This window comes from Equus przewalskii, unplaced genomic scaffold, assembly GCF_037783145.1.
Source record: "Equus przewalskii isolate Varuska unplaced genomic scaffold, EquPr2 ChrUn-13, whole genome shotgun sequence".
Classification (NCBI taxonomy): Eukaryota; Metazoa; Chordata; class Mammalia; order Perissodactyla; family Equidae; genus Equus; species Equus przewalskii.
Genome location: NW_027228750.1, coordinates 2,801,153 through 3,023,140, shown reverse-complemented (window position 1 = coordinate 3,023,140; position 221,988 = coordinate 2,801,153). Strand labels below are relative to the sequence as shown.

General features: G+C 42.6%; 4 protein-coding genes and 2 long non-coding RNA genes across 12 annotated transcripts; 3 read left to right on the top strand and 3 right to left on the bottom strand.

Moving 5' to 3' along the window:
- Positions 1–8,459: 8,459 nt before the first annotated feature.
- On the top strand, positions 8,460–39,520 carry CD101 (CD101 molecule). Of its 3 annotated transcripts, none has more exons than XM_008529650.2 (10): positions 8,550–8,644; positions 13,429–13,686; positions 14,082–14,462; positions 15,801–16,217; positions 20,323–20,709; positions 23,679–24,062; positions 24,769–25,173; positions 27,803–28,213; positions 30,797–31,192; positions 38,721–39,520. In XM_008529650.2, exons 2-10 carry the CDS (start codon positions 13,635–13,637, stop codon positions 38,954–38,956), a joined length of 3,069 nt encoding a protein of 1,022 aa, XP_008527872.1. In that variant the 5' UTR covers positions 8,550–8,644; positions 13,429–13,634; the 3' UTR covers positions 38,957–39,520. The 3 variants fall into 3 exon arrangements, with proteins under 3 accessions (XP_008527874.1, XP_008527872.1, XP_008527870.1); XM_008529648.2 differs by lacking the exon at positions 8,550–8,644 and adding an exon at positions 11,082–11,253; XM_008529652.2 differs by lacking the exon at positions 13,429–13,686 and having other exon boundaries at positions 8,460–8,644.
- Positions 39,521–68,140: 28,620 nt separating this feature from the next.
- Positions 68,141–108,373, top strand: TTF2 (transcription termination factor 2). Its single transcript, XM_008507637.2, has 23 exons — positions 68,141–68,242; positions 68,320–68,422; positions 70,615–70,701; positions 81,719–81,785; positions 82,891–83,895; positions 84,189–84,303; positions 84,650–84,832; positions 86,648–86,775; positions 88,045–88,126; positions 89,977–90,096; positions 91,290–91,440; positions 93,162–93,267; positions 94,980–95,161; positions 95,879–96,032; positions 96,357–96,448; positions 97,341–97,423; positions 97,788–97,921; positions 98,705–98,875; positions 101,311–101,369; positions 102,216–102,366; positions 103,089–103,171; positions 104,877–104,951; positions 107,390–108,373. Exons 1-23 carry the CDS (start codon positions 68,215–68,217, stop codon positions 107,532–107,534), a joined length of 3,504 nt encoding a protein of 1,167 aa, XP_008505859.2. The 5' UTR covers positions 68,141–68,214; the 3' UTR covers positions 107,535–108,373.
- A 710-nt stretch (positions 108,374–109,083) lies between these two features.
- LOC139081586 (uncharacterized) lies at positions 109,084–112,732 on the bottom strand. Its single transcript, XR_011536713.1, has 2 exons — positions 112,543–112,732; positions 109,084–109,564 (listed from the first exon to the last, which is right to left on the bottom strand). It is a non-coding gene; the product is annotated as an uncharacterized lncRNA (long non-coding RNA).
- Positions 112,733–117,559: 4,827 nt separating this feature from the next.
- Positions 117,560–126,965, bottom strand: TRIM45 (tripartite motif containing 45). Its single transcript, XM_008507639.2, has 6 exons — positions 125,062–126,965; positions 122,687–123,420; positions 121,267–121,396; positions 120,526–120,640; positions 118,711–118,837; positions 117,560–117,835 (listed from the first exon to the last, which is right to left on the bottom strand). Exons 1-6 carry the CDS (start codon positions 125,547–125,549, stop codon positions 117,687–117,689), a joined length of 1,743 nt encoding a protein of 580 aa, XP_008505861.1. The 5' UTR covers positions 125,550–126,965; the 3' UTR covers positions 117,560–117,686.
- LOC139081585 (uncharacterized) lies at positions 126,382–158,043 on the top strand. The gene is made up of 4 exons (XR_011536712.1): positions 126,382–126,518; positions 133,238–133,370; positions 144,938–145,136; positions 149,233–158,043. It is a non-coding gene; the product is annotated as an uncharacterized lncRNA (long non-coding RNA).
- Positions 152,596–208,768, bottom strand: VTCN1 (V-set domain containing T cell activation inhibitor 1). 5 transcript variants are annotated; one of them, XM_008508069.2, is made up of 6 exons: positions 208,307–208,768; positions 174,514–174,578; positions 163,568–163,915; positions 160,691–160,969; positions 155,643–155,812; positions 152,596–153,496 (listed from the first exon to the last, which is right to left on the bottom strand). In XM_008508069.2, exons 1-5 carry the CDS (start codon positions 208,336–208,338, stop codon positions 155,688–155,690), a joined length of 849 nt encoding a protein of 282 aa, XP_008506291.1. In that variant the 5' UTR covers positions 208,339–208,768; the 3' UTR covers positions 152,596–153,496; positions 155,643–155,687. The 5 variants fall into 5 exon arrangements, with proteins under 5 accessions (XP_008506291.1, XP_070463772.1, XP_070463775.1 ...); XM_070607671.1 differs by having other exon boundaries at positions 152,596–154,202; positions 208,307–208,650; XM_070607674.1 differs by having other exon boundaries at positions 208,280–208,393.
- Between the last annotated feature and the right edge of the window lie 13,220 nt (positions 208,769–221,988).

Here is a 221,988-nt window from a genome sequence, read left to right as displayed (position 1 = left end):
CTGTTGCAGGCATGCAGAAGGTACTGGCAGTTTATAAATGCACAGTTAACGCTCTACTGTGGGAAATGGCCCATCACTGCACGCTTCTCTGTGAACCAGGAGGATTGTGCTTATATCAAAACGCTGATGCAGTCAGAGCTGGTCTTCAGCAGTCCCCTACCTATTAGTGAACCTGTCCCTGCCTCAGTTTAAATTAAGAACAAAACAAAAGCCTGCTTGCACACCTACTGTGTGCCTAGGCACTGTGCTAAGCACTGTGAACCTGACACTTACTTACTTGCCCTCAGGCCTGGACACATACTTTCTTGCCTGGAAACCTCTCCCCTGCTGTCTAACTCGTACTTCTTCAGGTCCCAGGGAGCCTTTTCTGCCTCACTAGGCTGGTGAGGACCCCTGACAGATGCTCTGGTAGTCTGAAAGTGGTGTGAGGGCAGGGTCCGTTCACCTCTGTGGCTCTAGTGCCTAACTGTGATAACAGCTGAGACTGGGGTTCTTAGGATGTGCCATGCACCAGGACAAGTGCCTCAAGCCCCCTGGAGATGGCTACAGCAGAAGCTGTCTTACCTGCTCTCCATGCAACTGGATCTTCCAAATAAAAGCCGCTCCGTATCCTGTAACCCACAGACCACTGTGCATGGCACCCCATTTTAAAATAGAGGTTTTGTTGTTATTTAGGTATGGCAGAGCAAACAGATCAGGAGGTGACTGCCCTTGGAAAGACTGTTATACTCACAGATCCCAAAAGGAGGGGGCATATCACACCACGTCATGGGACGGGGGGGTGGGGTGACACAGGAAAGTGCCAGGGCCTGTCAGGAGGCGGAGGGAGTGAAGGAGAAACATAGGCAACAGCCTTTATTGTGGTTTTCACAGGAAGGAACAGGTAAGTCAGGGTATACAGGCTTAGGATTGACTGCTTTGGATAATGTCAGTGGGCTCTGGAGCACAGGCATAGGGGTTGTCCCTAGTAATCTGGTACCTGGCCCTGGGGTGATAAGAGCTGGGAACAGTGGTGCAGAGTGTGAGAGCCCAGTGGAGGAGATGGTTGGGGTATGGGCTCTGCATTGGCTGGTTTGCACATGGAAGGCAGCTCCCAGATGAATCCAGTCATTTCCTTTCTCTAGGAACTGGCTAGCCCTGGGAGGGGCCATCTCTCCAGGGTCAGCAAAGCCACAGATGTCAAAGTAGCAAAAAATAGAAAAGAAAATGACGAGATTAACTCCCTTATCATTTGGGGCTTGTAGACTGCTCAGTACACCTGGGAGGTGATGCTCCTGAGTCCCCCCTGTTCTATTTATTCTGAAATGTGTTTGCACTACCAGTACTCGTTACTATGATTACATAAAATCATTGAATAGTATGTAAGCCAATGAAATCTCAGCACAAAAGAGGTGTTGATAAAAGTAAGATGAACTATCTGGAAAGACTCAATAGAGGCAAATTGCTTTTCTAAAAAGCTATCACTTTAGGTCCAGGCAAAAGAACCGAAGGGGCCAGCCCCATGACTGAGTGGTTAAGTTCACATGCTCTGCTTCAGTGGCCCAGGGTTCACCGGTTCAAAGCCTGGGCACAGACCTACACACTGCTCATCAAGCCATGCTGTGGCAATGTCCCACATACAAAATAGAGGAAGATTGGCACAGATGTTAGCTCAAGGCCACCCTTCCTCACAAAAAAATAAATAAAAATTAAAAAACGGTAAAGTAAACGAGGGCCTGGCCTGGTGGCATAGTGGTTAAGGTCACGCACTCTGTTTTGGTGGCCTGGGGTTCACCGGTTCGGATCCTGGGCACGGACCTACACACTGCTCATCAAGCCATGCTGTGGTGACATCCCACATAGAAGAACCAGAAGGACTTACAACTAGTATATACAACTATGTACTGGGGCTTTGGGGAGAAAAAGAAGAAAAAGGAAAAAAGAAGGAAAGAGGAAGAATAGCAACAGATGTTAGCTCAGGGCCAATCTTCCTTACCAAAAAAGAAAAAAACATACCTTAAAAAAATGTAAAATGTTGAGAGGAGACAAATCACAAAAACAAATCACAAAAAAATGGCCCAGTGGCGCAGTGGTTAAATTCACACGTTCGGTGGCCTGGGGTTTGCCAGTTCAGATCCTGGGTGTGGATATGGCACTGCTTGGCAAGCCATGCTGTGGTAGGCGTCTCACATATAAAGATGGGCACGGATGTTAGCTCAGGGCCAATCTTCCTCAGCAAAAAGAGGAGGATTGGCAGCAGATGTTAGGGCTAATCTTCCTCAAAAAAAAAAAAGAAAAAAGGATTCTTTGCTCCATTGGCTTCACAAAAGTTTTTTTTTTTCTTTTAACTTTAAAGGAATCAAAGCCTGAAAGATGTAGACAAGACATTACAGGTTTGGTTTATGCAAAAACGTGATAGGAGACTCTAGACAACAGACCCATACTCAGAGGAAAGACCTGGGCTTGTGTCAAGAGATTGGTGAATGAATATACATATATATATGGTTGAGGTGAAAATAAAAATTTTAAGACATATAGGAGTCTTTTTATGATTCTCAACCCGACCTGACATTTTCTGTTAATCGATCAACTAACAACCCTAAGTGTGTCAGATAATGAAGTTTCTATTGTTATTGTCCTCATTCTTATAGATGAGAAAATTGAGATTTTAAGAAATTAAGTAATGTGCTCAAGATTGGAGCCCAGATCTGACATCTAACTCTGAGTCTGTGCATGTTCTCTGAATCACTGCACCAGCCACAGCGCCTGATAGTTTAGGCGTTCAGTAAGTACTTGTTGAATAAGAGAAAGATGAGTAAGAACTGGACCCTGCCTTCGTGAAATTCATGGTCTTGGATGAGAGGGAGGCATGTAAGTAATTCATTTCATTACTGTATAATAAGTAAAATTATAGAAGTTCACTGCCATAGCCCAGAATAGGGAGTGGTGAACTCTAAGTTATCAAGAAAGATTTCACATAGGAAATGCAAACTTAGATTTTAAAATTTTTAAATGAATAGACATTTCCCAGGTAGGGATGGGGCAAGGTTTTAAGCAGAGGGGATGCATCTGCAAAACTCTGATCAGGAGAGTGCATGGCTATGCTTCCATTTTAGATTCGTCTGGCAGCAGGGGACGTGGGGGCACAGGCAAGGCTGGAAGCTGAACTGTGTTAGTCCAGGGGAAAAATCATGCTCAATTGTGACAGCGACAGGTAGAATGAATTCATGACAGATTTTAGGAACAACTGATAGGACTTTGTAACTGGATGTGAAGTGTGGAGGCCAGCCATGGGTCTGGGTGGATACTGGTACATTCAACACGACGGACAATACCAGTGAAAGAGAAAACAATGATAGCCGTTTTAGACTCAAGTTTGAGTTTCCTGCGGGACCCTCAAGTGATGATGTTCAACACCAGCTAGATAATTGGTCTGGAGCTTAAGGGAGAAGTTGGGGCTGGAGATACATTTGTGATTGTCAGTATACAGATGAGGGATGAGGGGCCAGCAGCATAAGGAGTGAAAAGGGCTGACGATAGAACCTTGGAGAAGACAATAGTGTCAGGGGGGCCTGGAGAAGAGGATACAGTGAGAAGGAACTTCCAAAAGGGGTGAGGGAAAATCCTGGGGAGAGGGTGGAATCAGAAGAGGAAGGAGAGATGTCCAAGCAGGTTTGACCAATGGCCAGCCATCCCTGGGGCCACAGAAAGACCCAGTCAGTGGAGAGCTGAGCAGGGTTCGCTGTTGTGACCCTGGACATTTGGGTGGAACCACACCAGATTGCAGTGGGCTGAAGCGCCAGGAAGTTAGGAAATCAGACAGACTACAGAACACTGGGAAATTCTGGCAGGAATTTGAAAAAGGGAGGGAAGAGGAGGTGGTTTGGAGTTAGGGTAAAAGGGTGGATGTCTAGTAGGGTAGGAGACCCCTGAGGTTCTTTATGGACTGGTAAGCCGTGAGTGGGCACCTGTGTCTAAGGAGATAGGAGGGATCTAGAGCCCAGGTAAAGAGAGCTTCCTTTCCTTCTCCTCTTTTCTGCCTCTCTTTGGTGCCTATTCTGAGCCTCCTCCCCTCCCCTTCCCCCTTTTTTTTAATCAGAGCTGGTTGTCAATCCCTGCTAGGAAATTTAAGGAATAGCCCTTTCCATGAGAGTATCTGGAAACAGCAGATGGCTTAGGAATCCATCTGTTGCTCTTTCTCTTCTGCTACCATCCCCTATTCTCCATCTCCTACCCCCTACCCCATCCCATGGCCTGGCCTTTGTCTCTGCCCCGAGGAATCTAGTTCAGGCTTTTACCCACAGATAGGAGGAGTTGTCACCCACCTTGAAAAGCTCTTCAGGCTTGGTTAACTAATTGTCAGGTCCTGGTGAAGCCGGGCCAGTGGGAAGTAAGAGACCTGGGCATCATTCTCCATCACAGGGCTCATGTGGCAGCTGGGCCCACTTCGGACCTCGGTTTCTTCCTCTATTCTATGAGGGAGTGGACTGAAATCACTGTGGTCCCTTCCTGTGGTGTCACTGCTTGGGGTTCCATACATGTAGGCATGAGGCTCAGCCCCAGTGCCTCCTACACTTTGGCAAGTCCACCACTTGTGGAGCAGCCATCAATCTGACCTGCATTCTAAGAGCTCAAGGCAGGAAAGGGGCGTAGTCACAATCAGCTTCCTGCTGACCCCTTGGGGGTTTTCCTCCAGTCACTCAATACCCCACACACATTCTGCCTTCTGAACATCACGAATGCTAAGCCAGAAGGTATAGTGGAAAGAGCACTGAACCAAAAGTAAGAAGGCAGCCTTAGAATGCAGCTGTTGCCTAGTCAGACAATCTTGGCTGGGCTAGTTGATTCCTGTGAGCCTCAGTTTACTCATCTATAAAATGGGATTGGGATTACCTAGCACACATGCTGATGTGAGTTATTCTATGAAACTGCATATGTGAAAATGCCTTGCACGGAGCCTGACATGCAAAAGGACCCTGTTTTAAATATTTCTTGGGCCTGAATGCTTAGGATACAAGGCCACCATACCTACCATTTCTATGATTCTGTGGAATTAATATTTGAGCATGTCAAAGCTGAAAAAAAAAATACATCTCTTTTCATTAATCTTCCAGGAACTGGAACAGGATTTTTTCTTTAGTACAGTTCCGTGTTGCTTTGTCCAGTACTGTCCCATTCCCTCCATCTGAATCAGGAGCTGCATTTTTACATTCCTTTCAGCTGACACAAGTGCAATGCAGTGATTCCCAAGGTAATAGAATAACTGTCTCTCACTGGCTCTATTTTTTCTTTCTTCTTTTTTTTTTCTTTGACAACAGAAAGCTTCCTTTTCCCTTCAGAAAAGAAGGGACATCACCCTGTCAATGTTAAATTCTGGCAGAAATGGAGCCACTAAAATGGAAAAAGAGAGAAAAAAAATTGGCAACGGCAGGAATGAGAAGTTGCATAGGATTTACTTGGTTGTATGCATTTCAGGAATACAGTGTACTCTGTGTTATTGGCAATGATTGCCTCTGTGATCGATGCTTATGTCTAAAATAATTCTCTTTTCAGTGCACGTAGCAGACTGATTGCGTTGATGGCCCCAGTTCTTTACCTCTCCTTTTGCCCTGTCACTTTCCAGTCCCCCTCACTAAAGAGATGGAGTCTATTAACCCTCTCTTGCATTTGGACTTGGCCATGTGCCTTCTTTGCTCTATGGGATGTTAGTAGTCATAATGCAAACAGAAGCTTTAAAAAGTGTTCGAGTTCTTTCGGACCCCTGACATCATCTTGTAAACATGCCCAGGCTAGCCTATTAGAGGGATGTGAGGCATCAAGCCAAGGCTGTCCTAGAACACCCAGCTCCCACTAGCTGTGAACAAAAGTCAACGTTTACTGTTGTAAGCCACCAAAGTTTTGTGGTTGTTTGTTACACAACAATAGCTGGCTGATACCGTACATTTGCTTAAAATTTTGGTGCCTGGAGATGACTCTTGAGTTCTCCAACTGAAATGGTGAACAAATTCTTATACTTAGAGCCCCACTGATATAGTAGTTAACAGCCCAGAGAGGTAGTTTGAAATCTCCATTCTAGGTAAACTGCCCTTTAATTGTTTCCTAAATACAAGCTACACATCCCTGCTTCTGTATCTCCGTGCGTTTCATTTCTCCTACTGGAATGTCCTTTCCCCTCTGCCTGTTTGAACCATTCCAGATCCCCAAGGGCCTACTTAAAACCAGCCTTGTCTGAATGACCTGTGGCTGTCCCCTGCCTGCTGTGGCCTCCTCAGCCTATTAACTCTTAGGGTACCTCTTACCTGAGCTATAAAGTGGATGCTCAAGACATGCTGCCTTATATGGCTACTGTTTTTTATCTACAGTTTTTTATTAAACTAGATTCTAAGTTCCTGGGGGGCAGGGCCCATGTTCCACTCCTTTTATGCCCCAAGCCTTGCATAATACCTTGAAAAGGGAAGTACACGGCCTTTTACTAAAGACATTAATATTTGTCGGTTGACTGACATTGGGGGGCTGTCTGTTAGGTCTGATTGCTAATGAGTAAAACCAGAGGGAGATCATTATGTTGTACGCCTAAAACTAATACAATTTTTTATGTCAATTGTATCTCAATTTTGGAAAATAACTTAAAAAAATGGAGTAGAAAATTCTTAAAAAGGACAGAAGTGAGAGGCTTCCAGACCTGACTTTGTAGAATGTTATCCTTCTCTACTCTAATTCCCACCAGAAAAAGAAAATCTAACTTAAAATGTCACCTTTTCCCTGAAGATTTTCCTGATTTTCTTCTCAAATTAGACATGCACTTTCCCTCCTTCAAATATCCGTATCTCTTTACTTGTATTTCTCCTAGGGGACTGTCACCTAACTTGCCTTGGGTGATGGCCAGTCATGTTATTTCTTTCTTGCTCACCTCCACCATCACGAGCAGAGGCTCCTAGGATCAGCAGCTACACTTTAATTCCGTATGCGTCTCTAGCACCGGGTAGGGTGCTTATCTTATGGCAGGTGCTCTAAGTATCTGATTACCTCTTCATCTCTCTCTCCTCTCTCTTTATGTTAAATGCCCTAATGTAGGCCCTCATCATTGCTCACACAGAAAAATGGCAAAAATCTTGTGACGGGGCTTCCTGCTTCTAGCCTTGTCTCCCTGCCTCATCTTTCATCCAGGTAGCAATGCACAACATGGAACTCAACTTAAAAGAAAAATCCAACTGGGCCATTCTCCTGCTAAAAGAAACCCCTCTCAAAAGATTCTCTTTTTTTTAACAGGGTAAAAACCAGCTCTTAGGCCTGCCAGGCATAGCCCACCAAGATCTGCCCTAGCCTACCTCTATGAACCCTTGTCCCTTCACACCAGCCTCAGACTTTACATACTCCAACAGGAGGGTACAGCTGATGTGTCATTATCTGTGCTAGACTGTTTCTCCCTAATGCTACCTCAGCCCCCTTCCTCTCTAGTGGTCTCATCTGGCCCAGCCCAGCCAAATTCTGACCTTCCCTCCCACCCACCGACTTCCCCCACTTCCTTCACGTGCCACATTGATTATTGTGCTTGCAACATTGCATTGTAATTATCTGATTAAGTGGACGTTTCCTGAGAACAAAGATGGGTTGTTAGCATCTTTATATGTGCAGAACCTACCACAGGATCCAGAACATAGAAGTACTAAAAACTGTTGGATGGATAGATGGATGGAGCAGGGATCTGTCTGTCACTGTGACCTAAAGCAGGCCAGTTTGTTACTGACCTATCTAGATGTAGGCTTGACCTATGGAACTAATGTCTTCAGTGAGCTCATCCCTTGTATGGTCTTGCCTTCTAGGACTAGAGTAGGATTAAGTTGACCTGAGTTCAGAACCAACTGTTACATTTAGGCACTCGCCTGCCATCCTTGGTGCCCAGGCCCACACTGGGCAAATGAAGATTCCCTTAAGTGTCGCCTGACAATAGCTGATATTCGTTGAGCACATTGCTATGTACCAGATATAGTTCTAAGAACTTTAAGTGAATTAGTTCATTCAATTTTCACAGCAGTCTTATGGGATATATACTGTTAGTATCTCCATTTTATAGATGATGGTTAGAAAAGATTAATTAACTTTTCTAAGACCACACAGCTATTAAAAAATAGAATCTGCATGCAAACCCAGGCAGCCTGACTCTAAAATGTATCACCACCACCACCTCACCTCAGCTTCATATTGTCCAGGGCCTTTTCTCTCATTTCCTAGTCCTTTCCTTTCCCAAGATGGAAGGAGAAGTAAGGGCTAAGAAGACAACATTTCTGCTTGATTTTTTAAATTTATTCAGTTTACTTAAATTCCCTGGTGATTACCTAAAGATATGTATTTACCCAGGGTGAGGCCCATCTTTTCCTTTTTTTATCTGTACGTGTTTACTTACTCATGAAGATACCTAACTTTTTCACATGTGAATTTGAGTGATTAGCAAAGAATGTATAATGCAACCAGTTTTGCTTTTTGCTAGCCATTTCTGTTTCTCTGTGGGCTGAAAACCACACTATTGCTTCCTCTTTACCTTAATAGTTAGAACACAGCATTTGTCACTCAGTGTCTGAGCAACTTCAGTGACACCACCAGGAAAGATCTGTGCTGGTGCAAATGGCACACATCCTACGTGTGGCATCTTTCTTTCTCTTTCTGAGTAAGTGTCATAATTCTTCATGTTTCTATTATCGTAGGAGCTAGTCAACTGGAGGCTGCTGGGTGATGGAGCAGGACAATTTGGTTTTTACAGGAGAAACTGCCACAGATCTCTGCTGTCGGCAATAATTTTGGACTTATGGATAACATTTTCATGGCTTACCTAGACATCCTTGAGCTCCAGGGAGGTGCAGTGGTTTGCTGAGTCCCATGATCCTGATCCCACTGTTTTTCACATTTATATGAGTTGCCAGATCTGCCAGTTTTGCTGACCCTGCCTTTACCTTATCTTCCTGGGCTAACCCATCCCTGGAGAGAGTAAGAAGAGGCTTAGATTCTCAACTGAGAGGTAACCCTAAGGTTTGCCTGATGTCAGAGCTTCACTAGATGTGTGCCTTGGGGATGTGGCTGGATGGAAGGAAAGGTTATGAGAGCACTTAGTAGTTTTAAGCGAAGCTAAAAGAAGGTTCTGGACTTCACCTGTGAACCAAAGCAGGAATTAACTACTGAGAGACTGAGAAGGGGACAGGAGGATTCCCTTGGCTCTGCTGAAGGGCATGTGAAAGGGCTTTAGCTAGTTCAAGGACATTTAAACATGTCGGAATAGGGTGGAGGAGGGGGGACTTTGGAGGTGGAGAGAGAACAGCTGAACGGGGCAGGGAATGAAATAGTTCCAGAGAAGGTAAGCAGGTACATTTTTGTGCTATAGGTTCCTTTAGCATCTGGTGAAGCCTATTGATCCCATCTTAGAATAATTTTTTAAATGACTAAAATAAAATGCATGGGATTATATGGGAAATCAATCATATTGAAATGCAACTATTGAAACGTTTTAAAATAAATTGTGATGTAGTAATTTGTTTGCTTCCTTACACATTATATCATAAGATCCAGAGGTGGTCTATTTACCACCAAACTTCAAAGTAGTGATGAATATGAACACTATTTCAAGATATCTGCAACAACTGTAATGTGATATGAAAATACATTGTCTACATTTATGACTGAGGGAGACACTAAATTTCCACTAAGATTAGCGAAAATAAAGATATAGGGGTTTTTTCCACCCAAATTTATGGACCCTTCGGTGCCATATATGGACCCAAGTTAAGAACTGCTGCTTTAGAGAGACTGGATTGAGCTAGTGCAGGGACTTGAATGGACGGGTTGATAGGGATACTAAAAGAATTTATCAGCGTGACCAGGGCTGTGGCTGAAGCATGAAAAGGGACCAGTATTCAGCACAAAGGACTGCTTAAGAAACATTGGGTTGAGTGGAACTGGGCTCATGTCTCAAGGGATGTTGGAGAGTATGAGGTGTGGATCAGATCTGGGGCCTGAGGGGGTGAGAGGTGGCCTGCAGGGTAGTTACTAGGACCAGTTGCTGGGGGATCACTGCCCACCAGGCTGGCTTGGCAGGCGTTGATGGCTAGGTGGACTGGCGGGATCCTGTGGAGACTGTTGGCTGGTGTGTTCCTGTTAGTCTTGTTCAGTTGTCTGAGTGTGATTCTCAAGTGTATGTGCTTTGTGTATTTGGACTGTGTATTTGGCTTGTGGCTTACATTGTACAAGTCAGACAATTACAAATTCTGTCTCTCTCTCTCTCTCTTTTTTTTCTTTGTCTCTCTCTCTCTTTTTTTTCTTTGTCTCTCTCTCTCTTTTTTTTCTTTGTCTCTCTCTCTCTCTTTTTTTTCTTTTGATGAGCAGGGCGGAAGGCCTGGGGGGAGGAAGTTAGTAACCGAGGGTCAAAAAGGGGAAACTGGAAGCTTCTTAACCCATTTAAACAATTACCTCAACTAGGTTATATAGTTATTTCTTCTAGATTTTGACTCATCCTAAGCACTAATTTTGTATAGAGCAAGTTTTTATGTGAAGAACACATAAATCAGAAAGTAACTTGAGAAATCTTGGGAAGCTTTCTATTTGTCATTACACATATTGAGGGGGAAATGAAGGAAATTAATTAAATGATGATCAATTGATCAATTGCATTGTGTAGCAAATGTAACTTTGTGTTAATTTTTAAAAAATAAAGACTGATGAATCTTTTTAGAATATGGCACTAGATGAGGTTAATGTCAAGGGCAAAGGAGCTCTTGGACTTAGTACTTAGCTTTGCCTGCCTGATCTCTCACCCCTCACCCTGACTCGCTGTTCTACAAATAAAAGCCATTGACATGAGAAGGTCCTGGGAGGGGCTATTGCTTGTCTTACTGAGACGGTATTCACGAACAAACAAAATGCCGCTAAATTATGGACGGACGCGCTCTCAGCCTCCAAGTGTATAGAGTTTTCCTATGTGTAATGAAAGAGAAGTTGCTTGTTGTGTTTGACATTCTCCAGATAGGTTTTGTGGAAGGTGGAATCATTTAAAGTTGCTGTTTTTGGATATCAAAAATGGTCAAATGTGGGCCATTTTATATGGTTCAATCTAATAGCTTCCGTTCAAATAATACTGAGGTGGCAAGTTTGGCAATCCCGATGACTTCTTTGAAAAAAGCCAATACCATCAGAGAATTCTTCATGTTTCAAAAATGTGACTTCAATGCAGTATGCCAGTACCAAGCTGTGTGCCCATCAGTCAACAGGAATTTGAGCTGCTGTGCAAAGGTATAATGCTCTGTCCATTAAAAGAGAAAGCCATGGACAATCTTTTGAAGATTTTACTCTTTAAGAGCAGGAGAGCTATGTACAACATATCCCACAGAGAACATGTTTGTTTATAATAAGATGCTTCAGTGTATGATTTCAATGCATAGCCACTTAAATTGACTTCTGTCAGTCATTCCTTTCCACCTCAAAAGTACCTATGAAACCTCTACACCATTTCCTTTGCTTTTCTGAGAAAGCAGTACCCTCCCGATCATGTTCTTGACCTCATGCCCCTACTAGGACCTTACTCCATTCACCACCCTATCTCTGGCTTCATCCATCTCTGCCCTCTACTGTTCCTCTGCCCTCAAACATGCAGTGGTGCCTGTGTCCATCCCGGCCCTGAGGGCTTCTCCCTACCCAGCTCCTCTTAACAGCTGCCATTCTGCTCTTCTCTTTCCCTTCTCCGTGAAACTTCTTGAAGTAGTTTACACTGCCTGCCGTTGTTTCTTACCCTTGAAATCTGCTGCTTCTGCTCTACTGAAATCCCTTCTACAAAGATCTCCACTGACATCCTCATCATCAGACTCCAAGGGCTTTCCTCTGCCTTTAGAATCCTCAACCCCTCAGCAGTGTTGGGCAGTGCTGACAAGCCCTTTCTTACTGGAGCATTTTGCCTCCTTTGGTTCCCAAGCCACTGTGTCCTGGCTGCCCTCCCACCTCCCTAACTTTTGCTTCTGTAGGTTTACCTAGTAATCTCTCTTTAGCCCTCTTCTTTATATTCCCTAACACTTCCCAATACTTATATGTAACTGACTTAATCTACACCTATAGGCCAGAACTGTCCCTACTTACAAACAGGCATTTGTAGGAAGCCAGGAGAAACAATGGAGGCAGCCAGAGCTTTGACATTCGCAAATCTAGGTTCAAGTCTGGCTCAACCATTTGTAAGTTTTGACATTGCTAAGTATGGGAATATCACAGAGTTCTTGAAAGGATTAGATTACAAACATTTTCAAAGAGTTGAGTAGACTTTAAACTACAAATATGTATATTTAATATTATTTCCAAATGTGGGATGGATATCCTTATTTATTCCGTGATACTCAAATTTAATATTTCCAAAATTAAATGCATTATCTTCTCCCTCACCCTTGAACACACCACAGTAACTCTTCCTGATATCTGTATTTCCGTTAACAATACTGTTATTCTCCCCGTCACCCTCACAAAGGCTAGGTATCATCTTTGATTTCTTCCTGCCTTCCATCCCTCCATCTACCCCTACTACCTCCAAGCATCCAAGACATTGAAAACGACAGATATTATCTCCACAATAGCTCTTAAATTATAGTCCCCTTTTTCTATTCTTTTTGCCTTCCTCACTTCTCTCCTGGGCTACCATAATTACCTGATGTCTGTGTCTAGCTTCCATCACTCTATGCACCACTGTCAGGTTAATTTTCCTAAGACCTTTCAAACACTTTCCGAGGACTCTCCATTGCCCAATCAATCAAGTCCAAACTTTGAGACATGATAGTCAAGTTCTTCATGCTCCGGACCCAAAATTCCTATCCAGTCTTACCTCTTATTAATCTTCATGTAACTCTCCCCCTAATCCAAGTGATCACTCCCTATTCCCTCAAACAGTCTTTTTTCTCCTACTCATAGAGTCTGGTCACGAAGTCTCCTTCATCTAAAAGGCCCTGTCTCCCCACTTAGATTGTCATACTCTTTTCAACTCCCCAAAGTCCATTTCGAACATTACCTCTTTCGTAAACCTTACCTATTTCCCTCCCCACAAAATGTAATCTCTCCTGCCTTCAAATTCCTCAAGGCACTGTATCATCTCTCTCTCATAGCGGGATGACTATCACCCTACTTGACTAGATTATAAAATCTAGATATCAGAGACTATCCCAAACCCCTCTTCATATCTTGCTCCCTAAAGCATCAGAAATACTCTAAGCGATTGAATAAATATTTATTGAATTGTCAAGTAAAGCCATACATTTTAATTTCTGAAAAATGCTTGATTTTGAAAATGTGTATGTCAGAGGAAATCTTACCATTTAATAACGTTTTCTCCTTTAAATGTAATACATGAGATTTGTCCAACAGGAAACTTTATCCCTAGTAGTCCCAACTGACAACTTTGAGTAAGAGAAGAACTAAAATAGATTCTGATTCCAGATCCTGCTGGATTCAAGAGCCATCCTAATGAAGATTTTCCATAAAGCTGTAGTGGCTTTTTAAAAAATGACAAAACAAAAAACCCTCCACAGTACAGAAAAGAAGTGCTGCTGCCTCTTCAGATGTTAATTTTAGCTGGTCATGCATCTGACCTGGCTAGGAGCTACAAATAGTTCCAACCAACCAGCAAGAAAAACCGTGGCACCATGGGCAGTGTCGTGGACTTGGCCTCTCCAGCAATCACTTCTGTGAGAACAGGTACCCAGGAATTGGAGGCTTGGCGAAGTATATGCTGGATTGTCCCATAAAATACTGTAAAGGTGCATTATCATACATCGTATTTACTTTAAAATAAATGCACTTAGGAAAGCAGATATGTTTTATGGGAGTGGCCACGTTACATTGATGAAGCTAAACTTTTTTTAAGAGACTAGAGATGACTAAGGCAGTTAAATTTTTAAAGAACAATTAACTCAACGAGTCATTCCACTGCTCCTCAGCCTGAAGAAGGTGTTGAACATTTGAGTTGATTATAGCTAATAACCTGCAATCTCATTTACTAGAATTGTAATACAAGCAGCTACATAATGCGGCACATTGGGAACTGGATCACTAACCTATTTTTATTCCCCTTTCTCTCTCCTACTTGCAAGCTAAGCTCAGCATTGGCCAGAGAGAAGTAACAGTTCAGAAAGGACCACTGTTTAGAGCTGAAGGTTATCCTGTCAGCATTGGCTGCAATGTAACTGGCCACCAGGGACCTTCTGAGCAGAATTTCCAGTGGTCTGTTTACCTGCCGACAGCCCCGGCCCGAGAAGTCCAGATCATTAGCACCTTGGATTCCACCTTCGCTTATGCGGTGTATGCACAGCGGGTGCAGAGCGGGGAAGTCTATGTGGAGAGGGTCCAGGGCAACTCAGTCTTGTTGCACATCTCACAGCTGCAGATGAAGGATTCCGGCGAGTATGAGTGTCACACACCGAACACTGATGGCAAATACTATGGAAGTTACAGTGCGAAGACTAATCTAACTGGTAAGCTGTTTGCCCTCCTCTGCGTGTCAGCCCCTGGGAAGCCAGAGTCCTCATCGTCACAATGCCTTGCCAATGTGACATGGCTTTATATTGTGCTATTTGTTTTGGCTAAAGAGCCCACATGTCCCTCTGGATATTTTGGAGATTTGTCACATTTAGGTAACTTATATTCTCTAAAAGTCTCAATTCATTTTTCCAATCAACTTTGCCATGAAGGTTTTGACAGTGTGTGGTCTTCCCCAGGCCTTGTCCACAGCTATCCATAGGTTGATAATAGCAACAGCATTAGACAAAGCTTTGAGAGTCCTCCCCAAGTTATGTCTCTTCTTAGAGGCAGAACATTAACTTGATAAGAGAGCTGGTATTAATGTAATAGGTGGTAAAGTCATTAACTTGGAAATGATTACTCTGAAACTACCATCCGCTAACATATTTACCTGTGGGGAGAAGGTCCTTGCAATTACCATTTTGTCCCTTTGCCTAGAATATGTTATCACCCCTTGTTAAGTCTAAAAAACTCCTACATATACTTCAGGACCCAATTTAGATATTACCTCTGCTGTGAAACCTGTCCTGACTGTCTCAGGCAGTATTCCCATCTTTGTTTCCTCTTGATGCTCGATTCATACCACGATTGTTAGCACTCACTCAGTTTGTGTGATAGTTGGCTGCTTGTATGACTCTCTCCTACCTCACCCTGAGCTCCATGAGAAGAGAACATTTGTCTCAGCCCCAACACAGTGGTCACCACTGAGTAGATGCTCAATAAATATCCGTTGATTGAATCTAAGCATTACTGTCACATAAGCTTAGACTGTGTGATTTCCTTTGAGGAAGAAGAGAATGGTAGGGTGGTAGGATGGTTATCAAAACTTTGGCAAGTGTTGCATTTTGGTTCTGAATGATAGATTATAACAGATTATTTTAGAACTTTATTTTATAAAGGAGCAGGTTAAGGCCCAAGGAAGTGGAGTGACTTGTTCTAGTTCACGTAGTTAGATAGGGACAGATTTAGGATCAGAATCTAGGTCTTCCAGCTCCTAGTGCTTTTCCCCGTTAAATACTCTGTGTCTGAGTAGCTAAATTGGTTACAGCCTATGCTAAAAAAAGTAAAGTCAGGGTCCATCCAGCAGTGAGCCATTAGCTTTGCTGATTGCCATAGACTGTATGTACATGGACGCCAATGTTCCCGTTGGCAATAGGGAAAGCGTATGGCTAATGGAAAAGCAACTCAAAGGATGTGCTTTCTAGGTGGTGGGTCAGGGCACATTCTTCATCTAAGGAGGCTAGTCCGATAGGTACTGGGCGAGTCAATTATCATTGTCCCTTTGCCTTCAGTTATTTCAGATACGCTCTCTGCCACCATGAGTTCCCAGACTCTCAGTAAGGACGAAGGGGAGCCATTAGAACTTACCTGTGAGGCATCCAAAGCCACAGCTCAACATACCCACCTCTCTGTCACCTGGTACCTGATGCAGGATGGGGAAAGGAGCAAAGCCACCAAGATTATTTCCCTCTCCAGAGATTTCATGCTGATCCCTGGGCCCTCGTATACAGAGAGGTTTGCAGCCAGCGATGTGCGGCTTGACAAGCTCGGGGCCACTACCTTCAGGCTGTCCATTGGGAGGCTCCGGCCCTCAGACCAAGGGCAGCTGTTCTGTGAGGCAACTGAATGGATTCAGGATCCGGATGAAACCTGGACTCCCATCGCAAAAAAACAGACAGATCAAACAACTCTGAGGATCCAGCCGGCAGGTAATTATCTTAGGAAATTCGTTCACATGCTGGTAGTGGGTATTTGTGGGATATCTTTTTGTTTTTTTCTAATCTTTCTTTGGATCTGAAAAAAATGGTTTAGAAAGTTTGAGTCAATGTTGTGTTGTTTTTGTCATCTGGGAAGGATAAATAAGGAGAAGGATATCCAGTTGGGCTCTGTCCACAGGAAGTTTTACATGGATAAGATCTCTTGAGTGGTTAGGGTCCACAAGCCATGCAGGCGGATAGTTTTCTTACCGTTCATGCCAGGCTCCGCGTAAGCACTTTATCTCCATTATCTAATTTAGGCCTAACCACCACCCTACGAGGCAGGTAGTCAACTCCCCGTTTTAAAAACAGGGGATCTGAGCCTCAGACACCCTAAATGCTCTGCCTAAGCCCACCAGTTGGTGAGAGAAGACAGGTGTGTGTCCGCAGAGCCCACCCAGCACAGACACCTGGGCCTCAGAGCAGCTCCAGTTTCCACCTGGAAGTCTTGACTGCAATTTCCTTCCGCTTGCCCCGTTTTCCAACTTAGAATGGTGTCACCCTTCACGATCCATTGGCATTTTCATCAAAGCAAGCAGAGAGCCTCGGCTGTGATTTCTGCTTTTCTCTACAGAGGCTTTGGTCCAACAGGAGGAGGTCGCTGAAACCATATGCATCCGTGGCTAAAAGCAGTGGTCCAATGGCGGATCACTGAAGCTTGCTTTCTTTTTTTATGAAGAGTTTTATTCTGTTCAATTAAAAATTGTCCTGTTGGCCTTAAGTGTCCAAGTCACACTCAGTGAGTCCTATGGGGGCACATCATATGTGCTTTCCTTTCTCTCTATTTGAAAACAATTTTTTTTAAATGTAGAACAGTCTTTATTTATTCTTATTTATTTATTCAGACATAAAAATTGTATACATTTAAGGTGTACAAAATTATATAAATATGTATCTAATTTTACATACATATGTATATTGATATGCCTATGTATGCATTGTGAAATGATTATCACAATCAAGCTAATTAACATATCCATCACCTCACATAGTTACCTTGTGTGTGTGTGTGCGTGTGTGTGGTGAGAACACTTAAGATCTACTCTCTTAGCAAATTTCAAGTATATAACACAGTATTATTAACTGTAGTCACCATGCTGTACATTAGATCTCCAGAACTTATTCATTCTGAATAACTGAAACTTTGTACCCTCTGGCCAACAACTCCCCATTTTCCCCCCGACCCCCAGCCCCTGGCAACCACCATTCTACTCTCTACTTCTATGAGTTCAATATTTTTAGATTCCACATGTAAGTGAGATCCGGCAGTATTTGTCTTTCTGTGTCTGGCTTATTTTACGTAGCATGATGTCCTCCAGATTCGCCCATATTATCAAAAATAGCAGGATTTCCTTTTTATGGCTGAATAATATTCCATTGTGCATATATACCACAATTTCTTCATCCATTCATTCATTGACAGACACTTTGTTTCTGTATCTTGGCTATTATGAATAATGAACATGAGAGTGCAGATATCTCTTCAGGATAATGATTTCATTTCCTTTGGATATATACCCAGAAGTGGGATTTCTGGATTACATGGTAGTTTTATTTTTAATTTTTCAGGAACCTCCATACTGTTTTCTGTAATGGCCATACCAATTTATATTCTCACTAACTGTGTAGAAGGGTTCCCTTTTCTCCACATCCTCGCCAACACTTGTTATCTTTTGTCTTTTTGATAATAGCCATTCTAACAGATGTAAGGTGATATCTCATCATGATTTTGATTTGCATTTCCCTGATGATTAGTTCATGTACTTGCTAGCTATTTGTATGTCTTCTTTTAAGAAATGACTGTTTAGAGCCTTTGTCCATTTTTTAATCAAGTTATTTGGTCTTTTGCTATTGAGTTGTGTGAGTTTCTTATATATTTTGGATATTAACTTTTTTTTTTTTTTTTTGCTGGGAAAGATTCACCCTGAGCTAATATCTGGTTGCCAATCTTCCTCTCTCTCTTTTTTTTTCCCCTCCCCAAAGCCCCAGTACATAGTTGTATATTCTAGTTGTAAGTCCTTCTAATTCTTCTATGTGAGCCACTGCCACAGCATGGCTTTACTGACAGACAAGTGGTATGGTTCTGTGTTCAGGAACCGAACCCAGGCCACTGAAGCAGAGTACGCTGAACTTTCACCACTAGGCCATCAGGGCTGGCTCTGAATGTTAACTCTTTATCAGATATATGGTTTGCAAATATTTTCTCCCATTTCATAGATTATCTCTTCACTCTGTTGATTGTTTCTTTTGCTGTGCAGAAGCTTTTTTAATTTGCTGCAATCTACTTGTCTCTTTTTGCTTTTGTTGTCTGTGCTTTTGGGGTCATATCCAGAAAATCATTGCCCAAACCAATGTCAAGAAGGTTTTCCCTCTATTTTCTTCTAGTAGTTTTACAGTTTAAGGTCTTATGTTTAAATCTTTAATCCATTTTGAGTTGATGTTTTTATATGGTGTGAGATAAGGGTCCAACTTCATTCTTCTGCATGTGATTATCCAGTTTTCCCAACAACAATTATTGAAGAGACTGTCTTTTCCCTGTTGTGTTCTTGGCAACCTTATTGAAGACCAGTTGATGCAGATGCATGAATTTATTTCTGGGCTCTCTATTCTGTTCCATTCATCTGTGTGTCTGTTTTTATGCCTGTACCATATTGTTTTGATTACTGTAGCTTTGTAATACATTTTGAAATTGGGAAATGTGATACCTCCAGCTCTGTTCTTGCTCAAAATTGCTTTGGCTATTCAGGATCTTCTGTGGTTCCATGTGAATTTTAGGATGGATTTTTTTCTATTTCTGTAAAAAATGCCATTAGAGGAGCTGGCTTGGTGGTGCAGTAGTTAAGTTCACATGCTGTGCTTCGGTGGCCCAGGATTCGCTGGTTCAGATCCTGGGAGCAGACCTACACACCACTTATCAAGCCTTTCTGTGGCAAGCATCCCACATACAAAGTAGAGGAAGATGAGCACAGATGTTAGCTCAGAGACAAGCTTCCACAGCAAAAAGAAGAGGATTGGTGGTGGATTTTAGCTCAGGGCTAGTCTTCCTCAAAAAAAAAAAAAAGCCATTAGAATTTTGATAGGGATTGCCTTGAATCTGTAGATTGCTTTGGGTAGTATGGACATTTTAACAATATTAATTTTTCCAACCTATGAACACAAACATCTTTCCATTTATTTTTGTCATTTTCAATTTCTTTCATCAGTGCCTAATAGTTTTCAGTGTACAGATCATTCACGTCTTTGGTCAAATTTATTCCCAAGTGTTTTCTTCTTTTTGGTGCTATTGTAAATGGGATTGTTTTCTTAACGTTTTTTTTCTGATAGTTCATTGTTTGTGTGTAGAAATGCAACTAATCTTTTTTTGTACATTGATTTTGTATTCTGCAACTTTACTGAAATCATTTATTAGTTCTAATAATATTTTGTAGAGTCTTTTTGGGTTTCCTTATTATCAGATCATGTTATCTGCAAACAGAGACCATTTTACTTCTTTTTCTCCTGATTTGGATGCCTTTTCTTTCTTTTTCTGGCTAAAACTTCTAGTACTATGTTGAACAGAAGTGGTGAGAGTGAACATCCTTGCCTTGTTCCTGATCTTAGAAGAAGAGCTTATGGCTTTTCACTGTTAAGTATGATGTTAGCTATGGGCTTGTCATATATCACATGTACTTTTTCACTCAGGAAAATTCCTCTGGATATTTTCAGCTCAAAGAGAGAGCAAGAAATCACAATTTACAGCAATTCCACGTAGTATGAAATATTTTATATTTTTATTTAAAAAAATACATCACTGTATAGTGTATACGTCTATGCAGGCATCTTGCTTGATAGAATTGGATTCAGAAGACCCCGTATGCTATTCTTTCTGGGTGATTTAAGGAATGATCAAAGCATTTTCAATTCTAGGCATTTCTCTGGCTTACCTACTCCTCAGAACTGAGCTTCCATATGAAATTCAATCCCTTTGCTATCCTTACAGGGGGTGTCATCGCTCTCTGGTACTGAAAGGACAGGTGCAGTAGCCTCTCTAAATACCTGCCTTGCTTTTGTTTCCCAGTACGAGATTTTCAAGTCAACATTACGACTGAGAGCACATTTACTGAAGGGAATCCCTTAGAACTGGTCTGCCTGGTGGTGGGCAGTGGCCAGGACCCACAGCTTCAGGGCATTTGGTTCTTCAATGGTATTGAAATGGCCCGCATTGATGCCAGTGGAGTTCTGGGCCTGAAGAAAGACTACAAAGAGAGAACAAGTCAAGGACAGCTCCAGGTTTCAAAGTTAAGCCCCAAGGCTTTCTCTCTCAAGATCTTCACTGCGGGCCCAGAGGATGAAGGCACTTACAGATGTGCAGTGGCAGAGGTGACAAGAGCTCTGAGGGGCTCCTGGCAAGTGCTTCAGACAAAGCAGTCACCAGACAGCCAAGTGTACCTGAGGAAGCCAGCAGGTATGTGAAGTCGGGACCAGACACCATGGGGCTGCTTTCAGATCCCCTCCTGTGTTAGGTCAGGATGGCTTTATGGACACGGTGGAGGGCTCTAAGAGTCGGGGGCCCGTCACATCACTTTGAGGTGAACTGGAGTAAAGAAAAGCTCCCAAACCAACTGAATACCTAAATCCTATGCCTGAGCCATCAAATGGGCCCTGACCACGGACACACAACTTTTCTTCTCTAAATCTCAGCTTCCTAAACTGTAAAATAATGGCATACAACTAGACTGTTTATAAGTCCCTTCTTGCTGTCTTAGATTCTTTAATTCCATTTGCTGTGAGTCCTCCTTTTTGTACATTGGGTTTTTCTTCAAGCAGAGAACACCTGTTTTAAAGGAGCCCTCTGTCTTCTTTTGTTCTGTTTGTGATGTGAACAGGTTAAGAGGAAAGGGCTACACTTTGCCTCCTTCCTGGGGAATAAACACCCACATTACAGCCCCCACACCCCCAACATCTTTCAGGCGTCTTTTGTCAATCCTATATTATCTTAAGCTGATATGGGGAATGATACTAAGACTTAATTCTGCATCAAAGCCTGACTCAGAGTAAGAAATGAAGAGGCAAATGATAGTGGGCAGACTCTCCTCCCTGACTTTTGCTGTGATGTGATGAGACACTTCTCCAAATGAGTCTGAGCACCTACAGCGTGAAACTGAAAGGCACTCAGCTCTCGTTTAGTTTATTAAGGTTGAGTGACCGTAAACACGTTTGAATAATCAGTGCTTTTTATGTGGAGAGAAAATAGACAAATCCACCACTAATATTAGGATTCTCTGGGCTGGGTTTTAAATTCAAAGTCTAGAAAGATTAATTGCCCAAAAGCAAAAACAAAAATCAAAAAGAAAGACAAAAACAAACTAAAAATAAAGATATCCTTGTTGCCCTTGCTCATAGCATTGGAGGCATCTCCAAAGGCAGATAAATTTCCCTTTCATGGTGTTCTTCAACACCCCATTTGCTAGGAATGAAGATGTGCAAGCTTTGGCCTAGAGTGGCAAGCTAGGAAGTATGTTGGTGTTAGTTTTCACACTAAACATTTGGTCTAACTTTCTAGGATTTAGGAAAAACTATGTGGGCAGGTTTACATATTTACACAGAGCTGACTCTCTGCTTTGTGCATCTCATTTTCCCCTGGAACATATCTGTGGCCTTTCTTAAGCTTAGTATGTGGGAATGTGTGCCAAAAGAATCTAAGGATGTGCTTCATGGTGCAAAGATCATAGGCCTCTTGATAGAGTGGTCTTCCAAGCTAAAAACAGTTCTTTGCATAGGCTGGAGTCCAAACTGGGCCTAATATGTAGAAACAGAAAAAGTTATCAGCAAATTTATTAAGAATCCTATTGAGCATTCAGTTTTGAAAGTCAAATCATTCCTTGAAGTATGAGCAGAGTTTTATCATTCTATGAATATTTTAAACAGAAGGGGGTACTCCCTACCACTGTGAATGTGTAACTTACACACTCTTACTAAGTTTATTACTTCTTACCAAGAGGCAGTAATGACCACAATGAACTAAGGAAACCTCATTTTTTAAAAAAAATTAATGTTAGTTGAAACTAATCATAATGGTTATGTTATAGTACTGAGCTTATGAGTGATAATTTCCCTCTAATTTCTAAACTTCCGTTATGAGTCTATTTTTAACTTTAAAAAACTTTAGGTATAATCGTGTCTCTAATACCCAAAATTTGGAAGCAGGTTTGCATATACATATATACATATTTGTAACCTATTTGTGGACCTTAACCTTCATTCTGCCTTTGTAACTTATATAAATATACACATAAAGCAGTGGAAGACTGGACTGCTTCCTCAGCAGGGAACCACGATTTGCAAATTCGCTTAGATCCTATTTAGATTTCTAATGCCTGATCTATTTGTTTTTCTCTTTTGGCTTTGAACTACCTCTGCTTTCGCTAAATGCCTGTCGTTACATACTAATGCTAATAGCTAACCTTTACTGGGTACTTTCCCTTGTCAGCCAGGCTAAGCCCTTTGCATGTGCCATTCATTTAGTTCTTTCAACAACGCAAGAAGGTGAGTGCTGTTTATTAACCCCATATTTACAGGAAAGAAAATTGAGGCTCAGAGAGGTCAGGATAGTTCTGACTCCAGGGACCTTGGCCTTAAGCATGAGGATGGGCTGCCTAGGATGTATGAGCTCCTGAGGTGTCTTTGCATTGCCCACAAAGCACCAAGGACAAGGCCTTGCACAGGAAGTGTCTGTTGAATGAATGTCTGCATTTCTACACATCTTGGATTTCCCATCTGGGAGCCAGATTTACATTTATAGATTTACATTGTGGTTCAGATATAAGATGGGTCTCCCTTCAACCAACAACATATATATATGAATGAATATATGATTTGAAAAAGAGAAAAAGAAATATGTACATGTATTTTCCTCCAAGTAATTGTTTTTAATGGTAGTATTTTAAACAGAAATCTAATTAATAATACTCCTTCCCTGTTCAGAATACACACTAATTAGGGAAAGATAGGGAGAGGAAGGTCGTTTTGAACTGTGGAAGTCTGAATTCCAAAAAAACTAAACATTTAAATAAACACAGCTTCACTACTTTCAGGCTCATACATCCACCCTAATTAATCTAACAAAATATTACCAGATGTTTTTCCAACTAGATGTTCTTAAGGAAGGGCTGATTTAACAAATCACTAAAAATAAGGGCAAATTATAAATTAAGTGTAAATAGATTCTCCTGTTAGTCCTGGTAGTCTTTCTCTGTTTTGCCTCCACTATTTAAGTGTTTAGCAAATCTTTGTTCTGGGGATAGTTTAGGAGTAAAAAGCCTGATCTCATTTGTCACAAACTAGTCATGTCCTAATTAATGAGATTTCATTGTGTTTTAGAAAAAATTTCACTTACTCGAAATACTTTTTTCTTCTAAAATCTGTAATCCACAGCACGAAGTGTGGTCGTGTCTACCAAGAACAAGCAGCCAGTAGTGTGGGAAGGAGAGGCGTTAACCCTCTTCTGCAAGGCAGATGGAGCAGAAAGTCTCCTGTCTGTGAAGTGGTGGCACATCCCACAAGACCAGACCCAGCCAGAGTTTGTGGCTGGCATGGAGCAGGATGGCACCGTGCAGCTGAGTGCCTCCAATGGGGAACTCAATAACCACAGCAACACAAGGCTAGAGAAAATGAACTGGGCCACCTTCCAACTGGAGATCACCTCCACCACTGTCACAGACAGCGGCACCTATGAGTGCAGGGTGTCTGAGAGGACCCGGAACCAGGCCAGAGATCTGAGCTGGACTCAGAAGATGTCAGTCACTGTCAAATCTCTGGGTAAGTGTCAAAGAAATCCTTTTCTGAGCTTACATATCATCCGCACCTTCCTTTTGCTCTGGAATGCAGTGGAGTTTGATTGCGTGTGATCCTGAATCCTCTAGTTATGGTATGGGTACCCTAGGACATGGAGCATAGTCTCTGGCTACCATGTCTGTCAACTAATCTCTAAAGTTTATTCATCTTTATAAAGATCATATTTAGGGTACAATTTGTAAGTTGTTATTCAGGGCTAAAAACAAAATCCTGTGAATTGGAGTAGACTTATAGGAGAGAGATGCTGAATGGAGCTGAGCCTCACACATTCAGGCTTTTGACAGCCGGAGCCCTGGGATTGCAGAGTCTCTTCTTGCATGTGCAAAACAGTGATACTGAACCCGTGAGTGGGGGAAAAGGAAGGAGGCCGGCCACTGGGGCTGGGCAGCGCTCCACCCACCCAGCAGCAGCTGTCTACGCAGCAGACTGGAGAAACAATGCCTGTTTGTTGTTGCTGCTGAAAATACTCTTAGAAGAGGGCCAACTTTGGGAAATGGAGGTCAGAATTCAGGACAGACTGTACTGTGAATCAACTTCCACCCCAAAATATTTGATACTCCCAATGTACGAATGCATGGTTCAGTATGAAGTAGTGACTAAGAAAACTTGGAGTACTGTACTTTGATTTGATAAACATCCTAGAAATTATGTTTTACATTTCTGCCCACAGAGTCAAGTCTACAGGTTAATCTGATGAGCCGTCGACCACAAGTGAAATTAAGCAATACCTTTGACCTGTCCTGCATAGTGCAGGCTGACTACTATGACCTCAAGGTACCGCTCACTGTGATATGGCAGTTCCAGCCAGCTAGATCCCAAGTCTTTCATCAGCTTATTCAAATCACCCATAATGGCACTATTGAATGGGGGGATTTCCTATCCCAGTTCCAAAAGAAGACAAAGGTTTCACAGTCTTCATTTCGTTCTCAACTCCTAATCTATGATGCCACTGAGGAAGAAGCAGGAGTTTATCAGTGTAAAGTAGAAGTTTATGACAGAAATTCCCTACACACAAACAGCCCCGCAAGGGCTTCTGCCATCTCTTCCCCACTGAGGATAGCTGTCACTTTACCAGGTAAACACTACTTGAAATTAATCCCTGCTGTTCTTTTTTTAAAACACTTTTCCCATTTTGGATAAATTATAGAATTAAAGCATAAAATACCTTCCCCTCATGTTTGTACTATATAAGTAAGCACCATATATATCCATAAGTGATATCCAGGCTAGTGTTAAGTTAGTATGCATGGGATGGCCATACTGGTTGTTAAAACATTGAAATACTTCCATACTGGTTAATAATAACTGTTGCTCCACAATCCTTCCCCATATTCCCATAAGTCTCCACTACGCAGCAGCTAAAGGGTACCACATGGCACAGCAGAGGGCCTCTAGGACCAGCGCCAGTGGTGAGGCATTCTTTCGGATTGGTCACTGCCCATGCCTTACGAGTCGTTAAATGTTTGGAATGTCTATCCATACCCTAGTGGCATGGATAATGTAAATGCCATTAGCATACATTTATCCACTTATTTTAATATGTCTATGTATAAAAGTTAGAGAATTTATGATTATAGTCAAATATAATTTACCTTGTCAATTGGTAATAGAGCATGGAGGTTAAAAGTAAGACAACCTGTGCAAAGTTCTGCTGCATCCTCTATCTTCTTTCCTGACATCCATTCTCTTAGGGCAGAGTGTTCAAGAGCCTTTGAAGTCATTTATATCTGACAAGCCCTAGATAGCAGCATAGCTTTAGACAAGTCACTTAATTTGTCCAAGCTTAGTTACCTCATCTATAAATTGCTGATGTGCAATTTAAAGGTGGTGACATAGATAATGTACCTAGTAGAATACTTGACACACCAAGGAGGTGCTCAAAGATGGTCACTGTCATTATTCTCTCTGCTCTGGAACAATATTTTTGACAATAGTAATGATCTTCTTGTTGATTAACTTATGCCTTAATGTATTTGCCCTTTATGTGGCATTTGAGATTGTTGGCCCAGTCCTTTCTTCTTGAAACTTCTTGTTTCCTTGGCCTCGTGACACAAGATTTTCTTGGTTTCCTTCTTAACACTGTGACTGCCCCTTTTCATTCTCTTTTGCAGAATTCTTCTCCTCTGCTGGTTCATTCCTGTGCATTTCATCTTCGGTCTGCTCTCTTCTCATTCTATACAGTCTCCTGAAGTAGGTTTATTCCTACCCACAGATTCAACCTATGCTGACAACTCCCAAATCCATTATCCTGAAACACTTTTCTGATCTCCAGACTCATCTATGCAACTGTCTCCAAGACATGTCTACACTCAATATGTCAAAACATAAACGCACCATTATTATCCCTCCAAAGCTACTCCTCCTATATTGTTCTCTATGTTCCTACCATCCACAGTGACCCAAGTGGGAAAATTGGTGCATCTACAGCTCCTCCACGTCCACCTCATGTCCATACTCCAGTGGCATGGCATGCAAGGTCCTTTATAATCTGGTACATTTATGTCTTTCCAGCATCATCTCCTTTCACACACCATCTTGAATTTGAGCTCCAGTCACACTGATCTACTTACAGTTCCTCAAATACTCTATGTTCTCTCTCACTTTCAAAGTCTCTGTCCAAGTTGCTTCTTTTGTGTGGAATTCCTTAACCCCTTCTCCGTCAGACTAATTCCTGTTAACCCTTACGGCTTCACTTAGGCATATCTCCTCCAGGGAGCCTCCTCTCACTCCTGTACTTGAGCAAGTACCCCTGCTATGTGCTCTGATAGCCACTTTGCATACTTCTGTCTCACTTGGGTGACACAATCCTGTAATCTCTAAGCCTGTGTCCTTGTACTAGTCTCTCCATCTAGACTGTGAACTTATTGAAAGGAAGTATCCAAGAGCCTGGAATAGTCTGTCACATAACATACTATGTGCTTAATAAATGTTTGTTGAGGGAAGAGTAGAGGGACCTACTGGTAACATCAATAAGCAGTTCCAAAAGTAGAATTGGTGATATCAGTAAGAAGTTAGAATAAGATTTGGAAGCCAGGTTTTATCATTCATCTTTGTGACAAAGCAGAAAAGCTGCTGGGGTTAAAGTTTAGTTGACTCCTTATCCATACAATATTCCCGCAGTTGAGTGGCTGCAAAGAGACATACAATTTTAATAGCCCACGTATGACTTCCCCTTGTTTACCCACGTTTGAAGGTGGATACAGACTTTGGCAAATTGTGAATCCAGGAGTACTCAGGAGAGTGAACACACAGACAAACATTAATAGGGTTACTTTCTCTCAATTTGATTTATGAAATGCTACAGAAGTGAAGGTGTCTATGCTTAAATACTGGAGCACTATCGTGTGGAAGAGATTAGGCTTTTCTGTATAATACTTCCTCCAGGCACCACCCCTCTGCCCCGCCCATCCCACTTCCCTGGGCAAGGGTAGAACAAGGCAGTTGGTAGAAATTATGGAGAGGTAAAATTCAACTCGATATCAGAAAGAACGCTCAGTGGCAGAGCTATCCAAAGATGGAATGGCCACTTTGTCAGACAGTGAGTTGTTCAGAGGCTGAATGAGCAGTTAGTGGGGCTGCTGGAGAGAGAGTTCACATATCTGATGGATGTAGGAGGTATTGCCCTAGTTGATCTAATGTCCCTTCTTCCTGAAAATTCTGTTTTTCTGGAAAGTAACAAAAGTGTTTCCATTCTTTTAATTTAGAGAGCAAGCTAAAAGTGAATTCAAGCAGTCAAGTCCGGGAGATCTCCATCAGCTCCAACACTGACATAGAATGTAGCATCTTGTCCCAGTCCACAGGAAACCTTCAGTTAGCTGTTATTTGGTACTTCTCTCCCATTTCCACTAATGCATCCTGGCTAAGGATCTTGGAAATGGACCGAACCAGTGTTGTAAAATATGGGGATGAATTTCAAACCCCACGGAAAAAACGAAAATTCCATGCCGAGAAAGTTTCCAAAGACTTGTTTCAGCTACACATTCTGAGTATGGAAGACAGTGATCAGGGCAAATATCACTGTGCTGTGGAGGAATGGCTCTTGTCTACAAATGGTGCTTGGAACCAGATTGGAGAAAAGAAGTCAGGTCTAACAGAGTTGAAACTCAGACTCACAGGTAAGTCTTGTGAATGTGTTCTCACATGTATTTCCACAGGGTTGCCATCTTCTCTTGGGCAGCTGTTCTATGAAGTGACTATGTGAAGGTAAAAATGTGACCTAGAGTCACAAGAATAGTGTCCACCCTCACAATGACTGCAGGACTTGGTAGCCGACCAGAGGTGGCAGGGGTCACTTGAGGTGGATCAGTCTGAGGTTTCGAGGAGCTTGGAGGGGAAGAAGATCCCTTTGATTGGTTTGCTCATCAGCCGGCAGCCTAGTGTGCGCAGTACCCAGGGCGCCGTATCTCCAGATCTCTATAATAACAAGCTGTGTCATTCCAGTGGGGCTCTACTGGAATTTGGCAGAGAAAGAGTAATATGAAGCATATTTCTCCCACTGTGAACAGAAACTGTACCACTCTACAGGGATGTGTGGAGAAATTGCTTTTCAATATTTGGCTGCCTAAACATAAGGCAAATAAGAGTAGTTAACTGTTGGAATGGCTTACTGAGGGAATCTCCTCTTTCTCAGGAGATCTGTGGAAATGGAATGGAAGCTCCATTCATCTGCACTGGTCTAACAGAGCTGCGGTCTAAATGTGGGCAGGGTTGATTAGATCTCTCAGTGTTAGTTAGGTCACCTCCAATGTTGATTAAAATTAAATGAATGTCACAGTTAAGGTTCAGGAACTGGCCAAGATCCAACAGCACATTGCGAATAAATTAATCTAGTTTGGTGCTTAAAATTCTATTTTCAATGTAACATCAAAAAACAAGATTATAATGAGCATCGCTATGTGTTAGGCAGTTAGGAATACAAAGGTAAATAGAACACAGCTCTTGCCTTAAGGAGCTCACAGTGTGTTGGGGCAGCAGGGGCAAAATAGTGGCTGAGCACCAGGATCTCTTCCTGCCGCTCTGGCTCCCCTTCTCCATGTTCTTCAGGCCTTTCTTCCTCTCCTTGCTAAATGTGGGTGTTCCTCAGGGAGAGATCCTGGGCCTGTTTTTCTTCTTCTCTGCAGAACTTCCTAAACACTGCCTTGGTTTCAACGACCCCCTTCAATGAAACAGCTCCAAGTTTATGCTTAGCCCCCATCTCCTGAACTCTAGGCCTTTCTACTCAACTGCTTGTTGTACATTTCCACTTGGGTGCCCCAGAGACCCTCACACTCAGCTTGTCTCAAATCGCATTTATTATCTCTGTTATCCCACAAGACTCATGTATACTTGTGCCTTCTCCATCTATGTGGCTGGCATCCCTTTCTCCCACTTGTCCAAGCCAAATCTTGAAGTGTGTGCACACCCCTTTAAGGAGGCAGCCACTTCCTAGCTCAAGCCAGTGCTTCCCATTTAGAAATGTGGGCTCAGCATTGTCTGACCTTTTAGTATATCAAGAAATGCTTATAATCTTTTTTGGTGACATCACTCAATTTGAGAACATTTACAACTAATTCAAGTTCTTTTAAAATACTGAGAGTATCAAACAAAACATATCTGGGTGTGGCTGGCTGAGGGTGGCCAGCTGAGCAACCCGGTGTAGGGAGTGAGTTAAGGAAGAGGCCCCAGGGAAAGATACGGAGAAGGATTGGTCAGAACTGTAGGACGGACATTTTCTCTGAAGTCAAAAGAGGAGAGAATTTCAAGAAGAAAATGGACTTCAGTGACAAAAACCACAGAGAGAACAAAAAAGACTAGATGGTCTCTTGAGCTGGGAAATCGGGCCCTTACTGTGGACCTTGGCCAGAGTAAAGTCATGAGATTGGAAGGCTGATTGCAATAAAGTAGGGAGTAGTTTGAGGTGAGGAAGCAGAGATGTATTGTATAAACTAATATTGCACATGTTTCATCATGAAGGGAAGGAGACAGCAAAGATGGTGACTAAAAAAGAACCCAGGATCAGACAAAGCTATTCTTTTAAAGATAGATTAATAAATGTGTTTGCAGTAGAGTTGAAAATTTGGTGCATACTATAATTTATTTTATTTGTGACTATTCTGGCTTTCGTTCCAAGTCCCCACCTGCCGATTAGCAGGGGAGAATTTTTAAAAAGTAAATGTCACAATCTGTTTCAAATGTAGTCTAATGCAATAATTTAAATAGTCTCCTTGAGTGGTATTCTAAAACTTGTATAAAAATGCTGATTCTCTTAGATAGCCACCTCTTTCCTTGCATCTCATCTGGGATGACATCAGGTGTATGGGAGGAGGGTAATTTGCTAAGAATGATGGGTATTGGTGGAATATATGGCTTGAGGGGAGGACTTCAAGTTTTAAATGGTCCGTAGGGGAGTAGAAGGGAGAGTTGACCATGGAGAAGTCAAAGCAGCAGGGCAGAGCACCCCCAAACTGGGTGGACTTCAGTGGCAGGGTCAGCAGGCAAGAGGTAGTTCTAAAGACGAGAAGTGTCTGGTCTGATTCATAGCAGAGAATGTTCTGGCAAATATGGAAGAAGGACGGGTCAAGGAAAATGATAAAGATGAAGGATCTGAAGTCTGAAGATTGTAAGATGGCGTCTCTTCAATGAGAACTAGGTTTTTCAGAGGAGGTGTCCAATCTAAAAGTCTGAGTTCTTCCCTAATTTACTACCATTTTATTTCCTAGGAAGTAAGGTTCATGTCTCCAAAGTGTACTCTTCAGAAAATGCTACTGAGCACAGAGAGGTGGCCATCCACTGCAGCCTGGAGAGTTCTGGCAGCCCGGCCTCCCTATTCTCTGTAATGTGGTACTGGAGCAGAGAAAATTCTGGAAGTAAGATGCTGGTGCACCTTCAGCATGACGGCTTGCTGGAGTATGGTGAAGAGAGGCTCAGGAGGCACCTGCACTGTTACCGTTCATCCCCTACAGACTTTGTCCTGAAGCTTCATCGGGTGGAGATGGAGGATGCTGGAATGTACTGGTGCAGGGTAGCAGAGTGGCAGCTACATGGCAACCCCAGCAACTGGGTTAGCCAAGCGTCAGATGAGTCGCAGCGTATGGTGCTCACGGTGCTGCCTTCAGGTAACTGGGGATTAACCTTCCATGGCTCCTGGTCAGGAGGATCTTTCTCTCCCCTCTTACGCTTTTCCTCCCAGCTCAGCTTTGCTCCTTCTTCAGGCTGAAAACAATGTACAGACTCCGTAAAGAAAATGACTTTGCCGTTTGTCTCAGTAGTAACTCATTTGGACAGACAAGGTCTACGTGAGGTTTTGGCATAGACATTTAAATGTCAGGAGCATCTGACGTGCTCCCCACTTCTCCTCCCAAACAAGAAAAGCCATCAATATTGTATCCCTTTAAATTACCAAATAATGCTTGAAGCAGGTCCTTACCTCTTGGCCGACTCTCCAATCTCAGAACACTGACCGGCAGTGGGAGTGGGAATGAGGGACAGGGATGTGGTGACTTGAAGTTTGACCTGGGTAAACCCAAATCAGCTACCTCTAAATGCTCCCTGAGTCAAAAACAGAACAAACAAAAAAATCCTTTCTCAGTGAATAAGTGCCAAGCTTCTTATATCTCTATGTGCTCAACAAACTACTGGGACTTTGACAATGATAGTCATTTCGTGCGCCTCTCCTAATTGCATCTCGAAAGGCATCAAAGGAGGAAGTGCGCCCTATAGAACTTGTTTACAGACTCCAGCAAGGAGGGCAGCTACTTGAATACCATTGGCCAAAGGCTGAGCCTTCTCTCTATGGGAAGGTTGTTCTCTTCAGCTGAGTGCATAACTTCAGGAGGGACGTGGAACAAGAGGTTGTGAAGGAGAAGAGGGACTCCTTCCAGCCAGTACCGTGCCAAGCATGTAAAGGGCATCCCTGAAGCATTCGTTAATGAAAGCAAAAGTTTCTCCGCCAGCTGAGTAAATCTTCCCTGGTGATCAATGAGCCGGCAGGTGTTACAGCCAGCTCATTCTCTGAGCCACTTGTTTCTGGTGGGGTTTAAGGAGAAGGTGAGTGGTAAGCTATAGTTAAACTTATAGTGGGAAAGTGTTATTAGAGAGGCAGAGGTGTGGTCTTGGTGGCCTACACCAGGAAGGATAAAAAGGATCATTAAAGATCACATTCCTCAACCACTGGCCAGCTTTGGTGACACTCCTCAGGAGGAAAGGAGCGCTACCATGAATGTGTGGCTCAGAAGGAGGGATGACTTCATCCCAGCCCAACAAGCCTGCTAGAGCGGAAGTCAAGAGTTATCTGACTTGCTCCCCGGGGGCCCATCATCCTCTTCCTGTGTCCGTTCTTCAGCAGAATTTTTCTCCCAAGTGTCTAGGCAGAATTTTTCTTCCTATCAGTTTTTCTTCCAACAATTATAGGAAGTCCACACCCCTGAGCACATTCCATACACGTTTCCCCACTGGAATTCCTGGGCTCTGTGGACTCAGCAGTTCCTGCAGTAGAATCAACAGATAGTAACTGTAAAAAATATATATTCTGTGATGAAAAAGCTCATCTCCTCTGAGACAGATGGGATCCTTACATCATATACATACTGCTAATCCTTGTGGAATCCTTGTAAAACAAGTGTAAGATTTTAAAAAGATGAACTCTGGAAAGAAAACATTAAAAATTGAGTAGTCTTCGTATTCTTCACAATTGAGAAAGCTCAAAGGCTGTGTCATGACAAGTGGGGGTTCTCATTATAAGTAGAGTTCAGGGTTCCCAAATAAATCCTTGTCATGTAGCATCTGGCTTCCTCTACCTGGCTGTTCCTTTCTGGTGGTCGGGGAGGTAGTATGGAGTGATGAAAAATCCCAGGGTTTGCAATCAGACAAACCTAGGCTCAAACTGCAGGTCTGCCACTTCCCTGCTGGCTGTGAGATTGTACCCTGGTTGTTAACCTGTGAGCCTCAGCTTTCTCATAAGATAAGTATTATAATACAAATGTGTATAAAGTATCTAGCACAGTCCCTGGTATATTGTAAGTGCTCAACAAATGTTAACTCCTTTTTCCTTATGCCTCCAAACATGCTACACATGCACACACGTAAATACATACATATGAAGATATCCACTTATGTGACAAAATATTTTAATTTGTTCAATAAATAACTATATGAGGTTCTGAGGACACAAAAACATGTATAGTCAGGCGCTGCATAATGACATTTCAGTCAACGGCGGACCACACATTGGATGGTGGTTCCATAAAATTAGTACCGCAGAGCTTAAGCGTGCAGTAGGCTGCACCATCTGGGTTTGTGTAGGTACACTATATGATGGCACAACGGCAAAATCGCTTAACGACACATTTCTCGGCGTGTATCCCTGCCATCGAGCGACACATGACTGTATTACAGAGTCTGTTCCCACAGAGCTCAGAGTCTGGTGGGAGAAGTGAAGCCAACATGATAGGTGTCATCAAAGAAGTAGTCTCTGGCTACTACAGGAGGAGCAGAGGCAGGGCTGGGGTGAGGGCTGGGTGGGGAGGAGACCTAGGAAGGTCCCCAGAGTATGGGGCCTCCTAAGAAGGAAGACCCATACTTCAGGAAAAGGAAAGGATATGTAAGATGATCATAGAAACTGTGATACAATGGCAAGAGATGAGGCTAGTGAGGTGGGAAGGGTACGGATCTCAAATGTGTCTTGTGTACAAAGCTAAGGAAAGTGAACGTTATCATGAAAGTTATGGAGTGTTATTGAACAAGTTTAAGCAGAGGAGTGACATTATCAGATCGGCATTTTAGAAAGCTCCGCCTGGGAGCAGTGTTAAAGATGGATTGGAAGAGAGGCAGACACAGAGCCGGGAGAACTACTTGAAATTGATTGTAAGAACTCAGGTGAGACAATTACTGAATTAAGGCAGTGCCCACGAGGGCTGAGAGAAGGAGAGGCATTCAGTATTAGGAGATGTAATCTTCAGGATTTAGACACTGATTAGATGTATGTGGAGGGTGAATGAGCAGAAAGGGAGAATCAAGGATGAATATCAGGTTTCTTGCATAGCTGGATAGTGGGGCCATTCACTAAACGAGGTAATATAGGAGGTCTGAAGGGGAGATTAGTTCAATTTTGAGTAAGCTGGGCTGGAATTGAGTTTGGAGTCCTTGTGAGTTATCCAGGGAGATCTATCCAATAGACATTGAGACTTCCAGATAAGATCTTTGCCAGAGTTGTAGATAAGAAGTCATCAACTTATAGCTAATAATGATGCCCAAGGATGGACCCCATAACAAATGATAAGAGGTGTCAATGAGGGGCCGGCCCCGTGGTGCAGCGGCTAAGTTCGCACGTTCCGCTTCTCGGCGGCCCGGGGTTCACTGGTTCGGATCCCGGGTGCGGACATGGCACCGCTTGGCAAAAGCCATGCTGTGGTAGGCGTCTCACGTATAAAATGGAGGAAGATGGGCACAGATGTTAGCTCAGGGTCTTCCTCAGCCTTCCTCAGACTTCCTCAGCAAAAAGAGGAGGATTGGCAGCAGTTAGCTCAGGACTAATCTTCCTCAAAAAGAAAAAAAAAGGTGTCAGAGAAGGTTTGCTGTGTTCCATTTTGGTTTGAAGATGGTAGGGATTGAAGATGGTAGGGACTTGAGCATGTTTACATTCAGAGGGGAAAGAGCCAGTGGAGAGGAAGAGGATGAAGATTAGAAGCGAATAGACATGACTGACAGTCCAACATCTTGCATGAACATATGCCACCTTCTGACTGAAATGCTCCTCCGTGCCATCTTTTCCCGGTCAACATCTACTAACCCTTCGCTTACCAGCTTAACTGCCACTTTCCCTGTGACTTCCCTTAGTCTCTTAGTCATCACACCTGTTTAACATCAGCACTGCTAGACTGTACATGCTGAGAAGGCAAAGCCTCTGAGTATATTGTTCCCAGCACTAGCACAGTGCCTAAGGGCACAGAGAAGATGCTCAAATACTTACCGAATCACAGTGTAATGGCGCTCCTGGTAAGGACCAGCTCTCTATGTTAATAAAATCCAGGTCAAATATAATATGCTACCTATTTGCGCGTCTCAAATAGCTTTCCACCACCTCTATTTGGCAATTCCAGGCTGAGTTAGTTAGGAGTACATGATAAAACTGTGGAGGATATGGCTCAAGTGAAGGCAGAAAAGTTAAGCAGGCTTTTCCCTGAGGGAATGGACTTGCACTTTCTTCTCCATCTTACTTCCTTAGCTATGACTAAGCCAAGGCAGGGGCTACAGTTACCTGAGTCTTTTTACCTTCCCCGCAGACCCCAGACATAAATATCTTGTTCTAGGGAATTCCCTGTGATTAATTAATAGGCAAGTCTATAAAGCTTTCAGGGGATTTGGATTATTTGTGGTAGTATGGTATTTGTTACCATTTCCCAGCTTTTATTTGGGTAAGGATATATTTAGAAAGTGGATCCTTGAAGAAGATATGCATCCCCACCACACTGAAGTTTCTGGAGAGACTGTGCCTTTTATCTCCACTACCCCAGTGCCTCCAGCATGGCCTGGCACATAGCGCTCAACAAATGCTTGATGAAAGAATGAGCAAGCAAGTCTTCAATTGGGTTGAAATAGGATGCAGTCAGGGGTTCACTTATTCTGGGGTGCACTTACATCAGGCTACCTTATTTCTTGGCAGGAGCCAGTGCTCCCACATGACCACACATGGCATAGTCAGTTGACCAAGTTTTGGTTGGGGTGGGGGAGGAGTTACTAGGCCCCTCATTATCCCATACCATTCTTCTTCCAAAGTCAGTATTTCTGATGTAATATCGAAAAGGAATGTTCCTCCTGATGTGTTTGGCTGTGGGCAGAACCAAGTTATAAACTAAACCTCCTGATGAAGTGTTCTCATTACATTTTTGGCTCTGCCTTGCAGGCCTTGTACTTTGAGCATTGGGCACTTACTCGGATTGATTCAAAATGCCAAACCTTATTGGTTTTCAATGTCACTGATTCTAATCCAGATATGGGTGAGAAGCAGATGGTGGGAAACGGGGATTGTGGGATCCAGAGCAAACACTGCCCTCCCAGGAGAGGTAATTTAGCAGCACTAGAGCTGACGCTCGCTAGCTGTAGGCCAGTTCAGCACTGTGAGGAGCGCACTTTTCTGTCCTTTGATGGCAGATTGCTCTGAATGGAGCAGCCTCCTCCCCATTAAGATAGTCAAGCCCTCTGGAAGTCCCTTCACGCTGAAGATTAGATTCTCAGTGGTGGAAAAGCCAAGTACCAGATTTCTTCCCACCTTCTATGTGCCAGCTCCTTCTCCCTATCATCACCCCACCATCCTAGTAATGGTGAAACTTGGGTGCCATGGACTCTCACTTCCCAATTCTCTGCTTCCCGTGACTGAGAAAGGAAGCCGGAGTCTCTTGAGTAATCACTTGACTCTTAAATGAATGTCACCCAGTCCTGTTCTCTGCCTGGTCTCTCGGGAGAAGGTTGTGTCATTTTCTTAACTTTCTCGGTAGCTAATATTCTAGCTAATATTCCTTGCTGACTCAATAAGTGTGCTAGGTACCTTGTGAAATGCTTTATTATGCATTATCTCATCACCACTCTAGAAATTATTGTCTCCATCTGATTGACAAGGAAACTAATGATTAGAGAGGATACGTAACTTGTCCAAGGTCAATAATGGTAAGTTGAAGAGCCAGTGTTTGAACCCAGCTCTCTTTGCGATGTAGTGGGCGCCCAATCACTACTCTTCACATTACATGAGTAATGTGAAGTATCAAGGCCAATACTCTCACCCACTCGTCTCTACAGCTCTACTCTCTTTCAGCATTGCAGTCTATACCTCCTTCTTAACCACATGACTTCAAGTGTATTCAGATAAGACCTGGGAGAATTATTGCAGTCAAGTAGGGCCTTGGAGAGAGGGGTCAGGTCAGATGTGGAGGGGAAGTGATAAAGAACTCAAAATCCAGCTTTGTCATGGCCCACCCTTTCAAAAACAAAAACCAAATTTAAGATGGAGAATATAAATGAGACCAGAGAAAATCCAGGCAACAAATCCCTGCTGCTCCTTGCCAGCCCCATTCAGAGCTGCCAGGCTAATGTTCAGTGATGATCTTTACTCTATGTGACATGATGGCAGCCACCTCTGGGTTCCTGTGTGTGGAATTCAGTCATGCAATTGATTCATTCATCAGTCTCCATTGATGACCTATGGACAAGGTGCTGCACAAAATAAAAAGATGCTTAAGACACAGGCCCTGTCCTCCAGGAGTTCACAGCGCAGGAGGTGAACAAATGTTTACATTCTTTCTTGACTTCCAACAAAGAGACGTTCTTCAAGGTGCAGAATGCATCAGCAGTGCAGAGTCTATAATTCCATGAATCCTAGAACTTAACTCTTGAAGAAGAAATTGTTTTTGTCATTACAATTCTCCAATAAAAGCACAGCTTCTATTTGCATCAGTTATTTCAGAACAGCCCTGATTTCAAATATCTTGTCATAAATAAATGTAGCGGGAGAGCTACATTTAGTAGTTAATGTCTCTTTAAGCATGTGTCTTTCTGCATCGATGACTGTAAACCTGGTCCTTCGACCAGTAACTCAAGGCACTGTTTCCTGGAACCCGTGGTGTTTGCAGTCCTCTCGCCTTTGCTTCCCTGGCTGTGTGGCCAGGAACCACTTTGGGGCTGCTTGTGCGTGCTCTGCGTGTCTGTGTGCTGATAGCGCTTCCCCGCGGGCTGCAGCTGCTGCATGGTCATATGCTTCAGCATGCCTTTAGATAGTAGCTTTTGCCTATGTGGTTGCAGTCAGTCCAATTTAATTCAGATCAGCAAAAGTTATCAAGCACACATACTAGGCACTATAGGGGATATAGAAACAAATGGCAGTATCGGATATACTCAAGTATGAAACAAAGGAGATGGTTAAAAGGGAATGAGAGAGGTCTAAACAAAGGGATGTGTGAGAGAAGGCTACAAAAGAAGAAGTGTGCCTGATTTGAGATAGGAAGACCTGGGAGAGGAAGTGTGAGCTGAACTAGGCCAAAGGGACCCAGAGGATTAGGATGCAGAGAGCATGCCGAGTGGAGAGGACAGTAACAGCAACACAGGAAAGCAGCTGAAGGGAGGGTGCCTGGGGAGTGGAGACCAATCTGGAGAGTCAGGAAGGGATGGTGCTTCTCACTGTAGGTGCTATTGTTTTATAAGGAGTGTGTACAGTGTGTGTGTGTGAGTGTGTGTGTGTGTGTGTGTATAAGAAGCAGCAGTGGGAATAACTCAGTTAAAAATTCAGGACCAGCATCAGAGTGGAGAACAAGGGTTGAATTATAGATATCTTTTCTGAGGAAAGAAGATTAAAGGAGAGGTTTTCTTTTTTGTTTTGTTTTTCTTTCTGGCTGTTAGTTTTAAGTAGGTCACCGGAACCTCCAGTGGTTGGCAATTCCTGGGCGAGGGGGAGTTGGGTTGGAAGAGCACTGTTCTGGAGTTCTCTTCTCCCAGCACTCTTTCCTTTGCTCCTCACGTATGACTAAAGGGGCTGACTGCTGTTTGCCCCTGTTATTTTTACATATATTTTCCTGTAACACTAAATCCCCTAGGTGTTTATAATTGATTAGTACAAATAAGTTGGTATTTATTCTCTTCGTTTTTCTCTTTTTTTGGCAGAGCCCACATTTCCTTCCAGGATCTGCTCATCAGCATCTCTGCTCTATTTCCTACTCATCTGCCCCCTCGTTCTGTTCATTCTTCTGCTCGTTTCCCTCCTCTGCTTATACTGGAAGGCCAAGAAGTTGTCAAGACTGAGTCTAAATGCACGGAAAGAAAATGCTTTCTGGATGGACTTGAAAGGGGCTGGAGACAGGCCCACAAGCAGGAGGGAAGAGGAAGACGAAGACAATTGAATCCCAAGAGGCGCCTGCAGCCCTGTGGAAAGAGTGTGGACTCTGGAATCGGACTGACTGGGATGTGAATGAATCCTGGTTCTGTCCTTACTTTGTGTCTGTGGCCTTGGGCAAGTTACCTAGGAATCACAGGGGACATTTTTTGAGCACATATGTGGTGCCAGGCACTGTTAAGTGTTTCTTTGTGTATTACCTCATCCGCCCCTTGCATCCCCCAGGAGCTAGATAGCATCATTATCCCCCTTCATATTTGCCACGCTTCACGGAGGTTCAGGGTCCCCATCTGTGACGAGGGACGTGCTTCCCTCACACAGCCTCTTGGGGATTAAATGAGATCAATGGCGAAGCACACGGTGAGGCTTCCCTCAGCTCTCCTCCTCTCTACATCACTGATGCCCTCGGAAACACCCATCAAATCTGCCTCCCTACAAGAATGTGACTTCCTTCAAGGCAGAAAGTCCATTTTCTTCCTCCATCCCATCTATAAATGCCACTCAAGAGCAAGCTCTGAATAGTAGGTGCTTAATCAATATTGATTCTTTGATAAAATGATAACACGTTTCATGGCCTGAGTTTCCTTTTTTTAGTTTTCTCTGTAAGTCTTACTAAGTCATTGCTAAGGAAAAACTTTTTCTTTTTAAATTTCACAACAGTGCTCCACTCGGCCTCCCAAGGGCTCAAGTCTCCTCTCCTCCCCACACCAAAAGGTCCAGCTGGCTCCTGGTTCTTAGCCAATGCCTTATTTTCTTTGACCTGCCAGCACTGGGTACTAGGAAAGAGTGTTGTGGTAGTTCTTTGGGGAGCCCTTTGCCACCAGCCCCTCCTGCTCCACTGGGGCTAGGAGTTCCAGGGGAGCAGCAGGTCGAGTCTGGGTCCTCAGGATCCCTATTCCCAGCCAGGAAAGGTCAGGGGCGTTGTGAGAAGGAATGCCATGGCTTAGGGCTTTCAACAGCTGTTCCCCAGGAAACAAGTGTCCCACTGGGCCTGAGGTCCCCTCACCTTTGTTTCAAAAGCTGCTCAGGCCCTGTTGTAGCCAGAATTGGAAATCAATCAGTGCCACCTAAGGGACTTGAGAAAACACAGCTACTTATTTTCTACATGCCCAGCAGTTGCTTTAACACTCAATAATTTGCATTTCCAAGGAGAACAATTCATTTTTAATTATTTTATCAGGCACACATATCCTCTCCAAACATAATTAGTTCCTTTGCAAGGGGATTGTCGGTGGCTATGCGAACTCCCACTGTAGACCTACCGGTTCCTTGAAATCATGTCCCTTTATAGCCTCATTTGAAATACTCCAAATGTTGCCTTAAATACATCAACACATTTGTTTCTTCTCTCTCAGGTAAGTGAGCATATTTTTCAGAAAACAAAGCTAAAGTTAAGGCTTCTTAGAAAGTGTGATACCCTCCCCCCACATTTTTTTTAGAAAGCTGTATTTTAATTGGGGTATTGAAGGGGAAGAGAATGGAACTGAGCCCCATCAGAGAATCAGAGTAGATTCTGGTGCTGCCCACTTCCTGGGTTCTCTTTTCCCCAACCCCCCACCTCCCTCTTCACCTGGATACCACCTTTCAACTCTTAGCTCAAAACCCACGTCTTCACGCTCCAATCCAGCACGGAGATTGCACAGAGCAGACACTTAACTCTCCAACTGCTCCACCCAGAGCAGAACGTGGGAACGGTTATTTCCCAGGGAGCACCTGCTGCATGCCTGGCACTGGGAGAGGGATGAGGGGCCTAGTGGTGACTCAAGCAGACACAGCCCTGCTCCCCTGGGATGAGCACTTGTTTGTTCTGGATGCTTTGCTTTCATTGATGGGGTCTAGAGCACAGTAGGTTTTCTAAGAAGCCACATTGCACTATTTGGCCCACAGTTAGTTTTTAGGCAACTAAAATACCAAACTTTTTGAACTTCTAGAATAAAATTTGTTTTTATCCAATTCACTAGATATATTACAAGAAAGTTCTCCAGTTTTTTCTCCAATTATGTACTTGTTCATTTTAGTTTTTAAAACTTAATGGAGAACTTTACTTTTACTCATTGATTTAGACTTTTCCATTCTATGTTACCACTTGGTTTAACTTTCAGCTTCTTGGGTTATAAATCCTCCTTGGCAATGGGACAAACCTGTATGTCAGGAGTTGGCAAACTATGGCCACAGGCCAAATGCAGCCCACCACCTGTTTTCTTTTTTTTTTTTTTTAATTTTTTTTTTTTTTTAAAGATTTTTATTTTTTCCTTTTTCTCCCCAAAGCCCCCCGGTACATAGTTGTGTATTCTTCGTTGTGGGTTCCTCTAGTTGTGGCCTGTGGGACGCTGCCTCAGTGTGGTCTGACGAGCAGTGCCATGTCCGCGCCCAGGATTCGAACCGACGAAACACTGGGCTGCCTGCAGCGGAGCGCGCGAACTTAACCACTCGGCCACGGGGCCAGCCCCCCACCACCTGTTTTCTTAAATACCGTTTGTTGGAATACAGCCATCCCCATTCACCTCCATATTATCTACGGCTGCTGTCACGATAACGTGGCGGAGTTGAGTGGTTGCCACAGAGATTTTATGATCCTCAAAGTCTAAAATGTTTACGATCTGGCCCTTTACAGAAAAAGTTTGCCAACCTCTGCTGTCTTTCAGTGGCTGATGTTCTATCTGTCTTAGCCATTTGTTATGTTCCTGGGAAACTTGATTTGACCTTTCAAATCTGTATCTGTTATATATCTGATTAATTTAATAAATAATCCTAGTCTCTCAGGATTAGTATCTAGTCCAAGCAGTTCTGAAGTTTGAATCCTCTCTACTACACTCCTGCTAGAGATGGGAAATTTGTCACCCCTGAGGTATTTCACACCATCCTATTGAGTATCTGCTCTGTGCGGATCGAGATGACACAGAGAAGACTAAGGCATGAATAAGTCTCCTTTCATTATTTTTAGTCTATTGAGACATGTATAGGAACAACTGATTTATGGCAGAAGGTGAATGCAATGGTAGAAAGTCATGTCCATAATAACTTCTTACAGCAGTACAGGTGTTGTTCAGCATCAGAGTTTCACGGCAACCTCATACAAAAGGGGTTGTTGTTCCTGTCCCGAAGGTAAGAAATTGAAGCTCAGAGAGACTGGGATTTTTCCAGGATCACCCAGCCATTTGCGGAAGAGTAAGAGTTCAAATTTAGGTCGCTGACAAGTCCTGGACTCCTTCCACAACAAACACTACACTCAAATCCATTGCTTTGAGGAAAATCTGGTGATAATAATATCCACCTCATGTAGTTGTTATGAGGATTAAATCGGTACTTATATGGAGATAAGTTTTAACCCATTTCAAGTCATAAATGAATGTCAGCATAACCCAAGTTTTTCCAGGCTTCACCTGTCTGTGCACATAAATGAAATTAAATCAACACTAATAATCCAAATTCTATAGACTTTTTTGTCCCAGGCTGCTTACACAGAGTCTTGGCCATCTGTAAAGTGTTCAGTATTTCTGGGGATTCCCTAGGATTTGGGAAATTCATATGAGCTCTCTAAGAAGTCCACTCCCACCTGGGGGCTCCCTGCTGCTGGGTTCAGATCTGCGAGCTCTCGCTGCAGTTAGGATGCTGGAGCACATGAGATGCTAACGCTAGACGGTGTTCAGTGGTAAGCAAGGAAAAGTGCCTACCTCTCCTTCTGTCTCTGCGTTACTCTGTTTGGATTACAAATGAACCCAAGATTGCTTGTGCTCCCGTGTCTCTAAAGATTCTCTTGTGAAAATAGCTCCTTTAGCTTTTGCCCCATATCTTCTTTCTCCATAGGGTCGAGACTGTAGCCAGTTTGGGAACCAGTCCAGGGCAGACTTCACGCTATGCTCTCCATTTCCCATTCTCAGCTTCCGGGAACCTCCTCACCAAACTCTTTATCACAGGCCCCCTTTCTCTCCTGCAGATGGGTCATTCAAATTGTGTTTGTGGGGAGGGTCCCCGCTCATCCAACAGATCCAGAGAAGTTTGCATTCTCTGTAGGCTCAGCTGGGACTTCTGTTATGCTGGCTATTAATCTTTACCCCTAATGCAGTAAAGTGCTGTGGGCATTGAGAAATCAGAGACTGCTTCACAAAGGAGATGTCATTTGAACTGGGCTTTAAAAGTAAGGAAATATATTTTTTTTTATTGAGTTATTGATAGGTTACAATCTTGTGAAATTTCAATTGTACATTAATGTTTGTCAGTCATGTTGTAGGTGCACCACTTCACCCTTTGTGCCCACCCCCCACCCCACCTTTCCCCTGGTATCCACTAAACTCTTCTTAGTCCATAATTTTAAATTCCTCATATGAGTGGAGTCATACACAGATTATCTTTCTCTCGCTGGCTTATTTCACTTAACATAATTCTCTCAAGGTCCATCCATGTTATTGCAAATGGAATGATTTTGTTCTGTTTTGCAGCTGAGTAGTATTCCATTGTATATATGTACCACATCTTCTCTATCCATTCGTCTGTTGCTGGACACTTAGGTTGCTTCCACGTCTTGGCTATTGTAAACAGTGCTGCAATAAACATTGGGGTGCACAGGACTTTTGGGATTGCTGACTTCAAGCTCTTTGGATAAATACCCAGTAGTGGGATGGCTGGATCGTATGGTAGTTCTACTTTTAGTTTTTTGAGGAATCTCCATACTGTTTTCCATAGTGGCTGCACCAGTTTGCATTCCCACCAGCAGTGTATGAGGGTTCCTTTTTCTCCACAACCTCTCCAACATTTGTTGCTATTAGTTTTAGATATTTTTGTCATTCTAATGGGTGTAAGGTGATATCTTAGTGTAGTTTTGATTTGCATTTCCCTGATGATCAGCGATGATGAGCATCTTTTCATGTGCCTATTGGCCATCAGTATATCTTCTTTGGAGAAATGTCTGTTCATGTCTCCAGCCCATTTTTTGATTGGGTTGTTTGATGTTTTGTGGTTGAGTTGCGAGAGTTCTTTATATATTCTGGATATTAAGCCTTTGTCAGATATATGACTTGCAAATATTTTTTCCCAGTTAGTGGGGTTTTTTTTGTTTGTTTCAATCCTGTTTTCATTTGCCTTGAAGAAGCTCTTTAATCTGATGAAGTCCCATTTGTTTATTCTTTCTATTGTTTCCCTTCTCTGAGAAGGCATGGTGTCCGAAAAGATCCTTTTAATATTGATGTCAAAGAGTGTACTGCCTACGTTTTCCTCCAGAAGCCTTATGGTTTCGGGTCTCACCTTTAGGTCTTTAATCCATTTTGAGTTTATTTTGGTGAATGGTGAAAAAGAATGGTCAATTTTCATTCTTTTACATGTGGCTTTCCAGTTTTCCCAGCACCATTTGTTGAAAAGACTTTCTTTTCTCCATTGTATGCCCTCAGCTCCTTTGTCAAAGATAAGCTGTCCATAGATGTGTGGTTTTATTTCTGGGCTTTCAATTCTGTTCCATTGATCTGTGCACCTGTTTTTGTACCAGTACCATGCTGTTTTGATTACTGTAGCTTTGTAGTATGTTTTGAAGTCAGGGATTGTGATGCCTCCCGTTTTGTTCTTTTTTCTCAGGATTGCTTTAGAAATTCGGGGTCTTTTGTTGCCCCATATGAATTTTAGGATTCTTTGTTCTAATTCTGTAAAGAATGTCATTGGGATTCTGACTGGGATGGCGTTGAATCTGTAGATTGCTTTAGGTAGAACGGACATTTTAACTATGCTTATTCTTCCAATCCATGTACGTGGAATGTCTTTCCATCTCCTTATGTTGTCATCCAATTCTCTCAGAAAGGCCTTGTAATTTTCATTATATAGGTCCTTCACTTCCTTAGTTAAGTTTACCCCAAGGTATTTTATTCTTTTTGTTGCGATTGTGAATGGTATTGTATTCTTGAGTTCTTTTTCTGTTAGTTCATTACTGGAGTATAGAAATGCTACTGATTTATGCAAATTGATTTTATACCCTGCAACTTTGCTGTAGTTGTTGATTACTTCTAACAGTTTTCCAATAGATTCTTTGGGGTTTTCTATATATAAGATCATGTCGTCTGCAAACAGCGAGAGTTTCACTTCTTCCCTCCCTATTTGGATTCCTTTTATTCCTTTTTCTTGCCTGATTGCTCTGGCCAGGACCTCCAGTGCTATGTTAAATAAGAGTGGTGATAGAGGGCATCCTTGTCTCATTCCTGTTTTCAGGGGGATGGGGTTCAGTTTTTGCCCATTGAGTATGATGTTGGCTATGGGTTTGTCGTATATGGCCTTTATTATGTTGAGGTAGTTTCCTTAAAAGTAAGGAAATATTTTGATAGGAGGAGTGGGGGTAAATAGTCTGGGCAGCAGAAGTAGCTCCATGAGAAGCATAGGACGTAGAATAGCTTTGGTTTGATGTAAGTGTCGGCTTTATAGAGGGGAACAATGGGAGATAAATATGGAAAGGTAGTTAGAGAAAAATTCTGGGAGTGGGGAGGGAAAGGAGACTAGCTCTTGAATACACATAAGAACTTGGACTTTATTTGGCAGACAATAGTGAGCCACTGGATGTTATTTAGTGGGCAAGGAGCAGCTGTCCTTGAGAAGAAGTGAAAAAACAGAAACCTAGATGATGGATGGGGGTTGGGGTGAGGGCTGTGGTAATACCTAGGCAAAGCAGGGCAGCTAACCTTAGCAAACTGTCTCTATTTTCCTAATCTGTATAATGGAGATAATGGAATTTTGTGAGAACTAAACAAAATTATCAGAAAGTTTTGAGTTTTACATCAAACTCATAGAGGTAGCTAAAAAAATTTGTTAAATACAAAGACGCATGTTATGAGATTCTTCTTCTGTTTAGTATTTGTTAACCTAATTTTCTACTGATGCGTAGAGATATGAGAGAGTTACATCCTCTTCACTATCTTAACTGGCTTTCTGTTTACCTTTCTGATACTTGCTTTTACATTTAATTTACTTGTTAGAAACTTGGAGTTTCTACCGTGTCACCTCTGAATCTTGGGCTCCTTCTGGACCATCTCTGACTGCCAAATAGAGATGTTTTGACTAGAAGCATAATTACATTCAGCCATTTGCTGAGGTGGAAGACCACACTGGATAAGGAGTTGTTAACAAGTTCCTATGTTTAAATAACCAATAAATGAAAACTCAAATTCATTGCGCCTTTAAGGTCACAATGGGAGCAGGTGGAGAGGGTATATGCTTCAGTTTTAAATTACCTGTTCAATAATATGATTCTTGGGTGAACTGATCACACCCTAGTCCCTTTCTGGTACCCTGTCCTCCCGCCACACCACTTGGTGGCTCTCAATTGTCTTCCTGATTTTGTGCCTCCCATTTTGGAATTTTTTTTCCTTTTTGTGATCCTGCCCATCCCCACTGAATTGACTTCAGTATTTGTTTACTGCTGAGGGTGTCCACCTAAGATACTTAGTAGGGTGAAACAATGCTGTTTCTTCTTTTATTTGCATATTTTGGATTGGATCGTGTTCATGTGGAAAGAGTTGTGATGCAAGCCAAAATCTCAGAAAGCCCCCTACCCCATCCATGCCGTTTGGTAACAATAAGATGATGGACTCCCACAATATCTTGGGTCCTATCCTCCACAAGCGTACTTTGTGGAGAAGTGTTTCTCTGTGGCCTGATGTGTGTGCATGCAATATACATGGAGAGACATGGTAATATGGAATCTGCCGTATATCACTTATGAAAGTTTAAAGCCTACTACCTTACCTTTTATTATGTACAAAAAAAGTAGTTCTTTAGTGTGAGGGGTTTTCAGTTATTCATAGTTATAATAGCAATCATTGAGAGTCTCAATTTAATAGAACAGAGATGCACTATAACAATAGCAATGAACGTTCTTTGATGACATGCATATGTATATATGTTGTGAGCCCTTAAATAAAACACATCAGGAATAGTTCTTTGGGTACCTTAATACTATAGACCAGGGATTATAAACTTAGATGTTTTGGGGCACAGGCAGGTAAATTAAGAGAAAATCAGTTAGTCTGGGGAAAGTCCAGAGGAAGTGATGAAGAGTAGAGCAATTGGAGCATATGTGCCTATTTAAAGGTGCTCAAATTTAATATAAAAGATATTGTGCAAGGTAATTAAAACATGTTGGGGTGGAATTCTATCCTTTGTAGTCCCTGTATCACATCCTAAAGCCACCAACTGATACTAAAACTTTACCATCAAAATAACATCTCACAGTTATGCCTGCATCTCAAGGTCATAAAGCAATTTGCCTTTTTCTTCTAGAAGCTTCATTATTTTATGATTGAAAAGTGGATCTAAAATACATCTCAAATTAATTTTTGTATAAAATGTGAAGTAAGGGTAAAGGTTCATTTTTCTCCATGTGATTATCCAATTGCTCCAGCACATTTATTAAAAAGAACATCCTTTCCCCACTATAGTGGCATCTATAACATAAAGTAGGTGAATGTATATGTCTTTATGTACTGTTTGAGAAATCTGTGTATATCCTGAATAGAGTTCAGTGATATATTAAATCACAACCATGCATGACTAATCACAATTTATTATGGAGAATGATTTATTATAGGAATGCAGGGTTGGTTTAACATTTGAAACTCAATCTGTGTAATTCACTATACTAAAAGAATAAAGAAAGAAAGCACTTGATCATCACAGTCGATGCAATAAAAGCAATTCATAGTATTTGACATTTATTCATCACAATATTTCTCAGTAAACTAGTAATAAATGGGAACTTTCTAAATATTGAATGCTTCCCCTTTGAAGTTAGAAATAAGATGAGAATGTCAACTATCATTATATGTATTGAACATTTTACTGGAGGTCCTAGTCAATGCAATAAACCAAAAAAAAAAAAAAAAAAGAAATAAAGGTAAAAAGATCATAACAGAGGTTAAACTGTATTTGCAGATGACATTGTTACATTTGTAGAACATCCAACTTACAAACAAGATTTCTGGAACAAGATCAACATACAAAAATGAACTATATTTTTATATATTAAAAATAAACAATTGAAAAATTAACTTGAAAATTACCAATTATAATAGAATTAAAAATATCAAATGCCTTGAAATAAATTTAACCAAAGATATGCAGGAATTCTACACCGGAAACTATAAGACACTGCTGAGATAAATTAAAGAAGAGCCAACTAAATGGAGAGCAATTTTATTTTCATGGATTGAAAGTCTCAATATTATTAAGATGTCCATTTTCTCCAAATTGGTCTATAGATTTGATGCAATGGTTATCAATGGAGGAGGGAGGGAGTGGCAGTTTTGCTCTCCAGGGGACATTTGGCAGTTTGTGGAGACATTTTTTTTGTGTTACAACCTGGAGTAGGGGCATGCTACTGGCACCTAGCGGGTAGGGGCCAGGAATGCTGCTAAACATCCTATGATGCACAGGACAGCCCCCTTTCCCCACAAAAAAGAATTGTCTGTCCCAAAATTTCAATAGCGTAGAGGTTGGGAAACCCTGATTTAATGGAATCCTAATCCAAATCCCAGGTAATTTTAGAAAGTGACTAACTTACTCTAATAAGTGAAAATACGAATTATCTTGATTAGATAAGACAATATTTGAGAAGAAAAAGTTGGAGGAATTACACTCTCAGGTTCTAGGATATTCTTTAAACCTACAATAATGAAAAGAATGTGGAATAGGTGCAACTATAAACAAGGAAACCAAAGGAGCAGAATAGAGTCCAAACATACATTTGCCTAAATTTAACTAATTTCCATACTAGGTGCTACTGCAACGGGGAGATCATGCTTTTTCTGATAAATGGTGCTGAAGCAATTGGACAATCATATGAAAAAAAAAACGAACCTTGACATCTACCTCACACTTTTTACTATAAAAGAAAAAAATGAATTGGACATCACTAAAATAAAAAATTTCTGTTCATCAAAGACATCGTTAAGAAAGTGATTACACCAGTCATAGATGGGGGAAGGTATTCAGAAAGCATATCTGACAAAGACTTATATCCAGAATATATACAGAACTCCTATAGATCAATGTTTTTAAAAAGGAGGAGCAGATAACTCAATTTGAAAATGGTAAAAGACTTGAACAGGGATTTCACAAAAGAGGATATCAGAATAGTCGATGAGCATATACAAGTTCCGGTGCTTCATGAAGCATACGCCAAGATGGGGTTAGACAGGCAAGGAATCTACTGAGGGAAATGCCTGTGAAGGAAGAAGGAAGATAGAGCAGGAGAAGGTGGAGAAAGCCCTTGACTGTGGTGCAGGTCTAACATCTATGAAAGGAAGCAGGGAAGGAAGAGATTTATGACTTTATTATGTAGGAAGAGTTTCAGACACTGTTGAAATAATCTGGGCCAAACTGATGGGAGACTGTGAACAAAGATTGCCTATTGGAGGAGTACTCCATTGGGCGGAAATGGCCTAGCTCCATGATCTCTGCCATGCCTGGTCTTCAGCTGGGAGCAGCCCTGCAGAAATGTGACCTCAGCACGCACGTGGGGACAGATCCAAAGATCTAGCTGCTGGAGGCTGTCAATCAGCTATGCTCCTTGTACCAGCTTCCCAGGGAGATTTGAATGATTCAGCTCCGTGGACTCATCATGTGAAAAAATGTTCAACATCATTACTCCACAGAAAAACGCAAATTAAAACAACAATGAGATATCTACATACAGACACCAGGATGGCTAAAATTTAAAAGACTGACAATATCAAATGCTGGTAAGAATTTGGAGCAGCAGAAACTCAATACATTGCTGGCGGGAATGTCAATGTGTTCAACTACTTTGTGAAATAGTTTGGTAGTTTCTAATAAAGTTAAATGCAAACCTACCCTATGACCTAGCAATTCCACTACTTGCATTTACTCAAGAAAAATAAATGCCTATTTCCACCAAAAGACCAATACAAGAATATTCATAGCTTTTTTTCATCATTGTTAAAAACTGGAAACAACCCCATTGTCCATGAAGAAGTGAATGGATAAATTATAGTTTATACATAATGTGTAGTTTATAAGTAATAAAAATGAAAAAACTACTGACATATATGACAATATGGATGAATCTCACAGTATTTGTTGAGTGAAAGAAGCCAGACACAAAGGGTGTGCACTGTATGATTCCATTTATTTGAAGTCCAAGAACTGTGAAATGAATCTATAGTGACAGAATCAGAATATAATGATTTCCTGTGGCAGAGGGAAGAGTATTGACTGGGAAGTAGCATGAAAGAAACTCTGGGGCAACTGAAACGTTCTGTATCTTGATCTAAGTGGTGGTTTCATAGTTGTGTGTATATATATATACTCTGAGTTGTCTTCTTAAGATTTGAGTACTTTATTATACGTAAATAACTTAACTTAGTAAATGTATAATATATAATAATAGATAAATAACTATGTAAGTGACTTAAAACTGAGGGTTTATTTTATGTTATGAGGTCATAATAGTTTATAGAATTGCGAAATTTCAGTTGTACATTACTATTTGTCAGTCACCATAATATGTGCCCCTTTACCCTTTTCATCCACCATCCCAACCTCTTACCCCTCTGGTAACCACTAATCTGTTAAAAACAAACCTGTATTTGTTTATCTTCCACACATGAGTGAAATAGTATGGTGTTTGTCTTTCTCTGTCTGGCTTATTTTGCTTAACATACTACCCTCAAGGTCCATCCATGTTGCTGCAAATGGGATAATTTTGGTTTTTTTTTATGGCTGAGTAGTGTTCCATTGTATATATATATACCACATCTTCTTTATCCATTCATCAGTCAATGGGCACTTGGGTTGCTTCCACGTCTTGGCTATTGTGAACAATACTGCAATGAACATAAGGGTGCATAATCTCTTTGAATTGTTGAATTAAAGTTCTTTGGATAAATACCCAGTAGTAGGATAAGTGGATCTTATGGTATTTCTATTTTTAATTTTTTGAGAAATCTCCACACTGTTTCCGTGGTGGCTGCATCAGTTTGCATTCCCACCGGCAGTGTATGAGGGCTCCCTTTTCTCCACATCCTCTCCAACATTTACTGTTTTTTGTTTTGGTAATTACAGCCTTTCTAATGGGTGTAAAGTGATATCTCATTGTAGTTTTGATTTGCATTTCCCCGATGATTAGTGATGTTGAACATCTTTTCATGTGCCTGTTGGCCATAAGTATATCTTCCTTGGAAAAATGTCTGTTCATATCCTCTGCCCAGTTTTTGATCAGGCTGTTTGGATTTTTTTGTTGTTATTGACTTGTGTGAGTTCTTTATATATTTTGGAGATTGACCCCTTGTCAGATATATGATTTGCAAATATTCTCTCCCAGTTTGTGGGTTGTCTTTTTGTTTTGTTCGTTGTTTCCTATGCCTTGAAGAAACTCTTTAGTCTGATAAAAAGTCTCATTTATTCATTTTTTCTTTTGTTTCCCTTGCCCAAGTAGACACGGTATTCAAAAAGATCCTCCTAAGACCACTGTCAAAGAGTGTACTGTCTATATTTTCTTCAAGGAGTTTTATGGTTTCATGTCTTACCTTCAAGTCTTTAATCCATTTTGAGTAAATTTTTGTGTATGGTGAGAGATAATGGTCTACTTTCATTCTTTGCATGTGGCCATCCAGTTTTCCCTGCACCATCTATTGAAGAGACTTTCCTTGCACCATTATATGTTCTTAGCTCCTTTGTCAAAGATTAGATGTCCATAGATACTTGGTTTTATTTCTAGGCTTTCAATTCTATTCCACTGATCTGTGTATCTGTTTTTGTACCAGTACCAGGCTGTATTGATTGTGATAGCTTTGTAGTATAATTTGAAGTCAGGGATTGTGATGCCTCCAGCTTTGTTCTTTTTCCTCAGGGCTTCTTTAGCTATTCAGGGTCTTTTGTTGCCCCATATGAATTTTAGGATTCTTTGTTCTATTTCCGTGAAGAATGTCTTTGAGATTCTGATTGGGATTGCATTGAATCTGTAGATTGCTTTAGGTAGTATGGACATTTTAACTATGTTTATTCTTCCAATGCATGTGCACGGAATATCTTTCCATTTCTTTGTGTCATCATCAAATTCTTTCAATAATGTCTTATTGTTTCCATTGTATAGGTCTTTCACCTCCTTAGTTAAATTTATTCCTAGATATTTTATTCTTTTTGTTGTGATTGAAAATGGGATTGTATTCTTGAGTTCTCTTTCTTCTAGTTCGTTATTAGAGTATAGAAATGCAATTTATTTTGTAAGTTGATTTTGTAGTCTGCAACTTTGCTGCAGTTGTTGATTATTTCTAATAGTTTTCTGATGGATTCTTTAGGGTTTTCTTTGTATAAAATCATGTCGTCTGCAAACAGTGAGAGTTTCCCTTTTTCCTTGCCAATTTGGATACATTTTATTTCTTTTTATTGCCTAATTGCTTTCGCCAAAATCTCCAATACTATGTTGAATAAAAGTGATGAGAGTGGGCACCTTTGTCTTGTTCCTGTTCTCAGAGGAATGGCTTTCAGTTTTTCCCCATTGAGTGTGATGCTGGCTGTAGGTTTGTCATATATGGGCTTTATTATGTTGAAGTGCTCACCTTCTTTATCCATTTTATTGAGAGTTTTTAACATAAATGGATGTTGGATCTTGTCAAATGCTTTCTCTGTGTCTCTTGAGATGATCATGTGGTTTTTATTCCTCATTTTGTTAATGTGGTGCATCACATTGATAGATTTGCGGATGTTGAACCATCCCTGTGTCCCTAGTATAAATCCCACTTGATCATGTTGTGTGATCCTTTTAATGTACTGCTGTATCTAGTTTGCAAATATTTTGTTGAGGATTTTTGCATCTGTATTCACCGCAATATTGGCCTGTAATTTTCCTTCTTTGTGTTGTCCTTGTCTGGCTTTGGGATCAGGGTGATGTTGGCCTTTTAAATGTGTTAGGAAGTGTTCTGTCTTCTTCAGTTTTTGGAATAGTTTGAGAAGGATAGGTATTAAATCTTCTTTTAATGTTCAGTAGAATTCTCCAGAGAAGCCATCCGGTCCTGGACTTTTATTTTTTGGGAGGTTTTTGATTACTGTTTCAATCTCTTTACTTGTAATCAGTCTATTCAGATTCTCTATTTCTTCCTGATTCAGTTTTGGGAATTTGTATGAGTCTAAGAATTTATCCATTTCTTCTAGATTGTCCAATTTGTTGGCATATAGTTTTTCATAGTATACTCTTATAATCCTTTGTATTTCTGTGGTATCCATTGTAATTTCTCCTCTTTCATTTCTAATTCTATTTATTTGAGCCTCCCTCTTTTTTCTTAGTGAGTCTGGCAAAGGGCTTGTCAGTTTTGTTTATCTTCTCAAAGGACCAGCTCTTAGTTTCATTGATCCTTTCTGCTGTTTTTTTTTGTTTGTTTGTTTCAATTTCATTTATTTCTGCTCTAATTTGTACTATTTTCCTCCTTCTGAGGACTTTGAGTAATGTTTGCTCCTCTTTTTCTAGTTCTGCTAGGTGTAGTTTAAGGTTGCTTATTTGAGATTTTTCTTGTTTGTTAAGGTGGGCCTGTATTTCTATGAATTTCCCTCTTGGGACCACTTTGCTGCATCCTGTATGAGTTGGTATGGTGTATTTCCATTTTCATTTGTCTTCAGATATTTTTTGATTTCTCCTTTAACTTCTCAATGATCCATTTGTTGTTCAGTAGCATGTTGTTTAGTCTCCACATCTTTGTCACTTTCCCAGCTTTTTTCTTGTAGCTGATTTCTAGTTTCATAACTTTATAGTTGGAAAAGATGCTTGATATGGTTTCAGTCTTCTTAAATTTATTGAGGCTTGCCTTGTTTCCCAGCATATGGTCTATCTTTGAGAATGTTCGATGTGCGTGTGAGAAAAATGTGCATTCTGCTGTTTTGGGATGGAGTGTTCTATATTTATATATTAAGTCCGTCTGGTCTACTTTTTCATTTAGTTCCACCAATTCCTTGTTGATTTTCTGTCTGGATGATCTATCTATTGATGTAAGTGGGGTGTTAAGGTCTCCTGCTATTATTGTGTTGCTGTTGATATCTCCTTTTAGGCAAGTTAAGAGTTGCTTTATGTACTTTGGTGCCCCTGTGTTAGGTGCATATATATTTATAAGTGTTATGTCCTCTTTGTGGAGTGTCCCTTTTATCATTATATACTACCCCTCTTTGTCTCTCCTTGCCTTTTTTATCTTGAAATCTACTTTGCCTGATACAAGTATGGCAACATCTGCTTTCTTTTGTTTGCCATTAGCTTGGAGTATTATCTTTCACCCCTTCACTCTAAGCCTGTGTTTGTCTTTAGAGCTGAGATGTGTTTCCTGGAGAAAGCACATTGTTGGGTCTTGTTTTTTAATCCGTCCAGGCACTCTGTATCTTTTGATTGGAGAATTCAATCTATTTACATTTAAAGTGATTACTGATATATGAGGGCTTAATGCTGCCATTTTGTCACTTGTTTTCTGGTTGTTCTGTATTTCCATTGTTTCTCATCCCATATATTTTGGACTGCCAATTCAGTTTGGTGGCTTTCTATGATATTTTCTCTTAATTTATCATTTGTGTCTTTGTTCTGATTTTTTGTTTAGTGGTTACCATGAGGTTTGTATAACAGATCTTGTAGATGAGATAGTCCATTTTCTGATAGACTCTTATTTCCTTAGTCTAAGCAGGTTCCGTCCCTTTCCACTTCCTCACCTAAGTTATTGTTGTCACAACTCATTCTGTTTTGTGTTGTGACTTTGTGTTTAAAATACATGATTATATTTATTCTTGATATTTCCCTTCTCTTTATCTTTAATGTTATAATGAAATGTTTGCTGACCTGTTCTGATAGAGAGTTGCAATTTTCCGATTTTGTCTGCCTAATTAACTCCTTGCTGAAGGCTTTGTAAACTCTTTTATTTTTTTCCGGATAAGAGAGCCTTTTTGATCATTTCTTTTGGTGGTGGTGGGGGTCTTGTGGTGATGAACTTTCTCACCTTTTGTTTATCTGGGAAGATTTTTATTTTTCCATCATATCTGAAGGATATTTTTTCTGGATAGAGTATTCTTGGCTGAAGGCTTTTGTCTTTCAGAATTTTGAATATATCATTCCACTCTCTCCTAGCCTATAAGGTTTCTGCTGAGAAATTTGCTGAAAGTCTGATAGGGGTTCCTTTGTAGGTTATTTTCTTCTTTCTTGCTGCCCTTAATATTTTTTCTTTGTCATTGGCTTTTGCCACTTTTACTAATATATGCCTTGGAGAAGTTATTTTTACATTGATATAATTAGGAGTTATATTAACTTCTTTTACTTGTCATTCCAGCTCCTTCCACAGGTTTGGGAAGTTCTGAGCTATTATTTCTTTGAACAAGCTCTCTGCTCCTTTCTCCTTCTCTTCTCCCTCTTGAATACCTATAATACTTGTGTAGCATTTCTTAATTGAGTCAGATATTTCTCAGAGAATTTCTTCATTTCTTTTTAGTCTTAGTTCTCTCTCTTCCTCCATATGAAGCAGGTCTATATTTCTGTCCTCTAAATTGTTAATTCTCTCCTCCATAATATCAGTTATTTAAGGACTCCAGATTTTTCTCTATCTCATTCATTGTGTTTTTCATCTCCAACATTTCTGATTGGTTTTTCTTTGTAGTTTCAATGTCTTTTGTGAAGAATTCCCTCTGTTCATTAATTGTCTTTCTGCTTTCATTGAACTGCCTTTCTGAGTTTTCTTGTAACACGTTGAGTTTTTTAATGGTAGTTATTTTGAATTCTTTGTCATTTAGATTGTAAGTTTCTGTGTCTTCAGGATTGATTTCTAAGTATTCATCTTTTTCCTTCTTGTCTGGAGTATTAATATACCTCTTCACACTATTTGATGGGGTGGATTTGTGTCTTCGCATAGTGATGGTGTTTGGTCACAGATTCCTCATGCAGCCGCTGGTGGGGAGCAGGAGCTGTGTATTCTGAGCCTGCCATGATCCCTGGCTGCTGTGCCTGTCTGAGCCTTGGCCACTCATTGGGACTGCAGTGGCACTCTGGGCTCTCCCACTGAATAGGAAAGTGATCTTTTTGGGATCAGGGCTACCACCACCTGCTTCCACAGTCTCACCGAGGCGTGCTCCTACCTTTGGGGCTGCATTGGTACTATGGGCATTCTCAGCAGCCAAGAGGTTGTTTGCCCAGGCTTGCAGATCCACCGCTGCCTCTTCCTAAGTCCCACCAGCCATTGTGCTTAGTGCACAGGGCCTCCCCACTGGGCCTGAGCCTGGGCCACTCATTGGGACCATAGCAGCACTGTGGGCTGCCCCACATGACAGGAAGTGATTACACAAGGGCTCAGGGCTGATGCTGCCTCCTCTCACAGTCCTGCCGAGATGGACTTCCACCTTTGGGGCCATGGTGTAAATCTGAGTTTTTTCAAAAAAGCATTTTTCTTTCAAAAAGTATTTGAGAACCAATTAGATGACCAACACAGAGTGAGGGATTTTAACCTACAAGAGAAATTATAAGATTTATTTATTCCACAAGTGTTTTCTGATATTTAGCATGTGCCAAGACACACACTAGAGGCTAGGCATGCAGAAATAACTGACATCAGATATGATTATACGTCCTCAAATCGGAAAGGAGTTAATGTTTGCTTTATTGAGCAGCAATCATGTGTTATGAGGATCGAATCCTTATGACAATCTTGTGAAGAAGCTGAGATTAAACCATAAACCAGCAAAATGCAGTTAAGTATCATGCCTAAGGTCACTGATCATTAAGTGGTAGAGCTAGTGTTTAAGCCCAGGTGCACTGACTCCAAAAGCAACACTCTATCACAATTTGTTTCCTCGAATTGTAAAGATTCTACCATCTCATTATGAACAAAGATCTGTACACACAGGTAATGAGAGGACCGTTGGGACAGAAAACAATGACAGGTGTCTGTTTTGTCTCATGCTCTCTAAGGGCTGGTTTGCTCTAGAAAAGAGAGATCAATTTGGCCTGGAGGAGCAAGGGACACCTTTGCACTCTTTGCCCTGGTTCCCACAGATTTCCATTCAGCCCAATGCACGTTGATTGAAGGGCTACTCTGTGCTGCCTTATGATGCTACTCAAATAGACAGACGAGAGCATGTTTTTGTTATGGTTTCCCACGACTGAAGGCAGATGCTACCAGTTCTTAAGTCTGTCTTTAGGGAATCTTTGTATTGTTTAATGGTCTGTCTGACAGCAGCTATTTGTGCCACCCTACTGGCAGCAGGAAATTGTTTGAAGATTCTTCTGTTCTCAATACCCAAGACATGACAAGCCTAATAAAAGGGTGCTCATGTCAGAATAGCCTTTTTTCCCTTTGTGTGGGCCAAATACCGTCTAGCCCTAAAATTGACAAATGGGGATGCTCTGTATAAAAAGCATCACTAGTGAAGAAAAACATTGAGCAATGTTATAGGAGTCTGAAGTGGCTGGGCTTAGCTTCAATATTGCATAAGTGTTACTATCTCTGTCCAATGCCAGCTCCTAACACATACATATGTCTAAATTCCTCATTTGAAACTTTTTTGCTTGATTGAGGGGAGGCATTCAGTGTAGTGGCTAGCCCTGGTGGTCTAATGGTTAAGATTCAGTACTCTCACCGCTGGCCTGGGTTCACTTCCCAGTCAGGGAACCATACAACCTGTCTGTCGGTTGTCATATTGTGGCAGCTGCATGTTGCTGTGATGCTGAAATCGATGCCACCAGTATTTCAAGTACCAGCAGAGTCACCCATAGTGGACAGGTTTCAGCGGAGCTTCCAGACCAAGACACACTAGGAAGAAGGCCCTGGCCACCCACTTCCAAAAATATTGACCATGAAAACCCCGTGAATAGCAGTGGAACATTGTCTGATAGAGCGCAAGAAGGTGAGAGGATGGTGCGAAAAAACCAGGCAGGGTTTGGCTCTGCTGTACGCAGGGTCCCTAGCAGTCGGAATCAACTTGAAGACACTAACAACAAATTCAGAGTAGTATTAAGTATAGATCATTCAAATGCAGTAAACCAGGAGACTTCCCACCTGGCAACAGACAGCTAAATGGCAACTGTGATATTTAGTAATCCTTCCACACAAAATAGTCAACACATGAGCCCGAAAAGAAGAAAGCTGAAGCAAGATAAAATTGAGGCTGCTAACTACCTCTCAGGGTTGTCTACTTTGACTTTTTGCTCCTTTTAGATGGTGTGTCCCATGAATACATTGCTAACTTCATAGTCAGGAATGTGAGCTCTGGATTTAGACTGCCTAGGTTCAAATCCTGACGACATCACTCACTGGCTGTGTAATCTTTGGTAGTTACTCTCTCTTTGCTCACTTCCTTCATCCAGAAAACGGAGATAATACTCATTACTTTATAGGGATTGTTGTAAGGGTTAAAGGAGATATACACACAGAGGGATTAGAACTTATCAGCTTAGTTATCATCATTGGCCATTTTAATCCTTTCTACTCCTGAAAAGGAAACGAGATATCTGCAGTTTGCTTCCTAATTCTTTTTTTTTTCCTAGGAAGATGTGCCCTGAGCTAACATCTGTTGCCAATCTTCCTCTTTTTGCTTGAGGAAGATTCACCCTGAGCTAACATCTGTGCCAATCTTCCTCTATTTGCACGTGGGTCACAACCACAGCATGGCTGCTGACAAGTGGTGTAGGTCTGCACCCAGGAACTGAACCTGGGCCACCAACGTGGAGTGTGTTGAACTTAACTACCAGGCCACAGGGCTGGCCCCTTCCTTCCTAATTCTTAACACCATAGTGGAGAGAACAGGGCATAGGAATGAAATGCAGCATGGGCTTTGCCACAAAATGGGATCATTGCTGGAGTCCTCAGCCCAAAAGGCTAAGGCTAATTTAAGGAAAGTGTAAAGTTTCAGGAAAGAGTCAGGATATCAAGGAACATTTGGATAAAATTGTCTGAGTGCTTCACAGTTAAATGAGAAGCCAGGGTAGTTTAATCCAGGAGTTCCAGGTGAAGATGTATAAATATACAGGAATTAATGGGAAATGGAGCCACCAGAGACTCCTATCCTGAGGTGCTTTATACCTGTATTAATTAGCTAATTCAATTTACATGTAGATTTCAGTGCAAATGGCACATTTGGAAAACAAATGTTGTGGCATAGAGCAAATAATTAGCTTAGGAATTTGTATTTATCTCCTTGGGCTGCCATAACAAAATACCTTACACTGGGAGGCTTAAATAACAGGAATCTATTTTCTAATAGTCCTGGAGGCTGGGAAGCCTTAGATCAAGGTGTCAGCCAATAGCCGTCCTCCCAGCTTGTAGACTGCCAACTTCTCGCAGCGTCCTCACACTATACAGAGAGAGAGCTCTCTGGTGTCTCTGCTTATCAGGGCACTAACCCTATCATGGGCCCCACCCTCAGGACCTTATCTAAACCTAATTATCTCCCAAAGGCCCCATCTCCAAATAGCATCACATTGGTGGGTAGAGCTTCAACACATGAATTTGGGGGACACAATTAAGTCCACAGCAGAACTGACAGTGAAATTAATGCGTTGAAGCATGGTTTGCCCTGTACCTCCTTGAGGTGTGCTGGTATGCACATTAACATGGCTCACATGGAGTAAGTTATCTGAGTGCTAACTGTTTGGTATTGTTTATTGTAAATGCACACAGTTGGGTAGGATGTACAACATAAAAGCCAAACCATTCAAGTGAGCAGAATTTCCCCACCTACCACTTAGCCATGCTCCAGCTCTTCCATCAGAAATTGGTGATTACTAGAGTGGCAGGAAGGGTGTCATCATGGAAAAAACTTAAGCGTGAGAAGGGATTGCTTAAACATGCATGCAGAGCTCTGGGTGGGAATGCAAAGAACCTGCACAATCCCTCCTCCACAGCCGAACATCTGTGCTGTTTTTGTCTCCTCTGGACTGAAGGAGAAATGTTGAGGGTTGGAGGAAGGGGTAGTGGGGAAAGTAGGAGAAAAAGAGGAATGAAAGAGAAGAAACAGTGCATTAGCACAAAAGAGTGAGAGAGCAGGGAAAAAAAGCCAACAAACCACAGAAAGAAGACCCTCACCTCCCTACTCATGCTCTTCTCTTGAGCTCAAGCGGGTCTCTGACACCCCAACACCAGCAGTGTTGGCGGCTTCTGAAGGAACCTACTGCCTGTGAGAAGGAAGAAGACTGCATGCTTGTAGGAAGAAACACTTCAGATACCAGGGGAGGCCGCAAGCTCCACAGCACTGAGGCAAGGCCTCCCTGTCTCTCTGGTACAGTAGATGAGAATAAGTCTGTCTGCTGTGTGTGGAAACAGGTCTGTTGGTTTCTGCTTAGAATAAGGTGGAAGTTCAGTCCGGGAGAGGGAGGGTGAGCGAGCACTAAAGAGGAACTGAAGAACTAGGAAGAACTAGATCTTTTGAAGAGGATGTCCTAGGCTACCCAGGAAGTCGCCTCAGATCTTCCTCTTCTCATTGTTGGACTGCAGCAAATCCCTCACTTAGAACTTCTCAGCCTTCATCCAAATGCACGGAAACCTTGAGAGAGGACCACGAGGAAGAGGAAGATGGTAGCAGATTAGATAAGCAGTGAGAAGTGATAGATGTTGTGAGGCAGCTTGACAAGACAGGAGATGGTGTGACTGAATGAATCACTAGCCTAGTGCAAGGCAAGAACCTTCATCCTGAAGAACCACATCCTCTTGTGGCTTCTAGGCTGCTTCCTGTGCTGCTCACTGAGAAAAAAATCACCCAGATTAACCTCACTTCCTTTTCTGCTAGGCTTTGCAGGCTAGTAAATCAAGGGACAGCTATAGAGCATGTATGAGCTGCAGCGAGGCATTTGAACAAGAAGGAGCAATGTGGCATTTGTGTGACTCCACAACTGACTGAATGACCACACCCACAGTATGGTGACTAAGGCGCCATGTTTACCTAGAGGAGATCTCCCCAGGTTGTGTTCAAGTGCTCTGCCTTGTTTGGCATTTTCACTGGCAACTTTGATGAAGTCCAAGGGAGCAGGCTTGTCAAGTGTTCAGTGGACACAGAGTCAGGAAATAGCACTAATAACTCAGCCGACAGGAACAAGGTTCAAAGAGATCTAGACAGGTTAGGCTGGTGGATCAAAACTAACAAGATAAAAGATAGAATCCATAGTTAAGTTCAAGTAATTAGCCGCACCAGGTAAGGGAGACTTGCGTTCATGTGTGAAAAATAAAAGCAGTGGTTTTGGTTGATTGCACATTCTATGTAAGTTACTAGTATGACATATTTGTTAGAAAAGAAAGAAAAAAAATTTGAAGCTCTATATTGTGTATATAAAGCGATCATATCCAAAATAAAGGAGATGATTATCCATGGTATTCTTCATATTGAATTCTATTTTCAGTGCCTCCAATTAAGCCAACATTCATTGAACGACACTGGTGAGGGGATCTGGAGGGAGGAAAAGTCATTGCAGCGGTTGGAGTAGTTTCTTTGAAGAATGAGAATATGTGGGGAGTATGGGGAGGACGAGATAGCCGTATCCAAACATTTGAAAGTGACATTCAAAAGAATTAAGTGTATTATGTGTAACTCCAGATGACTAGTGGAAGTTTCAGACAGAAAGATTTCTACTCAATATACATGAGGATTAACCAACATTTTGAGATACCCAAATAGCAAATCTGCTATGACCGGAAGTTTCTATGCTGAAGCCATTAGGGATGATGTGGAGGGGACTGGGTGGGCCCACTAGGTGACCTTAGGGTCCCTTGCCCTCTAGGGTGTTATTTATTTCACTTAACATATATTTATTGAATTTCTATGTGCTGTGTATACAGTGAGTGGCGAGCAAAACAGAAATAAGTCCCCACTCTCTTGGTACTTACACATGCAATCTATGGAGGAGAGAGAAATCAACAAGTAGACAGACAACTTAGTACAAACTGTTACGCAGAAAGCAAACAGGGTGCTGAGATGGAGAACAAGGAAGCCCCTCCACAGGTAAAACAGTCAGGGAGAGTCTCACTCAGGTGATGTTTAAGCTGAGACCTGAAGGATGAGGGGCTAGGCTTTTAAAGAACTAGGAAAAGCATCCCAGGCAGAAAGCCCAACAGGAACAAAGGCTTAAGGTTAGATGAAGCTGGACACACTGAGGAACGGAAGTCAGGGCAGGGTGGCTGGAACCTAGGAGGCAGGGAATAGGACTCAGAACAGGAGAGGGAGACGTAGGCAGGGCCAGATCATATGGGGCCCCAGTGAACCAAGATGAGGATTTAAACTTTTTTCAAATTCAATAGAAAGCCACCGGAGAGTTTTAAGTGAAAACTAACAGAATCAGATTCATGTTTTTAAAAGGTTAATGAGTTCTTTAAGACCATTTTAGTACCAAAAAATAGCAGCAGAAAACAGAGGCTGTGCTGTTCCAGTTACTAGGTTAACTCAGGAAGGAAACGCAGGGAGAACCTGTCAGAACTCTAACAGAGTTTCCTCAGCCCCGAAGATCCCAGCATCTAGGGAGCCTCAAAACCTCATGGCAAAAGTCTTTGGAGCACTGGGCGGTGTATTCATTCACAACTTAAGAACCTGGAGGGGCCGGCCCGGTGGCGCAGCGGTTAAGTTCACACGTTCCACTTCTCGGTGGCCCGGGGTTTGCCAGTTCAGATCCCGGGTGTGGACATGGCACCACTTGGTAAAAGCCATGCTGTGGTAGGCGTTCCATGTATAAAAGAGAGGAAGATGTATAAGGTAGAGGAAGATGGGCATGGATGTTAGCTCAGGGCCAGTCTTCCTCAGAAAAAAGAGGAGGATTGGGAGTAGTTAGCTAGGGGCTAATCTTCCTCAAAAAAAAAAAAAAAAAAAAAAGCAACCTGGAATCTACTGCGGTGCCATTTGTTGCCTTCCAGGAGAAATGCAGCTCGGGTTGACTGCCAGGAAACAAGGTCAGAGACACAAGAGGTCTCGAACCTCTAGGTTAGGTGTAATTTGTAGAGGCAAGGGTTTTAGGAAACGAGTGAGAAGTGTCCTTGTTTCCTATGTTTGGAATTAGGGTTGAGGATAAGGTTAGAATTAAGCAAAATAACTACTATAGAGTTAAGGGAAAAGGGGAAAAGAGATCTTGCTATAAAATTTGAAATTAGATACCAAAAAGAGAGTGGAAGAAATAAGGAAAATAAAAGAAAGAAAGTACTAATTACAGGAAGATCTGGATTAAACAGCTAGATTGAGAACTAATTGAGTTTAAGAGGTGCTGTGGTGGAGGTGCGGAGAAGTGGGTCCCACAACTCCTTTACTGCTGACAATAACATTGCACGTGGTATAGAAAAATGGGAAAAAAGAAAAAACCACCAATAATCCTACCATCTTAAATAAGCATTATGATTATTTTGGTGCATTCCCTGTTACTTTTTCCCGTGTGTCTGCTTTTAATGTCTTTACTGGGTTTTTCTTTAAATCATAAGAGCAATACATGTGAGTCATAGAAGATAAAAACTGCACTGATCTCCCACCCCAACCTCTCAGAAGTATATAAATGGAATTACACAATATATAGTCTTAAAAGTTAACCACTTGTTGTGGTTAAAAATATTTTCTACATGACTATAATAATAGTCTATATGCAATTTTGTTACTTAACATTATATAGACCATTACTATTTCTTTCATCTCTTTGGATTAATAACAATAATGTCATTTTTACTTAGGTTTTAGTTTAAGTTCCATATAAACCTTTAAAAGAAAAAGGCTTTCAAGACCATTTAAAAAAGAGGAGGAGGATGGCTAATAAGCACATGAAAAGGAGTTCAACATCAATCGGCATTAGGAAATGCAAATTAAAGCCAAAACGAGATACCACTTCACAACTACTAGAATGACTATACATTCACGAGTTGCTTAACAACGGATATATTCTGAGAAATGTGTCCTTGGGCAATTTCATGTTGCACGAACGTCATAGAGTGCACTTACACAAACCTAGATGGTATAGCCTACTACACACCTAGGCTATATGGCACTAATCTTATGGGACCACCCTTGTATATGCAGTCTATCATTGGCGGGAACCGTCATTATGGGCACGTGACTGTAATAAAAAAGACAGACAATAACAAGTGTTGTTGAGGATGTAGAGCCCCTGGAACCTTTATACACTGCTCATGGGAATATAAAATGGTACAGCCACTTTGGAAAACAGTTTGGCAATTTTTTAAAAAGTTAAACATAAACTTACCACATGACCAGCACTTCCACTTGTAGGTATCTATCCAAGAGGAAGGAAAACAAATATCCACATAAAGACTTGTTAATGTTCATAACATTATTGCTAATAACTCCAAAGGGAAAAGATCCAAATGTTTATCAACTGGTAAATAAATACAACGGAATACTATTCAGTAATAAAAACAGTGAAATACTGATACACGCCACAACATGGATGAACCTTAAAAGCATTACGCTAAATGAAAAAAGGCAGGGGCAATAGACTACATATTGTATACTGTTTATATGAAATGTCCAGAAAAGGCAAATTTATAAAGACAGAAAGCAGATCAGTGTTTGCCTTGGTTCTGGGTGTGTTAGTGGGGACTGACTACATAGAGGTTTGAGGGAAGTTTTTGGGATGATGGAAATGTTCTAAAACTGGAGTGTGGTGATGGTTGCACAACTTCATAAATTTACTAGAAAAGCATTGACTGTACACTTACCAAAAAGAAAAGTAGATGAAGGAGGGCCTGCTTTGAACAGTTTTGGGCATGTTTTAAGACCAGTGAAATTTGGAAACTCATACAAAATACTGGTACAACAAAAGAATTTGTAAAGTCTTTTGGCTTTTCAAATTATAACCAGATTTGTCCTTACTATAATACCCTGACTGTGTCTATGTCAAAGGACAAGTTTAAAACGGTCGTATATCTGAAAGGCACAAAATGAAAGGAAACTGAATTACTATTATGTATCACAAAGCAAAAAGAATGAAACAACAGAAGAGGCGGGCCTTGTGTTTGGTTTTTGTGTTAACATGCTGCTACCTAGTGATCATTTATAAGATGGCAGGACTTGGTTTGTTTTTCAGTCTTGGATTTTCTGGGCCATGCCTGTATTCCACAAATATCTGAATGCTTGGCTAATTGTAGGTTAAATATCTGAATGACTCTCTGAATATTTTATGCTTCATAAAAATACCGTAGTGGCAAGAACTGGATTGGGAATCTCAAAAATGTCTTCCAGACCCTATATGTCCAGTGTCTGCTTTGCAACTGAGCCAGAACAAGATTAATCTACGGGCCCCACATGGTTCCAAAGTTCAAGGCGTGACCTTGGGGTGAGCTCCTAACTATGCTAAACTTTGGCATCCTACTTTTTAAAATGGGGATAAAAGAATACCCACTGCCAAGGTAGCTGTGAGAACTAAATGTGAAAATGCATATAAAAGAATTTACACACTTCAGAAAAAGTTAGGCTACACTGATGGTGCCCTTTAGTAATAACATGCCTCACAGGCAAAAATCCTTTCTCTGTCATTTAAAATGTGTTCCTCCTTCCCACCCCATCCCAAAGTAATGAGCAAAAACTCAGAGGGATGCACGTTCAGAAAATGAAATATACTTCTTAGAATTATCAGCTGATTGGAAAAACACATTTGGACAATTTATTAAAATAATGAGTAAAGATAAAGGCTGCATAGAAGCTGGAATTTTACAAATAACTTAGAATCACTGCTTATTTTTAAACAGTACAGATAGTGACAGATACGTTAAGGGGTGACTATTCTAGCTGAGCCTCTCACCACCAGTATCTTACAGATGTCTGACACGTTTAACATCTGCAGCCAGCACAATCTGACCAGAGAAAACATAATTCTTTCATTTTGCCAAGAATTTAAACGTGTTTGCATCACTCCAGATTTTCTTCCATAGGTCAAAGAACCACTCTGCTTAAGGATCTACCCCACCTGAAACTAAAGAGTTTCTACTATTTTACTCCTTCACTCATTATATTTCCTTAGGATGTCAAAATATCTAGATGATTAATCTTAGCTTTTATTTTCCATGCAGATGTTTTGGCATTGTTTATACATTGAGGCTTTTTGTTTGTTTTTAACAGCTTTATTGAAGGGTAAATTAGATACCATGGACTTCACCTATTTAAAGTGTACAGTTCTCTGGTCTTAGTAAATGCATACAGTTGTGCAGCCATTACTACAACCAGTTTTAGAACAATTCCGTCATATACTTTGCGTTTGACCAGCCTCATATGGAAAGAATTTATTGGATCATTAACTCGTGGATTTAAACCATCTAGCTCTAGGACCTATTCATTTTGAATAAATCAAGCTTTAAAGAAAAACAGACTCAAAGCTCCCAAGTTTACTTAAAATAGAAGTCCATGATGCACACTCTCCAAAGGTCGCTCCAGGGGTCTGCAGGTTAATTAAGACTATAAAGTAAAAATACAAATTTAAGAATAAAAGTTAATTCACATGCACTAACGTATGTGTATATTTTGAAAAGTACATATTAATTCATCATAGTTTATGCTGATATTATGGCCACCTTTCACCCAATGACAAACTTGTTTTTTCACTTTTATAAATATGATTAGGTGGGATAAATTGTCCAGGGCCTAAACATTTTGATTGAGCACATCCCAAATTTATGGAAGAAATACTCCCCCTTCTGTAATTGGCTGTGCACACTTTCGTGGGGCTGGACCTGCAGAGGAAGAGCTTCCTCCTTAATGGGATATTTAAGAGGCACTGATTTTGTCTTATTTGTTTCAAAAAGCTATCATTCAAGAAATAATTAAATTAGCATGCCCCTCATCCTGCAAATCCAGTATTCATGGTCTACTTCTCCCAATACAGCTTCTATTAAATATGTACATAAAAATCTCTGAATGAAAATGCCTCTATTTACTTACTTGGTTTTTGCTCCTCTCTTATCTTTAAGTGTATCCATAGGTGTTTTAGAGGGGTAGTTCTTTGTAAATTAACTCTCCTTTGGTTCCAGACACATCTTTATCTAGCCCTGAAGTTTACTGCTAACTCCACTCATCTTGACATTTAAGTACTATTTTATAGTGTTATTTAAGTGTTCAACATGTACCAGTTCAGTCTCCTCCAAAGCCTGAGTAAGCTCCTTGTGGTTAGAGTTGTTGTAAACTTTGTGTCTATGTGAATAAATGAATTTTATATTTCTCAAGCCCCTAGTCCACATTGGGCACACAAAAAGCTATTTAATAAGTATTTGTTTAATTAATAAATGATACCTCAGGTTTGTCTCCCCTCCTCCAGACCCCCCGTGACATTTACATTCATCACATGGCCCAGACTTCCTAGACATGACAGATTTTCTGTCCATCTGTCCCCATAAGTACAGTTGCACATGCCACAACGTATGTCTCGACATATGGTCCTCAAAAGCTGTAATATGAAGGCATTTCTATTGCAAAAAGTTTCTGATTTCTATTCCTCCCTTTTGTTAATAGATTTGGTTACGATTTCAAATAGAGTCCCCTTTCTTTTAACTTCACCTCCATTTTCAATATTAGAAAAGCATACTAGTCGAAAAAGTTTGACAATACAAAATGTACAAAGCAAAATTCCCTTTGCCCAAAGGTAAGCTATTGCCGCCGTGTAGTCTCCACTTTGTCACTTACAACTCAGGGCTCCTACACTGAGCGCCTAGAGAACATTCAGCACATGCAGGAGGCAGCTCTGCGTCCCCCGGGCACCTGTCCATAGACCGCCCACTCGCTAATTCTGTGACCTTGGGCGAGTCGCTCAAACTTCTGTGTCTCGAGGTCCTCCAGAAAATGCTGCCCACCTCAGCAGGATGTCGAGAGAGACGTGTTTGTGTAAGCACTCTGTGAAGTCTAAAGCGCTAGGCAAATTTAAAAGCTTGTGGTGGGGCCCTAGAGAAGTCTTTACGCCTGCTCTGGGACAGACTCCAGTTCACCGCGCAGCTTTCAAGGACGCCCCATCACCCTCACCCACAGCCCACCTTGACCCCGCTCTCCCCGGAAGGCCAGCCTGTCTCTAACCGGCCTCCAGCTTCAGCCACGGCGCCCCCGCACCCCAGCCCACTGCTAGCGCTACCACGCCTCAGATTTGATTTCGGCGCGCGCCGAGCCAGAGGGCGGCTGTGATTGGTTGGAAGTGAGAGAACGTCCTGTATGATTGGCTGATAATAACTAGAGCGGGGGTTAAGGCCGCGGGCGGGGAATTATGGGGTTTGAGACTGCGGAAGGTGGATGATGATTGGTTCCTGAAGGAGGAGGGCGGAGTAAAAGGCGGAAGCAGGTGTTGGGCGGGGCTTCTCGTGAGAGGTGTGGAGGAGCGTGATGGAAGTAGTTAAGTGTCCGGAGCACGGTAAGCGGCCGGGCTTGGTGTCCCCCGGAGTCTTTCAGTCTAGCGTGGCGTAATCGTTGTCGACCTTCTCTCCTCAGGGACCCTCTGCTTTTTGAAGACAGGCGTCCGCGATGGCCCGAATAAAGGAAGGAGCTTCTACGTGTGCCGGGCAGACACATGCGGCTTCGTGAGGACCACCGAGTAGGTCTCGAACTGGGCACCGTTCCCTGCCTCCGGGGAGGAGCCGCCGGCTCCCTGCTACCCGGCGCCACAGGGACTAGGAGAGCTGGGGCCCCTGGGCTGTGGAGCCAGGGCACTTTAAGTAGTTGGCAATCCCAGGATAGAGTGGCGTGTTCGGGAGACGCTCCACTAATGTTTGCTGGTTACTTTCCCTCTCTAGGCCCCCGATTGCCCCACTTGTAAAATGGAGGATCGGCTACTTCTGGATCCTTCTCCTTTCCAGCTCTGAGTTTCTATTAACCTGTCAAGCCCTGACCACTCCCTTTTCCTGCTAGTACATTACCCTCCCCCCTTGACCTATTTAAGCGAGGACTTACAGGCGTAGTAGAAAATAATTGGCCCCAGTTTTGCACTGTAGTTTTAGGCTGAACTGGGTTTTAAATGTTTGAGGTTAAAACACTCTGGTGGTCAGATTAACAGCCTCTTTTAAAAATAAGATTCTTGGCATTTAAATGGTGAGACTGATAATCCAAAAAGACAAGTTATTTTGGAGATCAGTGCTGAAAGAAACGTCAGAAATCTGATTCAGCACTTTGGTTTTACAAAATTGAAAGTGGAGACCCAGAGATGTTAAGTATTTTCTTTAAAGTGAGAAAAATTAATACTATTCTAGTAAAGTGTTAATGTTTTCACAGTACCAAGTGTCCACAGTCTATGTGAAATTCCCTTTTTTTTAGTTTTATTAAACTTTTTTCTCTACGAGAAATTTCAAACTGTAACATCATTAAACCTTTTTTTCTGCTCTCTACTGAAGTTAGTAGATAAAAGTTATTTCTGTTTCATGTAAGGCACATAATAGATATCAATACTACAAAATAGTGTTTTTTTGACATATATGTTAACTTTTCATGGTTCCCTTATATGATTTAGATGATTTGTGTCTTTGTTATGCTTTGAAACTAAGTGAAAGACTGAATCCGTTCACAGATTCAGAAAATAAACTTTTAGAGAAAATATTTTCTTAGCCCTCTAATAAGTTCTTTTATTGGGAAGAAATTGCTGGGATCCAGTTTAATACAAAGTGATTTTGGGTAAAGCACTGTCAAATTTTAAAATAAAAAGGACCAACTAAAAGTACTCAAGCTATCGACAGCGTATCATTATGTCCACGTTTGCTACTTATTTCTAATTTCTGTGCTGAGCTTCTTAGGTTCAGCACCTCGCTCAAGTTTCCTGAGACATGGAAGCATGTTCAGATTAGTGGGAATTAAGCATTAGTGGTAGCGTAAGACTGGGTTTTATATTAAAAGAAGCATGCCCTTATATAGAGTGTCATTTATGCAGATGTACTGCTATACAAACTAGTACAATAGTATTGGGCTTGAAGACAATCACTTGATAAACTTGGCCTGTTTGGAATATGTCTGGTAATCAGAATATAAGGAGGGGCTGGCCCGGTGGCTGAGTGGTTAAGTTCGCCCGCTCTGCTTTGGCGGCCCAGGGTTTCGCTGGTTCGGATCCTGGGTGTGGACATCCCACTGCTCATCAGGCCATATTGAGGCGGCGTCCCACATGCCACAACTAGAAGGACCCACAGCTAAAAGTATACAACTGTCTACTGGGGGGATTTGGGGAGAAAAAGCAAAAAAAAAAGAATATAAGGAAAAAGAAAGAAAAAAGTGTCACAGGTCCTATGAGAGTACTTCAGACCTTCACAAACCTATTTACTCTCAAATGTTAGGTATAAATTATTTCATAATAAAACACTGGAAGGGAGGAGTTAAAAAACTTACACCAAGCATGAAGCAAATTAGTGGAGTGTGTTGCTAGTGTGGGTAGGTGACCACCACCAGGTGACAGCTACAGGTTATTAAAGGAAAAAGGATGATGGAAGAACCTGGGGAGAACTACAGGCAGCCTTAGATACATCAGTCCCTCCTGGGGTTATCACACAGCACGGTATAGTTAAACTTGAGTCATCAATAAAAAGATAGATTTATTGTAATGCTTTATTTTGGGGCGGGGGGAAAGATGAAAGCTGTGGACCCTTTTCCCAGAGGAATGCACGTAGACATAAAAATGTGTGGGATTTACAGACCCAGGGGAGGCCATACATGGACTGAAGTTTAAAACCCATAGTTTGGATTTAATTTTAGGATGTAGACCTCTATTCTTTGCCTCCTAAAACAAAATTGCGATTTTTTTTCCTCTAGCATTCCTGTTTCTCATTGTTTGTTGCATGAGGACTTTGTGGTAGAGCTTCAAGGCTTGCTTCCACCACATGGCAAGAAAGAATACAGGTAAGGGTCCGGAAGGAACATCGAAGTGTGTTTGCTTTTTTTGTTCTTTGCCTGGATGAGTTACAGCCCAGGTGTTTTCCTAGGATTGGTTATTCTTTAGAAGTCTTTATTAAAAGACGAATAGGGGCTGGCCCTGTGGCTGAGTGGTTAAGTTCATGCTCTCCACTTCGGCGGCCCAGGGTTTCGCTGGTTTGGATCCTAGGTGCAGACATGGCACCGCTCATTAGGCCATGCTGAGGCGGCGTCCCACATGCCACAACTAGAAGGACTCACAACTAAAATATACAACTATGAACTGGGGGGATTAGGGGAGAAAAAGCAGGAAAAAATAAAAAAAAAGATTGGCAAGAGTTGTTAGCTCAGGTGCCAATCTTTAAAAAAAAAGACAAATAGTATTTCTCTACGTATTGATATCTCCTGGGCTGGCACCCCTGACTGCTGAACAACTGGCTGATCTGAGAGAAGCCTGACCCTGGTTAACTTCAGGATGACCGCTCCACCTTCCTCCCTCTCCACTCTCAAGGAGCCAACACATCAGCCCACCAGCAGTCATGGACTTACACTAATTTGTCAACTTTCTCATTCCAGTAGTAGAATGAGGAAATGTGTAAAGATGTCTAATGTATGTTAAGAACTCAATAAATGTTCATTTCCCTTCTTTTTTATGGAACTCAGAGGAAGGGCCGAGACGTCTGTATAGATGGCAGTCTATATAGATGGCATGCATATTGAAAGATAAGTAGGAATTCACTAGGGGCAAGAACTGAGGTCATTTAACAGATCAGTACCCTGCATTAGGGTCCAAAGGCATGAATAGGGAATTGCAAGCATTTGTTTCAGTTTAGCAGATGTTTGAATGGAGACTTCAGAAGATAAGGCAGGCCAGGAAAGCCGGAGCCAGATGTGATAGTCTTTAGATAATATGTATTCAGTTCAGAATTGATATATTCTGGATTGATATTTTTTCCAAAAAATATAGGCATTCACGAACCGTGTTCACAATTTTTACATAACTGAAAACTGTCTATTCTACTATTTTTTTAAACTGAATTATGCATACAATAAGATGCACAGATCTTAAGTGTTCAGCTGGTTGAGTTTTGAGAAATGTATATGCCCATCCTTATAACCAAGACCCCAGTCAAAATATAGAGTATTTCCATTACCCCGTTAGGTGCTGTTAGATCCCCTTCTACTTCAGCACCCCCCCCAACCACAGGCAACCACTCTTTTGATTCGTACTGTATGTATACTTTTGTGTCTGGCTTTTATGTAACAATATCTGTGAAATTCAGCCATGTGGTTGTATCAGTAACTCATTCTTTAAATTGCTGAGTTGAATTCCATTTTATGAATACCACAGTTTGTTTCAAATGCTTATTTGCCATTTCTGTATATCTTCTTTGGTGAAGTATCTGTTTAAATCTTTTGCCCATTTTTTTCTTAGAAATTTTTTTATTGAGATAGTTGTAGATTCATATGCAGATATAAGAAACAGTACAGAGGGATCCCGTGTAGACTTTACCTAATGGTAACATTGTGCAAAATTTAGTATATCACAGTTAGGATATTGACTGATACGATCCAGTGATATTTGTAAACATAGTTTTACTTGTACTAATTTGTGTGTGTGCGTACATTTAGTTCTATACAGTTTTATCACGTGTGGTTTCGTGTATTTGCCACCACAATCAAGATATTGAACAGCATCACCATGGGATCGCGCCTATCGTCCTTGTATAACCACACCCACCTCTCTCCCCCTCCTTACCCTTGGCAACCATGAATCTGATCTCCATTTTTAAAATTTTGTCATTTCCAAAATGTTACATAAATGGAATCATACAGTGTAACTTTTTGGGATTTTTGCCTGTTTTAAAAACTGTTATTTGTCTTTTTAATATTAAGTTGGAAGAGTTCTTTACATATTCTCTATACAAGTTCTTTGGCAGATAGATGTATGTATTGTGAATATTTTCTCCCAGTCTATGGTTTTCATTTTCTTGTCTTGAAAAACAGAAGTTTTTAATTTTTCGAAGGTCCTTTTTATCATTTTTTTATAGTTTGTGCTTTTTGTCTTCTTTCTGAGAAATCTTTGCCTACCCCAATATCACAAATTTCTCCAGTGGTTTCTTCTAAAGTTTTATAGTTTTTTTGTGGCTTTTTTTTTTTATTGAGGCAACACTGGTTTATAACATTATATAAACTTTGGGTGTACATGATGTTTCAATTTCTGTGTAGACTACATCATGTTTACCACCCAAAGACTAATTATCGTCTGTCACCATACACATGTGCCCTATACCCCTTTTGCCTTCCCCGCTCCGCCTTTCCCCTCTGGTAACCACCAATCTGATCTCTCTATCTATATCTTTGTTTGTTGTTGTTGTTTTTATCTTCCACTTATGAGTGACATCATATGGTATTTGACTTTCTCCATCAGACTTATTTCCATTAGCATAATACTCTCAAGGTCCATCCATGTTGTCACAAATGGCAAGATTTCATCTTTTTTTTTTATGGCTGAGTGGTATTCCATTGTGTATATATACTACATCTTCTTTATCCATTCGTCCCCTGATGGGCACTTGGGTTGTTTCCAAGTCTTGGCTATTGTGAATAATGCTGCGATGAACGTGGGGGTGCTTGTATCTTTCAGTATGCATGTTTTTGTGTTCTTTGGGTAAATACCCAGCAGTGGAATAGTTGGATTGTATGGTATTTCTATTCTTAATTTTTTGAGGAATCTCCATACTGTTTTCTGTAGTGGCTGCACCAGTTTGCACTCCCACCAGCAGTGTATGAGAGTTCCCTTCTCTCCACATCCTCTCCAGCACTTCTTGTTTCCTGTCTTGTTAATTATAGCCATTCTGATGGGAGTGAGGTGATATCTCATTGTAGTTTTGATTTGCATTTCCCTAATAATTAGTGATGTTAATCACTACTAGTAATGTATCCTTACACAATCATGTGCCTGTTGGCCCTCTGTATATCTTCTTTGGGAAAATGTCTCAGATCCTTTGCCCATTTCTTAATTGGGTTGCTTGTTTTTTGTTGTTGAGTTGTATGAGTTCTTTATATATTTTGGATATTAACCTCTTATCAGATATATGATCTGCAAATATCTTCTCCCAATTGTTAGGGTATCTTTTCATTTTGTTGATGGTTTCCTTTGCTGTGCAGAAGCTTTTTAGTTTGACATAGTCCCATTTATTTATTTTTTCTTTTGTTTCCTTTCCTAATGAGATATGGTATTAAAAAAGATACTGTTGGGGCCAGCCTGGTGGTGCAGCAGTGAAGTTCGCACACTCTGCTTCGGTGGCCTGGGGTTTGCCAGTTCAGATCCCTGGTGTGGACCTATGCACTGCTTGTCAAGCCATGCTGTGGCAGGCGTCCCACATAAAATAGAGGAAGATCGGCACAGATGTTAGCTCAGGGCCAGTCGTCCTCAGCAAAAAGGGGGGGTTGGCAGCAGATGTTAGCTCAGGGCTAATCTTCCTCAAGAAAAAGAAAAACAAAAAGATCCTGCTAAGATCATTGTCGAAGAGTGTACTGCCTATGTTTTCTTCTAGGAATTCTATGGTTTCAGGTTTTACATCAAGTCTTTCATCCATTTGGAGTTAATTTTTCTGTATGGTGTAAGATAATGGTGTATTTTCGTTCTTTTGCATGTGGCTGCCCAGTTTTCCCAGCACCCTTTATTGAAGAGACTTTCCTCATGGCTTTTTTTTTTAGTCTATTATTTACCTCAAGTTAATTTGGGGTATCTTATGAGACAGGAGTAGAAGTTCATTTATCTTTCCATATTTTATTGAATGAATGTTACTCAATTGTTTCAGCACTGTTTTTTGAAGACTTCCCTTTCCCCATGGAAGTGCTTGGCACCTTTGTGAAAAAGCAGTTGACCACATATTTGGATCTATTTCTAGACTTGCTTGTCTATTCCATGGATTCATTTCCCTATCTTACACAATCAGATAAGATAGTGTGAGTCTTCCAGCTTTCTTCTTTTACAAGATTGGCTTTTTTAGGTCCTTTGAATTTCCATATAAAATGTAGAATCAACCTTTTAAATTTCTACAAGGTTTCCATAACGCACTGTTGGGAATTACATTGAATCTGTATAGGTCAGTTTAGGGAGAACTGACATTAATATTGATCTTCCAATCCATGAACATGGTGTATTTATTTATAACTTTTAAAATTTATCTCGACATTATTTAATAGTTTTCATTGTAGAGTTCCTATACCCTTTTTGTTAAACTTAGTTCTCAGTATTTTTGATTTTTGATGCTATTGTAAATAGAATTTTTAAAAATTTCACTATTTGATTGTTTTCTGCTGCTACCGTGGGGCTGGTAAGCCTCCAGTGCATGAAATCAGGATGTTCTCCTGAGGCCTGACACTGTTTACATACTCCTGGGGTCCTTCTACCGTGGAGAAACACTGTTCTAGGTGATAAGAAGCCACTGAAGAAGTTTTGATCCAATTTGCATTAAAAGAAGAACAATGGAGGATAATTAGAAAGTGAAGTCACTGGAGGCAAGGAGACCACTGAAATAGTAGGTACAATTGAATGCCTATTACATGGAGTATTTATTATCTCTTATCTTCATAGAATCTTCTGTGATAGGTTTCAATTTCTGTGTTTTACAGGCAGATGAAGGAACATTTAGAAAGGTTAGAAAAGGAGTCTGAGGTCCCATGGTTATGAAGTGGCGTTGCTGGGATTCAAACCCAGGTCTAACAGATTCCAGATCCATCCCTTTTCTCTTAAGTGAGAGATGATGGGCTTGGATTGAGGCGGTGGTGGTGGAGTTGGGTGCTGAGACTGGAGAAAACTTCCTGAAAGAGAACTGATTAGACGCGTGTCCTAGTAGGGCATTTAAGCGTGCTGCTTCTTCCATTTTCTCACCTGGAATGTGACCATGAGAGTCCCGACTTCCTGGGTTGTGAGGATTCAGTGAGGTCATGTGTGTGATGCACTTACTCTGGGTTTGATGCATTGTCAGTGCTCAGTTTATGGTTGCTAAGTTGGGGTTTATGAGTGGTGAGTTTACCATTAAGCAAGAGAAGGAAGGGACGGTAACATCAGTAGAGGACTGGACTGTGTGGCTAACACACAGCTTTGGACTAATCATGTCCTACATATATGTGAAACCCGCGAGAAAAGTGAGTGTGCGTCTCCGAAGAAAGGTTTGGGCTGAAGATAGAATTTTGAGAACTTATCATTTAACATTCTTCATACTGGGTAGATGAGGCTGAGAGGTGATCATTATTTTAAAATAGGGGGTGAGAAAGTATGCTAAAGGTATTTCTTTTAATCCAAATCTAGAACACTATTACTAGGAAGTACTTACTGGAGCTTTAAAATGGTTGTTTTAAGACAAATAAAATACAGTTCTAAAACACACAATGAATTAAAAACAAAACACAATAAAAGCAAAGTACCTTATTAAGTAGTACAGGCTGGGAATTCAAACAGAAATAGATAAGCCCATGTGTGATGACTTCCTTACCAGACAGTAAGGGCATTTAGCCCGAACCCCTGTAACTCTAGAGAATGACCTCTGGGAATACAGCCTTTTCTTCCCCAAAACTGGGTTTTATTTTCAAGAACTTAAAGTACTTTACATCCTTAAATTAATACCATATGTTTAAAGTTTAATATAGCTAGGAGACAGGTACAGCGGAGTGACGGAGGGAAGGAGTAAGCCAAGGTGAGGGTGGGATGCCCATTTTTCGTACCTTGGAGCCTAGCTGCATTTGTGTGCAGTTCTTTGACATAAACACCAGATGGTACCACTCACCAGTGTTTGACCGACCCTCCTGTCATGACTCTCTATGTGCGGGCAATAAAGAAAATGATAATAGTCATTCAGTAGAACCAGAGGGAAGAACTCTTGCCTTGACATGAATGATGTGGCACACTTTGATTTATAAATGTTGGACATTGTCACTGAGTTCATGTTCTCTCTTCTCTTCTTTCTCTCTTTTTCAACTTTTATACTCAAGGATATGGGGTTAAAATAAATGGAAATACTTTTTTAATCTATAAATGTGTAAAACAACTTTTAGTTCTTTAAATAACTGGATGTAGTGGGATGTTCACAATATTTCATTTTTAATAACATTTGAATCTTTGCATGTCTAGCAAACTCCTTGCGTGGTTGGTTACTAGGTAAAGTTGTCGTGCAGATTATCTAGCCCAAAGATGACTGTCTAGGCTGATGACAGAGAGGCATTTGGACCTGAGCCAGACCCATGCAGAGGGACCTCAGGCCCCACCAACCCATGAAGAACCCCACTTGCTAACACCAGAACTTGATAGGTGCTGTCGGGTATCATGCAGTAGAATAGAAGTAATCCTTATAATGTAAAGGATGTTAGCCCTTTATAATATGTGTAGCAATTACTTTTCCCAGTTTGCCTTTTGTCTTAGAATTTTGCTTGTAGTATTTTTACCATATGGAAGTTTAAAATTTTTATGTAGTCAAAATTATTAAATCCTTTCTCTCTCAGCTGCATGATTTTGTGTCATGCTTAGAAAAGCCTTTTTCACTTTAGGATTACAACAAGACTCACCTGTTTTGTTCTTAGAACATTTACGGTTTCATTTTTTACATTTACATTTTGTTCCATCTTGAATATTAGTGTAATAGGATGAGGTAGAAATCCGGCTTTTTGTTTTTCCGGTGCTGGAACCTATAAAGAAGTGAGCCCGTATTCCTAAGGGCCCTGTGACACATTTGGCATAAGTGTTAGATATATGAAGGTTGGCAAGCAGTCTGACTGTATATGTCAGCATGCCAACTTGGATGTGTTCAAATGCCAGATGTTTCTGTGACTGTAAGGACTACGGTAAAGGATTAAGGCTGGTGAAGATTACTGAGAAAGTGGAGGAATTGAGACTTGAACTTGGCCTTGAATGACCTTTAAAATGTGGATAGAGAAAATAACGAGGAAGTGTTCTGGGCCATAAGCGGAAGTGTGGATGTAGGGAATAAGCAAGGTGGTTGGCAAGAGTGAACTAATGATTGCTGTTATTGATCAAGTCCTTAATATGGGTCAGGCTTTGGGGTCTTGATTCTTTTATCTTTACATGTATTAATTGTGACCATATGAGGTAGGTACTTTTTTTATTTTTTACCGTTTCGCAGAAAAGGAAACTGCCATAGGGGCCAGTCAAATGAGGTGTCTTCAGTTTCAGAGCTAATTATGTGGTAGGACTGGGATTCAATAGAGGATGATTGTGGAGCCTGAGAGCATCCCAGCCTGGCGGAAGTGAACGTGATTGACCCTGGGATGCTGGCTCAGACAGTCAACCTTAGTAAGAAGGGAGGATTTGTCTTCTGGTGAAGAAGATGGAGTTAACAGAGGTCTGGCTTCTTTTAGCTGATTGCTTCATCATTGTTGTTTATAACCTATGTCCTGGAAAATAATTGATTAATATATTGCAGAAATTATGCTCTTCTTCATAGTGGAATCAATATTTGCTTTCTCTGTGAGAATATATTTCCACTGCTTTCTTTGTTGATTTACAATTTAATAAACATAACACACTTTTTTTTTTGAAGATTTTATTTTTCCTTTTTCTCCCCAAAACCCCCCGGTACGTAGTTGTGTATCTTTAGTTGTGGGTCCTTCCAGCTGTGGCATGTGGGATGCTACCCCAGCGTGGTCCGATGAGTGGTGCCATGTCCATGCCCAGGATTCAAACTAGCGAAACCCCGGGCTGCCGAAGCAGAGTGCGCGAAATTAACCACTCGGCCACGGGGCTGGCCCCAACATAACAGTTTTTATCCCCAAAACACAGATGTCCATCCAGATTGACTTTAATAAAAATGTAAGTAAAGCATTCTTAGCGCTGTGCCTAGCGCACAGTGTGTTGTTTCTTCCTTTCTCCAAATCTTGCCCTTCTCCAGGATGTCTCCAAGGCTTGGGCTTTAAAATAGATACTATTTACAAAATGTTCTTTCTGTAAAGATCTTAAGTACTTGATATACTTTAAACAACAGCGGCAATTTGTTCTTGATTTATTTTGATAAATAAAAATTTTGATAAGTAGTACTCCCTAATAGTAGCCAGTACTTTGAATTTTTATACAATCAAAACATTTCAGAAGTTTTATTACATATGTTCAGTGTAATATCCTATTGCAGTGAAAAAAAGAGACCAATAAATTTTTTTAAAAATTGTGAGCTTGAAAGGGAAAATTGTGAGTTACTTGACTTTTAGGAAATACATGTCCATTTTGGGCTCATTCATCTTTGCTTATACAGCCAGGTGAAGTAATGGCATTAAGTGATCGAAACCTCTTCAGGATTAATTTTGAATTAGGACTCAGATTGTTGTGATTCATGTTGTATATCATGGGACTAATTTAAGAAGTTAGTAAAAGAATAAGAAATTAAACTGAAAGAAAACAGAAAAAAGGAATTAATGTAGATAAAAATCTAATTTAATGAGTTAGAAAACAGCAGAAAGAGAACTAATAAAAAAATACCCCTAGAAGCTAACTTGATCAAGAGAAGCCGAGAAGGCACTAATACACAATTTGAGAAATAAGGAGTTTCTCCACAGACAAATTAAAGCACATGTGAAATGACGTATGCACGGGGTTATTCGTTGTGACATTGCTGTTAATAGTAAAGGATTAGAAACAGCCAAACTGTCCATCAGGAGGGGTCTGGCTAAATAAATAATGGAACATCCATATAGTGGAAAACTATGCAGCTGTATAAAAAGCTGTGCAGCTGTAAACAAAAATACATGTAAGGAAGCCCTTTATGTATATGTTCTTATAGAAGAATCTCCAAGACATATTGTTAAATTTAAAAAAATGAAAGCAAGTATTTAGTAGTATGTATACTATGCTACCCATTTGAGTAGAAAAGGAATAGATACAGAATATGTATTTATATTGATCTGAATATTCACTAAAAAAAATCTCTGAAAGGTGAACAGAAAATTAATAGGAATGGTTACTTGGGAGGAATGTGAACTGGGCAGATGGGGTATGGTGAGGGCGTGCTTTTCACTGTCATTTTATGCTCTTTGATTGCGTATATTACCTATTTAAACAGTTAAATAAAATATGTACTTTAAAAGTGTTTCTTTAACTGATTAAAAGTTTTTGAGGAGTCATTTTAGGAAATGAAAACATCAATTGATTTTATTTCATTCAGCAATAATTAACAATTATATACAATAGGCAAGGCACAGTTGGGAATAAAGAGGTCATACATTGTTATTGCTTTCTTGTTGCTGAAAATACAGTTGAGCAGACGGGCAGATACAAGTGTAATGCCACTAAATGCTACAAAAATACAGAAGCAATATGACGGATGAACAGGGAAGGGAATGTGGGAAAATCTTGCAAAGGAAGTATGACTTGAACTGGGCCTTGAGGGACCTGTAGGACTTTTACAGCTGGTGACGGGGGAGATAGTGGGAAAATAAGGATAAAGGATGGAGGGAGGTATACATGCAAAGTCCGGTCGGCTGAAGAGTGCATGGCTTAATTTGGGAATGGGGCAGTGTAGCCTTTTCTGGTGTAGCTGGAGTGTGGGTTGTGTTTGTGTGTGCAAAGAGCGTCTTGCAGTGGGATATAAATCTATATTCAGTCTTTTCTTTAATGGAAGGTTGCAAATATATGCAAAAGTAGACAGGGTAGAATAATGCAGGACATGAGCTTCAACAGTCGCCAACTCCTGGCTAATCTTGTTCCGCATATACCCTACCCACTCCACGCCCCAGTGCTTTCCATATTTTGAAACAGATCCCAGATAACATCATTTCTTCAGTATGTAGCTCCAAAAAATATGGACTCTATTTTTTAAAGGCAGTTGGAGTGCAAATTCCCAGTCGATTCACAAATAGCAAAATCATTTGTTTTTTGCAGTTTTTGTTTATTTGTTTAAATCAAGATCTAAAGAAAATCCACAGATTGCAATTGCTTGTCTTTTTTTTTGAGAAGGATTAGCCCTGAGCTAACATCTGCTGCCAATCCCCCTCTTTTTGCTGAGGAAGACTGGCCCTGAGCTAACATCCATGCCCATCTTCCTCTACTTTATATGTGGGACGCCTACTACAGCATGGCTTGGCAAGGGGTGCCATGTCCGCACCTGGGATCTGAACCGGCGAACCCTGGGCCGCCAAAGCAGGATGTGCATACTTAACTGCTGCTGCGCAGGGCTGGCCCCGCAATTGATTGCCTTTTAAGTCTCTTATATTTCCCCTCCATCTTTTTTTCTCCCTTGTGATTTATTTGTTGAAGGAATCAAGTTGTTTGTCACAAAGTATATCCCATTGTCAAGATTTTGCAGATTACACCCCCATGGTCTAGTTTTATGTGTTCCTCTATTGTTTATATTTCCTGTAAATTGGTAATTGCATCTGGGAGTTTGACCAAGTTTGTTTTGGTTTGGCTTGGCTTGGTGTTTTTTTTTGTTTTCCTCGGTAGTATTGAGGGTTCCCATTAGGGACACATAATATCTGTTTTTGTTCCTGATTTTAGCAGCCATTGCTGATCAATTTCAGTCATTCTTTAAAGAGTGAAAAAAATAAATTTGTGCATACCCTCTGGTTACCATGACATCTCTATTCTTTCACTTCTTAGACCTCAAAATACCCTGTGTGGTAAAACAATTTAAATATACATTTTTAATAATACTGTATTACATATTTGAAAGTTGCTAGGAGAGTAGGTCTTAAAAGTTCTCATCACAAGAAAAAACATTTTGTAACTATGTTAACTGGACTTACTGTGGTGATCATTTTGCAATATATACAAATATTGAATCATTATGTTGTATACTTGAAACTAATATTATATGTTAATTATATCTCAATAAAAAATAAAAAAATAATGTACATATAAGAATAATTGGTTTCAAATGACCTTTCAAAACTACTGTCAAATAGCTGCAAGATATTTCCTTGGGTTAAAAAACAAACTTATCTTGTTTTAATGGATTTTCACAGCCTTGATTCTTTGTGTTTTTTACTTCATTAGATTGTTCTTCAGATGCATTAAAAGTAAGACAGAGGGGAAGCAGTGGTGTGGATATATCCCGTGGCAGGTAGGAATTATTCATCTATTCTTAAAACTGCTCTGTTAAGATGGTTTAATCTTCAGCACCATCTGAAAAGACCTTGAAGTGTGGTATAAACTGGTCTTCATCATACTGTCTCTGAAAGACCGTCTTTGCTTTAAGCAAGTAGACCCCGTTGAGAGTTTTAATGCAAAGGACTATTTGGTTATAGTCAAGATTTTATTATTTGCCTCCTATTCTGCTTACTTAAATATTTTTTGAGGTCTTAAATGTAGTCACTTTTCTCCTATTTGGGGAAAAATTTATATTTATTTGACTAACTTCACCATGTTTTATAGACTGATCTCTATTTGATATTAGTATAAGTTGAGTATAATTCATAAGCTCCTAGAAGGGGAGAACTAGGAGGGAGCCCACAGATATCCACTACTTGAGGAGATAGACCTAGAGGGGTGACAAGACTTGTTTCGGTAGAGGGGTAGCTTGAACTTATGATTCTATATTCCCACAGTGCCAAAATCAAAGCAAGCACAGGACACCATTTAGGTTTAGGGAAAAGTTCATCTTGAGAGTACATATTTAATAATACTGTATTACATATTCGAAAGTTGCTAGGAGAGTAGGTTTTTCATGAAAAATGTGTATTGTGGCTATTGCTGTTGTAAAGGCACTTTGATTTGGTTACTGCTTTTCCTTGAGGCCTGGAAAAGCAGTGATCACAGGCTGGCCCTGTGGCCTAGTGGTTAAGTTGGTACACTCTGCTTCAGCAGCCTGGGTTTGGTTCCTGGGTGTGGACCTACACCAGTCGTCTGTGGTCATGCTGTGGCAGCAACCCACATACATAGTAGAGGAAGATTGGCACAGATGTTAGCTCAGGGCAAATCTTCCTCGGGGGACGGGGAAAAGCAGTGATCACAGATGGAGAAGGAACCAAGCATTAAAGGTGCTGTTAAGAAACTACTACTTTGTGAGTTTGGCACATAGTCTTTTCTAGAGGCAGACATGATCCCAGGAGTGTTCAGAAATATTGGACTGCTTTTACTGTATTTCCATTTCCTCTGAAAAAAGGCATTCTAGATATGAAGTTTGCATTAGTATTTTATATTAAGATTGTTATTTTTTGTCTTTTTAGGATCCTAATTCCAAAGAGCACTCTGTAACCAATAAGTCTCAGCGTGCGTCTGAGCCATTTCGTTACCCTTCCGGCCAGCAGAGAAACCCATTCAAGGCACTGGACAAGAATCAAGAGCCGTCTCTCTGGAAACAGTTCATCAAAGGCGAAGATGAGGAAAAGATGGCTGATAAGGAGCAAAGGGAAAAGAGAGATCTGTTCTTGGATCAAAAGAAGGAACCGAAGCCTGAGTCTAACTGCTGGATGGAGAAAGATCTGTCATCTGGCCTGGTGGTGAAGGAAAAACAAGCTACAGTTCAAGAGAATCAGCGAGGGGAGAAAACAGAGTTGCAGCGTGAAGCAAAGGACATTGAAGGGACGCACAAAAGAAACGTTTTTGAGATTAAATCCAAAGAGTGCCAAGATAATGAGCTTAGAAAACCATCTGTGTCTCCTCAGGAGAAATCGTGTGGTGAAAGTCATCATGTCCAAAAAGAATCAGAACCTCTGAGAGAAAAGGAAACCGAGCCTTTGCCTCGAATTGTTCTCAGCCAAAACCCAATAAGCAAAGCCCCACAAGGGGAGCACCTCAGCAAGGAGAACCCCAAGAGTTGGGAGGCCAGAGGAACAAAGACAAAGGAGGACCCAAGTGCGCAGACCATCCAGAAGGGGCTGCTCAAGGGGCATTTCCAGGCGCCAGTGGAGACTCGCCATGTGCCTGCCCCAAAAGGACCAGCCACACAGTCTGCTCTACCGGCTGCAGGCCGTTCCATGGGAGAGAGGCGAGGAGCTGACACCAGCAGTGGTGACAGTGAGGAAGATGATGTTATTTCTGTTTCCTCTGAGCCAGGGAGCCCCTTACTCTTTGACTTCACTCCAGACTCACAGAGGAAGGAAAACCTTAAAGTCCCTGATGAAAGTTTGCAAAGAAGAGCATCTCCTGCCTCAGGTGTTTCTAAGAAGGTAGAACCTTCAAACTCAGCAGCCCAACGTGTGTACCTCACAACACAACTGAAACAGAAGAAGGTAACCACTGACTTGTGTTTTGTTTTTAAGGTCAGAGCCTTGCTTACTATGGGCAGATACGGGATTCCACAAAGGAGTTAAACATGTTAATGTGGGAAAGGTTTTATGGGTGGATGTTTAGTTTCTGCCTTTTCTTGGTAGGTCAACTGGGTTTAAAAAAAAAGTTCTGGTTTTCACACAAATAGTTAAAAGATCATAATTTCAGAGTTTTGGCATTTTAGGCAGTTTTAATCTGAAACTGTCTTTCTGACAACTTGAGAGGAGAGGTCCATTTTATAGGATCTGTTTTTCAGAGCACACTGGCATCGGTGAACATCCAGGTTCTTCCAGACAAGGGTCAGAAGTTGTTCAAGCAAATTCAGGGGTTGGAGGAAGCCCTCCGTGCTCTCGCCCTCTCACCTGAGCAAGGTAAAATGGGTTAGGCCCCAGAACTCTGCGTGGGCGTGAACTTTATTGGAGACATTCGAGAAGCCGTTTCAATGAAGAATATGTTGATTCGTTCACCTTTCCATTTTATCTACTTCTGCGTCTTCTTTTAAATTATATCTGCGACTTATAAAATCTTTGTCCTATTTCTTGTGGCCTCAAGTCCCTTTCCCATTGTTTAAGAAACTGTTTAAATGCTACGCTTTCTAGGAAGCCTTCCCTAGCTTATTGGAGTGGTGGCAATCCCGCCCTCTCTTGACCTTGCCTCACACATGTAATGCCTTCACTTTTCTGAGCTTTGATCTCTTTTCCCTTGTGTTTTGAGCAGGCACTAATGAGAAGAGTAACGCTCAAGTACCACAACAGAGTAACTTCACCAAAACTGCCACTGACCCACCCCACTTGGTGCCTCCCAAGCCCCTGCAGGGTCCCAATCTCCAGCCTCTGGGTTCTCTCGGAGGAAAGGCTGCCTGCCAGGTAGCTGTTGGAGGACCCAGTCAGTGCTACAGAGGTAAGACCCAAGGGCCTGGCCCTAGTGTGCACAGCTACCCCTGTGATTAAATGCTGCCCAGTAGGCGTCTTTGTGACCAGGTGGAGGGAGAGGTCATTCCTGAGTTGTAAGTTGCCCATGTAATAAGGATCATGATGCTCAGCGGAGCTCTGCACAGTGTTGTTTAGATTTCTGAGGGCACAGACTGTGTCTACCTTGTTCACTGACTTTGCTCAGTCAGCCAAGTGGCCGCCGCGACGTGGGAGTCAGGCAGTAAATGTTTGTGAATGAAAACTCGAACGCACATCATGCTGAGGTAGGTAGACCAGCAGATACATCTGTATTCCTTCTGAGTGTGTGTTAGGACAGAGCGGAGGAGTGACATGAGTGAAGACCGATGACCAGTAGACCTGTAGAGAGCAGTCATACCCTATTTAACTGTTTCCATCTTGAACTTCCCAGAGAATGATGAATTCAGAAGTAACTGCAGAATGAAAATTCCAAGTAGAGCCTCAAATATGTCATATGGTTGGTTGGTTTGCTGATCTGGAGGCAGGAGCTCAGGTTGGCTGGTAATAACTGGAAAAGCTCAAGCCAGTTGTCTCCAGTTAGGAACTGCTAGAGATGAAGAGAGAGTAAAAGAGAGAAGAGGAAAGGGAGAAAAGGAAGGCAGAGGAGAAAGTGGAAGAGCAGTAGTTAACAAGGGAAATAAGAAATAGATACTGTGCAAGATGAAGCTAAGATCACAAAAAGGGAACAGAGAAATCACACTTGTTAAAGTGCTGATAGTCGTGGCTGCTCAGGACAGTTTTGAGAACATTGGTCTGTTATAGCATCACTCAGTAATCATAATGGTGACTGTGAGTCACCTAGAGAAAAATTAAATTATGTTAGATTATTAAGGTAAGAAAGTATGTAATATGTTTCGGAAAGAATTCTATTAAAACGGTTTTTATTTAAAAACATTTTAACACTTAAATAATTAATTTTTATTTGTCTAGAAACTTCTTATTTGAGATACTTCATTCCTAAAATTGCAACCAGCTGAGGTACCTATAGTTATTAACTAATGTCAGTAGAAATTCTCTACATAGAGCGTGCAGGTTAACAGCACTGAAGTATTTCTGAGTGCAGTGCAGTCAGCTTGTGACGTGCACTTGAGGGGCCGTCCCTACCTCTCTGCCTGAACTTCACCTAGCTTGGCCTTTTCTTTTTTTTTGAGGAAGACTAGCCCTGAGCTAACTACTGCCAGTCCTCCTCTTTTTGCTGAGGAAGCCTGGCCCTGAGCTAACATCTGTGCCCGTCTTCCTCTAGTTTATATGTGGGACACCTACCACAGTATGGTGTGCCAAGCAGTGCCATGTCCGCACCCAGGATCTGAACCGGTGAACCCTGGGCCGCTGAGAAGTGGAACGTGCAAACTTAACCGCAATGCCACTGGGCCGGTCCCGCTTGGCCTTTTCTGTTGCTGGCTTTTCCTCTTTGCCTCCAGCCCTAGTGATCTTTGCTTCCTAAAATACTGACGGCATTATCTTTTTCTCTGCCACCTCTTCAAAGCTGAAGAAAAAAATACCAAAGATATTATGGATTATCTTATTTTTTCATTATACTTTCTATTATTTTGTCCTTTATTATAATAATTGTTTATGTGATTTAAAAAGCTCAGAAAAACATAGAGAATGGGGAGAGAGGAGCCTGTGAGGCTAGGAGAATCTGGAGGCAAGAATTTGTAGTCCGCATGGACCCATCATCTGGCAGCTGATGAATTGCCTTTTTGCAGCTATAGTGAGGACTTAATACTTGTGACACCTTTGGGTAACACCTATGTGTGTGCAGGCCCTGCACCCCAAGAGTGCCTTCATGCCGCGTGGAAAATCACAACTGAAGCCATCGATGAGCTGCATCGATCACTTGAGTCACGTCCTGGCGAGACAGCTGTGGCAGAGGATCCGGCTGGGCTGAGGGTGAGCTGGGGAAGACTCAGGGTGCAGAGTGTCCTGTGGCTGTCCCAGCGCTCATAAGGAGAGAGATCCCTGTGAAGCTGCCTGGCAGAGCGCCATTCTGATGCATCTTTCCTACAGATAGTGCTTTGGTGGCTTCTCTTAGAGTATTTTCTCCTTTTCCATTTAGCAATGAGAAGGAAAAAAACCACTTTTTTTCTTAAAGTCATAGTTATATATGTCTGTAGCAATAAAGGATCCATTTATTAAGCTTCACTAGGTGCTACAAGGATGCAAAGGAATTGCTGCTTTTAATGAACTAGTTAGGGTGAAAGTGCACATACAATATATATAAAACAATTAGAAAGTGACTCTAAGGCAAAGATGAAATGTGCATTGTAATGTACTATATAGACTGTATACAAACTACAAGAGGGATTCAAAATAAAGGAAAAGTCACTCTGGGTCAGTAATTATTTGTTGCCTGTCTACTTTGTGTCTTGAAGAAGCTGCAAGCCTAATGATAGCAAAGAGGATAGAAACCAAACACTTCAGTTAGAGTGGTGATTAGAGGGAAGATACAGAGATTGGTATTATATAAGTGATGATTGGGTGACGTTAGTACCTGAGCTGGGAGCATTAGCTGATGTTACTGAGCAAGAGGACTCCCTTGCTGTGGAGCCCAGCATTGGGGAAGGAACTTAGATTGGAGTAGCTCAAGAGAGAATATGGAATCACTGTGGAATTTTGAGCAGGGGTGTTTTCTGAAGATTATTTTCATCATGGAATACAAGATAAACTGGAGTAAGGAAAGACTAGAAGGGGGACACCAGTTCAAAGGCTATTGAAATTTATGACTAGCAGGGCATACTGGGATGTTGGCCACAGAGAGGAGAGTCAAATTTAAGAGATAATGAAGAAAAGCCAACCAAATGGCGGGTGAAAGTCAGGTGACCAGTCAAAGGTCTTGGTTGCAAGCAGTAGAAACCGACTTTGGTTAACTGAACAGACAAACCAGGATTCTCACTTGAGAGGGAGAGAGGGGGTTTTTGATAGATATGCTGGACAGTAGGCATAAACTACAACTGTCCTGGGCAGTCCAGGGTGTATGGTTACCTCAGGTGACAGGGTGGAGTCAAGGACTTCAGGGTGCAAAGAACAGCTTATATGATAACTAGAATTTTGGGAGGATCACTTTTGGAAAGTAAAAGCGTAGAATGCAGAGTCTGTGACATGATGCAGTATAGCCTGTCATGAGGAATCAATACTAACTTTGGTCATTACCTTTGTCAGATCCCTTTGCTCCTGCACCAGAAGCAGGCGTTAGCCTGGTTACTATGGCGGGAAAGTCAGAAGCCACAAGGAGGAATTCTGGGTAAGTCTGGTATTATGATAAGAGCTAACAAATGTGCCGTTGTATTATTTCATTCGCTCCTCTCAACAGCGCTATGGGGTGAGTTCTATAATGCCCCCTTTTACAGATGAGGAAACTGAGGTGTAGAGAGGTTACAGTATCCTTAAGAGTACATAGCTGTAGGATCCATCAGGTCTTATTTGCGAGCGTAGAGGCTGACTCTGGCTGCTGAAGCAGAGGGCGAGTTTATTCTTTGGTGGCCTCCAGACTCTCTGGGTGAGTGGAGGGCCAGGCTGGAGGACAAACTCCTAGGAGCATGATCAAAGCCAAGTAATAAACTGAGCGTCCTATGGAAACCCTTGTGGCTGCTTTGCTCCATTAAGCACCAGAGGAAAGCATTGCCACCCCAAAGCTGGACACCTCTGTCTCCACCCCTTCCTGCAAAAAGGATTTCACAGGGAGCCTCTTTTCTCAAGTGGCTCACATCCGAACCGAAGTCTTAGTGAGTACATGTGTTCTGGAGAGCCAGGTCATGCTGCCAGTGCCTTACCTGCAGGAGGGCCTAGAAAGCAAGTTTTCCAGGCTCTGCTTTGGTGATTCAGAATTTCCCAAGGTGCTCAACTTCTAGAAAACATGACAGATGTCCACTATGGCTAGTAAGCGGCTGTGTTGGGGGTTCCCAAGACCACCCCCAGGTTTGATGATTTCCTAGGAGGATGCACAGCATATAGTCATACTCATGGCTATAATTTACTATAAAATAATAATTTAAAAAATAATAAAATTGTTTTGATTTGATACAAATCAGAAGCAGCGAAGGGAAAAGGCTCATGGGGCAAACTCCAGGGGAAACCAGGTGCAAGCTTCCATAGGCTTTTTCCAATAGAGTCACACAGGACTTAATTCTCCTGGCAGTGAGCTGTGATGACACATATGAAATGTTGCCAACATTGTACCCGAGATTTTTATGGGGGGCTGGTCACATTGGCAGCTTCAGCCTGGTAGGTACTGAAATTCTATGCTCCCAAAAGGAAAGCAGATGTTCAGCATAAACCATGTTGTTCAGACAAACAGTTTTGGCACAATGAGCCACTCTTATCAGCTATGGGAATGGTGGGAACCCTCCTTACATCTGAGTTCCCTGATGTCAGTCAAGGGCCAGCCTTGTAAGCAGGCCTTTCCTAGGATAGTAGTCAGGCCTGCTGTGTTAACTCTTTCTGCACAGTGGCAGAGCCAGAATTTGAATCAGAGCCCATGCTGTGATATTTTACTTCTGCTTATGTCAGAATGATTATTTAAACGGTTAAAATGAGGATGATACTATTTTATAGAGTATAAAGAGTAAATTAAATAAGCTCCATGACTGGCATAATGACAGTACCCAAGAGATGTTAATTTATGCTCCTCTTTGATGAATACATTAAGGGAAGGAGGACGGTTCGAGTTAACTCTAACTCCAGAAATGTGGTAGCACCAGTAAGTAGGTCGTAGGATATGTGCACTGGATCTTTTTGCTTTTAGGGGTAACAAATAAAAGGACTAGGCAACCTCATCCAACTGAGATAGACATCAATGAATGCATTAGATAAGTAACAGTATAACGTGGAGTCTGGAATAAGATCTAAACGACAAATTTTTAGTTTTACAAAAGTCATAGTAATTATCTTTGATTTAGATCTCAAAGTAGCAAGAGCTAGGGTTCATTTTCATAAGAAAGATGAAGGATTCGTTAGAGTAGGCGAAGAACAGGGGCTGGAATGGCACTGACGGCAGAACAAGGGCCAATGTCTGCCAGTGGTTTCTTCTCTTGAAGCTGAGTTGATTCTTTGCCCTAAGTAATTGACTCTCCTATCTTTGTTTTTATTTTCCAGCTGATGATATGGGATTAGGAAAAACTCTGACAATGATTGCACTCATTCTTACCCAGAAGAATCAGGAGGAAAACAAAGAAAAAGACGAAAACCCACCTTTGACTTGGCTTTCCAAAGATGGTATATGGCACCTCAATGACCTGCCATTTCCTAAATCATTTGAGCCAACGAAGAATGGACATTTTTAAGCTAGGAAAGGACACCTTTGGTCATATTTAATTAATCTATTGGAAAACCAATATTGGACTGCTTTCCTATGGTGTCATTTTGATGCTGAATATGCTAATTATAAGCAATCAGTTTTTCTCTTTGGATATAAACTTAGCTTGATCTGTGGTTAGAAAAAATTTTAGGGAGAAAGCTAAGGCTCTAGAAGACTTAGTTTAAACTTAGTAATGATTATTTTTGTTCATGTTGAGGATATAACTATAGGATAGATGCAAATTAGTTAATATATTATTTTTTTAAGGAAGATCTGTCACAAATTCAAATTTTAGCCACTGTGGCAGAAGCTGTTTTCTGTGCTTCTGAAAGTCCAGAAGTTTCCAGATCCTAGACAATTTATCTTATTTCAACCTCTGTTTTTAAAATGTAATAACTGTATAAGTACTTTAAAGGTCCTGTATATTATGCATGGACAACACCGCATACAAACTGCCATGTACACAAGTACATATCTTGGTTGGTTAGATCATTAACAGAATCTGTGGCCGTCTGCTCTCAAGGCCTCTAATGACCACTGTTGCAGCTGGATCCTGTGTCCCTGTGTGGAGTAGCAGCATGTGCGCGTGTGCACACACACACCCGCACCGCAACACACCCCCACAAAGGGGTGAGGGAGCAGTGGTACAAATACTCCATCACTAACTGGTTCTAAAGTCATGTTTGCTTCTCTTAGAAAGGGTTTTTATACTTATATTTTAATGTAGGTGTAATTAAGTTATGCTTTTCAGAAAAAGATAATAATACTCCCCTGTAATGAATCAACTCAGGAAAAGTTAGGAAATGATCCAGCTTCTACCTTCTGGCTGCTCTGTGAAAGTGCATTGTTTTTTTTAGATTGAGGTCATGTATTCATGTTCCTCTCCCTCTTTAGCCTCTCTGACACTTCTATAGAGGAAAATTAAGTGTTTTGGGTTATAAGACTCTTTCATTTTCTATTTTACTGTCAGCTATGTGTAGAAAGAAGAGTAGCAGTTGTTAAAAATACTGATTGAAGGAAGAAAGTCAGTCAAGAGAAGAGGTAGTGCCCTTAAGAAGGTAAAGGCTATTTACTGAGTAAAACTGGGTGTTGGTTCTTTTCCCCTTTCAAGACTGCTTGGAGTTTACTTCCTGTAAAACACTGATCGTCTGTCCCGCTTCCCTGATCCATCATTGGAAAAATGAAGTAGAGAAATGTGTGAGCAACAACAAACTAAGAGTCTATCTCTATCATGGGCCAAACCGGGATCAGCGAGCAAAAGTGTAAGTGCAGAAACATTGCTGTCAGTAGGAGATGCTGAGCGTCTTTGTTTAAGGAGCCGTATTGATCTTACCTACTTTCCTTGAGATTTCGTTTAATCAGGACTAATGGTGTTTGTGAAGACCAAAGGCACTCTCATCACCAGACAGCCTTCTGCTGCCTGTACTAAGAGATACATCCTGAAAGAGAATGCTGTTCTTTTGCTATATCCTTGTCACCATCCCCAACAAAAGCTGCCATGTGAGGAGGCCTGAGATGCCTGAGTGGTCAGCCCAGTAGCAGCAGCGTTCTCCTGGTGAAAGAGGATGTGTCACAATTCTTTCATGGTGGTTGCATTTCTGATTCCAAAGGCACATTTTTTTTCTGTTAGTGTGAATGGGACCAGCTCAGTGTTACAGAGCATCTCGATATAATATTAATGATTAGTTGATATAGGCTGATGATATTTTTATGGCCATATTTTTCATATATGAATCATCCAGGAAGTTTTAGATTCAAGAGTTTAGGATTAGACCTAACTAAATTCCTGAAGGAAGATGATCAGGAAAGAGAAAAGAAAATGTTTCCCCAGATGGTAATTTTAGTCCTAGTCTTTGTCTTTTGGTTTTAAAGGAATTGTTTTTTGTTCCTAATTGTGATATGATGGTCTGGGTTGAGTACTTGCTGATCTAGTCAAGAACAAAGTTGTTTCTACTTCTAAGTAATCTCTCTCCCTAACCTCTGATATTGGATATTTTATCTCCTGAAGAACAGGCCAGTAGTCTTTCAGGGATAAATTGCCAAATTGGTGACCCTCGGTCTTAGAACACACCAGCTCTCATGACGGAGGGTCACTTCAGCAGACGGAAGGTACTGGGACAGCAATGGCAGTCCTGCATGCCTTCTCCTGCATAGAGTACTGTAAGTGGCCTGCCTTTGTTCTAGATTTTTATTTAGAAATAAATTGCATCTCACTTGATTTGACTTTATCATACCTGGTTTGGTATTCAGAATGTACTAGTTGATTGATTGGAATCATTCTCAATCATGCTTCTTTACATGATGCTGAGGCAACACATAGACATTGCTGCCTCTCTGAATTAGGCATGTCATTTTTATCAAAAGTATTGATTGAGGCTCTCTCAGATGCACAATATTAACCTTTGTTGGAAAAAGATTAGTGCCTTTCATTAAGAATCTTTATGTGTAAAGAGTATAAGCAAGGTAAACTGAAAGTTTACAGCATTTATTTTTATACCTAAAAGTCAAAGCTACATTAATGAGTTTTCCCTAATCCCTCATAGAGTCATGAGGACAAAGCATCGTTGATGTAAGGGAACAGTGCTTTGAGGGTTTCTAACTTCCTTGGGACTTTCGCATCATCTCTCTCAAATCATTACTGAATGTTAATTCCGAACCCTACCTATTTTCTGTTCTTGCCAAATCGTATCAAGCTTAATATGACTGCAGCCAGAGATTGTTCTTTCTGACTCACTGCATGGGAAGAGGAAGGGTGATCTAGTTAGAGTGAGTAGACTGTAAAGATGATCAGAGGTAAGACGGAGGGAAGCCAAGTGAGTGAGCTTTCCTCTGCAGAGTCACGTGTGTGGCTTAAGGACATGCGTTAACGAATTCTGCCATCTGTTCTTCCAGCTGTAGGCATTTCTGTAAAGGGATCAACTCGGCCTCCTTGTCAGAGTCACAGAGGGATCTTTTATGTTTGCTTTTTGTTCTATCTCTGCAGCCTCTCTATGTATGACATCGTGATCACTACCTATAGCCTTCTGGCCAAGGAGATTCCCACAAGGAACCAAGAGGGAGAGACCCCGGGGGCAAACCTCAGGGTGGAGGTGAGGCCTGGGGGCTGCCAGGGAAGGAGTTGGAGCCACATCTCATTTAACAGTCTTTTCACAGACTTAGAGATAGCAAAGGGACCTGCCTGTGAGGTCAGGCAGATCCTAAATGTTCCACCTGTGGAAACAGAGTTCTTTCTTCTGTCCCCTCTATTTTATGCTAAACAACCTCCTCAGTGATAATGGTTGAAGTTTGGCACAGTATGTAGTTGTTTTTTAGAACTAATGGAAACTCCATTGCGGTTGTGGTGGTAATCGTCACAGGAATATAGGAAAGCCTCACTTGTTGCAGTTTTCATTTTAGAGTCTTTGGGGTATACTCTTAGGCTATTTTTTATATTTAGCCTGAAGACTGGTATTTCATTACTAGTGTTTTGGTCTTAAGCCATCATTCTCTGCCTCCCTCCCCCTCCTGAGAAAAGGGTTGCAAATGATAAGATGGACCACAGGCTCAATGATAAGCAGGGAGAAAACCTGGACGTGTGCTTGTGCGTCCAGGGTAGTCTCAGTTACATAGTGTAGAGGCTGTATGGCGTAGTGATTGTGGGGCTTTTCTCACTATTGTTCCAAGAACTAATCTTTTGCATATGTTTTCATTTTTAGTACGATAGGATATTCACAGATTTCTGTGTTTGGGGAAATCTCTAGAATGCTTCTCCATCTTACGACCCACTCTAACTTCCTGTAGATGGTTAACTTTTCAGGTTCCTCAGCGGTTCCTCACTGCTTTCAGGCTAAACCCTGATGCCTGTACAGGACACATTAGGCTTTTTATATTCTTGCTCTGCTTCCTGTCCCTCATCTCCTACACCCTAGCCCTCCCGTGGCACCTCATGCTCTGTGTACTCCCTGCCAGGCTGTCACGTGTTCTGCCTTTGTTTTCTCTCTGAGTGGAATGCTTTGCTTCCATTCCTTTTCCCAGGTTAATTTTTTTTAACCTGCTTCAAGAATCCTTTCTTGACCACTCCCTTCCGCCTTCCTCCCATTTGGTTGAAGGCCTCTCCTGGCATCTTGTGCTTATGTGTGTCATAACACTCCATTTATTCAGCAGACATTGAGTATCTACTACATGGCAGACGCTATTTCAGGTGTTAGGGATACAGCAGTGAACAGGACAAACTACGGTCCTCCTGCCTTGTGTTGAATTATCCAGTGGGACTTACTATGTATATATAGACACATTGTGTCATAATTGTCTCTATGCTTGTTTTTCTCCCCTGCTAGACTGTGAGCTCCTTGAGGGTAGGAACCATCCTTCCTGTGTCTGGCCTTGTGTCTTACGTATAAAAGTAGACTTTCAGTAAGTTTTTAGTGAATTTTTATAAATTTAGCAAAATTTAGTAAATATTTTATTGAATGAATGAATTTGCAGGCTCGACTATACTACACCTAGTGTAGTCCTGACCTCCTAGCCATTGCTCAAAAATGGATTGAAAGTATAAGTGAAAACTCAGATTAGAAAACATTTTACTCTTAAGCATTTTAAGCTCAAGGTCTGGGACTCTCAAGTGATTTGTTTGTTTGTACCCACTGAGAGTTTCCACTCTTGGTTTCTTAAGCTCAATTCTTATTTCAGCGAACCTGCTCTAAGCCCTCAAACTTGAACGTAAGAGTGGGTCCTCAATACTTGTTTGTTATTTCCCCTTATCTCCTGGAAGCCATATCCATTTTCCCATACTGTTATTGGATGTTGCTTGTGTTTCTTCCAGCGTATCTCAACACCTTTGCTTCGAATAGTCTGGGCTCGAATCATACTGGACGAAGCTCACAATGTTAAGAATCCCCGTGTGCAGACATCCATAGCTGTGTGTAAGCTACAAGCCCATGCCCGTTGGGCTGTCACTGGAACCCCCATTCAAAACAACTTGTTGGACATGTATTCACTGCTGAAGTAAGTAAACTCTGGGATTATGTAAATGTGAATCCTGTCGATAACCCCTCATAATTATTTCATATCTCACGATAAACCTCTGGTGTGTACCAGATTATCTTGTGTAGCAGATGGCGAGCCTGTCAACCTTTAAAAAGCAAAAGAATTAATATTTATGAGAAAATAATCTGTTGATTGACTGGCTGATATAGAACTTTGATTACATCCAGCCCCTATATATAGAAAAATACGGGACAGGTTAAGTTAAAAGAAACAAAAGTCATCTTTCTTCAGTCCAGTGACTATTTTGGGCTACTTCTGCTTTAAAACATATGGCCTAGGGTGAGGACTACAATTTATTTGAAGCAAACAGAAAAGAATGCTGATTTTAAAGTACTTGCTTTTATTCAAGTCAGCCCATAAGAGGATATGGAATTTCTTTGCTGGCCTTTGAAGCTTTAGGAATAAATTCTAACTATTGGTTATATGTCCTGTTGTGATGATACTGACATTGTTAATGGGAAAATTCACATTTTTATAATGTGGTTTTCATTATTGACTTGGATCCTTTTGATCTGTCTAGCAGAGCTTTGCTATGAAATGCACTTTTAAAAATGATTGGATGACAGATGTAACAGAAAATCTGATTTCTTTTTCATCTTATGTCTTACTTTGAACCTCTCCTCATCCTCCCATACTGCTCCTTTCCTACTCTCTCCTTCTTCCTCCACAAAAAAGATTTCTCCGTTGTTCTCCATTTGATGAGTTCAGTCTGTGGAAGAGTCAGGTTGACAATGGTTCAAAGAAAGGAGGAGAACGGTTAAGTATTTTAACCAAGAGTCTTTTGCTGAGGAGAACAAAAGACCAGCTGGATTCCACTGGCAAGCCCTTGGTAATCTCATTTATACATGTCCTTGGGGGAGGCCAGGGAAGGAGGATGACCGTGTCCTTGTCTAGGGCTGAACAGCCATCTGCTTTGCTTCAGGAGTCTGGTCTCCCATTTTCCTGTGAGGAGGCCCTGGGTTTGCTGTCCTGTGCCTGTGTCGCAGCAGCCCTGTTGTGCTGTGTGTTAGAGCAGTCCTATTTTTAGGGAAGGGTGGAAGCTACTGTCCAGTGGTTGGCTAGATTTCCAGTGTCAGTTCTGGGGAGTTTACTTTGTAATGTTCAGTTAATTTGTGTAACTTCATCCCAGATGCTTTTTTCTTTACTCTTCCAGGTGATGCTGCCCCAGCGTAAATTTCAGTTGCACCATTTAAAGCTTTCTGAAGATGAAGAGACTGTTTACAGTGTCCTTTTTGCAAGTTCAAGGTGTGTGCAATGAAGAAGCATCTTCTCACATGTATTGTTGTTTTATTCCTGCCTTTGAGTGGGAGTGAGGTGAAGGTCAGGGTTCCTCAAACTGTGCTTATGATATTATTGATAAGTTAGTTATCTGTGTTTCTTTTTTTAAATCTCCTTTTCTCTCTCCTTGCCCCCTCCCTGGCTCACCTTTGTCTCATAGACACATTAAAAGTTTTTGAACCTGTTCTTCAGTGGCTTCCTTGCATAGATGTCCTTGGATGTGGTCTCTACTGGTTCTGTCTGGTCCTCGTGGAGCCATATTAGGATCTTTGACCTGTTATCCCAGCATCTCATTGGAACTTAAGAAAAACTGCTCTCTAATCCTCTTATCATCTGTTCTTTGTACTTTATCTAAAACTCTTATCCTTTCCTGAATTCCAGATTTACTCTTTTCCACTTGGTACCTCTCACTTCCAACATGAATATGTTTTTCTCTTTGTATACTTTATATTTATTTAAAAAAAAATATTAAAATATTTATATAATAATTATATTTATATAATAATGTTTGTAGTATAATATTTATATAATATTAAAATAGTATAAAATAAGTACTATAATACCAATAATATGCTAATCAACATCAATTATTAATAATTTTATATAAATACATTAATGTTTAATATTTTATAATACTAATATATTTATTAATCATTTTAAATGATTGGGCTTTTAAAATATCTTATTAAATTATTTTTTATTACCTTTGGCCAATGCTTGCTATGAGCTTGACATTTAACAAGTCCACTTTTACAATTTTTCAAAGTCCTACTGCAAGCACAGTTAAGTAATAACCATTGTAAACCTATTTGGTCTTAGCGACCATTATATGTGCCTTTTCTTGTTTGATCTGAGGCAGGTCAGCTCTACAGTCCTATCTAACAAGACATGAAAGTGGGGGCAACCCATCTGGAAGGAGCCCTGATAATCCATTCAGCAGAGGTGAGCAGTGGGACACTCATACAATACATACAACTAATAAATGCAGATTCAGATTCAGTCAAATTACAGAAATGGGAGGTTGTGAATTCTTGGTATCAGAGACTTGACCTTAGCTAAGAACTTCAAACCACACCAGACCTGGTGATCTAAACTTCTTTGTAATTATTTTTGAAATCTGCCTTATTAAAATGTAAGTAGGGCTATAAAGAAGACCAGTATTTCATTTGGCTTAATTGGTATAGAAGTGAGTTCTATTACTGAATCTCAGATCAAAGAAGTTTAAAATAGCTTCATTTACTTCTTCCCCTTATTTCCGTTTTAAAACCATGTACTATTTCCTGTGGTTTGTTTTCCCTCTTGGAAGTGGCACAGGAGTTTGGGTCCACTGGGCCTGGACACTCTGTGGCAGCCGACTTGCAGGGATCTAGCACCGTCCACATACTCTCGCAGTTGCTGAGACTCCGGCAGTGTTGCTGTCATCTTTCTTTACTGAAGTCGGTAAGAAAAGCCCTCAGCATGGTACCCGAGAGGGGCTGCTGGAGAGGTCTGTTTCAGTCTTCTGCAACTGAGATCCAGTCGGCTGGATCAAGGAAGATGGGGTTTTGGGGTGTTTTTTGATTGGGCAGAAAAGAGGGGGCTTGTTTATTTCACATTATTTTATATTACTGTTTATTGATCTTGATAATTCCCGTGGTATTGAGAACAGTTTTTATTGTTTGTTTTGGTTTGGTTTAAGTAAGCTCTATTTTAGAATGGAAAATGGCATTTTATTAAAAAGGAAACCATTTATGAATACTTTGGTATGTTAGGATGTAATAAAGCTAATTTAGTTACTAGTTTTTTTGCCTTCAGGCAATATTGGGGTTTTTAAGTCTAGTTGTGAAAACTCAAGTATTTATACAATTGGAAAACTTGCCTTTACATTGGATAGAGGCATATCCATAATTAAGAGGAGCATGTTATTCTTTTGAGGAGCTGTAGTAATGTATTTTGATTATCGATAGCTCACTTAACTGTACTTTTCCAGCTGGAGAAAATAGAATGATCATGTAATCTGTCTGGCAAGTCTCTAAAAAGTTCCATCATTTGATTTATGTTTAATCCAGTGAAAAACCTTGCAGGATTACATTTTAATCAGGGCTCCTCTGAGGAGATACTGATGATAAACTACAGGCCATTTTGCTGTGTGAAGTGTTGAACAATCGGCACTTGATTGGCAAGTTATGTGGCTTGCTGCCTCAACCGGCCCTCTGCTCCTGGCCCCCTCTGTGTCCTGCTCAGGCCTTGGATCCGACAGAACTGAAGAGTGAAGCCCTGGTCCTTTCCTTGGAAGAGCAGCTCAGCGCTTTGACCTTGTCTGAACTCGATAACTTAGAGCCGTCTTCCACTGTTGCCCTAAATGGTAAATGTTTCCAGGTGGAGCTTTTTGAAGACGTGCGCGAGAGCACCAAGGTACTTTTGTCTCTTCTATTCTAGCAGAAAGACTTCGATTCATCACCCATTTCCTGTGTCAGAGCGCCATATTCGTCCCAGCGGGTACCACCATTTGATGGTGGAGCTAGAACGAATAGATTTTAGCTGGTCAAATTCTCCTTGCAGTCTTAAATTCTGATTTTATTTCACAAATAAAACTGAAGTCTTATTACACAGTAGTGGGCTTTCAGAGAGTGATTTGGGCCGGCCCTGGCATCAAGGCAGACGTTCTGTCGTGGATTACTAGGAAAGGAGCCTATCAGGTTTACACTAGCGACAGGGCCTAACCGAGTAAGCAATTTGTTTCAAGAAAGCTTTAAAGGAAAACAACAAGGCTTGACCCTGGAGACTGTGTAATGCATCCAATTGCTCTGACTTGTTGACAGGCCTCTGTCTGCGAGTCTTGTTTCCTACATATCCTGCTATCTTCATTAGTCATCCTGTTCTGTTTTCATTAAAGCTTTTAAGGCTGAGGAGTTCTATTAGAGGAGGGCTGAGATTCCCTGTAACCTGACTCCTGCCTTTCTGCTGGCTGGCTCAGAATGTGCTCCATCAGCTTGCATACCCCGAAAGGGGCTTGTTTCCCTCTCTGCTTCTGTCTTAAGCTGCCATTCCTAGCCTCAACCTCTCATCAAAGGCTTTTTTAAAAAAATGTAACTAGAAAGGAGGTCACTGCTAAGAGAATGGTCTTACTTAGGAATTACTTTTAATTGAAATTGAAAAGTATTTCCCTAGGTCTTTACCACTAATAACTGAGAGAAACATAAGAAGAGCTCCGTATGTGGCCAAACTTCATGTCCTAGCACCTTTGGAGTTAGCTAGTGGGTTAAAGCTTATATTCCGAATACTTTGTGTTCCTTGTCTAGTACTCGGGTGGTGTTTGTTCAGAAGGCTTCCTCCTGGCAGCCTGTTAATAGCAGTTCAGACCACTTAAGGTTGTTTCCTGGAGGGAAGGGGATGTTCTTTGGTAGCACAAACCTAAACGCATGCACAGTGTTACTGGAATTTGACCCCAGCTCATGGACCATGATTCTCACTTTCCCACGACAGTTTTCTCAAAATACCTATCGCCAGCTTTTGCATGCGACAGTCAGAGCATTTTCCACAATCTCAACTTGCTGAGACACCAGGCACTTCATGTAGCTGCTTTTTTTCTTCCTAGTAAATCGAAATGGTACAGTCCTCTGACTCTTCCTGCCCGGACATCAGCGTGTTTGTTCCGATTAGAAAGCAGCCTCACATGTGGGGGCCTCCAAGGTTACCACTGTAACAGCAGCGTGGAATGTCAGAGCGGAGGGCACCTCAGAGTAGATCTGGCTCAGCCCCTTTTTGTCCTGATGAGGAATCTGAGCTCTTAATTGGGAGTTCTGAAGTGGTGCAGCCATGTGATGGCAGAGTAAGAAGTCTCTCCATCTCCCGATTTGTGGTCCAATTCTCTTCCTGCTCCATCATTCTGAGGATGAACTCTAGGGCTCTTAGAGGCTTTTGAACGGTCATACACATTAGCTGTCTGGAAGAATGAACCCAGCTGCTGTCCAAAGTTATGGCCGTGTGTTCTTACTGACTGCTTCCATGCGGACTTGAATGTGCCCTGAGGGGTTTTGATAAATGCCCAGAGAGCTTGTTTGGAAGTTTTAGCAGGTGTTGCTCAGTCTGGACAGATGCTCTTCTTCAACATTTGGAGCATGCCTTAAACTAGGTAAAGCTCTTTCACTTTCTCCTTCCGCAAATGTTAGGATAGTACCTTCTCTGGTCCAGCAGTGTGCTAGGTGCTAGGGGTGCAGAAATGAAGCAGATGTATGCTGGCTCGGCCTCCTTGGAGCATCTCAAGTCATGAAAGCAAGAGATGATTAATAAGCATTAACATATAGTATGAAAAGACTGCAGTAATAGAAATGGAAGATGCTAGAGTGGCGTGTAGGCAGTGGGCGCCTGACCCATACTTTGGGGGTTGGGGAGGACCTCCAAGAAGAAGCAACATTAAGCTGACAGGTAAGGGTGTTCTAGGTAGAGGGAACAGAATGGACAAAGATGAGACAAAGCATGGCTTAGTGGAGGGAGAATTTTGGTACGACTAGAGTGTTGTTTGAGGAGGGCATAGTGAGAGATGAAGCTGGAGACGTAAGCAGAAGCCAGAGCAGCAAGGATCTGGGAGGTGATTGTAAGGAGCTTGGGCTGTATCCTCAGTGGGAAACCACTCAGTGGGAAGCAGGGGCTTCAGCCAGGAGAGGAGAGTGACAAACTGACATTTTAGAAATAGCCCTCAGGCTGCAGAGGGGAGAGTGAACTAGAGAGGGTAAGACCAGAAGCCGAGAGGCCATCCAGAAGCCCACTGCAGTAATTCAGGGGAGAGAAAATGGAGAAAAGTGAATTTGCTTAATAAACCTCCGTATGTTAATGTAACCTTTTCCCAGATTTCATCTCTGTTGGCAGAATTGGAGGCAATCCGAAGAAATTCAGGGTCCCAAAAGAGGTAAATGTGTTATTTCATTATCCAAGTATTGCTTGTATTTAAGAAAATTTGTTATTGCTGGTAGTTACAAATCTTGGCTTTTTATTTCAAGGAGCTTGAGTCATGCTTGGCAGAAAGTACTGAGGTTATAGCAAATTCCCTATGATTTCTAATTAAAATATTTGTGGCACTGATTGAAAAGGAGATCCCTGGAGGGTCAGAGTAAGCTAAGCATCTGAAGAAATGTTTCAAAGTCAAGAAGCATCTAAAGAAGAGTGAGGAAATAAGAGATGCAAGAGAGAGAGAGGAGAGTGTGAACAGACAGGGAACCCCCGCAGGCTTGGAATGTTTTTGAGCTGGGTACGTGGGCACAGGGAGGTCCATCTGTTATTGTTACACCTTACGTATGTGATATTCACCTGCATTTGTATATTTGAAATGTTTTGATGTAAAAACTTAAAACTCTAAATTAAAACACAGCATGGGGGGAACAGAGAAACCCTCGCAGCTTGTTGTTCTGACTGGCAAAGGGAGAGTGGCCTGTATCCCTTTTCTGCAGGACCTCAGGTCTCTGGATGAGCACCAGGCCCCCAAATGATAGGAGGCTGCAGTCGTTGCTTTAGTTATCCACCACTCTATTCTGACTTCATTTAGCACAAGTTGTAGACTGGATCTAGAAATAACTGGAAGCATTACAACTTATAACATGACCTCCGTGTGTGTCTTTTCCCCTTAGGTAGCAGAAGGCATTCCCTTGTCCATATTTGATAACTGAATCTTGAGAATAACGGGGCATTAAAGCTCCACAGATGAATTTTGTTTCATCTGTCTGAGGAGGTTGGTCTTTTGTTTCATCCTTCCTTCCAGTGTCATTGTCTCTCAGTGGACCAGCATGCTGAAGGTTGTAGCATTGCACCTTAAGAGGCGCGGACTGACTTATGCCACCATCGATGGCTCTGTCAACCCTAAACAGAGAATGGACTTGGTAGAGGCATTTAACAGCTCCAGGGGCCCTCAGGTACGAGCTGTTCACATCAAAGCTTTGTCATTAAGAGAAAATTGTTCTCAGTTATACAGGGAAAATTCTGACATAGCAGCTCACGTTAAAAATATTCATAGCCTTGATTCCTCCAGGTGTTTTTAATTTATTAGACATTTATTGGGGTACGTATCAAAGTGTGCAGATACCCTAAAAAGAATAAAATATGTGAGCTAACGGGAGAGTAACAGCAGAACTGGTTAGGATCAAGAGAATCTTGGTGGAGGAGGCAAGCCTTGAAAGGATAGGTGGGATTTTGCTAGGAGGAAATATGGAGGGAAGTGGAAGAACAAGGCATCTGATTATGGATAATAAGAATTTAGAGAGCATTAGTTGAATGATAGGCAGGAGAATCATAGCCATGGTGGGGGGACTGATGGCATAGACAGAATCTGGTTAATGGAAAGTTTATTGAGCTGACCACCCCAGAGCTCTAAATTGTACTATTCGTGTATTTTAGCAGTCATATATTTAATATTTTGAGACTGACTCACAAAAAAAGGTGAAGTGAGAATTTTCTCAAAGGTGAGGCATGGGAGATAGTATCTCAGAGTTTCAAAGCAATGCATTTAGGATGGCAGAAAGAAATTTGATAGGAGCACGTTGCTCATCTGTATTGATTCTGGACTTGAACCTGACACAGAGGAGAGATGTGTGATGAGACCAAATCCGTGAAGTTAATGGTGTGCTTCCTTTTGAAGGTTATGCTAATCTCTCTCTTGGCTGGAGGCGTTGGTCTAAACCTAACTGGAGGAAACCATCTTTTTCTTCTGGATATGCACTGGTAACAATTCTGGATTTTTCCTTGAGTTGTCCCAGCGTAGCAGGGAGACCAGTGACCTAGAGGGGCAGTAGGGCCTGACTTCTTAGAACGAATGTGCTGTGGTTGTATTATGGAGATGCCTCTGTGCATACATGTGTATAAACACGGATCAAAATGGGGTGTAAGACTAGTTGAAGGCCCAGAATTCCTGAGCAAGCGGGGCTTCAGATGACTACTTAAAATAGTCCATTCACTTCGTTGTTAATTTGACGTCTGTTGCCATGGAAACTGGGAGCAGGGCTTTTCCTCAAGGCTAACAGCTACATTGCTCAGTTTTACCTCTTCAAAATACCATATTTTGTTGACATCCAAGGAAATGTCAACCCTGGGGAAGAGGGAAAAATGTTGCTCCAAGAGGAAAAGGGAAAAGGAGTTTTCTAATTATGGTAGGCACACACTTAACACATAGCCATTGGATGTGCTACACACAGTGTCAACACCAGGAGCATGGCACAATCCTTCCTAGATACGAGATGAATGAGTTATCATAGTGCTAGGAGAAAGCGTCATAATCAGTCCCAGGTTTTGGTTTTCCAGTTATGCCAATCAGGGATTGCTACACCGGGCACTGTTGCTGGGGACTGTCATTTGTCTGATTCTCCAGGCAGCCCAGATTGGAATGAACAGGCCAACTTGTTACTATCTTCTGGGAGATGTGTTTAGGTCTTACTTGGGACACCCTTATATGTGTGAGTGAGGAAAGTAGACTGGGAATTATGCTGTTTTCTGAAAAGGAGAAATGTTTTTCAGGATTTTAAAGAGGTAAGATGAGAAACTAGTTTGAAGTTAATAATGAGAATCTATAAAGAAGGAAACCAATTAACTCTCCTTAGTTGAATCATAGAATATGAGAGTTGAAAAGGTATTTGAGATCATTAGCAAGCCCACACGTTTCCAAGAAGCAATCCGAAGCCTCGAGGGTAGAGGTTACATGACCCACACAGGGTCACCCAGCTGGTTAGGAACTGGACTTGAGCATTGGTTTCAACTCTGTTACTTACAATTGTCAACTCATGATAGTGCCAAGAGGGACGGTTAGCAATCTGACTCCAGTTTCTCATTAGAGGGCAAGAAGACATCTGGGACTTTGAGCCCCACGTAGCCCTTCTGAGGCCCATATAGCCTAGGACAGAGACCTAGAAACTTTTTCTATAATAATAATTATTATTATTTTTTTAAAGATTGGCACCTGAGCTAACAACTATTGCCAATCTTCCTTTTTTTTTTTTCCTTTCTGCTTTTTCTCCCAAAATCCCTCCAGTACATAGTTGTATATATTTTAGTTGTGGGTCCTTCTAGTTGTGGCACGTGGGACACCACCTCAGCATGGCCTGATGAGCGGTGCCATGTCTGCACCCAGGATCTGAACCAATGAAACCCTGGGCTGCCGCAGCAGAGCGTGTGAAAACCACTCAGCCACGGGGCCGGCCCCCTCTATAATTATTTTAGGCTAAATAGTAAATATTTTTGGCTTTGCAGGCTGCATAGGTCTCTGTCACATATTCTTTGTTGTTTTTGTTTTTTTGCAAACCTTTAAAAATGTAGCAACCATTTTTAGCTCAAGAGACCATACAAAAATAGGCTCCAGGCTAGATTTGGCCCATGGGATTTGCCCACTCCTGGTCTAGGATGTCAGTACCTTTGAGCTTTATCTGTCTTCTAACAGGAATCCATCACTTGAAGATCAAGCTTGTGACCGAATTTACCGAGTCGGGCAGCAGAAAGATGTTGTCATACACAGGTAAGTAAAGGTCTCCCCGGACCCAGTTCTGCTTTTGGGAAAGTCTTTCTTAGGCAATCTTTTAATAGAATGTAAAATATTTGGTGATCACTGTTATTAATGATGCTCCTGGGGCACGTCCTCCTTGGTACTCACTGTCAGGTACTCACTCTGTCAGGAAGGGGACACAAGCAATTTGGGGGTAACCTTGGAGCTGGTCCCTGCAAAAGAAGAGAAGTTTGTGAGCCTCATCTCAGTCAAGGCAGCCCATGAAAGGACCCTCGTCTCTCTCTCTCTTTTTTTTGCATTTAACTTTTATTTTGACGTAATTTCAGATATATAGAAAAGAATGTGAGAATTCTTACAACAACAATACTCAAAAATTCTTGATTGCGAGAATACTACCAAAAAATTCCCTGACATTACACTGTGTGTGTGTGTAAACTTTTTGCTCGACCATATGAGAGTAAGTTGCAGACATGATGCTCCTTTACCCCTAAATACTAAAATGTGCCTTTCCTAAAAATGACATTCTCTTACATAACCAAAGTTAAAATGGTCAAAATCAGGATGTTAACATTGATACAGTACTATTACATGATCTATGGACCTTTTTTGCCACTTGTCCCGTTGTTGTCCTTCACAGCAAAAGAAAATCCTAGATCTTGGGTAGCATTCAGTTGTCACCACTCTTTTGTCTCCTTTAATCTGGAGCAACACCTCAATCTTTCTTTGTGTTTTATGACATTGATGTTTTTGAAGAGCACAAGCCAGTTCTTTTGTAGAATGTCCCTCTATTCAGGACCTCGCTCTCTAAAAACAACAACAAAACCTGCCTTAATGCTACACTCCACTATGGACCTCTTCTCTTTTTGGGGCCAAGTTTCCTGAAGAGTTAGAAGTCACTGATTGTCTTTACTTGCTTACCTCCCATTCATTCCCAGCCTTTACAAACTGGCTTTCACTCCACTTGTGTTATTGAAACTGCTCTTGTTAAGGGGCACCAATGAATTTCAAAATTTGTCAAATACAGTGATGATGTTAGTTTTCCTGCCTCTTCTCAGCTCATTCTGTGTGCACCTCCCTTAATAATCCTGTCTACTCCAGTAAGTCCCAAAGTCTGTATTTTCAGTTCCAAGGTCTCCTAAATTTCAGGCCTACATATCCAGGTTCCTGCTAAATATCTGGATCTGAGGGTCCACATACTCACCCATTATTTATTCCCTCCTGCATTTATCTCAGTCAACTCAGACTAAGACCTATTGAGCACTCACTATGTAGCAGTTACTATTACATGTTCCAGGGACTCAGAGTGTTACAAACTGAAATTGTTTCTTTCCACCACCTCATATCTATTTATTCTTCTGTATTCTTTGTCTTTGTGAACAGTATCACTGTTTATCTAATCATAGATCCAGAAACTAGCTTCTGCCCTCTTTCTCACCTTTGATATACCAAGTCCATTAATTTTATTTTCTGAATGTTTCTTATAACCATCCCTTCCTTCCCATCCTTGGTGCCACTTCCCTCTTTCAAATCTAAGTTTTTTAGCATGACACGCAAAGCCACTCATGATCTGGCCCCCCACCAGCGTCTTGAGCTTCTGCCATTGTGGTACGACATGGTGGAGTCCTTTTGACTTTTACCCTGGCCAGACTGGCTGACTTGTGCTTCCTCCAACATACCATGTTCTCAAACTCAGCCATAGTTTTACACACGTTCCCCTTCCCTGGGGTGCCCTCCCCACCGTTCCATCTGGCAAACCCTTGCTCATCCTACAAGTCACATTAAGAGTTAACTCTTCACTGGAGCCTTCCCTGAATACCCCAGACAGATTTCCATCTGTTCCTTTTGCACACTGGACATATTTCCATTGTAGCTCTTTCCGGGTCCTATTATTAATGTTGTTTATTTTTATGTCTTTCTCTTGTGTTCTCTTTGGGAGCAAGACTATTCATCTCTCCATGCCTGCACCTAGCATAGTGCATGGCATATAGTGAGTGCTTTAATCAATGCAATGAGAATGAATGACAACAGTGACATTTCCTCAGTTTGTAAAACCTGAGTTAGCCAAGAAATAAGACACTGTACTTAAACTATCACAATATACCTAGCAGAAACTTGATAAACTTTAAGGCCTTCTGACCTTATCAAGGTGGAGCTTTTTGGGTGAAAGCTGGATCTATGCTTTTTTGGATAGGGATATCTTTTGCTTATTTTGGCATTTCTCAATTACCTTATCTTCAGAGAGAAATAAAAAGTCTGTTTAAATCACGTCATTTTAAATGGTCATATATTTAGTGAAGTTTGTTTGAATCTCCACAGTGTCTTAACCAAACCTAAGAAAACTTAAAGAAAGAAACAAATCTCATTTAAAAACTAATACATACATAGAAGTTTGAATATGTTATTAGAAATGCTGCTTTGGGTTTTTGATTGTTTGCTTGTCTGTTTTTTAGATTCGTTTGTGAGGGAACAGTGGAAGAGAAGATCTTGCAGCTCCAAGAAAAAAAGAAAGATTTGGCCAAACAGGTTCTATCAGGATCTGGAAAATGTGTTACCAAGCTCACCTTGGCTGACCTCAAAATCCTATTTGGCATCTGACTTCCTGTTTATAGGACTCAGAATAGTGCCACTGTTGGTTTGTCTTAGGATCTGAGGGTGATGACGTTGCCATGGTCCTTTGCGCTCTCCTTGGCATTCCATTTCACGTCAGGCCTTATGCCTTCCTCAAAATGAGGCAGATTCGAGGGTCAGTTATCATGTTAACCAATTGGTTAATCAATCATGTTAATCAACTTATTTAATGAGTGACATAGAAACCAAAAATTACTTCAGGTAAAAGAAAATGCAAAATGTATATAATGTTATAAACCAATGTGACCTAAATTAAAAAAAAAAAAGAAAATGCTTTAGATAATTTTGGAAAGCAGTTCTGGGAGAGTTGTACATAAGCTGCAGTAAAAGCTCAGAAAGCCCTCTGTTGCTTTCTCTTCTCAGCTGATGCGGGACCCAGTGTTATTACCTTTTCTAATGCAGGCCCCACCCCATCTCTTCATCTCTCCTGCTAATGAGGCTGCTCTTATAACCATCTCTCTATGGGCCGAGCAGGGAGTGGACCCCTACGGCCATTCAGGCAGTTCTTCCTCTCAGGGTAGGATCAGGGAGGTGCTTGGTACATAAACAGTTGTTAGTATTTGTAGCATTGTATCATTCAGTATTTGGTATCATATCATTTAGTGTTATTATATCATTTAGTATTACTATCATATCATGTAGTATTTGTGTAATTTAATATCTATATTCTTTTTACAGTATTTGTACTTTTACAATTTTACAGTAATTGTGGCACTTAGTATCATTGTTTCATTTAGTATTGTTGTGTCATTTGGTGTTTGTATTATCATTGGTACAATCCAATAAATACGTTTGACAATGTAGCAGAGGTGGTGCTCTGCATTCACTAAAGCCCGTTTCCTTTTCCTCCTGGGCACCCAGAGAGGCTACATTTCCCAGTCTTCACTGCAGTCACGTGGGTCCTATTACTGAGTTCTAGTCAATGGAGTGAGGGGAGAAGTGATATAAGTCATTTCTTATCTGCCCTCTAAAACTTTGTGAATGGGGGGCCAGCCCAGTGGCGCAGTGGTTAAGTTTGCACGTTCCACTTCTGAACAGCAGCCTGGGGTTCGCCGGTTCGGATCCCGGGTGCAGATATGGCAGCGCTTGGCAAAAGCCATGCTGTAGTAGACATCCCACATATAAAATAGAGGAAGATGGGCATGGATGTTAGCTCAGGGCCAGTTTTCCTCAGGAAAACGAGGAAGATTGGCAGTAATTAGCTCAGGGCTAATCTTCCTCAAAATAAATAAATAAATAAATAAATAAAATAAAACTTTGCAAATGATTCTTCATGCTTTTTTTCCCCCCTCATTGGCCCACTGGATGCAGAGGATCTGATGGAAGACCACAAGGCCCTAGAGAATTGTGAAGCCACTAGATCAGGGACTCTTCATCTAGTTTTTGGCCGTGCTCGCTTTTGGTAGACTATTAAGCCTTGGTTCCTGAATGACTGTGGAACAAAGCCTTCTCCATCTGTGCTCCCCTTCCCACCCCAGCTCACCCACATTGGATGATGACATGATCAAGAAATTACTTCTTTGTAAGCCACTGAGATTTTTATTTATATAGCAGTTCATTCCCTGACTAATACACACTCTTGAGACTTTTATACTTGAGGAAACAATTCAGATTTCCTTCTTCCTGTTAGTAGTCGTTTCCAAAACACTTACTCTGCTAATTTCCGCTAGAAAGAATTGTAGTTCTTCCTGGATAGAATTATTACCCTTCTTTGAGTTGGGATTAGGAAACGAAACCCTGTGTTAACCCAGTCACAGTACGGACTGAGGCACTGGAGCTTAAACAAAGGTGCTCTCTAACGGTGGGTCTAAAGGCCTGCCAAGGTAAAGGCAGTATGGCGTGGTGGGAGAGTTCTGGTGGAGAATCTAGACTTCCCTCTAGTGAAGGTCCCGTAGCTGGGGGCGTGACCTTAACAAACCGTTAACTTCTCCATCGTTTGCTGTCCACATTTGTGAGATGGTCATTGTTTTCAGAACTCAGCAGCTGCAATGAGGTCCCTGATAAGATCAGGAAACAAAGGATGTAAGATTACCCTTCAGGAGTTATACTATAAGATCCAGACACCAGGGCAGAGATTGTGTCACCTGAGAAGCAATGGTTCCCAGGCCAGCAAGGATGCACAAACCCTGCCTCTGCCGTTTGCTGATTGTCTGTTAGGCTAGTTCCAGATTCCCCGGGCCTCACAGTTCTTCCATGTCTAAGATGTGTGGATTAGCACATACCTCATTATGCTCTGCTGGGAATTTAGTAACAAATATACATACTGTAACCCATTTCACCAGATAGACAAATTGGTCACGTCAGTCAGAAGGCACGGTGGATGCACACTGTCAGTGTCCACTCTGAGCACTGTTTAGGAAAGAGGCGGTGTTGACTGTAAGTTTGAGTATTCTTGCTTTTGGTTTGGAGATGGATGCAGGGATTATAACCTGCAATCTTCAGATATTCGGAGCCCATTGACAAATGTAATCTACTGTAAGATTCCTTCCGGTATCTTAGTTTCTCTCGTGTTCCTTGTTCTGATTCTAAGCTAGCAGAGCCACCTAATTAAGTCTTGGGTACGTGACACTATCTAACACTGTTAACAGTGAGACGCTATTGATGTGAAGTGGATGCGGCACAAGTTGGAACCACTGTCCTAGTGGGATGGAATATACCAAACCTGCATCCTTAAATCCTAGCCCGTGGTGGAGATTTCTCATGAATTAATCAAGTAGTGTTCTGGTGTCCATCTCAGGCTCATGTTCATTTTTGTTGCTGTGAGTCAGTTTCTTAAGGTCTGGGCATGACAGGGTGGGTCTTTGCACCCTCTCGCAATGGGCAGCATCCTACAATGTGGTAATGTAATCGAGGTGCTGCCTGATGAGATCTGCCAGTGTCAACCAGCCTTCCTTAATGTGACACCACAACCGCTGGATTTTCTTTCTATATCTACCTGCCTACTTCACCAGACTTGGGCAAGGATGAAATGAGGTAATAAATGCTTTATAAACCGTGAAGCGCTGTACAAATGATACTGTTATTGCTGTGGGACCAGGTCTTGGACTATGAGAATAAAACAGCAGCATGGGTGCAGCTGAAAGAGCCAGATGGTGAACATCTGTCACTGAAGCGCAACACTGCTGAGCTTTACAAGGTGTTTCTTATGTGACAGAATTGCCTTCGTGGAAGGTTTGTAGTTTGACTTCTCTTTAGCAGTGTTGATCAAAAAAGGGCATTGTGCACGCCATGGCTGGATGGAATCCTGGGCCCCTTAAAAACCCTGCAAGGGTCTCCTGGTGCCATGCACTCATCATGAACAGCCATAGGTAGACCGATATCCATATGGGACGTGACTCCTTTCTCTAGCAATCATGTCTATGATTTAGAATGGCCATATGTGAACACTGGGTGGTTTCCTCTCTCTGCTTGTCTCTGTTGTTGAATGAAGTGACTTTCAGCAGGGCTCAAGGGTGAAGCCTGGTTGTCCTGCACTAACAGGTAATCATGGAGACACCAGTGCTCAGTGTGGCCTCTCTGGTTATCCAAAATCATGATGCCTACTGTCATGCCTTGAGAGAATTGCGTTTACAAAGCAGGATATTGTACTGCTATTTCCTGTGTAGCATCTAGCCCTAGGAAAAGGCAGAACGCATTAAAAAGCATACCTGCAGGCACAAAGAGAATTATAATAGGAATTTAGAATTCCTAGGCATATAAGCTAGGTTAAAATGTTTTCATAAATAAAAACGAAATTAGGATCATTTATAGTACAAAGTACCACAGGAATCAGTAGCTAGCTAGGGGATGGAGATGGAAATGAAAGAATAGCCTAACCCCTAGGGAGAGAATGGAGAGGATGGAGCCGGGCCCGGGGGTTGGGCATTGGGGGGAGCTGAGGAAGGTGACAGACATGCAGCTACAAGGCCTTCACTAGCTTGGGTCCTTTTTACCCAGAATCCTTAGCTAAATCTGAGGGTAGGTAGAGATTATGTATAAAGGAAGTATGGGGAGAATACTTTTATTGCTTAGTTATTATTATTTTTTAGTGCCATCAATTCCATTCTGACTCCTAGTGATCCTGTGGACAGCAGAGCAGAACCCTGCCTGGTCTTTTTGTGCCATCCTCGCACCTCCAGTGTTATATCAGACAATGCTCCACTGTTGTTCATAGGGTTTTCATGGCCAGTTTTTTCAGAAGTGGGTGGCCGGTCCTTCTTCCTCATCTGTCTTAGTGTGGAAGCTCTGCTGAAACCTGTTCACCCTGGGTGACCGTGCTAATATTTGAAATATTGGTGGCATAGCTTTCAGCATCACAGCAACACACAGCCACCACAGTATGACAACCGACAGACAAGTGGTATGGTTCCCTGACTGAGAAAGGAACCCAGGCTGCTGCGGTGAAAGCACTGAAATTTTACCACCAGACCACCAGTACTGGCTAATTATTCATACATTAATTCAAAAACATAAAATTTGCCAGGGACTGCTGGGAACTGAAAATATAAGGGTGAGCAAAACCAAAACCAATCCCTGTCCTCCTGAGGCTTACAGTCTGGTGGGGAGACAGGCATTACTCAAATCACGTATGGCTGTGAAGTGGCAGTGGTGATGAGTGCCACCATGGAGAGGTGTGAGTGGCTGGGACGGCTTAGAACAGTGATTTGACCTAGTTAGGGAAGACCTCTTTGAGGATGTGATGAAGGAATTGAAATCGATATGTGGAAGCTAACAAGGCAAAGAGTGAAATGCGTCTTCCTCTCTTCTGCTTTTAGTTAGCATCACTTCACCCAACTGCCTCTTAAGTGAGCTAAACCTGACACGTAGGTGTACATCCTCTGGAATAAAGCCAAGTAACTCTTGCATTTTAGAGATTAGAGCATGGATGGGTTGACAGGTATATGTGTATGTGTTTTTATCCAAGACAGCCAAGGTGTTTATCCTGTTAGAACATCCCAGAGGACGGAGGCTGTAATTTGTGGCTCTCTTTTCTTACCTGTAGCACCAGAGGTACAAGTTACATCATGATGCTGCAGCTTGTTGACGCTTCAATGCTCACAACTGAAAGGTGATTTCTGAAGCTCTTTGTGGCACTGGGGACAATTCGTAAATCCTCAAGCTTCTTTTTTTCCTCACCTTGGAGTCTTAGGCTCTGCAGATCACTCTTACTTTCCCGGGTCCTTCAGCTGCCAGGGCAGTTGAATTAAGTTGAGTTTAGACTCCATCGTAGCACAGGCCAAGGACTTGTCTCCCCCCACCCCCTAACTTTCTTAATATTTGTAATGGAATTGTTACCATTAATATTGTTTAAAGCCTAGGGCATTTGCCAGAACCTACATGTCTTAAAAGTTTTCTGTTGCAATATAAGTTTGTCCAGAGTAGAGTTATCCAATTACAGAAACCTTTTTCCAACTGAAATAAATGATAAGCTTTTTATCCTCCGTTCTGAAATCTGATTCATAAAAAGACACATGGGGAAAGAAATGATGTAATACAACAAGCTTCTTCATAGCAAGCAATTCCCTAGATATCTGAGGTAATTGGAAAATTCAAGGCTTGTCCCTAAGGTGTGTATAATTTATCCAATAGGTTTGAGAGAAGGTTTAGATTTTTTCCAAGTGGTATCTGGTTAAATGACAAATATTGGAGTTTGGCGGAAGGAAGTCTGCCTTGTAGAAACAGATAACAAGGAGATTCAAAGTAAAAATTCTACCAATTAGATCTTTATTCATTCAACAAAATATTGATGAAGCCTCTACTATGTGCCAGGAACTGTCCTATATGGGGACAGTATAGTAGTTAATAAATGTCAAATCCATGCCTTCATAGAGCTTACAGTCTAGTGTGAGAGGACAGACATTAAACAGGTATTTGTTGGATGTGATGAAGCCGAGAGAGGGTGGTGGGGAGTTGCTATTTTATATAGGGTAGTTAGGAACCTCCCCAATGCAATGATATTTGACATAGGAGCAGAAACCTGAGGAAAATGAGAGAGTGAATCATGTAGGTATCTGTGAGAAAAGCATCTCAGATGAAGCGACAGTGACTGTAAAGGCCCCAAGAAAGAAAGTACTTGGGGAGTTTGAGGAGCCCCAGGCAGGCCAGTTTAGCTGAAATGAGTGATGGAGAGAGAGGGGATGGGTAGGAAATGAGAGAAGAGCGGGGATCTGGCTCATGCAGGGTCTAACGTGCTGATGTGAAGACTGGCTTTGTTCTGAGTAAGATGGGAGGCCATTGGAGAGTGTTGAGCAAAAGAGTGACATACTCTGATGTATTTTTAAAGGACCTCTCTGACTGCTGAGTGGAGAATAGACCATAGAGGGGTAAGAGTGGAAGCAGAGAGGCTAATTAGTAGGCTGTTACAAAACTCCAGGTGAGAAATCTTGGTATCCAAGACCAGGATGGTAGCAGGGAAGGTGGAGAGCAGTGCTCAGAAGGCGTGTTTTGAAGGGACAGCTGATAGGATTTGCCAGTGGATTGAATGTGGTGCATGAGGCTATTTGCTCCACCACCTGTAAGAATGGATTTGGATTTTCCTTTTAAAGCGGTGAAGAAGACTGCAGGAGAAGCAGTTTCATGGTATAGGCAGATGGGAAGTGAAAATTGGAAATTGGGAGTTCTGTTTCAGACAACTTGAATTTGAGGTACCTGTGATACATCCAAGTGGAGAGGTTAAGTAAGATATTGGATAAAATCCTTTGGAATTTGGAGCTGGAGATAAATTTGGGAGTCATCAGTGTATAAATGGTATTTAAAGTCATGTGAGGATGAGAATCATCTAAGGAGTGGGAGGAAATAGAAATGCAAGAACTGATTCTTGGGGCTCTCCAATGTGTAGACCAGGGAGATAAGGAGGAACTAGCAAAGAAGACTGAGAAGGAAAAAGTCAATGAGATAGAATTAAGAAAAGTGATGCCACATAAACCAAGTGAAGAAAATGTTTCTTGGAGGGGGAAAGTGATCAGCTGTCTTAAATGCTGTTGATAAGTCAAAAAGGTTAAAGACCAAGAACTGACCATTGGATTCCATAACATAGATATTACTGGTGACCTTGACAAGAGCTGTTTCAGTGGTGTGGTGAGGATGAAAGACTGACTGGATTAAATCCAAGAGAGAATGCAAGGAGGGGAAGTAGAGATAGTAAACAACAGTTATTTTTGAGATCTTTTTAAAGGGAAGCAGAAAAATGGAGCAGTTATTGGAGGGGAATGAAAAAATTATTATGGACTGAATTGTGTTTGCCCAATAGATTGAAGCCCTAACCCCCAATGTGACAGTATTTGGAGATGGAAACTTTAAGGAGATAATTAAAGTCAAATGAGATCATAAGGGTGGGGCCCTAATTCAGTAGGACTGGTGTCCTTATAAAAAGAGGAAGAGACACAAGGAGTGCATGTGCACAAGGGAAAGGCCATGTGAGGACACAATGAGATGGCGGCTGTCTGCAAGCCAAGGAGAGAGGCCTCAGGAGAAACCAGTCCTGCTGGCATCTTGATCTTGGACTTCCAGCCTCCAGAACTGAATGAGAAAATAAATTTCTGTTGTTTAGGCCACCCTGTGGTATTCTGTATGGCAGCCCTAGCAGACTAATACAAAAATCCAGGGAAATTTGTTCAAGATGGGGAATATTGTAGCATTATTATTTTCTGAAATGAGCAATCCAGCAGAGGGAGAAATTGCTGGAGCAATGTTCCTGGATTGTAGAGATGGAATGGGATCTAGTGGACAACTATAGAAGTTTGCATCTGATAGGAATATAGGTAGATTTGTAGATGTGATGAGAGGGTAGGGACATTCTCTTCTGAATCCTTTTACTTTCTTTCCTTTTGATTTCTTTTGTTTCCTCTTTCTTGGTGAAATGGGAAGCAAAGTCACAAGTGGAGAGGGGAAGTGGGATAGAAATTGGAGTTTGAGGAAAAGAAAGTATGAAGTAATTGTCTAGTAGAGTGAGAGAATAAATGGACTAGAGATGTTGTCAGTCTATTGGGCGATGCTGGGAGCCTATTGAAATTAGTGGTCACAGATTTAAAGTGAGACTAGTCATCATGCTCTTGTGTTTTTCTCCAGGACAATTCAGTTGGGTTAGACGGAGAGGTGGATCTAACCTAGGGTTTTGCTAGGCAAAAATGACAGAGGGAGACCACATGAAAGAGCGTGGTTATGATGATGGTCTGTAGAATCTAGGCTAAATAAAGACCATGAGGAAGGGTGAGAGGAATAGTGAGAAGGTGGTGGAATCACTGCATTGGGGATTCCAGGGAGGTAGAAGAATGAGAGTCAGGTTATTATACTTGGGTGAGCTGGAAAGACGGGAGGTTGTGGTTGTAGGATGCTTGAACTTGAGATTATGCAGAGGATGCAGTTGGAATCAAGGTCTAGGGTATGACTGACTGTATGACTAAAAAAAAGAACATTAGAGAACTGGTCATAGAATTTAAAGTGTATGTGGATAAATTATTCTAAGATTGATGAGGAGTAGTAACGGAGTTAACAGCAAGTTCGGTGCTAAAATCTTCAAGGGGTGATGGGGAATGATTTGGGGCTCTCTAGATGGCTGAACCATGGAGGGCTAGCAAGTTGTATAAAGGTGTGAGCTTCAAGGCTGGCCATTTCTAGAAAAGGAGGAGGGATAATGGTCTAGAACAGGATTTCTTAACAGAGGCACTATTAACATTTTGGACTGGGTAATTCTTTGTTGCGGGAAGCTGTCCTGAACTGAGCAACATTCCTGACTTCTATCCAATAGATGCTGGTAGCACCCTGCCCCCAGTTATGACAAGGGAAAATGTCTCCAAGACTTACTAAACATTCTTTGGGGGGGCAAAATCACTCCTGGTTGAGAATCACTGATGTTAAAGCAGCAATGATGAGCTAACGGGACACCTACCTGTCCTCTGGGCCCAGTGAGTAAAAGGATCGAGGAAGAGCAAATAGCTAATAATTGAGAGGGTTACAGGGCCATCAGGTGTCTTCTAGGAAGATCAGATTTTGGTTAGAGAGAGGGCTAAAGGGAGTCTTTCCAGAAAAGGGTGAGAATATGGTGAAATATCTTAGTAATGGCTACAATATAGCTCACATCTTTGAGTCTTAAGGAGATGTATTCTGCGATGACATGACAGTCAATGTGTTTCATCTAATTACTTCACTTCCTTTGCCTGACCCAATTCACCACTCAAATGAGTCACTCACTTCTTAATGGGTGTTACAATGCAATAATTATATTTGATAGATGCTGAGTTTTTACTATATAAGAAATCAAGAGTCCCAGAAGAACACACAAAATGTATAAAGACCTTGGCAGGGCTGGGCACCAGTGCTGTGTACTTCCTCTCCCAAGAATTCTCTTCAGACTCTGATACCCAAGCAGATACCCTCTAGGAGTCAAAGCTTCTAGTTAATTTCCTAGGTATATGGACAAAAGTGACGACTACTCTCTGAATAACAGGGTTGAGAGATGTGCAGAGGATTAGTCTATCTAGATCACCTGGCATGACAAGCAGTGCAATAAATCAATGAGGTTCTATTTCAACACCATTCCCCTTTCATTACTTACTACTTGTATGCCCTTGACCCCAAAGTAATCTCTAGGCTCTTGGGGTACAAGATGAATGTGGCATAGAGGGGGAAGTGAGGGACCTCCCTCTACAGCTGGATCACATTATAACCCCTTTAAAGTGTGCTGGAAAACACGGATATCATGAAAAGAGGTTTTTTATTCTCTGAGGGAAATATCTAAATAACAGGTGGCTCAGGGAGAAATCTTCTATTCCTCTTTTAAGTTAAAACTTCTTTTAAGTTATATATCAAAAAGTAAGGGACTAAATTACCCCATGATCTCTAAATTCCATTGACATAGATACCTCCATACCTGTACAAAACAGAAGGGAGCTCCCTTGGGATGGAAAGAACACTGCCAACTCGTCATTAAGAGAAATGTAGTGTGGTCGCTTGTGCTCAACCATCCGCACATACAATCAGTGAGCAATTCACAAAAAAGCACTTGAACTCGAGAGTATAAGATAAGGCACTTTGTTTTTAATTCTATCAGTTTCTCAGAATTAATCAAGGTCTGGGTTCTCTGGTAATCTGAAGTTGAGCTTGCTGCAGCTTTAACAGGCCAACCACGTCCCCAGGAAACCGTCAGAGTGCCACGGTCCTGAGTAGACTCCTCGGTGCGCCCTGCCCACCTGTCCACATGCATTCCGACTTCTCGGTAAACTTCCCACAGCATGACCAGTGGGGACGACCCGGGTGGCCTTTGTGTCCATGGCCACAGCCTAGGTACCCACCTGCATGGTCCAAAGAGAAGACGGAAAAACAACCATTAGAGGGAAGTCCAGCAGTTACCATGGAAATTAAAGATCCTGGCAGCATTCAGACTCGTGGATGTGAAAATATCTAATAAAAACTCGGTGAGAGGAAAAAGCTATCTGACCCCTCTATGGCTGGGAGGACCCTCAAGACTGATGACAGCAAATTAGCGATGGTTAGCTGAAGTTCTAAGAGTTATTTTAACTGCTAACTCAAGGAGATGAACTTGTTTGGATTTTAACTGAAAAACAATTGAAATAGAAGGGTAGAGTGGTAGAAACAAAAAAGAAGGTAGATCCTGAAGTCTTGATATGAAAGGGTGCAAAATCCTATCTTAAGGGCCACCATTACAGCAAGGACAAGACAGAATACTTTAAAAAAATACTTAGATCTCTTGCCTGAGCTGACCCTCCCCCTGGCCCCCCTACCCCCAAGAAAAGAGCCAGACCTAGTTCAATTGGTTTAATCATCCACTCCCCCATCTGTGCCTTGTTTGGAATTTCTTGAAGGTTTTAAAAGGAAGAGGATACATTTTTTCACTGCTCAGGCTGCTGGAAAGGGTGTAGACTGAAATGGAGTATCCAAGGGAGAAGCACAGGGCTCACAGGACTGGTGAACTGTATCAAAACTAAAAGAACTCAGGACCTCTAAGCTTGCTCTTTCAATTTTCAGAACAAAGAAGCTTTAAACAAAACTTCTAGAACTGTGGTATATTTATATGCACAGACTATATTCCTAGAAACAAAGCCTAAGTCTGAATATCCTAAACCTAGTGGCTGTGTGGTAGTTGGTTCCCACGGCTGGGAGACAGGCCCAGAGGGTGAGGACTTTCAAGACGACTGGTTCTCCTCACCTGGCATGGTGCCTCCACAGGCACAGTGAGCAGTTTTCTGGCCTCCACTGGAGCATAATGTGCAGCAGTGAAACACACCTGGGTGTGGGCGGTGCCTTTTCCTCACAGTCACAGTGAATGGCGAGCCCTTCAGTGTTCAGACCAAGAGCAAAGAACAAACAGCACCTTATGAGTCAACAGGGATGTGCTGAGCATCACATGAGCTAAAAGGCTTGTAAGTCACAGAGCCTGCCCTTGGAGGCACAAGGACGACAGGAGGGAAACAGAGACTAGGGGACAATCCAGCTCAGCTGACTGAGGCCAGATACAAATGCAGTGAAAGAGTCAAAGAATCTGTGCCACCCTTCTAAATGGAGACCTCTTGATACACTAGTAAGCCAATCTGTGCCTTAGCATCACTGACTTCCCTCTCTATCTTCTCCATTCTTGAGGAATTTCGGGTAATTAGTAGAGCACTGTAACCACAGGCTAGGCCATCCTGTGGTCCTTTCTGCAAGTTCTCAGCCACACACCTCCTCCCCCACACACTGAGCTAGTTCCTCTCTCTCCACCCCTCCCATCCTAGACTGTTTACCCATCCACTTACTCTGGGACGGTGAAGAAATATGGAAGGGAGGTTAAGAGTGTATGGTTAATAATTCTCAAATTAGAAACTTTCCTACCTGCCCCCTTTCCTTCAAGGATAACTTCCATTCTCCAATTTCTATCCTATGTTAAACAATAAATATTTAATAAGTGTTGCTATATTCCTATCTCTACATGAGGACCACGCAGTCTGTGAAAGCACAAAGTGGAGACTGGCACCTTAGAAGCCTTTCAAACATTAAATCTCTCTTCCTTTAAAGAGTTTACGATCTATTTTAAAGACGACTTGGAGTTCAAAGACATGAGTTCAAATTCTGATTTTGCTACAGAGGTAGTGAGTATTGTAGCAAGTTCCGTTTCTCAGTTTAATCAGATGGTGATCCCCATACCTGAGTGGTTTGGAAGAAAACTGAAATAATGTATGCAGAAACACCTAGCCCGTTCCTGCATACTGTAACTAGGTGAGCAATAAGCGGCTACTGAACATGAGTCTTCCCAGTGCACAGACCAGGAGCCTAACATCATGACACTGTATGGAATTTTATTGTCCCTGTCAGTGTTGATTTCTGGTTGGAGGAAACCTCTGACTACTCGAATGTCAGCAGAGAGATTTTTTGGACATATTGAGTATTACATGGCCAATTTTTAAAGATTCATAAGCTCTAAACCAGAAAGTGTTACACCTGTCTGTGGAGGTGGTGTAGTAACCGTGGTAACAGATGAGCATATATCTAAACAGAGTAGAGAATTACGTGGGCAGATGGTTACACAGACAGATGACTGGTCAGTTGAGAGGAGAAGGCATAACCCTCCCACTTGTGTTCCAGTAAGTCCATGTCCAATTGTAGTCTGAACAAAGCTGGAAAATCCTGAGCTAGGTTATATTTCTGGAATGTACATGCTTGTCTGCTGGTAGATTGCCTCCTGTGATCAAGGCATCGTTCCCAAGTTAAGAATTCCAACAAAGCAACTGGGAGAATGATAACATCCAAGCACAACTGCCAGGAGGTGACATAGGACTAGAGAATTCTTATGGTCACCAGCATCCTCTAGAATGAGAATTGCAAAAGCTGGGCCATTTCAAAAGGGAAGAGAATGAAGAGAATCCTATTCAGTCCATCCCTCGATACAACTGATCCTATGAGAAACGTCTCCACATCCTAAGATGACAGAACCCAGAGGGGCCAGGGTGAAAGGAGTTCAGGGAAGCAGATGCACGGTGTTACTCACCTGCACGTGCTGCTCTTTGATGCAGACCCACACAGTATAGACGCCAGCTTCCTTAGGGGTATAGGAAATATAGTATGTCCCATCCTTGTTATCGTGGACCATCGTTCTGACTGGACTGAATGGAGATAAGAGTTCAAAAAACCACTCACTCTCACAAGTCTGCTTCAGTTGCCTATGATTTTAGGATGTAAACCCCATACCATAAATTCAATATTAAACATCCCCCAAAGCAGGATGCTGCTTCTAATTGTCTTGGAAATTAATTTTACAACAGAAGGTAAGCAACATAAGAGCTAATTTAATCTGACATTCAATGAATTCCTTAAAAACTGTGTGTTCTCTTCGAAGGGCTTCTGTTGTATCCTCTTGCTCTTTGTCCTCCCACTTCCCTCCTCTAATTCCAGAGACTCATAGCTATGCTTCCAGCACGACTTAACAGCAGACTGGGGTTGAATTTTGGGAAGGGCACAATTCAGTCTAACATAGAATAATTTTCAGTCTATTCAAAGCTTGAGATGAAGACAATCTGAGAGGCAGATTAGACGTTTGGGAGAGAATTGAATACAGGCAAAAAACCCACACAAGAAAACACATCTGGTCCACTTGGTCATGTCACATTTCTTAATAGCATCACGGGGAGGCAGGATATAACCACCGCAGCTATGTCTTCATTCTTGAAAAGGACCTCCAGTTTCCAGTTTCATCACCACTTACTACCCATGACATCTGTGTAATACAAACCTGTCTTTCTTATCTTTAGGGACAACTGCGACTTGAATGTTGTCTCCTCCCCTGCCCATGCTGTCTCCTGCTGCATCCTTACAAAGCAGGGTGAAAGTGGCTGGCTGTTTCTCTCGGGCTCTGTGGAGGTCTGCAAAAGATAAGCCCTTAGTCCTCACCTCAAAGGCCAACTGCAGTGACTGCATCCTCAAACCAGGCACCATCTTGCTTTTTCTCTTTAGAACAAAAGGGTGTGCTTCCTGTTGACTGTAATCACCCTGCTCTCTCTTTTCCTTTTCTGTCTCCCAAAGCATACCACTTGAGAGTCCCTCCTGGTAAGCCTGGTCTTGGATCACATATCCAGGATAACTTCCGGCTAACTTCAGCGCTAAGGAAGCTTTGAGAATACTCAGGATTGACCCAAGCATTCAGAGAAGAGGGAGGTCGATATCCCCAAAACTACCCTCTCTGAGCTGCAGATCCTGCTGGAAAAGGCAGTGGGTACAGCTGACCCGCTCAGACTCTTCAGGTTGTGAGATCCTCCATAACACGGTAGCTCGTGCCAAGGAGTTGGGGGAATATTCAATAGCTACATCTCCTAGTCCAGCAGTCAGATGAAACAGGGCTTCTTAACCTGTTCAGGGCTTTATGAACTACTGTGAGGTCTACAGAGAGGCTTAAGAAGGGTCTAAGAATCTCCTGAAATTGTATGCCCAAGATGGTGTTTCTTAGGGAGAGATCATTCTCAGAGATATGACCTCCACATAGTTAAGAATTCCTGTGCCAGGGTCAGGATGACTCTAGGATACAATCTTCCTGTCAGGACTGATCTATGAAATATAAGTTTGAATAACATGCTTCTTTTAGGAATAGAACACTGGGGTCAAAAGAAACTGTTTTTCCCCCTACTGAATGAAATGCCTACCGTATTTTAAATGCCAATGATATGTGGCTTATATGAACCAATAGGGCATAGACGAAAATAAACTAATCTTGTCTTCCTCACTTCTCTGAAATTCTCTTCAGAACTTGATCCAAGCAGTCCGGGGCCCGCCATGCTCTTCTCTGAGCAGGCAGCATTTCGCCCCGCCCTAAAGTCAATGCTGTTATCTCCTATGGGTACTGTCTCTGTTCTGCATCTGGTAGAAACAGTATGATCCTTGAGTTCCATAGTAGTTACTACTTTTCTCAACTGGAAAAGGGTCAAGCCTCACCCCTGTATGGGATAGTAACTGTACCCTGACCAGAACAAATCAGAAAGGAAAGGGCAAGGGAGGGGTCACTGTCCTCTGGATCAGTATGTCTCTCTCTCCCTTGGTAAACTGGTCAGCAGGGAGCTCTTTCTAGCTGAATGAAGGCCCTAGCTGAAAAAGCTACAAATCTTTAAACACCACGTCCCTGTCCACTGCCCTCTCACTGTCAATGGGAAATGCTTTCCTACCTTCTCCTTGAAGGACACATTTGGTTGGATCGACCTCTTTAGTACTGATGGTCCCATAAACTTCATAGCCCCGGCACAGGCCTGCTTTCCCCTGAGGAAAGAAGCATATCTTATTGTTTACTCCGGGATGGACACTATATTCAACTTGGTTCAGCTTCGTGAGCCGCTCCACCACCACCCCCTTGGTGATGAGGATCTCCAAGTCTGAGCCACTGGTCAGCAAGTGCTGGGTGAACTCCACTCCAGTCCGCATGTCTGCCAGCAGCTGCTCCAGCTGTGCCTTCTGCAGCTGCAGCGAGTTCTCCTTCTGCACCCGTATGTCTTCCAGCTGCTTCAGCAGCTTGTCCCGATGCTCCTCAATGGCCTTGATGTAGCCCTCGGAGAATGTTCGGACATCGGCTGCCACGGCCTCCACTCGCTCCTGGAGGGCACTGTTTGTCCCTTTGATCTGTGCCAGGGCTTCCTCCAGGGCCTCTACATGGGGCTGGGTGTCTTTGAGGAGCTCCCGTACAGAGTCCCCATGCTTGTGGATGACATTGCTGGTGAAATCGTAGGGGTGCTCCCGGTGCTCTCCCACCACGCAATCCCGGCACACAGGTTGGTCGCAGAGCTCACAGAACAGCCTCAGCTCCTCTGCAGGGTGAGCAGGACACAGAATGGGTTTTCCAGTCCGGCTGTAGGCTTTCAAGTCTTTTAGGTCCACCATGGTATGGTAAGTCGTTTTCTTCTGCCGCCTAGTGGCAAACAGAGTCAGGAATAGGAAATTAGGGAACCAATCTACTTGGGAAACAGTTGCGCAGTTTTAAGAGCATGGGCTCTAAAGTCAAACAAATCTGAGTTCAGTTCCTTGCTCTAACCTCTTACTAACCACATGATCCTCTCTGATTCCAGTTCCTCATCTGCACAATGGGGATAATACCTACCTTAAAGGCTGTTGCATACAATAGCAGACTAGGGCTTTCTGGCTTGGCACAGGACTTTGCAAAAGGTTGCAATGCTAAGACTCCATCCTGGATCTCTCCCCAAAGGGTTAATTTGACAAGTTTAGACAAGAGGCACAGCCTACTCCAGCAAGCTAGAGGTGAGAGTGTGGGGGGAATCCAGCACTAAGAGACAGAAACTGTGCCAGATGACACAGCCATAAACCCCAAGCAATGAAAAGAGCTAACTGGCCCTGATGGTGTCTCACTCAGCTTTCATCTAAGATTCTGATAAAGTATTTCCTTTGATCAGTGCCTACATCACCCAAAGCAACAAGCTGGAATTTTCCTCAACAAGAGTCATCATCATTATTAGAAAGAGTGAAATTAATGTTCAGTAAAATCAAAGCTTCTTTTAATTCCCCTTTTTTTTGTTGCCCTCTGGAGATTCAGGGAAGTCCCTAGGATATCACAATGAGTGGTCAGAGTTCCCCTGTTAGCATGAGAGCAACTTGAAGCTAACATGCCTATTCTGGCACCAGAAGAGTGGAGAGAAAACAGGGTCAGCTGATTAGCTGGCAGCAAGGTAGTCATAATTACAAGTTAAAAATAGAAAGACTGAAGAGTACTAACTTGTTCTGTTGGTGAGGCCAGAAAACAAATGGAAGGCAGAACTTAACTATTTTAGGCTAATCCTAAAACCTTGGCCATGTTATATTCTGATGTCCTTGAATGGGGGAGGGGGTTAAAAAGGGACAAGAGTGATTTATGTGACAAACTGTTCACCAAATGCCATACAGGTATAGTCTGCACCCCAAGTAGCACTCACCAGCCCATCTCACCTAGCTCCAGAGTAACTGTAGGGTACAAGGCAAAGGCTGAGGTGGGCCCCCCAACCAGCACCCTATACTGGGAAGGCAGCATGGATTAGCAGAAAGAGCACAGAATGCAGTCAGAAAATCTGGATTTAAAATTCAGTTCTGTTATACACTACTTACCAGCTGTGGGACCTTGGCAAATCACAAAATATTGCTGAACTTCAGTTTCCTCAAACAATAAATAGGGGTGAAAACAGTGCCTGCTTTTCTCTAAGAGTGGCAAGGATCCAATAAGATCGGGGGCAGGGGCTATGCTGTTATATTCATTCTGTTTCTCCAGCACCCAGTCCAATTATTCACTACACAAGTGATGGATGAACCAAGGAAACTGTGAAGGTGCTTTGTTAACTGAAAAGGACTATGCAAACCTTTGATGCTATTATTACTATGGGTATTACATGAGGCTGCAGGGGTGAACTGTTCGAGAGTATTTGCTATCACATTGTATATTGCTCCTTGACCTTCTACGCCATTTCAGAAAATTTTCCTTTCATCTGCTCACCAAGGGATTTCTCTGTCTTGACACCTCTTTGTACTCTGCTCTTAAGCCACACCAGGTGGAGTATCCCATCTTTACCTATGAGCCTGGCAGCAGAAGTGGCAGAGATTGGCTTTGCAGGTCTGACACCTCTTCTCCACTTCCCTGTCGCTGCACAGGTCACACACCAGGCCCTGGCCTTCCCCACGCAGACTCTCCAGCATCACATCATTCACGGCCAGGTGGTCTATGGTTAAAGCCTTCACTCCACCCATGGGCAGGTCCACCTGAGCATCACATACCGGACAGAGGATGCCGATCTGCGGCTGCAGACTGCATGGCTTGAGTTCCTGGAATATTGACCCCTCAGAGCTTGTGTCAGAGTCTCCCCCTCGGATGTCCACTACTGAGAAGGGTTCCAGCTGCTCCAGACATGTGGTGCAAACTGTGTGCAAACAAGGCAAGAGCCTGGGGACTTTGAAAAGCCCCATGCACAGAGGGCAGTGAGTCTTGCCTGAGTTCCCAAGAGCAGTCCCACTGGGGAGTTTGCCCATGAAGCCCATCAGCGGCTTCCTGTTTTCTGACATATTCCCCACGTTTGTGCCCAGTATCAGAAAACGCTCTGGGCAGTTCTATAAGGAAGCAGTAGGTGATTAAGGCCCCCCAAAGAGAAAGTTTCCAGAACTTGAGTAGAGACCATGGGGACTCTCTCGTCGGCAAATCAAAGGGCAAAAGGGAAGAGGATTCCTCAAAGTAACCATACGCAAATCTACTCAGGAGGGCCCCCTCCTTTCCACTGCATCCCATACCAGACACGCCCACACCCTCCTCTGCACCCCAAGTCCTTCTCCCTGCAAGCGCTTCCGGGTCTAGGTCGCGAGCTAGTCCTGCTGCCAACCCCTGGGCCCCTGCGCTTCGCACGCCCTCCACCACCACCCCCCTCCCGCCGCCCGCCCCCCTGGTCCCGCGCCCAACACGCGACAAGAGCCACCCCCGCCCCCGCGGGATGAGGTAGCTGGGCCTCTCGCTCTTCCCCTTGACCCGATACTCCGCAGAGGGCACGCGGAGGGAGAAAAGCCTCGAGCCGCGCCGGCTGCTGGGTTGCCACTGCCTCCCACGCCTCGGCCCAAGATGCCCGAAGACTGCGGGCCCTTGCACCAATCCCAGCCCGGTCTATTCAGGCGAATCCAATCACCGTCCGAGAGGGGCGGCCCTCGCCGCGGCGAGCCCCGCCGCCCTCCAGAGTGACCCCAGAAGCATCCAATAAGCTTTGGAAGTTCCACATCTTCCCCCGTCCACTCAGCAGGAGAGGGGAGGGGCCAAAGTAGCGGCCGGAGGCGGGGCGTCTGGAGGGCTGCGTCTTGCGGGGAGGAAAAGAGCGAGGCAGGGAGTGAGTGAGCGGCATAGTATAGCCAGCGTCACTGTCCCTTTCTCTATCGCTGTGGCGACCAGACAGGCCAGAGGATCACTTAAAAAGCCGCGCTGACATGCCCCGGGGACGATCTCCTTCGGGCCCTCGGATTGGTCCCACGAACCCAGACTGGGCCCTCCCATTGGTGAGTGGCGCTGTCAGTTGGCTCCGACCTCAGCCCAGGGCCTGCTGGGAGTTGTAGGACGACCGTTTTCCTGGTTCCCGAGGGTCCTGGTGGGGCGGCGGTCGTTTGTCTTCCGCGCGGGTGTGAGCCTGCGAGTTCCCCCTGGGTCTCCCCAGCTCGTTTTAGATCGGGAGTCCCTCAGGCCTAACACGCCGCTTCCAGGAGCTCCTGCGGCTCGCTAGCTCCTGGCTTTTTCTGGGGTAAGGCCCCTCAGGGTCTGGTTCTGGGGACCCGTCAGGGAGACCGTTGGACCGAGGTCCAGCAGTGAGGCCTTCGTTCGGCCCCCGCCCGGAGCTCGACTCCCCATTCTTGGGGCTGGAGAAGCCGTTTGACCCATCGGGGCCGGGAGTGCGGATGGCCGAACGGGTTAAGTGTTGTCACAGAATTCCACAGTCGTGTATAACGGAAAGGGAGCGAGTTTGACCCGCCGTTTTTATCGGTCAATCAAGGAGGGCCGGTGACTGGTCACAATGGGATCGTGGAGGATGTCAAAGTGGGATAGCGCTTTGTGGGCTCACAGACTCGTTGAGAAGATGAACACACCAGGCGCCCTTTACAAGTTTTTTGTCTCCGTTACGAGTCCTTACAAGGGGGTCTCCTGATTCGGCCCTATGGGGCCTTTGCTGCACCTGCGATCTAGGACCTAGTTCTTGAGAATTCCAGAAATGGTAACACTCTAGCTCCTTACCCTCCAATTGTTCCCATCATCTCCAGTCGCCTAAGCCTGTCTGATGTACCCGATTATCTCACTGCTTGCTTTGATCATGCCCTTCCCTGCTGGATTTGGACCCAATGGGCAACCGTTTCCTTGATGTCTTCGTTATCCATTTTATGCTATAGGCACAGTGCCTGGAGCCTAAACTTTCAAAAATACGGAATCTGGAAAAAAACCCAAAACAACCCAACAACTTGTTGACTCCAAAATGTGAAAAGAAAACTGTAAAATAAAAAAATTGAAATGTTTGGCCATTTCCAAAATAAAACGTCAGTGAGTCAAATGCCACTTTTATATAAAAATTACATATAATTTCCAAAAGAAAGCAGGTCTTAGAATAGTCCTTACCTGTATTTCTTCAGCTTCTTGTCCTTCTCTGCACCTGCCCTGACTCAGAATCTGCTTTCTCCCCTCCAGTGTGCTGCAGTAAGTTACGGAAACCACGCAGACTTGAGTTTGCTATGTCTTTCTCTGAACTCGGTCTCAACCCTCCCTGATGCCTGGTGATGCTTTGCTTCATGTCATTTTCATGCTGTATCATATTTCCCATGGTAGGTGTTCCAAACCTCCCTTGTTTAAGAAGTGCTTTACAATTTACATGGGCTTTCTCTCATTTAATTTTTCAACAACTCTAAGAAGTCTGGTGGCCCGCCCAAGGTAACACATTTCAGATGTGAATTCTGTCTTATGATGCCACGTTTTAAGATTCTACCCCCAACCACCTCTACCCTTTCCTTTTCCAACTTCTTATGCATCTAATCCCTTATATACTGAGCAGGTAACTGCCTTTCATTGAGTGAGAAAAGCAACTCCCTCCCTTTATACTTAAAAATCTGATTCAGCACACCTCCTCTCGTACCTCTCCTTACTGCCTTTCTTTTATTCTAAGGTTAACCCCACAAGACTTTTGCTCTTTATCCCAACCTCTCCCGCCTCCTCAAAACCTTGCTGCTCCTGTTTTTTCAGTCAGTCCTTTACTAGCATATTCTTCTGCCAAGAATTGGGACCAAGTCCTAAAGGGGGGAACAGATGCTCCCTTGACTGGGCTGCCTTTCAACTTGCTGACCTTTGTGACTCTCACCACGTTTCTCAAAAGAGTAGTCCTACTTTCTGCTTTCATCACCATTTTCTCTTTATCGCCATCGCCACTCATTTTTTTCCTCCTCCAAGTAAACTAACTTTCCAGTCCTCTTTCCTGGTGAAATTTTTCTCCTGTAGATCACAAGTGACCTTGACACTGACCTTTTCTCAACACGCAGTCTCTTTAGTATTCACCATTGTTATGTATTTCCTCAGCCTTAAAACTTGCTTCCTCCTTGACTTCTGAAATACTCTACTCTCCTGGCCTTCTAATCTCTTGAGCTGCTTCTCACACTCTCCTTCCTCCACTTTATCCCCTACCGTTTCTCTCTGCATTTCCTCTGATGCAGTTAATTCCTGGATCCACGCTTTTGGTACTGACCTCTCCTCTGAGCTTTGGTCACAACCATCTATTATAAATCTGCACTCAAATGTGTCCCCATCACCTTAAGCCCCACATATCTTAAATTTCATTGAACTTCTTTGCTCACTGAACTGTGCTCTCTGAATTTTCCTATTTTGTTGTCTCAATGATGTAATCATTCTCCTTTCCCTCCGGCTTGAAACCTTATAGTGCTCCTGGCCTCCTTTCTCTTTTTCCATATCCAGGCAGGTATCAATTTCTTTCCATCCCCACTGCCAACACCTTACTGCATTGAATTTTAGGATGATACAGGACCCTATCACCCTCACGTCAAGTATTACGATAGTCTCTGAATTATCCCTCCCCTCCATTTTTTTTTCAATCCATCCTATACATTTTTTCCAAATTAGTTGTAAAAACATATAAAAACATGGTATAAATCAGTCTTCATTCTGAAAGATTCAGTAGCTCCCTATCTCCATAGAATAAAACCTGATTCCTTAATAGATTCATAAAACTAGCCTTTTAGTTATTCCCTAAACATGGCCAAGCACACTTCTTGGTCTTTGTCAATTTTGTTTGCAAAGTTCTTCCACCTTTATTTACACCTACCCTTCCTTCTATGTCAGGCTGCTTGGTACTACTTCCTTACAACTTTCCCTGTTATTTCAAGGCTCCAGGTTTGAGCTCCAGTACCTCTTTTGCCTATACTTTGCACTTTGCAGTGTGTGTTACATTGTAGTATTGTGTTTTTATTTGTTGTGTATGTATACGTATATATGTGTGCATGTGTATATGTATTCCTATATAACATAAAATACGTGTGTGTATATATATATATAGAATGTATATAGGAGATATATATATATATATATTCTTTGTCTCTCTGTTAAGATGAAAAACCCTTGGCAACCAACCTAATGCCTACGTGGTAGACTTCTAATAAAGACTTGTTACTGATGAGACAGGGAATGATGAACTCAAATAAGGAGAACAAATAGGACCACATGTAACCAAGAGTTTTGTGGATCATGCAGACCATGGTGATGGGGGTGAGATCACGAGAGAGGATCAGTTAAGGATTCTCTTTTCCCAGAATTAATTTGGTGCTTTGTTCCATGCTCATATACTGCTTCATCTTTCTGGAGACCTAGGGAGCAAATACTTACAGGGAAGTCCAAAAATCATAGGTTCAGAGGAATAGGACTGGTGAAAGTGACCAGGTCCATCGAGGTGTCTAAAGAGTTTCAGCCCAACCCTGCAGCCCAGATAGAGAAAGTACCAATGGCAAGAAGGCCAGGAAGGGAGGATGGCCCAGTGGAAAATCAGCCAGGTCTGGATTGGACATTTTGCTTGATCAGCACCACCAGACTGAGTGAATATATAGAAAGTGAACCAGAGAGCTATGTCAGACTTTCACCATTACACCTGTTTCCATCGCTCAGCATCCTTCCTCCTTCCTTATTTCAAAGGAAAGAGAATCCTTTCTCCTAAGACTTGTGCTCTGAAACCCAGCTTCATCTGCTTCCTGCCTCTCGTCTGTCTTCCTCCTCTCCTTTCTGGCGGATCTTTCTTTCAGCTCATACCCATGCTTAAGTCTCTCCTTCTGCCCTATGCCCCTCTCTAGCTCCTGATTTCTCTCTGCTTCTTAAAAAGAATGGTCTCCACTTGCTTCTCTAATTCTTCTCCTCACATTTTACTCCTAAACACAATAAATCTGGCTTTTGCTCTCACCATTCCTCTGGAATTGCTTTTGCCAAAAGTCCGCAATAATTCTCTACTTGCTAAATGCAGCAAATACTTTTCAGTTATTATCTAAGTGAATTTGCTATGGCTTTTGACATTAACAACTTTCTTCTCCTTGAAAATTTCTCCTCCCTTGGTTGCCATAACACTATTCTTGATTTTTCTTCCATTTCCTGCCCCTCTAACCACTTCTTTTCTTTCTCCCTGCAGTGCACTATGTCTTCCACCTGGCTCTTAAGTGTTTCTATTTCCCTGGGTCCTCAGCCCTTTGTTGTTGTTGAGGAAGAGTCTCCCTAGCTAACTTCTGTGCCAGTCTGCCTCTATTTTGTATGTGGGGTGCCACCACAGCATGGCTGATGAGTGGTGTAGGTCTTTGCCCGGGATCCGAACCCAGGAACCTGGGCTGCTGAAGCGGAGCACGCCGAACTTTGACCACTACATCAAGGGGCCAGCCCCCCACTTTTCTTTTTTTTTAAGCCTCTTCATCCTCCCTTGATTTATGTGGGATTTGGAGGTGATGTATGTAAAGCACCAGTTCACATGTTATATGGGCGTTCTTTTTACTGTTATCGTTGTTACCCACATCATATCTCTGAATTTACTCCCTCCCTTCCAGCCCCACTATTCCTGCTTTAGTTCAAGTTCTTATCATACTTTGTTTGGGTTACTAATTAGTGTACCTATTTCCAATCCATTCTCTATAATCCTGTTAGAGATCTTTCTGAAATTCCAATTGTTTTTTTTTTGTGAGGAAGATTAGCCCTGAGCTAACTACTGCCAATCCTCCTTTTTGCTGAGGAAGACTGGCCCTGAGCTAACATCCATGCCCATCTTCCTCTACTTTATACATGGGACGCCTACCACAGCATGGCTTTTGCCAAGTGGAGCCATGTCCACACCAGGGATCTGAACCAGCAAATCCCGGGCTGCCGAGAAGCCGAATGTACAAACTCAACCGCTGCGCCACTGGGCCGGCCCCTGAAATTCCAATTTGATCATGACCTTCTGTACCTTCATTTTGTCGTCAAATATCTTTTAAGTACCTGGAATATGTTTTCCCCAAATGTCTTCGTGGCTTTCTCTCCACTAGAAGAGTAAGTTCCATGAGGGCAGGGACTTTTGGCTATGTGCCGGGATACTTGATTGTGTAGAACAAGCAAAAATCTCTGCTCTCATGGAAATTATCTCGTAGGGGCTTCCCTGCACTCTACCTTTGCCAGCCCAGCCAACCTTGTTTCTTGCACTGCCTCACCCTGACCCCAGCAGGCGCCCTGAGCTTCAGCCTCTTTTGATTGTACAAGCTACTTGCTCTGCGTAGGACACTCTGCCAGTTCTTCTTTACCTAATTAATTCCTACCCATTTTTCAAAGTTCAGTTTTCAGGCATCAACTTCCTCAGAATCCTTGACTGACCAAGTCTTTATTAGGTGTCCCTCTGTGTGCTACCTATGGTACTCTGTGATGACCTCTATTAAGTCTTTCACATTCTGTATTTCAATTTTATACTTGCTTATCTGATTTTGTCTTCTGCCCTCACTGTGCCCCTTTCCTCCCACAGTAAGAAATCTTACGGGCAAGGGGCCATGTTTTATTTCTGTATCCCTAACATTGGGCACAGTGTCTGAAACATAGCATGGTTTAATAAATGATGAGTGAATAAATGGCTGAGATTCATGTTTAGTTTCCAAGAAACTGATCATATGACAGGACTGATGACTAGATAAATTTATTGTTTATTTCAGATAGATCATTTTTGCCTTCTGAGTTTTTTAGGAGCCTGATTCCTAAAACACAGAGTCTTTAGTGCCATCTAGTGGAAGTAGCTGCAATAAGAAGCTATACTATTAATAAAGGTTGGGCAGTGCAAACTCTGTTCTATTTTATTTTGAACTGAGACAGGTAGAAAAGGGAGAATTTGATTGCATTTCATTGTGGGTGCTTTGATTTTTGCCTGGAAATTCACTGCGCCCTGAGATGATTCTAATGGTGAGATCTAACAAGTATAAATAGTCCCTTATAACTGATATTTTGTGATAAATGGCAACTCTTCAGACTTTGAGAAGGTGTAGGATGAAATGGCTGGAATGATCTGAGCTTTGGAGCTCTCCTTGTGTAACTGCCTTTAGGTCAGACTGGACTTCACGAGACATAAATTTCATTTTTACTTAACTACTTACCCTTTCAGAAAAAATTCTCCGTTGTCTTATCCAAGATCTTCTAGCTCTTCTCGCTTGACTCCTAGTTGTCTGACCAAATACTCCGCGATGACACCAAACATTCTGTAGTTGATGTAGTCAGGAAGCTGCATCCAATCTTAATTGGTTTGGCATAAAGATAAGCTGTCCTTAGGCTATTTATCCTTTATTGCACACTCTTTTCATCTCTTTTGTGAATTCTTTTTTCTATGTTTATCAAGTAATAAAGCTCATTATTAATCTTTTTTTAAATAAATGTTTTAAGGTGCACCTGATACATTTTATTAATGTATTTATTTTAAAAATTAATGTGGATAAATGCTTTCTGATTACATTGTCTTTATATAATTTATCTTCCATATAAAATATACATTATTAAAGTGGGTAATAATATAAAGAAAACGGCACATTTGCAGACTGGATTTTGTGCTGCATACGATGATAATTCTCATGATTAAAATTAGAATAGCAGTAGTGGCGTGCTCATACTGTTGGATTAGAGAATGGGTCATAAAAGGCATGTTTTGCACTCTTTATAATATTTCATTATGATTTAACATATGTTGTTTTTTTCCTCTTAGGATTCTTTTGTTATTTATATTTAATGAACATGTCAACTTGCAAGATTAGTCATGAAAATTTTTGTTTGGAAGAGGCTGTTTGTCTGGAAGACGCTTGCCCCGGTATCTTCATGGCTTGCTCCCTACCAGAATGGTAAGTCTTTGAGGGCAAGGACTATTGTCTATTGAATTCTCTGTGTATCCACAGTATCTAGATGCATGCCTGGCCCATAATTGGAGTCCCATAAATATTTATTAAGTAGATGTACGAGAAAATTGAGGCTCAGCTAGGTAAAGACGTTGGCCTAAGGTCACACATGAAGTTACTGGCAGAACTGGGGCAAGAATCCATGTCTTCTGACTCCCTCTCTCCAGTGGTTCAGTATAACACCTTGTCTCCAATCAGTACTGCTTTTAAATCCAGGCACCTCGGTCCCCTACCCTGGGCTCTTTGCTTTGAAAGGGCCCACCCTGGCCCTTCTCCAGTCATATCCCTTTCCAGAGGCCAAGGAATTCGAAGAGTACATCTCCCTCCGCCCCCCACACATTCTAGACTAGGGTCTAGCTACTGAAGACCCTGAAATTCCTTGACAAATAGCCAGAAGCCCACTTCTAGGACCTGTGCAGGCTCTTCTTCGGGTGTGGACAGGATAAATGCGTGCACACCTAGACCTCAGGTGGGGTCACAGGGCAGCTCTTGGGGGTGGTGGAGCTTGATCAAGTTTATTGGGGTATCCACACATGTGTGTGAGGTCCCTTCGTTGGGTAGGAAGAGAAGAATAGACCACGGGCTGGATGCCTTCTTTCTGCTCTTAGTCATGGCCCCTCAAATGTGAGGTGCAGACCTTCCTTCATAATAAACCTGGTTTTCCCCATGTATTTCCCCACAAATGTATTTCTCATTTAAACATTATCCTTACTTGAGAAGACTCAGAAGTGACTTGCTAAGGATCCACAACTAATAAGGTGTGGAGCTAAATGCATGACCAGTATCCTCAGGAATTGTTAAGTGCTCTATGCTTACCAAAACACTAATATATATATATATGTATATATGGGTGCGTGTGTGTATGTGTGTATGTCTGAAGGGTGTGTGTATACATGTACATACATACATGTGTTTATACAGGTATTTTTTCACTGAGAAAATAATGTTTGATAAAAACATGCAAACAATTTAAAAGAGTGTAAGTAAATAGTAAATCTCCCGTGGCAGGCCCCGAGTTAGAGATAACCAATTAACAATTTTTTTTGTTAAAAATACCCGTATATTTAAAAACTTACCACCAACAATTTTTGAACTTTTTTATTTGTGAAACTTTAGATATAAGCTATACACAAGTAGAGAGGAAAGTATAATGAACCCTCGAGTACCCATCACTCAGCTTTACCAGTTAACAGAATTCTGTCATTTTTTCTTTTGAGGAAGATTAGCCCTGAGCTAACATCTGCTGCCAATCCTCTTCTTTTTGCTGAGGAAGATTGGCCCTGAGCTAACATCTGTGCCCATCTTCCTCTACTTTATATGTGGGATGCCTGCCACAGCATGGCTTGACAAGCGGTGCATAGGTCTGTGCCTGGGACCCAAACCAGCGAACCCCGGGCCACCGAAAAGGAGCATGCGAACTTAAAACCGCTGCACCACCAGGCTGACCTTGTCATTCTTCTTCGTACATTTCTCCAACTTTTACTTTTATTATCATTTTTCTTTGTTAGAGTATTTTAAATCAAATCCCAGATATATCATTTTATTAAATTATATTAAGATTACATTAAGATACTTATTTGTAAATGTTTAGATGTGAAATATTTTGACTTTTCCTGTAGACTTCTTAATTTTTAAAAATGCCATATACAGTTAAATGCCAATTTTATTTTATTTTTTCATTTCCTTCTTCATTTAGAAGAAGATTCAGATGGGAGTTAGGCATTTAATAATGATTTTTGTGACTATAAATAAAGCTAGTATGTATGCATTCTGCTGTATGTTGTGCTGTTTTCGTTGCGGGATTCTGTGGGACTGAATGTTTTTTTTGTTATAGTCAGTCCACTTTCTCTTTTTTTCCTTTCCCTTCTTCTGGAAGAGCTGTTGAAAATGGTAAGCAAATAAATGCCTTTTCTCCCCTCACTTCTCTGAGTGATAGAACATGAAGATGATGACTATAAAAGGGCTGAGTGTGATTTAACGGAGTGCCTTTTCTAATTCAAATGATAGCTAACTTTTCTGAGCTAAAGTGCACCCACATCTTGGTAATAGCATTTAGAGCATGAGCAGATTCTCATATATCATGGCATATAGAGAAGCCTATATATTAGTTCCAGGAATGTTGCTAGGAAATATAAATAAATAATGTTCCTCGTTGCAAGGAAATATAAATAATCCCCACCAACTAAGGCAAAGCCTAGTTATTTATTTTTATATTGACAGCGTTTTTTTCTTAAGTACCTATTTTCTAGGTAGCATTTAAATCTGTACCCCATTTTAATAAATTCTTCATTTTTGTGCACAGTGTGCAGGACCTGAAAGCTTTTTTCCTATTATTAATGAGGAGTACATGGTATTTTCAGGAACCTCTGGTGTGATAAATCCCTCTGTTCTTCAGCATTCCATGCCTCTCTTTTTGACAGAGTGCCATCAAGAAAAGCTTTGGATTGATACTATCGGGAGGGCTGGACTGGGGAGGGGGCGCACAGGGAGGGTGCTCTTGAATATCTGTATGAGAGGAGCTGAGAGGCAGCTCTCTGGGCGGAAGGAAGATTCCGAGATTTGTTTGTAAGCTGCATCGGCATAGCAAACCCCTTTTTCCTCCTCTATATACCTCATGTGGCTTGGTGTTGCCACTGCTCTAGACTTAGACTGTTCAATATGGGAGCCACTAGTCATATGTGGCTTTTGAGTACTTGAAATGTGGCTAATCCAAATTAGAAATGGTGTAAGTATAAAATACATGCTGGTTTTCAAAGATGTGTTATGAAAAAAAGAATGTACAATATCTCATAAATAATGTTTTATATTGATTGCATGTTGAAATAATATATATTGTATATATTTTAAAATATAAACTTTATTTTTTAGAGTAGTTTTAGATTCACAGCAAAACTGAGCAGAAAGTGCAGAGTTCTCAGATATCCCCTCTCCCCAGACATGCACAGCCTCTCCCATCATCAACATCCTGCGCTGGGGAGATACGTTTGTTACAATCGAGGAACCAACATTGACACATAATTATCACCCAGAGTTCCTAGTTTACATTAGGATTCACTCTTGGTATTGTACATTCTATAGGTTTTGACAAATTTATAGTGGCATGTATCCACCATTATAATATCGTACAGAATAGTTTCATTGCCTTAAAAATCCACTGTGCTTCACCTACTCATCTCTTCCTCCCCTCAAACCCCTGGAAACCCTTCATCCTTTTACTGTTGAAAGTCTTGCCTTTTCCAGGATGTCATATAGTTAGAATCATACAGTGTGTAGCCTTTTCACATTGGCTTCTTTCACGTACTTACTAATATGCATTTAAGGCTCCTCCAAATCTTTTCATGGCTTGATAGTTCATTTCTTTTTAGCACTGAGTAATGTTCCAATATATGGACGTACTACATTTATTTTTCTAAAAGTAGTAATATTTTAATAAAAATGTATTGAATAAATATATCATTAAAATTATTTTTGCTTGCTCCTTTTTACTTTTTGAATACAGCTTCTAAAATAAAGTTATATAGACTGCTCACATTAAATTTCTACTAGACAGCATTATTCTAGACCTTGGTAAAATGATGATGTTCCATACAACCTTCTCATTCCAATGCCTGCCTGAGTTTTGTTGCCTCCTGCAAAGAGCATTCTCCTTCAGGACTTGCCTGCCTTGGTTTGGTTGCCCTCAAACTACATGGGATTGCCACGCTTCTCCCCCACCCCTCCCAAGAGAGACTTACGTTATTTCATTCATTCTGTCAGGACCAGGTGGCAATTGACTAATTAGGTCCTTTACCACTGTGCTAGGTTCTCTGGAGCATATAGATATGGTCTCTGTGGCCAAGTGGGTTACAATAAAAAAGTTTTTCTTAGAAGAGCTGAAATAAAGAAGTAGGAGTTAAAAACTTTTTTTTTCCCCTAAAGATTTTAGTTTTCCTTTTTCTCCCCAAAGCCTCCCGGTACATAGTTGTGTACTTTTAGTTGTGGGTCCTTCTAGTTGTGGCATGTGGGATGCTGCCGCAGCATGGCTTGATGAGCGGTGGCATGTCCACGCCCAGGATTCGAACCTGGAGAAACCCTGGGCTGCCGAAGTGGAGCGAACTTACCTACTCAGCCACGAGGCTGGCCCCCAAAATTTTAGAAATCTTAGAATTTATCTTACTTTATAGTTAATAAGTGATTAATATATTAATATAATTTCTAAAAACTAATTGGAATAGAGTTCATTCTATTATAATCTAATTTGTTCCTTTTTTGTTAGATCTGTTTATCTCATGCATTCTCAGTGGGAGTGATATTGCCTTAAGTGGGCAAAAATTAGTTCTTGGGGTATGAAAAAAATCTTACCTTTGTAATGTATAAATTACATACACATATACACATGTATATATATATATACATATATACATGAAAGCTGGAAGTAAAAATTTAGAATCATCATACGTGTGTGTGTGTGTATGTATGTATATTTCAAAAAAACAGTATTTAAAACCAGATAGATATACAGTATATCTCTGTGTTGAAATTTCCTAAGGGAGGCAGTTAGAAAAGAATGTCTGAAAGCGTTCCTAGGGTATTGGTCATCAAAAACAGTTTGCGAAACACTGGTTTCTCTAGACTAGATATTCCTAGAGTGCGCATATAACAGAATGGTTTTTTTTCTTTTTTTTTTTTTGAGGAAGATTAGCCCTGAGCTAACTGCTGCCAATCCTCCTCTTTTTTCTGAGGAATCCTGGCCCTGAGCTAACATCCATGCCCATCTTCCTCTACTTTATATGTGGGATGCCTACCACAGCATGGTGTGCCAACGATGCCATGTCCGCACCTGGGATCGAACTGGTGAACCCTGGGCCGCCAAAGCAGAATGTGCGCACTTAACTGCTGCACCACCGGGCCAGCCCCCAGAATGTTTTTTTTTTTTTTTTAATTGAGTTAATGATAGGTTACAATCTTGTGAAATTTCAGTTGTACATTAATGTTTGTCAGTCATGTTGTAGGTGCACCACTTCACCCTTTGTGCCCACCCCCCACCCCACCTTTCCCCTGGTATCCACTGAACTGTTCTTAGTCCATAATTTTAAATTCCTCATATGAGTGGAGTCATGCACAGATTATCCTTCTCTCGCTGGCTTATTTCACTTAACATAATTCCCTCAAGGTCCATCCATGTTATTGCAAATGGAATGATTTTGTTCTGTTTTACAGCTGAGTAGTATTCCATTGTATATATGTACCACATCTTCTTTATCCATTCGTCTGTTGATGGGCACTTAGGTTGCTTCCATGTCTTGGCTATTGTAAATAATGCTGCAATGAACATTGGGGTGCATAGGACTTTTGGGATTGCTGACTTCAAGCTCTCTGGATAAATACCCAGTAGTGGGATGGCTGGATCGTATGGTAGTTCTATTTTTAATTTTTTGAGGAATCTCCATACTGTTTTCCATAGTGGCTGCACCAGTTTGCATTCCCACCAGCAGTGTATGAGGGTTCCTTTTTCTCCGCAACCTCTCCAACATTTGTTGCTATTAGTTTTAGATATTTTTGTCATTCTAATGGGTGTAAGGTGATATCTTAGTGTAGTTTTGATTTGCATTTCCCTGATGATCAGCGATGAGGAGCATCTTTTCATGTGCCTCTTGGCCATCAGTATATCTTCTTTGGAGAAATGTCTGTTCATGTCTCCAGCCCATTTTTTGATTGGGTTGTTTGATGTTTTGTGGTTGAGTTGCGAGAGTTCTTTATATGTTATGGATATTAAGCCTTTGTCAGATATATGACTTGCAAATATTTTTTCCCAGTTAGTGGGTTGTTTTTTTGTTTTAATCCTGTTTTCATTTGCCTTGAAGAAGCTCCTTAGTCTGATGAAGTCCCATTTGTTTATTCTTTCTATTGTTTCCCTTCTCTGAGAAGGCATGGTGTCCGGAAAGATCCTTTTAATACTGATGTCAAAGAGTGTACTGCCTACGTTTTCTTCCAGAAGCCTTATGGTTTCAAGTCTCACCTTTAGGTCTTTAATCCATTTTGAGTTTATTTTGGTGAATGGTGAAAAAGAATGGTCAATTTTCATACTTTTACATGTGGCTTTCCAGTTTTCCCAGCACCATATGTTGAAAAGACTTTCTCTTCTCCATTGTATGCCCTCAGCTCCTTTGTCAAAGATAAGCTGTCCATAGATGTGTGGTTTTATTTCTGGGCTTTCAATTCTGTTCCATTGATCTGTGCACCTGTTTTTGTACCAGTACCATGCTGTTTTGATTACTGTAGCTTTGTAGTATGTTTTGAAGTCAGGGATTGTGATGCCTCCCGTTTTGTTCTTTTTTCTCAGGATTGCTTTAGAAATTCGGGGTCTTTTGTTGCCCCATATGAATTTTAGGATTCTTTGTTCTAATTCTGTAAAGAATGTCATTGGGATTCTGATTGGGATGGCGTTGAATCTGTAGATTGCTTTAGGTAGAACGGACATTTTAACTATGTTTATTCTTCCAATCCATGTACGTGGAATGTCTTTCCATCTCTTTATGTTGTCATCCAGTTCTCTCAGAAAGGCCTTGTAATTTTCATTATATAGGTCCTTCACTTCCTTAGTTAAGTTTCTTTTTGTTGTGATTGTGAATGGTATTGTGTTCTTGAGTTCTTTTTCTGTTGGTTCATTACTGGAGTATAGAAATGCTACTGATTTATGCAAATTGATTTTATACTCTGCAACCCTGTAGTTGTTGATTACTTCTAACAGTTTTCCAATGGATTCTTTGGGGTTTTCTATATATAAGATCATGTCATCTGCAAACAGCGAGAGTTTCACTTCTTCCCTCCCTATTTGAATTCCTTTTATTCCTTTTTCTTGCCTGATTGCTCTGGCCAGGACCTCCAGTACTATGTTAAATAAGAGTGGTGATAGAGGGCATCCTTGTCTCATTCCTGTTTTCAGGGGGATGGGGTTCAGTTTTTGCCCATTGAGTATGATGTTGGCTATGGGTTTGTCATATATGGCCTTTATTATGTTGAGGTAGTTTCCTTCTATGCCCATTTTGTTCAGAGTTTTTATCATAAATGGCTGTTGGATCTTGTCAGATGCCTTCTCTGCATCTATTGAGATGATCATGTGGTTTTTATTCCTCAGTTTGTTGATGTGGTGTATCATGTTGATTGATTTGCGGATGTTGAACCATCCCTGTGTCCCTGGTATGAATCCCACCTGATCATGATGTATGATTCTTTTGATGAATTGATGAATTCTGGTTGCCAAAATTTTGTTTAGAATTTTTGCATCTATGTTCATCAGTGATATTGGCCTGTAGTTCTCTTTTTTCGTGGTGTCCTTGTCAGGTTTTGGTATCAGTGTGATGTTAGCCTCAGAGAATGTGTTAGGAAGTGTTCCATCTTCCCTAATTTTTTGGAATAGCTTGAAAAGGATAGGTATTAAATCCTCTCTGAAAGTTTGGTAGAATTCCCCAGGAAAGCCATCTGGTCCTGGGGTTTTATTCTTTGGGATGTTTTTGATTGCTGTTTCAATCTCTTTCCTTGTTATTGGTCTGTTCAAATTGTCTGCCTCTTCTTGAGTGAGCTTTGGGAGATTGTAGGAGTCCAAGAATTTATCCATTTCCTCTAGGTTATCCATTCTGTTGGCATATAGTTTTTGTAGTATTCTCTTATAATCTGTTGTATTTCTGCAGAGTCTGTTGTTATTTCTCCTTGCTCATTTCTGATTTTGTTTATTTGGGCTTTCTCCCTTTTTTTCTTTGTAAGTCTGGCTAGTGGTTTGTCAATTTTATTTATCTTCTCAAAAAACCAGCTCTTTGTCTCATTGATCCTTTCTACTGCCTTTTTTGTTTCAATAGTATTTATTTCTGCTCTGATTTTTATTATTTCTCTCCTTCTGCTGACTTTGGGCTTCATTTGTTCTTTTTTCTCTAGTTCAGTTAGGTGTGCTTTAAGGTTGCTTATTTGGGATTTTTCTTGTTTGTTAAGATGTGCCTGTATTGCGATGAATTTTCCTCTTAATACAGCTTTTGCTGTATCCCATATGAGTTGGTAGGGCATGCTATCATTTTCATTTGTTTCCAGGTATTTTTTTATTTCTTCTTTAATTTCTTCAATGATCCATTGCTTGTTCAGTAGTGTGTTGTTTAGTCTCCACATCTTTGTGCCTTTCTCAGCTTTTTTCTTGTAATTAATTTCTAGCCTTATAGCACTATGATCGGACAAGATGCTTGTTATTATTTCAATTTTTTTAAATTTGTAGAGGCTTGCCTTGTTTCCCAACATATGGTCTATCCTTGAGAATGTTCCATGTGCACTTGAGAAGAATGTGTATTCAGCTCTTTCAGGGTGGAGTGATCTATATATGTCTATTACGTCCAATTGTTTTAGTTTTTCATTTAGCTCCACTCTTTCCTTGTTGATTTTCTGTCTGGATGATCTGTCCATTGATGTGAGTGGGGTGTTGAGGTCCCCTACTATTATTATGTTGTTTTTAACATCTTCCTTTAGGTCTGTTAATAGTTGCTTTATGAATCTTGGTGCTCCTGTGTTGGGTGCATAGATATTTATAAGCATTATTTCTTCTTGATGAAGTGTCCCTTTGATCATTATATATTGTCCCTCTGTGTCTCTCTTTACCTGTCTTATTTTGAAATCCACTTGGTCTGATATAAGAATTGCAACACCTGCCTTTTTTTCCTTGCTATTTGCTTGAAGTATTGTCCTCCACCCCTTCACCCTGAGTCTGTGTTTGTCCTTGGGGCGGAGGTGTGTTTCCTGGAGGCAACAAATTGTTGGATGTTGTTCTTTAATCCATTTTGCCACTCTGTGTCTTTTTATTGGAGAGTTCAATCCATTTACATTGAGAGTGATTACTGATGCATGTGGACTTAATGCTGTTAATCTGTCGCTCATTATCTTGTTTTCCTGCGTTTCTTTTCCTGTTTGCTTTAAACTACCCATTTAATACTGCAATTTCTTATGTTGGGTTTCTTAGATTTTTCCTTATTTATGATTTGTGACTCTGTTCTGTACTTTATTTTAGTGTCTACCTTGAAGTTTGTATTTAGAATCTTGTGTATAATATAGTCTATTCTCTGGTGGTCTCTTAAACTTGACCAATACTGATTTAGACCCTTTGCTCTTCCCCTCCTAAATAATTATTTTCATTTTTTATTCCAACTCGTCTTATTCATTTGTAGTTAGAGTGCTAAGATCGTCCTTGTTTTGGTAGTTTCCTTACGTTTACCCTAATGCTATAATTGAATACTTGCTATCCTGTTCTGGTTCTATCCATCGGTCTCCCTAGTCTGTGGATTGTGTCCCCTTTCTCCCTTTTTTCTTTTTTCAGGTATGAGAGCCTTCTTGAGGATTTCTTGTAATGGAGGGCTTTTGGTTACAAATTCCCTTAACTTTTGTTTGTCTGGAAAAGATTTAATGTCTCCCTCATATCTGAAGGAAATTCTTGCTGGATAGAGTATTCTTGGCTGAAGATTTTTATCCTTTAAGGCTTTGAATATTTCACTCCATTCTCTCCTAGCTTGTAGGGTTTCTGTAGAGAAATCTGCTGACAGTCTGATAGGGGTTCCTTTATAGGTTATTCTCTTTTTTTTTTCTTACTTCCCTGAGTATTTTTTCCTTATCTTTCCTTTTTGCCAATTTTACTACTATGTACCTTGGGTAGCTCTTTTTACATTGACAAATCTAGGAGATCTAAACCCTCCTCTACACACATTTCTCCGTCGATCCCTAGATTTGGGAAGTTCTCTTCAATAATTTCGTTAAGTACACTTTCTGCTCCATTTTCCTTTTCCATATTCTTGGGAATTCCTGTGATCCTTATGTTCTTACTCCTCATTGAATCCATTATCTCTTGGAGATTTTCCTCATTTTTTTAATTCTTAGTTCTCTTTCTTCCTCTTTCTGGAGCCATTCAGCCTGTCTATCTTCAATTATGTTAATTTGCTCTTCTATGGTGTCTACACGGGCATTCAGGGAATCCGTATTCTGTTTTATCTGGTCCATTGTGTTTTTCATCTCAAGTAATTCTGTTTGATTCTTCTTTATGATTTCAAACTCTTTTGTGAAGTAACTCCAGAACTCAGTTTGTTTCTCTATCTTTCTCTCTACCTCATTGAGTTTTTTGATTATAGCTGCTCTGAATTCATTATCACTTAGTTTACCTAATTCCCAGTCCTCAGGACTTAATTCTATGTTTTTATTGTTTTCCTTCTGGTCTGGGGCTTTTCTAAATTGCTGGACGGTAGAGGAGTGGTTTTTTCGCATGGTGGTAGAGTTCGGTTGCCGTTACAGCCTGTCGCCACTAGATGGGGGTCGAGAGCAGCATGTTATGAGTTCTCCGCCTTGGGGCAAGATGGCTGCGCCCACTGGCTTTGCTGGGGGGGAGGGGCTGTTACTCACACGCCCCGGTCTGGGTTCAGATCAGTTCTGTTCTCTGGTCTCCCAAGGCCCTTGATTTATGGGGTCCCTGCGGATGGAAGCTTCCCCGCCGCCGCCCCCCCCCCCCCCCCCCCCGCCCAGCAGCAGATTTCCACTGAAACAGCGGCAGGAGTCCTGGATGATCCCCAGGTTGCGCGGCCCCTCCCCCGCTCCTTCCCGACCCCCACCGCAGCGATTGCAGACTCTGGGGGAGGGAGCGATGTTCTCTCCTACCGTTCCAGCACCTCCGAAGGTGTAAAGCTAGGTTTATGATCTCCGCCTTCTTGGTATTGTAGGTCTCTAACGAGCTGGCATTATGTTTATTCTCTGAAATTCAGTTCTTCCAATTTTTTGTTGTATTTTGGAGGGGAGAGAATCCCGGGTCAGCTCACCCTGCCATTTTGCTCCGCCCCTTCTCCCCCAGAATGTTCTTATGACTAATTAATCTCCAAAGTTTCCCAAGGAGGGAGAGGAGGAAATAATAGAGGAAAGATATAGAAAGGTTTACATTTACAGGTTAGTGGAGAGAGAGCATCTGAAGAGTGTTAGAAATCTCTACCACCAATTGTTAACATTTTGCCAAATTCATTCATTCATTCATTCTCTCCTCCCACCCACGTGCAGTATTATCTAGTTGAAGAGTATATAGATATTCATTGCCTTACTTTATCAAGTGTTTTGTAGGTATGAATATTTTAAAGTAAAAATTGGAGTAAAATGCCATCCTTCTCCACACCCTATCTCTGTTTACTCCTATTCCTCAATTCTACATTGAACCACCTTTTCTTGGTAACACACTTTCTCTCACCTTTGGCCTTTTGCATATATTGTTCCCTCTGCCTGGCCTTCTTCCTTCACACACAGCCTTTGCCTGAATAACTCCCAGAAGTCTTCTGTGATCACCCAGCCCTGCTCAAGTCTAGGTTAACAGTCCTACATATGTTCCCTTTATTGGGATTGTCTTTATTGTTGCCCTTGTCATATAATATTATATGTGCTATAATGTTATAGTGCTTAATATTATAATATTAAGGATGCTGGTAATAAAAGCCAGAATATGCTATGAAAGTAAGAGAGTCTCTTTTCTTGTTTTTCAGATTTTAGGCATTTTCCTCATATCTAGGGTCCACCAATTTTAAATCTACAGCCCCTTACTCAATTCTGCACCTTTCCTTTTATATAAAATTATGTGGGTACAACCCAGGCTGCAACTTCACCCTTTACCAGCAGAAACTACTCTCTAATGAATGATGTACTCCAGAATGAAAATTCCTCAAGTGAAATGCACGAGATTAGGTAAGCTCAGTTATTTTCTAACTTAGCAAATCTTTAGATGTATAATTCTTATATTAACACAAAGGCTATTATTTCAGTTGTATGAAATATGTGGGCAGTAAACAAAGACTGGAAGGGCATGCACAGACATGGTAATTATTATTAGGGTGATAGATTTGGGAGTAATTTTTTTGTCTCTATAAATTAAGAATTGTCTTTAATTTTTAGAGTATGTACATACCCAAGTTCTTTTTGCACATTAAGGAAAGCTGAGGGTCATCTATTTTGAGTCCTAATAGATTCTTGGATATTTAACCCACTAGTTGATTACCTCTTTCCCTCTGTCTTCCCATCTCCCACCAAGAACATCTCCTTCTCATCTCCTCTTAAGAACATGCATAGAACTCTGCCAGAATCATTGGCTCAAACCACAGCATCATGCCACAGCGACGGGGAAAGACTTGTTCCTCTATTTCTCAACTCTATCACTGTTCTGTTGTGAATCAGGCCTAATGAATTCTGGCTTTTCCCCTCCTGAAGCAAATAACTTTGTTTAGGAAAGGTCAGACTTGTATCCCCACCATGCTTCAAAGAGGTGGTTCTTAGATCAAAAATCAAAATGAAACTGGAGGCATGGGCTGGCCCGGTGGCACAGCAGTTAAGTGCACACGTTCCTCTTTGGCGGCCCGGGGTTCGCCAGTTCAAATCCCGGGTGTGGACATGGCACCGCTTGGCACACCATGCTGTGGCAGGTGTCCCACATATAAAGTAGAGGAAGATGGGCACGGATGTTAGCTCAGGGCCAGTCTTCCTCAGCAAAAAGAGGAGGATTGGCAGCAGATGTTAGCTCAGAGCTAATCTTCCTCAAAAAAGAAAAAAAGGAAAGAAAGAAACTGGAGGCAAGGAGATTAGTTTGGAGGTTGGGCAGTTATTCACTTGAGAGAAGATGCTCAATTAAGTCAGGAACAATAAGAATGAAGAGAAATAGATAGATTATGGAGTCATTTGGCAGTAAAGTTGACAAGAATTGATGACCAATTAATTAGGACTTGTTAGGGGTCAAAGAGGACTCTGAGAGCTCCAGCTTGGGTGACTTAAGTAAATCCTACAACTGACAAAATGTGTTTGTTTTGGATATGTTTAGAATGAGGTAACTTTAGCTGGAGGGGCCTGGTCAGTAGCTGGGAACATGTCTGGATCAGGAGTGAGTGATGAAAGCTGGAGATAAAAATTTAGAATCATCAGGTTTTTTTGGTAACTACCAAAAATGTGTGTGATCTTTTGGTTAAAGTGAACTTCTTCCTTTACATCTGCTCCATAATATGTGTTTGAGACATTTTTACTCTTTCCGTGCTGTTAATGATAGGATTCCGGACCACCATTTGCCTAGGGAGCAACTGAGTACCTGAAGCAGAGAGAAAGCTCAAAGGGAAAGACTTGATCATTTAGTGAACTCAGAATGTATCTGTGCTCTAGGAATAAGAGACTAGGCTGGCCTTCAAAGGACAAAGAAGAACCTAGAGATCCACTTTCACAGCCCTTTCTGGCATGTAACTCCAGAGGGGTTTTTTTGGTTTATTTTAAAATCACTAGCTGGACCCTAATGCAAATGTGAGCAGAGTCCTGCAGGCCTCTTCTTTCCACTCCTGGGAGCTGGCTCAGTGTGGCCACACCCATGTGAATGCTCTTAAAGAAAGTTGGTTACCCTTTGTGCTGCCATTTCAACTGACCAGTAGTCCAATGACATTTATGTGGTGAGGATTACCTGACCCTCTCTACAATGGCTGGTAGTTAGCTAGTGCGACTATTCTTTTTCCTTCGCTGAGCGGGTACACATCTGGAGGGCCCTGGAAACCCTTTGGGAGATCAGCCTAATACTAGCTCCTAAGCACTGGGGGATCCCCTTTCTAACAAGACCATTTCCTCGATTGGGGGCTTCCGTAGCATCATAGTTACCTATTCTTCTTTTCCTACAAATGCATAAAGCATTACTATGGGGAAGGGTCATTCTCTACTGTAATGGGGGCAGGAGACCACGCTCTATGTGAATGTTTGCCCTGCTGAGTGCAGTGCAGCTATGCCCAGTCTAAGCATACCACTGTAACAAGAGCTCAAAGGATTGCCGTGCTCCTTCAAATCTGCTTGGAAGTTTTTACCCAAATAAGCCCCCTTTTATGTAGATTATGTAGTGCTAGGGGTAAGTGTGTTTGTGTCCCTTTTGCGTGACTTTGGCCAACACACAGATGTTTTCAGTCTTTAAGGACTGCAAAAAGGATTTTAGTGAGAAGGAAAGAAAAAAGAAAACAACTATTTCCTATCCTGAGAGCCCTAGGGCAGAAAAGATTGTAACCTATCTCTAGCCCAAAGGCAGCCTTAGTATTTGGCAATTTAGTGTAGTCACATGGAGCCAAATTGCCTCTATCACTCACTTCTTCTCCTTTGAAGATTAGACGCACACTAGCTTTATTTTTCATCTTTTCATACTCTACGGTCTTTTGTAACATTTAAAATAGTAACCGGTGGTTTGAGGAGGCCATTAGCCAATTCATTTCCCTTAACAGCACCCACCTGCTGAGCCATTGTGCTCTAGTCTTCTAGCGTCCTCTGACCCGGTTTGAATCAGTAGCTATCTGGACAAGGCTTTCTGTTGTGTCCCAACTGTTCAAACATTAAACATTTATTCTTGGTCAAATAGGGGGAAAAAAGCGAAATTGTTCATATCTTTCCTGTTAGAGTTGCCTTGATATTCATTTGCCCTGCCCAACACATTTACTTCGTAATAGCTAATTTTTATTAGTTCCTTCATATATGCCAGTGTTATGGACTGAATTGTGTCCCCAAAAATTCATATTTTGAAGTCCCAACCCCCAGTATTCCTCAGAATGTGACTGTAATTGGAGATAGGGCCTGTAAAGAGGTAATGAACGTTAAATGAGGTCATTTGGTGGCCCTAATCCAACATGACTGGTGTCCTTATAAGAAGAGGGGGACACCAGGGATGCAAGTGCACAGAGGAAAGGCCGTGTGAGGACAGAGCTAGAAGGCGGCTGTCTGCAAACCAAGAGAAGAGGCCTCAGGAGAACCAAAGCTGCTGTCACTTTGATCTTGGGTTTCTGGCCCCCATTTCTGTTGTTTAAGCCGCCACCCAATCTATGGTATTTTGTTATGTCAGTCCTAGTAAACTAAAACAGTCAGGAATGTCATAACTGCTTTTTATGAATTGATCTCTTTAATAGTCTCAGTTAGCAAATGAGGCAGGTACCAATGAGACAGGGACTCCCAATATAATTTTTGCACACAGCACAAACTCTGTTCAGAGGATGCTCAGGTACTCTGGCTCATAAATGGGTGAGGTGGGGAGAGGAATTAAATGGAGCCAAGCACTTTCCTGACACGTGTCTAACTGATGGTGCTCCTGATGCTGTCTAACTGTGCCTACTCCTCGTTCATTATGTTAAGGGAGAATGGTAATGCCCTGCTTTACACCACAGCAAATTCTTACAAGGGTTTATTTATGGAACTGATAAGTCCCTTCTGATCATTCACTGTTCACTTCTAATTTTTTCTTCTATTTTGGTCTCCTTCTTACCCTTCTCTAGGAAATAGCTGGGTAAATATATTTGCATATAACTATCTTTTTCCTTTCCTATATATACTAGTTAAAATTGTGGACCTCAGAGATTATCAAGTTTAGAAACAGACACAAGTATATATAAGAAAATACAATATAATAAAATATTTTAAGAAGTCATTGGGGGTAAGGATGAGTTAATTAATAAATAGTATTGGAGAATCACTTGAAAAGACAATAGATTACCTTACCTTACCTCACAGATTATACCAAAAATTAATTTCAGATGGAGTAAAGATTTAAATGTTAAAAAAGAAACACGGAAGTATTAAAATATAAACTTGAATATTTTTATATAATCTAGGGGGGAAGAAGGCATTTCTAAACATAAGTACTAAAAGAAGGAACAAAAATGGAAAAAACTGATAGATTTGGTAAGAGCAGTGTGGTTGGTCATGGCAGAGTGGAGAGGACCATCTGTGATCCAGTGCTCAACATTAGTGGATTCAAGGAAGAATTTATAGTAATTAAATCTGTTCTTTCCAGGTATACTTGAGGACAAATAACAAGGAATGCATAAGCTGGCCTCAGGAGACATTTTGGATCATCTGGTAAAGGCTTCACCTCAGCAGATTACAACCATCTTCTAAAGTCTTGGAGATAGTCCCCAAGGAACTTATTGGGAACACAACAAGGTGGTGCCTTAGAGGGAGTGAGGAGGAGGCTTGCAGTTTCACTGCCAGCCCCTTTGTGAGTCAGGGGAGGGCTCTGGCAGAAGATGTGCAAGTGGGGAAGCCGTGCAGTCTCCTCCAAGGAGAGGGGCCATCCTCAGATGGCTGAAGTTCATGAGCAACCAAGTTGAAAGTCGCCAAAGAATGTTCATGTTTTAATACATATAATAACACGATAGCCAATGTTTATGTAACGTTTTAAATTTTTTATAGGACTTTTACACACAACCGTGCTCTTTCAGAAATAGTATGGGTTATGATGATAGATTTGAGTTTGAATTCTGGTTCAACCTATTGGCTATGTGATCTTAGGTAAGTTACTTAACCTCAGGACCTGTTTTCTCCTCTGTTTTCACCACCTCAGCAGTGGTGCTCTGGTCAAGGTGATACCCACTTATGGGATAAGGATTGAGTGAGACAAATCCCTAGTATGACATTTGACACATGGGAAGCACTTGATTTCCTTTCCTTCTCTAAATATGGTTATTTGCATCAGTGGACCTCAAACTTCCACGATAGTTACTTGTTTATAAAGGTAACATTTTCTCTTCATCTATGTTTCATGTTACACAGTGGTTCTTAACTCCAGCAATGGGGGTGGAGGTGGTGATGTCTATGTTGTTAAAAAGCACCTGCACCTCTCTACTCCCTCACTGAGAATCACTGGTCTACACTTTGGTACCCTAAGTATCTCTCGCTAGTTTCATATTTTTGTTTGGTATTTTTCATTCAGCTTGATTTCAGTGAAGTAAGGATTTGCCTCCATAGGAGGGCGATACATTAAGCTAATGAAAAAGATAGTTGATAAATTACCTTCTCATGTGTAGCTAGATGCCAGGGGGCATTTTTTTCTTGGGGTGAAGTATTAATGGAAAGAATGGTGGAAAGACTGAGGGTACTCAGGGCCTACTGGAGGGTCAGTTGGGCCATATGGGAGAAAATGGAAAAAAGGGACGGTGAGAGGAACTGAAGACAATTGTTTTTCTCATAGATCCTCATTTGGTAGTCTGTGACTTGGCTTCTTCTGGAGTACCTACTGCCTCGCAATAGAAACTGTTCTCTTTATGCTGTGCCTCTGTCACACTTCCTGTCTCACCTACCCTGGATAGGAGACCTGGACCCAGTGCTTGAGTCATATATGGCTACCTGAGCCGACTCATCAAAGTCATATTAAGTTCCTTAAGGTCTTGGAATTTTATTTGTCAAAATGTAAATAGTTCTGCCTATAATGATACGTGAATGGTTGCAAATAAAATTTGGTAACTGCAAATATGGAAGGCAAAGAGAAAGGAAATTGTCTCGGTCTACTATGACCCGCTCACAGGCTAGATTAACTTAGCATCACTTTTGACTTGTTCTAAAGAAGGGCCGTAGGACCAAGTTATCCATAAAGTTCTTTTTGGAAGTATTTAAAGTTTTGGGTAAGGGACCTCAAAATTGAAATTACTAAGGATACTTCTTAAGCCAGGCAGAGAGATTTGAACTGGAGATAAGACAGAGCTGAAGGTCAAGTTATGACTTTGAGAAAAGACAGGCGTATCATTACCTGGGAGAGCCATGCCTTTCAAATAGACACAGAGGCTCCTGTAGTTGTAACTACAGACCTCCCTTCCAGGCTCTGACTTAACTGCTTTGGCCCAGCAGACACCATCAGTAAACAAACCCCCTTGGGAGTATCTGCTTGACCCTCTTTTATAAAAATAAACTTCCAAGGGCTGCCTGGGCCCCGTCCTTATTTTGTCATCATCTTCAAGGGAGTCTGGGTACACACTAATGAAGAGCAATAGACAAGACTGCGTGTGATTTTGTGCTAAACTGCATATATAGACAAGATAAGAGAATAAAATCCTGGTGCATAAGACCACTCAGAGACGGCTTCCTGGGGAAAGAAGAATTTTTGCTTCAGGGTAGGTAGAATTTAAAGAAAGACAAGAGAGAGCATAGCCCAGGTTCTGTTTTATGTGACTGTTAATTTTCACTCATGGCTCCCATACTGAAACTCATGGAGATGATGGATGAGAAAGAGGATATAAGACAAGGTTAGAAGAAGCAAGGAGCTCAGGCACATAGTAAGACAGTCTGAATTAGAGCAGCCAGTTGAACATGTGGAGACTTCACCGGCTGGAGGGAGATTGAGAATTACAAGTTTCAGTAGAACCAAAGCACACCACATATACCCTCAGGCAGAAGCCTTATTATGCAATAATGACCCCGTACACGCCCCATTTCCCAATTAACAATGCACAGATTGAGGTCACTGTGCACTTAAAACAAATCTTCATACAACCTGGGTAGAGCTGGTAGCCAACACTTTACCTTGAAGTTTGATTTGTGCGTTTCCTCAGATATTTAATACTTCTGAAATGTTTTAGCCTTTGACATCTAGATTTGAGCTTCCCAAATGTTTGTAGTGTACATTATATTCTGGTCCTTGCACTTCAGCTGATATGATGCATCTGTTGTCTAATGCGTCTGCTGTGCGCTCATGGACAAGGCCAAAGAATTAATCTGGGTTGGGAGTGTTTATGCTTTCACAGTTTGCTTTCTCAGTTTTGTTCATCATTGTTCTCTTCTTGTAAAAGGCCTATTGGGACCAAGCTGGGAATGCAGCCGAGAACCCCTGGGAATTTGCCCATTGGCAATTAAGTTTTCTATAGATTTTATCCCTGTGCCAAGTACCAGTGTGGTTTTTGGCGAGTTGTATAACCTGAGGATAGCCGATTACCCACACTTCACCCTGAGCCTCTGCGTCTTCATCTGAAAAGTGAAAGGACTAGGAAAGATGATTTTGAGGTTCTTCCACCTCTAAGATTTGAGAATTTGATAATTCCTGAGTAATAAAAGTCAGATTTTTTTGACACTAGAGCAATGAGTTTGTCCACTTATACGTATGGTCCCACATTTATCTGCCTCAAGCTCACTGTCACCACTTGTTTTTCCAGATGGAGACATGCAAGGCTGGTAAAGCCTAGTGGAGTTTACTTAAGAAACTAGACCCAGCCACTGGGCCCATGCTCACCGGCTCCCATCATTCACTTCCATTCATTTATCCATTCATTCAACAAACATTTATTGAGGGCCTATTATGTGCTAGGTACTAATCTTTAGAACTTCATCTATGGCTTTTTATTCATCTTGCCTTATACTCACTTTCTTTGACAAATCAGGCACACAACAGTATAGGAAATGTGTATTTAATCATTCTCTTGAACTGTCAGAACTCTAAAATCAAGCTTTCTATAACAAAATGTAATATAGTCATGGTAGGTCCAAAGTGACAGGGAGGCAGTGGTCAACCGTGAAAAGTGTGGAAAGGAGGCTGGAAACAGTATTTTTTCTATCAAAGCTTCATTCCTCAGGGCCTTGTTTTAAAGCTTCCTTGCCCCTGCTTTCAGAAGTCTCTTTGTTTTCAAGGAAGGTTCATGTTTTTGTTGCCTTAATTTGAATTTTGACTAGGCAGGGTCCTGAGATCAAAATTCAGAGAGAACTTGAGATGGATCTCAGGCGGCTCTCTCGTGGAACTTGATTTGCAGAGTAGAATGCAGGGAAAGAAACTTAGAAGCTCAACCAGCTGATAATCCTATCAGGAATTCCTGGTTGCCCGAAAGGGTTCTGGCTCTCTGTGCTGAGGCAGCAGCCAGAGACAGCCTAATGGCTATTTTTAGGAAGCAAACAAGTTTGTTTGCTCTCCTCCTTTTAGTTCTTTTTCTCCTCTACATCAGTGTTTGTTAATCTCAGCACAATTGACATTTGGGGCTGGATAATTCTTTGTTGTAGTGGATGTCCTGTATATTATAGGATGTTGAGCAGCATCCCTGGGTTCTATCCACTAGACGCCAGTAGCACCACTCCCCTCAAGGTGTGACAACTAAAATTGTCTCCAAGCATTTCCAGATGTCCCCTGGAGGGTGTGCAAAATCACTCCGGTTGAGTCCCACTGCTCTAGATGCTGTTGAAAGCTGAGGTCATCACTGTCCATGCAGGATAGAAAATAGAAGCCTCAAACCTTGTGATGACATAATGCCACATACAGTCAAGATGAGAGGTCCTTTCCTAGACCATTCAAGGATGAACATCGTCTGAGAGATAAAAATGGCATTGTTTTAAAAAGGAAGTGCTCAGATAATTTAGATAAACAGTGTCACTTAACTACATTTTTTACATTAAAATTATAATCATTTTCCACATTTCTTTAGCATTTGTCAGGTGGTAGGAGATGCCAGGCCACTGTTGGAAGCATCATAATCATAATGAAAAGTGAATCATTTGACCCATCACTAAAATGCAGCCACCTCTGAATTGTGAAGTGGCAACTGATTAGCAGCTTCTTACTGTATCCACTACAGTTTAATCTGTGAATTATAAAACATGGTTATATTGCAATCGGAACTTACTAGGAACTTCCTCAGAGCAGCATTATAGCAATATAACTAAAGATTCAGAGTCAAGGGAGACGCGGTATCCCATCCTCTCACTCCCTGCATGGGGATGGGTAAGGGAGGTCCCTGAGAAATGGGGGTGCACGTGTCTCCACATGCCTTTTACTTAGCAGTCTCAACACACTTCTCTGGTTCAGATGAATTCTTTTCTCAACTTTTAATATATGTCTTTGAAGGTGTATTTATCTTGCTCATATTGGAATCTTCGGTGGGTTGCTTTTGGCTTCTTTTTGCTTCTTGATCTTACTTGTTCACTCAAGACTTCTAGACATGAATTCATTCCCCCCCAGAAATATAAAACTAGGTCATATCTTGTGGTGAAATAGTTCTTTAGATCCCTGGGATTCTGAAAATAACAGCAATAAGATACCATTACAACCATTCAGCAAACATTTGTTGAGAACTGGAAGCCCCCTGCCACTGCATGAGTGTATCTCTTGTTCAGAAATGGACTTGTTTGCCTGTATTTTCATGACACTCTATCAAGGCCACATGGTACCATGGGTTTTTGGGGGAAAGGAGATGGTTTGAGTCTGTCCCTAAAGGAAGAGATCATTCTCAGAGCAAACAGACGAGATCAGCACGTTCAGAGTGGTGTGGCTGTAGACTCTCAGAGCAAACAGGAACTGAGAGATGCTCAAGGGATAATTTCCTCAGTTTCCTCCAGTGACAACCATTGAGGTTGGAAATGATGGGAACTGGCAGGTTTCCTTAGTAGAAAACCTATTTGTGCGCTGCACAGTAGTGAGTGTTTGGAGAACAGGAGAAAGAATGAAAAGCAGATCAACAGATCTTTGCCTGCCCTTGAGGACTGAACAATCTAGGAATGGAATATATGTGCCTCAGAGAATATAAGATATCATAAATTATACATGCATGCCAAGGGGATGTGAAATGAAAGGACCATCAGGAAAGGGGGTGTAGGCTAGGAAGCACTTTATTGAAATGGGTGAAGGAAGTGTGAATCTGAATTGCCATGGGGTAGAGGAGATTTCCAGGAAGGGGCAGTGAGAGAGGGAGCAAGGCCAGAGAACAGTAGTAGGCAGCTGAGGGAAGAAGGAAGCTCAGGGAGAGAAACTGTTAGAGAGCTGTGACTGCACAGCAGAGGATTTTACCTCTGATACGGTAGTGTCCAGAGAGTCACTTTAGGTTCCAGAGCAAAGGGATGCTGTGGTGAAAATAGTGTTTGAGTCATTTTATTCTGGCACCTTGTTTCCCGTCGCCTGAAGCGGGGAGAGGAAGGAGCAAGCACAAGGTTTTAGAACTAGTCTGGGTGTGAGATGATGAAGGCTGGATTAGGGTCAATCTGAGGCAACACAGGAAGGTGCTGGAGGGCTTGGTAACAAAATGACGTGAAGGACTGAGGGGACAAAAATAGCTCTAAGGTTGTGAGCTTGGAGGCATGGTGGTGATGTCACTGAGTCTTGATGTGGTAGATACTTCACAAATAGCAGTGAAATCCAGAGTAACTGGAGAGGGCTAAGCAGCAATTTCTCTTCAATAAGATATTTTTGCCTTCATGGATGACTCAGTCAATGGAAAGGTGTTTGCATTTACACAAATATTTAAATTGCATAGAGTTGTTTTTCCTATAAGTCTGTCAAGGAGGTCTGTAGGCTTTGTTAACAAATGCTTACCTTTCACAATGCCAGTGGAAATAGTGCCAACTGCCCTGGCGTTAATAAGTGTTTCTCTCTGAGGCTGATGCTAGAGGCTGCTTGACTCTTGTTAGGAACACCAGCACACACAGAATGGACTCCCCCACACCATTTGTGACTCATCTCACCTGTTGTACCGGTGACTTTGCATGTTTCTGTATGGCCAAGGCTTATTATTTTAGCATCAGGTGAGGGGAGAGAGGCAGGAGTGCCCAGGTGATGGCAAAGAAGGAAGAGACACCCAGGGAGGCCTTTGAGGTCAGCAGCTGTAGGTGACTCCGCCTTTTAATCTCAGAGTCTGTAAGGGGCGACAAAGAAGTTCAGGGTCATAGAGGAAAAGCTGGATGTCATCTTTATATGGCTGGTTAGCAAACAAAAGTAGCTGAAATACAGAGCAAGTTGTTCCTAATGCAACTTGTACCCCAATTTGGGGGCAATATTGTACCCCATTCTCTACCTTATTGTCACTGGCTTAAAAGCAGAGCTGTCCCTTCCTTCAAAGAAAGTTCTATTCTGTGGAACTTCCACTCCAGTGAGCACTCAGCCAGATGAAAAACCACACCAATAAAGAGATTGTTATTGCTTACCAAATAAAGAATAGGCTAAACCAACAGTCACGGCCACTCCTTGGTTTCAGACACATTTTTACCCCCAGGCAATGACCTTTATATGTTCTGTGTCATTCATTTTCATCACACCACTACAAAGTGATGAGAAAGCATTGTTCTCATTTTGAAGTAGAGAAAGGTAGAAGTGAGGGAGTGAAATTACTCTTCTTTTACTCTGTTTTCTCCCTAGGCAATCCAGTCTCAATTCATTTCAGCTCTGACACTTACTAGTTGTGTGACTTTAGGCAAGTTGCTGGATCTATACATGCCTCAGTTTCTTCCTTTATGAAACAGAGCTAAAATAATGATGATCTACATCATAGGGTTCTTATGAGGATTAATGAGTCAATACATGTAAAGCGCTTAGAACGGTGCCTGGCACAATAGTAAGCACTCAATAAGTATTAGCTATAAAAACAACAGTAACCTCACTCAAGCCTAATAAGCATTACTTCCATTAACCTGATCATTTCCAACGCCACCTCCTTAGCCTGAACTCTGTCCTGAGTTCCACATCTGGATTTACAGTTGCTACTGTGTATGTCAGTTAAAAACATAATTATTCAATACATATTTTTGAGCACCTACTGTTGGGGTTCAAAGGACTCCAATAAATAACACCTTGTTGCTCAGCTGGGTTCTCAGCCAATTAAAGAGTAAGACAAAAAGAGTGAGGCAACTGGAAGACCAAAATATCACCTTCATTACTGATAAATCTGATAATAAAGGATGAAACTTTGTCTGCAGGCAAGTGGGCTGCAGCCCAGACTTTGACAGGCAGCACCAGACTGGGGCAGGCTTCCTCCTGCAAGGGCAAGATTTTATCCCTGGAAAACTGATGGCTCTGAGGGGCAGAGTAGAATGTATGCTTCCTGAGGGTTAGCTAGAGAGAAAAGGAAAAAGAAGGAGCTGAGCTACTTATGTTCAGCTTCTCCTAATAAACTCATCAATCAGATGAATCAACCCTCCTTTTCTGGGGAGGAGTGAAAGAGGGGAGAAGCAAGAGGCTAGAATGGTTGCACTGGTGGGGCTTCCTTGTGGAAGGAAATATGTGGAGTAGAGATGAAGCATTCTCCCCAAAACTTATTGTATGCTGGGCAATGTGCTAAGCATTGGACATCTCTTCCTAGGTACACAGTGGACACTTTCAACTCAGCATCTCTAAAACTCTCATCTTCTTTCCAAACATGTTGCTTCTCCTATGATTTCGTTTTTTTGTTGATAGCATTACTAACCTCCTAAACAACCTGGGTAGACATATCAGACCCATTTTGACTTGTTCTTTCTCTTGTCCTTCACGTTTGTGTCACCAAGTCCTGTAAATTATTTTCTTCATTAACTTCTGATTCTTTCCCCTTTCCTTCCCATTGCCATTGCCCCAGTTAAGGCCTTCATAATTTCTCCACTGGACCATTGACATGGGTTCCTGACTTCATGCCTTCCTATTCTATCAAAACTATTCTTCTCCTTCAAAACCCAGCTTGAACTCTGCCTCATCTACTGAGTCACTGAAGTCATAATTAACAACTGTTCCCCTAGGCACCATATCTACACTGTGATTAACTTCTCTTATGACAATTGTGCTATTCATCTCAGCATTTCATGGGACTTAAAATTTGCTTTGTACCTGTTTGGCACATAATAGATACTTGTTGAATGAATGACCTAAATTAGCAGTATTGTCATAGAACACAGGATATAAACCACATGGCCTCATAAAATTGTTTTAAAATGTGTATTGAGTACCTACCTATCTGTGTATGGCAAGAAGGAATTATGTTATTTTATAAATTTTGAGCTATGTCTTGCTGCCAAAAGTTGTATTTAGTCCTAGTACTGATAAATGGAACACTTGTTCTCGTGTATCCAATAAGCATGTATGGAAAAAGAATCTGCTCAATGAATAAAAGATGTACTCAAATTCTGTGGTTTGTTCAGTTATTGCGCCTTCTATTAGAAGGCATTATTTATACTGGGAGCTTTTTATTGAGATCTGAACTGAGATACTGTTGTTAACACCTATTGTTTTAAATGCCAATGCTTCCTTCCCCCTTTCTCTTCCGAGAAAACCTTCCATCAGGTACCACCTCATTAGTCTAGGTGTGGGCAACTGACCCAACTTGAGCATGCCTGCGAATGTACGAAAGGAGTGAGGGATTGAGGTTCAGTCTGGTTACTCCCTTGAGTGAAAGAGACTTTTAAAGCTAGGAGTTGTTGGTAACCACATCCTGCCCTGTAGACTGAAACAACAGAGAGTAAATTAGAGAGTAAAGAGAGAATAAAGAAGAAATGAGAGACAGAGAATACCAATGGAATTTAAGTTCCTGGTTTCAGCTGTTCGTGAATCCAAATTGCACTTTCTGTCCTTGTTTCCACAAGACATCCTAGTACCCTTTTAATAAATTCCCCTTTTTGCTCAGGCTTACTTGAGTTGGTTTTCTGTTGCAGGTAACTAAGATTATTCTAACCAGTACAGTCACCGTTTGTTCCTCAGGATGGTGGAAGAACTCTCTCTTTATATATGTATAATTTTTTTTATTAGATAACTTTTTTTATTGTGGTAAAAAAATACCATAAAATTTATCATCTTAATCGTTTTTAAGTGTCTAGTTCAGTAGTGTTAAGTATATCCACATTGTTGTGAAACAGAGCTCCAAAACTTTCCCATCTTGCAAATCTGAAACTCTATACTCATTAGACAATAACTCCTCTTCCTTCTCCCTCCCCACTAGCTGCTGGTAACCAGCATTCTACTTTCTGTTTCTATGAACTTGACTACTTTAGATACCTCACATAACTGGAATCATATAGTATTTGTCTTTCTCTGACTAACATGTCACTTAGCATAATATCCTGAAAATTCATCCATGTAAAAAGATTTCCTTCCTTTTTAAGGCTCAATAATATTCCACTGTATATATATACTGCATTTTGTTTATCCATTCATCTATTCATAGACATTTTGGGTTGCTTCCACCTTTTGGCTATTGTGAATAATGTTGCTGTGAACATGGTGTGTATATATCAATTTGAGACACTGCTTTCAATTCTTTGGGGTATGTACACAGACACACAATTGCTGGATCATATGGTTGTTCTATTTGTAATTTTTTGAGGAACTTCTATACTGTTTTTCCATAGCAGTTGCATCATTTTACAATTCACCAACGTGCACAAGGGTTTCAGTTTCTCCACATCCTCACCAACACTTTATTTATTTATTTTTGATCATAGCCATCCTAATGGGTGTGAGGTGATATTGTGTATTTGATGTGTATTTGATTTGCATTTCTCTGATGATTAGTGATGTTGAGCATCTTTTCATATGCTTGTTGGCTGTTTGTATATCTTCTTTGGGGAAATGTCTATTCAATGCATTTGCCCATATTTTAACTGGGTTATTTGATTATTTTGTTGTTGAGTTGTAGGAGTTCTTTATGTACTCTGAATATAAACCTCTTATCAGATAAATGATTTGCAAATATTTTCTCCTGTGCCATTGACTTTTTTTTTTTTAAAGATTTTATTTTTTCCTTTTTCTCCCCAAAGCCCCCTGGTACATAGTTGTATATTCTTTGTTGTGGGTCCTTCTAGTTGTGGCATGTGGGACGCCGCCTCAGCGTGGTTTGATGAGCAGTGCCATGTCCGCGCCCAGGATTTGAACCAACGAAACACTGGGCCGCCTGCAGCAGAGTGCGCGAACTTAACCACTCGGCCACAGGGCCAGCCCCCCATTGACTTTTAATATATATAACTTTAAATAAAAAAATAAGCTGATGAAAATATGATTTATTGAGTTAAATTCAGCAAACATTTATAGTGTACTTACAATACACAAGGTCTTCTGCTTGGCACTAGACTTTATTTAAGACAGCAGTTTTCCTGACATACTCCTTTCTCTACAGTTTGAATTCAGTTTAGCCCTGGGAGGTATGGTCTTAAAAGTCATAATTCAGTCTGTGCATTTTCTTAACACTAGCTCAACCATAGGTTGTGTATCCACTAAAGCACTGCAGGGAGACTAGGGTGCCAGTTCAATCTAGAGCTTTCAGATTGATCATGGGCCAGTATTAGTGGGATCTTGAGCCAGTCCCAGAAGGCTTGAATAAGACTAAATCAGACTCGTAAGACCTTTAGTCTTCAGATTGAAAAACTTCTCAAAGGCAGGCTAGAACCAAACCAGTTTTGGAGGGCTTGAGATTTAGATCATGACCTGAATATATCAAAGATGTCAAATAATTGTGGCTTCCCCACTGCTCCACCAAAGCAGTCCTCCTGAGTAAGGCTCAGAATTGTAAGCACTGCTTTCCAGGCAACCACTGCCTATCAATGAGAAGACATACAAAATGAAGCCTGATTGCTGTCTTTGACCTATATGCCAAAAACATTGTTTTGTGTTAGTCTTCTTCTTACGTACTATAGTCCCAGCTGGAATTGTCATCAAGGTCTCAAGGACTCTAGAGCTTTCTGTACCCTGGTACATAATATATCTGTTAAAGAAATTAGATTTTAATTTAGATTTGATTCTCCCCCCAATAAATCCATACAAAAAAGGTGGAGGAACTCACCTGTCACTTTGATATCCCCCGTGGCTTTGGCAATGTTGTTCTCAATCATACAGGAGTATGTGTTGTTGATTGTGACATTGTAGAGTACAGACACAACCTTCATGGTCACATTCTCAGAGTTCAGCTCAAAGCTGGTGTTGGAGACTTTTGAGAAGTTGGCTCCCTGGTCAACCTGGGACGCCCAGACGACTGTAGGCTGGGGGAACCATCGGGGAGCCTCACATCGTAAGCTCTCTGAGCTGGCATTATATTCCACATTCACTTCTGGGATGCTGAAGGCTGCAGAGTTGAAGGTTAAAAGGGGCAGATGTCAAGGTCAGACAGATAAGGCAACATAAAGGCAACATAAGGCAACTTTGAAGTGCTAGGTCTTAAAAACAGTCATTTCCACCATTGAACTGACTCAGTACTTGTCCAGTGGGCTGTCCGTGTATGGTCCATTGTAATGTAGATGCAAATAATGATTTGCCGTAGTATTGCTATACATCACAATCCTTTGACCAATATCACAAACTCTAAGAACTTAAGTTCTAGGTATAATTGTTAAAACAGATAAATTTCTCCAAGGAAGAGGAGTTCCAGTGATCACAAAAACGTTTATCCCTTAGGGAAATTGAGCATTTTCCCAGGCACCTGTGAAGCCTCCTGGATTTTATGTATTTTTCTGCCTGGAGGATAAAGTCAGGGGGCGGGGAACAGAGAAGGAAGAGACAAACGGCATTCACCTGTCACCCACAGAAATTCCATACCCAGGCCTTGTTATCATGGGGATTTGGAGTTTGCTTGGGTGGAGACGGTCCAGCCCTGGTATTCAGGGATAGAGACCGGCATTTGTTTTCTCCTAAAACAGTTCTTACTGGAGAGGTCACTGCATTTTGAAAGACTAGCTTCCTTCTCTATCTAGGTAGAGGGTCACTTGTGGAAAAATGTTAAGGCCCGGAATTTTGACTATAAAATGCTTATTATGCCAAAATGGTAAGATACAATTGATTAATTTATTTAGCATCTTCCTTTTCCTGGGACGATGCTGGTGCTGAGTGAGTGGTGAAAGGAAAGCCCTTGCCTTGCCCTTAAAGAGCCTGTTGTCTAGCAGAGGAGGTGAGATGACGTGAGAAACTGAGTGTACCTCACAATGAACCACCATCTATTGAAGGTGTACCCTCTGCCAGGTACCAAATTCCAGACATTATTTCATTTGATCCTCACAGTAGTCCTAGGGATATCTGTTGCTATCTCCATTTTTAAAAATAAGCTTTTAATTTTGGAATAATTTTAGATTTACAGAAAAGTTGCAGAGATGGTATGGAGTGTTCTTGTATACTCCTTACCCGGTCTCCCCTAATGTCAGTGTCCGAAATAACCATGGTGCATTTATCAAAATTGAAAAACTGTCATTGGTACGTTACTATTAACTAAAAGACAGACTTTATTTGTATTTCATCAATTTTTCCACTAATGTCCTTTTTCTGTCCTAGGATCCCATCCAGAATACTACATTGCATTTATTTGTTATATCTTCTTGGGTTCCTCTGCTCTGTGATGGTTTCTCAATCTTTCCATGTTTTTCATGACCTTGACGGTTTTGAGGAGTAATGGTCAGGTATTTTGTAGGATGCCCCTCTGTTGGAATTTGTCTGATGTTTTTCTCACGATTAGACTGAGATTATGGGTTTTGGAGAGGATGAAGACCATAGGAGGTAAAGTGCCCTGCACAGCCCATCACATCAGAGAGTGCATGCTATCAGCATGACTTCCATCACCTGGCTGAGGCACTGCTTGCCAGGTTTCTTTGGAAGCTGGACTCACTAAGTCTAACACACCCTGAGTGTGGTGGTGATGGGGGAGTAACCTCTACCTCTTGAAGGGGGAGGACCTAAATACATCTGTAAAGATTTGTTTCATCTCCCTTATATTTATGTAAGTATGGACTCATGTGTATTTATTTTATACTTAGAGTTATAATTTAATACTATATTGTTTATTTTTTTATTCAAATTGTTCCAGCTATTGGAATCCCTTTCAGTGGGCTCCAGTGTCCCCTTGACATGACCCTATTAATTCCCATTTTAAGATGAAGAAACTGACACTCAGCAAGGGTGCCTTGCCCAGGCCATCTACTTGCCCAAGTCTCGCTCTAGATCTAAGCTTCAAACCATTACATACACATGTTATGAGGTGTCCAAGAAAGGCCTGTGCAGACTAGCTTTGGCTGGGAGGCTTCAGGATACTTTCTGCCTGTCCTTCAAGCTCTTCTCAATGGCGGCCAAATTCTCCACGGGGTCTTTCCCATCCCTTCCCCTCCCTATGTATTTGGATGTGGTATCTTTCTTCCCCTGAATTCCGAAGTCACTCTATTGTCATGTTAAATTGAGTTGGTAAGGAAGGGTGAATTTCATTGGGGGAGAATTAGTGAGTTTATAGGACAATATTGTTTTGGTAAATTCCCTTTGAACTTCTCTTAAAATGTGTCCCGTTGTCATGAGTTCCTGGAAGTACTGATTTCAGACTTGGGCTCGGGCCTACTTAGCATAGAAGAGTCTCAGAACAGATTACAGGTTTCTCTTACTAGCAATACCAGAGGCTACCATAAAAGAGACTATGTTTATTTTGGCAAAATATTTCAAGGAACATACCTGAAAATTCAGAAGAGGCTAGTGTCCAGAACAAAAGATTTGAAGACCTAATATTATACATGGTGGGCTACCTTCGGAGCTGGTGTGGGTCTAGGACAGCAAGGATGGCTGCTAGCAGAATTTGGAGGGCCTTTGTGTGATACTGGTCCCTCATGAGCATAAGCTGATGTTTCATCAGCAATCCATGCCTTTAGCCTCAAATATCTTTTGGCACTTTCCTTCCCTCCCTTCAAAAGTAACTCACCTCCAGTTTTATACTCAAGGTTAGCATTCCCCTTGCCTTTAGAAGTGATGATGTAGCATTTGTAGGTGCCAGCATCTGTGAGTTGCACGTTTTTTAGCCTCAAAGAGGCATTGCCGACAATCACCTGGTCAGCAAACACTGCTGTCCGGCCTCTGAACATTTCATCTTGGTCTGACAGGTCATCTTTGCCTTCTTTGAACTCATGGACCAAGCCCATAGCACCTTCCTTCAGCCACTGTATCACAATATCAGAAAGTTTGATGTCTGGTTCAAAAGTGCAGCTCAGGATTCCATCCTCTCCAATGTTCCCAGCTGAGGTGAGGGTAGTGACTGTGATAAAGTGTTTGCCTGCAATTCAGGAAGCAAGGGTCAGCTCCAAGGGAAGCTCTGGAACTTCGACAACCAAACCCTCCATTACTAGAAGCCAAACAGAGACTTCTGTAATAAATTAGAAATATATAAGAATAGGAGAGGCATAAAAAAAGAAGACACAAGAAGAATAAAAAGAACAGGAAGACAATAGTTTTAATATCTACAGCAGATCTGCCATACATGATAGCTTTTTGAAACCAATCAACCCAAATCGTCTTATTTATTTATTTTTATTATTTTTTTTGTGAGGAAGATTGGCCATGAGCTAACATCTGTTTCCAATCTTCCTCTTTTTGCTTGAGGAAGATTGTTGCTGAGCTAACATCCATGTCAATCTTCCTTTGTTTTATGTGGGATGTTGCCACCACAGCATGGCTTGACAAGCAGTGCTAGGTCTGCACCTGGAATCCGAACCCGCGAGCCCCTGAAGCAGAGCACGTGAACTTAACCACTATGCCACCAGGCCAGCCCCAAGCAACCCAAATCTTGAGGGGCAGCAAGAGGAGAACATATTGGATATGAGGATGAGAATTCAAGTCCTGGCTTTGTCACTTAATAGTCATGTAACCTCTCTGGATCTCAGAAAAATGGAGGTCATGATATCTGTCTTACCTAACTTAAAGGGTTCCTGTGAAGATCAAATCAAATGGATGGAGACTTGGTTTACAAACTGTTATTACACATTGTATAATATATTGTTATTCTTAGTTAACCAGAAATGGCACAGAGTGAAAGCTCATGTTAAATAAATGTGGCTAGTAATTCTAAAGAATGTTAAATTCTAAAGTGCTGTCACTTTTACTTTCATCTCCATTTGAACGATGAGGAAACCAAGGCGTAGAGAAGATAAGTGGCTTGGTGAACGTTATAGTGCTAGCTATGGCATAACAAAGAATGGTACTTAATTAAATTGATTTTTGGCCCAAGATAGAAGCCACTCCCTCCTCTCCAAGCATGCAACCAGTAGAAATACTAATTATGGTGCCAGCCATGTCCACTGCCTCTTCCCCACCTGCCCGACAGACAGCCCACTCAGTCTGTGAAGGATTGGCCAGCTGTTCCTTCTGCACTGGAGGTCGCTGACTGAGGACACCTGTAGGGCTGATTTAATTAACTGAATCTTCTTGAGAAGGTCCTTCTGTGGGTTGGATGTAAGGATAAGGTGAGGATGGTTTTTTGAGCCAAAGAGGAGAGTGGAGCCGACGCAGAGAAGTGTGGAGGAGAGACGATGAGAGAGAAAAATGAGAAGAGCGCTCTATCGCCAGGGCTGCTTTAGACCCCAAGAGTTCTCAGGTCTAGTTCCTGTTCCGATCTCTGAATATCCTTTAAGCAAACACCGTATTTTAAAGTGGCCTGCACAAACCTCTGTTTCTTACAGCCAAAAAAGTCCAACTTGATGGGTGCTGAGCACTTCTCAGCTTCCCTGTAGGTATTCCTGCCTCTCATCCTTACGTCCATCCGATCTATTTCACATGTATTAATCTTACAGGTAGACCTTAAAGTACAATCTAAACATGTCAGTTTTCTAATTACTAGTCTTCCATCGCTCCCAAGGGCTGTGGAGTAAAGTTGAGACTAACCAGCATGGCCTTCAAAGCTAAATACTGCATGGCACTTAAGAAATGGTCCATGGATATCAGCTCTTATTGATACCTGTTCAGCCTTATTTCCCACAAACCTTTCATAGTCTATACTATCTATATATATCAAGTGATTTGTCGATTTTCTGCTTTCAACAGAAAAATATATAAGCAAAGCATACATGCTATTTTTCAAATATAAGAGGTAAACATTATGAACATAAGGATATCCTTGGCGTCTCACTTCTTCCAGCCTATAAGGGGTTGGAATTATCTAATTGGCTCCTAGGCCTTTATAAAGTAGATGAAAGTAATTGATGAGGGACAAAACTGGAGCAGCTAAGGTAGATGGATTTATGTTAGAAAGAACAGAGAGCTACTGATGGAGGAAAAATTATAGGTAAAAAAAAGAGGCAGAGAAAACAAAATCCTGTGCGTAGGCTGGGTTGGGAGGCTGGGTTTTGGAGGTTTTGGAGTGGGGAGGAGAGAGACTTTGGAGCAGCTGCCATGCATGGCCATTCTTGTGGGAGATTTGGGAGAGAAATTATGAAAGAGGATAGTGTAAAATTTTGCCATGTAATATGAATGCAACAAACCGCATCCCCTGCCTTGGCATTTTCTTGAACACTGCTTTAAAGATTTAATTTGCTTTTCAATTATTTTTACTGCACAGACCGATATCCAAGACATTCCAGGCTAGAGCTGGTTATACAATCATACTATGCATCTTCACACCCCTGTTCATCTTGCACCCACAATTTATAGTTCCCTCCTCTCTTTTATCACCAGTTATCCAAATTCTACTTATATGCAAGGCTGTTTAGATGGCAGCCCTCACATGAAACCCCCTTTTGATCTGCCAAGACAAAATTAATAGCTTCTCTCTTTACTCTCCCTTAACACTTTCCTTTGCCTTTATTACAGCTATTATAGCAGCTGTCTCCCTCTGCCTTGTCTCTCGTCTATCTCTGGCACTAATTTGTAAGCTTTCCTAGGGCAGAAACTGTCTTAAGCATATTTGCTTAAGTCCTATAATGCTGTGTTGGTTAATTTTGTGTGTCAACTTGACCAGGCCACAGGGTGCCCAGACATTCAGCCAAGCATTCTGGGTGTGTCTGTGAGGATGTTTCTAGATGAGATTAGTATTCAAAAATCAGTAAACAGAGTAAAGCAGATCACCCTCCCTAATGTGAGTGGGCCTCAGCCAATCAATTGAAGGCCTGAATGGAACAAAAAAAGGCTAAGAGGGAACTCCTGCTGCCTGACTGCTCTGAGCTGAGACATTAGTCTTTTCCTGCCTTCCAACTTGAACTCAAATATTGTCTCTTCTCGGGTCTTGAACCTGCTGGCTTTCAGACTGGTACCAGACCACTGGTTCTCCTTATTCTCCAGCCTTGGGACTCAAACTGGAGCTAAGCCATCTGGGTCTTCATCTTGCTGACTGCTGATTTTGGGACTTCTCAGCCTCCATAATCAAGTGAGCCAATTCTTTCTAAATCTCTCTCTCTGCATACACACACATTCTATTGGTTCTGTTTTTCTGGAAAACCCTCACTAACAGAAATTTTTGTACCAAGAAGTGGAGTACAGCTGTAATAAATACCTAAGCAAGTGGAGGAAGCTTTGGAATTGGGTAGTGGGTAGAGGCTGGAAGAGTTAGAAATATGTGTGTTAAGGGCAATTCTGATGAGATCTCAGATGGAAATGAGGAGTATGTTATTGAAAATGGGAGGAAAGGCAATCCTTGTTATAAAGTGCCAAAGAACTTGGCTGAACTGTGTTCTAGTGTTTTGTGGAAGGTTGAACTTGTGAGTCATTAAGTTGGATGTTTAGCTGAGGAGATTTCTAAGCAAAGTGTTGAACGAGCAGATTGGTTACTCCTGACTGCCGATAGTAAAACATGAGAAAGGAGAGGTGAATTGAAGAAGGAATTGTTAAATAAAAAAGAACCATAACTTACAGGTTTGGAGAATTCTCAGCCTATCTATATTGCAAAAATGAGAAAGCTGTACTGAAGGGAACACTAAGGGTGTGGCTGAACAACCATTTGATGAGGAGATCATAGGTGCAGGACTTTACGAGCTTGATAAGCTACCTCAGCAGAAGCCAGGAACAGGGATGGGGCTAAACCAGCAGAAACACTGACTCTGGGGACAGAAAAACTAAAGGGGATAGAAAAAACGAGATAAAATTGAAGGAAGGCTGTCAGACTTCTTAGATCCTACAAGACTGGACCATAGAGTTATTCAGCTTTGAACACTTGCTATTCTTCCAGAAAAGGGAAGAATAACCCTAAAGGTGGTTCAGAGATCATCAGGGCTGCCTCCTTGGTTTCAAAGGGTGAGACCATTGCCTCTGTTTCAATAGGCCAGAGGGCCACTGATAGAAGCCTTAGAGATGGGGCCACCTGGAGGCTGGGGGGGACTTCCCAGCCTCCAGAACTGTAAGGAAATAAATTTCTGTTGTTTAAGCTGCCGAGTCTGTGATATTTCGTTACGGCAGCCTGAGCAGACTAAGACGAGTGCCTAGTGCTATGTTTCTACAGAGGAAAATGCTATGTGTTGAGCAGATGAATAAATGAATGAATGAATGGAAATCAGTAGAAATCAAGGCACTGTTTGAGATAGCAGTTCTATCCAAAATGATTGTAGGAGTGGGGAACATTTGGCAGCATTACCACGTGTAAATTTTGGAGAAATGTGAGCCAGTGAAAAAGAAGGCAATGAAAACACACAAAGATTCTCAATAAAATTGTGGAGCAAATGTAGCTATGTTAGAGCAAGGGTAAATTTGATTGCAGTTTATAAAGTGCCATTAAAGTTGAATTGAAAAATTACTTTTCAGAAAAAATACATGATTAGCACAGTTTATGGAGAGAAAGAAATGATAATGACATGTCTTAGTTCAGTAATTGTGCTACCAAATTAATTTTAATGTGTTGGCCTTGAGCCCACAGGTGGAGAATTTGCTGAAATATCTCTGAGAGAAGTTAATGACTAAAAGTAGGCAGCTGTGGAGTGCCCCAGGGACCCACCGCAGGCTCTAGCCCACTCGAGGTTGCATTAAAGATGTGACAGATGGAATGAGTATAATGTTGATTAAATCCCCTCCCCAGATCAAATTAAGAGGAGGAATAAAGGCCAGTGAGAACTGAAAAACCCCTGGGGATCTAATCATTGCTTTGCACCCAGAAAGCAATCAATAAATCCTTATTTGTTGGGTGAATAAATGATGGTTAAAAGTGATAAAATGAAATTTAGTTTGCAAGCAACAGCGTATAAACACTGTTTCTCACAAAAAAGAAATCTGTATTCAAACTTGCAGACAAATATTGGCTCAAGGAGCTATGTTCTAGGAAACACAGTCTGGCCTGGTATGACTCTCCAGGCCTCTTAACCACCAGGGATTCTTGTGTGATTTCCTGAGCCAAAGGGTAAAAGGGCTCTAGGAGATGGGTTAGAGAAAGCTATGTATTGATAGAGAATTCTGTTAATTTAAATAGGCACAAAGTTTAAGGATTTCATTGGCTTCTAAGATTCCACCAAACCCTTTAAAGTTGGAAGACCCAGCTGCTTACTGAAAATGAATTCTCTAGCTCGTGTGAACTAATTACTCTCACAGCTCTCTCTGCCTGGGGAAAGAGGAGCTGTCGAAGGAGAGAAAGCTAAAATCTGAGCCATTCTGTTTTCACACAGGGCAAGCATTATTCAATTGCTCTCCATCATAGGAGCAGGAATATCTTGGAAAGTGGGATTACAGGTAACACAAGGCAAGGATTCTTTACAGAAATTATGATTCTGGGATGACCAACACCCCTAGATAAAACCTGGCAAATGAACTTTCCTTTGAAATAATTCCGTAAGACAAGTTCTGTAGATTTCAGTAGCATAGAGAGCATGCTAGAAGCCTTCAGCAGAAGGTCACTCAGTATCTGCTGGAATCCAGCTGTCCAGATGGGCATGATAGCGCATGGCTCAAAGGTGGAGACACATAGGCTTACACTGCACCAGTGGAGCCTGGGGTGGCACCTGTGAGCACCACTCTTGCCAGAAAAGAGGGCAGGGTTGTTGTAACTGTTGCTCCTGTGAGAAGAAATTAGAAAAGATGCTGGGCTGGGCTAGATAAAGGAACAACGTGGGGAAGCAGCAGTAGAGCGTGGTGTTTGAGAGCATGGCACAGGCATCAGGCTGTCTGGGTTCAAGTCCCAGCTCTGCAGTCACTGGATATGTGACCTTGGACAAGTTTTCTAACTTCCTATTGCATTATTTTTTCATCTGTAAGATGGGGATGCTAATAACAGTAGATAATAATAATAGTAGTAATAATAATTCAGAGGGTCCCTGAAAGGACTAAATGCTACAACACAGGTGAAGAATTTAATATAGTACCTGACTTGCCACATGTTAAACCTTAAATCAATGATCTTGATAACCGTTATTAACCAGAATCATTTGGAAAGATTGCAGCTCAGAGCACGGGAGGAAAGAAACACTTTAAGTGCTTTATGTCTAGTGACTCATTTTAACCTTGATCACAACCATGAGAGGCAAGAATTACCGTTATACCCATTTTATGAATGAGGATAAAGAAGCTTCGTGGGATTAAATGGCTTGCCTAAAGCCCCATACCTAGCAAGTCTTAGAACCAGAATCAATTTCCATTTTGTTGGGTGCTAATCCCGCACTCTTTCTACCATGTTTTGCTGATATCCAGGGCCAGACTGAGATATGTAGAGAGCCTGCCCACCATAATCGTATCCCCATCTCATGTAAAAATAAAAACACTTAAAAATCAAAGCAAGTGTAAGAAAGGCCAACAGCTGCTTATTTTCTCAGATGACTATAATTTTTAAAAGAAATATCAGATTCTTTCCAAACATTTGTTCAATGCTCCCGTTTGGGTGCCATAAGCACATGCCTGATTGGCTTATCCAGTGTCTGAAGATGGAGCATTATTAGGAGGCAATGTCTGGTAGCTTCCTGCCTGTCCTCCCTAACTTCAGAGGCGGCTTACCCTGGTGTGGTGAGGAAATTGTGCGAGTTTTAGGAGGTGCTATGTAAATTGCACTAATACTAGCAAGTTATTATTAATAGCACTGATGATATCAATATAAATAACAGTGGCAGCCATTTATTACACATGTATGTCAGGCACTTTACAAACACTTTCTCATGTAATTCCCACAATGACTCTGACTGTTTTACCAGTGAGGAAACTGTTCGTGGAAAGTTAAGTTATATCCTAAAGGATATACAGTTAGTATCAGACTTGAGATCAGAACATTGCTGTCTTATTCCTAAACTCTTCCACTGCACAGAGCTGTTCAGAGTCATCCAGTGAGTGAGTGATGGCACAGGAACTGGGCTAAGTACAGTCAGGGGTCTTTCCGTTGTAGCTCCCTCCTTCTTGAAGGGTCATCCACAAAAGTTGTCCTATAACCAGGAGATAATGAGAGCCCCTCAACCTCTCTTCCAAACAACCCATCTCAAACGCATTTTGTGTTTTGTGGGGCCTGTATTAAATAAGGAGTAGGATGGCTGTGAGGAGGTGGCATGTATGGCTTCAGGAGAGTCGAGAAGGAATAGACTTTTTTTCTCTATGGTATTTAGGAAGATCTTTACCTCCATAAAAGCTATAGTCTAAGGAATAATGCCTGCAAGGCAAACCAAAAAGCACCCTTCTTCGGCTACAACTCTGCGTGAATGTTATCATCGGCAAAGGGTGGTGGGCAGAAGTGTGGGCTCTGGAAGCAAATTACGAGGGCTTGAAACACAACTGTGCCCACATGCTAGCTGCATGCAACCTTAAGAGAGTTTCTTATCAGGACATAGTAATAATATCTATCTCCTATTTGTTGTGAGCATTAAATCAAATAATGTATGCAAAGTTATTTAGTACAGTGAGGTACACATAGAAAGGATTCAAAAGATATCATCATTATCACCATCATCATCCTTTACTTAATGCTCTTTGCTTAATTTCACTGTCTTATGTATTAAACCAGCTAAAATTTTATTGAGTTTATACTGAGTTTATATTGAGTTTATCAATTTTATTGAGTGTGATACTATATTCCTCTCAGTAATGGTTATGGTCCTTTTAATACAGGATGAGTTGAGAAAAATCCAACTAAATAGTATTAAACTAATAAATGGTCCATTTTATCCAAAAGAACCAGGTTTCACCCTGTGAAATAAGAGGGAAAAAACCTCTTCAGTGGTGGTAGGCTTTTAATATTTGTGGTATATTGCTGGATTGAATGGACTATAACATTTATCTATGTAGTCACCTCTCCATGCATCCATCCACTTGTCCATTTAGAAAGCACTTGAGGAGTACCCTCTGTATTCAAGGAACTGAGCTAAATACTTGAGGTCACCATAGCTATGCAACAGGAAGAGGTATAAGTAGCAAAACTGTGAACTATCACAGGGAAGCTGTCACAGAGTGTAAATTCTTACGAGGGTAGTCAGAGCCGCTAACAACCAAAGGATAACTCCATAATGGCCCCGATGCCAAGTCCTTTAGCCCTGGGCCCCAAAAGGGTTAGTCGCCAAGATTTAGAGTAAAGGGCAAACACTAGAGTTTTAATTCAAAGTGGTAAGTAAGATTAAGAATAGGGTAAATTATAACTAAGGAAGGGTTAAGCATTAGTGAAGAAGGTACCCAAATGTACACTTTGATATCTTTAAAAGAGTCCAAAATATTTGCCTTATATATGTATTTATAATATATGTGTGTATATATTTGTATTAAAGTATAACACACGTATATCTATAAAAATGGACACATCGTAACAATACAGTTTCAATAATCTCAACTTCATCTCATGTAGCCACCATCTACACCAAGAACTAGAACTTTCCTGCCGCCCAGAAGTCCCCTCATACCTCTTCCTAATGGCTACCCTCTCACTCTTCCCGGGGTAATAATCAATACTCTGCCTTCTAACAGCAGAGATTTGTTTGCCTGTTTTTGGACTATGTACATGAAATTATACAGAATCTATTGTCTTGTGTCTGGCTGTGCAGCTCAACGTTATCTTTCTCATATGAAAATGTACTCAGTTTCCTCAGGCACCAGGAAATAGAAATTAAAATCACAAGAAGATTCCACAACATCTGGTGTTGGTGAGGAGGTGGAGCACTGGATCTCTCACACCCTTCTGGTGAAGAGGAAATTGGTAAATCACTTTGGGAAACTGAATGGCAGTATCTCCTAAAAGCTATTTATTGGCTTTCTGGACATACTCTTTTGTGGTGCTTGTTTTAAGATACTAGAAAAAGAATTAAAAGACAGCAAAACAAAGCATAAAGAGGGTCGTGAATTAAGATAAAAGTCAAAATTAACCAAGTAAGAAAACAATCAGAGAAAGTAAAAATAAAACCAAACCTAGTTCCTTCAAAACTACTATAATGCTCGTAACACCTTATAAAGCTGTTTTAAGATGAAAGAGAGCCAGAGACAGACAGACAGATAAAATGCCCAAGATTAGGAATAGGAAAAGAGAGAAAATAACATAAAGAGAAAATGAATCATAAAAGAGTATTAGAATGAAACAGGCTAGTGAGTTCAGAAACAGATCCATACACATTTGGATACTTGATTTATAACAAAAATGGCATGGGCGAGAAGTGAGGGAAGGACAATGTTTTCCATAAATGATGCTGGGTCAGCTGGGTAGCCAGATGGAAAATGTGAATCTTGACTGCTATCCTGCGCCATGCACAAAATCAATTCTAGATGGGTCATAGATATAAATGTGAAAGGTAAAACAATAAAGCTTCTGCAAGATAACCCAGAAGAAAATCTTCATGACCTTGGGATAGGCAAAGACTTCTCAAACAGTTTACAAAAAGCTCCAGGTATAAAGGATAAGATTGATAAATGAGTCTGATAAATGAGTCTGTTAAAATTAGGAACTTTTATTCCTTGAAAGACATCATTACGAGAGTGAAAAAGCAAGCCATAGAATACAAGAGATTTTGCAATGCGTATTACCAAATTGCATCCAGAATATATAAATAATTACTACAAATCAAAAAGAAAAAGACAGATAAGCCAGTAGAAAAAGGGCTGAAACAAAAAATATTTATATCTTTCATAATAAAGAAAGTGAGGAAGAGTGCTAACGTCTTTTCTAGGCAAACACATCTACGGTGAATTTTCTTTGTTTAGGACTTGTGACCACTATTTAGTGGCAGCACACCCGCTGGAGGAGGGTGACAGAGAGAAAAGGCAGCTGGAACTATAAAAACTAAAATTATGAAGTGACAGCTTTGGCCACAGACTAAGTTAAAATAAATGTGTTGGCTGGAGTCAGGCAGTTTAAGGGAAACGGAGCAAACAACTTGCCTCAGAGAAAACAGCTGCTGGCCTAACTCGCTCAATGTCTTAATTAAAGTGGCACCCGTAATAGATGCTTCTGAGACATGGCCTACACAGAAGAGGAAACAGAAGCCTGTTCCTGCAACTGACATCAATTAGCTGCATCCCAAAACTGACCATCCATGCCACGATGGCACCTGTTTCCTACATGGTACAGCAGTCACACCAGTGTTCTCTTACCCAAGACCCCCATGTACAAAGGCTTGCTATTCTTTAGCATCTCAGCTGAAGCTGCTTTGCGAAGGAATCATCTACCCAGATCAACCACTGATGGACTGGCTCAGTGCAGCATTTTACCTGTGATCCAAGAATGACATCTTCAGCATGGACTGGTAGAGAGAACACCCTAACAAACATCCCATTTGATTCTCTCGACTACCGGGTGATGTGGACATTATTCCCCACACTTGATAGATGAGAAAATTGAGGCCCGAGGAGTTAAGTGCTTAACGCGAAGAGAACACAGTTAATAAGTAGAAGAACCAGTGGTCTACTCTGAGGTTTTCTGGGTCCAAACCCTGTGCTCTTTCCATGCGACCACACTGAGTGATTGGGGGCTGAATGGTGAGGGGTAGATGAATAGTGATAATGCAAGAAATCACGTACCTGAAATACCAAAACCAATGATGAGTGCAATTGCTGCAGCCAGAATAATGATGATGCTAATAATGCTATGGAGAGATAGAGAAACAGGAAATTACTTCTTCATTCCATTTGGCATGCTGCTTTGTGACCTGGGTTCATGTCTGTCATTTGTAGGAGGTGCCACATAAACCATCTCAACTTTTCTTCAACGTAAACCCCTTCCTAGAAACAGGTACCTTAGAAAGGAATCTCAACAATTCCATCCCCAAGGAGTGGCCTTTTTTTGCTGAGGAAGATTAGCCCTTAGTTTACATCTGTTGCCAATCCTCTTCTTTTTTTGCTTGAGGAAGATTAGCCCTGAGCTAATATCTAGGCCAGTCTTCCTCCACTGTATAGGTAGGTTGCCGCCACAGCATGGCTGTCGAGTGGTGTAGGTCCGCGCCTGGGATCTGAACCCATGAACCTGGGCTGCCAAAGTGGAGTGTACTGATCTTAACCACTATGCCATGGGACGAGCCCCAGGAGTGGCCTTTTATCCAACTGTATGCATCATTTTACTTTCCTATTTCCAGATCAGGAAACACCATAAACAAAGACTTTTGGGGCAAAACTGATGACATCTCTGTAATGCCAGGTGCCGCTTGAGGGGGACTGTTTCATACGCAGCCCACCCTGAGCATTACTGCCCATCCATCTTGTATCACTAATCTACCTGTCTTTCTCCTTCCACAGACTTTAAACTCCACCGAGGACGATGGTTGTATCTTCACTTTGTGCCCACTCCTCCCTTGTCCCCCGCACCCCACAGATCCTCAACAGGAGTTTGTGTTCTCTTATTAAAAAACTAATACATATTTGTTACAGGAAGTTTAGAAAATACAAATAACCCAAAATAGGACAATAAAATCACCGGTAATTCCATCATCCAGAAACAACCACTGTTAACTTTTTGATATGCATCCTGCTAGTTTTCAATGAACAGATTAACAAGTGACATTTGGGAAATAAACAAATAGGGAAGTATTGCTTGCGTCTACTGAGCGCTAGAATTACGGGGCAGACATGTTCCAGGCACCATTTATGGATTATACCATTTATCCGTTTGATAACCTTATGAGGTTAACAGATCTATCATCTCCATTTTACACATGAGGAAATTACCCAGGGAGATTAAGTACCTTCCCTACATTCACATGGTTGGTAAGTGGCAGACCTGGCGTTAGAATCTGTCTCTGGAATCTGCACTTGACTACTTCCTACACTGCCTCCCAAGGCTGGAGCCTCCTAAATGGGGCGTGTCCCTTCTCTCTGCCCAGCGGAACCCATGAGGGGACACCAGCTTAGTTTGTGAGAGTGACGCAGGCAGAACAGAAGGCCCAGGTCAGAGCTGGTGTGTTGGCAAAACGGTTCCTGGGAAGCTTGCCCATTGCTGCCTGCCCTGTGCCTCAGTCATCAGGCAGGTGGCCCCGGCCACACTCTCTCATTGCTGGCAGTTCACACACTCCCCACACCCACACTGATGCTACTCAACAGGCAGGACAAAAGAAAGGCGCAGGGAGGCAAAGAATGACGCTACAGAGAGAAAAGGGAAGCATGAGGCATTTTACTTTCTGCCCTGAACAGGCTCATTGTACCTAGCTCCCCTGGGCTCAGGGGTGGGCCCACCAGAGAGAAACAACAGACTTACAAGAAACAGTTTGAGTAAACACTTTTCCCGGAGGTCAAGCCCTTGGGAGGCGCAGCCATGGGGGCTGCGATTGAATAAGCGACATGAACCTTTTACTAACAGGGCATCTGCAATTACAAGAGGAGATCTCACTTGACCACTTCCCCTCTCTTCACACAGCTCAGTGCGGCCTCAGTTCTTACTGGTCCGAGTGTGTGAGAACAGCTAGACAGACTCTTTTTTTTCTTTTTTCTGGGAAGATTTGCCCTGAGCTAACTACTGCCAGTCCTCCTCTTTTTGCTGAGGAAGCCTGGCCCTGAGCTAACATCCATGCCCATCTTCCTCTACTTTATACGTGGGACGCCTACCACAGCATGGTGTGCCAAGCGGTGCCATGTCCGCACCAGGGATCCGAACCGGTGACCCCGGGGCCGCTGAGAAGCAGAACGTGCGAACTTAACCGCTGCGCCGCCGGGCTGGCCCCTAGACAAACCCCTAGCAAGAGGCACTGGCTGCCTCTCCTCGGCTACTGAGCCAGAGAGCAGACTTGCATTGGTGACCCAGGGACTCACTTACCTTGGGTAAATAACTTATCCCTCTGAGACTCAGTTTCTTTATCCTTAAAATGGGAATAAGAGTAATTCCTACCTTACCTGCTGTAAAGATGCTGTGGGTTGAAGTGTACCTGTTCAAAATTCATATGTGGAAGTCCTAACCCCTAACCCCACTACCTCAGAATGTGACTCTATTTGGAAATAGGGTTCTTGCAGATGTAATTAGTTAAGATGAGGTCATACTGGAGTAGGGTGGGTCCCTACTCCAGTATGACTGATGTCCTTGTAAAAGGGGGAAATTTGGACACAGATTTACACATGCACAGAGAAAACACCATGTAAAGATGAAAGCAGAGATCTATAAGCCAATCAACACCGAAGACTGCCCACCCACCAGAAGCTACGGGAGAGCATGGAAGAGATTCTCCCTCACAGCCTCAGAAGGAGCCAACCCTGCCAACACCTGGACTGCTGATCTCCAGAACTGAGACAATACATTTCTGTTATGAAGTCACCCAGGTAGTGGTACTTTGTTACAGCAGCCCTAGCAAACTAACACAAAAGGGTTGTTTCAAGATCAAATTTGACAATGAATGTTGCATAAAGGGCTATTTATATATTATTTTTTTACTATAAAAAAGTTAACTTGTGGCTATTTGCTGTAAGTTTATTATTAAAAGCCAGGACTTAAACCTGGAGAATAATCCAACTAATTATAAAAATATCATAGCATTTTGATACATCAAAAATAGCATGTACCAGGCTTGGTACTCAGTGTTCAGTGTGCATTTCCCCATTGGTTTGAATTATTAAGTCCTGTTATCGCCTTAATTTCTCTCATATCCTTCCATTTCTGTCACCACTTCTCCTGGTCACCACCATGTCTCACCAGCATTACTGCAACCCTCTCCTAACTGTTATCCCTGCTTCCAGTCGGGACCTCTGCAACCCATTCTTCACACCACCAGAATCAGTGGTGACTTCAGAATTTCTACGTAGGGGCGGCTTAGGGGAGACAGCCTAGTGGGAAGTGGGGCCTAGGGTGATCACGGAGGCAGTATAATGCTGTGGTCACATGTGTGGCTCTCAACCCAGACTGCATAGGTTCAAGTCCCAGCACCGCCACTTACTAATTGTGTGACCTCAAGTTCCCATCCCTTCTTGTGAAGATTGAGTTAACACCTAAAAAATCACTTAGGAGAGTGCCTGGCACCTAGGAAGCTTCCATAAGTAGTAGCTATTCTCCTTGTTTTTCTGCTGTGGTTGTATAACAAGCACATTCTTCTAACTTAGTGGCAGTGGTGGAAATTGTTGTGGGGACTACCCCTTGGTTCAGCTACTGAGCTATTGAAGATTGACTGTAAGAATGATTACAAAACTAATCATAACAATCCTCTGCTTAAAACTTCAAGTGCCTTTCCATTTCTCTCATGACAAAAACGTAACCTTTGATGTAGCCCACGTGGCCTTTCAACGGGAGTCTTGCCCTCTCTCTCCAGCCCTGCCTCTCCCAACTGGAATGCTGCCCTCCAACCACACTGAACATCGTAGATGGCCACTGCCACCGGCCTTCACATATGCTGTCCGCTACCCTCTTTAAGGAGGGGGCTGGACAGCAAAGACACTGAACAGTTACATGGATGCATACCAACAGAAGGGGGACAGTGGAGTTGTGTGTTTCAGCCAAAGCGGCTGAGCCCATCTCCCTCACACCCAGGCCTCCGTGTTTCCCTCACCGAGGAAGCAGAGCCCTGCCATTTGTCAGCAAGCTCCTATCTAAGCAGGAATCACCTTGAGGCTTGTTCTGAACTGGTATTGCCCTGGGAAGCAGCTCAACTCCAGAGCGTGGAACGAGAGGCAGGCACTATCAGAGCAGCCAGATTAAATCATTGCTGTCACTGCTTATTAAATTTTTAAAAAGATGAATAAAATATTTCATATAAATTGTTCTTACATTGCTTTTTGGTTTTTACTTCCCCAGAATAATTTCCCATAACTGTGCCACAGGAGATTTTTAATGCAGAGCTATGTCTGCCCCCCTGCAGTGGAGCTCACAGTGCATATTCGTTAGACCCTCCTTGTAAAAGGGCCCACGTGAAAGTCAATGCTTTTGCAGGATTGGTTCATTTTGTGAACATTTATTAAGTACTTCCAATGTGAAAGGCATCGTGCTGGGCAATATGGAGGAAATACAGAGATGAAGTAACAGGGTGCCTGACCTCAAAGAACTTAGAGTGTAGGGGCCGGCCCAGTGACACTGCGGTTAAGTTTGCTTTGGCGGCCCTGGTTTGCTGGTTCAGATGCCGGGTGCGGACACTGCTTGGCAAACCATGCTGTGGTGGGCGTCCCACATGTAAAGTAGAGGAAGATGGGCATGGATGTTAGCTCAGGGCCAGTCTTCCTCAGCAAAAAGAGGAGGATTGGCAGCAGATGTTAGCTCAGGGCTAATCTTCCTCAAAAACAAAACAAAACAAAACAACATTGGGGCCGGCCCCATGGCCGAATGGTTTAGTTCGCACGCTCTGCTTCAGCAGCCCAGGATTTCTTTGGTTCTAATCCTGGGCATGGACATGGTACCGCTCGTCAAGCCATGCTGAGGCGGCGTCCCATGTGCCACAACTAGAAGCACTCACAACTAAAAATACACAACCCTGTATTTTGGGAGGGGCCTTTGGGAGGAAAAGGAAAAATAAAATCTTAAAAAGAAAAAGAGCTTAGAGTGTAACTGAGGGAAAACATACACATGCTTGCGCATACACAAACAACATGCATGGACATATGGGCATACGTGCACACGTGCACACACACCCCACTGTAATAACACAAGGTAGCTGTGGTCAGGGCTTCAGTAGAGAGAAGAATGAGTTCTCACAGGAATTCTAGGGACGCAGGAGGTATTTAAATCTGAGAGAAATAGGGAGAATTGAAGTGCCTGTGCATGAACATATTTCAAAGTAAGTAAAGAGAAAAGCTTTATTCAGAAATATACTTGGCTAATTCGGGCTGCTACACACTCTCTCTCCAAGGCAGAAGGACAAAGAACCGTGGTCATTTGTGCTGCACTGGATGGAGTCAGAACCCAAGCCTCACACTTCAGTGCTCTGGGCTGGGAGAGGGTGTTTCAGGGGCTGCAGAGCTCAGAGCCTGCCGGGCCGGGATCAGCCTGCAGCCTGGGACTCTGCCCAACACTCTATACTACCCGACGCCGGCCCTGTCCCGTTCCTGCCCATGTCTCTGCTTCAGCTGCTGCTGCCTTCTGCAGCACTTGGAAGAAATTAGGCATGTCTGCTAAGACATGGTGTGTGTATTCCTGAAAAACCTCCCATTGTAAGGGGAATAGAGCTTATGGGGAAAAAATAGGGTTAAGGGCAGATCACTCAAACCTGTGTGACCTTGTAATCTGTCCACTAACAGAAACAATAGTGGTACCTCAGGAGATGACTTGGACAGCCAAAGCAGGCGGCTGGCTCTGTAGGACCTGAAGCTGGTTCAGGGGCTATTGAATTTGCACAGAAACAGTTGAGTGGAAACTCTGACCCAGGGTGCTGTCAGCCAGTGAGGTAGCTGTGAAGGTGGCTACAGGGGGAAGGGCAGACTGGGATGGGCAGGGCTGTGGTATCAGAGAGAGGCCCTCGCCTCTCTGCGGAGGGAGCCCCAAGTGCTAGTGTTCATTTAAATTCAAAGAAAAAAAGCACCGAAAGCCACAGAGCCTTTCCACTGAAGTTGTCATTCTCCTTCTCTACTTCAGCTCCCCTCGCCCTGGGAAAACGCATGCGAACCAACACAGCTGCCATGTTCCACTGTCATCCTCCCCCTATTTTCCAACCATGTATGACCTAATCGGCACTATAGAAACATATATGGCAGCAGACAGACTGTATTACTGAATTACCAGAAAATAAACTAGGGTGGTGCAAGTTTGTCTTAGGGACAAACCTGCACTGTAGCAGAGGTCCATGAGGGTGAGAAAACAAGAGTTAACGCGGATTGGCCTGTTCTGTGCGCCAACGCTACCCGTGCAGTGTCGCCTTCATTCCTTACAACAATTCTATGTGTAAGTACTCCTATCACGACCTTTTTACATGTGGGGAAACTAAGGCCTCCCGTAAGTAACTGAACAAGATCTCACAGCTAGAAAGTGGGAGGCCAGGTCTCAAACCCGGGGAGTCCAACTTGAGTCTGTGTTCCTAAGAGCCATACTTCTAGAGAAAGTCCTGTCGGGCAGAAGGCCACAAGTTCAGAAGGCCCCACTTATCCCCACCCTGCGTATCTCCTCCAACTCCATTTCTGAAGACATTCTGAATCTGCTACACGGGGCAGAGCACTCATTCTGGAAGACGTAAAGGGCTCTTTGCTGGATCCAAACATTAATGGTTTCTATGTTCTCCAGTTTCTGCCTCCCTCTCAGATACTGACTGAACCGAGAGATACCACATTCTTTATAGATCATCAGCTTATCTCCACTGTGTAACTGATAAATAATTAAAACTCTGAAAACTAGATTAAGTTAGCAAACGTGTGATTCATCTGAATAAATTCTACCTTTAAATTAAAAGTAGAATATTTGAGTAAATCAAGTAAATATTTGAATAAATCAAACATATTGCTTTGTTCATAAACTAACCAAGTGACTAGGTTTAGGAAGGAATGCTGAAATGGAAAACATTTATTTCAGCCTATCCCAAAATTTTCTCTCTTTTTTTTTTCTATAAAAGGAGAAAAGAAATTTTTAAACACTAAGTAGAACAGAGCATTGGGCCCCATGGTAAAATTATGTAAGCACTTTCTAGATATTGAATTAGTACACGTTTGGGTTTCTGAGAAGTTTAGATTGTTGTCTACTCAAGTTCGGTTTTTTTCCTGAAGAATCCAGGGTATGTTATGTGTTTCCCCATCTCTTCATTCCTCTCCTTTATCTCTTTTATCAGTAAAATCAAGGCCAGCTTTGATCCAGAGGACTGACAGCATGAGCGTCAAGAGTGGTAAGTGGGGGCCAGCCCCGTGGCCGAGTGATTAAGTTCGCACGCTCTGCTTCGGCGGCCCAGGGTTTCGCGGTTCGAATCCTGGGAGCAGACATGGCACTGCTCTCCAAGCCATGCTGAGGCGGCATCCCACATGCCACAACTAGAAGGACTCACAACTAAAAATACATAACTATACACCAGGGGCCTTTGGGGAGAAAAAGGAAAAACAAAATCTTTAAAAAAAATTAAAAAAAAAAAAAAAGAGTGGTAAGTGGAGGGCCAGGAAGACATTGGCAAAGAGAAGGAGCTGTTCCATGGGGCTTGAAGAGTGCATGGAAGAGAGGGCATCCTTTCTGGCAGCCCTGCTCTGTCCTCATTGCTTTAACGACAGTGGACTGCACGGTTTCACATTGGGGAAAGGGATTTTCAGAAATTGCATATAAGACACTTGTGTGCTTTAGAGCATCAGGTTGTGGCATCCTCTGTTCTTTCCAGCTGCCACTAAGAATCAGGACACAGTGTTGTGGGGGGTGCCCCAAAGCAGACACCCCAGGATTACATCATACCTGGGCCCCAGTGCCACAAAACAAGGGAGACATGACCAACAAATAGATTTCACCTTGCATGCCAACTTCTTTTGAATGATTGATAGTTTTCAGTGGGAATTTTCAATAGCAGTGGCCTAGGATATTGTGTTAGAAAAGATTGCAAGGCTGCCTCTGGGCTCAGCAGGAGAGAGCCACCACTGACTAGTGGTTTCTAGGCGAGGATGCAGGCTCATAAGTGCCACCCCAGGTTAGCAGCAACATGGGAAAGGGGGCTTTAACTGACCGCTAGATGACAAATTGCCAGAGTCTTAGGCTAATTTAATGCAAAAGTACTGACAGTACAATGGCAATGTTAGCTATGCTACTCTATGCACATTTTTGGCCCATACGTACTTTAAGAACACTGATTAAGGTGTATATTGAGGACGGGGCTTCTCACGTTCAGCACTTTGACTATTTGGGCCAGATAATTCTTTGTTGCTGGGGGCTGTCATGTGCATTGTAGGAAGTTCAGCAGCATCTCTGACCTCTACCTTCTAGATTCAGTAGCACCCCTCCTTTGACAACTTAAAATGTCTCCAGACATGTCACCCCAGTTGAGAACTATTGATCCAGGAGAAGTGGGACCAGGGTGGTGATGCGATTAGAAGACAGAGAAGGATAGTTAAAGAAACTGGGGTAGTTTAGAGAAGTCTAAATGCAATGATGATCATTTCAAAATGTGAAAGGTACCATATTCTTCATCACTCTGGAAGAAACAAAGCCAGTAGGTGAAAGTTCTAGGCGGTTAGATTAGGTTCAGCAAACAGGGAGACTTTCCAACACGGCCCTCTGGTACCAGCCTGAGACTGCAGTGTTTCCCATCCCGGGCCATGGGTGTACAGGCAGGGGCTGAGTAACCGCTTACGGAGAGAAGTGGGGAGGGCTGAGTTTCTGGGAACAGATAAGGGTTGGAACAATTTTGAAAGTCTCTTTCAAACATAGTAAGTTATATGATTCTGTAATCTGATATTCCTGGGAATTTGCTCTGGCCTTGCCCTGGCCACAGTTATATATTCTGTGTATGCCTCCTAAAACCTTTGCTACTAATAAAACAATGATGGCTGATATGTATTGAGTGCATGCCCTGATTTAATCCCCACAACAACCCTATCAGGTAGGTAATATTATCTTTGTTTTCCGATAGGGAAACTGAGGCCTAGAATTAAGTAGCTTATCCAAGGGCTCACCCTTGGGAAATTAGGGCGGGATTAGACTCAGTCTGAGAGTCCCTCGTCCATGGCCTTAATTATTACACTGCATTTTATATCAATCCAAAGTTGTCAATCCCAGAGTCCACGTCAGTTTCCAGGCTCGTGTTTTGCACAGTGGTAACCTACGGAAGGACAACGTGTCCGGTTTTACACCAGTTGAAGTCCATCTCTCTCGGGAAGTATCTTTTGTCTGAGACTCTGGAAGGGGGAGGATCAGGTGGAAAATGTAAAATGTTAATAAATAGGTCCCTTTCCCTAAACAATATCTGAGTTTGCAGCAAAGCCATTCTCTTTTATTCTTAAGCCCGCTCTGTTTATACCTGGCCCTCCGATCCCGGGAAGCACATATTAGCATGTCATTAGCCTTGCGCTGGCTGTTTCCCAGCGGCACAAGCAGAGCGAGACAAAAGTCAATACAAGGTTGATCACTAATCCTTTGCTCAATCATACCTGTATTTCTTGTTCCTCCTTATTCTCACTGCGGAGCGAAAACATTTCCAGAAGATTCCCTCAGCAGTATAACTGATCCCATTGTGTTTAATAACAAACACACTTCAAACCTTTTATGAACCTCCCACAAAGTGTACTGTTGAGAAAAGCCGGCTATCCTAAGCAGTCTGTGTGGTCTGAACTGAAACAGCCTGACTGGAGTGGAGGGGAGACTTCCAGGGGCGCTCACAGCACCTGGAGTGAGGGTTGGCTGCCAACAAGCACTTCCCGCTCATGACTGGCTCTCGCTGTTTGGGCTGCTCTTCTCTCATGCACAGCCCCTCCACACCTGTCCCACGTCACCCTTCTCTCCTCATCCCTTCTCTTCACCCCTCCTCTGGCCCAGCCATAGATGAGGCAGGAGCACTGCTCAGTGACCGCCTGGTCATTTCTGGAGTGGGCGAAACAGAGAAGGCGCTGCTGTCCCTCTCCACTCATCAGCTCCACGGAGAACCTGGCGTTCTTTCCTGTCATTGAGCAATGCTGTAACTCATCCTACACCTGTGTCCAGATTAAACACTACTGTCTGCACAGGATCGTTGCAAGGGTCCAAAGAAACAAACCATGCTTTGTAAAGCATAAATACTAGCTATTATTTTTAAACTACAAATGTTTATTCTTATTTTTACCCGTTCTCGGTACCCCCAAGTTTAAATGACTTCTCATTGCTTGTGGGTTAAAGTTCAAACTGAGCCTAGAATTTAAGACCGTCCTAAAATGCCCCACGCTATCTCTCTAACCCTTCTCCCCTTCTGGAGCCCTGTATTCTCATAGACTGATCTGTGCACTGCCCCCTCTTGCCCTCTGCCTAGAACATTCTTCCACCTCTTCTCTGGGTACCCAAAGCAGGACCCATTCAAAGCCCACTCAGCTCTGACTGGCCTCTGACATCTTTGCTGAAGACCCAGCCCAGAGCATGCTCCTTTCTTTCCTTAATGGATTTAAGGGAGTGGGGCAGGAAGGTGAACTTCAGAACCCATGAGAGAGGAGGAGGGCCAGGCACTGGGGTTTTGCACGGAAGCTGGGAGGCAGGAGCTGGGACTGAGAAGGTCTGACGGGGGAGACTGGGAAGGACAGGGCAGGCTCCCTCTGGGGAGAGTGTGTTTCCGTCAGTCACGGTGATCCAGGCCTCAGGCAGATGAATGGCCTGACACACTGTGAATGATCTATAATCTAGATCACCTTTGCAACACCCTAAAGCCACAGTGACTCTTGGCTTTTCATTCCTTCTCCTGCCTTCAGGAAACCTGTGCTGTCACTGAAGAGATTCAGAGAGGTACTTGAGCTGTCTCCTCTTAGAAAGCCTCGCCCTGGGATCAGTTCACCGTTTGTTCACTAACAAGGCTGGAAACAAGTACATCGATCACCCTCAGAGCTTTTTTCTACCCAGGCACATATACCTGTCTTAGGCGGTCTGATGCCTCTCTATTCTGCAATGGGCTACAAGGTCATATTTGTGCCCTACAAGCTTCCTGTCATTTACTCTATTTCAGTAACATCCAAAAATCCCTCCAGCGAAAAACAGACCACTGTATCCCGGAAATCAGTAGGGATATATTGTTTAGGCTTCCAAAAGTCCTACCTGGGTTCCACTGCAAATCACCTGCTAGGACCCACATTCTCGTCTTTTAGACGTGGGCACAGTTCTGCAGGTGTGGCCGTGTAGCTTGTGAGAACAGAGGTGTGGAAATCACATTGTCAGTCCCATCCCTCGAGGGCCTGGCCTGCCTGAGCTGTACTTGTCATCCACACAGACCCTGGGGCTGTCCTGTGCGCCATGACAAGCCATGGCTGCCCACACCAAAGACCTTCTGAAACCCAAGGCAGGGGAGATACTTCCTGTCCTGGGATCCACAGTCGTCCTTGCGTTGAACTCCTCTGTGGACCTGTCCTTCTGTAACAGACACAAAGGAAGTTCCCTTGGCCTTCCAGCCTGGACTCTGCACCCTGCCTCTGCCCTGGAGCTAGGCTAGAACCCAGGGTCTTCTTGTGATTTCCGACTGTCTGCTTGGTCCAGCCTGACTTCCGGGGCTCTGGTCTCAACTTTCTCCTGTAGGTGTATGGTTCTTGCGCTCCCCCTGGTAGGGACTCCCAGCCTGATACCGTATGCAAGAAGGTCCTACTGTCCTGTCCGGTCCTTTCTCCTGTCCTGGACCCTTGTGGGCCATCTTAACCCACTGTGGCCCGGGGCCTAGCACTAACCCAGGGATTGGTTACAGGGCTACTATGAAACACAAGATTTCTGTTTTATCTTCTTCTTCTTTTTAAAATTATTTATTTATTGGTGAGAAAGATTGTCCCTGAGCTAACACCTGTGCCAATCTTCCTCTATGTTTTAATATGTGGGACACCGCCACAGCATGGCTTGATGAGTGGTTGTGTAGGTCTGTGCCCGGGATCTGAACCCGTGAATCCTGGGCTGCCAAAGCAGAGTGTGTGAACTTAACCACTATGCCACTGGGCTGGCCCCTGTTTTATGTTCTGATTAAGATTTCTACATATTCAGATACCATATTTTAGTAAAAGCTTAAGATTTCAATCTAAATATATTGATTTGAATATAAAAAGCAAAGAATACCTGCAAATTCTGAAAGTTTAAAAAGTTTGAACACAAATATAAGCTCAAGAAGAGTCTACATAAATTTGTGGACACTTTATCCCATTTCTGGCCCCATTCTGGCCCCTACTTCCATGCTCCAACTATTCTAAACTTCTTTGGGCCCCTAAATATGCCAGGTTGTGTCTTGCCTCTATGCTTTGTTCATGCCATTTTTCCAGTCTTTGGAACATGGTAGGAACTTAATAAATGTTTGTTGAATAAATGTTCCACTTTAGCACATGCTCCCCTCAGATAGCCTAGCATGTAGTATTTAAAACTTGTGGAAGTAATGAATAAATTATATATCCATACTCTGTTGCTAAGGGAAACTAACACATTCTTAACTTCTTTTAAATCTGCGTGTCTAAAGGAAAATAATCTTTTAAAAACTGTGGTATGTGAAATCTTGCTGATGCTATGAATTATAACAAAATGCCTTGGAAGGTTGGAAATAGGAGAAGACCTGGCTGGCTGGGGTCAAGGGGACCCGGAGAAGGAATTGATTGATAGCAGCTGTGCTTGATTACTTGTTAAACTTGGCTCCTTTCAGTCATTTCTCTCCAGAAATGATTTACAAAATAGAGGCATCCCTCTAAAAGGAAAAAGAACTTTGTGGGGAATGAAATTTAAGTTTCCAGCAATAATGCATACTAAATATCCTAAAAAAATAAAAACCTCGCTAAAGACACTTAAAATGCTGAATAAAACTAAACAAAACTACACACACATTTTTGAACACTTGGTTTTGCTGGCAAGAAAAATAAGGGAGATTTGCAGAGGCTAAAAATGAAGCAAGCACATGAATCCAGACAGGTAAGAGAGTGGTGAACACAGTGGCTATCTATGCATTCTGGGAACCAGGAGCTTCTGCCTTAAGAGCCGTGCAGAATACCGGAGACAAAGCTAAGGGGCCACACAAGCAGGGGAGTCTAACTTAAGTTAGGGCTCCCTTTACACACCACACACACACACACACACACACACATACACACACAAAGACACATACCCGAAAGGCAACGACCTCATTTATTCTTGGTTCTGGATGAAGAAAGAAACATTCTCCTGAGATTGTGTATATACCAGCTGGTCATCATGCAGGTTTGAGGCCTGAATTCACAATGCTTCCAGTCCCAAAGAACCACAGACCAAGAATTCAGTTTAAAGCATTCCTAGTTGGTAAAGTTCCAATGCTTAACAGAAGCAAAAGCAAATATTCTCCAAAAAAATTCACTCTCGACCCAGGCCTCAAAGAATTTCAGCAGATAAAATTCCCAGAAATATAAGCTCATAATAAAAAATCACTACGTACACAAGCAGAAAGGTACCAGGAAAAGAAGAAACAAGCAGCAGATTTGGAATGAAAAGATAGCAGATACTGAAACCACTAGATATAGAATATAAAAGAAGCCTTTTTAATATCTTAAAATAAGTGAATGAGAGAATTGTAAGCCTGAGTAGGGAACAAAAAACTAAAAACACTGACCAAATTAAGATTTGAAAAAGAACCAAGCAGAACATCTAGAAATGAAAAATAAATGATTGAAACTTAAAACTCACTGCACACATTAAGTAGTGGAGTGGATACAACTGGAAGAGAGAATTAGTTAAGCCGAAGAGCTGAAGAATTACACATGATGGAGTCCAGAGAAACAGAGACTAAAAATATAAAAGACAGGGTAAGATACATGAAGACCAAAATGAGAAATTTTAATATATTCTAATCAGAGGTCCACAAAGAAAGAATAGAGAATGAGAGAGAGGCAATATTCGAAAAGAAAAGGACTGAGTATTTTTTAGTATTTATTAAAGATCTCAATCTTCAGATTCAGGAAGCTCCATGAATCTCAAGTAGGGTAAATAAAAAGGAAACTACAAAACACTTCACAATGAAACTGAAGAACAAACACCAAAAAGTTCTTAAAAGCAGTAAGAGAGAGAAGACAGATTACCTAGAAAGGAATGACAATTAGATTAACAACTTACTCTCCAAAGTAACATAGGAAGCCAGAAAAATGATGGAATTCTGTCTTCAAAGTGCTAAGAGAAAAGGAAATGTGAGCTATGAAGTATATCTGTAATATCCAGCAAGTATTATGGACACTGATATGATATGGACAGAATATGGCACCCACCATTAAGGTTTCACGCCCAATAGAGAGACTACTAGGTGATGCTATAAAAACTTAAAAGTAAGATTTATCCCTTCACCAGCAGGTAGAATTAGCCTTAATGGTCACCCAGAGAATTTGTTTCAGGCATACTGAACAACTTGGAGAAACAAACCACGGACAAGGCTCTCCATCCTGGAGTCCAGGGTACTAGGAACTTTAAGAGATAGACCAAACAAAGCTTTATCAGGCCACCATAGGATAACTTGAAGTGCAGGCAGCACTGGGCTCTTCACTAGGCTGGCTAAGCTTGTCCTTGTGGCATTAGCAAAGCAGGAATGGCACCCTGTCCCTCTCACCCTTGACCAACACGCTCACCACTCTCCAAAGATCAAAATTAAAGTTCAATGAACTTGTCTAGAAATTTATCGGGAAATTAATCAGTAAAACTAGAAGGTAGTGTTTTTTATTTTTAACTTGTGCACATATTTTTTGTTATATGATTTAGTATTCTTTACGTGTTGGATTACATGCTAGTTGGCGGGGGTACTAGTGGTCACCATTACCATCTTTTTAATGCTTGGGTTTTATTTTCGAGCTCAAGGGGGAAAATCTGAGGGCCTGGAAGGGATCTACCTTCCCTCACTTGGTGCCTTTCTGCATGACGGATGTAATGTCTGTAGGATAGTGGTTGGCATGTAGCAAGTGCACTAAAAATCTTAGTTCTTTTTCCACCACCAAGATGCTAAGGCTCACGTCAAGAGCCAGGGTGACTGGGGATACGAAGTGTGTTGAAGGTAGGGGAGGAAAAGGTCTCCTCCAGAGACCCTCAGAGGCGGAATCTGTTAGGGACTGAGAACCCTACTAGGCCTGGGAGCAATGCCTGCCCAGTGTCCTCTTGGTCTAGAAACTGATTAGCTTTGCCTCTCACTAACCCAGACGGAGATGAGAAAAGGAGCTGAGGCCGGCGCCCTTAAATCTGCACCAGCCACATCAAATCTCAATTTAGATTTAGTAAGTTAGGATAACAAACTGGCTCTGTTAGTTTCATATTTACAATGTTTCTAAGTTTCTTCCTCCTTTCTAGGGATATCTTACCTAAACCAAGGACAGAAACAATTTTTCACATCTTAGTCTAATATAACAGTTCTGGTGGCCACCGGAGCTGAGAAACCCAGGAAGGACCATGAGGTTGTAGCAGCACAGACAGGAAGGAGGCCCAGAAGAAAAGAGGCAGGAATGATCGGGGATGTTAGTCCTTTTCCATCCGGGCAACTTTCCTACTACCCAGTGAAAGCAAGCACGTTCTCCCGGACGAGGTTTCTGAGCGCTGCCACCAGGGTCAGAATCTAACTGGGTTGGGAATGCCCTGGTCAGTGCCAAAGTGGCATTTCCCGCAGGCAAGGCTGCTTCATCACTCTGAAACAGTCTCTGGTTATGGGAACGATCTTTCCAAAAACGGGAAACGTGGTTTGACAATGGTCACGTGTGTTACTCCCAGTGTGTGAGAGGTCTGAAAGGCGTCGTTCGGATTTGTAACTATTTGAGTTGGGAATGTTTTGATGTCTCAGAGGAAGAGCAGGTGAAATAACAGCAGTCCGCTTGGCACGAGGCACAGAGCCGTGGCAGCGTTCCCTCGGCGCCTGGAGTGGACTGCACCTCCTTGGACAGCCTGTTGGGACATCTAGGGTTCTGGGCTCAGCAGCATAAGCTTCGGTAGAGGCCCTCACTGGACACAGCTCCCTTCCTCCCTGCCTTAGCAGCATTAGAGGAGCAAGCACATTCCCAGACTTTTTCATTATTTTCCTTACGATTTTATAATGCCATATTTGATGCTGGAATTGGGGGCTGGGAAAGTGCAATCAACTATTTACTGCAAAGGAAAAAAAAGAGTTGGATGGGGATAGAGTGCAGGGAATGAGAAGGTGGGTAGAGCGGTCATGTCTGGGGCCGTGTTTGTCCAGATGTCTTCCGTACATCCCCTGGGGCCGTGGAGCCAAGAGCGCAGTATGAGACCCGTCTGAGGAGTCCAGCCCAGGACCTCGGCCCTGCTTCTACAATCTTAAGGCAGATTCAGAGAGGATTACTATTCTTACATTTGGCTGCCAAGATTTCTGGGCTTCCTTTCAAACCCTTAAAAAAGGAAGCTTTTCCTATCCACTTTAACCAATTAAACAGTATTAACAGGAACCTATAATTTAAGCATTCCTCCAGGCTCTTGAGTAACTGGGGAACAAATCAGTAGCATTTGTTCTGAAGCATGATGTTCCCAAGCAGATACTACCTTCTTTCAGCTCACTTGTAACCCGCACAGACCGCTCGTTCTTTCATGTATGGCCTTCCTCTAGATAGTCTTTTGAGGGAAAATACTGGCACCATGGATCAGAAGCTATCTCTGTGTCCTCATTGTCCCCTGCACATTTCTCTATCATGATGCTTGTCACATTGTATTGAAACAATCTGTTTACACATTTCTGTCTCCTTTAGTTTCCTCGAAATTTCTCAAGAACAGGGACCCTGTCTTTTTATTTTTGTGTATTAGGATGTTAAATTTAAAGTTTCAACTGAGATTTCGAGATAGAATAAATGGTGCGTATCAAAGTGAGATAGCACATCACTATGCAGAGTTTGAGAAGGGAATCCTTGACAAGCAGTTCCATAATTCTTAGTCACTTCGATCAGAAGAAGGGCATAAAACGGGCTCAGAAGCAGGAGTGATGATTTGTGAAGCTGTGTCTTGCAGAGAGTTTTTTCTGTGCTGTGAGAACATCCTCCTCCTCCTCCACAATGCACGGATACAAAGTACAATGTTGGGGTGTGGTGGGGGCATCGTGGACCAAAGCCTAAAACATACGTGGGAAATTTTGTGTGTTCTAGAACAGGGGAGAGACAGAAGGCACAGAGCTGCATTTGGGAAGTCACCTTTTACAAGGCAGGAATCTGAGAGCTTGTCCAGCAGGCCAGATACCCTAGAGCCACGTTGAGTCCTCACCAATAGGAACACCTGGGAGAGGGGACCTGAGCATGGAGAGTCATGTGTGAAGCCGACCTTCAGGCAACCAGGGGCTGAGGGGACATCAGTCAGCTGAAGGAGAGGCCAAGTTTTTATCAGAGGCTTCAGCAATTTCATCATGTTATTTCCCTACTGAACGCACTTCAAAAGGTCAGGGGAAGATAAAAATAAAATTTTGCTTTGATTATAACCTACTGGTCATGCTGGATCAATATATCAGTCACATTTATTCCCCTAAGTGTCAGACATGGTGCCTGACTCATTCTAGGCATTTGATAAATGCTGAACTGAGCTGATCTGATCTTGGAACATATTCTTCTACTGAAACAAAATATATCCACAAGGCAGCCCAACTGAATGGCAGTCCATGTTTTATTTCAGGGTTATATCTCCTTAAATTATACTTTTAGGCAGATATTATGTGAACAATTAAAATTAACAACTAAATAGAAATACACATTTAGAAATCAGCTCTTAATTATTATACCTAAGTAAAAAATAGTTTTCTAGCTCCAGAGATATGATCCTATTGTAACCTACATAAAGACCAAGCATCTTATGGTACAGTTTTTGACAATGTCACAGTCAAAGAAATATCAATCCAACAAAAGTTTAACTGAAACCAGTAGATATCTAGGAAAATATCAAAAAGCATTACATGGATAATGCACAGCAAAAATTCTTTTAAAAAAAAATCCTCTTTCCCAACTTCTATCCTTCTTATTAGCTCCCCAAACTTTTCCTTTCTTGACATTTCCTCAAAGCTCTCTCTGAAATCCACTCCCTAGTCTCTTCTCCCTCATAGCCTCAAATCTATTTTTTTCTCTCTCACCAGCAAATCCGCTATCCTCTCTACTTTTTTAATACCCTTTTCATTCTTCTCTGCAGGATTTACTCCACTGAACTCAGAACTGTGACTTGGAGGGAGGGGAGACTTAGCAGAAAACATCAAGCGTTTCCTAAGGAGTTGGGTGGAAGCTGTGAACCTGTTTTCCCTGTCACTGCATAAAAGGAAGACTTGGCAAAGGCCAGCTTTAGGAGTAAGAAGAACCTCTGGCCTTTGTTTCACTACTTTTGGGATTTCCTCCGCCTCAAGATAACTCTCATCTTTAGCTTGGTAATAAAGTAAAACTCTATAAATAAGCAATTTATTTGCTTGGTTTTGTTCCTGGTTAAAATGTGTAGTATAATAATTTTATTTCAGTAGTCGTCAATACTGGAGTGTCAGAGTATTAGTTACCTTACTGAGAGTAGGGTTGGATGGTAAATTAACAAGGAGGCTAAGACATGAGAAGGAAAATCTCAAAAATGGGATAAAGTGGGAACATTAGATACAAAACCTGTCATTTTCTTTTTCAAAATGTTGGCAGGGGTTAATGTTGGTCCTGGAGAAAGATCTTATGCAGCAATTATTATTTTGGGGAGTCTAGATGGCCAGTAGGGGTATGAGTTGGTACAAACTTTAGGGTGGGGACAGGGGGACACTTTGGCCACATATATTAGAAAGCTTACGAAGTGCCCAGCAAGCTTTGATCCAGGAATTGTGCTTTCAGGAATTCATTCCAAAGAACCAACAAAATGCATTCCCAAGGGTATTAACTATAGTGTTGATTACAATTAATATAATGATTGTCGGCAAATAATTGGAAGCACACACACGTCTGACAACAGGGAACTGAGTGAATGAATTAAGGTCCATTATTAGAAGCAATAGTCTGCAGTTGTATCAAAAAATTGTATCATAGAATAATATTTATAAGAGAAACGTTCCCAAAACTGGTAAGTGAAAAGTAGTTTCTAGTATAATATGAACAGTGTGATACCATCTATTAAATAAATATACAGAGGAACAAGACTGGGAGGACATATTCATGGTGCTTATCTCTGGGTTAGGAATGATATAGATTTTGATATTTTTTTTCTTTTGAGCTTTTCTCTATTTTCCAAATTTCCCATCCTAATCCCATATTACTTTTGTAAAACAAACAATAGGAAAACATTTTTAAAACGAAAACAATACTTTATTTTCTTTAAGTTGACCTAACCCTCTGTTAGATGGCAGGTGAATAGGCACCTTTCAATTTGATGCTCCCAGGAAGCTCTTCACTTACAGCCCAGTTCCCTGGGTCAGTGGTTTGCACTTTCCATCGAGTTCTCACAGGAAGAGCCAGGGCCCAAAGCATGTGTGCTAGAAATTATATGTAACTCGTTTTTCTTCAAAGTGAGCAGCCATGTTCCTCGTAGCTGGGTAGGCTGTTCACAAGCTGCCCCCAGGTGATGACTGAGGGGCAGCCTCAGTTCCAGAGAGCCCAGGTGAGCAGCACCAGGAACCCCCTGAATTTTTAAATAAGCTGAACACTTCCTTCCCAGTGTGACAGCTTCTGGGAATGCCAGTGAAAGCCACCAGCTTGCAACTCACTTCTTTACAATTTTATTTGTCTCATGGATGGAAAACCGGGAAGCCAACAGGATCTTCCACTCAGATTAAACAGATTCTCTTGTAGTTCCCACACTTTCTGCCTCAGAAAATTAACATTTACATTCAGACAACAAGTTTTTAGAATAAATGCACTATGTTGGGCATCAGCATTAGTGAAACTATAATTACTTTATTTGCTAAATCCGTAAAAGTCGAGCATTTTATTGACCTAGGAATCTGTCTAGGAGAAAATCTCATTCTAGAAATATGAGAAAACGTAGCTGGATGTATCTTTTTTCGAAGTTTTGGTCAGGTTCAAGAGCTTTCAAAGTTGTAGTCTTCTCCTACAGCTTAAGCACAGAAGTTTTGGGGGGAGCCCTTTAAGGAAAGAAGTGCTTCCGGTGCCTCATGGGAGTGAAGATCTCGACAGCTGTGTAACAGCAAAGCACCTCTTTCTCAGGCCAGTATTTCTCTCTGCAAACTCGTTCGAGTGTTACTTCTAAAGGCTTTTCAAGAAAGGCAGTGGGGCATGGTAGTCTGGGTTTTGGCACTGAGACTCCTGAAAAGCTGGGCTCCTGGGCTCCTGACAAAGTGCAGCCACCAAGCCCTTGGGCCTGAAAGGATTTGCTTCATATGAGCCACCTTGTCACCAGCCCAGGTCCCCCAACCGCTCCAAATACTTAATCTTAGTATTGAAAATAAATTTTTTTTTCTAAACTAGAGAAGGGCATAGGTTTTGGAGACAGAGATCTAGACTCTATTTTCAATTCTCTTTGCATATATTGTATGAAACGCTTGTGATAATGGATAAACAGTGAGGTTGATGATCCCTAGAGAAAAGTGTAAGTAAGGGGCACCACGGGCCCAGCAGAGCCCGCCATTAACAAATGGCTTCCTGACCTCATCATCCTCCCCTTGGCCATTTGAAAATCGTTCTCAAATGTAATTTGATTTTATCTGTTGATTTGCACATCTTCTAAGCATCCTCCCAAACATCCTTCTTCACTTTCTCATGTCATTCTAAGCCTTAATTTACTCAGCTGCAAAATGAGGAGGATAAGACCCACCTTCCTCAGTTGTTGAGAAGATTCAATCCAGCTTACTGATCTCTTCAAGTGCCGCTCTAGTCCCTGCTCTGCCTTCCTGTTCCTACCCACCTCACAGGCCTTGCCCTTTGCCTGGATGTTCTTCCCACGTCTCCTTGCTTGGCTAATTCCCACTCAAATTAAAAGCCACTTCCTCCAGAAAGTCTCTAATCACCACCATCAAGACTAGATTAGAAGATTCCAAAGCATTCTGACACTGGCCTGTGGTGGCACTTAGCATACTGTATAGCAATTGTGCGTTTATTTATCTATCTCTCCTTCTAGTCTGTACCCTAAATGATGGTAGGCCCTGTACCTCATACATGACTGTAACCCTGGGATCTCTGGTGTCAGGTACAAAGTAGATGATCAATAAATATTTGTTTAATGAATCAGTAATGTATGCAGAATTTGTAGAAGTGTGCTGACACACGGAAGGAACTCAACATCGGAGACCATGATTATGAGGTTGTGGGACTGTGTGGTGATCCTACAAGAGGGCCAACCCCAGAATTGACATAACTTACTGGCCAAGAGATCTAAAATGTCAGGTTACATCCCTGATATAGACAGACTTTCCGGAAGCTGAACCCAAAGGGAAATGAACAATGAGACACGTATGACCAGTGCTTTTCATACTTCTGCCTATTTTAAAGTCCAGGGTATATGAGTCTTGGTACTCTTTACAAGTTATTTTCTCCCAGTGGGAAGGCAGCTTCTCAATTAAAGATGTAGACACGTCAGGCCATACAAGAGAGCTGAGCATTGCCATCAATGTCACGTCATGATCATCTTTTGTACCTTATCAACTTTGATCCTCGAGGCAGTTCTGGGAGGTCTATTGACTGTCCTTACTTAGCAAGAGAAATTAAGTGACTGGCATAGGGTCACACACAATAAATGTGGAGAGGGAAGTCAAATCGGGCCTCTGGTTCCAAATCTCTCGCTCAGCTCAAAAGAAGGAGGAGTGCCGCTTCCCTTCCCTCTGCTCTCAGAGCTCTCGGGATGTGTTATTAAGATTATCTGACAGTTTTGGATAGACAACAAATGAGAGGTGAGGATCTAAAAGGCGACGTGGCCTGTTCAAGCCTCATCCACGTTTGCTCCTTCAGTGAGCCTGAGTCAAAGGCTTCATTTCCACTTACATCGCAAGAAATCAAACAGGCTTTTCTTACCATTCCTGGTAACTGCGTGTCTGTAGCAAGCCCCCTGAGAGGCCAAGAATTTCCTTCATAGGCACGCTCACTCGGGGAAGCGCCTTCCATTTCAGGACGCAAAACTGTTAGGGTTCCATTTGATGTCATTTAAACCCCACCCCACTACAATTAACAACTTTAAAGTAACTCTGTGCTCTCATAGGGAAGCAACACCCTACCTTTCAAGTCTCATCTTTCACTTCCTTAGAGTATTAGCTAATTCCTACCCACACCTAACACTTGCTAGGTGGCCAGAGGTGCTGAGCGATGCCAGAATGCCTAGTCACTACACAGAGTGTCCGGAGGCAGAGTGTGAATGACTGACAACCCTGATAAAAGCTCTCTCATGGGAAGAATTCCAGACAGTGGGACAATGGAATGGGGGGGAAAACACAGTGGGAGCATGGAGAATTTAGCCCTGGCCAAGCCACTGACTCACTGTACTCTATCTAAATCTACCCCATCCAACAGTTCCTTCTCTGTCTTGGACATTTAGCTCTGGTGCCTGGAGAACAACAAATTCAAAACTGGCTGTGGGTCTACATTCTTTTTTTTTTTAAGTATGCTCTTTGGTGAGGAAGATTGGCCCTGAGCTAACATCTGTTGCCAATGTTCCTCTTTTTTCTTTTTTCTCCCCAAAGCCCCAGTACATAGTTGTCTATCCTGGTTGTAGGTCATTCTAATTCTTCTATGTGGGATGCCACCACAGCATGGAATGATGAGCGGTATGTAGGTCTGCGTCCAGGATCTGAACTGGTGAACCCTGGGCCCTGGAAGCAGAGTGCACAGACTTAACCACTCAACCACAGCGCCGGCCCCCGCATTCCTTATAGAGTACGTGTGAGACACTCCCTGAGGCACCGGTAGCCGAGCCTGAGTCTCCTCCCTGTGTGCAGATTAGCTTAACGCACGTCATAGTTGTAAACGAATTAGATGAACACCTATGAACAGGGATGGTAATGATACCCTGAAAAGATGAATAATTAATAGTTATAATAATGAGAGGGCAGTCAAAATACTACCGTGTTTATTTAACATCTGTCATTTGAGGAATATGGGGTGAGCCACTGATGTCACCTCATGGATCCTCCCTGCACTTTGACGAGGGAGAAGAGGGCAGAGGTTGATTACAAAAATGCCTATTTGGAGGGAGGCTCCTCGAGGAAGAATGACTGTAGAAGGGGAAGGTCTGAAAAATGTGATGGCTTTGGATCTCAGGGATGGGCGAGCACTCCCAGGAAGGAAAATACCAGCCTGCCCTTCCTCTCCAGGCCATTTGCTCAGGCCTTGATGCTGCTCCAGGCTCCCACGTTAACGTACTTCTTTGCTGCATTTTCGTAGTTCTGTTCTTTCATAACTGCTCCAGCCCCTGGTTTCCCAAAGTGTGCCCTGATGTATAGTGATAAGTATTATTTGAAAAAGGATTACATTTTCATAACATTGGGTCAATCACAATCAAACAGATTTCTTTAACTTTAGGCCTTTAATACGCTAATTGTCTAGTGAATGTCCCAGAGGAGTTTTTATTAGGTTGAACCGTTTGGAATGACCATTTTGTATGTCAAAAACAATTGAATGTTGGCAATTTTATATGGTCCATCCTCATACTGTTCAGCACTTCCAAACTTGCATGCCTGTAGAACTCTTCTGGGGGAAATTTTGTTGCAATATCACTGTCCTCAGAACTGACTCTGGGGAACACTGTCTCGGGCACCGAAACACAGAGACTGTTAGATGCTTGAATCATGCATGTTGCTTAGGCCCCATGATGCTCAGATGTGACGGGATACTGGATTGAGCAGAATGGGAGGCGGGCAGATAGGAGAGTCCTGTCAGGCCTTGGGGCTGAGTTTCCAGGGAGGATGGCCCCAATATGATACATCCCAACCCAGTAAAAGTATAAAAATGCACATTACTATGTAGAGTTACAACTGTTGCAGTATCAAGATACAAAGATCTTTTTAGCTGTAAAGTGGCTTTAGAATATTTCATTTTAATACACACAGGTTCAATGGAAGAAGCAGAATATGAAAGGGTACACTATTAATAACTGTGTAAAAATTATTTGCAATTGGACTTGGGAAAGGCAAAAACAAACAAGAAAATAGTCATTTACAATGATAGAATCATGGATGAATTTTTGTTTCCTTTTTTCAAAATTTCCTTAAATGTTACTATATTACTTCACAGTAAAAAAACCCAAAAGGCAAAAAACAGTTACTCCTTAAGCTTTGAGTTCATACCATAATATACTCTGGGAAAATCCCAAGGCACCCCTCTGCATGCTTTTCAGGTAGGAGAGGGATATCAAGGAGATGACCCTCCAGCCAGGACTTTGGTAAATTATGTCCCTCTGGGTACCTCATCGAGCTGGGTGGAGTCAAAGACCAAAGGGCCTGATAAAGCATTACCCCTTGAAGGGTCCCTCTGCCTCCCCTTCCAGGTGAAGGACCGGCCCACCCATGTAGATCCCCAAATCTACAAGCATTCCCAGCACCCAATGGCTACCTTGTAAAGACTGCTGTCTAAATTGGATATTTGAAGTTTTAAACAGGATCTTATAGCAACGCTATTTATAAATGATGATTAGCTTTCTCAGCAAGGCCTCAAAGACCCGTTGAATCCCAATGTTTCAGAAATACTGTACATTTATAATGGGGAAGGAAAACAGCAGAAAACATTCCTATTACAGGTGCACAATGACTGCTAGAGTACAGGGTCCACAGACTTTTGCGGGCTCCCCCGGGGCTCTAGCTCTCATTTAGAAAGCTGTGTCCATGGGAAATGTCTTCCTAGTCTTGCTGAGGATGTTACCTCAACAGCCCCTCAGCAGCCTGTTGGTAGAAGGTGAGGTTGTCATAGCTGAGGAATTCCCCTGTCCACCCTTGAGGCAGAGCCCAGCCTGCAGGAGAGACTCCTGGGGCCGCAGCTTCTCGGAGGCAGAGTTAGTGAGGAGCACGCCTCCCAGGGCTCGGAAGGGAATCCCTCTGTGTAAGGGACCTCTGGGAGCCCTGCTTCCTCTCTCCCTGATCTGCTCCCAAGTCAGTCTTGTTTCTAGGCTCTGGACCAGCAGTGATTTGCAAGTCTTTCCCCAACATTGCTTGTATACAGTCCTGAAGGAGCTGGTATGAGTAAGTACCCAACAGACAGAGCCGCTCTACAGGGAAGCACCCACAGAGTGGGGCCCAAGGCAAGGGTGACCGCCATAGGGGTGCGAGATTTGGCTGGGTTTGCAGAATGGTCATGAGACTATATTAAGGTCTTTAGACAAAGACCTCTTGACCTAAGGCCACCAGAATGATACTATGACTTTTCTGTCAACTCTGACTTCTCTCTTAGCTGCAAAGAGAATCACCAAGACTTGCTTCCTCTTCACAAAAGGGAAGAAAGAAGGAAGAAGATAGGAAGCAGTTTCTCTGGACAGGCAGATGCTGAAACCAAAGATGGGCTTCCTCTCGACTGGAGTGATAGTTTGTCTAACTGTGCCCTGCTGCAGGGCTGCCACCAGGACCTGCCTGGAATCCTTACCCCAGCTTCAAGGGCTCCTCTGGGGCCTAGAAGCAGTTCCCTCCCCACAGCGCTTGCTAATACAGACTCACCCCACCATGCCTTATAGGACTTTAACCCGATGCCAAAGCTTACACCAGACACTCTAAGCGATCATTTCCCTATTCTGCTATATTCTCTTCCTGCACCTGAGGCTTTTTGGCAAAGGGTAGAGCCAATCACTCATATCGGAAGTGAATGAAAGGATATGTCCTTGTACAGAGGTGCCCTGGAGGCAGGGCCGGTGGTTTCGAGTTGTGTGGGGCAGCAGAGGAGGGAAGCAGCTATCACCAGACCTGGGCCAGGCAGACGGAAGAAGAGGCCAACTCCAGGGGACCAGACCAGCATCAGAGGGGGAGTGGGGCAGGCGGGAAATCAGGAGAGTTTAGTGTCTTGGAAACCAAGAGAAGAAAGTGTTTCAAGAAGGTGGTCGTGGGACGTCTGTGTTGAATGCTGTTGTGGAAACAAGTGAGATAAGATCAGAGAAGTCAGCAGTAGATTTGACATGGATAGCAGCAATATCTTGCTATAGTGGGGACAAAATCCGACTGGAGTAAATTGAGGAGAGAAAAATAGAAGAACACGTGGTTTACAATAAGTGTCTGCTAAGTGCTTTATCTGTATTAACTCATGTAATTCTCACACTCTTATGATGTAAACTCTAATGTTATCCCCATTTTACAGATGAGGAACCCAGGCACTGAGAGGATAAATAACCTGCCCAAGGCCACAGGACTAGAAAGTGGCAGAGCCGGGATTGTGCCCAGGCAGCCTGGCTCCAGTCTGTGCTGGGAACCACATCACAGTCCCTCTATGAGGCCTGCAAATCAGTAAGATCAGTAACTCCTGACAGCTCTTTCAACGTTTGCTGAGCAGGCAAAAGAGATGGGGTGGGAGCTAGAGGGGTGGTGGGGCCAAGAGAGGGTTTTTCTTTAAGACAGAAAACACTGGCGTGTGGGGTGTGTGCTGATAGGGATAAGAGAGGAGCAGAGGAGAGATTGATGACGCTGGCTGGAGGAGGTGAGATGGGATGAATCCAGGGCACACAGAGGTTGCTGTTTGATAGGAGCTGGGCTCGTCCTTTGTTACCAGGAAGGGAGGCAGAGAAAAAGGGCACAGATGAGTGTAGCAGGGAGTTTTGAAGTGAAAGGATGAAGGAGTACCAGTCTGCTGGCTCCTGCTTTCTCAGTAAAGGATAAAGCAAGATAATCATCTGAGACTGTGGCGGGAGGGAGGGGGGCTGGCAAGAGGATTGAAGAGAAGAGAGGTGGGAAATGGCCATTTGGGTAGGGGGTGGAAGGGAACACAGTGAGAGCCCTAGGAAGCTGAAAGAGACAATCCGATACTCCTAAATTTGATGGATGCTCTCTCTGTCTCTTAAATCTTTCATGGTTTTTATTCTATGAAATTTTTCATTCTAAATCTGCAGAGAAAGAAAGATAGGAAACCGGCTGCCCTTTCTCCCATTATTGCCATGCTGGGAGCAGCAAGAATACATTTGGAAGAGATGTGTTAGTAAATCTCAAACATTCTAGGTAGATGGTTGGGGTTATGTAGCGCTAATATACAGAGAAATATCACCTGGGCTTCTTACCTGGAGAAACTTCCTGTCTTTTCCTTTGTTTTCATCAAGGCCCATCTGTCCCTCTTTAGAACATGTCTGAAGGAGACATGTGAATGATAAAGGATCCTGGGTGAAATTATCTCCATCTGGATTGAATCTTTGTGCTTCCCTTGAGGAATGCAGGAGCCCAGAGAGGAGGCGAATGTGGCGCTTCTGGAATTTGTGCACATCAGAAGCACACAGGCGTGTGAAAACATGCTGCTAGGCCCCAGCCTGGAGTGCCGGGTTCAGTGGGTCTGCAGGGGGCCTGGGAATCGGTATTTCTAACAGGCCTAGGCGATGCTACTGCTGCAGGTCAGGAGAATGAACTTTGAGTATCCAGCGAGTGTTACCATCTCAGGCGGCCCAGGATTTTTCTGTTATCTCACAGAACATGGACTAGAAAAGAAGGTATCTCAAGTCCACTGAAATTCCAGAAGAATTTTAGTACTAAGATCCCTTAAACCTAGCTGCTACTGTCGAACTTGTCATTCATCTCCCTCCCCAAAGTCACTTTGTTATTCTGTAAAAACAATGGGAGGGAAATGTTGAATAAGAGTAACTAACACATAAAGTGCTATGTGCAAGGAGCTGCTCTGAACACTTCACATATATGAACTCATTTAGTCTTCCCACAACTCTGAGGTAGGTGCTATTATTAACCCCAATTTATGGAGGAGGAAATGAAGGCACAGAGAGGTTAAGTAACTTACTTGAGGTCAGCCAGCTAGGAAGTGGAGAGCTAGAATGTGAACACAGGTCAGACTAACTCCAGTACCGACATTATTTCCATCTTTTCTTATGTCAGAGGTAGATATGGATGAAGCTTTGGTCTCTCAGATGCAGGGAGACCACAGCCACTTCTTATTCCTGCACTCCCCCCTCTAGAGTAGCTACTTGAAACAACACAGACCAGCGGCTGATAATCCACAGGCTCTAGTCTGTTCTGGGGACAGCTCTCTCCTCTGCCAGCTAAGAATTCTGCCCTGGCAGTCACTGGTCCCTGAGGAGGTGAGTTTTGCCAGTAATGACTTGGGTTCTGCTTTAAACGGCAGAGCGTAAAGTTCCAGAGTGATGGTTCCAAGTGAGGCAGAGCTGATTAGAAAGGTAATTTTCTCATAAATGTGGCATAGAGGTCTAGCTTGTTGCTTCCTGCCATTGGCTGGCTGGGAGACATTGAGCAAGTCTCTTGCCTCCACATTTGCATCTGAAAAAGAGATAATTAGGAGTGTAGGGCGGTTTAGCTAATTAGCCATTACCAAGTGCTTGGTCACAGCTGGACAGTTCCCACTGCCCCCTGAAGGTGCGGCTCTTGACATCAGCAATGCCCATCAGGAAGATCTAGACACTGAGCTGGTTCACAAGGACCTTCCAGGCTCACCTCACCGCCCTTAACGCTTCCTACTGGCAGAGCCATTTATTTATTCTGAGGCCTAGTCATCCTCAGGTTTAGAGAAGGGTTGTTTCGCAGACTCACAGACAACAAAAGGTGGCGTGGACTTGATTTTTTTTTTTCTTCAAAACAAGAATCTGGAAAACTCTATGAATATTCTCCAGAGTGTCATTAGAGTTAGTCGTCTTTAAGAGGCTCTAGTGGCAGTTCATGCAAAGTATACATCACCGGAATACCTATTTCAGGGATAGGAGAGACAATGAGTCATGGAGTTGAGGTCAACAAGATCTTCTGGAGAGCCAGCCGTGTATCCAGCATTATAGAGAGATTGCAAATAGTGACTCTAGCAATAGCTAACATTTACAGGGCTCTCTGTCCCAGGCACATGACTGTCACGTGTCATTCACACAACCCCAGGAGTTAGGTACTATTATCAGCCCATTTTATAGATAGGAAAACTGAGGCTCAAGAGGGTAAGTGTGCAAGGTGGCTTGAGGGTTTGAACCCAGGCAATCTGCTTCCAGAGCCCAAATGTGTAGCCATGATGCTACACTGCCTCACTCCAACAGTGAACCAGACCCAGTCCAGACACTCGAGGAGCTAACCCCACTGAGGGAAATAGTCAGGTACTAGGAACAGATATTCGTCAATGTGGCCAACAACAAACAGAAGAGGAGCAATTAATTGTAATTAGAAAGATCCAGGAAGACTTCAAAGTAGAAGTGGCATTTCAGCTGAATGTTGAAAGAAATGAGTAGCATTGCAATAGCTGGAGACGGGGACAGAGGGCCATGCTTAGAAGATAATGTTTCCCTGATGGGGGCAGGAGCACAGGTGCCACCTGTTTAATCTTTTCTTCCAGTGTGCAATGTATCTCGTTTTCCAGCTTCCTGTCCTGTTCATGTGGATGGGCTCTGAAGGGCCTGAAGCCTCAGATTGTATAGGCTCAGAGGGTCTGAAAGTTGGACCCATCTTGTCATATATCAGTGGGGTTTCAAGTGTCAACATGGCCTGTGCTGAGATCCTCCCTAAGCCAGGCCTCTGATGGTAAGATTTTCTCACCAGGCAAACTTTCATTATTTTGCCATTTTCTCTGGCCATCAAGGTCTAGTGTGTCTGAGCCAGCCACCAGCTTGAAAATTTGGGGGCAATGGGGAGCCAAGCTTCCAGAACAAAGCTCCCTGAGCCTTCTTGTTCTAGCCTCCTTCATTCTCTGTTTCATCCACCTTCCTCTGGTAGAAAGACTCATGCTCTTTCTCTACCCAGCGGCTTCCTTCCTTTGACATGTCTTCATCAATCCTATTGTTGCTGGTGATTCTGCCCAATCTTAAAGGCCCCAAAGAGCTCTCTTCAGATAGAAGAGATAGAATGGGCCAGATGAAGAATCCAGGGAAAAGGAAGGAAGGAAGCAAGCAAGGAAGGAAGGAAGGAAGAAAAGAAAGAAGGAGGGAGGATGGGAGGGAGGGATGGAAGCAAGGAAGGAAAGGAGAATAACAATTTCAAATTTGTGCCAATTGGGCCTCACTTCTGCTTTAGCTTGTGTCTCCGCTTTCTGGAAGGAGAGCTCACAGCACAGCTATCTGATGCTCTCTGCTGAATGTGGACACTCAATGCACCCATGAGCCCTCTTTCTGCCTAGACTCAGAGGATCCCTGGCCCCTCTTGGCCTCATTTGGGTGCAGGGGATACTTGGCAGCATGTCCCCCTCACTTTCTGGGCAAAGCTATGTGAGTTCTGCTTAAATGCTGCACAGGCCATATGCTTGTCTGGATCTCCCCATCAGCGCCATGTCTGACTGGGCCTGTATGACACCCCTACCAGCCCTGGGTGCTCCATGAAACTCTGCTTGATTGACAACCATGAGGTTTCTCTAGCCTGGTCTCTTCCTACCTCTCCCACCATTTACTCTCAGCTCTTTCTTTGACTCTTCTTCCCCTGCCCTCCCTTAAACGTTGATGTTCTTCACCTTCCCATCCCTGGCCCCTTGGTCCTCTCCCTCTACATGCTCCCTTTAGAAGACCATGCCCTTCCCATGAGCTGTTGACTCCCAGGTTGATATCTCTGGCTCTGATCTTTCCCAATTTCACCCTCAAGCCTTCTGTTGCCCTCTGAGCATCTCTACCTGGAGGTCCCAGGGAAACTCAAATTCAACATGTGCCATACTTAACTAGTTCTCATCTCTTTCCCTCTTCCCCAACTCCCTCTGTCCAATCCAGTAACTTGGGGGTCATTCCAGGCTCCACCCTTTGCCTCATCTACTCCTATTCTGCACAACCGTCCCTGCTCCTCCATTCATTTATCAAATATCACCATTTTTAAGTCATAAATGTTTCCTGAATGGATTTCCCCCCGTCTAGATCTCTTCCATCATTCTCTATTTCAGGTCCCTTCGTTCCTTATACTTCTAACTGCAACTGTTTCCCAGCTGTTTCTTCTTGCCTCAGGCTCACTGCCCTCATATCCGTCCTCCATGTTGCCTCTGGAGTAACCCACCTAAGATGAAAACCACCAAGATTCCTCTGCCTGAAAGCCTTCCATGGCTCCTCTTCACCCACAACAAATTCCTAGCTCTGAGTCTGGTAGATCAGGCCCAGCATAATCTGGCTCCACCGCTCCGCAGACTTCCTGCTCCGATGATGATACAGAGTGGCTTCTAGCTTTCCAACACCCCATGCTGGATCATGAGTTCTAGTCTGTTCTATTTTAGTTCTGTTCTATTCCATTCTCTGCCTAGAGTGTCCTCTCTACCCTTCTTCACCTGGATCACTCTAACTCATCCTTCCGGACTTAGCGCAGCCATCCTTTGGCTCGGGAAACCTTCCTTAAAGCCTCAGGTTACGGAAGTGCTCCTGTTGCATCCTGCTCTTAATATCTCAGGACTTCTGAATGGCATGTTGGGATTATCTCTTTGGGAGGCTTTCTCCCCTGTTAGGCCATAATCTCTTCAGTGTCTTAGCTGCCTTTGCCTCATGCCGTGTCCAATGTGCAGCACTTAGTAGGTGCTCAGTTAATGTTGTTGACCTGAATGTAACCCTTTCAGAGCAAGGGTCATGGCTTTTCCACCCCTGGACTCCTAGCAGGCCCTCAACAAATGTTCCAGGAGTGAATGCTGCTGCCATCGCCAGCCACGATGGGTGGAGGGGAGGAGAGTACCAAGGATCTCAGGTATGCGGGACACTGCACCCCAGCACTCTATCCCCGAGTGACATGCATGTTGAGTGTGAGATTTGAAGGTATCAAGCTCTCTGGTAGTTATTTAAGAGAACAATCCACTAGGTCTGCAGAAGATGGCAGGCCCTTTCATGAGCTGTCCCACGTCACCAATGGTCACGATCACCTCAGTATAAGATATTATTATGAATTAAAGAATTATGGCAAAGAAAGAGGGTTTGTTAGGGCCAAGAGTGGACACTGGGTTCCCTCAGGTGGGCTCCACCTGCATCCCTGGGACAAGCTCTCCAGACCCAGCTTCCCACCAAGCCTGCCCATTGACCGTCTTCCTGGCAGCCTCTTTGTACAAGGAATCTGCCGCCTTTGTGGCTGATGACTGCTTTTGCAACTGCACAGCGTGAATAGCTAAGGAGGCATGCTGGGGCCAACAAGAGGAACCTCTGTGGATTCCGATGGTCTCTGAAGGGTAGGGGAATCCACCTTTTGAACACCCACCTCCTGCTAATCCTCCCACAAAACCAGTCAGGCTGGTTGTAATGTATTATTAGAAAGCCCACAGTCCATCCTTGGAACAACAGAGCCACTTGTTGCATGGGGAGTGTTTCACATCTATGGAACCAAGGAATGGAGAAGGGGGGCGGAGGAGCCTGGCCGGGCAGGGAGTGGAGGCAAATGTGGCTCAGGGCAGAGAGCTTGGGTTTCAGAACTAGGTTGAGTGGATTTAAAGGCTGCCCTGCCCCTTCGACGCTGTGTGGCCTGGAGCACATGAGTAAACTTCTCTGAGGTGATAATTAACCCTCACAGGCTGAGGATTAAAATAGGCTACTTACTGTAAGGCACCTAGCCCAGGGCACAGAGACAGAAGGTGCTGGCAACACACTGGTTCCTCTGACTAGAGCTTCTTGGGACATTCTTGCAGGGCAGAGAAGTCCTAATAGCAGCCCCCTGCCTGGTGTTTCTCCAGGGAGCAGAGTGTCCTTGGGGCACAGGAAGGGGAGTGCGGCTCAACAGCCCTGTTGGTCATGCAGTGTCTCCCCAGCACCTGCTGCAGGACGGGCCATTTCAGATGGACATGAGCAAGGGAGCTGACGTTTTGTTCTAAGGAAGAGAATTTTCTAGGCTACTTCTGGGAAGTGACATTCTCTCAGTCTCTTCATAAACTTTTTTCACTGTTAATCTGAGTTTTCCATTCCTCCCTCCATCCCTCCTTCCCTCCCTCCTTTTCCTTTCACTGGAAAGACAGAAACAACCCCTAGAACCAACATGCGCCGGTCTTCCTAAACACCATCGTGAGTTGTGACCAACATTGAATCACCAACCACTTCCGGAAAACCCTTCCTCCACTTTCCATCTCTTTCCTGCCAGGAAGGTAAGTGATGCCTGGCAACTAGAGGTAGACAAGTGAGAGGAGCAAAAGGCAAGGGATGGGACTTTCTTCATCTCTAGGGGGTTAGGCTGGTCCCTTCAATCCTCTGAATACCCACCCTCCTCTCTGCTCTACCCATCTATTTGCACCACAGCATTTTACACAGTCCGCTCACTCCTCTCCTGTTGTTTCTTTATTTGTCCTTCCCCAACCCCGTCCCAGCCCTCCAGGGTGGGCAGATGCTGCCCTTCAGCAAAGGTCTGTTTTCTCGGCAGCGGGGGCAGCAGCAGGGGTCTCCTCTCCAAGGAGCTCCCCGGAAAACTGGAGACCCCATGCTCCAGCTGGGGCATGGAGGAGGGGTGTGGGTGTGAGCTGCTCAGCAGTACCAAGAAGTCACACCCACAGAGAAGAGTCAAAGCAGGCTCACCCCGTTATCCTGGGGGCTCTATAGAGGGTCCCTCTGCATCCCACCCATCATCAGTCATTGATTCCCTTCCATCCCACCAAGTAGCCCCACGCCACCCTGCTCAGTGCCCCCCTGCCCGCTCCAGAACCTGATGTCTCACTGGAGCTCCTGGCACACACACTCCTTGGTTCAGAGCTGCCCCGGCAGGTTTCAGCCCTTCAGCAGCTGAAGACCCACCTTACCCTGAACAGGTGCCCCAAGTGGCCGGGATGTGATGTTCAGTGGAGGCCAGTTAGGCTCTTGTCTGGCCAGGCTCTGGCAAGCCCAATGCTGCATCAGGTGGGGACCTATGGGACAGCCCAGCAGTCCTCAGCACCCCCCAACAGACCTCGCCCCTGTTCCCTTCACCTGTAAGGAGAGAGAAGAGCGCACTACCTCCAGAAGATGATCTGCCCCGGGGAAGCCATGGGCGCTGGGCGCTGGGGGAGAGGAGCTGCCGCCGCCTTCCAGGTGCCGTGACTCACAGCAGTGCCGGCGTGCTGGCCTTAAATAGTGTGCTCAGGCCGGGAGTGGTGTGTGCAGCTGTGGACGGCTCAGGTATGAGGAAACAGCGCCGCTGTGCAGGAGTCCCTGCACGCACAGAGGCTCCCCGTCAGCCTGGGAGGCCAGGCGCACAGAGCTGCCCTGCCAAGCCCTGAGTCAGGTAGAGGGTGCGAGGAAAAGCCGCCCAGGGCCCTCTCCGGGGCTTGTATCCCGCACACCTCTTTCCTCCTGACTCTGTGGAAGGGAGTGCGAGGGAGGAGATTTACTCTCAAAACAAGAAATGACTGGAACAGCTCAAAGTTGGGGCTGGTCCAGGAACCTGGGAGGCTGGGAGGCCCATTGCTGCTGGTGCTCAGACGGAGGGTGGGTCACTGCTGTGGGGTCTCTCGTGGAGACTCATGCGGAGGGGCCTCAGAAAGGCTGTGGGCCAAAATGACGAGAGCCCTGAGTTTGTCACTGGGGACTGAGCTCGCCTCAGGCCCCCGGGACTGCCCAGCTGGGTGGGCAGAACTCTTTTGGTTTCATTTCAGTAAAAGCGTGAGAGGGCCCGCCCTGTCTGCCTCACAGTTTTTCTGAGATTCCAAAAGACCCAGAACGTGTATCACGTACAAGCTATTGCCTTCGAGTGAGTGGGTTAGAAAAACCCATCTCTGACATTTCATCCAGCGCTCAGATTTCCACTGAGACAGAAGTTCTTAAGGCATAAAGCTGGCTCCCTTCATACTGTTCCCACCACACCCTGGAGGAGGACTGGCTGCTAAACCTCTGCTGGCGGGCTGCCTGCTGTGTTTGTTTCGGGGTGAAGGAGCTCCAGGACTTCAGCAGAAGGGTTCCCGCGTGGGTGCATGGCTGCTGGAATAAGTGGGAACGGGAGCTGGGAAGGGAAGGGAGAAGCTGGTGTGAGGAGGACAATGTGGGGGGGGGGGTAACTCAACAGGAGAGATCTTTGGAGTCAACTGGGGCTGGGTCCGAATCCTGGTTCCCGATTAACCCTGTGACTCTGGGGAAACTGCCTTTCTTCAAGGCGCCTCTTACTGGCTGGAGTGAGGAGCACATGACAGGGGCTCCATGGGCCTTCCCTTTCTCCAGAGTAAGTCAAGCGGCCACACCTGGACCCCGTGAAGTGCCCGTTAGCTAACTGGGTCCCTCTCGGTCTGGGGAGCTGGGGGAAGCGGGAGCAGGGATTTCGATAATTCCTATACATCTGACTCTTCCCCACAGGCGCAGGGTTTCTGCCTGACTCCTCGATGAGCCTTACAAAGACCAGCCTCACCTCAAACACCCTGGAGGCGAGCCACCGAGTCTCTCTCCTCCAGTCATCCATCATCACTACGGGATGGGCGAAGGCAGATCCTACAGGAGAAACCCAGACAATCAGCCTGCTGAGATGCCTCAGAGTGACGGATAAAGTGACCGACGGGCAGCTTCTGTCAGGAGGATGGCTGGGAGAGCCCACTCGCCACAAAGACAAGCCCCATCAGGCAGAGATAGAGAGCTAAAAGCATTCTGCTGCCTCTGCAGAAGAAATGGATATTGCTCTGGTTCTGACTCCAACACCTGAAGACCAGTGCACAGAAAATAATGGAAAAGCCGTTGCAAACAGACCAGTATTGCAAATTGGTAGCGTGACGTATACTTGTGTGTGAGTGTAGAGATAGTCTTTTGATACATCCATCTCTCCAGCATTTGAGAGCCTCTCTTGACACTTTCTTCTCTGAGACTGTCCTGCTAATGCCTCCCGCTCTGTCCTGTGCCCAGGCCTTCTCCCTTCACTTTTCCCATAAATGATTCTCTGTGATTCTGTCCTCTGCCTTCTCTAATGACAACACACAGATCCATTCCTCTGCCTCAACTGTACCTGTGTCTGCAGATCCCGCTATCTGCGTCTCCGGCCCGTGCCTCCCGACTGAGCCCCAGCCCTGCGCATCCAGCTGCTTAGTGGACATCACCCCTCGCTGTCGCACAGGGACCACAAACTGAACATGTCCGAGCTGGAATGCACCATCTTCCATCTCTAACCTCACTGCTGCTCCTGGGTTACACCTCTGGGAAAGCAGCAGCATCACAGGCCAGACTGCCCAAGTCAGGATGCTGAGAGTCACTCTCTACGCCCCCTTCCCCTCGCCCCCAATTCCGTGCACTCCCCAAATCTCTGGATTCTTCTTCCTATAGTAGTTTGCCCTTATCACCATAACAGAGTAAAACGGACTGAGTGGCTTAAAAAACAGAAATGTATTTCCTCACAGTTCTGGAGGCTAGAAGTCCAAGGTCACGGTGTCAGCAGGTTTGGTTTCTTCTGAGACCTCCCTCCTTGGCTTGCAGATGGCTGTCTTTTCCGTGTGTCTTCACATGGTCTTCCTTCTGTATGTCTCTGTGTCCAAATCATGAGCACAGCAGCCACATGTGACTAGAGCCCACCCTAATGACCTTTCACTCAATCGCCTCTTTAAAGACCCCATCTCCAAATGCATCCCATTCTGAGGTACTGGGGGTTAGGACTTCGACATATGGATTTTTTCAGGGGAAGACACAATTTAGCCCATAACACTCCTTTATGACTCCCAAATCCATCCCCTTCTCTCTATCCCCAGTAGCATCACCTAACTTTATCCCTCATCATTTCCCATTTGAAGTGAATTTAACAGTCTCCTATTTCATTGTCCTGCCCCTAGTCTGCCTCTATATGTGCCAATCTACCCACTTCCGCTGGAACGATCTTTCTAAACTGCAAACCTGATCAGACCACTTCCTGGGTTAAAACGATCAGTGGTTCCCCAGCGCCTGTGGTCTCGCCTCTCCCACTTCTCCAGATTTTGCTCTCACGTCCCCCCTTCTCACTCTGTGTACCAGGCATGCTGAGCTGCTTTGGGTTTCTGCAAAATGCTATGCTCTGCCAAGCCACTTTGCCTTTGTGCATGTTGCTCTGTCTGCCTGGAATTCATCCCTCCCCTTTTTCTTATTTCACCTAAATTCTATGGGAAACCTTCCCTGACCACTTCAGTCTGGCAGGCGCCGTGCTCTGGGCTCTGATGTGAACCTCGTGCAGACTTCTGTGTTCCTAAATTGTGACTGCTGGCTTGTCTGACTCCCTCACTAGACACTCCTTAAAAATCGAAAAGGCATCTTATTTATTTTTGCATTTCACACGAACATAAGACTTGCACAGAGTAAGAGAACTTTACATGTTTTTGTTGAATTTGTTGAATAAATGCACATTTTTTCTTTCATAGCACACAAGGATAGCACTATTTCCTGTTTCTGCATCTATCTCATCGCTAGGCTGTGAGCTCCTAGAGAATAAAACTATGCCTCATTCATCTTTGTGTCACCAGGTCCCAGCACCATGCCAGACACATAAAAAGGACTTAGTAATATTTGATGGATGGGAGAACAGGGATCAACTTGGAATGTGATCCATCAAATGCTTTCTGGAGGAGACGTCTTGTGAGCTGGGTCGGCGCTGTTAGAAGCAGGAGAGAATAAGTTGTATTTGAGGTAGAGGAACAATGCGGGCTTGGGACAAAAGGTAAAGGAGATGTGTGAAATAAATACGAAACCGGTTTTCTCCTTGTCGATCTTGTGGAGAGAGAGAGACCGAGACCAAGACTAGCAATGTATTTGGAACCAGAAGATCTTCTCATGAGTTTTTAAAAAGATTCTTCCGACAGCCCAGTCACCCGGAGCTCTCTCTTCTCTGTGAGTAGCTGCAGATGTCCCTGTGCGCCAGCTTTGTTTCCCTCACAGCCTGTCCTGGCTGATAGAAGAACATCCACTTACGAGTGGGGCTTTGAACACGCAAAAGGCCATGAACTCATGTGGTCCTTACCATAACCCTATGGTGAGTTTTACAAATGGAAACTGAGTCTCAGAGATTAAGGGCTTTGTTCAAGGTCAATAATTTGAGTTCTCCCAGGCTTACTTGCCTGTGTGTATAGATGGGATCATAGAAAGGAAAATAGGAAAGATTTCACCAGCTCTTGAGCCTGCCTTCTAAGGGGGAAGGTTTAGCTGTCTGCAAGTTTTACCTTTGAGAGTCTCAGGACATGTTACAAAAGTTCTCAGAAAAGCAAACTGTGGAAGATTCTTACACCGAGGCCCCCAAGGAATCATGCCTTCGTGTATCTGAGCCTCCGTGCCATCCCCTCCACGCTGACTCTGGGCTTGGCCATTGGGCCATTAGCAAGTGTGATGCAGCACAGGCCTGAAAAGTGCTTCCACTCCTGGGTTTGTGCTCTCTGGCTGCTGAGGATTCTACTGCACCTTGTGATAAAGGCTGTGGGACAGAGAGGAGCCATCCCAGCCGGGAGCCCCTACATCAACCTGGCCCTAGGCGACCTGACAGCTGACTACAGCCACATCAAGACCTCAGGCAAATAAAAAAATCACCCAGCTGAGCCCAGCCCAAGTTACTGACCCACATAATCATGACCTAATAAAAAAGGTTGGTTTTTCTTTCTCCCCAGACCCCTTGTACATAGTTGTATATACTAGTTGTAGGTCATTCCAGTTCCTCTATGTGAGACACCACCACAGCATGGCTTGATGAGCCACGATAGGTCCGCACCCAGCATCGGAACCAGAGAACCCCGGGCCGCGGAAGCAAAGGGCATGAACTCAAGTGCTTGGCCACAGGGCTGGCCCCTGGTTGTTGTTTTAAGCCACTATTTGGGGGCTGAGTTGCTACATAAGCAAAAGAGACACTGTTCTTTCTTCATATTCTGCTCCACGTTTCTGTCTGGTGGTCACTGTCTCTGAAGTCACTTCAGATGACATCTCACCATTATTACAACTGCTGGGGGCTGCTAAGGCAACCCTGATAGCGAGAGCAAGAGGGCTTCCAAATTGGAAAGGTGCTCCGTGGAGCACCTGCTGGGACATGTTACACACACACACATACACACGGAGCACCTGCTGGGACGTGTTACACACACGCGCACACACACACACACAGAGCACCGTCTGGGACATGTTACACACACACACATGTGTGCACGCACACACGTGCACGAACAACTCAGAGTTTAAAATAAAATAACCTTTGCTGTTGAATCTGCTTTCAGGAAGGAAGTAAAATCATCCTTCATTTGCCAGAAACAACTACTGCCCACCCCCTCTGCACCTCTCCTCAGTATTCCCGGTGCTCTCTCACACACTAGGACAATCTAAGACCTGCTCTGAGAAGTACCTGGCAGTCAGCAGGGCTTTGGAATCTTGTGCTACTCTGTTACAGGCACGGAGATCTCATAATACTCCACAGCGCTGGGAAGAGCAGACCTTGTGATCTTAATGCAGCAAACTTCAAAAGGCTAATCGAGAGGGATGCTGACATCTAGCAAAATATTAGGGAGATATCATTTTGTTTGAGATTTGACTTTCTTTTGCTAGTTGCTAGTGCTCTCTTATTAGAGAAGGGCTGATGGCTTCATCATCGGCCAGGCGGGGACCAATATCCAGGTGGATGCCACGCTGGCTCTCCATTCCTCCTCCCTCATCCTTTGGTGAAGACCTCAGGCCTGGATTCCCGGCAGCCTTGCCCATAGGCTCACCAGTTCACAAGTGTGTGTGCCCCTGCTGTCATCACAGAGTCACAGTGTGCTGGAGCCTGTGTGCACTCTTTGTTCAGCTGATTCAAAAGTCAGTGCTGCTCCTGACCCCACCTTCATGGAAGACATTGCTAGTTGATCACTGGTGTCTTTGCTGCTAGTCTAGTGTGGCACCAGAAAACCATTCAAAATAACATCCAGGCAGCCCCTACCATGCAACTGGAGATGTCCCCGTATTCGTTTGCTAGGGCTGCCATAACAAAGTACGGTAAACCTGGTTGCTTAAGCAGTAGGCGTTTGTTGTCTCACAGTTCTGGGGGCTGGAAGTCTGAGATCAAGGTGTCGGCAGGGCTTGGGGGCTGTGAGGGAAGGATCTGTTCCAGGCTTTCCTCCTTGGCTTGTAGATGGCCATGTTTTCCCTGTGTATTCATATCATTTTCCCTCTATACATGTCTGTGTCCAAATTTCTTCTTTTTGTAAGGATACCAGTCATATTGGATTAGGACTCACCCTAATGACCACATTTTAACTTGATTACTTCTGCAAAAACCCTATCTCCAAACAAGGTCACATTCTGAGGTACTGGGGGGTAAGGGGTTAGTACTCCAATGTGTCTTTTTAGGGAGACACAATTCGACTCACAACGCTCCTCTAGGTGAGACCCGCTGTTCCTCCCTTTCTGTACTCTGCTGCTCCAAACCACGCATATGTCCTCTGCTCCGAGCAGGAAACAAGATCTGGGGGAGAAAGGTTGGGTGTGGGGTTCATTTGCCTCTGGCACCCATAACCCCAGGCCAGTGATGATGTTCCTGACCTAGCTGGTGAGATGGGTCCCCAGCCTGCTCAGGCTCTACGTGTGTCCTTTCCCAAAGCTGCACATTAACGGAAAGGACAATTATGAAAGACTGAAATGTGGTTCCCAAATATTTGCTGTCTCTCCTCAGGGTAGAATTACACTTCCCTATCCCGTTGGCATCTGGATTGGTTGTGATTTGCGTTAGCCTATGAAATGCAAGTGGAAGGGACATATTTTCCTTCTGAGAGAAGGCTGTAAGATGCAGTATGTGCTTGGTCATGGTCTCTCTTCTGTGCAAGACAGGAAATGTTCTAGATGGAGCTAGCATGCCCATCTGATAGGTGAAAATAGCATCTCAATGTAGTTTTAATTTGAATTATCTTATTATAAATGAGATTGAGCATGTTTTCATCTCATGTAGTATGAGCTTGAAATAAATCTTTCTTGCTAAAAGCCACTAAGCTTTAGGAGTTGTTTGTTACTAGGTGTAACTTTGCCTATCCTGGCTGGTACAACAATCTTTCCAAAGAGAGGAGGACTATGCATTAGTTAAGAATACAAATGTGGAGTGAACACAAGGATAAATTCCAGATGGATTGAAATTTAAATGTAATCCATAAAACCACAAAAGTAGTCGAAAAAACAGGAATGACCTTTATATAAGCTTCAAGCGGGGAAGGGCTTCCTACCTATGACTCAAAATCCAAAATCCGTGAAAGAAAAGATTGACAAGCTGTATTACAGAAAAATAAAAATCTGCCTGGAAAACCAAACTAACAACAGTAACACAGGGAAAATGAATCAACACTCATAAAAAACAAATCCCGTAAGTGTGGTAGATTGTTTGCAAAAATGGCCACCAATTCCCTTCCCACCCTGACTCCAGCCTTAGCCATGGTATTTGCTTTGGCCATTGAGACAATAACAAATGTGGTGCAAGCAGAGGCTTAAAAACACTTGAGCATTCATACTTGCTCTCTTGCTGTTTTTGGAACCTGTGACCACCATGAGAAGAAGATAGGACTAGCCTGCTGGATGGCTAGTGACCTCCATTACTGCTACAGACAGTCAGTCAACTACCAAACCCGTGCGTGAGCCCATCAACCACTGGTTGACTTTAAATGTATGAAGGAGCCCAGCTGACACCTCTTGGAACAGAGAACTGTCTCAGCTGAGCCCAGACTGAAACATCATGAGCAAATAGTTGTTGTTTCAAGCCCATATGTTCTTGGAACGTTTCTTACACACTCACACTCACACATAAACACACACAAATAACTGATGCAATAAGCAAAGTCAAAGGGCAAATGACAAATTGAGAAAGTTATTTGCAACTCATACCACAAACAAAGGGCTTATGTTTCCAATATAAACTTTTCCTTCTATAAATTACCTTATTATAAAATACAGAAGACCAACAACCCAATGGAAAAATAGGCAAAGGATAGGAACATATAGTTCCCAGTAAAGAAAATACAAGTATCTTTTTAAATATATGAAAACATGCTCAATGTCATTCATAATAAGATAAATTCAAATTAAAACTACATGGAGATGTTATCTTCACCTATCAGATGGGCAACAATACAAGGGTTTGACAGCACACAGTTTTGGCAAGGCTGCAGATAAACAGTTCTCTTACGCATCAAAAGTGGGAATACAACCTGGTGGGGGGCAATTTGACAATACCTATGAAAATGGGAAATGCACAAAGTGTTTGACCCAGTAATCATGCTTCTAGGGATTTATTTTATGAATGTACTCACATGCAAGATGGCATGGGTACCAGGTTATTCACTGCAGTCTTGTTTGTACTAGCAAAGGACTGGCAACAACTTAAATGCCCATCAATAGGAGACTAGTTGAATGAATTATGGTACATCCATATAATGGAATACCGTGCAACTGTGAAAAATAATAAGGAAACTAGATTGTACCAAGACAAAAAATTAGCCAAAATATGTTGTTAAAAAATAAAGCAGGTTGCGGGGCTGGCCCCGTGGCCGAGTGGTTTAGTCCGCGCGCTCTGCTGCCAGCGACCCAGTGTTTCGTTGGTTCGAATCCTGGGCGCGGACATGGCGCTGCTCATCTAAACCACGCTGAGGCAGCGTCCCACATGCCACAACTAGAAGGACCCACAACGAAGAATATACAACTGTGTACCGGGGGGCTTCGGGGAGAAAAAAGGAAAAAATAAAATCTTTAAAAAAAATAAAATAAAGCAGGTTGCAGAAGCACTTGTATACTTTTGGATTTGCTTCTATATGCACAGAGACTCAGAAAAGGATAACACAGCAAACCATTGAAGGATGCACAGGTTACTGATTGGATGTGGTGGAACAGCATGGGTGGCAGACAAGGGTGAGAGGGAGACTTTTCACCATATAGCTTTTCGTACTTTTTAATTTTTGAAACTTACAGTGTATTATCTATTCAAAAATTTAAATAATCAAATTAAATATTTAGGAAAGAAGACGAATGTAAAAAGTTGACCACAGAATGAAAAGAAGCTGAAGCTCAGAGAGGTTAAATGTCCAAAGGTGCCCCAGTTGGCAGGTGGCAGAGCCAGCTTTGGATGCAGATCAGACTCTAAAGTTAGGAACATGGGAAGGTCAACTCTTCTCGAAGCTTCAGTTTGCCCCATCGCAAAATGGAAATCATATTAATACACCCCTGCCCACCAGCAGGACTGTGGGAAGACTTACTCTGATGAGTTCGTGTTTGTGAGAGTGCTTTGCAAACCGTAGAGGGCTCTAACCAGGGAAGCTCAATCGATTTCCAAATACTGGACCATGTGCAACCATTTTCCCAGTCTCGCTATTGCCAGCATGGACTCTGGATACTTTACTTACACTTTCCTTTAATCTAATCCTCTGGGGATAAAGTATTTTATTCCCATTTTAGAGATGAGGAAATTGAGACTCAGAGAGGTTTGTTAATTTAATGAATGTGAGACACAAATGGGATTTGAGTTCAAGTTTGTTTGACACTGACGTGGTCACCTCTCAGTTATTGGAGGGGGTCATCCTACCCTGTCTAGGGGTGGGCTCCTCATTGTCTGATGGGCACAGCTGGGATCCATTCCCATTGTTGGATTTGCTCATGCCATCCCTCTAGTGGGTGGCCTCCTTTTCTTCTCTCTCCTTGCCCCAACGTTGCCCGTCCTTCAAGGTCCATGTCAAACCCGTCCTTCCCTTTGAAGACTTTCATGACCCCATTTCTTAGCAGTGACTTCTGCTTTCTGTAAATTCTCACTGCTCTTAATGTCTTGAATTTTAGTTACCATACACTTGGAATAGTTAGTTATCTTTTTGTGTGTGTATGTCTTATTTTCCTTAAGTGATGTTAGGTTCTTTTGGTCAGAGACTATGTCTATACATCTTCGTAAATGAGATAAAGTATAAAAGGCCTAGCGTACAGCTTGGTGCATAGAAAATAATCAACAAAAGTCATTCTTTGGGTCTCCCTCACAGCCACTGACACAATGCCTGTGCCTGGCACCTGCTCAACAAATGATTGCTGATTAAAAGCATAGCCATACTGAGAGATCATGGAACACACAGGAGGAGAAGAACATACAAGAAGGAGGCAAATGTCCAGGGATTAGACAGATTCAGAAGTGCTGGCCCAATGTAACCAATTCCAGAGCTCATGGCCTGACCAGAAAAATCAGGTTGCCCTACTCTCTGGATGGCCTTCCAAAGCAAGGAATGTACTCACCTCCCAGCCAGCAGTCTTAGGCACAGATGCTTGAGGCCACATCTACCCAATCAAACAACTGACAGCAGGTGTGGCCCAGTGATTGTGGAAAGACCCTCTTAAATTCAGATTCACAAATGTATTAAAGTGACCTACTGTGTGTCAGAGATTCTCACACATGGTGTCTAACTTAATCTTCCCAACATGACTTGAGATCAGAAAGATCATCTACATTTACTAGATGAGAAATCTTGGCATCATTTAGGCAGTGATCAATCATCTGTGTACCAAAACCTCGGGGGTACAGCTGTAAAAGCTGGTTGCTGCTCTCAGGGATCTGCAGTGTAGTAGGGTAGTGTCTTACACACATAAAAAGAAAATAACTATCTTGAAATCAGCTACACTGCAGATCAAAAGCTGCCCAGCTGGGAAGGGAGGGAGAGGGGAAAGGAGGTGTTTGAATGGTAGTGTGGCAGGCGTCATCGATGCAGCAGAATCTTCCACTTTAAGCATTTATGAAGGATTATGAAAGTAGGATGAAGCCCTCAACTCTCTTCTCATGTTTCCATAGTTCCTGGGCTGGAGGTATCATAAGAATCTTTGGCAAACTTGAGTACTTTCTGTGACCCCCCCTCTTCTCCTTCCCTCTCCTCCACTGACCATCGCAACTAACTTTTACCCTGATTTGTTTCCCATCATGCCTCTTCCTCTCTAGCCCCACACCCTATAACTCCCCCGACCCAAACCAAAAAGCATGCTATCTAACATCTCGGCCTCATGGGACATTCTTGGCTTGGGGGCTTCCCAAGGAGGTGCTATCACGGTCACCAGGGTCTGGAAGAGAAGAGGTGTTGACAGCAGTTGGTCCTGTAGACCCTGTAGACTCTACTTCCACTACACCCCGGGGTGCTTGAGCAGAAATGGGTGCTGAGATGTAGGTGGAGGACTGGCGTCTTGCTATCTTAGGCAGCGCCAAAGCTTCCTCCACCTGCTCTTGAGCTGCAGGAGGAGTAAGGATCATGGCACTGGGCTGTGGCAGGCTGTCAACTCCCTCCTGAAGTGCCCTCGCAGACTCCCTGATGCCATTCTTGCCTCCAAGTCTCTTATTCATGCAGTTGTAGCCATAGTGATCTAAAGCCTGAAGCAGCGCACATCACTTCCCCGCTAAAAACCCTCCAACAGTTTTCCATTGCAGCTAGACTATCATGGCCTATGAGGTCTGCATTCATCTGGTCCCTGCCTACCAGGGTCATTCACTGCAACCTCTCGTTTCCTCATCTGTGAAATGGGAATGAACATGATTGCTTTTAGGATGAAGCAAGACAACATGTGTCCCACATAGGCACACACACCATCACCATCACCACCACGACACGTCTTGGTTGAATCTGAATGGCAGGAAATGACTGAATTGAGTAAGTTTATAGCCATGAGGAGAGTGATGGGAATAGGTACCTAGTACATGAGAAACAAGTTACTGGCTTGGTTAATTCATCTTTGAACGAGACAGTTTGACAAAAGTCAGACATAAAGAAACCAACGACAGGGGAGGATGGAAACTTGAGGGACTGATGATCAACATGTTAAACTCTAGCCTCCAAAGTGTGACCCATGGGGAGTGGTTGGCCTAATATTTTTAGAATAAAAATACTTTTTACTAATTATCTAACACTCAAGCTGGTAGGCCACTAGTGTTTAATAAGCGTCACCACACAACCACAATAACTGGGTAACTGTTTCTGCCTGGATTAACACTAGTTGGCTTTTTGGCTTTTATCCATTAATAATGATGCTTGAAATTGAATGTAATTCTATAAAATTTCATTCTATCAAAATTTTGTCTTGAAACAAGGTGTTATCAATGATCATGACAAATAGGATAATAAAAAAGTGCACATATCAACAAAGTGTTTATGTGCACGTGGTCCTGGCCAGAACTTAGGCCAAGCTTAGACCATTTGAATACCCATAATTTTGAAGAAAAGGTTCACGCAGCTCACACCCAGGGATTTGTGGTCCTGTGGCCCACTATTGAGAAAAGCTAAGCCCCCCCTGCAGTAGTGAAAGCCATCACGTTTGGAATAAATAGTAACTTATTGGTAGAGTCTTGGGGCTTCAAGTTTCTGATTCCAGAGTCAAACACTGGGGTGACCACTGTTGACATCCAATCTTCATCTTGGTCCCTGTTCTGGTCACAAGACATCCCACACGTTCCAAGTTGCCATTGAGCAGTCAAAGGGATCTAGTTCCTTTAGAAATAGCGGATACATTTATAACATCAGGAGGGAAAGGAAGACAATTTTAGAGGATATCAGGAAGTTGCTATTCAAGTTGATCAAGTTAAGCAAACTGGAACTGGTTAACTGGTGGAGAACACAAAGCCAAGTTGGAACCTCAAGCTGAAACTGTGGTTTCAAGTGACTATTTGTCACTCTTTGAAATCACAACCTTAGAGTGTTTCTTTTTTCCATCAGAGTCAAGGCTAATGACATCTGCCAGGGCCTTGTAAATCATTCTCTTACCCCAACAATAAAGCCCATATTTATTTCCCGGCTTGTCATTCATGAGCTACAGGAACACAGACTGTAAGCTCACTCGACTGCTGTCATTCCTTTCTGCAGTGGTTACAATCAGGGGAGAGGTGCCATTTGACCCAGAACTGGCTTGGCCAGTGGCTCCTGTTGCAGTTAATTAAAGATGGAGGAAGCAGGCATTATACAAGGAGCCCTGGCCAAAGATCTGGGCGGTCATTTAAAGGGCGTGGGGGCAGTGTGTGTATTGTTGGGTTTCACCTCTGACACTGATCTGTTGTATGACCTTGAGGAAGCCACTTCACCTTTCTGTGCTCAGTTTCTTCATCTGTAAGGCTACATTAGTGCTGATCTGCACATCTATTTATTTGACTGTAAAGTTTTTAAATCAGGGACTCAGCTACCACCCCATTGGTTTCTCTGCAGAAAGGTGTGTTTTTTTCTGTATATATTACACTTTGTTTCCCAAATACAGTAGACAATTTTATAGTTTGGATGATTGGATTTACTGGCTCATCACAATTTAAAGAATACAAGAAGTCACATAGAACTCCTACCAATTTCCCCCTGAGGCTGATAGAATCGGTAGGAAAGATGCAGCACTTTCCTCTTTTAGGATTTAACTTGAACGAACATGTTGTGCGGCATTTGGGGGATTCACGTGCAATCAGGACTCCAAGCTTTAAGTATCAGGGGATAGGGAGGAGAGAGGGCTGCTCATGCCATGGCTCGGGGTTTCCGACATCTGAGCCCTTGATCTACTACCTAGTACCCTGGTCCTCCCTTCCCTCTCCTTTTGCATGTCATGAACCTTCACCCCATCTCTCCTGTTCTTGAATCTCAATAAGTTCATTTGTTCAACCACCTTATTGAGTGCTGTAGTGGACACTGTGATGTGCCTCCCAGATATCCCTTCAGAAATGAATTATTTCCCAAGCTTCTGGGAGTGCTGCTGGCAGGAAGCCCTCAGCTGTCAACCCACTACTCCATTGCCCAGCTAAAGAG

Bases quoted from the DNA above. Each gene is read 5' to 3' on its own strand.
- CD101 (XM_008529650.2), top strand. From the start codon at position 13,635: ATGGGCAGTGTCGTGGACTTGGCCTCTCCAGCAATCACTTCTGTGAGA. The intron at 16,218-20,322 runs GTAATTATCTTA...TTTGTTTCCCAG, and splicing joins TCTGAGGATCCAGCCGGCAG to TACGAGATTTTCAAGTCAAC. The intron at 25,174-27,802 runs GTAAACACTACT...CTTTTAATTTAG, and splicing joins GATAGCTGTCACTTTACCAG to AGAGCAAGCTAAAAGTGAAT.
- TTF2 (XM_008507637.2), top strand. From the start codon at position 68,215: ATGGAAGTAGTTAAGTGTCCGGAGCACG. The intron at 86,776-88,044 runs GTGAGCTGGGGA...TACCTTTGTCAG, and splicing joins AGGATCCGGCTGGGCTGAGG to ATCCCTTTGCTCCTGCACCA. The intron at 98,876-101,310 runs GTACTTTTGTCT...ACCTTTTCCCAG, and splicing joins ACGTGCGCGAGAGCACCAAG to ATTTCATCTCTGTTGGCAGA.
- TRIM45 (XM_008507639.2), bottom strand. From the start codon at position 125,549: ATGTCAGAAAACAGGAAGCCGCTGATGGGCTTCATGGGCAAACTCCCC. The intron at 121,397-122,686 runs GTAGGAAAGCAT...TATCTTTTGCAG, and splicing joins ATGTGTCCTTCAAGGAGAAG to ACCTCCACAGAGCCCGAGAG. The intron at 117,836-118,710 runs GTGAGGAGAACC...TGGACCATGCAG, and splicing joins CTGTGGAGGCACCATGCCAG to GTGGGTACCTAGGCTGTGGC.
- VTCN1 (XM_008508069.2), bottom strand. From the start codon at position 208,338: ATGGCTTCCCCGGGGCAGATCATCTTCTGGAG. The intron at 160,970-163,567 runs GTGAGTTACTTT...TCAACTCTGCAG, and splicing joins CCTTGAGTATAAAACTGGAG to CCTTCAGCATCCCAGAAGTG. The intron at 155,813-160,690 runs GTGAGTTCCTCC...CGCCCCTTACAG, and splicing joins GGGGGATATCAAAGTGACAG to ACTCTGAGATTAAAAGGCGG.